Source organism: Schistocerca americana, chromosome X (assembly GCF_021461395.2).
Source record: "Schistocerca americana isolate TAMUIC-IGC-003095 chromosome X, iqSchAmer2.1, whole genome shotgun sequence".
Taxonomy (NCBI): domain Eukaryota; kingdom Metazoa; phylum Arthropoda; class Insecta; order Orthoptera; family Acrididae; genus Schistocerca; species Schistocerca americana.
This window is the reverse complement of record NC_060130.1, coordinates 943,404,271-943,692,628: the sequence shown is the minus strand read 5'-3', so window position 1 is coordinate 943,692,628 and position 288,358 is coordinate 943,404,271. Positions and strand designations below refer to the sequence as shown.

The 288,358-nt window shown below is 43.2% G+C and overlaps 1 protein-coding gene across 1 annotated transcript; it reads right to left on the bottom strand.

Annotated features, from left to right (window-relative positions):
• Window positions 1–112,082: 112,082 nt before the first annotated feature.
• LOC124556418 lies at window positions 112,083–281,485 on the bottom strand. Its single transcript, XM_047130376.1, has 3 exons — window positions 281,322–281,485; window positions 149,835–150,083; window positions 112,083–112,141 (listed from the first exon to the last, which is right to left on the bottom strand). Exons 1-3 carry the CDS (start codon window positions 281,428–281,430, stop codon window positions 112,083–112,085), a joined length of 417 nt encoding a protein of 138 aa, XP_046986332.1. The 5' UTR covers window positions 281,431–281,485.
• Window positions 281,486–288,358: the final 6,873 nt, after the last annotated feature.

Here is a 288,358-nt window from a genome sequence, read left to right as displayed (position 1 = left end):
CTTATAAATGGTATCACTGACCGGGTATACCACCTCAGGAGCAGCCGCAGGTCACACAAACAGTATCATTACAGGTTTAGACTTCTTAGCAAGTAATAATCAAAAGTATTATCCCAGTTTAAACTTCAAGAAACTTTGTGCGGTGTTCAGGCTTGGCTGGCCAAGAACTTACTTTCTGAAGTTGGGAGTCCTACACACAACTAGGTAGGTGTCTCTAATACAGGTGCTCTCGTGTTTGCAGTCTCACGAACTCGTCCAGTGACTGTGACGCTGTTTCATAACCTGTTAACCCTGCCACACTAACGCCTCTTTACTTATACTAAATATTTTCGATACGTAAAATGTACATGCAGAACTTTAAATGGATTGTATTTATGACATATTACAATTAAAAGCTTATTACTGGTTTGAAGCTTTTAATGCAAGAATGCGTATCGTACAAAAGTGGTTTTCAAACAATGCACTACAATGCAACGTATGTTTACACTGTTGTATAAAAGCGAGAAACAAATTGTGTACAAATTGTCGTTTGCATATGAAATGACTTGATAATGGAAATCACAGTTTGCATATATAAAGATGAAATTAGACGCGGCAGCACTATGTGCAATCGACACATAGCTTTTTCGGATGTTCACCGCGTTTTGCTTGTCACAAGCTACACAGTAACCTGTTGTCATGCATTCCTTGGAGTAGCTGCAGTAAGAACAGTACTTCCTCAGGCCATGTTGTGGAAGACGTCCTTGCTCTTCTTGCACATTCGTTTGTGATTCTCTTTTTATTAAAGGCTTTAGTTCCTGTCTCAGATCTGGCATAGAGTCTCGTTGGATGATGCAATTCTAGCATCCTAAATACCCAACTAATGCACAAAACCTCTAACACACGCTTTCTATAAACACTAACCATTCGTAAATTTGGCGTTGCGAACTTGCCTTTCCACTCCGTTGCTACCACTCTAATGATTAGCCGCGTCCGTTCTCGCTGGAGCCGGCCGAAGTGGCCGTGCGGTTCTAGGAACCGCGAGACCGCTACGGTCGCAGGTTCGAATCCTGCCTCGGGCATGGATGTGTGTGATGTCCTTAGGTTAGTTAGGTTTAACTAGTTCTAAGTTCTAGGGGACTAATGACCCCAGAAGTTGAGTCCCATAGTGCTCAGAGCCATTTGAACCATTTTTTTCTCGCTGGACTTCACTTCCTTTCTGCTTGCTTGAAGCACTTTCTGCGACCCACTCATACAATGCGGACGATTATAAAACTGACTTGTAATGTACCACTATACGTGCATAATACGTATCGTTAATGTTCTAGGGTTAGTAAGATTTGAATTCCACAAATCGACGTAGCAATGAGCTATGCTTCACGTTTGTGTTTACAAGGGGAGCTGAGAGGTGGAGGCCACGGGTGCGCTTGCGTCACTCAGCGGCTCACTGGCTCTGCCGTCTCTAGACCGACCCATTGTTTCGTAACCATTTGTTCGGCAAGCTGCCGCCATGAACGTTCTGGCTGGCCTCCTAATTGAATCGAGCTATGAAAGAAAAATGATCTGAAACAGTCCTACCGGTTCCAAGAAGGCGAAGTCTCAGAAAGATAGCATCAGAACACACGTTCCACACTGTTATATATTGGGCTGTAGCCATCTACTGTCTTACACCATTATAGGCATACGCAAATTTATTGGCAAGGAGACGGCACGACCGTGGGGTCGGGGATTTGTCCGCAATTTTGTGTGGTGAAAGAGGACCCCTAACACCTCACGTGGTTAAAATATTAGGACGCACTACTAGGAAAATCCCGAGAAAAATCGATCCAAAGTTACTTAGGTGGCTTATGGGTGTAAAATGTTAGTCTACTGCCGACCCGCCGTCTGGCCTACATCGTTAGCTCTCGGACCGTTGCGCGAAAGGTCCCGGGTTCGATTCTTCCTCTGGCATTTTTTTTTTCTTCTGTTGCTTGCAAAATTGCAGCGCATTGTTACAGGAGAATCGTGAAATTAATCCCCGGGAAGACTGTATAAAAATTCATTCTATAATTCACCATCAATTATCGTCACCAATATTCCGAGACATGATTCAATATGCCTGGTTTGCCTCAAAATTGTCAGAAACTCGAGACATTTTCGTAAATGTTAATGGGAAATATTTTTGTACAGATGTATTGCAAACGCCCTATGATTTTAAAAAATTCGCTTTTATATGTTGCGCAAGATGTCGCAAAAATTATTGCTTAGTTTGTTTTTAAGATAATTACCACTGCGGTTCTTGTTTATAATTAGTATACGTATAAAAATTGAATGTTTTCCAATCGACTTTGTTATTCTGATTAAAAAGGAAATGTTTCTCCTCATATACTTCACAATGAAAAATGGAAAACCCACCGCCATGAATTGTGTTGTTGGACAAAAAGAAAATAATTTTTATTCAATAATGAAACTAATTTGTTAAAGATAATGTAGGTTTGGGAAACTTTCTGAATAATTGGTGGAATAACGAAAGAAAATGAAACAGAAGAAAAAAATCGCCTGCCAGAGGAGGAATCGAATCCGAGCCCTAAACACATAGGCCAGACGGCGGCTCGGCCGTGTACTAAGATTTTATACTCATAAGGCACCTAAGAAACTTTGGATAGATTTTTCCCGGGATTTCCCGGGTAGTGCGTCCTAATATTTCAACCACGTGGGGTGTTAGGGGCCCTCTTTCACTACACAAAATTGCGGACAAATCCCCGACCCCACGGTCGTGCCGTCTCCTTGTTAGATAAATTATTTTTAATACAATTATGATATATTGAGACAATGGGTAAAGAGACTTTAACCAATGAAATTCGTACTCTTTGCTGATGATCAACTTCTTATTGTTGATAGTCATAACAGCCTCGAAAAGCTATTTTTAACTTCTACACAACTTCCAAGACCCAAAACGTAACTATTTCGACTAAAAAAAAATTATAGGTTTTAAAGTTCACGCCAAGTCGTAATAAGCGAAATTTTTATACAACAATGGCAGTTCTATGTGTACTGATGTCCATTATAAATGGATATGAGCGCAGAACGCAAAGGGGCAGCTGACGGTAGTCTATTAGACAAAATAAGGAACAGCATGTTATCTGATGCTCCGCTTCTATACAACGGTTGCCTTAAACGATTTTTTTATGGGTATTGTTCTGGTCTGGGTGGACGTCACACATCCATTCCCGTTCGTCGACGAATATTGCACTTAGTTTTTTTCTTTTATTACTGAGGGCTACACACTAAGCTACTATGCCGGCAGCCGTCTCGTCCATCAGACCCAGAAGAAGGCCGTTGCAATCGTGGCCGAAACGTTGGTTTTTCTCCAGCAGCAGTAGTTTTTACATTATGACTCGGTACCAAACCCAGAAAACTTTTATGTCGACTGACTCTGGCCGCGGAAGCCAACGCAATTATACTACTCAGATGAGTCCCGCAAGGCTTCAGCCGAGTGAGTGCATCCGTACAGAACGTATCATTTCGCCATCAAGGTTCGTATCAGTACTAATTCATTAATTATACTGGGATAGAAGAAAGCAATGAACCATGTGAAATGGAGAGGCATAATAAGAGTACGGAACATACAAAATGCTAACATATGAGGATGGTTCAAATGGCTCTGAGCACTATGGGACTTAACATCCGTGGTCATCAGTCCCCTAGAACTTAGAACTACTTAAACCTAACTAACCTGAGGACATCACACACATCCATGCCCGAGGCAGGATTCGAACCTGCGACCGTAGCGGTCACGCGGTTCCAAACTGAAGTGCCTAGAACCGCACGGCCACAACGGCCGGCTAACACATGAGGAAATGGATCATTAGACAATGAAACAGTGAATTAAAAATTGTGCCATTTTAGTTCGTAGGTCACGAAATACTAATGTAAAAGATGATTCTTAAACAAACTGAAAACAGCAGCCACTGTCAGACAGAGCATTTATTTGAAAAATGGTTCCGTTATTGGTTTCGAATTGACCGGTTCATACTCGGCGATCGTTAAATTTTATCTTCTGCCATTTGCGTAGCGCTAAGGAGATGTCATCTGCTTATACCTGTGGTGATTGTTTCTGCGGATGGAAGTTCCGTCGAAAACCCTTTGTTGTTTTCGTTGTGTCATCTGTAACGCGCATCGGGGGGGGGGGGGGGGGGGAGGGAGGGGGGGGGGTCCAAAGGAATTATTGAAAGCGTTTGAGACCAGCTCCAAACACGGAGAGTCCGGGAACTAACGCCTCCAGGAAGCTTGACAGCGCCGCCTCTATTTACGTACGCTGTGCAATTTCAGAGGGGTGGCAGTCTGTGTTACTCGCGATCTGCGGACCCTACTACAGAGAGAGTGTGTCATAACGTGTTATCGGATAAGCACTGGCAGAACTTCCACACTCCAGAACACGTGATAAGACATTTGACGACGGGGAGCAGTGTATTTATGCTATTTGTGTCATCCCGCCAACAGGTAGCGACGTATCCTAGTTCTAATTTGTTTCGTGAGGGCTTCCTAACAAGCAGACTGGGCTTGGACTTTATTCTTTCTTCTGTGTTGTCCACGCTGGACGTTCGTATTTTTGGTCTCGTTTCCAAGTGTCTTTTACTGATTCACCATGGCTGTACAGTCACCGGAGACATATTTGGCTCAAGTCCTTTTGTTACAGGGGTGACAGATTCAAAATCTACTGCTCAGTTCACTCAGGTACTGACTAAATCGGCTGCACTAAAACAAGCCGCTCCCGCATCTGCAGCAAAGTTAGGGAATTTGACGGCCAGAGACTATGCCGAATGCCGTTCACAGCTGGGGGGGCGCACTACACACAATACAGCATACAAGATACGCAGCAAAGAGTTCACTTTATTGCAGATGAAGGTGCAAAAATCCTTCGCTTATGTCTGAAGTGATTCCAGGACTCTCCTCCGGAGGGAATAGACTATGGACCATTGCTGGAGCGGTTAGATACACATTTTGAAGCACAAGTGCACGTCGCGGCTGCCGGATTTAAGTTCATTTGGTTGAAGAAGCGGCCGGGCTAAACAAACGAACATTGGTTATCCGATACGCTGTGTCTTACTAGACACTGTAAATTCTAGACTTCTTGTAGATTTTCATAAACTCATGCGATGCTCCGTGATGCCATTACTCAAGATGCGTAAGACGCAAGCCATTCGCATCGCAATTTTAAAGCTGCCCGATCCCATTCTTCAAACTGTCCTGTCAATTATAGACTCGCAAGACATTTAGATGTTGTCAAAATAGACCCAGTATCTGACTATTTCAGTGGTTGAAAGTGCGCAACGTAGTCGGGCCGTCAATCAGGTGACGCGCGTCAGCCGAAGTAAATGCATCTATTCACAAAAATGTCACTTTATTCTTTAAATACTACTCCATCTTATTAACTGCGTTGTATCAGTAAAATTGTATTAGCCATATTTTGACGTGCCTCCTGTACTCTAATACAAGGGTCATTCGGAGCTGGCCGCTGTGGCCGAGCGGTTCTAGGCGCTTCAGTCCGGAACCGCGCTGCTGTTACGGTTCCAGGTTCGAATCCTGCCTCGTGCATGGATGTGTGTGATGTCCTTAGGTTAGTTAGGTTTAAGTAGTTCTAGGTCTAGGGGACTGATGACCTCCAATGTTAAGTCCCATAGTGCTTACAACCATTTGAACCATTTTTGTTATTCGGAAAGTAAGGAACGATTGGCCGCGAAATGGAAACCACAGTGAAAATGCGATGAAAATTTGAACAGGTGTGTTGGGCAGTGTCTCTAGTATGCCCGTCGGTCGCGTTACGTCGTTCTTTTTAGTCCTGAGCACACAGGGAGCACATAAAGATACATAGAACAACAGTGTCCCCCGCCAAATACGATGACCTGGTAAGAAATTTCACCTGAAGCTATACAGCCAACATTACACAACTGTCGTGCATTTCCTTCTTCAAGACAATTCTCAACCGCTTTCTGCAGGGGGAATTGGTAATGTTTGGTTACCCACAATATAGCCCGTAATTGTCTCCCTCTGACTTTCATCTCTGCTCACATGATCCGCTGCCCATGAAGACACCATTTTGGCACTGACAACGCGTTGTAGGCCAGCGTAGACAATTGGCGGAAAGCACTGGCGGCTGCCTTTTGTAACGAAGGCATTGGAAATTTGGTACAACGCTACAACAAACGTCTAAGTCGGATCGGCGAGTATGGAGATAAGTAACTGGAAGTTGTTGCTAACTGTTGCAAATAAAACATTTTTGATTTTCACTGTGGTTTCCATTTCGTGACCTATTGTTACTTTCCTACTAGCCCTCGTAAAATGATTAGCGTATTTGTGTTATGAGACGAATAAATCAGAATTCACAAAGTCCCGTTACAATAACCGTCGCCTGTGGCCAAGCCTCTTGCGCACTACTTTCCCTGCTAATGACTCAAAGTCTTGCCCACAGTGTTTTAACGAGCATGATTGCCAGTAGTAGCACCACCGCAACATCAACGGCATGTGGCTAAGCTCTCACGTAAATAAAAGCACAGTTCCGAGGTGGTTGTTGTCGCGCAGGGTGCGAAGCAATCGGAAGTGGTTCAACGACAGTCAAACAAACTCAGTATACAGCATTTGCATGTGGCTTAGTGTACCGTTAGTATGCAGTTAGATGCAAGTGATTCGGTTACACCACTGAAAGACATACTTATTAAGTTGCCCGTAGTTGCAGCTGCAGAGGCCCTATACCACGCTGTCAGCATGTAATGATAATTATTTTCCAGTCTTAGGTGTTCGCAGCCTGCCAGCAACGTTGCGTAATATGACGAGAACGGTGTTTCTTGAAGTGTTGTCTTGGGACAGATCGAATATTTTTGGAATTGATTCCTTGGACCTGTTTAGTCTTTAAATACACGACAGTCTGCTGGAAGTGAATTCTACAGTGCCTCAAATCAGTGTAATCCAAATGTGTTACAAGTAATGACAGTTGTTTCAAGAAGATCTTGGTAAAGTCAGTGTTTTCCAGGCTCGTATTACTCTAAAGGACAATGCTCAGTCAAGATTTTTTAGTGCTAGGCCTGTCCCACATGAAATTCACAATCAAGTCACACGGGAGCTGCAATGTTGGCAGGGTATTGGTGTCGTTGAACCTGATTCAGCAAGTTGTAAGTAGGCTGTTTATGTTTTCTTATTGGCAACGTTACGTAGCGCTCAATATGAAAATCACTGGCTGTGCTGTGTGCAGTCTGTGGCTAGTTTGCATTGTTGTCTGCCATTGTAGTGTTGGGCAGCGGCAGCTGGCTGTGAACAGCGCGTAGCGTTGCGCAGTTGGAGGTGAGCCGCCAGCAGTGGTGGATGTGGGGAGAGAGATGGCGGAGATTTGTAATTTGTCATGAACTACTATATTTGTATATGATGATATCAAGGTAAATACATTGTTCGTTCTCTATTAATATCTTTCATTTGCTAACTATCCCTATCAGTAGTTAGTGCCTTCCATAGTTTCAATCTTTCATTTAGCTGGCAGTAGTGGCGCTCGCTGTATTGCAGTAGCTTGAGCAGCGAAGATTTTTGTGAGGTAAGTGATTTGTGAAAGGTATAGTTTAATGTTAGTCAGGGCCATTCTTTTGTAGGGATTTTTGAAAGTCAGATTGCGTTGCGCTAACAAAATATTGTGTGTCAGATTAAGCACAGTCGTGTAAGAATTGTTCAAAGGGGACGTTTCATATGTCGACCCTTAGCCGAGGATACCTCACTGGAATCTTCTGATTTTTTCTTGTAGTTTGTGTATTTAGTGTAGCTTTTGTTTATTGCTAGCGCGTAATTGTAGAGAGAATCTCCTTTGTAGTTGCAGTCTTTCATTGTTGTATAGTAAAACAGTTGTGGCATGCATGTAGATTTGCACTAAGTATTTCGCAGCTGCGCTTGCAATTAACTAGATATTATTTTCAGTGCTATGTTAATGTGTTCTCTTATTTTTGATCTTCAAATTGTGTTTTTCTGTGTTGTCGTGTGAAATACTGTGACAATAATGGCGTGTGAAAAACGTAATACTAGGCTCCAAAGTAAACTGAGAAATGACAGTGAAGACGAAGGCAGTGTGTTAGCGCCGCAGAGTAATGAATTAACTGATGTTCAAAGTAGTAATTTGGTAATCGTGCATAGGGAAATGGAGCGGGCGGCAAACGATGGCACGGACAGTGAAACAATTAGTGAAGAGGGAAGCATTATCCATCGATCGGTCGGCAACAGCTCGCCTCAGGAATCGGGAATGACAGAACACAATTTCGCAAATACTGTAGATTCAGGTTTTGGGTTATCACCGTTTTCTCAAATAAGTCAAGACGCATTTTCTGCTTGTCAAAATGTGAATGTTGCCGGTGCAAATGCACTGCCGAAAAGCGTAGAGAAACAGATTCCAGACACTAATACATTATTATTGCAATTAATGCAACAAATGGAACAAAATCAGAGACAAATGGGACAAAATCTTAAAAAGTTAGACACAGTGGAACAAAATCTCAAAAAGTTAGACACAATGGAACAAAATCAGAGACAAACACAGCAAAAGCTTCAAAAGTTAGACACAATGGAACAAAATCTTAAAAAGTTAGACTCATTGGAGCAAACTCTTGAACGAACACGTGAGGATTTAACTGCTGAGTTACATCACATTGAATCGAAATGTCAAAAAGTCTGTAATGACGTAAAAACACAAATTTGTGAGCATTTCCAACCTATTTTTTCGCGTCATGAAAATGCACTACAGAATCACGAAGCAGCTATAAAAGAACTGCAAACTATTGTTCATGAAAATCATGAGACCTTGCAAGCAAAATTTGACTCAGTTGCATCTACCGATACGGTTATGCAACTTGCAAAAACTCAGGAAAACTTAAAGGTCACAGTAGACACGATTGCAACACAAATGGACACTCTGAAACTTGGTTCAGAAAAACATAGAGAGGAAATGATTTCACTATCGGATAAAGTAGCCGAACTTTCAGATCAGTTCACTAACTTATCTACAAAGGTAGATGATGATCTGAATGACACAACACCTGTAGCTTTCATGGACACTGAAGAGTATGAACAAATTAGAAAATTCAAACAAAATCAAAATCAAATCAATACACAGTACAAAAGAGAAATCCGGGAAGTGCAAGATCAGTTGGCACAAGTAGTACAAGAATTACGTATTTCAGAGGACACTCGCGCCCCAATACGGGAAGAGGGACATACAAATACGGAACAGACACAAAATAATAACACAGGGCATTTCGGAAGTTATGAAAGAAATTGGCAATGTGCACCGAATTTTGAGATGGAACGGCCGACACGACCTAACAATGACCGATATGCGACTCGCCGACATGATGATTTTGACTATAAGCTGTTCATTACTACACGTAAATTCAAAACATTTAAGAATTCTGGCAACGACATTCATCCACAAGCATGGCTCCATCAATTCTCTCATTGTTTTCCTCCCAACTGGTCGTTAGAACACAGATTAGAATTTATGTGTGGCTACTTAGAGAATGAACCAGCTGTAAGAATGCGATCGGTCATTCACGATTGCCACAGTGAGGGAGAATTTTACCATGCCTTCCTCTCAGCATATTGGTCTCAAGCTACACAAGACCGTGTAAAACATAACATCATAATGATGAAACACTTCGATCAATCTGAATTTTCCAGTCTTGTGAAATATTTTGAAGACATGTTGCACAAGAATCAATACCTGTCAAACCCATACAGCCCCTCAGAACTCATCCGCATTTGCTTAATCAAACTGCCTAAACATTTACGACATATTATTTTAGCAGGACGTTGCAAAGACGACATTGAAGCTTTTCAGGGACTGTTACAAGAATTAGAAATTGACACTGACAATCGCGGAACGCGAAACCAGGAACACAACAATTACAGGTCACATCCGTCGCAAATCCGCGATGGAAGAAGTAATAACTGGACACGACAAGGCTATTCTCACAACACAAATCGTGACCAAAATAGACACCACCCGTATGACAACCGTTGGCAGAGTAGTAATAACTACAGGGAAAGATCACCTCTCCGTGGTAATGACTATCACAGAGACAATCATAGAAATAGACAATATGACAACCAGAACTATTATTATCAAGGGAGACAGAATAACTTCAGACGCAACAGTTCAGCGCGGAGTTACGATTCAGGGAGAAATTCCCCACCATGTGACCGACGAGAAAGAAACTATGGAATCTACCGACATGACGACAGACGATGTGATCGTAACGACAGACCTGAATGGCATCAGAACTGGCGGGATTCAAACAGAGCAGGGCCCTCTCGAGGAGGTGAATTTGTAGAAGTTAGGTCTCCAAACCCCAATAACGACGCGCGCCAACAAAGAGACAGACAATGACTCGCACAGCAGGCAGCCGCGTGCGCCGGCTGGCTCAGAGAAAAATAACATTGACGCTAACCTTGAGCAAGATTCCAGTATTCTTTACGGACGAATACCGCATGATAATTGCATTCAAGTTGAAATTCTGCGTACTAGGAAGAGTAAAGGTTTACACCATATTTCACATGTAAAACCGTTTATTGAAAGATAATCTGCTTTTTAACTTTGTCTTTGCCATAAAACGTTTCACTTCACGTTACTGGTATGCTTTAGAAACTGTTACCATGCAACAATGTTTGAAGTTAAATATCCAGCCAAGAACCAAGAGAAATTATTTAAACACAAATTACGAATGCATTGTTATTGCGAACAGACGTCACAGTGTTATTGTGTGTGTACATTCTTGCTTGTTTGTTGCACGATTACGTAACGACTATGAGGCTCACATACTTAGAACATTTACCAGTACTGCTAATGAGATTTTAATGCAACATTTTGGTTTATTTGAAAATACATTCTGAATTTAAAGTGCTTTCTGAGAGATACCAGATGACACAGAGGTTAGTTTATGTGACAGCTACACGATTTTTATCATGACGCTACTAATGAGTGACAATTTACAATGTTGATTTTGCGGTGTTTCTGTTTTATATCTGCACAGTTTTCTGAATTCTTCTGGAAATCAAAACGTGTTTTATTAGTAACTTTTGTGGTATAGCTACAAGGAGACAGCCTTTTCCATAGCACAACAATACGTTACAGCACAGTACTTTCATCATCACAACAATAAGCGTAATAACTAAGATATCTCTACGCAAAGCATTTCACTTTTGTTTATCATGAGGTAAGTACATTGGCTTCTGCAGAACTTAGCTTTTGGAGGAAAATAACTACGACACTTTCACAGAGATTATCTTACAACAATATGCACATTTAGCGCTACAGGACACGCATTTCAGTGATTAATTTTGTACTTAAAACATTTATTTTTAGAGATTTTTGAATTACAAAGAAAGTTTTCAGTGATACATTTCATTTCATTGCTGTAATCTGTAACATCTGAGGGTATAATTACATTAATCCTCAGGGGGGTACACACTTACTTTGTGTACCATGTGTGTGGCAACCACAAGGAACCCTAGCTAATATGGTATTTGCTTATACAACTTTACACATCGGTACCATATTTCTCTAACACACAAATTACACAGCTATCTGATCATGTAACTGAGAGATAAACTTTTTTTATTACATCAGTGACATATGTTTACGCAATTACAGAGTTGGATTACTTCACACTTACGAAATTGTATTTTGTCTGTACTGTGTGATCTGTTCATATTTTTTCAGAACCATTGTGATACTATGAGAGCTTTGAATGATATATTTGGTAAGGGAGCATGATTTTAAAGTACGTTTGAGGTAGATGACACTATTGAAATGAGCAGAGAATTTTTTTAGGTTTTGAAATTATTGCAGAAAGCTACGACGTTTTTGAGATTTGACTGAGGTGTTATGATGTTATTATTACGACGACAATGTGTATTATGCTGTTGAGATATGTTTATGATCAATAAGATGATGCTACCGTATATGAGGAATAAGAAGTATGTTGGAAACCAAGAATCGTACTTTAAGAGTTATGAAATGTGCGTAAATGCGTGACTGTATCACAATGCTGACGAATATTTTATTTGGACACTTATATTTATAGGATTTTCTTTCTACAGATTTGCAACGCTAATTCTTGACCTGTGAAATATTTTTATGTGAGACTGTCACTGTAGCGGAAACTGGTGTCATAAATATTTCCGTAAGAAAGTTAAGTGACCACCTGCACGTAATGCGTCGTGGGCACGCAGCTGTGTCAAACACCTGGAGAACAAGCCATTAGGGTGTGCCTTTCCGGAAGCACAGGTAGAAAAAAAAAAAAGAAAAAAGGCAGGCCTTTATCCTCGCCATTGGCATTCCTTTAGAGAAAATATTGCAAATGCGACACCCTCATTACTTCCATTAACCTTGCTATTGACATTCCTTTGTAGAAAGCATCGCAAATATTACACGCTCATTACCTGAAAACATATGATTACTCGTACTTTGTGCTAATTACTGCAGTGCTTATGAATTGATGGGAAACATTCGTACATCTGCACACCTGATTATGACAAGTGTCTTTCTATGAGAGTTGAGAGCTACTGACTTACGAAATGCCACATGACTATTGAATGATGTTTTTATGCTTTGGTTTGCGTAATTGCTTATCTCATTTGACATCTGGTTTCCAGCTGTGTTGCAGCATTGCTTTTATAAAATAAAATGCATTTGCTAATGTGAACACTTTCTGTCAACAGATCTATTAAATAATTATTTTATGATCCACATTCTTTAAAAAAGGAGCACTTGGAAAGGAAAGAACAATAAGAAGGAACTAGTAACAGTAACACATAATTTTCTTTTCAAGTACATGGTAATATTTCTTTTACAATAAGTTGTTGTGGTGCACCACTTTAATTACATAGACATTAAGATGTGAATATACATTTCCCTTATCTGCATTGTTGTTTAGTGTAATATTTTTTCTGCTTGCGCTATGTCATGTTTAGGTATAAGTTGCTGCTGTTTGCCAGGCATAGTGTTATTGAATTTAACTTTTGCTCATTTATGCTGCTAGCTTTGCCAATTTGTATTTTTTATCATTGCTGTTTGTGTTACTTATTTTGTGCAGCTGCATTGCCTCGTCCCTTAGTTTAGCATCTGAGCTCAGTAGATTTAAGTTAGCTTAAGAGGGGGTAGCCTCTAAGAGAATGAGTTGCGATGAATTGGAAGAAATGCATTGAGAAAACAGGTTTAGGTAGGATTTTCTTGGAAATAAATGTTGAGGTAAGAAATGTGTGAACATATAAATACAGAAAGCATGCTTAGATAGAATTTTTTTTTTGGTGGAAACAAAGGATGAAATAAGAGGAAAGATATATGAAGTTTTGGGTTGGACTGCAGTACCAAATGTTACACTGAAAACGAACCCTGTCCTTTCCTATTGGTGTTATCCCACTATGTGTTTGTGTACCCTTGAGTATTTGTTTTCTTCCTGTCTCTGTGTACTGTTTCATAGAATTTTTTTCTCTTCTAATACTAAGCTATATTCACTATGAGGAGGAATACTGTTATCCTCAAATATAAGTTGCATTAATAATATGTTATTTTCTTTGTAAAGTTGTTTACAATTCTGTTCTGTTTCAAGGTTCATGTGTGAAATTAATGTTTCGAAAACTATTCTCATTATTTTATGTATGTACTTATGTCACTATTTTTGTAACACTGATGTATATGTTTATTTCTATTCTTTTGTAAAGCCTGTACTACAAATGTTATCTGTATTATTATGTTTTTAATGATGTATTTTGTACCTTTGTAATTGTATTCTTATGTTATAAAATTGTAATTGTCACCAGTTCATGACATTATTAACTTGTTAGTTACATTTCACTGCACACGTTTCTGTTGGTCATAGTATGTGGACAATATGTGAGAAGTAGGGACTGTTAGTGTTTGCACGTGTGTTAATAACTCAGCAAGGGACTGGATAACAGCATTGCTGGTTCTAAGGACAATTTCAAAAACTTTGTGAGTGCACAAGTGGTGGTTTATGGACTTGCTATATTATCCGCAAGACTCTTCAATGGTGATTGTGCACCTGCACAGTCACAACAGATGGCTGCTGGCCATCTCTTCAAGGACTACAGTGGGTCTACATCTTTGATGATCCATCAATACCATTATTTCTACAAGGACTGCAGTGGGTCTGCACCTCTGGTGGCCCACCAATACCGTAATCTCTACCAGGACTACAGTGGGTCTGCTCTGTGATGACTTACCTACCAATACTCTTCAAAACTTCGAATGACTCTGCTGTGGGTTTGCTCCATTGTGGCCCATTACCTGTCAGCATGTCAAAAGCCAGCACTGTCTTTCCGTTGGAAGGACAACACTACTTCTTCAAGACTGCATGGAAATCCACTACTTCTGTGTGCAATTTCTTTTACTAATGAGACTTTGTGAAAAAAAACCTGTGATTACCGTAATGAATGATCAGGACTGTCTTTATGGACTGTGAGAAATTTTTAGCTTTTGACCAACATTGTATCAATAAGTGCGTGCATTTGATTTCTTTGTTATTGTAATTATGAAAAATTTTATCAAATCATTATTGGCCACTGCCCAAAAAAAATTTTGTAAAATTTTTTGTGGGGAGCATGGGGGCTATGTAAGTAGGCTGTTTATGTTTTCTTATTGGCAACGTTACGTAGCGCTCAATATGAAAATCACTGGCTGTGCTGTGTGCAGTCTGTGGCTAGTTTGCATTGTTGTCTGCCATTGTAGTGTTGGGCAGCGGCAGCTGGCTGTGAACAGCGCGTAGCGTTGCGCAGTTGGAGGTGAGCCGCCAGCAGTGGTGGATGTGGGGAGAGAGATGGCGGAGATTTGTAATTTGTCATGAACTACTATATTTGTATATGATGATATCAAGGTAAATACATTGTTCGTTCTCTATTAATATCTTTCATTTGCTAACTATCCCTATCAGTAGTTAGTGCCTTCCATAGTTTGAATCTTTTATTTAGCTGGCAGTAGTGGCGCTCGCTGTATTGCAGTAGCTTGAGCAGCGAAGATTTTTGTGAGGTAAGTGATTTGTGAAAGGTATAGTTTAATGTTAGTCAGGGCCATTCTTTTGTAGGGATTTTTGAAAGTCAGATTGCGTTGCGCTAACAAAATATTGTGTGTCAGATTAAGGACAGTCTCGTGTAGAATTGTTCAAAGGGGACGTTTCAAAGTCAGTGGGTATCCCCCCTCGCCCATATCAAAAACACGTGAGGAGGATTACGTGTCTGCGTGGATTTCAAGTCTACAGTCAATCCTCAGATTGTGGTAGGCTCCTTTCCTCTTCCTCAGCCCTAGGAACTCATGGACGAGTTGGGACAGGAACAGTACTTTCCAAAAATGAATTTGCAGGAAACATAATGGCAGTTACAGTTGGTCGAGCAGTACAAACGTTTTCTTGTTGTCAATACTCAGATTAGGCTATTCGCGTTTCGACGCCTACCGTTCTGCAGTGCCTCTGCGACGGCCATTATACAACTTTTTCTGGAACAACAACAAAAGGTCCGCTCGTGTTCAAACTACCTTGATGATACTACAGTTTCTAGTCGTACGCCCGCAGAATATTTTTCAACCTCGGAGTGTCTCTTCAAGGTGCTTTAGGGTTCCGGCCTCAGGTGTAACAAGGAAAAGTGTTCATATTTTTTTTTCAAACGGAAATTGAGTATTTAGGTCATGTCACTAATGGTCAGAGCATTCACCTCGCCCAGGCGTATTTGTCGGCTATTAGAGATTTACCAGCACCTTGCAATTTTGGAGAGCTGCAAATAGTGATGGGCGAGATTACATAATAGATAAAATTCATCTTTAATGCAGTGCAGATTACTGCTCCTCTGCCCCTGATGTGCCGCAAGAATGTTGCTTTGTATGGTCCGCGGACTGTCAGCATGTTTCCCATCGTCTCAGGGATGCCCTTCTCAGTGATCGATGTCTCATTCATTTTGTTCCAAACAAGCCTGTTATACTAGCGGTGGATGCATTGTCGTATAGGCTTGAAGCAGTGCTCTCGCTCCGAAATGGGTCTACAGATAGATCCACTGCCTTTGCTTCCAAGCCTCTGAACAAACCTCAGTGAAATTAATCAGAGAAAGAGGCACTAGCCATTTTTTACGGGATAACCATGTTTCATCAATACTTGTATGGGCCAAAAATTTTGTCACAGGCAACGTGCTACTGACGGCTTTTTAAAGTCCTTCCAAGCCCGTTCCGCCGAAGTCAGTGCAGAAGTAGCAACGGTGGGCTCTTGTTTCGACCAGTTATCGGTGTGGCCTTGTGTACAGGCCCATAGCCCAGCACTCCAACGTTGATTTGTTGTCTCATTTACTCGTGGGTTCGATTTCAATCGTTGACACCTCACACGGTTCCTGTTTTCAGGTAGATGCTCAGAATCTCGACACGGTTCATATTTTTTTTGTCGACTATCGGCGATTGTCTCAAGTAGCTGCTTTTGTCTCAGCTCTCTATGTGTTACTGAATTATGTTTGCAGTAGGTGACCTCGTACTCTGAAAGACATACGCAATACTCTGGCGCGCCGTTATTTTACGCAACGATAAGCTCTTTCTGCCGATCTTCGTGTTATCCTAGCTTACAAGGATAACGACAGTGCACGGGCTCTGGTTTATCAGCCCCTCCAGCGGGAAGTGCTGCAATTGCTCCACAAGGATCAATGAGGCAAAGTTCGCGCGAAACAATTATCTTGGCGCCCCTGTATGGGTATGGCTGCACAAATCGAACAACTGACCGCCAACTGAACAGCATATGTGGGACATCAGTCTACTCCGCTTCAACGTTTCTTTAACTGGACACCGCCAAGTGGCCCTCGGCAACGTCTTCATGTTGATTTTGCAGGACCATTAAGGAATACTCGTTGGTTGCTGATTTTTGATGCACACAGTAAATTTCTTTTTGCTATTGCAGTGCATTCCACGCGGCCTGCTAGTACGGTGTCTGCCCTCACCTTGGTGTTTTGTATAGTACAGGAATGGGAAAATGGGCAATACGTCACGAGTGCCTTTGAATACCCACACTGTTCGCCCGCGGTCCGTGTCAGCCAGCAGTTGACCCTCCACCTCTCTGTTAACTTCGTTCGTTTGTTGCCGGTGAAGGTGCGGCAAGATGGAAGTGTTTACTTCGTGTCGTTAGTGTTTTCGGTGTCGAAGTCTCTTTGGCGTTCGTGGTAGGACAGAATTAGTGAGAGAAAAATCGCTGTCGAGAAGATACGACCCTTAAAACGAAAATCGGTCGAATCTCTACTCTTCATCCCCCGGTGGGAAGAAGATTACTTTTTTTATTGAAACACAAGCTGGTCCTCAGTGTCTGTTTTGTAATGCTATTTTATCGGCGTGGAAGAAATGCAATGTGAAGCGACATTTTCAATTTCTTTATCATAAAATCGTGATCAATTTACATACTGAGGAAAGGATGGCCAACTTCTCGTGTTAAAACAGGAAAGAGAGAAAGAAGAAAGTTCATATAGATATATATCATTTCCTGAAAATGTTAATATTATTTATAAATCATTATGTGTTTTTGCTCTTGATTTTACTCCTTCCTTGTAACGTATCTACAGGAAGAAAACCATATCGCCTGTTATGATAGTACTGAGATTGAGCTACCCATAGCTCTTAAAATAGCGAAAACAGTGCGTCCCTTCAACAATGGACAAGTTATGTCCCGATAACCCTCCGGCTTTAGGAATAGTTGCGCTTTCACGGAGAACAGTCTGCAGACCCACCGAAGAAATGGCAACCGACGTGGAAAGACAACTGAAAGATGACACCATGGATTTGGCTTTTCTCTCTTAGGCTTTGGATGAAAGCAGAGATGTAAAGGATGCTGCTCATATTGCTGTATGTGTAGGAAGTGTTGAAGCTGAGTTCAGTTTGAGAGAGGCACTCGTACATTTAGTGCCTGTGCACGATTCAATTACGGCCGACGACATATTTTCTTGCTTGAGAAACATTACTGGCGAATATGACCTTTATTGGGAAAAACTATCGTTGACTGCAACAAATGGAGCTCCAGTAATGATTGGTCGAAAGTCTGGTATTGTTGCTTTGAGACGGACAAGGTTAAAATAGAACTTAACATTTCTCAGTAAGTATTAAGGTAATACATGTTTGTTGATAAAAAATGCCGTTTTTCTGTATTCTGCTGATATCATATTAACGCGTGTACCCGCCTTTTGTTTTTTCGAACGAAGCCTGCACGTACATTCACGATCAGTAAAAAGTGGAACATGAAGTACGAGCTGGTCGCACAGGGAAAAAAATCAAAAACACAGTTTGACTCACAGACGAACATAGAAAAAGAACATGGCCGTTTTACAACCTAGTAATTGACATGCAAAGTCTTATGTGACGAGATGGCGCATGAACGCAGGCGCACTACCTTAAATCTATTTCCAGTTCTTCACGACAGAATTGTTATAAGTTATTATCATTCTTTCATTCGATGGCACTTTTGAGTAACACAAGATTGGTCTTTATGGCCACACTTAACGCTAATACTACGCACGTGTTACATTGTGTGCTACCGGTAAGTATTCATTGCATTGTGATACTGCAATAATTAGACAATGCAAGAATAGGAAAGTGTCTACAAACTCGAGCGTAAGCTGCCGTTAGTGTATTATCGGCAGTCTTCAGTCCCGTTCGCGAGTAAAAGAACGCGAGCTGCGCATGACGATACAGATGCCCACAGCGCCCGCGGGCAGCCTCGCCAGCTCCGGTATAGACGGACTGAGCGAAATCATTGTTTCCGACAAAGGTTCTCAGTTCCCGTCAGCTGACTTCCGCCAGTTTTGCCAAGCCAAAGGTATTCAGCACGACACGATTGCGCTGTTTCGCCCACAATCCAATGGGGAGGCAGATCGTTTAGTGCGTACATTCAACACTCAGATGGCCAAGCTGCAATCCACCCACACACGTGACGGCAAGTCATCGGCGGAACTTCTACATGGTCACCGGCATGGTACCGGCCTGTCCTGTACCCAGCGTAGAGATCCTACGTTCCGCGGTGTCACGCCTAAGTTCAGCCCCGAGACAACGTGTTTCACAGCGTGTTCACCGAGGGTCGTCATTGGGAGCATGCGTCGTCAGGAATGTGTTAGGTAGATCGTCTTATACAGCACAAGGATCGTCACCGGTGGCATCAGAAACGAATGTGTCACTCTTGGCTGCGCGATTCTGCCGCGGATTTGTTGTTCGCAGACGCAGTGTCCCGCAAAGTTTCGTAGCAGAGGGCGTCTTCACCTTCTCCTAGCCCAGCACAGTTGGCGCCTCTATTATCCATTTCATAATGACTAACCCCTGACTTTGAGCTCATATTCTGGTCGCATCGTATGACGCACTTCGATGTATTATACCTGAAAATCGTGAAAATGTCTAATTTTATTTGCTCCATGAATATTACATTTCAGTCGAAAAGGGGACGTCATAAGCGGTAATATTCAAGAGGGAGCATGTTTTTTCGACCATTTCTTGGCGAGTGTCAAATTTGAGCAGTCATAGAAGCGAGACCGCAATTAAGAGAAAAATTTCCTTTGCACAGTTTAAAGATGCAACCATACTCAACTTCCAGACGGATTGTCGTTGTTTTCCAGTTAGTCGTTTTGTCCTAATAATGGTGGACGTAAACTGTTGCAATTCGCCTAATGGTGATACATTTTAACGAGACGAAAAGTGTAAATGCAAGCTCTGTTGTTGCCTTTCACAGCTGTTACATTTTTATGCAAGTAAATCTACATAAAGCGCTAATACCGCGTCCTTAATTTATTTGCTTTTGCGTTAATATGCGCCGTGTCCTCGCGTGTGGTATATTGCCGGACCTCTGAACAGTTGCAGTGTTTACATCGCGGCTTCCTGTCAAACAGGAACCAAACGTGCTCCCACTCACTGTTGTGTATTCGAGTGAGACAGTGCTCGTAACGTAAACAGTTGCCTTGTACTTTTGTGAAACCACGCATCATTTTCGGAGTTGTGAAAAGTGTATGATGATCAGTGCGTGTGCTTACTTTGAGGCCGAAAAAGAACAGGGCGTGAGCAGTTCCGTATCACAGCCAGTAGAGAGAATTTCTGAATGTCCCAGTATTAATGAAAGTACAGCGAAGCGAGTTTCTAGAGAATATAGAGGAACTTCATGTCTTGTATCACCAAACAAGAGTTCTAGCAGGATACAGAAGTTTATATTGGATGAGTTTACGCAGGGATTCATAAGAAGAAAAATCCACGACTTCTATATGGAAAGCCGGTTTTCAACAGTGGCAGCTGTGTTGGAAAAGTTGAAGACCCGAATGGAAGATTTTCCTGATATGAGTGAAAGAAAAACCTTCAGCGTGCTATTCGAAAATTGAGCTTCAGATACAAAAAGTTCAACAAAAAACCTGTGGTGATGGAAAATAACCAAGTAGCAAGAAAGAGAGACGAGTTCTTGCGGGAAATAAGACACTTGGCGAAACACTGGATGGGCCATTTATTACACTGATGAGAGGTGATGTAGTGCATATCATTCCAGACAGTTTGATTGGCAGGAACAAAAAATACCTTATGCATCAGAAAATATATATTATTACCACAGAGGAAGTGTTCAAGAGTGGAGTGACTGTGTGAGCGTGCACCCTTTACCGTGTGGCCCCTGCAAGATCAATTTCCACCCCTACATTACTACAGAAGTCAGACAGACGCTCCTAACGTTCTAAAGAGAAATGCCTGAAAAACTTCCAGCAATAAATATCTTCTGGAGTCGTCCGCTGTAAGGAAATGACACAAAAATTCACAAAATTTCTTACGTAACTAGTGTGATACTTGGGTACTGGAGTAGTGCTTGTTAGTGTAAGAAAAACATGAAACTGACGAAAATTATTATTTATTTTGCTAAAATTCTGAGAAATCACAATGGCACTTCTAGTTATGAACTGAACACGTTATTTCCGGGTTCTTTTCGGAATGTGAAGTTACCTCTTAAGGATAGGATTCGCTAATGAAATTTCTGTACAAACTTTAAGATTGTTGTTGACTTGGCAGAATGGCTGAGAGCCGCGCCTACTCAACTTGTATAATTATCCGTTAGAATGTTGCTAGGTACGGTCGAGGCTGTCGCATGTGAAATACAGTGAATTGTATTGTTGTGGAGGAAATATGGGGCTCGCAAGAGCTGTAGCGCACAATACCATAAGCTGCGATTACTGTTGTCTGCGCCGCTCGCTGCTGACAAATAAGATAACTCTCAAATGGTTCAAATGGCTCTGAGCACTATGGGACTCAACTGCTGTGGTTATCAGTCCCCTAGAACTTAGAACTACTTAAACCTAACTAACCTAAGGACATCACACACATCCATGCCCAAGGCAGGATTCGAACCTGCGACCGTAGCAGTCGCACGGTTCCGGACTGCGCGCCTAGAACCGCGAGACCACCGCGGCCGGCTAAGATAACTCTCGTTCTATCTGGATTGACCTTCGCCAATCAAACTCTCCCTACGCCTTGATGAAGTCAAGGACTCCTATTCGCCCCTAGTCTAACTATTGGCGTGGTACACCGGTCAGATAACCAGTCCACCGCGATGCCCCTAAAAAATTCGCTCGCGGGTGTTTAAGTATAACTCTGTCCGTTCACACCGCACAAGAAGTGTGGCGGCCAACACAGTGAACAACGCTTAATCGCAAGGACTCACTATAGAGTAGCACTCCGATTCGCTCTCGACAGAGGTGCTCTCCCAGTGAAGTACTGAGGAGAGACTTGTTCCTCGCTCTTTGAGTACACGTACGAGCGCGTACGCTGTCGTTACGCGTTCTCGCTCCAAGAGCGACAACAGAACGGCCCCTCTCCACGCCAGACATGAAGGGGTATATCTTTCAGTCTCTTCCAATATTCCTTCAGCTCAAGGCGTCAGGAATATCATCTGCCAATCAGCATTGCTCTTCTAAAACGGGAGAATGACATTTCGTTTAAGACGACCATTCCGGAAATCTGTAGCATCGGCGTTTGGCGTTTGCTGTCTCCCTGTGAAAATCTCTGAAACTGCGTGCTATGTTTGTAAATAATGCGTAGATTGGGCGCTCCCACACAATGTAGCAGAATTTGCTTTTAAGCTGAACACTGGGTCGTTCCCCCTTTCACTCGGGCACACGCTGTCCACTCCACAGGCGGCCGCCGGCCGACGTAGATAGCTCCCTGTGGAAACCTCTGAAGGGACCAGCGTCATGGCGTGCGGTGTTTGCCTCTTCCGAACTAAAAGCTCCTGTGACCGTCGTGTCTGAAATGTATGTGTATACGCCAGCCTCGAGTATTTCAACCACGGTTATTTGCATGTCGTTTACATGAATTCATACAACATCGACTTTATCTTAACAAGTTTGGGTTCGAATGAAGCGTCTTGATGTGCGGAATATGATTGTGAGGGTGGAATATGTAAGCAATGAAGGTCAGGAGACCACGATGTCTTAAAACTGGAAAGTAGGAATCGAAACACCGTCCAGTTCTGGGAAAAGGATTATAACGTGCCATATTGGAAACGGAGATAGGTTCGTGCAAAATGCTGGCTTATGTTTCATTGGGCAAAAAAGAGGTGAGATTATCATTCTAAAACGAATGGCAGACATTACGAAGAGCGATTTAGGAGCGTTCTGGAAAAATTACCAACCAAATCTGCGATTTTTTTAGATCAGGCTCCGTATCACATGATGATAAATCCAGTAGCACAAAATCCATCTTGGAAATGAAGAAATGATTCTACTATTGAATGGATGGAAAGCAATAACGTAGAGCTTCCATCTAATGCCATATCATATGGGTAATTTACTAAAGCTGGCCTACTGGAACACGCACGACCGCACTTCAGAGCGCAGGAATACATTTTGGAAAGTGTACTGCGATCAAAGGACAAGGAAATTAAGCTTCTGTGGTTGCCTGTTGCGCATTGAGAACTGAACGCCATTGAACTTCATTGGGCATCTCACAAGAACAAGATAGCAAAAGAGAACAAAAATTTTAAAATAAATGACACTTTACAGTTGTTTCGCTCCGATCTGGAAAATGTTTACCAAAGTGTCTAGAGGAATTCAGTGAGCATGTACACAAACTTGAAAACAGTTATGCTCAAAGAGCCCACTATCTTTACATAGCAATAGATCCGTTGCTGTTCCAAGCAGACGACTGCAGTAGCAACAGCGAGACCCCAGCCAGCAGCGAAAGCGATTAACGTAGCTTTTATTTCAGTCATCATTCTTCACTGCAAAATTTATTCGAGCTAATCGACTTTTGAATTTACTGTTGAAACCTGCTATACAAATAATAATTTATTGTGAGATGCGCGGTTAAAGGCGCTTCAGTCTGGAACCGCGTGACCGCTACGGTCGCAGGTTCGGATCCTGCCTCGGGCATGGATGTGTGTGATGTCCTTAGGTTAGTTAGGTTTAATTAGTTCTAAGTTCTAGGCGACTAATGACCTCAGAAGTTAAGTCGCATAGTGCTCAGAGCCATTTTTTATTGTGAGATGCGTGCGTATCGAGCATTTATCTGCAATTTCCCGTCTTATTTCCCTGTACTCGCAGCAAAAACTAAACGCGGAAATGCTGTGCTGGAATGTGACTACGAAGTTACCGTTCTTCGCTGATGAAAAGGCGCATTACAACAGTGGTGTCGCGCTGGTGCGACAACTGAACTCCAGCACAGCCACGCATATGTTGCAGCTACTGACACAACTGCTTCACAAACTCTTAATTAACAAGCACGAAGAGTATTCTTAGTAAAGACATACGATGTAACCAACAAAAGTTAAAGCATAACACCAGTGCCTTCTCCGTCGCAATAGCTACAATGATACGGTCAATCGCAGTGTCTTGCCTTTGACATTACAGCGATGAAACGAGTAATCAAAAAATAACGAAAATGTGCCTGTAAATACAACAAGTTTGTATCTTTAAACTGTGCAAAAGGAAATTTTTCTCCTAATTATGGTCTGAGTTTCATGCGACTTTAAACTTGACTCTCGCCGAAGAAAAGCTAGAAAAAGCACGGTTTCTCTGAAATGTTACAGCCAACGTCTCCCCCATTTCAACTAAAATAATGTTATATATATACTAAGGTATCTTAGTATATATATATAGTTAAGGCTCACCGGCCACTTGACCATCTTCTTCTTCTGTGCGAATGCACAAACAGTGCCCGAACTCTTACGGGAATCGGCAACGCGCCGCGAATAATGAGTATAATGGGCGGGGGCACTACGAATGTAATGCGGGACAATACGTTGAGAATGTAGGTTTCGCGGGAGGCGTGCCGGAGATAAATCCCTGCAGTCGCGCTATCCTCTGTGTTCTCGGTGGCTCAGATGGATAGAACGTCTGCCATGTAAGCAGGAGATCCCGGGTTCGAGTCCCGGTCGGGGCACACATTTTCATCTGTCCCCGTTGACGTATGTCAACGCCTGTAAGCAGCTAAGGGTGTTCATTTCATTGCAATTTAAATAATATTCACACACTAAATAAAAGTAGACATTTCGGCGATTCGAGCAAGGTATAACATAGCGATGTTCGTCATGCAATGTGACCAGAATATGAGGGGTCAATCATTACGCAGTGGATAATGGTCGAGGCAGCGCGGCAGCCACCGGCGCCGCATCGAAGCCCGACTGCCACTTCAGCTGAGTCCGAGTCCTTGGAGGCACGCGTGCATCTTGTGCGTGTTTTTCGGCCGGTGTTCGCGACCACTCTCTAGGTGTATATCGAGGAGCGGACAGGCGTTTGCCATCGGCCACCGTGACAGATCCTGTCCCCTCATCAACTCCTGCGTCCAGAGCTTTCCCCCGCTTCGGTACATGCCTCAGAAGTATACAAAAACGGCGCGAAGGTTTGCCCGGGGGGGAGGGGGGGGGAGGGGAGGAGAAACGTGGTGCCATCTGTAATATGCATCAGAGATTACATAGTTGGCACCATCAAAGGAAATACTAAGAGCGCCATCCACGGCGGGTCTTGGGGCTAACGTCTCCAAGAAACGTGACAACACCATCGTTACCACCACCAGTCGCTATTTGCTTGAGCTCTGCATTTCCTGAGAGGTCGTGGCAGTCTGTCCTCAGCGTTGTGCGATCCTCAGAGCGTACTACAGAGAGTTTGTCACAACGTGTTACCTTACACATCTGAAAGCCCTAACCAAATGAACGTTCGTGCACAAACAAGACTAAACAGTGTCAACGAGTCTATATGCCAAAGATGTTACGACACAGATATGAGTATCACATCAAAAAGTCTGTGAGATGTATATGATCCAGTTTGTTACTGTTGGGCATTAATAATTTGTTTCCCCAGTAGTGACATCCATCACACGTGGAACATGAACACGAGACATTAATTCTAGACGAACTTCATTGTTACACGGACTGCGTTAAATCATGTGTGTGAATTCCTAAGGGACCAAACTGCTGAGATCATCTGTCCCTAGACTTACACACTACTTAAACTACCTTATGCTAAGAACAACACACACAACCATGCCCGAGGGAGGACTCGAACCTCCGGCGGGAGGGGCCGCGCAATCCGTGACATGGCGCCTCTAACCGGGCGGCCTCTCCGCGCGGCATTAATTCATGACTGCAGCAAGGTACAGCATGCTTCCAGCGTACATTCCTAAACGTAAGTGATGCGTGTCATTGTGGAAGCTGACGACAGCGTTTCGCTCCTTGCTCGCGCGGTAAATTCGCTTGTGCTGTTTTGCTGAGAGCTGCTGCACACAGCTTTCTTTATATCACTGCAGAGGCTCGCTTCTACGCTGAATTGTTTCAAGCATCTTACAATAATTATGTATTTTTGTCGAGCCTGATTGTGGTAATGGAGCCATTCATACTTCATACAATAGCAAACAGTATTTTTCCACTTCCTCCGTGGTACCAACAATCGGAATAACTTTCACGTTAAAGTGTTAGTTGTCTATGTCAATCAAAAAACTAAATATTCGTTTCCGACCCTTACTTCCTAATGTCAAAGTAACCAGAAATCCACTACCGTGTGCATAATTTCGACCTTGACAAGCCGTAGAACGCACATAATGCTCTACGAGTCGTGAATGGCAGCAAGAACCCTGAAAATATATTAACGGTCGCATCGGACGGTGTAATCACCTTCCTCTTCTCGATATTGGCCTGTTACGGAGAGTCCGCAGCTCGTGGTCGTGCGGTAGCATTCTCGCTTCCCACGCCCGGGTTCCCGGGTTCGATTCCCGGCGGGGTCAGGGATTTTCTCTGCCTCGTGGTGACTGGGTGTTGTGTGATGTCCTTAGGTTAGTTAGGTTTAAGTAGTTCTAAGTTCAAGGGGACTGATGACCATAGATGATAAGTCCCGTAGTGCTCAGAGCCTGTTACGGAGAGGTTCAATTTTCACAAGCTTTGAGGCATACTGTTACGTGGGCTCGGATTGCGCAGTACCAGCAAAAAGGCGGAATTCATGTGTCACCGCAGAATATTGTAGCGGCCAGAAAGCTTACACCATCACATCGAGGCTGGCCAATTACTGGCGGGGAAAATTTGACCCACCAGCAGGAATGAAATGGGCTGCCCCGAGATCATGAACCATGCGCTAGTGTGAGGCAGCGACCTCTGAGGCGGCCAGTTTCTATAGAACCTATATTTTATTAACGCTTTTATTAATCCGATATTTATATATTACACTTCAATAATAAGACTCTATACAGAAAGAGGGAACTTCAAAGAAAGATATTTTTATTTCTAAAAGACCGTTCGAAAGAAGGACTTTATTTAATACAATAGAGCAACTTCGATCTATAGCATATTATCAACAGTACCAACAATATAACTACCCGAAACGGAACGTAAGTCAACAATATAAAACTGTCTTCAGCCGAACTAGATGTAATGTCTCTAAAAATTCATTGCTAGATTACTTACCAAAAGCAACTACCAATGACGAGATGACATGTATCGGAATGAACAGCCAGAAACAACACATATTGGATATGTACATATATATAATTGAAGAGCAAAAGAAACTGGTATACCTGCCTAATATCGTGTAGGCCCCCGCGAGCACGCAGAAGTGTCGCAACACAACATGGTAGGGACTTGGTTAATGTCTGAAGTACGCTGTAGGGAATTGACACCATGAATACTGCAGAACTGACCATAAATCCGTAAGAGTACGAGGGGGTGAAGACCTCTTCTGAACAGTACATTGCAAGACATCCCATTGGCTCAACAATGTTCACCTCTGCGTAGTTTGGTTGCCAGTGAAAGAGTTCAAACTCTGAAGACTGTTCCTGGAGCCACTACTTAGCGATTCCGGACGTGTGTGTTGTCGCATTGTCCTGCTGGAATTGCTCAAGTCCGTCGAAATGCACAATGGACATGAATGGATGCAGGTGATCAGACAGGATGAACACGTGCCACCTGTCGGAGTCATGTCTAGAGGCATCAGAGGTCCCATATCACTACAGCTGCACATGCCCCACACCATTACAGTGCCTCCACCAGCTTGAACAGTCCCGTGCTGACATGCAGGATCCATGGATTCATGAGGTTGTCTCCATACCCGTACATGTCTATCCACTGGATACAATTTGAAACGACACTCATCCGACCATGCACCATGTTTCCAGTCATCAACAGTCCAAAGTCGTTGTTGACGGGCCCAGACGAGGCGCAAAGCCTTCGGCTGCGAAAGCCAATATCGATGATGTTTCGTCGAATGGTTCGCACGCTGACACTTGTTGATGGCTCAGCACTGAAATCTGCAGCAATTTGTGGAAGTGTTGCACTTCGGTCACGTTGAACGATTCTCTTCAGTCGTCGTTGGTCCCGTACTTGTAGTATCTTTTCCAGCCGCAGCTACGTCTGGGATTTGATATTTTACCGGATTCATGATATTCATGGTACACTCGTGAAATGGTGCAACGGGAAAAAACCCCACTTCATCGCTACCTCAGAGATGCTGTGTCCCATCGCTCGTGCGCCGACTGTAACACCACGTTCAAACTCACTTACATCTTAATAACCTGTTATTGGAGCAGCAGTAACCGACTGAACAACTGCACCAGACACTTGTCGTTTTATATAGGCGTTGCCGACCTCAGTGTCATATTCAGCCTGTTAATATATATCTTTATTTGAGTACGCATGCTCATACCAGTTTCTTTGGCGCTTCAGTGTTGTGTCCGTTGACGACTATGTCATGTGAATGTGCATCACGTGTGTTATTTGGTTGGTTGGCTCTGAGCACTATGGGACTCAACTGCTGAGGTCATTAGTCCCCTAGAACTTAGAACTAGTTAAACCTAACTAACCTAAGGACATCACAAACATCCATGCCCGAGGCAGGATTCGAACCTGCGACCGTAGCGGTCCTGCGGTTCCAGACTGCAGCGCCTTTGACCGCACGGCCACTTCGGCCGGCGTGTGTTATTTGATATATACACTACTAGCCATTAAAATTACAATAATATGGAGGCAGTATGCAATAAACTTGATTTTGGAGTGAAATGTACTACATGCTGCGATATGCAAATAATCAGTATTTTAGCGCAACCGCAAAACTAGGCAGGAGTACACCTACAATATGCGTATAAGGAAACATTACTCAGCGGGTTTCTCATTCAAAAATCGCAATTGAATTTTGTTAGTTTGTAAGAAGAGTGTGTTACCTCTCCTGAAAGGACAAACGTTTACCGGCATATGTCATATTTCAACAGCGGCATGACTGGTGCATATGGGGGCTGTTGTTTATCGTTGCTCGTTATTTTGCTCGCGCAAGTCGTGATCCTGCAGCTGTCATGCGAATATGGAATCGATGAGTTCAGTATGGTTATACTCGGCGTCATGCAGTGTTTCAACGGACCCCCGTGACTAGCGCCCAGGATGATGCATATAGTCATCGCTCGGCAGTGCAGGATCGTACAGTCCCGTCACATACCTTCATGCAGAAAATGGACTTGGTGGCAGCAAGACAGCTATCCAAGAGGAGAGTGCAAAAACGTCTGCAGCACTACGAACTGTCAGCACAGTTACCATTCCTGCTTCCACTGCTGTGGTGGTAGATACAGTCGCCGCGGCAGTTGTGCGCCTGACGAATACATTCAATACAAAAGTGGTGCAACGTGTTTCTTTCAGACGAATCTCAGTTCTGCATACATTATTGTGATGGACTTACAACAGTTTGGAGCTCCGCGATAGTAAACGTCACCAGATTGACCTTCGCCATGGTCACACAGGCCTAGCATTTGATGCAATGGAATGATTTGCCATGTGTTAACTACACGGTCACCTCCGGTTCGTATATCGAGGCAATTTCGCAGCAGTCGTTACATTTCTGCGTTCATCAAAGTAATAAAAGATCATTTGTTGGCCGTCCTGTTCTGACCTACCTCAGTACAGAAGTTCTTTTGCTGTTGGCTTGGGTATTCAACTGTCAGCCTGGGCAGCACATTCTCAAGATCTCTTATCCAATGAAAACACCTGGTTGTGGGTTGCCGAGTAACTGTTTCGCCACAAGTTGCCAGGTACTACGATTGGTGAACTCTGGCATACAGTTGAAGTAGCACTGAATGAGCCACCCTCAACTGTTATACCAGCTCGATGCCCACCCAGGTTAGACCTACTGTTCTTGCCAGGAATAGCACCCCGTCGTACTCAATTTTGTGTATTTTATGCCACCAAACTATAAGGGGCGATCAAAAAGTTTCCGTTCGAAAGCCGCACAGTCCAAAATCGGTATGCCAATCAGGCAAGATCGCCGCGAGCATTGAGGCAATCATCCCACCGACGCACCAGGCTGAAGATATCCGTTTGGTGAAACACCGTGTCCTGCTTTGTGAAAAAGTCCTTAATTTCCTGCTACACATCGTCGTCCAACAGGAATTGTCGACCGTTGAAGCCCTTTCTTAAGGGACCGGAGGCGTGATAATCGCATAGGTAGAGATCAGGCCTATAGTGCGGGCGCACGAGTGTCTCCCACTTAAGTTGTAACTTGCGCGTTACAACATTTGCGATATGGGGACCTGAGTAATCACGAAGCAGCAGCACCCCTTGACGCACCATTCCACAACACAACACATGAGGCCCCATACACATTCTTCATTCTGGGATGGATTTCTAAAGGTGTCTGTCCTGCGACAGCCAAGAAAAGAATAACAGTAGCACCCCCTGACGCACCATTCCACAACACAACACATGTGGCCCCATACACATTCTTCATTCTACGATGGATTTCTAAAGGTGTCTGACCTTCGGCAGCCAAGAAAAGAATAACAGCACGTTGGTCCTATATGGACAAATGGTTCAAATGACTCTGAGCACTATGGGACTTAACATCTGAGGTCACCAGTACCCTAGAACTTAGAACTACTTAAACCTAACTAACTTAATGACATCACACACATCCATGCCCGAGGAAGGATTCGAACCTGCTACCGTAGCGGTCGCACGGTTCCAGACTGAAGCGCCTGGAACCGCTCGGCCACACCGGCCGGCCCTGTATGGACGCATTTGGTCGTAACGTCGCTATAGTTCACTTTTCTGCATTTACCGCACGCACGTTGGAAAGACACGATTGCCACACTAATCACTTGTCTACATGTCGGTGCTTGTATACCCGCATCGGAGTAGCGCTACGTTACATATATGCTCCAGCAATGTCTAGAAACGGAAATTTTTCGATCTCCCCTTGTACTTAGAGAGTAAATCATTTATTCTTTGTATTATACTGCATACTCAAAATATGCAAAATTTCGTTACTTCATTTCTTCCTGGTATTTCACTTTTTTAATGACCATTTTAACTGACAAGCTGATGGAAATGGTGACGCCCCTCTTTAAATTCGTCGAGGATCTGATATCCATCAACAAGATAGTGGGAAGTTCACGAAAACAGAGTAACATATCAGTAAAAAATGACGTATGGAACGACGAAATTTTGGAATTTTTTGCAGAAAGAATTTGGTATGTGAAGGTTTTGTGGTGCCATTTTTAACTTACAGCGTAAAGTTTTGGGAGAGAGGGAGATACGCCAGATCCGGAAGGAATGAGCCACCTCTAATAAAGACAGTTGATCTGGTGTACTGTTTAGCTTGAGTGAGAATTTCAGTTGATCTTTCTGGGATTTGTGGATTGGTTGATATTGAGCTGGTCCCGAGTTTGCGTTCAACCTATGCTTTGTCCACAAAACCGACTGGACTTTATGGTTTAATATTTCTTCCTCCATTGAGACACAAAATAAGAACAATTTACGCAGACAAACAGGATTATTGACAACACTCTCCCTCCCTGGGAAAACTGATGTCTGTGGAAAAAATAGAACAAACAAAGTTATTTCGGCATACATGACATTTTATCCAATGTAATCCATGTACCTGTTGATAGTACAGGAGGTATTCTATATGTATACTCATCCTTTAGCCGCCATTTTCAAGAATCACGAAGTCGCGTGAACACACCTGGTCAACCTTCGGATTTGGTAGCATGAAAGTTCCTGTAATGTGTGCATATCATCGGTAGGCGTGTCATATACCACAGCCCTTACTTAGCTAGAAATCTAGAGGTCAGATGAATGGGACGAAATGCTGCTGAACCCTCGCATCCAATTCCACCACACATTTAAAGTTTGGGTTAGATGCTGTCGTACAAGGGATAGTGCCATGCTGTGCACAAATCAGCACCGTCATTATCCTGCAAGCATAGCGTTTCCTCTGGCATGGCTTACTTACTGTGAAGAAACTGATGGTGAACAGACTCTGTCAGTTTGTCGGTAAAAGATTGTTATCAACGATTCCGACACACACATAGATAATAAAGCAAACGTAATGACTTCTCGAGGATTTGCATCTGTCAGCATGTGGTTTTTCTGCTAATTTATGATTCTACTGTGCGTGAGACTAACCACAGCCTACCAAGCCTGTTAACAACTGTAAACACGAACAACTCTAATGTACTCTGATGGTCTGTTCTACGTGTCACAAGGAAATGCAACTCTAACCACATTCATGCCCGCCGGTGAGTTACACTGACATCCAACCATGTCTTCTGGGTGCTTAATCTTTTTCCAAGATGTGTAGTTGCATGTGGTCATTCCCTTTTACGTCGCTGTGGTTGCAGACACCTAGAAGTTTTGAGTCTTTTACTATTTCCAGTGGTGATCGCCTATCATTTAATGAAATAAAAATGGTCCGATCAAATGTTGTTGTTGTGGTCTTCAGTAAAGAGACTGGTTTGATGCAGCTCTCCATGCTACTGCCGCCCGCTGTGGCCGAGCGGTTCTAGGCGCTTCAGTCTGGAGCCGCGCCATCGCTACGGTCGCAGGTTCGAATCCTGCCTCGGGTGTGGATGTGTGTAATGTCCTTAGGTTAGTTAGGTTTAAGTAGTTCTAAGTTCTAGGGGACTGATGACCTCAGATGTTAGTCCCATAGTGCTCAGAGCCATTTGAACCATTTTCATGCTACTCTATCCTGTACAAGCCTCATCATCTCCAAGTAACTACTGCAACCAACATCCTTCTGAATCTGCTTGTGGTATTCATCTCTTGGTCCCCCTCGAAGATTTATCACCCCCAACGCTTCCCTCCAATACTAAATTGGTGATCCCTTCATGCCTCAGAACTTGTCCTACCAACCGATCCCTTCTACTAGGCAAGTTTTGCCACAAATTTCTCTTCTCCCCAATTCTATTTAGTACCTCCTCATTGGTTACGTGATCTACCCATCTAATCTTCAGCATTCTTCTGTGGCACTACATTTCGAAAGCTTCTATTCTCTTCTTGTCTAAACTGTTTATCGTCCATGTTTCACTTCCATACATGGTACACTCAGAAAGGACTTCCTGACACTTAAATCTATACTCGATGTTAACAAATTTTGATCAAATACATTTACTTACGTACCAAATCTACAAAGAAATGAGCATCTGACTTTAACTGGAAGGCAGTGTATATGACTTAGTGCTGAATAGTCTCAACGTATATCTCAAAAGGTATTTGTTTCAGGACATAATTTTATGAGACTTTTTTTTCTAGCTTTGACCGATACAGTTCCCTTTATTAAATTTTGGACGCGATTCTGTAAATACTCTGTAAAAGAATAATGAGCACAGCTTTCGCATATGATTCCTCATCTGATGATAATCGTAGGACGAGGTGCACTGTGTCCGACGAAGTTTACAGTTGTTGTACAAAGATACAGAAACACCGAGAGAAACACGTGCTTGAACATAACTGTACATTATAGCCATGCTTGCATGTTGCAGTGTTGTATCTGACCACGAACAGACCCTGTGCATTGTCCTCACGCGTTCCATGTCTCATTAGTGACCATAACAGTGTTTTTTGTAGCTGCGAGTGCATTATGTCGGACCTAAATCAACTCGAACGTTGGTAAACTGTTGGTGCTCCTATGGTGGCTGCTTCCGTAATCAAGGTAGCCAAAGGGTTTCGTGCTTCAAGAGGCACCATATCGAAGTTTTATATCGCATTCAGGGAAAGCTGAAAGACATCATCTGGTAATCTACAACTCGGACGAAAGTGTGTGTTGAGCGATCGTGACGGACGGTCATGTAACAGGACTGCGACGAAAAATAAGTGGACGACAACTGCAAAAGTCACCGCAAAACTGAATGGTGCCATTTGAATGCTATGTGAAACATAAACAAAACAAATCTAACATAAAACTTCCTGGCAGATTAAAACTGTGTGCCGGACCGAGACTCGAACTCGGGACCTTGCCTTCGCGGGTAAGTGCCGTCCGGCACACAGTTTTAATCTGCCAGGAAGTTTCATATCAGCGCACACTCCGCTGCAGAGTGAAAATCTCATTCTGGAAATCTAACATAATTTATAGTAGCATCTGACTAAGACGCAATGAACCTTCTACAGTAACAAAATGAATTAGTTGTACCCTGGTAAGTCACGAAGAACACTGAATTTTTCAAAATATGTGGAAGACGCACCTAAAACACAAGCATCTAAGCTAATGTACTTCACCAAATAATGATTCATGTTGTAGAAAAATGACACAGACGCTAACCCAATCATAACATTACTGATTTATGATTCCAGCCGATTTGACGTATTATGCATGAAAATACTGGATATTGACTCATTCTACATGTGTAAAAAAAGGTGAAATGAATTACTATTTAGTTCTGCTTAACAAATGTCCTTCGTGACAGCAGTACCACGCCCGAGCACAGATCAACATACTGGAGTATTGCACAAAAGTCGTCAGCCGAATTTTCATAGTATTTAGCACCGTTTCAAAAATCATGCAGATTGTATTAGCTATAAAACTGTCTCGATTGCTCGAGTTCCTAAGCAAATCGCGTTTCGCATATAAAACATAGAAATCTGTGTCCAACAGTTATGGACGGTACGAAACAGATGCATACGTACATACATACATAAATTGATAAGCCAAACTGCTCACCACGAGACTGAATGCTGTCAGGTGGACCGAGCGAGGTGGCGCAGTGGTTAGCACACTGGACTCGCATTCGGGAGGACGACGGTTCAGTCCCGTCTCCGGCCATCTTGATTTAGGTTTTCCGTGATTTCCCTAAATCGTTTCAGGCAAATGCCGGGATGGTTCCTTTGAAAGGGCACGGCCGATTTCCTTCCCGATCCTTCCCTAACCCTAGCTTGCGCTCCGTCTCTAATGACCTCGTTGTCGACGGGACGTTAAACACTAATATCCTCCTCCTCCTCCTGTCAGGTGGCACTGTGGTGTGTCACGCTGTAAGGAAGGTGTGCAAGCGGAATAGAAACGAATGGGGACTCGTCATAGCGGCGCTACGGGCCCCAAATTGGGAAATCCACTGAAATTAGCGACTTTTACACAGGTAAAATCATTATCGCCCGCCGCCTGGGAACGAGCAACTTGGAAAGGGCCAAGCTGGTCGGCTGTTGGCGTGCTACTGTTGTGAGCGTTTATGAAAAGTTGTTGGAAGACGATGAAACCACGAATAGGAAACAAATTGTTTGACGTTCGCGCTTCATCACAGAACGTGAAGGTACAAGGCTTTCCCGCTCTGGAAAGCAAAATAAACAGCGATCTGTGACAGATCTAACGACAAACTACAGCGCTGGTGCTGGCAGCAGTGTTTCGGAGCACACTGTTCAGGATGTATTGTTAAACACGTGGTATCGCACCGAACGCCAGTGGGCAAGCCAAACAGGTACTCGTCAGAGTTCAGCTTCTTCTTTCTTCTAGTTGAAAAAATAAAGGGCTTATCTGGAACCAAAGTATCGTAACGGACCTTATCAGCTAGTCCTGTACTCTCAATTATACTCCAGGTCTTCCAAGCAAGAATATTTGCATCAGCAATAGCTTCAAGGCCACCATAATCTGCATGATTCCCCCATACAACAGCCAAGGCCAACCATGTACTACCTCCAAACACGGCTGAAACATCACAGGTGAACTGCATTCTCAGTCCACGAAAGACATTTGGACCGCCAATAAGCTGTTGCTTATCGAATGGCCAGCAAGGTCAGTGTCTATTCCATGCTGACCTAATGACGTCGCCAACTTCGGCTGCAGTGGGCTCGGGATCATCGACTTTGAATTGGTTGTTTGGTTGTTTGTTTCGGAGGAGGGGACTAAATAGCGCAGTCATCGGTCCCATCGGATTAGGGAAGGATACGGAAGGAAGTCGGCCGTGCCCTTTCGAAGGAACCATGCCAACATTTGCCAGAAGCGATTTAGAGAAATCACGGTAAACCTAACTCAGGATGACCATCATCTTCCGGATACGAGTCCAGCGTGCTAATCACTGCGCCACGTCGCTCGGTATATCGACTTTGAATTGTGGCTCAGTGGAAACGTGTCGCCTAGTCACATAAACCACGTTTATTGTTACACCAGGTCGATGGTCGTCGCTGGATACGCACTCATACAGGCGAAAGGCTGCTGGAAACAAGTATCACGCTACGGACGCAGACCAGCGCGTTCAGTGTTATGCTGTGGGAGACATTCACCTGGACTTCCATGGGACCTGTGGCAGTAATCTAAGGCGCCATGGTAGCTGTGGACTACGTGAACGTTATTGCGGATCACTTGCATCTCTTCCTGATCGATGTATTATTCGATGGCGACGGCATCTTGAAGCAAGGAAGGTAACTGCCAGTGTCACAAGGCCATAAGTCTGCTACAGTCGTTTTGACGTGCATGGCAATGAACTCATGTTGATGTCTAGGCCACCAGATTCACCTTATTTGAACTCGGTGAAGCACATCTGGCACGCTATCGGGAGCCAGCTATGTGCCCACACTACGCAGGCCCGCGGTTTACGAGAACTGCATGCGAGGAGCTCTGGTTCCACATGCAGGGTGACAGTCATTGAACTATATGGAAAAAAACGTAAATTAGATACAAGCTACGGCGTGCACACACTTTACTCAACATGTAAATGACACTAAAGATATTCGGATTTAGGTTATGACATGCTCGATATGCCTGCCATCAATGGCGATGATTTGGCCCATACGAATAGCGAAATTCTGCATGACCCACTGAAGTGTCGGAACATCAATGCTATCGATGACCTCTTAAATGGCTACTTTCAGCTCAGCAATTGGCTTGAGGTTATTGCTGTACATCTTGTCTTTAGTACAAGCCCACAAAGAGGAGTCGCATGTGTTCAGATCCGGAGAATATGGCGGTCAATCATGCATGTGGCCTCTGCGTACCCCAGAGGCAGAATGCGGTCCCAAAGTGCTCCTCCAGGATATAAAACACTGTCCTGCTTAGATGGAGTCGATCTCCGTTTTGCACGAACCACATATTGTCGAAATCAGGGTCAGTTTGGATAATGGGGATGAAATCACCTTCCAAAACCCTCACGTACTATTCGATAGTCACTGTGTCATCAAAGAATATCACACCGTTTATTCCGTGACTGGACATTGCACACCACACAGTCACCCGTTGAGGGTAAAGAGACTTGTTGACTCTGAAATGCGCATTCTTAATCCACCAAATTGGCCTGTTTTGGTTATTGACGAACCCATCCAATGAAAGTGGGCTTCGTCGTTAAATATGCATACTAATTCCCATCGTGCTCCGTGACCAACCGTGCAGTTTGAACGTCCTAACGCAAACCGTTCAGAAATTATGAGGATTTTATTTCATATAGTTCAATAATTGTCACACGGTACCTCCGGAAAACTACCAAAGGCCTGTCGAATCCATGCTACGTAGAATTGCTCATGTATTGAGTTCCAAAAGTGGACAGCAAAAGGTGGTGATATTATTTTGGCTCTTCGTATATAATCCGAAAGCCGCTGTAAAGTATGTACGGAAGGGTACTGCATACAAATATTTGCGAATTTCTGTCCTACCCCATTTTAGTACTGAGCGAGGGAAAAATAATAGTTGATATATCTCTGCAAGCACGGTAATCCGTCTTATTTTATTCACATGATATGTAAGCGAGATATGGAAAATAGTGGTAGAAGAATCTTTGTACAGCCTTTGTGTGATCTACTTCTCTAAATTTACCAAGCGAGGTTTAGCGAGACCGTCATCTTCTCTCCGGACAGTCCCATTAAACCTCTTTCACACATTCGTATGTGTTATACCAACCTGCATCTATCCTATTAGCGCGTCCCTGAATTCCTTTGATGTCTTCTGATGTCTTCTGTCTGTCTTGATAAGGACTTCTACCTCTAGAGCAATACTCTGGGAATATGCCGGATTAGTGTCTTTTATGCGATTTCCTTTGCACTTTCACAGAACTTCGCAACAAATTTAAGATAATTTTCACCTTCCCGCCCACAGATTACCTGTTCGTTCCTCTTCGTATCGCTTCTTAGTACTCCTTCTAAATATTTAAAGAACGTAACGTGATCTAGATCATCATAAATAGTCCTGTAATCGGATGTTAACAGGTTTCTCTCTTTCTTATCGACATGATATTACTTTTACCGACATTTCAAACGAACTGTTAATCCTTTCATCAAATTTGAATGTTGGTCAACTCTTTATAGATTTGCTTACAACCGCCAATATCACCCTATAGACAACAGCATTGTGTGATGGTGATGCTGATCTAATGCGATAATTTTTTTATGTATATTGACAGCATTAGAGATGCTTTTACGCTTCGTTGTCGCCACCCGATGTTACTTTCGTATCCACGGAACATTGTTCGTCCAGTATAATATATTTATTTCTGTTAGGCAAATATTCACAAAGGCAGTCACACATCTGTGACTATAGCCCATATGATCGCATCTTTCTTTTGGTCAACCATGTAGTAAAGTGGCGAACGACTTTCGGAAAAACAGGAAGGGTGAATGTATCTCTTTACCTGCATCTGCTATCTGAAAGATATCGCGCGTGAGTAACACACGAATAGATTTTTTATGTACCAGTTATGATTAGATGAGAGAAGCTTCTCCTCTTCTAAAACCGTTAAAATTTTAAATTCGAATCAGGCTATAAAAACCTGCATCATACAAGAACTGAAAAGAATAGCAAAAACATTATGGCACTGCTTCCGTCTATTTGAAAATTTAAATTCGACTGCTTCACGAAGTTGTGTTTCGAAATAGCTGACACAAATCGTGTAAGGAACCTGCAGCAATCGGTTCTCTTCGATTATTAGAGACGCCTGTTTAGCCACAAACTGAAAATTACTGTAGCCATCGAAACAGATACAATAAAAAGGAGGAAGAAGGAGATGTGGATTGTACGAGTGTAATTACTCATTAAACACTTGAATCATAAGAGCCAAAATACTCGAAAATTAATAACTGACTTTCGCCAACTAATACGAAACATAATTGAATTGGCGCTTTGTCCAGTATCATCTTTTTTTCCGCGACGCTACGAAGTGAGGAGAAATACAATTGAATTAAAACTCACCGACAGAATATTTTTTTGTTTGATTGATGAGTAAACACGTGGCCTTCTAGGTTCAGTCATTTAACCGCCAGCCCTCAAAACCATTAAGCTGTATGCTGATTGACGTTAGTGTAAAACGAGGGACGAAAAATATAAAACACACTTGTACTTCAGGCAGGAACGCCAGTACAGGCCGTGGCGCTAATTGACGCTGTCTATCATGACCCAGCAGGAAGCATTCCGAGCTATCCGCTGACATCGCTCTTATCGTACTAATACGATGCCCCACTAGGGAATGGCGAGAAAAGGGGAGGAGAAAATTGTTCTGGCTACGCGGAGGGAGAACTCTGGAGTGCAGCGCTGACTCTGCCCATTCGTAGCCTTTCAGAACACTTCCTGAAGTCTCTAGAGGAGCTAAAGACACTTCTTACTTCGAATATTTTGAATGTTTAGTTGACAGCCAGCCTGCCGCAACACTCTATGTGACTGTAACTGGTACTGGCAACCATATCTCTCTCTGTATGAATGCATCAAAAAAATGGTTCAAATGGCTCTGAGCACTATGGGACTTAACATCTGTGGTCATCAGTCCCCTAGAACTTAGAACTACTTAAACCTAACTAACCTAAGGACATCACACACATCCATGCCCGAGGCAGGATTCGAACCTGCGACCGTAGCAGTCGCGCGGTTCCGGACTGAGCGCCTAGAACCACTAGACCACCGCGGCCGGCTTGAATGCATCATCACGCGGTGATACGACAATGTCTTGCCGGACTTCCAGACACGTTAAGTGTTTGTACATCCACGAGCTATAGACCGAGATGTAGGTATAAAAAGATGATTTGACCTTGTCTTGACGTCCTCGTCCGCAGAAAACCCGATGGGTGTCTCAGCCCCCACCACCCGACCCAAGAAAAGACGTCGGTACGTTGAGCGAAAGTCGACCTTGATATCGTTGCCACAAAATATGAATCACCAACGAAATTTCTTGTGTGGGAATAGCTACAACAATCAACAAACACATCTGAGAAAGAGAATAAAAAACTTCTGTTTCTGTCACAATGTTTTCCAGTGATGGGGAACGTTGGCTGATTCCTGAAGAGACATAATTTCAAGTTAGTCTTTATGCCTCATGAGGCCTTTGAAAGATTATGACATTCTCAAAGCTGCAAGCGCTAACAATATAGATCGCTAATGTGGAACATATTAGACATGGCAGGCCATTAACATGGTGTAACCATGTCGTTCCTCACACGAGAGGTATATGTGACTACGCTTTCCAGAGAAACTGCACACCTCTATCATAACGAGGGCTAATGGTTTTTTGGGATAGCTAAACCCGATATTTGAATCATATGGGCTGCCGCAGTTGGTAGTCATGTGTGCGTGAGGTGTGCTTGCTTGTGGCTATGAATAGTGTGTGTTTCTCTGTTTCTCTTTTGCGCCTGAAGGCTCTGGGCGAAAGCTTTGTGTAAAGGTTTTTAATTGTGCCTGTCTGCAGCTCTACGTGTCTTCTTTACGTTAAGTAGCAATGTAGCTTTTCCTACATTGTTGATTTTCCTTAGCGCTGATCTATATGTTTTTCCACTAACCCACAAGGATAGCCGAGCGCGCTAACGCGCTGTTTCTGGGATTAGGGAACAGGAGCCCGCCTCGGATCGAATCCGCTCACGGATTAACGATAGCAGCTGGTGAGCAGGCCAGGCTAAATGTGGCTTTTGGACCGTTTCCTGCACCCATCTTGGTAAATGCCGGCCGGTACCTATGTCATGCATCAGATACAGGCTACGCAAACATTCAGAAAACGTTCTCGCACTTGAACATGAGATTTTCCCGGGACACGACAAATGGGGTACACAGACCCTCTCCCAAGGGAGTGAGGGCGTCGGGAAGCGCATTCGCTGCCGACTGCGTGTAACAGTGCTCCATCTCATATAGCCATGCCGACCCCGAGCGGATAGGAGGAGAGGGGAAGAAAAATAAGACATGTTCTCCCCGAGTCACTGCATTGAATTTAGCGTGTGCGATAAATTATACTGCATTTTTCTATCGTAGAAACGATATGACCGATAAGCAAGGAAAACATGATAGTCAAAGGCGCAAACATGTACTACATAAAAAATGGGATATTAACCTCGAATGAGGGTAAGCTCAAAGTTGAGCTAGCAAATTTGTGCATCTCAGACTGGGAAATATTCTGAGAGGGAGAGAATATTACGAGGGAAAGGAAGTTCCAAGTTGGGTGGTATTTATTATGAGAGTAGAAGAAAAAAACGCGTGCGTCAAGTTGCAGCGGAGTCCATACAACCAGGCCTGCGAAAAGCACCGCCGCAAAACATTTGCAGGCGCGCTCAATTAGACTAAAAGCGAATGATTTATTGTATTTTCTAAACAAAAGCAGTCTATCAGTTATGTACTGTGTTTATTGCTTCGCATTGAAAACAACAAACACTCATCTTCCTGTCGTTAATAATTCAGAAAGAAGAACAACAGAAGCCGTTAACTGAGCAGCGTACAAAAATTTGAATAGCGCTGTTCTTCCGTCATGCAACTCTGAAATTCTATAGAAGTCGCACTCTGCCGTAACTACCCCTCAGATAACAAATATTTGCAATCACAATATAATTTTATTTATATAATCTCAAGATAAATATTTTGTTCAATTGAGACATATTAATCATCTATTATAGTAATGAGCAAGATGCAAGATCGATAAAAGGTTATCTACAACAAGAAAGGAAAGTTAATTCATGTTTATGGCTATCGTGACACAATGATAAAAAGCCACTAGGAATGCCAATATCACATTTACTGATCTCCTCGCCCTGTTTAAATTTCTTTTACTAACTTTCCGCTTCCTCTTAATGCTCTTAAAGAATGTAAGTACTTAGAAACATTTTGCTCTTAATATTCTTCCGAATGCAAGCCACCCAGATAGCCCCGCCCGTTAGAACGCCGTTTCCGAGATTGGGCAAGCGCGCCGGCATCGAATCGAATCCGCCCGGGGCATCGACGGCGAGGATCGGAGTGCCGGGGAGCATGTATGCGCTATTGTGTTCTTTAGGCGGTTTCGCACAACCGACTAGGTTAATAACGGCCCGGTACTCTTTTCCTTCTCAATTACACGATTCGCAAACATTTAGAAAACGTTCGCTCAATCTCACATTGATAGCATGCAGACAGTTGGGTCACACAAATTCCGTGTGGGGGTTGGGGAGGGAGGGTAGTAAAGGGGTGAGGCCAGAAACGGCATACGGCCATCCTCTAACGTTAACAACATGCCAAATCCGATAATAATCATGGCAGCCCTGTGCAGTTACGGGATACAGGAAAAGAAGAATCCTTTCAGATGTAACTCTTTCAAATCAATTTTGTAGCTCTTGGAGGCTGGATTAACTAGACACAATACAAAGAGCTCGAGCTCAACATGAAAACAAATAATTAAAATCAGCAGCTGGAAACTATAACATAACCGTCTAACAAGCTACAACCAAATTATGGATATCTTCATTGGGATATATTTAAAGTAAGAAACACTTTTGACTCTAGGAATTTCTTTTTTTGGGATGGGGAGGAACTGAAGGGAGTAAACTTGGGTTTCTGAGCTACTGGGATGGTGATTTTGTTTTATCTTCCCTGAGACATACAGGTACGAATTCATTTCGTTTTACTTGCCTCATGTGTAACACGCAAAAGGGAAGGGGAAGGAAATCGACAGTGGCCGTATTGAAGAAATCATCCAGACTTTTGACTGAAAAAACTGTAATCAGGCTGCCTAGATGGAGATTGGGAATCCCTTACTAAACAAAACGAAGAAAGAATAGAGTTGAACGTACTCCGGAAGTCAAGGCCTGTAATGACAGAGTACAAACTCGGGTTAAGATGGATGGGGCAGCAAACTGGCTGATTTTATCCCGCTGCTTGACTAGATACAAGTTCAGGACTTCAAGTGCTGCACCATTTCGTTCACAGTTTCACATGAAATCGAAACGGTAATATGATAACCCAAACGACTGCTTAAGATACTATTGGACATAATGGATGCCTGGTGGCCCCCAATCTCTTACCTACAGAAGCTACGTGTATGGAACAGTTTCACCATATCTTAACCCGTTTAACAGAGTTTTGAGGTTGCTTAATGTTAAAGCATATGTTTCATCTAACAACAGTAAAGATAAAATGAGTTCGGGAACAACGAAGAGAGCCTAATGAAAATGGCTGGCAATTTTGAGGTTAATTTAGTATTATGTGTAACCATTGCATTTACAAAGGCGCTGAATCTTAGTTTTTGGTGACAAAAAAAGTTATTATGACTTGGATAACTCGTGATCACTCTTCAATTCACTTTCAGGACACAGTACAAAGTTTTTGTGGCTATAAGTTTCGGTTGCCTAGGGAACCATCTTCGGATTTATGTGCAAGAAATAAAATAACATTACAGTCTATATTAAATTTCAGGTACATGCAGAAAAAGCATCGAAAATATACACTCCTGGAAATGGAAAAAAGAACACATTGACACCGGTGTGTCAGACCCACCATACTTGCTCCGGACACTGCGAGAGGGCTGTACAAGCAATGATCACACGCACGGCACACCGGACACACCAGGAACCGCGGTGTTGGCCGTCGAATGGCGCTAGCTGCGCAGCATTTGTGCACCGCCGCCGTTAGTGTCAGCCAGTTTGCCGTGGCATACGGAGCCCCATCGCAGTCTTTAGCACTGGTAGCATGCCGCGACAGCGTGGACGTGAACCGTATGTGCAGTTGACGGATTTTGAGCGAGGCCGTATAGTGGGCATGCGGGAGGCCGGGTGGACGTACCGCCGAATTGCTCAACACGTGGGGCGTGAGGTCTCCACAGTACATCGATGTTGTCGCCAGTGGTCGGCGGAAGGTGCACGTGCCCGTCGACCTGGGACCGGACCGCAGCGACGCACGGATGCACGCCAAGACCGTAGGATCCTACGCAGTGCCGTAGGGGACCGCACCGCCACTTCCCAGCAAATTAGGGACACTGTTGCTCCTGGGGTATCGGCGAGGACCATTCGCAACCGTCTCCATGAAGCTGGGCTACGGTCCCGCACACCGTTAGGCCGTCTTCCGCTCACGCCCCAACATCGTGCAGCCCGCCTCCAGTAGTGTCGCGACAGGCGTGAATGGAGGGACGAATGGAGACGTGTCGTCTTCAGCGATGAGAGTCGCTTCTGCCTTGGTGCCAATGATGGTCGTATGCGTGTTTGGCGCCGTGCAGGTGAGCGCCACAATCAGGACTGCATACGACCGAGGCACACAGGGCCAACACCCGGCATCATGGTGTGGGGAGCGATCTCCTACACTGGCCGTACACCACTGGTGATCGTCGAGGGGACACTGAATAGTGCACGGTACATCCAAACCGTCATCGAACCCATCGTTCTACCACTCCTAGACCGGCAAGGGAACTTGCTGTTCCAACAGGACAATGCACGTCCTCATGTATCCCGTGCCACCCAACGTGCTCTAGAAGGTGTAAGTCAACTACCCTGGCCAGCAAGATCTCCGGATCTGTCCCCCATTGAGCATGTTTGGGACTGGATGAAGCGTCGTCTCACGCGGTCTGCACGTCCAGCACGAACGCTGGTCCAACTGAGGCGCCAGGTGGAAATGGCATGGCAAGCCGTTCCACAGGACTACATCCAGCATCTCTACGATCGTCTCCATGGGAGAATAGTAGCCTGCATTGCTGCGAAAGGTGGATATACACTGTATTAGTGCCGACATTGTGCATGCTCTGTTGCTTGTGTCTATGTGCCTGTGGTTCTGTCAGTGTGATCATGTGATGTATCTGACGCCAGGAATGTGTCAATAAAGTTTCCCCTTCCTGGGACAATGAATTCACGGTGTTCTTATTTCAATTTCCAGGAGTGTACATACCAGATAATTCCCTCCACTGCTACAGTAGTTTGTCTGCTCAGTGACAAACATACCATACGACAGGCTTAACGAATAGGCAAACTGCTCTGTTTGTGGAAGGAATGAACTGCTATGTATAGTTTTATTACTTTGACTGTATTGAGTTCAAAAGCAAATTTTCGTGGCAATTTTTATTTATTTTCCACATCGATCTTATAACTGTTTGCTAAGATTAACCGAAGATTAACCGAAACTGGGTATCGTCAGTTATTTGTGAATAAATACATCATTAAAATGAAGGGTGATCACTAGTCATCCAAGACACAATATCGTTGTATCACAAAAACTATGCTCCTATAACGGTTGTACTCTGTCTCACACGGGACCAGAACGACCACAAGATAACTCGAACGACAGTTTAAGTTCATATTAGACATAATGGATGGCCGACTTCCCCACACATTCACCAACGGAAGCAAGCTGGATGTGAAAGTTTCACTGTCTCTTCGCTTATTTAACAGAATTTCCAGTTTGTTTTGCCGTGAAGCGGATGTTTGAGTTAACAACAGTAAAGGCAAATACTCGCCAAGATGAATTGGGAAGAACCAAGGAGGCGTAAAAGAATTAATGTACAATTATGAGATCGATTTTGTGCTAACTACCTCATTATTATCCCCAATCTTTTAGATGAATGTTCGTAAAATATGCTGTCAACTTTTCTAATAAAACACACGCATATATCCGCGCTACGTCAAGTTCAGTTCCAAATACTGAGCTGTATGGCGAGGTGTTCCACGTATCTGTCCTACGAGTTCAGTACCGCAGCCGCGAACTGCAACCTAATACCGGGATAAAGGATTTGGTGTATAATGTTACGTTCAAGCAGAGCCACAGTCTGTCTGCGTAAACAGGGAGCAACGCTTTATTTATAGCTGTACACAATGCAGGAATAACGGTTAACAGGCCGCCGTGGAGAGAAGTTTACTTCATTTCCGTGTCGTTAATTTCGAACGCAGTCCGTCTTCTTTTTTGTATTCTTATCTTACCTTCCACCATCTTCGTCCATTTGAAACCCATTGTGGCACATCGAGCTCGTCTAGTCTTTCTCACGTACTCCAGTTTTCATCTTCACGAATCCATGTTTCTACCGTATGTTTTATATCATCCACCCATTTTCCATAAGAACATCCTTTGGCCTTTTCTTTTCTCTTGGAATTCCTTTGACTACTTACCATCCATTCGCATGGCTACATGCTCTACCCACCTCCACTGATTTTCATAACAGTCATAGTTACGTTTTTCACTAAATTCCTGTTGCAAGTCCATTTTTATTTTACAACCACTCCTAATATTTTTCAGCATACATCCCTCCATAGCTCTCTGAGAAACCCTCGGTTCTTTTAATGGCTTTTTCACTGAAAGACCCTGTTTCTCTGGCGTACGTCAAAACTGGTAATACGGACTGCCTGTAAACTTCCCTTTTCAGACACATCGACAACTTAGTTTAGAATACCCTATTTACATTCCCGCAAGGACTCCAGACCATGTCCACTTTTCTGTTTATTTATTTTATTGCCCATCTAGTTTTTCTCGTCATCTATACATGTTACTAAATTGAAGCCCCAACTGTGTTTGTTGTGTCTATAAGTGAAGGCTAATCTCAGGAACTACTGTAGGGATTCTGATACGGTGTTCACTAATAGACAGACTGATTAACGATGAAGGTTTGTGGACACAATTTACCAGCGAAACCGACAATGATTTGCAATTGCTAAGTGCAGTATGTATGGGAACTGGATCTACGTCCTCAACTCCTCGCTCCCCCACCCCCCACCCCTTTTTCTCTGCTTATCTCATCATGCCCCTCTCTTTGTCCATCTCCTCCTCCTCCTCCCACTATCTGTCCTCTTACCGCTCTCTTTGACCTTGAGCTTTGTTTACTGTTATTACGAACCAAACATTCATTGGTAACTCATGTCGCTTAAAATGAATGGGCAAATAGGTTGGGATCATAAGTATACAGGTTACGTGAGGGACCTCTCCATCTGGTGTATCTGTGAAGATCGAATGGACGGATTACAAAGTTTGCAAGCCTCGGATTCTATCGTTGTATTCTAACCATAAGCTGATTAGCCATAAATATAACTTTCCTTTCATCTGTAAAAGAAATGGCGAGGAAGAAAGCAAATTAGTACATTTTTTTGCATACATAATTTTTAAGAGAAAGAATATTGTGAGAGGAACAATTCGTCCAACGGTTTACATGCCCTCCTATCACAGTTGAAACTGACTGCCAGGAAGAAATCGAAATCGCACATTTTCACCGCGTAACACAGCGTTTTCTTCGTCGTAGCCAGCTTTAACAGAAAATCTGAATGTTGTCATTTAAAAAAGTATACAGCTTATGTTCTTCCGAATGGTATTGGAGTACTGTGTAAAATTTTGAAGTAAATCGGTCAAGATCTTTCCGAGATTTTTGGTAACGTTTTTCCCTTATATAACGTCCACCCGAATGCTCATTAGCGTAGCGTAACATATAAACATACGAAGCAAATCGGCGAAGAACTTTTCGAGTCTTTTGGTAACAATCTTTCCTCTTTACACATCACATATATATTTCTGTAGTTTACATATTAAAAAAATTAAACAGCCTTTGTCCAACTGAACGTTCATTAGAGAATCGTCTAAAAATATGAAGCAAAATAGTCAAGAACTTTTCAAGATTTTTGCTAAAAACTTTTCCCCTTTATGCAGAATATGTATACTTATGAACCACATATATTAAAAAAATATAGTCTTGGTCCGTCCGAACGTTTACTAGAGGATCGTGTAAAAATTTGAAGTAAATAGGTGAAGTATTTTCCAGATTTTTGGTAACAATGTTAAACAACGACTTGTCTTTATATATTAGTATAGATTATCGCTACACCTCACCTGTCGTCTTGCCGTATGTACTTAGTGCTACCCGTGCAAAGACGGGAAAGATCGTTATATTGTCCTAAATGTGGAATCTCATCGACTGGTTCCATGAGCTAATTTTTATTATTTTTATATATATGAAGATAGTAACTGTTCTCGAAAGAGCAGATACCATTGATGACCGTGCAGCTTCTCTATAATAAATGATAATTAATTGAACCCTCAGCTGCCGACAGGTGGTGTTGATACACCTCGATGGGGACAGCTGAAAATGCCCGACCGGGACTCGAGCCCGGGAACTCCTGTTTTTATGGCAGACGCTCTATCCCTCTGAGCCACCGAGGAAACAGACAAAGAGCGCGACTGCAGGGACTTATCCCTTGCACGCTCCCCATGAGACCCACATTCCCAACTGTCCACAATCTACATACGTAATGTACCTAATAGATAGATAGCCTTCTATTCATCTGTGTCCTCGGTGGTTCAGATGTATAGAGCGTCTGCCATGTAAGCGGGAGATCCCGGGCTCGAGTCCCGGTCGGGGCACACATTTCCAGCTGTCCCCATCGAGGTACATCAACAACGCCTGTCGGCAACTGAGGGTTCAATTAATTATCATTTATTCTAGAGAAGCTGCACGGTCATCAATGGTATATGTTCTTTCGAGAACAGTTTCTATCTTCATATACACTCCTGGAAATTGAAATAAGAACACCGTGAATTCATTGTCCCAGGAAGGGGAAACTTTATTGACACATTCCTGGGGTCAGATACTTCACATGATCACACTGACAGAACCACAGGCACATAGACACAGGCAACAGAGCATGCACAATGTCGGCACTAGTACAGTGTATATCCACCTTTCGCAGCAATGCAGGCTGCTATTCTCCCATGGAGACGATCGTAGAGATGCTGGATGTAGTCCTGTGGAACGGCTTGCCATGCCATTTCTACCTGGCGCCTCAGTTGGACCAGCGTTCGTGCTGGACGTGCAGACCGCGTGAGACGACGCTTCATCCAGTCCCAAACATGCTCAATGGGGGACAGATCCGGAGATCTTGCTGGCCAGGGTAGTTGACTTACACCTTCTAGAGCACGTTGGGTGGCACGGGATACATGCGGACGTGCATTGTCCTGTTGGAACAGCAAGTTCCCTTGCCGGTCTAGGAATGGTAGAACGATGGGTTCGATGACGGTTTGGATGTACCGTGCACTATTCAGTGTCCCCTCGACGATCACCAGTGGTGTACGGCCAGGTAGGAGATCGCTCCCCACACCATGATGCCGGGTGTTGGCCCTGTGTGCCCCGGTCGTATGCAGTCCTGATTGTGACGCTCACCTGCACGGCGCCAAACACGCATACGACCACCATTGGCACCAAGGCAGAAGCGACTCTCATCGCTGAAGACGACACGTCTCCATTCGTCCCTCCATTCACGCCTGTCGCGACACCATTGGAGGCGGGCTGCACGATGTTGGGGCGTGAGCGGAAGACGGCCTAACGGTGTGCGGGACCGCAGCCCAGCTTCATGGAGACGGTTGCGAATGGTCCTCGCCGATACCCCAGGAGCAACAGTGTCCCTAATTTGCTGGGAAGTGGCGGTGCGGTCCCCTACGGCACTGCGTAGGATCCTACGGTCTTGGCGTGCATCCGTGCGTCGCTGCGGTTCGGTCCCAGGTCGACGGACACGTGCACCTTCCGCCGACCACTGGCGGCAACATCGATGTACTGTGGAGACCTCACGCCCCACGTGTTGAGCAATTCGGCGGTACGTCCACCCGGCCTCCCGCATGCCCACTATACGCCCTCGCTCAAAGTCCGTCAACTGCACATACGGTTCACGTCCACGCTGTCGCGGCATGCTACCAGTGTTAAAGACTGCGATGAAGCTCCGTATGCCACGACAAACTGGCTGACACTGACGGCGGCGGTGCACAAATGCTGCGCAGCTAGCGCCATTCGACGGCCAACACCGCGGTTCCTGGTGTGTCCGGTGTGCCGTGCGTGTGATCATTGCTTGTACAGCCCTCTCGCAGTGTCCGGAGCAAGTATGGTGGGTCTGACACACCGGTGTCAATGTGTTCTTTTTTCCGTTTCCAGGAGTGTATATAGTTAAAGGCTACCAGCCATTAACCTTCGTCTACGCGAATGGGCATAAGTTGCCCGAACTCTTACGGGAATCGTCACCTTAGTGTGCGCGAGTAATGAGTGGATGGGCAAATATCTATTAGGTCCATTACGTATGTAGATTGTGGACAGTTGGGAATGTGGGTCTCACGGGGAGCGTGCAAGGGATAAGTCCCTGCAGTCGCGCTATTTATCTGTCCCCGGTGGCTCAGATGGATAGAACGTTTGCCATGTAAGCAGGAGATCCCGGGTTCGAGTCCCGGCGGGGCACACATTTTATGCTGTCCCCATGGAGGTATTTGCACGACATCTATAGAAATAATATTAAACGAGGCATTTGACAACCTGTCCTATTTCCCGGAACTTCCTGGCAGATTAAAACTGATGCCGGACCGTAGCTCGAGCTCGGGACCTTTGCCTTTCGCGGCAAGTTGTCAAGCGGTGCGCGTCCGAATCGATGACTGCGCAGTGCGGGCACAAAGGGTCGTCAGTGAGATGAATGGAATGGAGGCGCTGGTGCGTGGCTAATTTGCCATTCACCACCACATACCACAAGGAAAGAGCATACGTGGGCAGGTATGGGGTGTGGTCGGCTCGCCACACCCTGGTCGAGCATATGGTCGGGTGTTGTTGTTCGACGTTGTTACGGGGTTGTCGTGCTTGATAGATTTGATAGATGCGGTAGTGGTCTCTCGTGCTCGGCGCCCTCGTCCTTCGTAGATCCTCGGCCACGTAGCTCAAAAAAATGGCTCTGAGCACTATGGGACTTAACTTCTGAGGTCATCAGCAGTCCCCTAGAACTTAGAACTACTTAAACCTAACTAACCTAAGGACATCACACACATCCATGCCCAAGGCAGGATTCGAACCTGCGACCGTAGTGGTCGCGCGGTTCCAGACTGTAGCGCCTAGAACCGCTTGGCCACCCCGGCCGGCCCACGTAGCTCAGTTCGACCAGGAAATCTCGGATGTGGGCAAGAGATAGAGCTATGTGGCCCACGGTGACTGGTTGTCGAAGGTCTCGGGGCGCGGCCATCTGAAGCAGGGTCCCCGTCAAGTTGGTGCTGGCCGCGGTCCATGCGAGTCGCACCGTCCGTAGGTATAACGCCCTCGCGCGGTTATGGACGTGAGTCAACCCGAGGCCCCCTGGCAGTGGAGGCGCCGTTAAAGTAGTGTAGCGGACTTTTGAGTACGTGACCTACACTCGAAACTGTGAGCCATGGTGACAGTTAAGGGAAGAATGTGTCCGACTGAGCTACCCAAGCACGACTCACGACCCTTCGTCTGAGCTTGAGTTCTGCCAGTACCTCGTCTCCCACCTTCCAAACTTCACAGACGCTCTTCTGCGAACCTTGCAGAGCTTCCTCAGCGCACACTGCACTGCAGAGTGAAAATCTCGTTCTGTTCTATTTCCTTTTTAATGTGGGCATTGTACAAGATTGCTCAAGAAATAATAGGAATTTTTGTTGTTTGTGAAAAATATTATTTGTTTATGCACATCAATGTTACCTCCTTCAAAATAGACCCAAATGCTCTGAAAAATTTAAGGAGGAGCTAGATAAAGTAATGTAACATGTTAACTACTCGGTGGGAACGAGTGGAAATGCGGGAGCACGTTGCCAAGGGTCTCCCAGTTGTATACAAAAAGTTGAACTCCACATGGCGTGAGGTCACCGTGACTATAGCACCAACACGAGGCAGCTGAATGAGCTGGAAAAGACTGTGTCTGTCAATTCAGCGAGCAGCTACGGTGCACTGTGGTGGTGTTCTTCATTACAACATGAGAGAGACATCAGGATGATTCGTACTGGGAACAATCATGGGGAAGCTGGAAGAGGGACGTAGTGTAACGAATTCAGTCCAGGAGTTTTATATTGCTCACAGCATTGTTTCACGTGCGTGGGGAGCATTCAGAACCAAAGTCACTGCTGCCCGAAGGAGAAGGAATGGTCGACCCGACGATCAGTACGTTGTGTTGCGTTGAGACCCACACATCGGCGGCACCGGCCGCGATTATACCAAGAGCATAGGACTGGACCAACGCGTGGGGTCCTCTTTTAGGATGAGAGTAAATTCAGTCTGAGTAGTGATTAAAGACGCACACTCATATTTCGAGGGGTGGGATCACGTAACACACCCAGGAACAATGTCTAACGTGATCGTTTTGGTGGTCCAGGTGGTATGGTGTATATAGGCACAATGTTGCATCACAGAGACCTATTAAGAACCATTTACCGCCTCATTTAATGTCCTGGGAACTACCATAAATCGCAGTGACTTTAGTGTAATTATCGTCTTTGAATAAAAAACGTCATTTCTGTTTCTTTGCGTATTTCTTTCAGTTACCTTCTGTACAGTACTATAGCAGATCATCCTATGTATGGTCCAAATTTCAGAGAATTATGTTGCTTGGGATTAACACATCAAGTGATACTTACTTTCGTCTTCAAATATTGCAAAAAAGTGTATTATCCACTTATGTCAGTGCTTTTTCCAGTTACCAAATGGTTCAAATGGCTCTAAGCACTATGGGGCTTAACAGCTGAGGTCATCAGTCCCCCAGAACTTAGAACTTCTTAAACCTAAGTAACCTAAGGGCATCACACACATCCATGCCCGAGGCAGGATTCGAACCTGCGACTGTAGAGGTCGCATGGTTTCAGACTGAAGCGGCTAGAACCGTTCGGCCACCACGGCCAGCTCCAATCCCCAAAAACGTCTTCAACTCGATATATGGGATAGACTGTAGCTCCCTCAGCTATGCGTTTTCAATCTCATGTGTGTTTGTAAAACTACCGCCATTTATGGTTTTTTTAGTTTTCGAGAACACAAGAAAGCCATATGAGACCATATCTGGCGAATACAGAGGCTAGGGCTTCATCACAGTATTATTTCTGGCCAAAAATCCACAAACAAGCAACGACGTTTGAGCAAGTGCCTTATCGTGAAACAAGAGCCATGAACACGTTTGACCATCTATCCGGGCGTTTCTTTCGGATTGCTTCGTGCAAACTGCATTGACCTTGAAAGTAGTACTCCTTATTGATCATTCCACTTCATGGTAAGATCTAATGGTGCACCAGTCGTTAAAATGGAAGAACATGGTGAGCATAACCTTCACATCTGACCGCACTTGCCGATCTTTATGCGGCCTTGGCGATCCAGAAAGCTTGCAATGGGATGATTGAGCCTCAGATTCAATGTCATATCCATAAATGGCCACCTGTTATGACACGTTTTAGTAGTTCTGCATAGTTGCTTACTTTAACTAGCACCTCAGAAACATCTTGCAATCGCCGATGTTTGGAACAAATTGGGCTGTCACATGTTTCATACGCAAAATATGCGTAAACATTCCGTGGAACGTGCCATTTGATATCTATATACATATTCCGGAACTCACCGTGTGGTGCTTGACAAGATGGTACAGTGTACTGTCACTATTCATACACCAGCATCATCAATGACTGCTCTGATTATGGTTCTGTGATCGTCCATAATCATTTCTTTCACTTTTTCCACAATTTTGTCGGCTGATTATCTGGTGGGACGTCGAGAGTGCTCGTCAACTGTAACGATTCACAGCCTTATTAGAAACGAAAATTTAATACAAAGTCTCTGATCCATTTAGTACAAAATAAATAATCGCCGATACTACCTAAACACAGGTAACTTTTTCGACAGCTAACTACAGAATAAACATCAGATATGGCTAAAACTGAACAGAAAGATTTTAAACATATTTTACAAGACAAATGAAAAATCGCACGTATCAAACTAATGCAACACCACAAGAAGTAAAATTGCAGTTAGGTTTTGAACACAGATCATACAGTACGAGTATATTAATCTCTATCTCAATTTGATCGACGACAGCTTGTAATATCCTGGAGGTTCGGCACGAGCATTTCGGAAACTAAACGACTTGTCGGGTGTTCGAGAAGTGCTGTGGTGAGTGTCTCCAATACGTGGCAAAACCAAGGTGAAACCACGTCCAGACGTCATGGGGTTGGGCGGTCACCCCTCACTACAGATGTCAGACGTTCTAGGCTGGTCAGACTGGTAAAACAGGACAGGCGGCGAACAGTGGCCGAACTAACATCGGATTTAAATCCGGGCAGAGTACAAGTGTATCTGAGCACACAGTGCACCGAACACTCCTAACGATGGGCCTCCGCAGCCGACGTGAACTACGACTAAAATGGCCACGTAACCATCGGCACTGGACGTTAGCGCAGTGTCAGAGTGTTGCATGGTCTGATGAATACCGACACCTTCTTCATCATGCCGATGGGAGGGCGCGAATCCGTCGTCTTCCAGGAGAACAGTTCCTTGACAACTGTACAAATACTGCGGGACGGAGACAAGCTGCAGGTGGCTTCATTACGCTCTGGGGAACATTCACTTGGACATCCACATGTCCAGTGGAGCTCGTGCAAGGCACCATTACGGCCAAGGAGTATCGTACACTGGTTGCAGACTGGTTGCACCCCATTATGACGATCATGTTTCTTGACGGATGTGGTATTTTTTAACAAGATAATGCGCCGTGTCACAAGGCCAGGAGTGTGATGGAGTGGTTCGAGTAACACAGTGGTGAGTTCCAGTTGATGTGCTTGCCCCCCAACTCGCCAGATCTGAACCCAATCCAACAAATCTGGAATGTGATTGAACGTGGCGTCAGAGCTCATTGCCGCCCTCCACCGAATTTACGGGAATTAGGCGATTAGTGTGTGCAGATATGGTGCCAACTCTCACTAGCGACCTACCAAGGCTTCACTGCTTCCATGCTACGACGCGTCGCCGCTGTTATAAGTGCCAAAGGTGGACATACCGACTACTACGTAGGTTGGGCTGATAAGTGTACTAATGCAAGTCGAATCAGTGTCTTGTTTCCCAAGATCTTTTGGTATATGCTTCGTTGGAACTGAGTCAAAAGCTTTCTCAAACTATATGAACCACAGAAAAGGAAGGATTTCTTTTTCATTGCTGCGTTTCATAATTTCGTTCATGACCGTTGTATTATATCTGCCAACTAGTTCACTTTTTCTGTGCACTTCGTGATAGCTATTTATGACTTACTAATGTAGTATTACGTTGTCATTTAGTCTCTTTTCCTTCTTATATACTCATTATAGACCTCTAGGAGTTTCTTCAGAATTTTCAGTTCCTCATATGTGAAGCAGTAGATGCAATATCACACTCGTCAAGTTTCTCTGTGTTGTTGTTCAGGTGTTTGCAGAGCTCATTAGCGAACTAGGGCAGCTAGCTTTTCTTCAAATGCGTCCCGCGCGGATCTCTTTTCACATGCTCTTCTCCAAAAGCTCCGCAAAAGGTGCTGATAATTTCTGCCTGCTGTAGATGGTACTAAGTTTAACTGGTTTTTGATACCATAAATCTCTTTGTGTATTAAGGATTGCGACAATAATTAAAGACTATCGGTAGTAATGATCGGTATTGTCACTGCTAATAACATCGCTTCACTGTTGTTGTGAACGTACCATTAATATCGGCACTCGTATATTTAAACAAGTCACTGGATTTTCGAATTACTTGCTAATCTACATTCAGGTAAATATGGGAACATTCACTCACTCACTCACACACGCGCACACACACACACACACACACACACACACACACACACACACACACACACAGTATGTATTTAAATTTGCATTTGAGCACATCTGTACTGCTTGACACGTGTTTGATAGATATGAATGTTTTGTTAGTAGCCGGCCGGTGTGGCCGAGCGGTTCTAGGCGCTACAGTCGGGAACCGCGCGACCGCTACGGTCGCAGGTTCGAATCCTGCCTCGGGCATGGATGTGTGTAATGTCCTTAAGTTAGTTGGGTTTCAGTAGTTCTAAGTTCTAGGGGACTGATGACCTCAGAAGTTAAGTGCCATAGTGGTCAGATCCATTTGAACCATTATTGTCAGTATACTACACTGATATGAATTTCTCTCTTTCCTCATCCCAAGCTGCGAGTTGGTTCGCTACAAGGTGGAGCAGATCATCCTAACTACCAGACGTGTACCTCTGAATTCTGCTATTACTCTGACACTGCTGTGGAATACACTGATGACAACGAATTCTGTCAGTCAGTAGATTTACTGCATTTTTTTTAGGTTATATACATGTGTGAAGCTCACTCCTTGTTCATTTTTTGAAAAACTGAAATCTCTGAGTCGTCTGTTACCTCATGGATACGGTCATATACACACATTACGAAAAATAAAATAAGAAATAAAGAAACATCGTAACACGAAGAAATTACAATATTAGAAAAATCGGATGTCAATAGAAAGAGCTTCAAACATCGAGTAAGTCAATAACGCTTTGGCCCAATTCTGTGTCTTATGCATAGTTATTCCGTTTACCATTGATTGGTAGTGTTGTTGGATGTTCTCTTGTGAAACACCGAGCCAAAGTCTGTCTAATTAGCGCGTTAGATCATCAAAATACAGAGCTGGTTGGAGGATCTTACCCATAATGCTCCAAAAGTTCTCAGTTGGCGAGAGATCCGGCGACCTTACTGGCCAAGGTAGGGTTTGGCAACCACGAAGACAAACAGTAGCAAATCTCGCCATGTACGGGCAGGCATTACCTTGCAGAAATGTAAGGCCTGGATGGCTTGGCATGAAGGGCAAGAAAACGAGGAGGGGTGCTACAGATGACAACCAAAGGAGTCCTGATATGAAATGAAATGGCACCCCAGACCATCACACGGTTATCGGACCGTATGACGGCTGACAGTCTGGCTGGTATCCCATCACTGTCCACACACGTCTCCGCTGGGCTCATTTCGAAGCGGTATTCGTCAATAAAGACAATTCTACTCCGGTCAATGAGATTCCATGCCGAAGACGTGTTTAGAGACGCTCAACAGCGCGATGGAATACCAGCCTAACTGCTGCCAGCCATACGGCTCGACAACCGTGGGTAATGGTCTGGGGTGCTATTTTATTTCATATCAGGACCCCTTTGGTTGTCATCCGTGGCACCCTTGTAACACAACGGTACGTCGATGATATTTTACTCCTCTTTTTCTTGCCCTTCATGGCAAGCCATGCTAGTCTTACATTTCAGCAATATTATGCCCGCCCGCACACTGCGAAAGTTACTTCTGCTTGTCTTCGTGCTTTACAAACCCTACTTTCTCAAACAAGGTCGCCGTATCTCTCTCCAACTGAGAACGTTTGGAGCACTGTGGGCAGGGACCTACAACCATATTGGGATTCTGACATATAACGCGCCAATTGGACAGGATTTGACACGATATCCCTCAGGAGGACATCCTACAACTCTATCAATCAATGCCAAGCCGAACAACTACTTGCATAAGATGACTGTTGATTGTATACAACCGGATAAGCTGTATATTTTCACTGGATAAGCAGTGCACTTCCAGAGTTGAAATCAAGCTCATTACTGGGCATACCAGTCAACAACATAACTCAGCAACATAATTTACAGTTTTTCTTCAGTTCATGTTACTACATCCGCCTTAAAAGCATTACTTCAAGGAACTCAATTCATCTTATTGCATGTCTGAAATAAAACAGTTGATCGTTCACAGAAGACGAGCAAAACACAGAGACTTCAACTGAACGTTATGGAGCGCCCTTTTTAGGGTCCCGTACCTCACTTGGTAAAAACGGAATTCTTATAGCATCACTGTCTGTCTGTGTGTCTGTCCGACTGTTAAGAACTCTTTCTCCGAGGATTGGACGGACTATCAAGTTGCGATTTATGTCACATATTAAGGTCTACGGTCCCCTGGCGGGGTAAAAAATTGAAGCCTGTATGTCAGTGCGATCAAAAGATACATCCATTTATGATACATATATAGATACTCACAAACTTACTCATCAAAACATATAGGGTACTTCCCGCTGACCTAAAATCATGAAATTTGGTAAGAAGCGAAGTTTCACAGCAGAAATAAAGGAAAAAAATCCGAAAATTGCTAATGTGTGATTATATCACACGAGAAATACATTTTTAATGTGTTTTCCTACTGTCTGTTCTTCCGTTAAGATCCCCTTTCTTCAGCAATGGGCAGGTGCATATCTTGTCTTTATCGGTATCGGTAATAGACAAAAATCGTAGAGATTCTTGATTCCCGGGATCGATAAACTATCTACATGCATAATTAAGTCCGTATGGGGCTCTCGGTGTACGAGTCCGATGCGCACTTATCCGACTTTTTTTAATTCTTCTCGTACAGACTGATGCTGTGTTCGTCTGACGCGTAGACCGACAAAAACACACCTCAACTTACGTTTAATTGAGACAATTAATTATGGAAGTAATTCTAGTCAACAGCAAATTGTCTAGATCGTCTTAGCATTACGGTGTGTCCCTCATTCGGATCAACAGCTGGCAATTACAAATAACTCAGTAATCTTCTGAAGGATCATTGTTGCGAGCGAGCCTCGCTAGATTTTTAAACTTCATAACTATGGTCCACTTAGCTCATTATCATTGAAACCAGGTTTTTAGAGCTCATGTATAAATTTCTTTATCTTGATCCAAATAAGATATACATGAAAATGATTTGAATTTGTATTATCTGTATCATCTGAAGCCAGACCTGGGTTGTTAAGGAACGTAGCATGAAGTAACTGACTACAGCCTCTTACAAATTTGTTTGTGTCAGTGCTGTTGTTGTACTGTGTTCTGTATGTGCTAGAAAGAAATGTATCAGAAGATTCGTACATTTCACAAACACTCCAGTAAAAGCAAAGAAGCACTTATGTTTACTGATACATTGTATAGACACTATTCGATTTTTCTCATGTACTGTCTTACAAGTAACACGATAACAGCTTTGCTTTGAGCGGACTGTTTTCCTGCACCGTATACACGTTGGAGTATCATACGCTTCTATCGTGCGTATGAATATGTAATGACTAAGAACACTGGGTCTTTATGGTGCTCCTCGTGTTCGTGTTTGTATGTGGTAACAAAAATGGTTCAAATGGCTCTGTGCACTATGGGACTTAACATCTGAGGTCATCAGTCCCCTAGAACTTAGAACTACTTAAACCTAACTAACCTAAGGACATCTCACACACCTATGCCCGAGGCAGGATTCGAACCTGCGACCGTAGCAGTCGCGCGGTTCCGGACTGAACGCCTAGAACCGCTCGGCCACCGCGGCCGGCTATGCAGTAACACGCTGGCCTGATTTTATATCACATCATATTCAAAGACATTATTAGTACACTTAACGTGGTTTAATCGGTTTCACGACTGAGGCGTACATCATTCTCTCGAGGAAACTTCTCTTCTCAGTGCAGGATTTAACTGAATCCAGTTTTCAGGACAGAGTAACGTGAAGGAGCGATTAGGAGTCAGCTAAAGGAACTGACGGGTTTTATTCGGTAAATCAGATCGTTCTATAGTTTAACGTAAGAAGTATTTAAGATCCCGGTCTGGAAAGACATGAATAATGCAAGCGAATGGAGCAAAAATACATTCGTGCTGAGCTACATCTAAGGTACCCACCCATACCACTACCAGAATAAAACTTTAATGAGCGCTTAACGTGGGAATTCCCAACACATAACCAACTACAACTGGCTGTACAAAATTTTACTCCCTACGGTGCAATTTTGGCTTGTTACATCGCTAGATTGTTGATACCGCGTAAGCATTTTACTATGTTGGCACGTTTACATATTCGGTATCTACCAAGTCATTATGAAAACACAATTTAACACTCGCATTTCATGGAAAATAAAATTTAGCCGAACGATGACCCATAGTGAACGACTGATGATCTGCATAACATACAGTCTATAAGGAAGAAAGGTAAAATTTAAGTAAATTTCGACATTGTGGTTACTTGAGACGTAGCAGCAGTTGGAATTTGACAACTATGGAAAAGAAGTAGAGTGTATTTACGGCGACTATGAACCACTTTGACCGACATTAAACTATAGTAACGTCGTATGTGGTATTATCCCGTGAATGCATGATGTCATCAATGACCTGGACATGTGCACGCCTGGCGTCATCAATGAGTTTGAGCACATGATGTCATCTAGATGGCAGGCGGTGAGAACTTTAAAAATTAAAGTTGAGGGATGCTGCTAATTTAAATATATGCAAAGTGTCACTGGTTAGGAAATTTTGTGCAGCCATTAAAAATGACACAGCCAGTGTAAATGCTTAAAAATGCAAGACGGCGCTGACAGGAAAATTTTCTTTAAAATGAAACTGCCAATCACAGAACAGCATTCATTTACCAAAGGACATCCACAATGTAGCCATCTAGGTTATGCTCAAAACTATCAAAAATCTCATGCGTCACATTGAAAAACATTAACATACACTACTGGCCATTAAAACTGCTACACCAATAAGAAATGCAGATGATAAACGGGTACTCATTGGACAAATATATTATACTAGAACTGACATGTAATTACATTTTCACGCAATTTGGGTGCATAGATCCTGAGAAATCAGTACCCAGAACAACCACCTCTGGCCGTAATAACGACATTGATACGCCTGGGCATTGAGTCACACAGAGCTTGGATCGCGTGTACAGGTACAGCTGCCCATGCAGCTTCAACACGATGCCACAGTTCATCAAGAGCAGTGACTGGCGTATTGTGACGAGCGAGTTGCTCGGCCCCAATTGACCAGACGTTTTCAACTGGTGAGAGATCTGGAGAATGTGCTGGCCAGGGCAGCAGTCGAACATTTTCTGTATCCAGAAAGGCCCGTACAGGACCTGCAACATGCGGTCGTGCATTATCCTGCTGAAATGTAGGGTTTCGCAGGGATCGAATGAAGGGTAGAGCCACGGGTCGTAACACATCTGAAATGTAACGTCCACTGTTCAAAGTGCCGTCAATGCGAACAATAGCTGACCGAGACGTGTAACCAGTCACACCCCATACCATCATGCAGGGTGATACGCCAGTATGGCGATGACGAATACACGCTTCCAATGAGCGTTCACCGCGATGTCGCCAAACACGGATGCGACCATCATGATGCTGTAAACAGAACCTGGATTCATCCGAAAAAATGACGTTTTGCCATTCGTGCACCCAGGTTCCTCATTGAGTACACCATCGCAGGAGCTCCTGTCTGCGATGCAGCGTCAAGGGTAACCGCAGCCATGGTCTTCGAGCTGACAGTCCATGCTGCTGCAAACGTCGTCGAACTGTTCGTGCAGATGGTTGTTGTCTTGCAGACGTCCCCATCTGTTGCCTCAGGGATCGAGACGTGGCTGCACAGCAGCACGGCGTTCGGTATTACCTACTGAACCCACCGATTCCATATTCTGCTAACAGTCATTGGATCTCGACCAACGCGAGCAGCAATGTCGCCATACGATAAACCGCAGTCGCGATAGGCTACAATCCGACCTTTATCAAAGTCGGAAACGTGATGGTACGCATTTCTCCTCCTTCCACGAGGCATCACAACAACGTTTCACCAGGCAACGCCGGTCAACTGCTGTTCGTGTATGAGAAATCGGTTGGAAACTTTGCTCATGTCAGCCGGCCGGAGTGGCCGAGCGGTTCTAGCCGCTACAGTCTGGAACCGCGAGGCCGCTACGGTCGCAGGTTCGAATCCTGCCTCGGGCACGGATGTGTGTGATGTCCTTAGGTTAGTTAGGTTTAAGTAGTTCTAAGTTATAAGGGACTGATGGCCTCAGAAGTTAAGTCCCATGGCTAGTATTACCCATCCGGACTGATCTAAACTAGAATTGTTTATCACCAGGATAACACATTTCGGGAAATGATTCCGATTTTCAAGTGTTTCTCGTGTATTCCTCTTGATATTTTCGGAAAATATAGCAGAGTACGAGAAATTATAAGAAAGCAATTGCACTCAAAATTATTAGTAAATAATACGATGCAATTGGAGCTCTAAATACACTCCTGGAAATTGAAATAAGAACACCGTGAATTCATTGTCCCAGGAAGGGGAAACTGTCTTGACACATTCCTGGGGTCAGATACACCACATGATCACACTGACAGAACCACAGGCACATAGACACAGGCAACAGAGCATGCACAATGTCGGCACTAGTACAGTGTATATCCACCTTTCGCAGCAATGCAGGCTGCTATTCTCCCATGGAGACGATCGTAGAGATGCTGGATGTAGTCCTGTGGAACGGCTTGCCATGCCATTTCCACCTGGCGCCTCAGTTGGACCAGCGTTCGTGCTGGACGTGCAGACCGCGTGAGACGACGCTTCATCCAGTCCCAAACATGCTCAATGGGGGACAGATCCGGAGATCTTGCTGGCCAGGGTAGTTGACTTACACCTTCTAGAGCACGTTGGGTGGCACGGGATACATGCGGACGTGCATTGTCCTGTTGGAACAGCAAGTTCCCTTGCCGGTCTAGTAATGGTAGAACGATGGGTTCGATGACGGTTTGGATGTACCGTGCACTATTCAGTGTCCCCTCGACGATCACCAGTGATGTACGGCCAGTGTAGGAGATCGCTCCCCACACCATGATGCCGGGTGTTGGCCCTGTGTGCCTCGGTCGTATGCAGTCCTGATTGTGGCGCTCACCTGCACGGCGCCAAACACGCATACGACCATCATTGGCACCAAGGCAGAAGCGACTCTCATCGCTGAAGACGACACGTCTCCATTCGTCCCTCCATTCACGCCTGTCGCGACACCACTGGAGGCGGGCTGCACGATGTTGGGGCGTGAGCGGAAGACGGCCTAACGGTGTGCGGGACCGTAGCCCAGCTTCATGGAGACGGTTGCGAATGGTCCTCGCCGATACCCCAGGAGCAACAGTGTCCCTAATTTGCTGGGAATTGGCGGTGCGGTCCCCTACGGCACTACGTAGGATCCTACGGTCTTGGCGTGCATCCGTGCGTCGCTGCGGTCCGGTCCCAGGTCGACGGGCACGTGCACCTTCCGCCGACCACTGGCGACAACATCGATGTACTGTGGAGACCTCACGCCCCACGTGTTGAGCAATTCGGCGGTACGTCCACCCAGCCTCCCGCATGCCCACTATACGCCCTCGCTCTAAGTCCGTCAACTGCACATACGGTTCACGTCCACGCTGTCGCGGCATGCTACCAGTGTTAAAGACTGCGATGGAGCTCCGTATGCCACGGCAAACTGGCTGACACTGACGGCGGCGGTGCACAAATGCTGCGCAGCTAGCGCCATTCGACGGCCAACACCGCGGTTCCTGGTGTGTACGCTGTGCCGTGCGTGTGATCATTGCTTGTACAGCCCTCTCGCAGTGTCCGGAGCAAGTATGGTGGGTCTGACACACCGGTGTCAATGTGTTCTTTTTTCCATTTCCAGGAGTGTATATCACTACTTACTAAGATATGTCTGTAACAGGTTTTTTTCGCTCTCAGTTAGGGACCACCGTTGCCAGTTTCTAAACTCACTGAGAATTTTCTACCAGGAATGAGTTTCACTAAGGTCAGCCCACTCCACATGTGTAGGAAATGAGAAGTCGAAAAAAGTGACACAAAGAGTGACATTATTACTGAAGGACCACCAACATTTTTATATTTATTTTCAGCTTTCATTGTTCTTATTTTTTTTCTTCATAGAGAATTATGTTAGGTAACGAGATATGACAACACCTTTTAGGAACCAACATGAGGACGTGTCTTGCACAATGACATGTGGCACACAATAAAGTCAAATTTATTGATTTCGTCATAGTTGTTAATTGTGGTCAGGCTTTCACATTGAAGCAACTCATTGTAAAGTTGTCATAGCAAATATGCCTGAACATTTTTTTTTAGTACATGTCACTTAAATCGTTACTGTAAAGAAGAACTTCGCCAGCAGCATTAGTATGTCAAGACGACTGAATGTAAATAATGAATAAGTACTGGAAATAGCCTGCCGGTCTTACCGCGGCTGGAGGTGGGACTGTTAGCTCTCTGACGTGTGTGAACACCGGTCAACCACTGGGAGGACTCGGTGTCTCACATGTGAAGTAGAGAGGCGCTGGCCTCATATTCACAGATGTGGTGGTATCTCAGCATGGCTCGATCTCTCTCTTCAGCGAGAAGTAGCTCACCCTGTCACACGTTGTTACCATGTGTACGAGGCAGCGGGGGCAGCAGTCAGCTCTCCACCAGCTATCTGGAGAGTTGTGCGTGACTGTGTGGGGATGATTACATGCAGAACTTCACCTCACACTTTTAGTTTGTTTTAAATAAAGTGCGTGTCTATCCTATTCTAATCCTATGTCCGGTGGTAGTGGTAACAGCACTAGTGCAGAAAATGGTTTACATTGTAGTTTTTAACAATGTCTTGTCTGCAGAAACGTTCATACAACAATTTGGCGCAGTTATTTACAAATCAACTGTAATCTTATAGTATCAGACTGCTATAATGCAGCATGATAGTAACAGCATTGTTTTTAACCCACTAATAACGCAGGGACAAGTTCCCTACAGTGAAACATAGACTCGGCATGTAGCAACAGCATATTTTTTGCAATCTGCTAATTGTTTAACGTGAGACATCAGTGTCTTTGTTAAAAGATCACGCTTTCCTAATTGTCTAACATGAGATATCTGTGCATTTGTTAAAAAAATCGCACCTTGTTAATTGTTTAACGTGGGACATCGGTGTGTTTGTTACATCACAGACTACCAATTGAGAAACATGGAATATCGGCTTAATACATGATCTGATCTCATTGTTACTTCGTACACTTACACACCACTGGCGGATACTTACACGATTAGAGTTTTAACAGATAAAATGGCCACCAGAGTACACAAGTGGCTTTCATGTTTAGTGTTGGTACCAGGCTTCGTAGGGCCTGTAAGGAGCGTGAGCAGTGTCAGATGGTGAGTGGTCATTGTGAATGGCTCAGACACACTGCATACTCGTGTGAAACAGCACTATCAGTGTTGTGTACGATTTAATAGGCAATGGTAAAGAAAGGTGGGCTACAGAGTGGTGCAACAACTGTCTTCGTAAGAAAGCTGGACAGGAGCAGAAATGATTAGCGAACAAGTTAGTGCACAGAAGGTTTACTTAACTTGTATTTCTCCAAGTGTATGAAGACTCATTCCAAATGACGCAGCATGAGACAGAGTCCAGCTCATACAACAGCAACAAGGAGGAGAGTCTCTGAACTAAAGCACGAATGAAGGAGTTGGAGCCATAACGAGGCAGTGTCTGCATAATGTGTCGTAGGGAGGAGGCTCGAAGTGCGAGTGGACCGAGGGCTGCCACCGACCACCTTCTATTGCAGCGGCAGGGGGCGCTCATGCACGGAGCTGATGGAGGTGTGGCTTAGTGGGCGTGCTCCATTGGGTCTGCCGGATCACGCACGACCTCTATCGGCGTCTGACGGAAATTTGCAGTTCTGTTGCCAGCTTAAAGATCCCGTGGGGTGGTATCGACACGTGATATCACAAGCAGCACATAACATACTTCAAAAGGGGCCTCATTGTCAGGCTCCATTAGGCTGACGAAAATCGTTCATTATCCAGATTTGTGGGGCATTCGAATGTGACAGTGGCCCGATGTTGAAATGCATAGGAATTTGAGGGCAGGTATACACATCGTCAAGGTTCCGGTCGACCACATCTGACCACCACAAGGGAGGATCGCTATATAGTGCATCACACACATCCAACCCCTTCATATCTGCGCCACACTTCTAAGAACGAGTTATAGACTCCCCGAAACAGTTTGTTTTATCCAGCACCACTGGTTGGAGACTAGCAGCAGCTGAAACAGGGAATTACCGTCGTATGTGTAGGGCTCCATTAACACCGCAACACAGACGGCTGCATTTGGAGTGGCACCGTGACCGGGAAGCATGGACTGCTGATGAATGACGTCACACAGTATTCAGCTGTGAATCTTAGTTCTGCACTACTCTGGACGAACATTTCCAGTAAATATGGCGGCGACATGGGGAGAGGTCCCATTTTTCCAACGTTTTGGAAAGGCTCAGCGATGTTGCTGATGGCATCATGATATGGGGAGCCATCGGGTACAGCTTAAAGTTTCGGCTGGTTGTGATTGAGAGTACGTCACAGACATTCTGCGTCTTTATGTGTTACCTCTGCTGATTTTCAACAAGATAATGCTCGTCCTACATGGCACTTGTCTTTATGAACTGCCTGCGTGATGCTGAGGTCCTCTTGTGGCCAGCAAGATCCCCAGATTTGTCCCCTGATAGCTGGAACGAGCTCGTACCTGAACACAGTCCCAGCGACAGTATCGAGGACATCAAGGAGCATTACAACAGTTGTGTGCCAGCTTGCCTCAGGAAAGGACAGAACGAATTTATCACACTCTTCTCAACCGAATCATTTCATGCATCCAGGCCAAAGAGCGTTCACTGTCATGCTGACAAATGGGCCGATTCTGCTAAATTCTGACTCCGTTTTGTAATCACTGAAATAGAATCTAATAGCCTCTCAACCCGTGAATTTTCGCTTAGTTTCCTCCTCCCCTTCTGGGTGCTTCACTTTTCTCGTCAAGCGGTGAAACTCGTGAGGTGTGCAGAAGAACCATTCCTGTGTCGATCTGAAGCGATTTAAGGAAACAACAGAAAACAAAATGTGGTTGGCGGAACGAGTATTTGATCGTCGCACCTCTTCAATAAGACTACTGTGTCCCTACCTACTGAGCTACCTAACTCTGTGCTGCACTGACACATGGTGAGGGACTAAACAGCTCTCCATGACTGCACGTTGCACGCCAAACGTTCGCTAATTCTCAGTTTTTAATCCATATTTATTTCAGGATCTAGTGGCTATCTAGTGATATCAACATTAAATAACTAAAAATAGCAATTGTGTGATGACAGTATTGTAAATACAATTCTTTTGACTGAAGGGAAGTTTCCCTAAGTTTTAAATCTAAGCTGTGGATAATGTTGCAGCTTTCTGCCGCGTTGGATCTGAGCGGGCTGTGAAATAATAGCAAGAGAAGAGATGCTACCTCGGTGTCATCTAGCTGCGAGTGCCAAACACAGCTAGAAACAGCTTAGCGTGGTGAGCAAAGTATATGAAAGGTTTAGGAGAAATTCTGTGGGCGTATATGAGGGGAAACAGGAACGTCAAGCTACTACCGCACTGAGCTGGGGCAAAAAGGATTGAGACTGAGACAGTTACACGGAGTAACACTTGTGCCGAGAGGGAAATGGGTTGACATTGGGTTGACATTTCTGCGGAGCCGAAAATATTTCAAGTAGTGGACGTGGGAACAGATGTTGCAGAAGTAGGATACGCCGGCCTGTCCACTGCTGCCTGCGATTTACTACTGAGAAAGGCCACTTCGAGCAAGCAGTCTAGGCGGTTGATTATAACTCACTCCGCTTACAAGATGTTGAGGTGAAACAAACACTATTCCAGTTATCTACTTTGCTATCGAACAAAGCACGAGAAAGATATAATAGTGTTTTTCTTTTCTTTTTGATTTTTTTTGTTTTGTTTAAGAAAACCTTCGAAATTGCTAAGGTCCTTCCAGCCAGCAGTTTCTTTCCTGAAACAGAGACTATGGGTTGCAATCATCATTTTAATCAATGTTTATGGAAATAAGTTCAGTGCATCGGCCTGGTTCATGTCTATAAGGAAAACTAAAACATACACTGTCACTCAAGAATGTGTTCAGCTGTAGTACATCTTCCCTTGGAAACGTTAGATGATGGTTGGTTGTGTAGTCAGGAGAGCACACCTGAAAAAAAAAACCGTAAGATTTTCTACGACTATTTTGTTTACCGGTGGCTCGATAACGTGCTTATGCCAAGAGATATGAGGAATTGCAGCGAAAGGCGCCATCACACTAATAAATTCTCTGTAGGATGGAACCGAATGATAAATATATTAACATCAAAAATTCATCCAGATGTTTTCTCATAAGTAAAAAATCTTAGAGAAGACGCAGAGTACAACGGCCACCGTTTCGACCGATTAGCCGCGCGGGATTAGCCGAGCGCTCTTTGGCGCTGCAGTCACGGACTGTGCGGCTGGTCCCGGCGGAGGTTCGAGTCCTCCCTCGGGCATGGGTGTGTGTGTTTGCCCTTAGGATAATTTAGGTTAAGTAGTGTGTAAGCTTAGGGACTGATGACCTTAGCAGTTAAGTCCCATAAGATTTCACACAATTTGAATTTTTTTTTTTTTTTGACCGATTAAATTTAAATTACGATGGGATAAGAAGAAAGAAATCAGCAGTTAAGACCGACGAGACAATTTCAAACGCTTTAAAAAGCCTCCACATTGATGGCAACCTAAAATCATTTGTGAGACCTACGCACAGAAGTTACACTGAAGCAGAAAATGTCACAACCATCTGAAACTATGTAAATATTGCAACAACCATTTGTTATTATGCAAATATTGAAAATAAGTTGAATGCACGTCATACTCGTTGACAATCTTGTAAATATTGTAAATAAGTTGAATGGATGACGGAAATGTACTATCTCCTCGTTGTGTTCCCTGCAAAAGACATTAAGATGGCCAAATGCGTCTGCAATTTGCAAATTATTCGCCAATAAAGGTGACAAGACTATCACAAAGACCACGCTTTCTCTAGAGAATCATAGTGGCATACCCCTAGAATGATTTTTGGAACCAAATTCTGTAAGTGTGTGCACGGAATTCTAAATTGTTGCAGCGGAAACGCAGGCAAATGACATACAACTACATCCATCCCTCTTATAAATACAGCTTGTTGTAGCAAATAAAACACGTATATTAAACATTATTTTATCTGTTGTGGCGTAGCAAGACAGCCACGCCACGGAAGTAGCCGAAAGGCACGCGTTTAGTTCACGCAGGCAAGAGATAGGTCTGTAACAGGATACGTAATGAATGCTATAAAGAAAAGTACGTAGCTTCTGGAATACTTAACTTTAATCCATCCTTGTTGTATACATCGCTCTTGACGATACAAGTGAGACTCTTTAGATACAAGCTATGTAAGGCTAGTGGCGCCTTGCTAGGTCGTAGCCATGGACTTAGCTGAAGGCTATTCTAACTATCTGCTCGGCAAAGGAGCGAGGCTTCGTCAGTGTAGTCGCTAGCTACGTCGTCCGTACAACTGGGATGAGTGCTAGTCAGTCTCTCGAGACCTGCCTTGTGGTGGCGCTCGGTCTGCGATCCCTGACAGTGGCGTCACGCGGGTCCGACATGTACTAATGGACCGCGGCCGATTTAAAGCTACCACCTAGCAAGTGTGGTGTCTGGCGGTGACACCACATTATCCATGTTGGCAATATTTCGGCACATATTAAAACAAATTCTTAGTAACACATGTCGTACACAACAGCACGCTGTGCTATGCTGATAGACAGGAAACAAATTCTTGTTGATCCCTTATGTACCTGCGAAAATCCGCTTACTCCAGCAAGAGCTGTAGCTACGAAAGCTTTCCGACCGTAATTTTTCCGACCCATTTCTAGATGCCGCAGTTCCGTGGGGTCCGTGGGACTTCCGAAGGATCAGTTTTAAGGCGTTAGTTTTCGTCCGCCCCGAGACAGACTTGTAGATTAAGAAACGAATATATAGCTGGAGGTACGAGCCCACGAAGAAAAGACAGAGCCTGTTTCTCAGATTTTTGTGAAGGAATTTCAAGATTTGAAAGATAAAAGTTTAGATTTCGTCGCAAACATGCCAAATTGTAAGAATTCCGAGACTGAGTTGTACAAACCAAGAATGGAAGCTACTGGAACGACCCAGAACCTCGGCACTTGTTCGGAGATTCAACTGAGCAAAGACAGTCCGAAATTGAAGGTAAAGTGGTTTTTTGGAAACTGACGGTGGATCTGTTTCTGGCAAGAGCCCTGGTGTTTGATGGTGAAGAAGCACAGAAAATCCTGTGTTAGAATGGAACTGTTCATATGGGTAGAACATTTGACAGTTGTTCGAAACAATTCGAACAATTGTTCGCCATAGAGGTTGACATCGGGAGCATAGAAGAAGACACGAATACCTATTTCATTTGCTCTTCTCCCAGACGAAAATCAAAACACATATGAAAGACTTTTCCTGGATTGAAGAATAAAATTTCCTGGGTGGTCACTGAAAACTGTAATGCTAGACTCTGAAATCGCTACATTTAAAGCTATGAAAACAATATTCCCCGTTACATCCCTTTCCGGTTGCAATTTTCATTTTAACCAATGTTCGTGGAAGAAAATACAAGAACTGGGGTTAACGGAGGAATACAGGGATAGACAAAGAATCCGATTGTATTGATGCATGTGTGCTGCAGCGGCTCATTTTCCACCAAACATTGTTGACGAACCGTGGATGGTAGTAATGGAGGAAATGGCCAGTGGAGAAAAAGCCTTGACATTCGCAGACTATCAGCAATCAATGTATGGAAGATCTTTGTACACCAACTGACACGCGGAAAGTTTTTACCCGTCGGCACAGGACCACAAATGCTATTCAAGGTTATCGTAGGATACTAAACTTCCTAACAATTCAAAAGCACCCGAAAGTATAGTTTCTGATAAATAAGCTGTAATATAGGAAGTAGTAAATGCTATACCTGAATTAAAGAAGATTCCATTCACCTCTCTCTTAAAAAAAAAAAAAAAGATGGAAAATATACATAAAAATGGCTCTGAGCACTATGGGACTTAACATCTTAGGTCATCAGTCCCCTAGAACTTAGAACTACTTAAACCTAACTAACCTAAGGACATCACACAACACCCAGCCATCACGAGGCAGAGAAAATCCCTGACCCCGCAGGGAATCGAACCCGGGGACCCGGGCGTGGGAAGCGAGAACGCTACCGCACGACCACGAGATGCGGGCGAAAATATACATAGATCTTGACGAAAGGTAAAAGACATTGTAAGAATGTGTAATGACTCGGGGGAATTTAAGAATCTGTTTAAAATCTCTGGCTTTCCTTATAAAACACTGAATGAGAAATTAAAATTCGTAAAGAAAGATAAAAAGTTTAATCATTTGCTGCAGTAATGTTGCCGAAATATAAAAATAAAAACAGAAATAAAAAATCATTTAAATTTGGCTATGTACTATATGCGTAGCCAGTTCTAACCCTGGATAAAATTTAAGAGATATTATTATACAACGCTCGGCAGAGCCTCTAAAACTGTTGCGGCTTTCTTTTAAGATCAGAAAACCTACGGCTAAAATATTTTTGGTCTGCAACACCATTCTGACTTGACGAGCCGTAAAGCCCACCGTCGGAAAACCCACGACACCATAGCCCCAGATTCTGCAGAAATGTCTCTCCATATAAGTGTTCCAGGATTAGCCACTGGTGGCTCAAGTACAGCGGCGCAACCAAAGGCGACAAGCAATACCACTGCGACACGTACAAAACAGGACTAAACTTATGTTTCCAATTCACCAATAGAGAGGTCGGAATTCTGCTCACATACGTATAATACGCGCGAAAAAATACCACGGCATGCAAATTTAGGAAGTTCTTTACCTTTATCCCATATCCATTAGGCAAAGGTAAAACAAACCGTGCAGAATTAATGTGTAAATGTACAGCTATAGTTTTAAGTTAAAGAAATGGTACAGACGAGATCGATTATCCGTAATGCTATACATCACATTTTCTCCATTATTTCTTGTAGTTTCTTATACTATTTACGAAAGACTACCTAAACGATGTTCGAAACTATTAATTTAACACATGTAAGAAATAACTGAATATTTATACATTGACCAGCCAGTACATTATGATCACCGAACTACTATCGATACCTGGGTCACCTGGTTGGGAATGACTACTAGTCAGACCCACGCACGGTGCATGTAGTATCAGTGACGTGCTGTCCGTGTGTTGAATGGGGAAGGCGCGCGGTCTATCTTTGTTTGACCGAGGGCAAATTGTGATAGTCCGGAGGCTCGGCACGAGATTTCCGGTACTGCAAGACTTGTCGGGTGTTCGAGGAAACCTGTGGTGAATGTCTTCAAGACGTGGCGAACCCACGCCCACATGGGATTGGGTTGCCACCTCTATTTACAGATGTTGTGACGTCGTAGGGTGGGCACACTGGTAAACCAGGACATGTGGCGAACAGTGGCGGACCTAAAGTCAGACTTTAATGCTGTGCAGAGTACAAGTGTGCCTGAACACAGAGTGCACCGAACACTTCTAACGATGGGCCTCCACAACCGACGATCCATGCATGTACCAATGTTACCATCACAACATCGACAAATTGGAATGAAATGGGCACGTGACCATCGGCGCTGGACGTAGGCCCAGTGGCAGTGCGTTCCATGGTATGGTGAATCCCGATAATTTCTTCATCATGCCGGTGAGAGGGAGCGAATCCGTCGTCTTTCAGGAAAACAGCTCCTTGACAACTATACAAATACTCTGGAGGCAGCTACATTATTCTCTTGGGGATATTCACGTGGGTATCCATGGGTCCAGTGGAGCTTGTGCAAGGCCCCATGACGGCCGGGGAATATCGTACACTGGTTGCAGACCACGTACACCCCTTCATAACGATCATGATTCAAGACGGCAGTGGCATTTTTCAACAAGATAATGCTCCATGTTACAAGGTGGGGAGTGTAATGAAGTGGTTCGAGGAACACAGTGGCGAGTTCCAATTCATGTGCTGGCCCCCCCAAACTCGCCAGATCTGAACCCGATCGGACACATCTGGGATATAATTGAACGTGGCGTCGGAGTTTATCGCCCACTAACCGGAATTTACGGGAATTATGTGGCTAGTGTGCGCAGATGTGGTGCTAACTCCCTCCAACGACCTACCAAGGCCTCACTGCTCCCACGCCACGACGCGTCGCCGCTGTTACCCGTGCCGAAGGTGGACATACAGGCTATTAGGTGGGTGATCATAATGTTCTGGCTGGTCAGAGTACGTTGCGTAACATAAATTAACTTGTGTTTTAGCACGATTCATGTAGAACGCCATTTACAGAAATCAGGCAATAGCCTCGTAAACTGTAAATTTTATTTAGTATTAAAATACGTCACTAGTGACGGCAAGAGATCAGGAACGGGGCCACTATGAGTCTATGTTCGGGATGCGTACTTCACGAATCAAGGCGCCGCTGTTATATGATTGTTGACGGGCTTCCTTCGTTCCCGCTGTAGTCTGAGAACTGTGGCGCCGTGGTCGCTTCATACTCGTCATCGTATCCTGTAGACGCGTGAGGCTAGTCGTGAATTATCGTTACTGCGGAAGGTTAGTACATGATCTTGCTGCTGAAAAGTAGCATTGACAAGGCGAAATGACCGATTGTCGGGATTAGTTGGCCTTTAACGTAGTTGTCTGTTGTGAGACCGTGGAGAGTGTAAGACGAAAATTAATTGATGCAAAGTGCGTAACTGCAAATGTAATCCATTAGGGCAGGAATGATATCTGGAATAAGTTTCACGCTATAGTCTGCGCTTCAGACGTAAAACGTAGAAATTGCGACCAATGCAAAAAATTGTTGTAATCTTGTTTATTCCACCTCCACTATCACTATAAGAAAACATAAGTGTTGCGTCAAACGAAAACTTAAGACAGAGCAACGTCACTGTTATATCCCTGCGACGAGAAAGCGCGCTAATTCCGTATTTATTTGGTGATGGTAACTTGCGTTTGTGGACTAACACGAGTTGTGTAGCTTATCATTCATTTCTGTAATTTATTTTAATAATTAACTACCATTTAGATATTGCGCTTCACTCTCATGTCATGTTCTCTGGTATTGTCTTTACAGACTTGGTAAAACCTCGAAAGCGCGTATATGTAAACGTAATTGTTAGACATTCTCTGTATAAATATTAAATATTAAAAGAAATTTACAGCAGTTCGAAAATATCTATAGACATGTATGTATGGACAGAAAAATTTTCACTGCTAACCGATCAGTCGTTATATTGTTATATAACTTGCTTCTGTCATTTAGATAGGTCGGACATCACGTGATATTTCATCTTGGACTTTAGAATGGCTATAAAGCCGAAATCATGTTTGTGTGAAATAACTGAATAGTAATTTACAGTTGAATGGCGGAAATTCCTTTCAAAGCCGTTGTGTATGTAGATGGAATGCCGCGAGTCCACGGTTATACTTGTCAACTCGTTACTCCTTCTCCTTTCTGAGCGAGTCGAGTCCACTTGTGTTCGACAACATAAAAGGGTGATGAGTGGTACTCACGAGCCGAGTCTACAGGTACACGGAGACGATGAGTTCAGAGGTGATGTCCAGGACTCGCTGGCGAGTTCAAAGAGAGTATAAAGCTGCATATAGTGGAAAGAAAATATGCCGAACAGTGGAATAAAGCTATACTCTGCACTACACATAAGAAACATGACAAAGTTGACTGTGCAAATTACAGAGGAGTTGCAGTGTTCTGTATAGTATATAAAGTATTAGGAAAGATAATGGCGGGGCGAATCAGTACATATGCAGGAGAGTATCTAGGAGACTACCAGTGTGGTTTCAGAACTAATAGATTCACTACAGATCAGATTTTTACCATGAGACAGATCTTTGAAAAATGCTGTAACACCGATATCTACGTGCTGTTCATTGATTTCAAACAAGCTTATGATAGTATAAAAAGGTATCAACTCTGGAAGGCACTGCAAGATGGAGGAGTACCCAACAGACTAGTAAGACTGGACCAAATGTCTTTGAGAAGAACAGTATGTAAAGTAAAGGCTGAGGGCACTTTATCAGAGGCATTTGAAGTTAGCCAAGGATTGCGACAGGGTGATGTGCTCTCCACTATTCTGTTTAATGTCGCCTTGGAGAGGGTAATGTGAAAGGCACAAAGCGGCAACCCTGGGGGAACATTTTAATAGATTGACGCAGGATCTTGCATATGCAAATGGTACTGATTTGTTATCCAGAAGGAAACAGGACCTGGAAGAAAAGCTTGGAAAATTAGAAACATACGGAGCCGAGATCGAGCTGACAATTAATCAGTTAAAGACCAAGTATATGTTAACATCTAAGAAAAGGTATAGAGAAGGAGAAAGAAGCATGACTTTGACTGGGAAAGAATTTAGACGCTGAGAGGGGTTTTAATACCTTGGTCACTGGTAACTGAGAATAATGGTATGAGAGAAGAAATACATGCAAGGATTACAGCTGGTAACAGACTCTACTTCGCGCTGATTAAAGTATTTAAAGCAAAAAGCCTTAGTAGTAATCTGAAGCTGGCAATGTATCGTACAGTAGTGAGACCTGTGGTGATGTATGGTTCAGAGACTCTGACAATGACGCAAAATGATGAGGAGTTGTTGCAGAGTTGGGCAAGGAAGATACTTAGGAAAATCTTGGGGCCAGAGAATGATAGGGAGTTTGGAGAATCAGCAAAAATGAGATCAGAGAGTTGCACAACAACTGACAGAAATAGAGAGTAATAGACTACGATGGTTGGAACATGTAGAAAGAATGGTGGAGGGAAACACAATCAAAGTTTTCAAAGGAGAACCAGGTTGTCGCCGTATAAGGGAGACCGAGGACCATATAGCTAGACAACGTAGAGGAGGACATGAGAGGAATCGGAGTTAGAAGATGGAGAGTCAAGGCAGCCAGTAGAGAAGAGTGGGCGTAGATTGTCCAGAAGGCCAAGGCCCTACACGGGCTGTAGCGCCATGGAGTAAGCGTAAGAGTATACAGCTGCAGATTCGAAATAATTTTGCGACAGAAACCAATGTAGGAATCGGATGTTGTCACGAAGCATTTTCTTTTATGAACCCTGCTGTTTTCGTCTGGCGTCGTCATAAAATAGGTAATAAGAGTAGGAAATGAACTTGGTGACTCATTTAGTGGGATCATAGTAAATCACTGTGACCACTGGCTGCAGCTTGCGTTGCCGCCTTAACAGCTTTTAGCCGCAAAAGACTTCCGTTTCTCTATATAAATATTTTGTTATGAAACGATAAACAAGAGCACCGTCTAGTTTAATCAGTCATATGCACACCAGCTACTTAAATTCATTTTATGCTGCATGTAACAAACTCTACAACCAAACCTGATAAACGTTAATTTATAAAGGGAACTGTTTTGAAACAGTTCGCGACTGGCTCCTTAGCAGTTATTTTCGTAACAAAAGACATTATTTCGAAACCCGTCGTGAGCTCAATTATTGCACCCAGAGTTGCAAATGAATTTGTAATTTATTTATTAACCGTGGTGGTTTTTAAACGTCACACGTTCCGTAGTGCCCCTTATTCCTAGAACTGGAAGGCTCAAAACGTGGCTGACACTGTTGAGTCATTAAGCAGTCAGTGTGTTTTAAGTGTCATAACCGAGTCAAAAGATTGGCGCGAACCACGTAGTCTATGTTGTAAAGATATAGATATTGATCCTATACTTGACGGATCTAATCTACCTTTACGCTTCTTTGCTACAGAGCAGCAGCATTGCTGACGGAGATGCCCCACAGTTCTAGAAGACTTGCAGATCATCAGGCGCGAGAGGAGTGAGGCAGTCGCTCCAGAGCTATCAGTCGAGTAGAAACGCAATCGCAGTTAAAATAATTTTGAAAAACGTTATTAATTTCGTATCGGGGGAATTGTTACATAATTAAAAGACAACCGTACTGTAAGGAATCGGCAATGGTGAACTCATACAGAAGGTTGTGATAAATAAGTGACTGCAATTGCAGTATGTGGGAGATCAGAGCAAGTAGGGATTTAATACTTGAACGTAAAGTGAAATATTAGCTGTGTCGTACAAATGTACTTACATATTGTAACCTCTTCATTACTATTAGAATATTTTGAAGGGACTGGAGTTACAGAAATCTGTAGAAGTAGTAGATAGGGCAAGCGACGTACCCACACTGTCAGAACTTCATTTATCGTTGCATGTACCTTGGAAGTAAATCCGTCCTCCAAAACGGGCTACTTATGAAAGCCCGACGTCTAATTTTCCAACCAACCAGACTCAGTTCATTTCAGTTTAATTCAAATAATTGCTACAAATTTTAGACCTATTATCTGGAAACTCTAAACAGGTCGTACATGTTCATTAATCATGGTGACATACGATGTTTTATATTAGGTATGTAGTAGTTAGTAGATCATGTTAATAGCAACCATTACTAATATTAATGTAGAAATAAAACAGAACATTTGAAAAATAAGAATCGATTGAAAAAATAACATAAAATGAAGGGAATTAACTCAAGTTCCAAACAAACAACTTTCATATTGCCTTGTTAGATATATTACTGGCAGCTTCGAAATAACTCGAGCTTTGCCGTCTAACTACAACGATACCTACTTGCTACACCATTCTACATCACCGACACTGATCTGTGCGTGCCTCGGCAATCCACGAGTCTACGCATACACGTGTGAGTGACCATAGCATTCTTTCTATATATACACTCACGCTCATAAATTAAAGATAATGTTGATACATGGTGAAACAACGCTCTTGTGGGCGGCTTACGGTTTTAAACCACCTCGGGGTGTGACCATGCAGTGCACTTGACCTGCGGTCGTCGCACGGTGGCGCTGGCAGCAGTCCACATACGCAGAGGTGTGTTGGTGCATGTCAGAGTCTGGTGCAGCGAGTGAGTGTGCAGACGTTTTCAGACGTGCTAATGGTGACTGCGTGTTGAAAATGGCTCAAAGAACACATACTGATGACGTTATGAGGGGTAGAATACTAGGGAGACTGGAGGCTGGTCAAACACAGCAGGTCGTAGCACCTGTGCCACAAAGTGTACTCTCAAGATTATGGCAACCATTCCAGCAGCAGCCGCTACAGTACGGGACGTCCACAGTGTACAACACCACAAGAAGACCGACATCTCACCATCAGTGACCGCAGACGGACACGGAGTACTGCAGGTAGCCTTGCTCGGGACCTTACCGCCGCCACTGCAACAGTTGTCTCCAGACACACATTCTACAGACGACTGAACCGACATTGTTTATTCTCCCGGAGACCTGCAAGGTGCATTCCACTGACCCCTGGTCACAGGATAGCCTGCCGGTCGCGGTGGTCTCGCGGTTCTAGGCGCGCAGTCCGGAACCGTGGGACTGCTACGGTCGCAGGTTCGAATCCTGCCTCGGGCATGGATGTGTGTGATGTCCTTAGGTTAGTTAGGTTTAGGTAGTTCTGAGTTCTAGGGGACTGATGACCACAGCTGTTAAGTCCTATAGTGCTCAGAGCCATTTGAACCATTTGAACAGGATAGCCAGTAAAGCTTGGTGTCAAGAACACAGTACATGGTCATTGGAACAGTGGTCCCAGGTTATGTTCACGGACGAGTCTAGATACAGTCTGAGCAGTGATTCTCGGCGGGTTTTCAGATACCAACCCCTTAATGTCCTTGAAAGGGACTTGTATGGAGGTCGTGATTTGATGGTTTGGGGTGGGATTATGATTGGTGCACGTACAACCCTGCATGTCTTTGACAGAGGAACTGTAACAGGTCAGGTGTATCGGGACGTCATTTTGCACTAGTATTTCCGCCTTTTCAGGGTTGCAGTGGGTCCCACCTTCCTCCTGCTGGATGATAACGCACAGCCCCGAGGTGCCATCGTGGAGGAGTACCTTGGAACAGAAGATATCAGGCGAAGGGAGTGGCCTGTCTGTTCTCCACACCTAAACCCCATCGAGCACGTCTGGGATGCTCTCGGTCGACGTATAGCTGCACGTCTTCAAACACTTACGACACTCCAGGAGCTCCGACAGGCACTGGTGCAAGAATGGCAGGTTATACCCCAGCAGCTGCTCGACCACTTGATCCAGAGTAGCAGTGTGGGATTAGCCAAGTGGTCTATGGCGCTGCAGTCATGGACTTTGCGGCTGGTCCCGGCGGAGGTTCGAGTCCTCCCTCGGGCATGGGTGTGTTAAGTAGTGTGTAAGCTTAGGGGCTGATGACCTTAGCAGTTAAGTCCCATAAGATTTCACACATATTTGAACATTTGATCCAGAGTATGCTAACCCGTTGTGCGGCCTGTGTACGTATGCATGGTGACCATATCCCATATTGATGTCGGGGTACATGCGCAGGTAACAGTGGGGTTTTGTAGCACATGGGTTTCGGGACGGTTTTCTCAACTTATCACCAATACCGTGGACTTACAGATCTGTGTCATGTGTGTTCCCTATGTACCTATGCTATTAGAGCCAGTTTTGTGTCGTGCCACGTTGTGTGGCACCACATTCTGCAATTATCCTTAATTTATGAGCATGAATGTATATTTCTCTTAATTAAATTTGTATGTGCCCATCATTACTTATAATTCCAGAAATGCCTATTGTGGCGTGTTGACATTATTTTTATACTGAGAGCGTCCACTTGATCTTACGGACTGAAAGTTAAGCAGTTGCGTTTTAGGTATCCGATGTGCTATCGTATTGACTTTAGTCCACAAGCTTTGGTCACTTACAATTTTTTGCAAAACACAGTCTAATTTTCTGAAGTTTCTCTCTACCTGAGAAAAAGGGCATCTGAGTACCACACCATTAGCGGAACCTTCCTCTCCACATTCACAGACTGGTGTGTTACTACATCGCACTCGACGCGGATGTTTGGGATATGGACCGTGACCTGTTAATAGGTGCAACATACCAGACTAGCGCTTGTAATAATAAAGTACTCTATAAATCAACAAATAATACGGAGTGACGCCTTACAGTTTAAACCAAGACCGACTCTTTGAAGACAGCCGACAACACAGCAAAGAGCCTAACAATGACGTACTCCCGACTGAGAAATAATACGAGAATCGTCTTACACGACAAGACATGCTCTAATAGGGTTCCTAAATGAATTCTCAAGTTCAGATGGTTGTAATAGCTGTATCCAGTAGTCGGGAAACTATGGTTTAAATAGCGAAATACGCATTCTCGATCCTCTCTCCAGTCTGTGTAGTTATTTCCCACAGAGGGCTAACGACCATCTCGACGTGACGTATTTCCGAAACACCTAGAGGTGTTGCTGCCGATGGCGAAACTATGAACCGTACACGTGATATTGTCTTCACTCTCACAGTTCGTCTCCATATCGCTGGAGTACGGGATAATAGTGCTAATCCCGACTGGTTACTGCTTCTGCTAATATTATCATTCAATAAGGCCAGAGTTTAATGTGCCAGTCACACCGAAGTCTTTAGAGGTGGAGACTCAGCTCGCAATGGACAATGATAAAGAATTAGCTGCGGTCTTTTGAATGAATGATGCTAGGATGCGACTGTTTTGATTTAAGAGAACAACCGATAACCTAAATCAGAATGAGTGAAAGAATTTTGAAGCCCATGCCTTCAACGGTTTGTCTAAAGTGATGCTGATATTGTACAATACAGTGATACTGAATGAGCACTGACCTCCATATTGTGGACAGGCTTCTACGGGGTTGTGTGAAAGACGGCTGTAATGTTTTCAACGAAAATTATTCCATTTTGCAGCTAATATACAGCCCGACACACAGCTGAAACCGCGGGGACATGGTTAACACGGGCAGGGCCTGTTCGAAAGTCGAGGTCCTACAACGAAATTGAAGTGACTAGTGATAGACAGGCCAATTTCCATGAAATTCGCTGCGCTGACCACAGGCACGACGAGAAATCGCGGATAAGCGATGAGGTGCGCTTGTCCATCAGTGTCAGCCGGCCAACAGATTACCCCCACCCCCAGGCCCCAGCAGCCGTGAGCGGCTGCGTGTTACTGCTAGCCGACTCTTCCTAATGAAAGAGCTCGCTTTACACCGATTTTACTGCAGGTGCACGACGACTATACCGCTTCATCTCTGACTCTGATATATGATCACTGCTGTTCAGAATGCGTAATAAACATGTTGACTTATTCCGTAGGGCAGTACAGGATAATATTCCTCTAATTATAGTCCCACAGCGAATATATCGTTATATCCAATAACAAACATCAATTCAGATATTTTAACGTGTTTTTCCTTTTTATATTCGCTCACTTGCCGCTTGCAGTGAAATATCTGTGACATAACATGGATTTGAAAATCTTATAAAATAAAAGGAATATCCCGATTCTGTTGATAAAATGTAAATTATAAACATGAAATTTATGAATTTTGCTGTGTTCAAACTTTCAAAAAATGATTGATAAAACAACAAATGTTCGTTAAGAATCGATATCGAAAGTTCTGACTGAAACGAACTATTAAAAAGAAAACATCGAATCAGCAGTGCAACAGTAGTGTTTAGAAATCCGTGATACGTGAGATGTTACAAATTAATTGCTTTCATCTTCGTTTTATGATCTGAGGAGCAGACGACATAAAAACCCAATCCCTTTCTATCAAATTTATTCGGATATTTGAATGCAGTTTCCTTTTTTTATATTATGATAACATCAAACGTCTTAAGTGCAACATTTTAACTACTGCAACAGACACGCAGAATATCGCAACAGATTGTTTTATAGACACGCAACATAGCATACGCTTTGTGAAAGAAGTAAGGTACCTTAGGGTTTGCAGTTCGTCGACGCTGTCCTCAGGGACAGAGAACACTCTCGGATTGGAGAATGTAACCCACTGAATCGTTTTGAGAGGAACCATCCCGTCAATTTCTGTTAGTAATTTAGAGCAACGCTAAAGGCTTTACTTACTTATTTATGAAACAGATTTCGAGGGATCTTGGGTTCTACAGCTACATGAACGTAGAACGATTCAGCACCTAGATTACAGGTCGCTGATCATACAATTTATTTAAAAAAATTAAAGAATCAATAGGATATGGAAAATTGTAATAATGTATCTGAATAAACAACACATTGCAGAGAAAATTTCCAAAAACTGCAAGGAACTCGTGCAGCAGGAGTATGCCACACGGAAACTTTCAATCTGAATTTGAATAATTAGAGTCCATCATTCATGTTTTTAGTTCTGCTGGAAGCCTGATGAAAATTAAACCTGATGAATAGCGTATACTTTCTGCACAATGCTTAAGAAAGTATTATCCATGTCTATATTCGTTTTTTCGTCTCGTGTTTTCTCAATGAACGCAGCAGTTTCTTCTACATGAGTCAATATTGTTAGCAACAAATCTTGTGAGGGAAGTGATTCAACTGCCTCTACCGACGTCGTTTTATGCAACTCATATCGTTATTCTGGACTTCATGATTTCCATATTCTCTCGCTTGCCATGCGCGAACTATTATTCCTACAGAAAAAATGAACAGGACATTTTTGTAGTAAATTTAATGTAGCTAAATTTTGTACTGAGATACGTTTTCGCTGTAGTCCACGGTTTTAGAGTCATTCAAGAAAAACATACAAAAGCGACATTCAAACGCATCACCACTCCCACGCTTATCCATCACCAATCAGTATTTCTAGTCTGTTGTTTGTGGCGCTCCCTGCTAACACTGTACAAATTTTCGAACTACACGAACTGCTCCCGATATCTCACCTTTCTTGGCCACCAACATAGTTAGCTATTTCGTTAGCGTAATTAATTTAAACGTGCTCATGAGAGTAATTATCCAAGCTTAAACGTTACATGTACAGTAGTTTCGTAGACAGAAGGCCTGACGAATAGTTGCTTATAATTGTTGTTTTATGTTGTTAAAATTCACAAAAGCGTTATGTAAAATTTACAGAAATCTCAATTTTACAATTTGGAAGCGGCATAATAAAGCGAGTCAGTGAAGGCCAAAAAGGTCGGATGTAGGAAGTAATACGTGCAATCGCAATTTTCTGTGCAGTGGTAGGGCGGAAAGCTATGAACAACATACGAGAAATCCCGACTGGTGGGGGCTGACTGTGAGAGTGGGGGTGCGTTTGAAATTTACATTTGTACGTTTTTCTTGAATAGCTCGAAAAGTACGGTTTCAAGCGAAAACATATCCCACCACAAGAAAACTTAATTAAACTCCATACAGAAAGGTCTTCATTACTTCTCTCTGTAGGACTACTAGCTTGCGCCTAGCGCGCGAAATAATATGAAAATCACGCTCGTGGTTTATGAAGGTCAGATATAACATTGAGGATTGCATAAAATGACATAAGCATGGGCAGGTGACTTACCCTGTATGTACAGCGAGGGGAGAGTTAGAATTCCGAAACACCTGAACAATTGTCTATTTTAAGTTCCCGAATCATTTTGACGACCCTTTTCTGGTCAAAGAATGTTTTGTTAGTGCACAGTGTTGCCCCGAATATGACGCCATACCAGATAACAAAGTGAAAATATTTTGCATTTCAAATTCATCGAGGAGACAAGTGAGCTCATGGTTGAATGAAAGCTTGTGGACGTACCGTATAGCGATAGGAATTACTGTTACCATTTCCATCAGGATAATGGTTGAAGAGCATCGTCACTGCAGACGTCAGAGCAAGGGCCATTAAAAAAAAATTAAAAAAAAAACAGGAATTTATATTATTCTCTATTTTTATCGGTTTTTAAGTGATTTATTACTATGAACCGTAGTTTCTCTCCAAAACGGCATCCACGACAAGATAGATAGCCTTGACTGAAAGGCTCAGGATATCAAATCCGGAAGGAATGCTACACCCACCCGTGGTAAACGATTTTCATTGCTACACTGCAATATTTTGGAACCCCCAGTCGCTGAGCCCGCACATCAAATTTTATTACTGGAAAGATTAACCTGTGGAAAGGTGACGAGGCCGACATATCTTGTAGCCACCAGTATTTTCATACAATCAGCAGTTGTCATTGTAACCTGTCATTGCACTCATCTGCACTGGAGTCCAAAATTAAAGCAACAAACCGAAATTATGCAAGGTTGCGTTTATTTTGCCTCAAAACAGTGTAAACAGGTGATAGTACAGTAGAAACAATGTGAAGAATACAGAACGTAAATAACTGCGACATGCATAAAGGAAGACAAAAATGTTCTTCGTTTTTTCCAACTTAACGGATTTGCACAGACTTCCCGACAACTGGTTAATGTGCTCAGTATGGGGTGTGGGGTATGACCACCTCTGGCAGTAATACAGGCCTGACAACGACGGGGCATGCTGTGTATGACGTCATCAGTCTCGTGTTGAGGCAGAAACGTCCGTCCATCCTGTATATCTGCTCGAAAGTCTTGGAGAGTGGTGGGTGGGTGCTGACGTGATGCAGCCCCGTCTACCTAGTGCATCTCATACATGCTCTATGAGATTCAAATCGTGAGAACGACCAGGCCACGTCATGAGTGCAGTATCTTTCGTTTCCAAGAAAACATCAACCACGCGTGCTCCATGGGCTCGAGTATTATCGTATATCACTACGAAGTTTTGTCCCACAGTACCTCGCAACAACCTCACATGAGGTCCCAAGATCTCGTCGCGATACGTGACAACAGGTAAACCTTGCCGATTCACCTGTACAATTTCATGGACCCTTCTCGATTTCAGTCTCTGTCCACAATGTTTGGGTCCCCAAGATCGTGTTCCACATTCCCTCCAGAGACGAATCCGTCGAGAATCACTCTCCAGACCAAATCGGGACTTATCTGTGAAAAGAGCTTTGGCCCACTGTTCGACCTCCTGGAGGCATATTATCGACTACATCCCAGACGTTCCCTTCTGTGTAGACGCGTCAGAGGTACACACACAGGAAGTCTCCAACAATAAAGGCCACTTGCCGAAACATTTGTGCCCCGTTTTCCTCGGCACAACACGTTCAGTGGATGCTGCCACGTCAGATACCAGTTTTCGTGCAGTACTAAGACGGTACCGACGTGCCCCTACAGTCAAATAGCGATCCTCTCTTTCCGATGTCGCACGTGGTCGATTATACCCTGGCCTTTGCGATACAGATTCGTTCTCATAAACTGTCACCACGTCCGAGAAACAACAGAACGATTCACATTAAGTCATCGGGCCATATCACTTTGCGACTCTCCTGCTTCCATTCTTCCTATGGCCCTCCACCGCAGAGAGTCTAGTAGTCGTGTTATCTGTGCCATCTGTCCTGTCTGCGACTGTGTTCGCAGTGACTGTCAATGTGGGACTACCCGGCAAACATTACCCCGTTTGACAGAGGGCCTCACGTCATCGCTGGCGAGATTGTCCGTTGGCCGGAACACGATCGCACAGACATCTGTTGACAGTTTATGTGATTATATCATGAAGTAGACACAGGATGGGGAAATAGAGGATTGTTTATTTAATTTTGGATACCAGTGTACTTTGCAATCACTCTGTATCTGTTTCCATGTGCTTCAAATGAGTCAAAACACGTGGTGCGCATTGCTAATTTGTTTTTTTGCCGCAGTAAAATTTTATAACAATGAAACAAACGCGTGTATGTGTAAATACAAACTACAACATGAATATGAGTCAAATGATAAAAACTGTAAAAACAAATGTTCGAGTGCGGACATTTCACATAATTTGCTTTCTGTAGCGCAGCCGTCATTATTAAAAGTAAAGCAGTCATCTGTCCGAAGATTGTTTTGAGCACCACAGTGCTTTAATAAACATGATCCTCTTGGAAGAGGTATGCTTTTGCTTTCCTCCGGCCTTTGAACTGACTTAGTCAGTTAATATGGATTCGGACAACGGTGCAACTTGGCATTTTTTCAAGTCAACAAACACTGCAGGAGGTGAAAGATGTAATGAAAGATTTAAGGAGTAACCGGGCTGTCACACTGTCATAAACTGTGCTTTGTTGTTCCACCTGGAGCAAATCACCTTTAACCCAATGAAAATTTCTTTTGGCGAGAGCATGGAAGCCGTCTGAAAATGAATTGTATGGTTGCTCCTGTACGCCATCAATAATTTATTAATTAATGTCTATTTAAGGGCTTTTCATTAGATAAAGTGATGTCTACAGCAGCTGTGTAGGGAAATTAGCTTTCGGTACTTTGCTATAAAGAGATTTCTTTATTTCATTAGAATTCTTTGTAGCAAGAACAAACTGATAGAATGTTTCTGATCCTTAAAGTCGTGCTCCATAGCCTCCAAATATTTATTGAAAGACGTCTTCTGTAAAAAGCATCAATGCTTGTTTCTAGGTTTGCCTCCGTAGCGGAGTGGTCAGTGCAGTTGACAGCCAAGCGACGGACCTGGGTTCGATTCCCGCTACTCCTAGGGACTTCTTTCCCTGGTGGAAGGACGGGTACGGAGTGCAGTCAGATTCGTGAGACCAAATGAGGAACTACTCGACCGATTAGTAGCGGTTCAAAGGCCAACAAAAACGAAAACGACCGGGGAAATCAGTGTGCTGACTTCATTCATGCCCCTCCATACCGTATCTTATGTCACTATTGGCAGAGGACTACATGGTGGTCTACCGGGAACGACTGGTCCGTCTACGGCTAGAACGCGGAAATTTAAATTTATTTCTGGACCAGATTCGGCCAGTTAACCATTTTTTGTAGTAGACAAACTTAAAAAAACCTGAATACAGTAGCCGCTTAAATACAGTCAAATGAAGCCTAGTTTATTACGACTACACCTACGGGATGCCTGTATGTAAATCGGTACTTTTTATGTTTCGTTGAAGTTCAAATGGTTCAAATGGCTCTGAGCACTATGGGACTCAACTGCTGTGGTCATCAGTCCCCTAGAACTTAGAACTACTTAAACCCAACTAACCTGAGGACATCACACACATCCATGCCCGAGGCAGGATTCGAACCTGCGACCGTAGCAGTCGCACGGTTCCTGACTGCGCGCCTAGAACCGCGAGACCACCGCGGCCGGCGTCGTTGAAGTCATCATCAGACAGCCAGTCCGACAGAAAAGAGGATGATCACTATTACATCCTGAATATTAAACTTAATGTTTAAAATATAATCATGATAAAATATGGGCATACCAGTAGCGCAGAACTATTTCAGTCCCGATATGTACACTCCTGGAAATTGAAATAAGAACACCGTGAATTCATTGTCCCAGGAAGGGGAAACTTTATTGACACATTCCTGGGGTCAGATACATCACATGATCACACTGACAGAACCACAGGCACATAGACACAGGCAACAGAGCATGCACAATGTCGGCACTAGTACAGTGTATATCCACCTTTCGCAGCAATGCAGGCTGCTATTCTCCCACGGAGACGATCGCAGAGATGCTGGATGTAGTCCTGTGGAACGGCTTGCCATGCCATTTCCACCTGGCGCCTCAGTTGGACCAGCGTTCGTGCTGGACGTGCAGACCGCGTGAGACGACGCTTCATCCAGTCCCAAACATGCTCAATGGGGGACAGATCCGGAGATCTTGCTGGCCAGGGTAGTTGACTTACACCTTCTAGAGCACGTTGGGTGGCACGGGATACATGCGGACGTGCATTGTCCTGTTGGAACAGCAAGTTCCCTTGCCGGTCTAGGAATGGTAGAACGATGGGTTCGATGACGGTTGGATGTACCGTGCACTATTCAGTGACCCCTCGACGATCACCAGTGGTGTATGGCCAGTGTAGGAGATCGCTCCCCACACCATGATGCCGGGTGTTGGCCCTGTGTGCCTCGGTCGTATGCAGTCCTGATTGTGGCGCTCACCTGCACGGCGCCAAACACCCATACGACCATCATTGGCACCAAGGCAGAAGCGACTCTCATCGCTGAAGACGACACGTCTCCAGTCGTCCCTCCATTCACGCCTGTCGCGACACCACTGGAGGCGGGCTGCACGATGTTGGGGCGTGAGCGGAAGACGGCCTAACGGTGTGCGGGACCGTAGCCCAGCTTCATGGAGACGGTTGCGAATGGTCCTCGCTGATACCCCAGGACCAACAGTGTCCCTAATTTGCTGGGAAGTGGCGGTGTGGTCCCCTACGGCACTGCGTAAGATCCTACGGTCTTGGCGTGCATCCGTGCGTCGCTGCGGTCCGGTCCCAGGTCGACGGGCACGTGCACCTTCCGCCGACCACTGGCGACAACATCGATGTACTGTGGAGACCTCACGCCCAACGTGTTGAGCAATTCGGCGGTACCTCCACCCGGCCTCCCGCATGCCCACTATACGCCCTCGCTCAAAGTCCATCAACTGCACATACGGTTCACGTCCACGCTGTCGCGGCATGCTACCAGTGTTAAAGACTGCGATGGAGCTCCGTATGCCACGGCAAACTGGCTGACATTGACGGCGGCGGTGCACAAATGCTGCGCAGCTAGCGCCATTCGACGGCCAACACCGCGGTTCCTGGTGTGTCCGCTGTGCCGTGCGTGTGATCATTGCTTGTACAGCCCTCTCGCAGTGTCCGGAGCAAGTATGGTGGGTCTGACACACCGGTGTCAATGTGTTCTTATTTCCATTTCCAGGAGTGTATAAAACCTACAATATAGGTACAACGTTACTTACATGGCCGGCCGTTGTGGCCGAGCGGTTCTGGGCGCTTCAGTCTGTAACCGCGCGACTGCTACGGACGCAGGTTCGAAATCTGCCTCGGGCAAGGATGTGTGTGATGTCCTTAGGTTAGTTAGTTTTAAGGAGCTCTAATTTCTAGGGGACTGATGACCCCAGATGTTAAGTCCCATAGTGCTCAGAGTCATTTGAACCATTTGTTAATTACATGTTTCTTCACAATTTATATGTCCATATTTTATCGTAATCGTCATTTTGGTTTAATACTTTAGCGTACAGCAGAGGCGATCTTTCTGTATGCTGATTACCTAAACGTTGAAACTGGTCATAGCTGTACAGTTTGTAACAGAGACTGAAAATAAAATCATTCTACAGGAAATGAAAAACGCTGATGCCCCGCCATCATATGGTTGATTTCAATTACATAAGTACACACTAAAAAAGGATTCTTCCAAAAAGACAACATGATATGGTTTCTGATGCAATGTATCTGTTTCTCAAATATGACAATAATTTTCTTCTTGTGAGCCGACTATGCAGATTCCTTCCATTATAGTTAAACGTCAGGTTCGTAGTAGGGAAGGAGAATTCTCAACTTCTTTTTATTGGGAGAATTCTGTGTCAGTGTAGCTCGTAAAGGAGACGGAGTATACAACGCTAGTGCGAGGAATTGCTTAGTGCTGTTCGAATGTTTGGGATCCCCACTATGTTGGATTAAAGGAAGACATGGACGCAGTTCAGAGGTATGCTACTAATATTGTTACCACTATGCTCGATCAGAACTCAAATGGGAAACCCTAGAGGGAAGATGACGCTCTTTCCGCGAGGCACTATTGCAGACATTTGGGGAACCAGAGTGTGAGGACGACAGCTGAAGTATTCTACGGCCGTGAATGTACATTCGCGTAAAGACCACGAAGATAAGATGTGGGAAACTACAGATCGTACGGAGGCTTTTACAAAGCAGTTCTTCCCTCGCTCTGTTTGCGAGAGGAACAGGAAAGGAAATAACTAGTGGTTGGCTCAAATGGCTCTGAGCACTATGGGACTTAACATCTGAGGTCATCAGTCCCATAGAACTTAGAAATACTTAAACCTAACTAACCTAAGGACATCACACACATCCATGCCCGAGGCAGGATTCGAACCTGCGACCGTAGCGGTCGCGTGGGTCCAGACTGTAGCGCCTAGAACCGCTCGGCCAGTCCGGCCAGCTAACTAGTGGTGGTACGTGGTACCCTCCACCATGCACCGTACGGCGGCTTGTGGAGTATGTATGTAGGTGTAGCTGTAGATGTACACAGCCAATTTTAAAAATATTTGCTATATGCAGGCTGTCGAGTATCATCAAACAAAGCTACCATATGACGTGTTGCTAACGACATTCATCGTGTAAAGGACGTAATACTTACCATCTTAATACCTACACAGTCCTTCCCAAACTGTTATGGAAGAAACAATTTCCTTTTAGAAAGGGGTATTTGTTGGCTTTTCCTTCTGTAACATTTACATTCACCTCGTTCTCGGACTTTTCCTGTTCCGTTCAGAAATTTTGCGTGGCAACGACGACTCGTGGTAAGATTCTTATTTTCCGTCCCCGTTATTTAACGATGTACACTCGTGTGTGGATTAAAGTAACACGGTACCTGACTCTTTGTGAAACACGCGTTCTCGGAAATTCAACAGTTCATTTTTTTCGTGACGACGTCTCTTGTTCCATCCCGCTTTCTGAGAACCGAATGGAAAGAGCGGAAGTGGTGACCACCCGATTGCACGCGCGGCCGGATACAGCACGCCGAGTGGCGGCATATGAATACGTGGGCGCAAAGCTCTGTCCCGAGCCCGGACACGCCGGACGAGCAGCGTGAAATGCAAATCGGTTCTATGCGTGGCGGCGAGAGAGGCAGCACGCGCCACAATGGCTGCCGCGGGGCTATTTCTGCAGGTGTGCCTGGCGGCCAGCCACCGCAGGTGAAGAATGCCGCCGGCCGTTTCATATTCTGCAGCCAGCACTCGATTCCGGCAACTTTATTGTCGCTAGCTTCATTTCAGTTCTGGTGAAGTGCGACAGCTGCACTTCCGCCCATCCTGCCAGCAGAACCACTTTGTCTTCTTCCAGAGTGTTCTGGCTTTTCTATCGGCTTTACAAATCATGCAGTGCCATTGTGGACGCTCTTTTAATTCAAAATTGGCGGGTTACTTCGGTCAGTTCACGAAATGTTGTTCACTTTCGAATTAGATTCGCTAAAATGATACGAAAGGATGATGGGGCTGTAACTGATAAAGATAGAATAACATAAATGTCAGCGACAACCGTTCAGAATTACTGAACTCGAAACTTATTACGTCGTAACTAATGAAAATTTCTGTTAGTTAAGACATATTTATTACATTGAGGAATCAGCTTTTCTGACTAATTGCACTGATATGATTTCGTTTCACTGTATTGTCGTCGGAACCGTGTCAAACAAGTACCTACGCTACAACACCAACGGTCATGAGATCATTTTATAACTAAAGTACAACAGGATATCAGTCGGAGGCAAGCGTTCGCCTGTAAACTAATGAAACACTTGATGGAGGAAGAGGTCACCTTAAGTAATAGTACGTTGGATTCGGTCGCAGTATAAGAACTGCAAGTAATTAGAAAAAGTATGAAAAACAGGAAATCATATGGACATATGGTATTAATAGGGAGCTTTTAAAATATGCCGGTCCCTTTTGTGATTTCAGATTATTACATTCATTTAAATCAATGTTGGCAATGGTGTAAAATCCCAGACTCTTGGAAAATACTGGAAGTGGTGTCAGTTTTTATAAAAGGTCAAATGAAAAATCGTGAAAATTATAGAGGAATTAGCCTCCTAAAATCAAACTGTAAAATATTTGCGAAAATACTCAATTACCGTATGAGAACCATACCAAGACTCTTCTATTAGAAGAACAAAGTGGATTCCTGGAACGCCGTTCATGCAGAGATAATATGTTTATCATAAAAAGAATTTTAGAGAAAGGATGAGAAGTCAATTTAGAGAGATATATAGCTTTTGTTAAGTTCGAAAAAGCTTTAGACAGTGCGAAGACAATGACTAGAGCTGGATATCCTATACATCTTAATGAAGCTATGAAAAGTTTATATAAGGACACTGAAAAAACACTAAAAGTTGGCAATGATAAAATTGAAGAAATCGCTACCTATAAGGGACTTAAACAAGGCTGTTACCTGTCACCAACCTTATTTAATGTATATATAAATATGATTAAGAACTGAAGACAGGACGTAAGTATGGGTACACATATTCATAGAATTAAGTATGTTAATATCCTTATGCATACAGATGATGTTACAATTTTGGAAGAAAGTGAAGATGAGAAACAAAAACACAGCACAAACTATATAAGTTTAGAAAAGAGACTAAAAGTCATGGTCCATCATGGGAAATAACCTACCAGCTCAAAAATAATAATGGATAATACTCCACTTGAATTCCACCGAGATTTCCCTGGCTCATGACGAAGATGGAGTGCTACACATTGACAGAGAGGATATGAAACGCAACATGCTTAACGTGGAACATCTGGATGAAACGATTAAGGAGCAAGTGGAAAGAAAATGGGAATAAGTGAAAATACAATACGTACTCTGCAGTGCAGGATAGATCTTGTGGACTGATACCAGTATCAACATTAAAATAACAGAAACAGAGAGAAGTAGTAGGAGCGATGGAATGAAGAGATATTGGGAAGAAAAATGTACTGAACGAGTCACCTGTGATACATCATTATCTCACAAACTTTTATGCATCTCTAACCACAAGTCTGAGGAACAAAAAACTGATTTTGCATGTAAGGTGATCTCATTATAACGACTGAATGGAGCTGCTTCTTCTGAACGTGGCATACTGCTCGCAAAATACATGAAAAGCTTCGATAGTGAACTAAGTGAATATGGAACGCAACTTTGGAAACGTCGTACTTCTTCCTGGACTGGTTGGTAGCTCTATTTGAAGAATGGCCTCAAACGAATCTGCCGCACGTTCTCTACACGAGCCAGAATGTCTGCGTGGGGCGCCCTGTCCGAGCCACAGGCTGTTTCCAATGACCCTTCCTATAAACGAAAACCTTCGACGTTAACCTTAAAAAACACGCAGACCAACGACAAAAACCGAAATGGAATTTTCATTTGCAAGTTATTTGTACATTCCGCATTCAGCATTTCCGGACGTATCGAAAACTAACCCAAAAAATCTCTTGTGGCAGAGGAGCCCCAATGCTGTTCTTTCTACGTACTGCGAGGGAGGATCTGTGGTAATAGTGTCGAGAATCACATATGGAAAAACCACTGAGAATGAAAGCTTGAATCAGGCCTGGGCTGTGCTTAGATGCCCAACGATTAAGGTGAATACTAATGAAAAGTAATATACATAGTTTCCAATCCTGGTCGGTGACAAATTTTCATTAGTCGTGACATATTCATTTTCTTGCCATGTTTTTAGTAGGTCGCTTTCTTGTCTGTCTGTTTGTACAGTACAAATTTTCCAGTTGACATTTAACAAAATTCAAGATGTGCTCGAGTCCTAGAATTTTAAACATAGCGTAGAAAGTTTAGAACTGAATGATAATGCAATATTAACTCCCTTTCTTGTCTGTCTGATCGGCAGGGATGGGGGTGATGATGGAAATGTTTGGTAACGCCTGACAACTAGGATGCTCTGCATGGGCGGCGTGTTGTGTGGGTAGCAACGGAATGCGCTTCAGGGGGTGTAGTTGCGAACGGGCATGGTGAGCAGAGAGAGAGGGGGGAGGGGCGATGATGTGGATAGTGTGAGGCCAGAGGGTGGGGTGGGCAGAGACAGGGGGGGGAGGAGATGGACTGATAGAGGTTAAAGGTGGTGATGCACAGGGCGAGGAGGGGAGGAGCAGATAATCAGGGAGAGGAGGGAGCAGAGTTGGACAGAAAGAGGGGGACGACGAGATGACGAGAAGAACAGAGAGAAGAGGAGATGTATATATAGAGTCACTAACTGTTTCTAACTATTTCTCGAATATTATCTTCGTGGTCTTTATGCGCAGTGTATGTTGGCGGCAGTGTAATCATTGGGCAGTCAGCTTCAAATGCCGGTTCTCTAAATTTTCTCAATAGCGTTTCTCGAAAAGGACGTCGCCTTCCCATCAGGGATGCCCATTTAAGTTCCCGAAGCATTTCCGCAACACTTATGTGTTGTTCGAACTTACCGGTAACAAATCTATCAGCCCGCCTCTGAATTGCTTCGATGTCTTCCTTCAATCCGACATGGTACGGATGCCAAACATTCGAGCAGTACTCAAGAACACATCGCAGCAGCGTCCTGTATGCGATCTCCTTTATAGGTGAACCAGTCTTTCCTGAAGTTCTCCCAATAAACCGAAGTCTGCCATTCGTCTTCCCTACTACAGTTCTCAGCTGCTCGTTTCATTTCATATCGCATTGCAACGTTACGCCCACATATTTAAACGACTTGACTGTGTCAAGCAGGACGCCAGTAATGACTAGTTGTGACCTTTTGAGTACTCCAAGAATCACAAAGCAGTATACACTTCTAGTTATTTGCAACATTGTTATTAATAACACACGAAAAGGGATTTTAAATCGTCTGTTGACATTTTCCCATTTGTGCTACGCCCAATACGTATGTTTGGTAGAGGACTGTCTTCTATAGACTTTTTAACTTTCTGACTGAAGTATTTTCCTGAAGACAGATATACAGTTCTTTATTAGGTGTTCACTCATTGAAAGTCTAACATCTGTTGTATAGCTATGAGTTGTATTGTGTACAGAGTGGACCAAGGCAACTGTTGATTTTCCCCATTTCCTTAGATAGTGTCGCACCGAAAGTTAGTTCATGATTAAATCCAATCTGATCAGCGTTTCAAATGCAGTGTGGCTGTACCTAGAAACTTCCAATTTTCAGGTTTACTTTTTCGACAATATGGGCTCCAGACTTGTGAATATCTTGGTTTTCCTGTACATCTCTGGCTGTCATGAAAGCAGTGACGTGTTTACGGCACATTCTGTATTGTTTCTTGAAATGTGCTATGAAAGCTGCAAAGCATGTAAGCTTCTTGTACCCAATTTCTCTAGCTTGTTGTACTCTCCCGCATTACAGGTGCTAGAAATGCACACATTTTCCTTCTTTCGTTGCTTGGTGAAACTGGCATAGCATGTGTAGTTTTGTTTCCAATTCTTTGATTGCCTTGCTTCCTCGAAATGGGTATTCGTTACGTCTTTTTCCCTCCACATAATCAAATATTACTTTGACGTTCGATGTGCTTTTTATAGATCGATGTCTCTTCAATAACGAACTGTAGGTCGTAGCTTTACGTGGAAGTGTATGATAATCATAAATAGGTTCAAAAAGATCATATATTTTAAAAATATTAACAGTACTGGATTTCTTTTCAGGTGAAGTTCCATAGTCACCAGAACTGTTATCTTCTATCTGAGAAGAACATTTCCACCACTGCCACTAACAATACAATCCTGAACATTATTAATTGCGTTATAGTCTATAAAGTGGTTTCATTCATCCACTATCCAATCAGTGTAACATAAGTTGAGCAGTCAAGTGTATATTCATGTATCTGAGTCATCAGATCCATCAAAAATATTGCGAAAGTGCCATCAGTCTACCCTACATCGTATGCCGTTGCATACCGCCGTAACTACATGTAACAATATTTAAAACACTCCAAACATACACTACTGGCCATTAAAATTGCTACACCAAGAAGAAATGCAGATGATAAACGGGTATTCATTGGACAAATATATTTTACTAGAACTGACATGTAATTACATTTTCACGCAATTTGGGTGCATAGATCCTGAGAAATCAGTACCCCGAACAACCACCTCTGGCCGTAATAACGGCGTTGATACGCCTGGGCATTGAGTCAAACAGAGCTTGGATGGCGTGTACATGTACAGCTGCCCATGCAGCTTCAACACGATACCACAGTTCATCAAGAGTAGAGCCCGGCGTATTGTGACGAGCCAGTTGCTCGGCCACCATTGACCAAACGTTTTCAGTTGGTGGGAGATCTGGAGAATGTGCTAGCCAGGGCAGCAGTCGAACACTTTCTGTATCCAGAAAGGCCCATACAGGAGCTGCAACATGCGGTCGTGCATTATCCTGCTGAAATGTAGGGTTTCGCAGGGATCGAATGAAGGGTAGAGCCACGGGTCGTAACACATCTGAAATGTAACGTTCACTGTTCAAAGTGCCGTCAATGTCAACAATAGGTGACCGAGACGTGTAACCAATGCACCCCATACCATCACGCCGGGTGATAAGCCAGTATGGCGATGACGAATACATGTTTCAAATGTGCGTTCACCGCGATGTCGCCAAACACGGATGCGACCATCATGGTGCTGTAAACAGAACCTGGATTCATCCGAAAAAATGACGTTTTGCCATTCGTGCACCCAGGATCGTCGTTGAGTACACAATCGCAGGCGGTCCTGTCTGTGATGCAGCATCAAGGGTAACCGCAGCCATGGTCTCCGAGCTGATAGTCCATGCTGCTGCAAACGTCGTGGAACTGTTCGTCCAGATGGTTGTTGTCTTGTAAACGTCCCCATCTGTTGCCTCAAGGATCGAGACGTGGCTACACGATTCGTTACAGCCATGCGGATAAGATGCCTTCCGTAAGATGCGTTCCGTATTACCCTCTTGAACCCACCGACTCAATATTCTGCTAACAGTCATTGGATCTCGACGAACGCGAGCAGCAATGTCGCGATACGATAAACCGCAACCGCGATAGGCTACAATCCGACCGTTATCAATGTTGGAAACGTGATGGTACGCTTTTCTCCTCCTTACACGAGGCATCACAACAACGTTTCACCAGGCAACGCCGGTCAACTGCTGTTTGTGTATGAGAAATCGGTTGGAAACTTTCCTCATGTCAGCACGTTGTAGGTGTAGCCACCGGCGCCAACCTTGTGTGAATGCTCTGAAAAGCTGATCATTTGCATATCACAGCATCGTCTTCCTGTCGGTTAAATTTCGCGTCTGTAGCACGTCATCTTCGTGGTGTAGCAATTTTAATGGCCAGTAGTGTAAATGTGTTTCGTTCATTTCTGCTGTTTGTGTTCGACATTACTGACACACGTACATTAAACATTTCTACTACTTGCTAAAATAACTGACTGACTGGCGTATTTAACCCTCACCTCCTTAGCCCCCCGCCCCATCACCCCCTCCCCCCTACCTCCACGAAGACGGAAAGCGCTGCTGTGTACACACCAGGAGCAACACAATCACACGCCGCTCCAGGCATGGTTAGAAATGTGCGGTGGTTCTGTGTACAAATGTTTAACTACAAATTCCTGTTCGAGCAGAGAGACGTCCCTTGCAAGCACGATTTTTTAGAAGCGGAACGATTTTCGTATGTTACCTCTCTCTCACTTACTTCGTGTCTCTTACAACTGAGCGATATTTCGATATAGGGCACGTGAGCATTTTATAAAATATCTCTTTCGTAGACAACCCGTATTGTACAAGTACCCAGACAATGAATGGAAGCTCGTCCATCTCCGTCGCTGGAGTCGTCAATACACACTAGTGTGAAGGGTATTTCCCGAATGCAACGCAAATGCTGAAATATATGAAATGCAGAAATTTTGAATAACAAGTCTGTCTTGCGAAAATCTACTTACTACATTCCAGGAAGCGGTATTCAGAGGGGCAATTACGCAGTCACTCACATATTGCTCCCGTGTAGTCGTAATTAGTCTAAATAACAGTTCGATGAATCTTTCTTCCTATTATGTAGCCGTGAAAGTAACAAGAAATAAATTTACTGTCGGTACAGAATTGATGCATGAGGTCTGAACTAAAAGAAACGAGACTGCTCGCACTACAAAGGAATTTTTTCCGTGGCTGTGTTTCGACCTCGAAGATGCAAGGCGTATTTTTGAGCTCCGGCTGACATAATGAGTTTGACGTTGCAGATTTGTGCGGTTAGCAAATATGTTTTATTAGTAATGTTTCACATTCAAAATAGGAACCGTCTGAGTCTACATACGTCTCCAATCCTCAAAGCATTGATGAAGGTCTTTTCCGCTTGTCGTTAAGCAGGAGCCTTTCTGTTTCTGTCGCCGGCTGGAGTGGCCGTGCGGTTCTAGGAGCTACAGTCTGGAACCGAGCGACCGGTACGGTCGCAGGTTGGAAACCTGCCTCGGGCGTGGATGTGTGTGATGTCCTTAGGTTAGTTAGGTTTCATTAGTTCTAAGTTCTAGGCGACTGATGACCTCAGAAGTTAAGTCGCATAGTGCTCAGAGCCATTTGAACCATTTCTGTTTCTGTCTTCCTGCGGAGCGCAACAACACACCAGCATCAAACCGCTCATCCATTGACCCTCCCCCGTTGCTCAGGTCACTACAGCCTTGGCGGTAACCTAGACGCTTGAAATCCGGTGGTAGTCGAAAATTCGACAGTAAGCGGTGTTATCTGTGTAAAGCTGTACGTAGTCATTATCTGTTTTTCAGTCGTGTATAGGGCGTAGAGTATACTAGAAACAAGATAATAGCCCCCAGTGAGCTCATTTCCCGCTTACTGCGAGTATAGAATACTCCTCGCACGAATTAAGAGCATGTGGTGATATTTATGATAATTTGTCCGTCGGTTGGGGAAGTTACGTGCGGCAGTCCCCTTGCTGTCATTGGGTAGGAGAGAAATACGTGCTGGCACTGGTTTCACCCTCTCCATTCTCGCACCATTATACAAAACAAACATGACACCACACCATACACACAGCCTTTAAAGTTATCTACACTTAAGGCACAGCTGCCGCACACCACGAGGAAAGAGGCCATCGCGCGCGGAGAAAGAAAAGCCTTGCTCTTCCATTCACACTCAGCTGACCGATCGAGATGATGATTAGAGAGCAAGGACACAGTCAAGGCCGAAACAGTCGTGCACTAACATGTTGCGATCTTTAGTGTCTTAGTAACGAGATTGAAACGTCCCCTTAGAAAAATTTATGAATGATTGTGCTGATAAACCTCTTACATTATTTGCTTTTCAAACAGCTGAGCAAAACTGAACGTACTCAGACATTACTCTCTTTACTTATTCTGATCAACACTAAACTGACAGACAATATTTTTAGCGCAACGCAATCTGACTTGCAGTAATCCCTACAAAAGAATGGCCCTGACTAACAATAACCTACACCTTTCATGAATCACTTACCTCACAAAAATCTTCGTTATTCGAACTACTGCAATACAGTGAGAGCCAATACTGCCAGTTAAATAAAAATTCTAACTACTGAAGGCACTAACTACTGAGAGGCATAGTTAGCAAATGAAAGATTTTGATAGAGAACAAACAATGTATTTACCTCAATAGTGTTCAAAAGTCATTATATATATCTATCAGTTCATGACATCCAGTCTTACAAATTTTACTCTCTCTGATGGACACACGTCCAGATTGTCCGCTCTCAAAACTCCGCCTCACTCTACACATCCACCACTGCTGGCAGCTCACCTCCAACTGCTCAACGGTACGCGCTGTTAACAGCCAACTGCCCAACACTACAATAGCAAATTCCAACAATGCAAACCAGCCACAGACTGCACACAGCACAATCAGTGATTTTCATATAGAGCGCGCATGGCGTTACCAACATAAAAACCTAAACAGCCTACTTAAGTAAGTCAGTGATTTTCATATAGAGCGCTACATGGTGTTACCAACATTGTGGTGTGTGTACTGTAAGACCTTCGGTACACACACCATCAGATTATTTGACTCGTCGCTCTAACGAAGTAGGCGAGTGTCAGCAATATGTCTCGTGGTCTTATCGTGGCGTGTTTATCTTCTGCTGTTAGGTCAGACGATAGAAATGCCACTTGTACGCATAGAGTAGCAGATTGACAGTGACCAACTTTAAACAGAACTTGATTAATTTTCACACATGTGTATTAAAATAATAAAAATCATAGATATTACGTAACTTGATTCTGGATGCTGTTTACAATTGACAATCTGAAGTTCCTTTGGTCTTGATAGTTGACAAAGTGTCTATACATTTCTCTTCATGGCTATGTACAGGAATATGGTAATCTTATTAGGCGCAGACTGAAACTTGACTACAGATTAATGCAGACTGATGCAGACTGACTCATCGGAGGTCTGTACACTCGTTATAATACCTCGCGCGTTCAGGTGTCACCGCGCGAGTGTGATCCGCGAGGAACATTAGCAGCAATCTCATTGGCTGCGTTACATATTAATACGCGGATCGGCGGAAGCAGAATTTGGTCCATCTCTCGTAGTGCGGAGATGGACGAGCGCTGCGCCTGCGCTGTTGTGCTTAGCGGGGCGCGCTCTAGTGGGAAAGTTGTGTACGCGCTGACTACGCGGAGCTATGTACACAACAAACATAAAAACCTAAACAGCCTACTTACAAGACTAGTGTCATCCGTTTGACACACCCATATATCTAAATGTACTACAAACATTTAACCCAAGTTACGGAAGTTTATGTTTAGCAAGATTCATTTTAAAATGTTGCACGTTTCAGTGTTCATATCGTAGATAGGGAAATAATTATAAAGGAAGAAGAAAGTTGTTGAGGTTCAAATGGCTCTGAGCACTATGGGACTCAACATCTGTGGTCATCAGTCCCCTAGAACTTAGAACTACTTAAACCTAACTAACCTAAGGACATCACACACATCCACGCCCGAGGCAGGATTCGAACCTGCGACCGTAGCAGTCGCGCGGTTCCGGACTGCGCGCCTAGAACCGCTAGACCATCGTGGCTAAAGTTGTTGAGGAATACGTGGTCAGTGTATATGTCCGCTAACAAGTAATCGCTGTTTTGTGAGATAAAAGGGATAAAATAAAGTTAAAACAGAATTTTTGGGCTAATATGTCATTCATTCTACCATTCCAATGACGCACCATTTAGAGAAGAGAGTAATATTTGTACTAAATGACCGAATGAGGTGGTGGTGGTTGGCACATTGGACTCGCATTCGAGAGGACGACAGTCCAAACCCGCTTCCGGCCATCCAGATATAGGTTTTCCTTGATCTCCGTAAATCGCTCTAGGCAAATGCCGAGAAGGTTCCTTTGAAAGGGTACGGCCAATTTCCTTCCCCATCCTTGACACAATCCGAGCTTGTGCTCCGTCTCTAAGGACCACGGTGTCGACGGGCCGCTAAATCCAATCTTCCTTCCTAAAAGTTGCTAAAATATTATGTCCGTATAACTGTCACTAAAGACGCTGGGCGTGGTGACACATTGGTCTCAAATTCAGGTGGAATGGCAAGCAAACCTGCATCCGGCATTATGATCTAGATTCCTTTGTTGGGTCCGGAAATTCAGACGACTGACGGGACGAAGCAAAAGAAGCATGGGTGTAAGTAAAACTACTCGTGGGAAACAGCTCGCTTTGTTAACAGACGATATCTTTAAAGCTGGAAATGCAGCAAAAAGACTGATAAGGTCACACTATATTTACGAAAAATGTTCAGCACTGTACCACAATATAGCCAAAATACAAAAAATTGGAACTTTGTGGTAAGTTCAATGGGACCAAACTGCAGAGGTCATCGGTTCCTAGGTCTGCACACTACTTAATCTAAATTAAACTATCTTACACTAAGGACAACACACACACCCGTTCCGAAGGGAGGACTCGAACCTCCGACAAGGGAAGCCGCGCGAACCGTGGCAAGGCGCCCTAGACCGCACGGCAACCGCGCGCGGCTGCCAAAATACAAACACACGGAGAATCTTCATTGATTTGTGATTAATTTGACGAGTTTCTAGTGACAGAATGCAACGCGTTGTACTGAATGGCGAATCAACAGAAATAAAACTGAAATCTGGTGTGCCCCAACAAAACATAATAGAGCTATTAATATTCTCAACGCACACAAACTGATTATTAAATTAATTGATGACAATGCTGTTGTCTAAAGCAGTTTCATCGTTGGCCGATCGTCAGAAAATGCATAAAGACTTTGACAGAATTTCAGCTTGGTGTAATAAATGGCGGCTTTTTAAATATGGATAAATGACGCAACGTAAAAGCCCTGACAAAGAGAAAGACTTCGATGAAAACATTAGAGGTTAATTTCTGGAGTTAGTATGATCGATAAAGTTTCCTCTGTGATTTCTTAGGGTTCGATCTGAGGTACAGGTCCATGGAGCAAACAGATTAACTTTATTTCACATAAATAGCTCACTACGACGTGGATAATTTTCAGAATGGAAGTGAAATTACCTTTGCAAAGTGAACGTAGTTTGCCGAAGTAAGACTTCTGAACCCGCGCTCATCGATAGAAGTACGTGTATTGAAGCGAACGCAATTCGGTGCCTGTTTGCAAGTAGTCGGAAGACAGCCTTACAAGGCGTCCCTCAGGCTCTTTTGGCCTGGAGGCAGCTTTTGAACGACGCTCCCAAAGAAGCGGAGACGAGCCGACGGAATTCAATGGGACAGCTGACCTCTGTCTGCGCTGATGTGACCCGAGCAGAACGCCGATACGTCAAGGAGCTACGCCAGCCAGCTCTCGCTAGAGGATTCACGTCAAGCTCCCGTCACGTTCTTCCTGAACGGAAGCAAAATTTCATTTTTGTATAAGTACTTATTAAATGTATCGCAGTGTACCTAGCTTTCTTTTTATGTTGTAACTGGTGAAGTAAAACACACTGCATTTTTTCCTGCACTAATCGCACTTGATGACCCTTCTAGTCACTTTGCTCTCCCAGTAATCGTGAAATATTTAGTGTGCTAACCTTTGTGATTTCGGAGAGTAGACGCTGTCACGTAAGCCGAATCAATGGATCTGAGTCGTCGTGTACATCAGTAAATTAAATGTGTCGTTACTGCTTCTTTTCTAAATAGTTAAAATATAATTCATACAGCTCACTGGATACAAACTTTATATACACAGAGTTCTACAAATACATTGGCATGTAATTCGTAGTATCTAGGCTGTATCTGTGATGTTGATACAAACTTTCAGGGACTTGGGAGAAGATAATTTTAAAACCAGGGCAGCCACAACTTAAGAAGTTATACAGAATTGATAGATCAATTCATACAGTATAATGGGTTTTTAGATGTAGGTACTGAAACTATTCAAATATAAAATTGACTAAAAAGTGCACTTGTCCACTATAACTGCATTTATTTAAGTCTATTAGAGACTCACAACATGTCCCGTAATTTTTGAGTTGCATCTTCTGGTGTATATCTCTATAGAAAATTTTATAAATTAATACTTTGATAACGGGGATATGAAGTTATCTCACATATCTTAAAGTACTGAGCGAATATATGTAAACAAGGAAGAAAATATTATGCATCAAGTTATGAGACTAGGTGTGGTTCACATACGCTCCACAAAGGACGCGCGTATCCGTATTTAATAAATAAATGATTTTTATTTTTTTATTCCCAATTCTGTTCCTCCGCTTTTTCATTACTCATGAAGGTTTTTATCACTTGAGGAAGGATGAGAACTTTTCCCAACCACGCAGACTGTTACTAAACTCACTATAGATTTGTAAATTACCTCATTTTGGTATGAAATTACAAGTCTTGATTATTAAATACGTGTAGGCCTGTTCTTTGTGGGGCGCATGTGATACACACCTTCTTTCCTAAGTAGATGCGTAATATTTTCTACCTTGTCTAAGTCTATTCACTCAGTACTTTAAGATATCTGAGATAACTTCATTTCCCCATTACCAAGGTATTAATTTATAAAATTTCGACTACAGATATGCACCAGAAGAAGCAACTTAAAAGTTGTGAAACCGGTTGAGTAGGTCTCTAATCGACTTAAATTAATACAGCTACCACGGGATATTGGTCTTTTCGTCCAGTTATATATTATAATAGTTTTAAAACCTGTATGTAAACACCCGTTATACCGTATGACTTGTGAGAAGGCTATATTAACAATGTGAGATACGGAACCCCGGCAGGCAAATGACTGAATCGAAGACTATAAGTGAAAATGAGAATTTCCAATTTATCCTTGTTCTGCTGACCATAAAAACCCAAAAACACTTACTTTATTAGTACTGTTTATCGGGAAAACTTGTACACTGTACTGTATTTACAACTACTCAAAAGCGGCACTCAACAGTTTCTGTACAAGAGGCTGACTAAACAGAACGTCCTCTTCCTGCCCACCTCGAAAGGGTGACTGAGCCGGTTGTTCACGAGAAAAATGAGCAAAGTGATCTGTGGCGCCAGCATGTTTGAAACATACAGGTGTATGGCGACCTTCCGGTAATGCGGGAATATATCTCTCAGAAATACAATGTACTCTGGGGCACTTAAGAAGGGAAGAACGACATACGGGCTTTTTAACCAATCACCGATTATGTAATGACAAATCTATCACTATGACTCTTCACAATTATCACGCTAGAATTCTTAACGGCAGTTGTGTCACAACACATTTGGCCTGGTTTCAGGACCAGGCTTCTTCACTTAATATTGCTGCATTTGCCCTTCTGCATCATCTTGCATGCTTGCATGCTTGTGACAATATTGACTGGAATACTCTCTTCCAAATTCTGAAGGTGTCAGGTGTCAAATACAGGGAGCGAAAGGCTATTTACAATTTGTGCAGAAACGGGATGGCTGTTATATGAGTCGAGGGAGATGAAAGGGAAGAAGTTCAAATGGTTCAAATGGCTCTGAGCACTATGCGACTTAACTTCTGAGGTCATCAGTCGCTTAGAACTTATAACTAATTAAACCTAACTAACCTAAGGACATCACACACATCCATGCCCGAGGCAGGATTCGAACCTGCGACCGTAGCGGTCGCTCGGCTCCAGACTGTAGCGCCTAGAAAAAGGGAAGCAGTGATTGGGAAGGGAGTGAGACAGGGTTGTAGCCTATCCCCGATGCTATTCAATCTGTAAAGGAAACAAAAGAAAAATTTGGAGTAGGAACTAAAACCCATGGAGAAGAAATAAAAAATTTGAGGTTTCCTGATGATATTGTAATTCTGTCAGAGACAGCAAAGGACCTGGAAGAGCAGTTGAACAGAATGGACAGTGCGTTGAAAGGATGATATAAGATGAACATCAACAAAGGCAAAACGAGGATAATGAAATGCAGTCTAATTAATTCAGGTGATGCTGAGGGAATTAGATTAAGAAATGAGACACTTAAAGTAGTAGATGAGTTTAGCTATTTGGGGAGCAAAATAACTAATGATGGTCGAAGTAGAGAGGATATAAAATGTAGACTGGCAATGGCAAGAAAGGTGTTTCTGAAGAAGAGAAATTTGTTTACATCGAGTATAGATTTAAGTGTCAGGAAGTCTTTTCTAAAAGTATGAGGGTTATTCAGAAAGTAAGAAATGATCGATCGCGAAATGGAAACCATGGTGAAAATGCGATGAAGTTTTGCAAAGTTGTGTTGGGCAGTGTCTCTAGTATGCCTGTCGATCGCATTGCGTCGTTATTTTTAGTTCTGAGCACACAGGGAGCACATAAAGATAACTAGAACAATAGTTTCTCCCGCCAAGTACGAGGGCCTGGTGAGAAATTTCGCCTGAAGCTATGCAGCCTACAATACATAACTGTCGTGCGTTTTCTTCTTCAAGACAATTGTCAGCCGCATACTGTAGGGGCAATGAAGATGCTCCTGCATCGTTTTCAATTGGAAATGTTTGATTACCCACAATACAGCCCGTAATTGTCTCCCTCTGTGATTCGTCTCTGCTCACATGAACCGCTTGCTATGAAGACAACATTTTGGCACAGACAACGAGCTGTAGGCCAGCGTAGAGAATTGGCGGAAAGCACTGGCGGCTGCCTTCCATAACGAGGGTATTGGAAAGTTAGTACAACGCTACGACAAACGTCGAAGTCGGATCGGCGACTATGGAGATAAGTAGCTGGAAGTTGTAACTAACTGTTGCAAATAATGCAGTTTTGATTTTCACTGTGGTTTCCATTACGCGACCTATCGTTCCTTGCTTTCCGATTAGCTCTCGTATTTGTATGGAGTGTAGCCATGTATGGATGTGAAACATGGACAATAAAAAGTTTAGAAAAGAAGAGAATATAAGCTTTCGAAATGTGGTGCCTCAGGGGAATGCTGAAGCTTAGATGGGTAGATCACGTATCTAACGAGGAGGTAATGAATAGAACTGGGGAGAAGAGGAATTTGTGGCACAACTTGAGTAGAAGAAGGGATCGGTTGCTAGGACATGTTCTGAGGCATCAGGGATCACCAGTTTAGTATTGGAGGATAGCGTGGAGGGTAACAATCGTAGAGAGAGACCAAGAGATGAATGCACTAAGCAGATTCAGAAGAATGTAGAGTGTAGTAGTTACTTGGAGATGAAGAAGCTTGCACAGGATAGAGTAGCATGGAGAGCTGCATCAAACCAGTTTCTGTACTGAAGACCATGACAACAACAACACCTTTTAAGAAATGCTACGGATACACAAAATAAAAACTGAAGGTAGACATAATGGTTTTCCTAGGACACTGACTTACCGTTGAATTCAGAGGCGATTTGTCACATCGCTCGACAGTGATTCTGAATAAGAGTGCATAGCCTCCATGATTAAGAAATGCTGTTAGCTCCTGATATCTAGGCAAGATAATTCCAACATGGCACTCCACAGTATTCGTGTGTTCATTCTTCTGCCTACTGCACGCGCGAGGTCAAGTAACTAACGAACATATTCCGGAAGGTAATGTGCAATGAATATTTAACAACTTATCCACAGTTGGCATGGATATTAGATATTATGAAAATTCTGCAGCACGATTCTGTCCTTAATCACCGTGCTATAGCACGATTTAGAATATCACCGTCTTGGTAGAAACGAAACACAGGTTCGCAGATCCCCGCTGTTTCAGAGCTTCCCGCCGCATGATTAATTGCACTAGGGACAGAATGTTTCCTTATCGCATTTTTTTTTTTTTACAATTTTCAAGGAAAGTTTGTCGGACGCTCCGTCACTTGCAAAACAAAGTTTTTGCATTTAGTAACTGAGTTTGTAATTTTATGTTGGCGAGAGGCCCGTAGAAGCTAGTTTAATAAACGATGAATAATTCAGAGACTCGCTTGTCTGATTCAGATTCATAGAACGTAGTTTTTCACACAGTACGTAATAATCAATAATGATGTTCGGCAGGAAACTGCTTATCCTGAGTCGTGTATACATACGAGGCGATAAAAAAGTTTCCGTTTGATGGCATTGCAGCAGCGTATATGCAACACAGGGCGACGTCGATGCGGGCATGTAAGCACCGACATATAGGGAAGTGATGAGTGTGGCACTCGCGTCTTTCAGACGTGCGAGCGGTAAATGCGGAAACGTGAACTATGTTGGCATTTTTACCAAATGCGTCCAAACAGAGCCAGCGTGCTGTTATTCTTTTCCATAGGAGAATGAAGAACGCGTATGGGGCATCGTGCCTGTGAAAAAACATCTGCGACAAGGGATGCTGCTGCTTCTTGATAACGGACGTCCCTTATCTTAAATGACGTAACGCAGAAGTTACGCCAACTGAACTGGGAGACACTCGAGCACCTGCCCTATGGTCCTGATCTCGCCCCATGCGATTATCACGCTTTCGGTCCCTTAAAAAAGTCGTTGAAGGGTCGACGATTCCTGTTGGAAGATGACGTGCAGCAGGACATAGTGTTTTACCAAACGGGTATCTTCAACCTGATGCATAGGTGGGCTGATTGTCTCAATGCTCACAGCGACTTTGCCTGATTGCCACGCGGATTATGGACTGTGTGGTCTTCGAACTGAAACATTTTGATCGCCTATTATAATACAGAATATGAGTCAAACACCAACACAGCGGTCCCAAAAACATATCAGTGTTTAAAAAATTATAATCACTTGGTAAAGGTTTCGTCTGAAAGTGAACAAAATTGAACATTTTACTGAGTTATGTACGATAGATACATAAAAACTGGTAACACGAAGAGGTGAATGAAACTTATTAGTGGAATATAAGGGAAACATAGACTCATACATAATAACTTACTAAATAATTATCTTTTCTTTTGCTGGATTAAAAGTCATGTAATATTTTGTGAAGGAGAATATTTTCCCCTTTGTTAACTCCACTTCCAGTCATCACGATCGTGCGGAAATTGTTCAGTAAATAATGCCTTTTTTTTGCAGCCGTTAACACATAGAGAGGAACGTCCATGTAGGTGATTCAAATTTGATATTTCTTCTGGACGTGTGCGAGGTTCCCGACAGGTCGCAGAGCCGTAGTGAGCCATCAAAATGGCGTCTACGCAAGACACTCGTTACAAGCAGCTTGTTGTAATTAAATTATTGGTAGCGAAAAAGGAAACCATAGTCAACATCTGTAGAGATTGTGTGCTGTATATGGGAATGATGCAGTCGGTATGAGTACTGCGTTGGGCGACGGGGAAAGAGAGTTAAAGGGTCAGAAGTGAAACAACTGTGTTCCATGACATGGCACGTTCGGGACGTTCTGTCACAGCCACTGCTCCGGACATGATGAATCCCACAGATCTCATTATTCGTGCTGACCGGCGTATCACAACTCAACTGGCTCTACAGCTGTCGGTCAGCGTTGGAAACGTGTGTGCAGTAACTGAGACACTTGAATATTCAAATGAATGCTCAAGAAGGAGCCTACGAATGCCTACTTCATCTGTGCAGCTGGAGCATTTTGAGGCTAATGGAGAGGCTTTTCTATCACGGATCATTACACTGACGAAACCCGGTGCATCAATTTGAGCCGGAAACAAAAATGCATTCACTGGAGTGGCACCACCCACAATCGCCAAGCAACGAGGATGTTACGGTAGCTTCCTCTACTGTGAGTCATGAAGACAGTCTTTCGAGACAGCGATGAATTCTCGTGGATGAGTAGCCAAAAGGGTCAACCATTAATTCAGAGGCATTTGTGAAGACCCTGAACATACTCAAAACCATTTCCGACGTCTTCCGTCTCTCAAGAATCCGACACGACGATGTAACCCGCACAGACGTCTCACAACCTGGGAAAACATCGCCCAAACGTAACACGCTCGGACTTCCATCTGATTGAGCAACTTAACTATTCTCTACGTGGAACATACTTTGAAGATGTTGAGACCTTAATTCATGCAGTCAGAACATAGCTACGAATATAGGACTACAGCTTTTAACAAGAGCAACACACGTCCTTACACAATGCTGTCGTATGGCCACAGAAAGTGATCGAGACTATGTAGAAAAATAGTACATGCAGTATAAATGTTGACTTGATATTGTCACCAAATTCTAACTCTTAAGAGTAAATATGCCCTGAGAGAAAAATACGGGCACTATTTATTGCAGGCCCTTGTATTTTCGACCGCAGGGTCATTTACATTTGGACTTTTCGTGGTAACATGTGAAATTGGGTTCACTGTGATGTAATTCTTTTTTTTTTTTTTTACAAATCACTTCATTGCAGTTTTGACCATGAGATCATTTTGGAAAGGAAATGTTAGTGCTAATGCACATATCAAACAGATGACAGTCGCTGTTATAATATTAATGTTTGTATAACAGTGCACTATTTTCTAAAATCTGTACAGATGCAGCAGAACAGTTATTAGAGACAAACTATGATCTCCATGGCATAAAATGTTTGTATATACCAAAGGAAGGGTTTTTTACGTGTTATTAAACATGAAATTTTCTATGTGTAAATGACGATACTGTCAAACTTGCAGTCAATGTGATTCAGAATAAAGATAACAGTGAAAAGCGGAAACATTGTCTTTGAAAAAGTAAGCAAATATTTCGGTCTAGCGCTGGGAAAAAATGAACTATATATTGAATTCTGTAAGATAGAAAAAGGTAAAACGATAAAAATTCAGACGAGTAAAACTCAACATCTAAGGCAGTAATTAAGTATAGCAATCAGTGCAGTATGCGACTGTGCCAAAATTGCAAAACGGTGAAAAATTCATCGTATTTTACATGTTATTGAAATTGCGATCAATAGTGATGCAGTGTACGCTCAGGTTAGTACGGAGGAGGCAAACGAATCGGCTGTGGAAATGCTGAACGATTCGGCATTTGTTTCGAAGGACCCAGGCTGTTGCCCTAGACGGCACTTGCTCACTGGAAACGAATTTTAAGTCGAGAGTACGCAAAGGAAACGAGATATCATGAATGTTGACGTCAATATAATGTATTAAGTCATGTACCAGACAGTGTGAGTAGCACCGTCAGATGATTTACTGGCTGAAATAACGAAATGAAATTCTCTGTTTATAAACTGCATATTTACATGCAGTGTGCTTATGTTGATACATATCCCTGCATTCACGTGAAGTGGTTTGTGTGAAATCAACGAGAACCAAAATCAGTATGACAGGAAGAGACACTGATCTCTTTATAACACAAAGAAGTGTAATAATTATTACAATATTTTAATAAATGGAAGGAAAAACTAAAATGAAAAATAATAAAATTATTTAGAGACGTTATTTGCGCAACTACGATGTTAATGGCATTTATGTGATTTAACAGCGAAAACTGAGCTAAAATTTCTGTTGCAATGAAAGTTTGCCAGAAAACTGTTATGTCATCAAAATCCAATAGGGCGTTATTACAAGGATCAGCACCTAGTTATTGACTAATTTGTTTTTATTTTTCTGTCGTAACTGCATTAAAACTCTAATTATTTTATCTTTTATAATGTCAACAGAACTATTAAAATGGGACATTCTTGTTTTCAGAAGAACAGATATCACTAACAAAATGTGTCTACAGTTTACCTCTTCCTAGGACAAGGTGGTTCTGCAAGAAAATATATTCTGATCATTTTGGAAAGAAACTCCGCCTTATGCAAGACATAGTTTATTTATTTTGGCGATTATTAGACATGTTACAGCACTTTCTGTGCTATCTTCAGCGGGTTTTTATTTATTATTGTGTCTCGCACGATGCTGCTAATTATTTTGTGCATGTAACAAAAAACGCCGAAGACAGAAAAGATTGGAATATGTTTGGGTAAAGCAAAACAAAACAAACGGTGTCTTGCATATTGAGGAATTCGTCTCCAATTTTCTTTGCAAGCACGGAGACTAAGAAGACCTATAACATCCGAAAGGCAATTATTCGATTATTTTATCGCACTTGTCAAATTGACATTACGGAGAGAAGTTAATTTCTGTTTTTATTCCTTGAAACAGTTCTAGCTTTGAATGTAGCTGAATTCATCAAATCCCTCGGAACTTCATCTGTTCGAGAAGTGCAGCATTGAGAAGTGATATCCGCTCTGCTGCAGTCTGTGGTCATGTGAGTGAGTACAGAGTAGTTCATAAAGCTAAATGAATGAAATGTATAAATGCGAACTGTTCCTAACTTTCCTATTAGATTACTTCATGACGGGCCATACGATTAAGATTCAGTTAATGGTTTGAGTTGGAATATTGTGTTCGAAACCATTCACCAATAAATTTGAGTGTTAACCCTACTACGACCGAAAATAAAAACAGTGAAAATCTGTCTTTTAAAAGGTGCACGTCAGACGACTAAACCTGAGTTAAGTGAATATTGGATAGGTCTTTGGCTGTTGCATGTGCACTAAAGGTCATGAGCGTGTTCACTGCGGTTCAAACGACGCTGCTATGTTTCCACGCGTGAGCGTTTATTTTTTATTTTTATTGGTATTTACACAGAGGCTTTATTTGCTTTCAGGAAATGAGCAGCCCAGCGCTGCATTACAGGCCGCGCTCGCCTTTGTCGTGGAAACTTTTTCGATCTATCGAACGAGGTGGCGCATTCGCAAGGCCTCTGGCCATCGCCTGCAGACCCTGTCACACAGTCCGCTCTCCGGCTATTACTTAAAGAACGGGTGGTGAAAAATGGTATAATTACTTACTGCTGCTGGTCCAGCTTTATGTTACACATTTTCGTTATTTAAAAATACGTTTAGACGCAATAGCTATATCCTCAGTGGCGGTTCAACGTAAACGACTATTTCTAAATAGCTGTGTTGCACCGTCGTTAAGCGTTTGCTCCTTTATAGTTCAAGCTGAAAACAGGCACAGAAATATGTAACTGCACAATTAATTCAAAAGCACTATTCATCACTTGAAATAGCCCCAGCACACCTGAAAACGACTGTGATCCAAAAAAATCCGAGAACAAGACAGGTTGTACGCCCTTGTAACAAATGTTAATTAATGAGGATGTTGCCGTAGCATATAAATGTGTAAGAGCCATTAAAATGCAACTAATTCAATTTCGCAAAGTGAACGTCCATCAAAATAACTCTATTCAGCGAATGCGACACTGGAACATCTAAGATATCAGGCCGACAAAACTTAAAAAACGCTTCGCTTCTCCTATAGCAGGTGTGTGTGAAATCTTATGGGACTTAACTGCAAAGGTCATCAGTCCCTAAGCTTACATACTACTTAACCTAAATTATCCTAAGGACAAACACACACACCCATGCCCGAAGGAGGACTCGAACCTAAGCCGGGACCAGCCGCACGGTCCAGGACCTATAGCAGATAAAAGTGTTTAAATTGTTCAGTAGATTATACAAATTAAACAGCACGTGCACAACGTATGTTACATATGATATCCCATGCATTCCTCTAATATTTCGCCGGCCGATGTGGCCAAGCGGTTAAGGGCGCTTCAGTCTGGAACCGCGCGACCGATACGGTCGCAGGTTCGAATCCTGCCTCGGGCATGGATGTGTGTGATGTCCTTAGGTTAGTTAGGTTTAAGTAGTTCTAAGTTCTAGGGGACTGATGACCTCAGATGTTAAGTCCCACAGTGCTCAGAGCCATTTGAACCAACCTCTAATATTTCATGGACTGCTCCAGGCATGTATATGCTGCTTACGGCTACTGAACGTGTGCACTGGAGTGAGGGACTTTTATCTTTATGTTAAGGGAATAGAGGGTTAGTGCGGCCAGAGGGTACAGGTGGTACAGCTATGATGACCCGGCCCCTAACAGTGTTCTGCAGTGTTGCTGTACAAATGACCGCTGCCGACTGGTGGGCGTTGTCTTGGTGTGTGTCAGGATGGGCTTCACTCCCACTTGGCACGTCCTGGTTTCTTTAGATGGGTTGGCATGACGTAGTAAGAAGCTGCATACAAACAAATGGTTACCATAAACAGTTCTTTATTAATCCATTAAACTTGAACAATCATTCGGAGATGTCCTTATTTTTGGCATGGTTTCGCATCGGCTCGTAATATTTCCTCACTTAGCAGTGGGCGGGGAAGACGAAGCAGACAGCCTGCGGGATACATGCGCTGCTCGGGAGGCGGCGCACTGACTCGGCGAATTTGGCACGATGGACGGTGAGTCAGCGGTGGCGGCCACGCAAGGAACACAGCTTTACTGAGCACGGAGCAGCCAGTGGCGTCTTCTACTTTTCGCCAGGTCGCATCACAGCACAGTCTGACCCTGACTGGAGAGCAGTGGCGGGCAACTGGCGGATACCGACAGCACAGATGTGGGTAGCAGGCCATAGTGCTCCGACCGTGAGATGGCAGCAGGATCCAGGTGACGAAGTCACGTGATGGCGACCGAATGCAGAGCAGCCAAGTGCTGTAACGGTTAGACAGGTTCGGAGTCCGTCGTCGGCGTTAACGGATGCGACATAGTTAAGAAGTGGCTTCAAAGTTGCAACTGACACAGGTCGGGCGCAGCAACATTCTCCAGCTGATCGACCACGACATGCACTTGGGGTTTAAAGGCAGCTCCTCTGAGCTGACTTTGTGGAATGGCTGTGTGTCACGCAGAAATGTCTGGAGAGAGGCCAGTGACTGAGGTCCGGCTGTTGTCACGTGCTAGATGGTAAAACTACAGAAGTTTATGAAGGCTGGACCACTCCCAGATAGTTGACGAGTGAAAGTGGTGATATGGAAGTAACTAGATGCTGCTGAGTTGCTGAAGTGGCAGGGCGTCATCCGACGGTGGCGAATGCCCAGGTCCTGGCGCTCTGTTGTTGGCTCTGGGCACTACTATGGTCTTTCCTGTTACAGTATTTTTATGTGGCAAGAGTTGAATATAATTGTTTTGTGGACCAAGCTGCTATGTGTTTACTTTGTCTTTCTGTCCGCAAGCTGTTTTCTTTGGATGCTTTTTGTAGCTAACTGTTCGGAAACAGGAAGGAAATAATAAAAGTTTGAAGATACTTACCTATCAGTAGTTAGCTCTAGAGCTAGAGAGAGATTATAAAATTTAATTTCGTTTGTCTTGATACGGCACCATTCTTTTATTTAAGACCTCATTCGGGTGTTATGGCCTATATATGGTGAGGCCTAGATTTAAGAAGAAGCCAGAACAAGAAGTCCATGGGGAACGGTGTGAATGGTCTGAAGAGGGAGTCAAATTAGCCTTTCAAGGTGTTTAAGAGCACGCGGTCTCTTCACTCTTTAGCAAAATGGTAGAACGTACCAAGGGCTAAGTTGCCTAGCAAAACTGTTAGTGGACATGAGACTTCAACTATTTTACTTCGAAGTAAATTTTCAGAATATATTTGAGAGTTAACTAGAAGAAAAGACAAAAAATTTGGTAGCGATGCAAAAGAAATACACTGATGAGCCAAAACATTACGACCACCTACTTACTAGCTTGTTTGTCCGTCTTTGGAATAAACTACATCACTGGTTCTGCGTATCTGGGATATGACAGTTTGTTCGTAGGTTTGTGGAGGTATGTCGTATTAGATGTCTACGCACAAATCATGTAATTCGCGTGAATAACGGGCCGCTGATTTGAGTACGCAGTGTTCGCGTCCGATAGCGATCCAAATGCGTTACATAGGATTTACATCAGGCAAATTTTGTCGCCAACACAGCAACGTGAGTTGACTATAATGTTCTTGAAACCTCTGTTTCACGGTTCTAGCTCTAAGATACGGGCAATTATACTGCTGAAAGATGACATCGCCGTCGGGGAAGACATCAAGCATGAAGGGATGCGAAGGGTTCGCAGCTGAGAGAGTGTCTTCGATTACTGCTACAGGTCCCATTCAAGCGTAGGAGAATATCTCCCATAACATAATACTGTTCGCACCAGCCTGCGTTCGTGGCGTGCTGCACGTTTCTAGCCGCCGTTCATTCCGATGGCGGCGTCTGTGGAGACAACCATCGACCTAGTGCAGTTAAAATGAGATTCGCCCGAAGAGCCGATACGCTTCCATTGGTCGACGGTCGAATCCCGATGGTCCCGTGCCCACTGCAATCGTAACTGACGATGCCGTTAGGTCAACATATGAACATGTAAGGGTGATCTACTGCAGAGCTCCGTGTTCAAAAATGCACGATGAACGGCGTGCTCCGAAATATTTCTGGGTGCACCAGCATTGTGCTTCTTCGGCAGAGATACCACAGTCCACCATCTATCCTACTTTACAGAGCAGGCAAGCCTTCCAACCCCACGTTCTGTGAAGAGTTGTTGACGTTCAACCATTCAGCACCTAGCGGTAGTTTCACTGTCCTTCTACCTCTTTCTGTAGGTGCTCATAACAGTAGCAGCCGCGCGGGATTAGCCGAGCGGCCTAGGGTGCTGCAGTCTTGGACTGTGTGGCTGGTCCCGGCGGAGGTTCGAGTCCTCCCTCGGGCATGGGTGTGTGTGTGTTTGTCCTTAGGATAATTTAGGTTACGTAGTGTGTAAGCTTAGGGGCTGCAATTAAGTCCCATAAGATTTCACACACATTTGAACATTTTTTTAACAGTAGCACGTAAGCATCCAACCATCCTCGCCGTTTTCTAGATACTCGTTCACAGGCTTTGCGTAATAATAATCAGCCCTTTGTCAAAGTCGTTTACGTAAAGGTTCAAATGGTTCAAATGGCTCTAAGCACTATGGGACTTAACATCTGAAGTCATCAGTCTCCTAGACTTACAACTACTAACTAACTAACCTAAGTACATCACACACATCCATGCCCGAGGCAGGATTCGAACCTGCGACCGCAGCAGCAGCGCGGTTCCGGACTGAAGCACCTAGAACCACTCGGCCACCGCGGCCGGCTTTACGTAAAGGATTTCCCCATTTTCAGCCCATCTCTTCGCTAGGGTCAGCTTCTTTTCCTCTTACATATTTTTGTTTATTGTGCCATGTGCCCGCAACACCACCAGGTGGCATCCAACGTCGCGATAGGAAGTGGCCACAAAAATAAGAAAAATCTACGGTATTTACACATTAAAAGGTAGCTCCCAGAAAAGATTTTTACTCAAGTATTTATGAAAATCGCCTAGAGTTAAGCTGTAAGAAACAGAAATCTTGCGGCTTAAGGTGGTCAGTAGGCCAGTTCATAAGCGTTTCGTCAAGTCTATTATTCCAAATATAACAAAGCAGTTAATTTTCCTTCTGATGGGAATCAAATACTAGTACAAACGTGGAAGCGTTATTGGTGGTACGAGTTGTGAGGATAACATCATTCAATATTGTGTATGTGAAGGCTGGTTGCATGAAGTTTCAGCGGACCTGACGATTTTCTTGTTATTGTCATAGTTGTAGATTTGTGAATTAAAAACTAACGTAAAGTTGTCGAAAACACTAAATTTAACCGCTAGCTGCTACGAATTAAACTCTCTTGTATCTGATAAAGGAAAACCTATTTCTTTGAATGTTTTTGTGCTTTTGGAAAGGGCCATATTACTAGACAGAAAAAATCAACATTAATCGAGAGATAACTTTGAAGTGTTCTAAATCGTTCTTAATTAATTTTCCTTTTGAATGCAGGACAACTTCATCATATTAAATAGTTTTCCTTTCATTTTGTAGCTCATTCTTTCCATTGTTTCAATTTTTATGCTACGATTTGCTTAAATTGGCATACTGTTCACATCTCCACAAACATTTGTTGTTCTTTATGCACAGAGGTATTGAACCAACGACAGGTTTCGCAAATGGAATGATGTACGTATTTGAACAGATTTCAGTAACTCGAGAATAAAAACGTACAGTGATATAACACTTGTGATTACTGAAAGATCCCTGGAATATTAGGTTGATTTTTATGAGATATTTTAGTAGTTGTTCAAGTAGAATGTACATTTTGGCACGCGCAAGCAGAGAGAGGGCTTTCCAGTATGGTACACAGCCATTTATTTCGGGCTAGTACTCTGGCCTCGTACGATCAAAGATGCTACGTTACCTGTTTTTCAGTAAGTCAAATGACTGTCGAGCTGAGCGCAATCTGTGTCCATAGGTCCTGTGGTATATTTTAGGTAAAGGACAAGTTTTCACAAGTGCTGGCAGCCATGTGTGAGGGACAAACATAAAACCACGCCAGAAGATTAGAGATAAAAAACAGTGTTAAAACTTTGTCCTAAACTGGAAGTTCAGAGTTTTCAGTACTGAAGGTCGTGTATTCGTCGAGTTGGCGGAAATGGGTGTACAAAGGCTGGTCGACAGTCTCATGTTTAATTACTGGAATCAACTGAGAACAATTTCACTCAGGAAATTTATAATTACTATATATATATATATATATATATATATATATACGTGTGTGTGTCAGAATACACGAGATGAGATAGTGGAGTTGACTGTCTTTATAATTACATGTAATTACATGTTAAATTAAAGGGCTTTCCTGATAACATTATCAAAGGGACGATACTTCAGAATTCTCGTTGCCTATAACGCTGATCGAACAGCACCACGGATGTTAAAATGGATACAAAAAACATTTCTTTCGACGATGTCATGCCTGCATTGATCGATTGGAGTGAATGTAGCACTTTCTGCAAATCATTACAAAAATATGAGCTTGGAGGTTCGTCACCAGTAGCAGACCAACAGCAAATTTGCAGTTTTCTCATTTTCGCTTACAGCTTTCAATTTAGTCTGCTGATGGGTGGCTCTGGACGGCAACCTCAGCAAGGAGGAAACGAGTAAGATGGCGCAGTTATTAAGACATTCCACACAGCGGAGGATAGAGTTTCTTTGTAAACTTCTCTTCAGGTGAACATCTGCATGATTACTTCAGCAAAACCTTCAGCGGGGTCCGTCACTCACTCCCGCTCAAATGACCCGATTCTCCGTGCGTGGCAATGCTGTGTTGGAGAAATATTCGACAGCAACTTGCTCTCGTGCGAACACTTAACGTTCCTTTCCTGTCTATTGACGTTTATGTCTGTTGTATAAGTGGCGAGGCGTGAGGTATTCTGAACAATAATCGCTTTTAAAAAATGTTAAAAGTAGCAGTGTTGTTGCTATTATTATTATTATTATTATTATTATTGCCATTGTTATTCGTACTATGCCGCGCGGGGTAGCCGAGCGGTCTATGGCGCCTTATCACGGTCCGCGCGGCTGCCCCCGTCGGAGGTTGTTCGAGTCCTCCCTCGGGCATGGGTGTGTGTGTTGTCCTTAGAGTAAGTTAGTTTAAGTTAGATTAAGTAGCGTGTAGGCTTAGGGACCGATAGACCGATGACCTCGGCAGTTTGGTCCCATAAGACCTTACCACAAATTTCCTTTCCCCAAATCGCTTCAGGCAAATGCCGCGGTAGTTCCTTTGAAAGCACACGGCCGATAGCCTTTTCCATCCTTTCCTAATCCGAGCTTGTGCTCCGTCTCTGATGACCGCTCTGTCTCTAATGACCTCGTTGTCGACAGGACGTTAAACACTAATCTCCTCATCATCCCCGAATTTATTCTGAACACACAGCAAATTGCAGCTCCTTTTCATCGTGTTCGCCGTACAAATCATCCTTTATAATTACCTGGAAATGCGAACAGTCTCATTTCAAAGGTTGAAAAATGTGTTGCTTAGTATCCCATGCCTTATTCATTTACATTCGCGAAAAACAGTAGTGCTTGGAGTTGATGAATAGCCGCGCGGAGTGGCCGCGCGGTTTGAGACGTCATGTCACGGACTACGCGGCCCCTCCCGCTGGAGGTTCGAGTCCTCCCTCGGGCATGGGTGTGTGTTGTTCTTAGCATAAGTTAATTTAAGTTAGTTTAAGTAGTGTGTAAGTCTAGGGACAGATGACCTAAACGGTTTGGTCCCGTAGGATTTCACACACATTTGAACATTTTTGAGTTGATGAATCATCAAATGGAATAGGGACAGTTTTATCTCACAAGACTGAAAACACTGAACGCCCCTTAGCATTCACGTCTAAGACACTGACCACGGCCCATGTCAAGTGCAGTCTCCTCGAAATGTGAGACTTAGCCATCACGAAATTTCATCAATGTCTCCATGGTAGAATTTTCCTCGTGATACATTATAAGCCGCTGACTGCTTCTTTCATTCGACGAAAGATGTGCCTCATTGTGCAGCACAGAAATTGCAACTTTCGTCAGTACATCTGTGAAATTACCAGTATAAAATTCTCCTTCGCCCTACGACAGAGTGTGCAAACGCAGCCACCCTGTCTCGCTTACCTATGAAAAATGATGTGGAACTCGGTGCTACAGAAGGTTCTTCTTATCTTCAAACTGATCATGCAGATTCGCAAGCACTGCAAACTTTTCCCATTGATGGGAGCCGGATCGAACAAGCTACTGAACACTACGATTGCTCAAATATTACATTCAGACGGGCTGGCCTCGAAATCCGAAATCAATTTCAGATGCAGTAGTATACAAATACAATGCACAACGCAGTAACCTTTCTCTTGAGAGTGGAGTAATTTTATTGCGTAGACCTAATGAACAAGCACGAATCATGATTCCCACGTGACTGCAGCACCATGATTCGAAACTATTACACAAAGGACATTTGAGAATCGTTAGGACTAAAGCTGGCCGGTGTGGCCGATCGGTTCTAGGCGCTACAGACTAGGACCGCGCTACCGCTACGGTCTCAGGTTCGAATCCTGCCTCGGGCATGGATGTGTGTGATTTCCTTAGGTTAGTTAGGTTTAAGTAGTTCTAAGTTCTAGGGGACTGATGACCTCAGAAGTTAAGTGCCATAGTGCTCAGAGCCATCTGAACCATTTGAAACGCGGAATGTACAAATAACTTGCAAATGAAAATTCCATTTCGGTTTTTGTGTTTGGTCAGCGTGTTTTCCAAGATTAACGTCGAAGTTTTTCGTTTATAGGAAGGGTTATTGGAAACAGCCTGTGGCTCGGACAGGGCGCCCCACGCAGATATTCCGGCTCGTGTTGAGAACGTGCGGCTGATTCGTTTGAGGCCATTCTTGAAGTAGAGCTACTAACCAGTCCTGGAAGAAGTACGACGTTTCCAAAATTTGCGACCCTTATTCACTTAGTTCACTATCGAAGCTTTTCATGTATTTTGCGAGCAGTATGCCACGTTCAGAAGAAGCAGCTCCATTCAGTCGTTATAATGAGATCACTTTACATGCAAATCAGTTTTTTGTTCCTCAGACTTGTTAGAGATGCATGAAAGTTGGTGAGATAATGATGTATCACAGGTGACTCGTTTAAGTAGTTCTAAGTTGTAGGGGACTGATGACCTCAGAAGTTAAGTCCCATAGTGCTCAGTGCCATTTGATCCATTTTTAGGTCTAAGCAGCTAGCACGCCAGCATTGTACGTGGCTCGGGATCTCTAAGCAGGTGGGACAGAAGATTGCACTGTGCCACGCATCCACAGGTAACCAGGCAGTACCAAGCTGAGAATTTTTCATTGGCAACGCATTCCCATTGATTTTGTTCGTTGTTTCTGGAACACACAGCGGCTGATAGGAGTGTACAGTAGGTATGTATTTGTCATTTCTGTGAATTCAACAACTATTGCTAGCAGAATAAAAGCTCCCCCTTCTGCCCATTGCTTTGAAGGTTTGCCAAGAACAACTGTTTCGGACAATGGTCCGTAGTTTTCTTAGTCTGAATATCAATAATTTTGCCAACTAAATGGAATTCATCATATCCAGACGGCACCATTCTCTCCCCAATCGAACGGTGAAACCGAACATTTCATTCACTCGAGGGAAAATGCGTTGTTGTTGTTTCTCAGCATCGATCTTTCACGACGCTTCGCCACCATAACCAATACACGGTCGGTCGTCACTGCACTCTGCTGTATTTATTTCATCATCAACGATCTACTTGAGACGCCAATTTTGCAACGAAGATCTGCATGAAAGACGCAGTTTTTGATCATGTCTTTAAGAAACCTCGGAGCTGGGAATCGGGCGTCGTCACGCAGACAACTGGCTGAGCTCATTATACCGATCCTGGCAAAACAGGCACCTGCCGACTGCACCAAAATGAGCTAACTACGTGTTCTTGATTACTGTGATCCTGGCGCAGATTTCGATGTTTCAGAAACGTTGCCTGTAACCCATTCTGCCGCCACCGGGCAGCCCGTACCTGAGTCATCAGCTGGCTCTGCCACAAAGGTCAACCCTTGCCCCCTATGGAGCCGCTGCTGCCTCAGCAGCCACTGCCGCTGCCGCAGCATCTGTCGCCATTCACAGCGAAGTGAGCCATGGTCACCGAGCCTGTATCAATCGTACAGCCTTCGGTATCCACAGCAGCGCCAGTGCTGCACCCACCTGTTCCGTTGGATGGACGTCCTCCTCCCGGTTTTTTTAGCATTTGTTCCCTGGGGTCCGGGTCCCGGGTCGGTTGGCGCAATCTACCGTCGCGACACAACAAAACCCATCAGCAACACCACGGCACAAACCTTCCCACATTGTCGCCCGCAGCCACACTAAGCGACTACAGTCCGCTGTACTGGAACAGGGGCGGGGAGGAGGAATGCTCGCCGGCCGGAGTGGCCGAGCGGTTCTAGGCGCTTCAGTCTGTAACCGCGCGACCGCTACCGTCGCAGGTTCGAATCCTGACTCGGGCATGGTTGTGTGTGATGGCCTTAGGTTAGTTAGGTTTAAGTAGTTCTAAGTTCTAGGGAACTGATGACCTCAGCCGGCCGGTGTGGCCGTGCGGTTAAAGGCGCTTCAGTCTGGAACCGCGTGACCGCTACGATCGCAGGTTCGGATCCTGCCTCGGGCATGGATGTGTGTGATGTCCTTAGGTTAGTTATGTTTAAGTAGTTCTAAGTTCTAGGGGACTGATGACCACAGATGTTAGGTCCCATAGTGCTCAGAGCCATTTGAAGCATTTGATGACCTCACATGTTAAGTCCCATAGTGCTCAGAGCCATTTGAGGAATCCGCTGTTGACGGTGTCTTCGTCGACCACACACGATGCGTCACGGCCCGCTCACCTCTCCGCAGAAGATTCGTTTAAACCGTCTGTCCTCCCCCCCACCCCCCTCCCGCGAGTCATTACTATAGAGAGCCCGCCAGGGGGCGCTAGACACGCGAACAGGGGACACAGATTTCACGTCACCTCATTGCCTGCATTCGTGGTCGGACGGCGCATCTTTCTAAGGCGCCGCTCTCGAAGCTCCGCCTCAAATTACTCTGCTCATCACGTTGAGCCTCAGGAAGACCTTCTCAGCGAAACACTACGAACTTAGCACGACGCTAGTGCTACTCCGATTGCCAGTAAATATTATAATCCACTAGTTGAACTGACTCATGGTTACAAAGTTCATGCAGTGAATTATAAAAAAAATACGTTTATATCTTAATCATTCTAAAGTGTTTTATGTGTGCTAGTGTTAATCCCCCTTGTTATACCGACGGAAACAACAGCATTTATGTATAATTTCAGTTAGGGTACGATATACGCGAGTGTATAAGGGCCAGTCAAACGAAAACAAGACACATGGAAAAATTTAAGTAAGCTGTTTATTATTTCAAAAGTTATTGCCATAACTCTTATATTTATTCCACTGGGAGACAATAAGGTCAATGCCTTCATGGAAGATATTTTTGCGGTTGCTTACGGTACCATGACTGTACCCAGGCGTGTCGCCTCTTCGTCCGAAGCAGATCGACGGCCAAAAATATGGAAATCCCATGGCGGATGGATCGGGATCATATGAAGAACGTGTAAGGGCTTCCCAGCGAAACTTGTGCAACGTACTCCAAACAACCTTGGGAACATGTGGAATGTGATATGAAGTGCTTAACTTTTCAGAAACCTCACGAGTGAAAATGTGACTGTCTTGTGTAACGAAACCAAAAATTGTAACCACACCTTCTCCAGCCGTCTGAGCATCCGCTACGCAATAGACCGACTGTGCTCTTTTCGAAACGTGTTCATGATTTTAAGAAATAATAAATTCACTAACATTAACACTAACCGCCTAGAGAAATCATCAGGCATTTTTCAGAGAAAATAAAGCATTGGCGTTAGAAGTGGAGGTAGTAAAAATGACTATTTGCAAGTCGTGAACGAGGTTATCTAACTGGGAAATCAATGTGAATTACAACTTTGTCTGGGATTCATAGATACTGAGGTAACTTTTTGACTCAGTGTCAATGAATTGAGTACTACAAGTCCTTAGCAACAAGACACTGAGTCAATCTACTCCTATACAATGACGAAGGTAATCCTCAATGATACAGCTTTCATTAGCTCTCATGACGACAGTGAGAAACTCAAAACTGAAATAGGAGTTGGACAAGGAGGTGCGATGTGACCAAAACTATTTTCTTCACTCCTAAATGAAGTTGGCAGGTTACTAAAAGGAATACGTGATAATGAAGCATATCTAAGCCATCCGTTTGCCTACGGTGCAAATAAACTGTAACAACGAATAAAAGAATTTAATAGAGCAGGTTTGGATGCAGGCCTGAAAACCAGATACAAAGACTAAAATAATGTTTAACCGACATAGCGAAAGAAAATAATACAAATTAGCAACGACGTAGATGAGTTCTTATTTTTATGGCAGTTCAGGACAACGATTAGATGGACAGGACTAGAACGATACAGAAGAGTAACAGTGGCCGTAACTGCTTTTAGGATTTTCAAAGCTATCTTTCAGATACATCTAAAACGCAAAACGTTGAGTGTTGGTTGCCGGTTATAGCAGTGAGACAAAGGGTTTTTAATACGAAAATGATTCAGAACTGAGGACTGGTGATTGCTCAGTGGAGAGACTGATGTTGAGGAATTACTAGTGTAAGGAAGATAAAAAAAATTGTTTTGTGAAGAATATGAAATGGAGGTGGGCAGGGTATTACGGATGGACGACTTGTTGAGGTAGCGGTAATGGATTATACAGGGTGAACCAGAGCTCCACTGACTAACTTTCAGAGGTGGTAGTATTGACCAATGCAAGAAAAAAGTGTCTGAAAAACATAGGCTCTAAAATGCAAACCTTAAGAGCTATAAGCTGTTGTTCATCTTCGCTACTGCGAGATATATCTTCTCTACGCTTTGCTTTCCATATTTTGAGAAGTGGTAGTATGGACCGAAATGAGATAAAAAAGGTCCATTACAGATGGACTCTAAAGTGCATACTTTGAAAGCTATGAGCACTTGTTCATCTTCGCCCTTGTGAAGCACATCTCTTCTACTGAACTAGGACTCATAAGTTTTAACGTACGGATTTTAGACATATTTTCTCGTTTTGGTCTATACTATAACCTCTGAAAGTTTGTGTCAGGAATTATCCTTCACCCTGTATACACCAACGTTACTAATGAATATCTATTAGTGACAACCATATCAAAATCCCTACAATAGTTCCTGGGATTAGCCGTAACATAGAGAAACGTGACAAGAGACTTTCTGTATAATGCACGACACTCGTCTTCCTCAATTTTTAAGGGGACTTGTAGCATCGTTGGTTTAAGACAGCTGTGAACAATGAATTGTTCATTTTATCTGGTAAAACGTTAGCATAAAACTGTTATGCAAATGACACTTACTAACTTGAAAACATTTTCCCGATACTTGGTAGTACTGAATTCTCGTACGAGTGTCTTCTAGATTCCGTTATCTATGAATGGATAGCCAAGAGGATTACCATCTGACAGTATTAGATTAGATAATCATCTGAAACAAACTTTGATCTACTGAGAGACCAAAACAGAGGACGAAAGTACCATGGAAGCATAGGGTACTTGGGCCACTGCCATTTCCCTGTCAAGTGTATTAGACAGACTTTGTGGCATGCAAGCGAGTAGTAACCGTACAAGATTACTCTCTTCGGCGCATATATTTCGAATGGTAACGAAATATAAAATTTTGGGATACATTAAAAATACAACTCTGAACACACACACAAAAAGTCGTTTTATCGGATCAGTGGCCGATTGCATTAAAAAAAAATAGTGAGGTTCAGTGGACAAAAGTCTGAATATAGGATAAAACGAAATTAGTGTTCTCGTTTCCTTCGTTATGTCTGAAATACATAATTTTGACATAAAAGTAAGTAATCACTGTAGAATGTTCACTCTCTAAAGCTTTTGGGGATGTTTGTGTGCTATTCTTTCAAACTACCACATTACCATAAATGAACCGACATTCATTTGAAACTTCATGACGGCAAAAGTTTTGGATAGGAGGATATTAGTGTTTAACGTCCCGTCGACAACGAGGTCATTAGAGACGGAGCGCAAGCTCTGGTGAGGGAAGGAAATCGGCCGTGGCCTTTCAAAGAAACCATCCCGGCATTTGCCTGAAGCGATTTAGGGAAATCACGGAAAACCTAAATCAGGATGGACGGAGACGGGATTGAACCGTCGTCCTCCCGAATGCCAGTCCAGTGTGCTAACCACTGCGCCACCTCGCTCGGTAAAAGTTTTGCTTCTCGGCGCGTAAGTAAGTAGACAGACTAAAGCCTAATGTTTACGCACTGTTGTCGTGATCTGTTTTGCAATCGAAAAACAATACTTTGCTTCGCCTATCATAATTTAAGTAAATGTTTCCGCGATATTACAGTAAACAGAATTCATTCAGTAGTATAATTGCACGCATCAGAAGCACCTCGCGGCGACCGTTCGTGAAAACACTGAAAAGGCGCGTTTCATCAGTGGAAAGGGTTATGCAAAAACCATTGACGGTGATGGAGCTCAAATACACCAGGTCACACAGTCCCTACAATAGATAACGGATGGGTAAGTCTGAATGGCGTTAGGGAACACGTCAGCTCGGTGCAGTTCAATATACTCAGTCCACACAAAGCTTTACGGTGTATTACGCTATCAGCACACGAACAATCCGAAAGGTTTTTGTGTTTACAGTCCAGGCAAAACACGAAGACCACAGTAAAATGAAATACGATATTCCGAAAGAGATACGTTTCTGTAGGGAAATTACTAAATTATTTTCGCAGAACATGCCACAGAACAGTTTCCAAATATATTTTTCTGTCCTCTTTAAGCTATTAATTGTTAGGTGCTAATGGCAAGAGAAATTAAACTGATTGTGGTGTAGTAAAGATAATTCTTTGGAATACGCTCTCTTTGTAAAATACGTTGAAATTAAAAACGCCGTGTAGTGTACCTCAGGCACACATTAAACAGCTATTTGTCAAACGGTTGAAGTTCACATTGAGCCTAGCCATTTATTTTTTGACTGCTCACACTTTTTTTTCGTTGTTGCCAGTTCGAAGCCATTGTGAGAAAAACCACCCAGTTAGCTTTCACGACCGCATTTGACTTGCCACAATCAGAAATCTAAGACAATATTATGTAACTGAAGACACGAGTGAATTTAAAAAGCAATGCAAGTGATTTCAAAATAAAAAGTAAATATTTGATAAGATTTGTGTTTTAATATTTTCAACCATTCTTCCTCACTTTCTTGGATTAATGATGTTTCTTTTGTAGATAAGAATAACTATTACTTACCTTTTCCAACTGAATTTTATGTATATTTCTTACCTAAACAAGTTTCCACTAATTGTTTTAAGCGTCTTTAATTGCCTATATAGAAATTATGATTGAATTAATTATTTGCTTATCTATAAATGCTTGGTTATGAGTCATTTAGTTTAGCTCTATACAGTTCTATAGCAAAGGTTTTAGGTTAACTAATCGCTTACATTAATCATAACTACAATATATAGATTCCGATCTCCTATGTGTCTCCATTGGATCTTCTGTTAGTACTTTTGTACCCAAATTAAGAAACATCCGTGTACAATAGTCCAGAACTGGTAAGAAAAGAGGTAATGAATACACATATATAAATATGAGATATAATGGTAAGTGCTTAGTTTTCACACTTTGCTTATAACGAATGTAAACAATGTGTTAATCTGAAAATTCTTGAATGCAACATTAAATACCTAAGCTAAACGATTCATGACAGACAAAGTATTGATACTCAAGCAAATAATTTCTGGAATAAACGTTTCATTTGTAGAAAACAGAATATTCCTCAAGCAATTAAGTGAAACACATTTGATTCAGCAAGAACAGGTTGTTTGCACGAGACAGTTACGAATTATTCTCATCTACAAAATGAACAGTTTTTGATGAGATATTACCATAGATAATTTAGGTAGAATCATTCCTTTCAAAATTAGTCCATTTTCATTTCGCTTTGGGGTCATCTTAGTTACTCATAGATGACGTGAAGAAAAAATTCCGAATATGCGTCTATCATGTTGCTGGTATCCAAAGACAGACTCAGTTTCGCTGGGAAACGACGCATATAAATCTGAATCGTTGTTAATGATGGTTTTAAAAAATTCTTCAAAAGAAAGTAGTTCAGTTTCACAAACACGAGCTACAAAAAGGAAAACGGTCACGTAACTCCGTTTGCAAGGCAGAATACAGAGGTTCGGTGATGTACGAACTCAATGACTGGAAGGAAGGAAGGGGAAGGAGAAAGGAAGAAAGGAAGAAAGGAAGAAAGAAAGAAAAAAAGAAAGAAAGATTAACATTTAACGTCTCGTCGATAACGAGATCATTAGATATGGAGTACAAGCTCAGATTGTTTTGTTAAGGATGAGGAAGGAAATCAGCCGCGCCCTTTCAAAAGAACTGTCACTGTATTTGCCTGGAGTGATTTAGGGAAATCACGGAAAACCTAAATCTGGATGGCCGGAGGTGAATTTAAATCGTTGTTCTCCATAATGAGAGTACATTGTGCTAATCATTGTGCCCCCTCGCTCGTTCAACGACCGTAGAGGCCAGGGAAAAGGGGCTATAACACATTCATGCTCATTATAACAGTTTTCAACATTTTCTGTCCCACGAAATATCTTCTGTCACATGAGTATTACCATGTTGGAAAGTGCAGTTCTGTTTTAGTAGCAACTCCAGCGCCAGTGAAGAAATAGAAGGGACTGAATCAAACAGAAACTTTCCAAAGGAACCATGGCACAAGCTACACTGCACAAACTTTTACTCTGAATGAGTGTGTATCGTATAGGGTTAAGTCTATTATTACAAAAACTCGAAGACTGAGAGAAGACACCTTCAGTTCTACTGTAAAAGTATTGTCTTAATTAAATGAGTCATTATGTATATATAGTGTAAACAAATTTTCATTATTTACTGTTCAGAAAAAAATTCTTGTATACTTAGGTGCTTGCAAAACGCAGTATTACGAAATACTCTGATAGAAAAAAATTAGTACACCTGGAAAGGCTACGTCGATTTTGATCCGATGATCACGTTTCCCGTGATTTCTCTAAATCGATTTAGGTAAATGCTGGTGTGGTTCTTTTGCACAGGGCACTGTCGATTTCCTTCATTGTATTTCTGTTCTGCGAGCTTGAACTCCATCTCTACTGATTATGTCGTCGACGAGTCGTTAATCCCAACCTTCATTCCTTTCACTATGTACAGTACTCTTTATCAAATTCTCCCTTAAAACGTCCAGATACCATCCATAATTCAATGTATCACCAGTAAAAGTTACCGGCACTACTCTAAATGTCAATGATATAACTATCATCTTTGATATTGCAAGTCTATTGTTGCGGATTAAAGGCGATATTTGTCTGAATTTGGTCCCTTTACTCAGCTACTTCGTCGGTCACGGTGTGCTCATTTAAAGATTTGAGTGTCTTTCTGTAGATGCTACGCGACTGATGCTGTGATCCTTCGTCTTCTTTACACGTGTCTGAGAATCACAACTCGGATATTCCCGCGTTCAGCTGTTTAAGCATCGGATCCGGGCAGGACGTAGTCAGATGCTGAGTAAGGAAAATTTTTTGGCATGGCAGACTTGCTATTCAGCCACAGTTGGCTCTGTCTCTCTCTCTCTCTCTCTCTCTCCCTCCCCCCCTCCCCCCCTCTCTCTCTCTCTCTTTTTCCTATTGAAGATCGATGTTCCTGAGTCGTTTACCAAACTTAAGCTGTTGTGACTGGCGCTGGGGCTGCCATCTCTAAGTTATTCAGCCAAAACTACCATATTATTCTGCACAACATACTTTTGCCTTCAATATTTATTAGTCAGAGATAATTTTCGAGACGCCTAGACTGTCACAAGAGGATAGGCAATATCATATACTAAAAATAAACTTACTGTGTCATGTGTGACAATTACAGGAAAAGTATCTACTAGATGCAAAGTATAAAGTATTTGCTAAATTTCTGAATAACAGACTGAGTGCCATATCCGGCTACTAACTGGACGACGAACAAAGAGAATTCAGAAGAAGACGAGCAACAAAGGATACTGTTTTGGCGATAAAGGAAGCAGCTGAATAGAATAGAATTTAAAAGAGAAACTCATGTAGCATACACTGAAATTGAGAAAGCCTTTGATAGTGTTACCGGCGCGTCGTTGCCATTCGCAACGTAAGTAATTCCGTGAATTTCTCTGTAGTCTCTCGACGTCTAGAGCCACATTCCCTATAGCGTTAAATTGTATCAGATATTGCTCTTAAAGTTACTGATCTCTACGGCGTCTTTGATGACGGTGTCCTAACAGTTCGATACGTGAGACAATTTTTTTACTAGAAATGTTTCTGACAAGAACCTCTTGGACTGGAAGACTGAAAGCCTAAAGTATGTGTTCTGAAAGTATGACTAAAGCGATCAGGTTATCAAGTTCTTTTCAGCCAAGAAACGTAAACGTGATGCTCAGCACGCACAATACGCTCCGCCTATTGCGCTACTTCCTTTCTGCGGAGATACGTGCAGACAAAGCGTAAGGCCAATTTGCCCTCTGCCTAAGAAGATGAAAGAGATGCAGCGCCCACCTAAGGACAGTCTTGCCCCCAGTTTTGATATCTATAACATGATATACGAGAGGGGAAGCAACTATGTCGATCATTCCATTCGTATAGCTTACGGGTTTAGAATACCAATAGTTCATTCAAAAATATGAATTTCGAAAAACTGGTACTTATTGAGCACAGCCTCACGAATAAAAGTAACATATTGTCTGATGAAACAGAAGTTTTGTTCCACACGTCAAGCTGTTGGAATTCTGTCATCAAAGAGGAGGCAAAGATTAGCACGAACAACTACTACTTTAAGCAGGACAATGGCTATAATCTTAATGGTGCCTCGAAGCGATCTCTCGACGCTCAGATACTACAGAGAAATTCATCCAGGTGTTTACATTTCAATAGAAGCGGTAGCAGCAATAGCATCCCTCTCTCAGACATTGACATCAAGATCTCTGACGGCATAATGTCACGGCAGAACAGTCATAGGCGATTATTTGTTACATGAGGTGACCACAGCGTCATTCACGACACTCACTCCTGGAGAAGGCACTAGAGACAATCTGAATTGTAAACGTGATGTACCAATAAAATTTAAATTTTTACAAAAATTTAACAGTATTTACGGAACTGTCATCTTTACCTTTAATAAGGAATATAAATATTAGCAACCAGAAGGAGAAGACTAAGAGTAATACTACCACAATATATGACCTCAACTTTATGATATGACATTTATACAGATCAAAAATGTTTTGCTTCATCCCGGTTCCCAGAACTCCTGAAGACAGGCGTTGACTGTGGATATTGTATCACAGACACAGTTCTTTTGACTATTCAGATATGTCACTAAACCCACCCAAAGATGTAAACAACCATGCATGAGCAGTGCTTATTAGACGGAGGGGTTCGACAGCCGATCAGTTCCAGTCAGTCCACCAGGAAGGAGGTACATGGCTCGTGTTGTCTGTAGTCCAACCATGCCTAGACGGTCAATACCGCGGTTCGATGGTGTCCGCATTGTTACTTTGTTCCAGGAAGCGCTCTCAACAAGGGAAGTGTCCAGACGTCCCGGACTTAACCAAAACGATGTTGTTCGGACATGGAGGAGATACAGAGAAACAGAAACTGTCGATGGCAGGCCACCCAAGGGCTACTATTGCAGTGGATGACCGCTACGTACGGATTATGGCTCGGAGGAACTCTGACAGCAACGCCACCATATTGAATAATGCTTGTCGTGCAGCCACAAGACGTCGTGTTACGATTCAAACTGTGCACAATTGGCTGCATGATACGCAACTTCACTCCAGACGTGCACGGCGAGGTCCATCTTTGCAACCACAACACCATGCAGCGCGGTACGGATGGGCCCAACAACATGCCGAATGGACCGCTCAGGACTGGCATCACATTCTCTTCACCGATGAGTGTCGCATATGCCTTCAACCAGAGAGTAGTCGAAGACGTGTTTGGAGGCAACCCGGTTAGACTGAAAGCCTTAGACACACTGCCCAACGAGTGCAGCAGGATGGAGGCTCCCTGCTGTTTTGGGGTGGCATTGTATGGGGACGACGTACGCCGCTGGTGGTCATGGAAAGCGCCATGACGGCTGTGCGATGCGTGAATGCTATCCTCCGACCGATAATGCAACCATATCGGCAGCGTATTGGCGAGGCATGCTTCGTCGTGGATGACAATTCGCGCCCCCATCATGCACATCTTCTGAATTACTTCCTTCAGGATAACGACATCGATCGACTAGAGTGGTCAGCATGTTCTCCAGACATGAACCGTATCGAAAATGCCTGGGATAGATTGAAAAGGGCTGTTTATGGACGACGTGAACCAACAGCCACTCTGAGGGATCTACGCGGAATCGCCGTTGAGGAGTGAGACAATCTGAATCTGGACCAACAGTGCCTTGATGAACTTGTGGATAGTGTGCCACGACGAATACAGGCATGCATCAATGCAAGAGGACGTGCTACTGGGTATAAGAGGTACCGGTGTGTACAGCAATCTGGACCACCACCTTTGAAGGTCTCGCTGTATGGTGGTACGACATGCGATGTGTGGTTTTCATGAGCAATAAAAAAGGGTGGAAATGATGTTTATGTTGATCTCCATTCAAATTTTCTGTACAGGTTCCGGAACTCTCGTAACAGAGGTGATGCAAAACTTTTTTGATGTGTGTAGTAGGGTTATGAACAATGGGAACATCAGAGGAGGCTAACAAAAGCCGTATATCTATTGGTAAATTGTCACACCATAGTGTTAAGTCCCATAGTGCTCAGAGCCAATCACACCATAGTGATGAGGCAATTATTGGGCAGGAAGAAAGTTTAAATAACTGTAAATGCGAACATTTTAGGTCTAGCTTTACTGTGACTGTTTTGTCATAAAATTGAACAACACGTTTACTGTTACCAGTCACTGTTTAGGCAATATCTGTTGAAAATATGCTGTGTCGTCACTGAGAGCTTTTGTACGCTATTTTTGTACTCGAAAATAGCCTTGATTGTCTGACTGGGCAGTGAGTGGTGACACTACACTTGTTGTTTCATTTAATTTAAGTAACGGACTGAAAAACGTAAAGCACTCAGAAGACGTGATCGAATGTCAACATAACTTCGTACACTTACACACCATCGGAAGATATGTGAGTGATTAGAGTTGCAATACTCTGTGACAGGTATACCGGCCAAAAAGTGCATTAATGTTGTTTCTGGGCCTTGTAAATTGTGTAAGGGGCGTGAACTGCTCCAGATGCTGAGTGATCACTGCGAAATACACGGAGATGCCGAATGCTGGTGTGAGACATAGTTATCGGTACCTGATAGAGTTCGAAAGAGGGCTCATTGTTGGTCTCCACTTGGCCGGATGGTCGAATCGCGCATTTGCCTGATTTGTAGGGCATTCAGGTGTGACAGTGGCCCATTTTTGGACTGCATGGGAACGTGCGGGCAGGCATACTCATCATAAAGGTTCCGGTCCATCTCGTCTGACCACCACAAATAAGGATGGCCCTGTTGGGCAGAAAGCATATCATAATCCGTTCACTTCTGCCCCTGTCATCCGGCAAATAGTAATGGACTTCCTGCAACATTGTCGCATTATGCACCACTGATCGGAAATAGCACCATCCAGACTAGGGAATTAGCGTCCCAGGCACAGGCTGCAGTTAAAACAACACGAACTGCTGCGTTTGGAGTGGTGCCGTGACCGGAGAGCATGGAGTACTGACCAGTGGCGTCGCATTGTGCTGAGCGATAAATCGCGGTTCTTCACTACATCGGATGACAATTCTTGGCGAGTATGGCGATGACCTGGGGGAGAGGTCATATTCTTTCAGCGTTTTGGTGAGGCACAGCGGTGTTACAACTGGTATCATTGTGTATGAGCCATGTGGTTAGACTACAGGCAATTGTATTAATTGAGGCAACTCTGACAGCATCATGGTACGGCTTGGAAATCCTACATCTACATGTTACTTCTTATGCGACAGAATGATGATGCCATTTTACAAGAGGACTATGATCGTCCACACGTGGCACCTGTGTCTACAAACTGTCTGATATTGAGGTAGTGCCGTGACAAGCAAGATGGCTGTATCAGAGTTCGATAGAATATGTGTGGGAGCAGTTTGGACGTCAACTTCGTCCTAGTGTCAGTACCTAAGATATCAAATACCACTTATAAAAGTTGTGGGCTAGCTTGCCTCAGGAGAGGATAAAACAGCTTCATGACACCCTTCACAACTGAATCAGTGGGCACATCCAGAGGAGGCCCATACTGCCTTGTTCTTTGTAAATATTTTGTAATCATTGAAATGTAATCGCGTACCTTCTCTTTCTGGATGCTTCACGTTTTTCTCAGGCAGTGTACTTAGTGGTGCCGTTCATAAAAGTTGACAGTGAAGTACGGAAATTAAACTGGGGTTGGATTCCATTAGGAATCGTTGGGTTCAATGACTGCGAAATGATTATAATCAGGGATGAACACAGCAACAGTCACGTATCAATCCGTATTTTATTTCAGGCCTGGCTGGAATTCAGCTACTGTATAGCCATCATCAGTGCTAAAGGAATAAGAAAACCTAAGAATCAGACACTTCAAACCGTGTATATACACATGTTCTGAACATGAGAACAAGCTCACCGATGAGAAATGTTTTCCCCTTACTCTCGAAACGGCTTCAGCTACAGAGTAAATAAAGTTAAACTAAGCGTTTACTTATTAAATCTCTTAGAATGCGCTTTAGCATATGTCATATTATCTCAGTAGCCAGGACACACCTTCAGTTCGTATTATTTCTCATTAAGCAGATAGCGCTGTATTACATAGACTTTGTATCTGTTTTACAGTATTTCAGCCTGAAAGTGTTTACTCAATTTAGTTTAAAAATTTGAATTGTATTTTATTTTAAGTTTTATCTGGAACTGATAAAAATTGCAATTTTCAACCATAAGGTAACTAGCATTGGGGGAGCTTTTTGCTATATCTGACTGCATTCTGGATGTCTGTGTAGGATTGTAAACAGCAGCCTCAGTGTGAAATTAGCTACGGATAGTTTATGGTAGTTTCAACATCTGTACATATATACACGAAACGGTATGTTTGCCTTACCATGTAATCTTCAGTCTGTACTACTGCTAAATGTTTCTTGATATAATCAGTTCAAGTGTTATACTGCTGCTGAAATCTAGCTAGATCTACAATAAAATACAGACTGATACGCTACTGTTTGCTGTGTTCGTCCCTCATTATAATTAAACTCGGTTACAATAAAATAGACAAATGAAAATGTGGCTGAATTTCTTTTGGCTGGATAAGAATATCACAAATCAAAACGTAGAAATTGTGGATTTGCTAATTATTGTCTCTGTCGTGTGCCATGGATCAAATTGATTAATTTTCCGCTGACCACAATGAAGAGTTAGCTCAAAACGGAAGGAACTGGGCTTGAAATCCGAAAAAATAACGTGACAAATATTTGTTATTCACTGTTTTCTTTATTTCTGCTTTAGTTGCCAGCAAGCTATTTCTTAGCGTTTCCTTCGCTGTGCATTATGTTTTCTACGACTTACACTGTGGATCTAAATAATTTTGTGAGTGTGCGTATATCGTCATTATTCCACCACTATTTTCGATTTATTGATAGGTCGGTGAGTGCTTCAACAAGTAAACAGGGTGCTGATAACCTTGTCGTTGAGGGCCCATAAGCTCCAAAAGCACACAGTCATCGATCTTGAGACTGTAGTATACATATATGCTCCAGACATCTATTGGCATTACGGTGAACCAGTTTTATCTATATCTGTAGCCTCAAACTTTATGTATGAATATTCACTAAAAGCTGTCTCACCCATATCTCAGATAACCATTTCCATTAGGGCCCAAAACACAATTTTGTAGCTCTGCACTACTCAGTTGTTATGTAGGGTGGACAACATAATTTAGCCTCTACATCATGTACGTGGTAATAATACTTTATAATCGGAGCTGTATCGGCAGTTTTATCTGAGCCGCAAGCCTATGGATGTGTTTAATAACTATGATGATAGCAGGGACCACGAAGTTGTGGAATAGGTCATAGTTGCATTGAGTGTGGTATGTTTAGGAATTTAGTATCTGTTCTTCATGCTGTGATTCTAGTTTCACATAAGTTACAAACTTTACAACTGTAAAGAAACTCTACTGTCACTAGCCTATACATGGAAATTTTGTGAATTAACATTAATAACAAATATAACCTTAAATATTAATTAATATTTCGTATAGTGGGTACATTACTATTTTGTAGGAAGTAGATTGTCGAGACTTGGTTAAAAAACAATTCAGTCTTGTGGGACTGGTGGTTTGTCTATAAATTTGATTTTCACAAACATCTATTTTTCTGAGAATTTTGTTTTTGTGCTTTAGGCCCTCATGGTTCACAGTGCCTCAGTCATTTAGAGACTGCAGTTACCATTGTACTTATTGTGGTTTCAGATAGTCAAGGTACGTGTAACTATACACACTTCACTGTTATTACACTAAAACATTATTTGAAGTCATTCACTTATAAAGGCATATCCTATTCTTTCATAAAAATAGATGATTATTTGTAACTACAAACAGGCAACGCTGTGTTTTTTGTTTATGAGCAGTCGTGGTGTAAATCCTTAAGACTACTTACTTACGAAAAGTGTCTGACATAATATCGGGTCGTAGCCATGACAAACTAGTCTTCATTTATACAGGGTCTAATAGAAAGTTGTAGCCTAATTTTCAGGACACATTTTCCACGCATGGAAGAATAAAATACGTCACATGAACGTGGATCCGGAACCGGTTGACTTCCATGTTAGAAATCATTTCCTACAATTCTTCATAGCACACGAATCATAGATAATACACAAGAAAAGAACGTACCAACATACTACTTGAAACTTCAGTTGTGAAAAAAATAAATAACTTACAAGAATGTTTGATAAACCACTGACTGCAGTGTATCTTCAAATTTCATCTACAAATGTTCATTGTGGATACTTGTTGTAACACGACAAATGTCACATCTCTAAACAATTTCCAGCCGAATCGTATTAAGCAAGTCTTGATGAATGGTGTGTTCCTGTTATCCGTTGTCGCAGCTCGCGACATCATTTCCCGGAAGCGGAGGAACAAACACTTTGTCATTAATGTACCCCGTTCACAGAAGTCCACTGGCGTCAAACCAAGTGGTTGTGGTGGGCAGGGTATTGTTCCACCACGTTCAGTCCAAGCAGGCACATTGCTACGCAGATACGCGACAAGTTCACGACATAAGCTTCTCTTAAAGCTTGCAACAATTCAAATTTGTAGGATTTAAATGACAGGCGTTTCCGTAATACCTATCACATTGTAACGCTAAGCATATTCAACTATAAGCTGGCACGTCTCGTTGATTTACCCGGACTACAAACCTAAGACTGCCGAAGTTGTTCAAAAATGGCTCTGAGCACTATGGGACTTAACTTCTGAGATCATCAGTCCCCTAGAACTTAGAACTACTTAAACCTAACTAACCTAAGGACATCACACACATCCATGCCCGGGGCAGGATTCGAACCTGCAACCGTAGTGGTCGCGCGGTTCCAGACTGTAGCGCCTAGAACCGCTCGGCCACTCCGGCCGGCGAACTTGTTCAATTGCTGCGTCCGAGACTGCTGGCAGATCCTGACCCAGAGACCTACATGATACGCTGTCAGTTCCGGTGAAACGATTGTACCTGTTAGTAACAGTTGTCTTAGAAGTGACTGCTTGCAATGTTTAGTCTTGAATTCTTTCTGAACTGTAGTAACGGATTTGGATTCATGAACTGCGCACTCACTGCACCCTTATGCGATTCCATGACTGTTGGAATAACTCATTCGCCGATTACTACCTATCGGGAATATCGGGAACTAACAGTGCTGAGTGGGAATAAAGGTTGGTATACGGCATTCATATTTTTTAATTTGAAATAAAAACATTTGCTGCTTCCTCCTTCACCTTATTAATCACAAAGTAGGCTATACGTTCGGATGGTTTTGATTTGTTGAGGAGTTTAATTTCGTACAGCAATCTTCGGCAGCATTCCTGGTCCTCCACGCTTCAACAACGATGTTTGGCGGAATATGTGCCGCTGCACCACACATGCCCCAAAACAGTCGGGCTTCTCTCCTACGCAGGTTTGCAGGAGAGCTTCTGTAAAGTTTGGAAGGTATGAGACGAGGTACTGGCAGAAGTGAAGCTGTGAGGACAGGGCGTGAGTCGTGATTGGGTAGCTCAGATGGTAGAGCAATTGCTCGCGAAAGGCAAAGGTCCCGAGTTGGAGTCTCGGTCCGGCACACAGTTTTAATCTACCAGGAAGTTTCATATCAGCGCGCACTCCGCTGCAGAGAAAAAATCTCATTCTGGTAACCGCCAAGCATGGCTACTCTGTAGTCGTGAAAGAGTTGACTGGGGAGTGGAATCGCGCCCTCTTGTCTTCAGTGTTGAGATTAGGTTCAGAGTGGATTGTGTATATAAGCGAGTGGTTCGTACACGTGTATGGCGTAGACCTGGTGAGCTGCCTAATCCAGAGTGCATTCGCCCACGACACACAGGTCCCATCCAGACTTCACACTGTGGTAGGCCATCAGTTACAACTCGCGGTCATATCTGGGGTCTCTGTAGGATAAACTAATCAGTGCCCGCTAAATTTCACGGGCTGTTATCCCGGTGCCACTGCTGTTTCCTTGACAGGAAGGTGATGTGCTTTTTTCAGGAGGACACCGCACCTTACATACGGCTGCTGCGATGGCGTGTTCATCGAGGTGTACAACTACCCTGGCCAGCAAGATCACGAGATCTCTCGTTAATTGAGTAAGTATGGAACATGATGAAGCGGGTACTTACTCGTTCTCCAGTGCCTGAAAGAACCATTGCCGAATTGCAACAAAAGGGCAAGATTGTTGTGACAGTCTATCGCAGGATGCCACTCGCGACCCTTATGCTCATTTTCGTGTGAGTATACACTCCTGCTGTGTCGCCAGAGAGGGGTACACGGTATATTGATGCCACTTTTTAGCCACCTTTTACTGAGCCATGTTTCATTTGGTCTGAATTTATTATCATCTACTGTTACAATGATGAACTACCTGCCATCTCACTTCTTAATTAAATTACCTTGTCCTTGTAGGTGTTGCATTTTTTTTATCCAGCACTATACTTCGGTGGAGCGTGAAGAGGTGTCGCGTAGATTAGGGTGGCACCATGACATACACTCATCAGTCAAAACATTATGAATACCAGCTTAACAGTGTACTAGTCTAGCTTTCGAACACAACAATACAGCGATTCTGCGTGGCTTCGATTCGTTGAGTCTTTGGTTCATTTCCGAAGGCACTCTCACCAGATGTCTATGAACAGGTCCGTCATTTCTCGCTACTGTGTGACGGTGGTTGTTGAGCCCGGAGCTGGTGCCCGTCTGCTTCCCAAATGTATTCCATTGGGTTCAGATCAGGCGAATTTTGTGACTAAGACATCAACGTGCATTCGCCATCATGCTCCTCAACCACTGTGTCACGATTATGGCCCTGTGACACGGACAGTTATCTTGCTGTAAGATGCCATCGTTGTTGGGGAAGACATCAAGCTTGAAGGAGTGCAGGTGATCCGCAATAATGTTCTAGTAGTCCACAGGTATCTTGGTGACTCGCGATGCATGCATCGAGAAACCGTTCGGCTGGATAATGGCATACCCGGACATCGGACCATCGACCTAGTGCAACAAGGAACGTGACTTATCCAACAAGGAAACATGTTTCAATTGATACACTGTCCGATCTCGGTGATCCCGTCCTCACTGTGACCGTAACTGACGACATCTTTGAGTCAGCATGACAGTCCGTAGGGGTAGTTTGTTGTGGAGCCCCGTTTTCAACAATGTACGCTGAACGACATGCTCCCAACTACTTGTGCTTGCACCAGCATTGCAGCACGTCGTCACATCTGCCACAGGTCGCAGTATATCCTACTTTACAGAGTGAGCAATCTTCCAATTTCCACGTTCTGTAATGAGATGTCAACGTCCAATGTTTTGCCTACTCGTGATTTCACCGACCCTTATCCTCTTTCCACAGATACTTACGAGGATACCACGCTAACAGCTGACCAGCTTCGCCGTTTCCGAAGTGTTCGTTCCAAGCCGAGAGGTCATAGTAATCTGCCCTTTGTCAGAATTGCTTATATCAATGGATTTCCACATTTTCGGCCCGGGTCGTCGCTAAAACGAATCCCCCATTTTTCTTTTCTGCGCCTGTACAAGAAATTGCTCAAATAACAACAAAGGACTGAGGATGTAAACAGTTCCGTCTCTTGCGTGCACATGCAGCGTGTCCCAGGATGTTGGTCAGTATTAATGGATATGACTGAAACGATGATTCGCAGCAAACATCAGTATTAAAATGGGCTCTAAAATGTATACCTTAAGAGTTATGAGCACTTGGTCATCTTCGATACCGTGTAACCGATCTCTTCTACTGCAAGCTCTTTGCTTTCCCTTTTATGGAAGGAGGTAGTATGGACCAAAATAAGAAAACAATGGCCAGTAAACATGGGCTCTAAAGGGCCGGCCGGCCGGTGTGGCCGTGCGGTTCTAGGCGCTTCAGTTTGGAACCGCGTGACCGCTACGGTCGCAGGTTCGAATCCTGACTCGGGCATGGATGTGTGTGATGTCCTTAGGTTAGTTAGGTTTAAGTAGTTCTAAGTTCTAGGGGACTGATGACCTCAGATGTTGAGTCCCATAGTGCTCAGAGCCATTTGAACCATTTTTTTCTAAAGGGCCTACCATAAGAGCTATGAGCATTTGTTTATCTCCGATATTGTGGAGCACATCTTTTCTCACAGCACTTAAGGTATGCATTTTAGACCCCACGGTTACTCGACAATTTTTTCTTGTCTTGGTCCATACTACCTCCTCCCAGAATATTGAAAGCATAGAGCTTGTAGTAGAACAGATTTGTTTCTTCCTGTCATATACCGCAATACTGTCGATTTCTCCTGGGACGTATGTGTGTTGCAGCTGAACGAACCTACGCGATGCAGCGTCTCACACTTGGTTCCGTTTTTGTACGTACATTTTTTCGTCGCAATTTATTTAGTCATCTCTGTGTCCAGCTGATCATGTACGTTCGCTGAAATGCTATTAAGTTTACATTTTCTGTTGTCTCAACGAATATATGGTTACATGCTAACCTTGTACGTAACTGACTTATTTCTTTAATCTAAAAATACATACAAATATACTAAATATAACTCAACTACATACAAATTTCTATCTTTTGAGAAATTCATTTATCGAGCGGGAGGATTTGTTAAACGGAAATGCTTTCAGTTTTTAAAATTGTTTTCTGTCCGGCAACTCTTTCAGTACAGTCGAATGTTTTTATGGCTCCATACTGTCGTTCTTCGTGTGAAAGAGTGAGGTTAAGTTGGGGATAAAAATAGGCTCTTTTTCTTCCTAGCGTTGTATTTATGAATGTTATTACTGTATTAGTTTCAAACTGTGACGTGTTCTTTATTACATATTTCATACGAGAATAAATGCACTGCGAGACTGTTACTGGTACGCCTAGTTTTCTTTATTAAACAACTGCCTCCAATAGGTTCGAGGTTGAATACCAGATATAATCCTTACTACATGTCTCTTCCCAATGTACAATTGTGTCTGAGTATGAAAATGATAACTAAATTGCTCCTGAAGAAATTTTGAATGCAATTTTCTAAAATACAGGGCGTATAAAAAAGAATCATCCGATTTAAAAAATCGTAACTATTACATTATTTCAGTTGTGCGTGAACAACGTACTGTTGGAAAGAGCAAACTGTCGAGTTTTACATGGTTCCCGCCAGGTAGCGAAAGTGTTCGCCCACTTCAGCTCTAGTAAATATGGTGTCGGGTCAACAGAAAGCGTTTTGTGTTCTACGTTCTGCTCAGTGTGGGTCAGTAATAACTGTTCAGCGAGACTTTTGTACTAGATATGGTCTGGATCTGCCTACAGCACAGAGCATTAGACAATGGCATGAACAATTCCGAGAAACAGGTTGTTTGTGTAAACGCAAACCCCCGGGCCATCCCCGAGTGTCTGACACAGACTTCGAACGCATCCGCCACAGTTTCACAAGGAGTCCGCAGAAATACGTTTGCAGTGCAGCTCGACATCCTCAGCATCCCCCGATGTCCGCCTGGCGTGTATTGCGTTGACGTTCACACATGAAAACATACAAAATTCAGCTAATGCAAGCTCTTCGTGAAGGTGACAAACAACAACGTGTGGAGTTCTGTAATTTCGTTCTTGGCAAGATGGCGGATGACAGTTTTCATCCACGTTTAGTGTTTAGTGACGAGACAACATCCCATTTAAATGGAAAGGTGAACCATCATAATGTGAGAATATGAGACATGGCATAACAGAAGCTTTGGAGGATGTAACTCACGACATGGTAGTTGCAGTAAGGGAACAATTTGAATACCGCATTGACGAATGCTGTGCATTAAACACCTATGAAAAGGTATGAGTTTTTGAGTTTCCCGTTCACCAAAAAACAAAATTCATTATATATGTTTATTAGTTACAGTAATATAGACGTGCCAAATCGGACGATTCTTTTTGATACACCCTATATCACAAGTTTCTGCTACTTTCAAAACAAAATTATACGATGGGCAAATGTTGCAGAACTTTGACTTTTGAAAAGTTATGTAATACGTGATTTCCAATTGAAGTTCTCCTCAAAATGCGATTCCATGAATTTTTAACATTCAGTTTTACACCTTCTATTTTCCCCATGTCCCGATGTTACTGAATATCATATATTCTGTCTGTCCAGAATTGAAAAAAAATGTATTTTTTTAAAGTTATCTGACAGACCATTTACTGAAAACGATTGAGTAGTTTTTTAATATTTCCTTCTGTTGCTGAATTTTTGTTAGACTTGATTACGACGCTTGTATCATCAGCAAGGAATACTCGTTTATCATAATAAGATGGAAATTTTATTTATTTATTTATTTATTTTTCTTCAAGATTTGGTTTGGTAATCTTGTGAAAGACCAGTAGGAATATTTTAAAATTTAGAATAACATTTATCATAAAAAACAACACGAGTTGTTTAAGCTCGCCCTTTGTTTCCCATCCCTTAAATATTAATTGTCGTTTCCAGTAATGTATGGGAACACTTTACTGGCGCTAATGAGAGACTGTATAGAGTTCAAGTGTCACGTGGAAGATTATAATTAATTTGATCGCAAGCGAGATATCTGTGCTACTCTCACAGACTGCTGAGACGCGGAAGATGTGGGACGCCTCACTAATTAGAACGCTAGGGAGTCTCAGTTCAGCCTAGCACGCAGTTTTTATCCGCTACTAATGGTTGATTTTAGAGCCCACTCCGCTACTGAGTAAACCTCATTTCATTAAGTTCTCGCGTTTCCTTTTTTTCTTCAGTAAAGCGCTAGACTTGTCAAGTTCCAACAGATATTTCCTCTAATTACCTCGACGTCGACGGGACGATGAAGACTGCATCCGTCCTCTGTTCTTTTTTTTTTTTTTTTTTTTTTTTAAGAAACTTCACTAATTCTTACTTTGGAGAAAGATGTAACTAGAATAGCTCGGCTTTACGGGTGACTGAGTTCTCTTATGTTACAGCTATAGCTTCTCCGATTTCGTCCCGTTGTACTGCTTGTATTTCTAAGTAAATTTCGCGCCATAAATAGAGAAACTATTTAAAAATTTCCGAAGAAAAGGAATGTAGAGAAGCGAGAAAAATATTTTTATGTCAAAGAATGGTTTTTGATGGCATGGTGATCCGCACATCAGTCAATATTGATTCCCGCCCACATCACCGCTTCAGCTTCCAGTGAGAGTGATCGTGCACAGAATTGGAGCTATTTGAAGCTCCGTGGCCTGGTCTCACCATATGTAAACGACTGTCATAAGGTTCAACACTTCGTTGTGTCTTGCCAAAGAACAAAGCGAGACACCGTTCTATGGTGTCGTGTTGGTAACGAGATACAAATGGGACCGTGTGCCCAGGGACCAACGTCTCGAACACACATGCGGATACTGGGTCGATATTCTGCGTCTTGCAGGCTGCAGGTACATTAGTACTACGAGGGTGTGCTGAAAAGTAATGCCTCTGAATTTCTTATGTGAAAACTCTTAAAGCTTTTTAAACAAAGTAAAAGTTATTAAAATTCTACATCTTTATTCTTCATGTCTACATATTTATTTCTCAATATAGCTACTCTGGCGGCGTACACATATCTCCCAACCAGAGACTAGTTTCTTGGGACCGTCATGTAGACTGTTTGACTTTGTTGGCGGTTCCACCACCTCACCTCCGCATGCACCTCTCCATAGGGTATGAAAGTGAAGATCTCGAATGTGTTCTTTAAGTTTAGGAAACAGATGAAAATCGGATGGGACCTAGTCGGGACTGCAGGAGGGTGATTGATGACAGTGAACGCAAGGCATCGGATCGTTGCAGATGTCGCAGCACTCGTGTGATATGCTGAAGGAGAGCGTGCTCCATGTGTGGACGAAAACTTCAAATTCTAAACTGGATTATAGTGCTTGGTGTCGCACGCACCAACATATTTAAGTTACACACCGCCATGTTACACGCTTCAGTTCGAAGCTCTCTAGCGGTAGAAGGCTGCAAATACGAGTAGACATGAAGATAAAGATGTGCAATGTTAATAACGTTTGTTTTATTGAAAAAGATTTAAGACTTTTCACACAAAAAGTTTGGAAGCATTGCTTCCCATCACGCCATCGTACATCGCTTACGATGACGGGCAATGAACGTCGGAGTGCAGCTGCAGCTTTAAGCCCTGTCTTGACCTTCCTCATATTCCTCCAGTTATTTGAAAAATAGTTTAAATGGAGATATTCTTTGTTTTGGATAATCAGTGATATTTACTGTGGCTAGCTATCCTACCTCTAGCTTGCCGTGTCTCAAATGCCATAAAATCCCATTTCGTAGGCAAAGAATCGTGTTGAATCTTGGCAAGTCCTGTGTTTAGATGAGTTAGGTGAGCGGGAGGAAAGCTTTCGCCTTCCTTGAGTAACACTGAGAGGTTGTACTATAGTAAACTAATAGCTATTTGAAACGTCCTGTCAGATTAAAACTGTATGCCAGACCCAGACTCGAAGTCGGGACCTTTGCCTTTCGCGGGAAAGGTAGTGGCGAAAGTAAAGCTACGAGGTCGGGTCGTGAGTCGTGCTTGGATAGCTCAGTCGCTAGGCGAAAGGCAAAGGTCCCGAGTTGGAGTCTCGGTCTGGCACAAAGTTGTTATCTGCCAGGAAGTTTCGTATCAGCGCACACTCCGCTGCATAATGATAATTTCATTTTGGTAATAGCTATTTCATTACAGTTTTCCATAAATTCGATGTTTGCAAGAAACGGTAAACGTATTAAGTAATCCCCAGTCATTCACATACATATATACACTTATTTGAGTTTAGTTATCCAATCCTCCATTCACGATGAAATAATTTAAGTGCAGGCTGGGTTTTTTAAAAGACATGTGTGGAATGAACCGCCGTAGTTTTTGGACGAGGTTGACTTCTCCACTACTGAAATGGTTGGTTGTGATGACGTAATTCGAGGCTAATTTTACAGCTTTCTATGATCAAAATATTTTGATGTTAAATAGACAGAACACGAATTCAAATGAATTAGTAAGAATATTGTTGCCTTTCGTGTGGAAACTACGGTTTTTATTCGGATAAAGTGTTTATCTAGGTATGCTAAATGGAGAGCAATTACGAGAAATACAAAAAGGTATTAATTGTGGACTGTGTTTCCTTTAAGAGCCACTGATTAAATTCTCGGCCTCAAGATTGTGAGCTAACGTGTATGTTACTGTTAACGCAAAGGATATGATGTCCCTAGCTACGCAGTGCGTTATACTGTTGCATTATTACAGTAGTCCTGTTGTGTATCGTAGTGATACGGTTCGATACTAAGTTGATTAAATACGACTGTGATTTTTCTCTCGATAGCAGGAAAAATTACATCGACTCCCATTAATAATTAAAGGCTCGCTGCAACATTTTCCTAAATGTGCAAATGGCGTCAATTAATTCTGAATCACGTTTTTGACAGAAGAATTTTACTAAACGTAAAAATCTTCATAAACTCGCTGACGATACAGAATGTATTAATTTTGTTTCGAAAAGATTATTGAAGCTTTTGCTGGCAGAACAACGTTAATTAGATTATCGGCAGCATTTTGCATCGGTCGAGAACCTTTAATACCGAGTTCCAAATTGTCAAATGTTACCCATATTGAGTTATAGACGGAAAGCTCCGTTTTGCTTACATGTTAACGCCATGCAACAACATTTTCACCGAGCGAGGTGGCGCAGTGGTAGCACGCTGGACTCGCATTCGGGAGGACGACGGTTCCATCCCGCGTCCGACCATCCTGATTTAGGTTTTCCGTGATTTCCCTAATTCGCTCCAGGCAAACGCTGGGATGGTTCCTTTCAAAGGGCACGGCTGACTTCCTTCCCTAATCCGATGAGACCGATGACCTCGCTGTCTGGTCTCTTCCCCCCAAAACAACCCAACCCAACCCAACATTTTTAGTACCACCATGAGCAAATTAAGTTTAACCTCGAATAATTTGGCCACATTTCTGAACATAACACACCTTCTCGTCTAAGCTCTGCACATTGATGACATATGCAGATATACACGTGTCGCTGTACTCGCATTTACAGAAAAAAACGTACCTTTGAGCAATACTGGAGGTAGCAGGTACTCGATCTGTAACGCGTTCTATAGTTACCTTCCATTTTAACAGTTCTGTTGTGTATTCTCATGATGTGCTGGCTCAAATGGCTCTGAGCACTATGGGACTCAACTGCTGTGGTCATCAGTCCCCTAGAACTTAGAACTACTTAAACCTAACTAACCTAAGGACATCACACACATCCATGCCCGAGGCAGGATTCGAACCTGCGACCGTAGCAGTCGCACGGTTCAGGACTGCGCGCCTAGAACCGCAAGACCACCGCGGCCGGCCTCATGATGCGCTCCCAGCAGGAAAAAATTGTCAACGACTAGCAATATTACTACCCCCCGCTGCGATATAATCATTAACGTATTCATAGGGTCAATTAAAAATTAATACTCGTTGCGCCAGAACTATTTTACCAAACACAAGACTCTAAAAAATACGTCTGGCCACACAGAATAGAATATCTCTGTCCCCCAAAACTATTGCAGCTTTGCCCACAGAACAACGTAAAATGAAGTGACAAAAGTCGTGGGATTTCTGTATGTACTTGTACATAACCAGTTAGCGATTGTATCGCCTACACAAGGTATAAAAGGGCAATACATTGGCGGAGCTGTCATTTGTATTCAATTGATTGGTGTTAAAAGGTTTCCAGCGTCATTGCGGCCGCACGACGGTAATTAACAGATTCTGAACGCGGAATGGTAGTTGGAGGAAGACGCATGGGGCATTCCATTTTGGAAGTCGTTAGGGAATTCGATATTCCGCGATCCACAGCGTCACGAGTATGCCGAGAACACCACATTTCAGGAATTAAATCTCACCACGGACAACGCAGTGACCGGCGGCCTTCAATTGACGACCGAGAACAGCAGTGTTTGCATAGAGTTGGCAGTGCTAAGAGAAGCAGAACTGCATGAAATAACCGCAGAAATCAATGTGAGACGAACGACGAACATATCCGTTAGAACAGTGAGTTGAAATTTGGCATTAATGAGCTATGGCAGCAGACGACCGACGCGAATGCCGTTGCTAACAGCACGACATCGACTGCAGCGCCTCTCCTGGGCTCCGAACCATATCGGTTGGACCCTAGGCGAGAGGAAAACAGTGGCCCGGTCAGATGAGTCTCGCTTTCAGTTGGTAAGAACTGATGTTAAGGTTCGAGTGTGGCGCAAACACCACGAAGCCATGGACCAAGTTGTCAAACCGCACTGTGGAAACTGGGGGTGGCTCCACATGGTATGGGCTGCGTTTACATGGAATGGACTGGATCCTCTAGTCCAACTAAACCGATCATTGACTTAAAATGGTTATTTTCTGATACTTACAGACCATTTGCAGCCATTCATGGAGTTCTTGTTCAAAAACAAAGATTTCATGTCACCGGGCCACAATTTCTCGCCACTGGTCTGAAGAACATTGAGGACAATTCGTGTGAATGATTTGGGTATCCAGATCACGTGACATGAATGCGATCGTACGATTTATGGGACATAATCGAGAGGTCAGTTCGTGCACGACGTCCTCCCCAGGCAAAACTTTCCCAGTTATGGACGGTTCTAGAAGCAGAATGGCTCAGTATTTGTGGAGAGAACTTTCATCGACTTGTTGAGTCCATGCCACGTGGAAATGCTGCACTACACCGGGAAAACGGTGGTCTGACAATGCGTTAGGAGGTATCCCAGGACGTTCGTCACCTGATTGGAAATGGGAGACTATTAGCTGGAGTTTAACCAGTTGGCGAACCTTATCAAGTCAGTTTCCCCCTTGTTAAGTACCGTTTGTTTAGGTTGACAGAGCTGCAGACATTAAAATTCATTATTATTTTACGTTAAACCCGTAGCAGACGATTTTTGGTAATAATCACACTGCGCACTACGGCCTAGAGCCTGAATACTTGTGCCCAGTGAGACTGGGACTTAATCCAGAAATTTACATTTCAAATGCTTTTGTACTAATTTAGATAATGTTTCATAGTGAAGTCATTGGCTGCTCGTGACGACACATTTGCAATTACCTCTAAAACGGCTGGTTTACTGACACACATTCACTGGGACGTCTTTGCTTCTGTAATCGTATAATTTCATTGGTGGTAGTTTTAGCTTTTAATTATGATATCGCTGTAGAAAAATCATGACATCTCGACGAAAGTAATACTCATCGTGGTCCTGCGAGAAATCTGCAGATGTCCTGCTGTGGGAAAGCTGTGTCGAGGCGGGGCTGAAGCCAGAGATTTTTGTTTCCGTGAGCATTGTTTACATGTTGACCACTGCTGGGCGCCTACTTGTTGTGCAGCTACTAACGACGGATTCCACGCCGAACTAAACTGATAGCCCTAATCTCTGTTGAAGAAATTGCCTTGAATCTTTATTTATATCGACTCCTTTCTCAAAAACTGCCAGAATCGTTGACTCTACAGGTATTTTCTTGATCGAGGCAGTGCTCTGCTGTCGCTGATCTGTTTTTCTGCCTCAGATGAACACCCACATAACCAGAGTACGATGGAGCCCGGCGCCTCTAGGGGACGGAGCTGGAGACCTTCAGGTGTAAATGGGAGGACAGCCATAGATAAGTAGTCAGATGACGATGATGAGTATGATACTTGTATAAGCCTAATGTTTTTCAACACTGGCTTCTCGCTGTAAAATCTAGACCATTTCACGGTACTACGGGCTATACGTTTGGAAAATCCAAATCGTGGCATATTTGGTAAAATTGTGAGCTGCCTGCGTGTACAGGGTGATCCATTGATAGTGACCGGGCCAAATATCTCACTAAATAAGCATCAAACGAAAAAACTACAAAGAACGAAACTCGTCTAGCTTGAAGGGGGAAACCAGATGGCGCTATGGTTGGCCCGCTAGATGGCGTTGCCATAGGTCAAACGGATATCGACTGCGTTTTTTTAAAAAATAGGAACCCCAATTTTTTATTATATATTCGTGTAGTACGTAAAGAAATATGAATGTTTTAGTTGGACCACTTTTTTCGCTTTGTGATAGATGGCACTATAATAGTCACAAACGTATAAGTACGTGGTATCACGTAACATTCCGCCAGTGCGGACGGTATTTGCTTCGTGTTAAAATGGATCGTTTACCAATTGCGGAAATGATGTATGGCTATTGTGATCAAAATGCCCAACGGGCGTGTGCAATGTATGCTGCTCAGTATCCTGGACTACATCATCCAAGTGTCCGGACTGTTCGCCGGATAGTTACGTTATTTAAGGAAACAGGAAGTGTTCAGCCACACGTGCAACGTCAACCACGACCTGCAAAAAATGATGATGCCCAAGTAGGTGTTTTAGCTGCTGTCGCGGCTAATCCGCACACCAGTAGCAGACAAATTGCGCGAGAATCGGGAATCTCAAGAACGTCGGTGTTGAGAATGCTACATCAACATCGATTGCCCCAGGAATTGCATGGCGACGACTTTGAACGTCGTGTACAGTTCTGCCGCTGGGCACAAGAGAAATTACGGGACGATGACAGATTTTTTGCACGCGTTCTATTCAGCGACGAAGCGTCATTCACCAACAGCGGTAACGTAAACCGGCGTAATATGCACTATTGGCCAACGGAAAATCCACGATGGCTGCGACAAGTGGAACATTAGCGACCTTGGCGGTTTAATGTATGGTGCGGCATTATGGGAGAGAGGATAATTGGCCCCCCTTTTATCGATGGCAATCTAAATGGTGCAATGTATGCTGATTTCCTACGTAATATTCTACAAGATGTTTCACTGCATGACAGAATGGCGATGTACTTCCAACATGATGGATGTCCGGCACATAGCTCGCGTGCGGATGAAGCGGTATTGAATAGCATATTTCATGACAGGTGGATTGGTCTTCGAAACACCATATCATGGCCCGCACGTTCACCGGATCTGACGTCCCCGGATTTCTTTCTGTGGGGAAAGTTGAAGGATATTTGCTATCGTGATCCACCGTAAACTGACAACATGTGTCAGCGCATTGTCAATGCATGTGCGAACATCACGGAAGGCGAACTACTCGCTGTTGAGAGGAATGTCGTTACACGTATTGCCAAATGCACTGAAGTTGACGGACATCATTTTGAGCATTTATTGCATTAATGTGGTATTTACAGGTAATCACGCTGTAACAGCATGGGTTTTCAGAAATGATAAGTTCACAAAGGTACATGTATCACATTGGAACAACCGAAATAAAAGGTTCAAACGTACCTACGTTCTGTATTTTAATTTAAGAAACCTATCTGTTACCAACTGTTCGGCTAAAATTGTGAGCCATATGTTTGTGACTATTACAGCGCCATCTATCACAAAGCGAAAAAAGTGGTCCAACTAAAACATTCATATTTCATTACGTACTACAATGAATATGTAATAAAAATGGGGTTTCCTATTTAAGAAAACGCAGTTGATATCTGTTTGACCTATGGCAGCGCCATCTAGCGGGCCAACCATGACGCCATCTGGTTCCCCCTTCAAGCTAGACAAGTTTCGTTCTTTGAAGTTTTTTCGTATGACGCTTATTTCGTGAGATATTTGGCCCGGTCACGATCAATGGACCACCCTGTATATAGAATGAAAACAAGAGACACTCACCGGTCCTGACGAGCTTGAAGGTGACGGCGTTGTGCGCCTTGAGCGCCTCGTTGAGCGCGGGGTGCGTCAGCTCGCGCAGCGACGCCTCGCCCCCACCCGCCATCGCGATGCTATCCTTGTGCCGTTTCGTCTTTCTCTTCTCTTTCTTCGTCTGCTGCGTCTTGTTCTTCGGTCGCTGCTCTTGTGGTTGCGGTGGTGGCGGTGGTTGTTGTTGCTTGTGGCCCGGTCCGGTTGACTCCGTCCCAGGATCTGTGAACAACAGGATATTTTTTTTAAATGACGGGACGCTATCGCTTATTAGCACTGGCTATTGCTGTCGACCAGGTCGCGCAGTTTTGCCGATCCTGAGGAAGATCTTATCATATCACTGCAACTGCTTTCGGGAGTGGTGTCTCAGATGTGAACATCAACTAATGTGGTGGTATGAACGAAATAAGGCAGTCGGAGTGACCGAAACTGAACTAATAACCGAATGTAACGAATACAGTTAGTGTCCTTCACATTTATTCATTCATTCGTTCCCTCCTCCGTGTTACCATAGATAACAAAAAATGGCCGGCCGGAGTGGCCGTGCGGTTCTGGGCGCTACAGTCTGGAACCGAGCGACCGCTACGGTCACAGGTTCGAATCCTGCCACGGGGATGGATGTGTGTGATGTCCTTAGGTTAGTTAGGTTTAATTAGTTCTGAGTTCAAGGGGACTGATGACCTCAGAAGTTAAGTCGCATAGTGCTCAGAGCCATTTAAACCATTTGGACAAAAAATGAGTCAAATGGCTCTGAGCACTATGGGACTTAACTTCTGAGGTCATCAGTGCCCTAGAACTTAGAACTACTTAAACCTAACTAACCTAAGGACATCACACACATCAATGCCCGAGGCAGGATTCGAACCTTCGACCGTAGCGGTCGCGTGGTTCTAGACTGTAGCGCCTAGAACCGCTCGGCCACCTCGGCCGGCACCAGCGATAACATGTAACTGTTACCATTTGTACTGAAAAAGCAGGACATACGAGAGACGTACACAGTGAGGTTGCAAAAGTCATGGGATAGCGATATGCACATGTACAGATGGCGGCAGTATCGCATAAACGAGGTATAAGAAGGCAGAGCGTTGGCGGAGCTGTCATTTGTACTCAGGTGATTCATGTGAAAACGTTTCCGACAGACAAGCAACACTGCATGAAATAATCGCAGAAATCGCAGAGGTACGATGAACGTATCCGTAAGAGCAGTACGGTGAAATTTGGTGTTAATGAGCTATGGCAGCATACGATCAACGCGAATACCTTAGCTAACAGTGCGACATCGCCTGCGCCGCCTCTACTGGTCTCGTGATCATATCGGTTGGAACCACGACGACTGGAAAACCGAGGCCTAGTCAAGTGAGTTCCGATTTCAGTTGGTAAGAGCTCATGGTAGGGTTCGAGTGTGGCGCAGACTCCACGAAGCCATGGACCCAAGTTGTCAAGAAGGCACTGTGCAAGCTGGTCGTGGCTCCATAATAGTGTGGGTCATATTTAAATGGAATGGTCTGGATCCTCTGGTACAACTGAACAGATCATTGATTGGCTGCTTTGAGACAGTTTGTAGCCATTCATGGGCTTCATGGCTCTGAGCACTATGGGACTTAACATCTGAGGTCATCAGTCCCCTAGAACTTAGAACTACTTAAACCTAACTAACCTAAGGACATCACACACATTCACGCCCGAGGCGGGATTCGAACCTGCGACCGTAGCGGTCGCGCGGTTCCGGACTGTAGCACCTAGAACCGCTCAGCCACACCGGCCGGCATGGCCTTCATGTTCCCAAACAGCGCTGTAATTTTCATGCATCACAATGCGCTATGTCACCGGGCAACAGTTGGTCGTGACTGCTTTGAAGAACATTCTGCACAGTTCGAGTGAATGATTTGACCACCCAGATCACCCGACTTGAACCTCATCGAACAAATATGGGACATAATCGTGAAGTCAGTTCGCGCACAAAACCCTGTAAAGGCAACACTTTCGCAATTATGAAGGGCAATAGAGGCAGAATGGCTCAATATTTCTGCAGGGTACTTCCAACAAAATGTTGAGTCGATTCCACGTCGAGTTGCAGCACTACTTCTTCTTCTTCTTCTTCTTCTTCTTCTTCTTCTATGTGATCACGCCCAGTTGCACTACGCCGGGTAAAAGGATGTCCGACACGATATTAGAAGGCATCCCATGACTTTTGTCACGTCAGTGTATGTATCCTACAGTATCAAAGCAGAATAATGAGATTCCGTAATGGTTCACCCACCCGGCGTCTTCTAAAGATGTCCTTATCCCTGCGCAGACGTTGCGGAGAGGTCGTCAGTCCGCTGCTCTTGAGGTGAAGTGTAAGAAGCTAATTAGGTGGATCTTAATCGTGCTGCTCACTACACAAACTGTACCGTACAGTACCCAACTGACTTACAAGGCAGCATTCCTATGTGTCAATAAACAATCTTGGTGAAACTTGACGAGTGTGTGGAGGGGGTAAAATAGTGGAATACTTTTATTGGTCCCAATTTCAGTTTTAAGGGGTAAAACACACCCCAGAAGGTAATTTAACATGTTAGGTTTAGAGCGAATATCTTCGACACGATGATATATAGAAAACATTTTCCATATAAAAATTGATGTGTAATTAGTTTTCTTGAAAATTGTATAATCAACTTTCGTAATAATATGAAATTTTGCAAAATATCCCACCACCATCAGTTAATTTTAGAAAATGAAGACTTTTGCTACAACATAAATTAAAGAAACATTCAAATCACATACATCCCTTTGTAATAAAGTTGGTTTCTGAAATAACATTTTTGGAAAATAAGTTGTACACATTGTACTGTCCGAGTATTTATAACATGTAAACGTAAACTCCGTCCACAGGCCCTGGCGGACCCAGCGGTATCGACAGACCCCCGTGTCATCCTCAGACCACAGGTGCCATCGGAAGCGGATACGGAGGGGCATATGGTCAGCACACCGCTCTCCCGGTCGTATGCCAGTTTCCGAGCCGAGAGCCGCTACATCTCAATCAAGTAGCTCCTCAGTTTTCCTCACAAGGGCTGAGTGCACCCTGCTTGCCAACAGCGCTCGGCAGACCGGATGGTCACCCATCCAAGTGCTAGCCCAGCCAGACGGTGATACGACGGGAGCCGGTGTTACCACTGCGACAAGGCCAGGTTTCTTTTCCATTTTTTAGTTCACCGTTTCACACAAGTGTATTTTGTTAATTGAAAATAATAAATAACTTATTATTATGATAGAAAATAATTAGAATAATGATAATCTGTAAGGAAACACTTAAAACATTGCTTTTTTACACCATGTGCATAAAATGAACGAAATTTCTTCAGGACGGAGAAAACAATGTAAAACAAACTTCAGCAGAATTTCAAATGATCACGGGTGATCCTCTGAATATCCCGATTTGTATCAGGCATATTTCAGTATATTGGTAAGCCTTGGCGAAGAGAACTGATTATGTACTAGTGATAGCATTTTGATTGGTTGGTTGGTTGGTTTGTGAGGTGGAAGGGACCAGACTGCTACGGTCATCGGTCCCAGCATTTTGATTATATTGTTTCTCATGTGGAGATTGATATCATAATCACTCAACAGAACTATATCTAAAAATCTTCTCACAAAGCTCTTCAAACAGTGAAAGCTGCATACGCCCCACGGCTCTACCTGTGCCGTCGAGACCGTTGGGATTACCAAATGAACGAGTTCCTTCTCCTCAAGTACGATGTTCTAAACCGTTCTTTCGCACTGACCACCGCAAAATTCTAGCAATAATACTGGTATTTCTCCCTCACTGGGGAAGAAAAAATCTTTCAAATATCTTTTAACCTGGTCAGACGATTCTTAACCAGATTTCGAGGTGTCACAAGGATATTTGGGGCTTCAAAAAGAACTTCTCAAATTCGCGTTTCAAAATCACTATTAGTTACTTTTAAAACTGTGAAAAGGCGTGCGGTCAACGTGAAAAAATCCGTTTTGACCATCGTACCCGAGGACAAGAAACATATGGTGGTCCCAAAGGCCTCCATAGCACAACTACAGCCGTGGAAAGGATATGGCTTTGGAAGAACTTTATTCAAAGAATTTCAGATCTACTTCTATTGAATGGTTATGATGTCGATCTCAACCTGAGAAACAGTACAATCAAGCTGCAGTCACTTGCACATAATCAATTCTCTTCGCCAAGGTTTACCAATGTGCTGAAACATGCCTGATCCAAATCAGGATATTCAGAGGATCACCCATAACAATTTGAAATCCTGCTGAATTTTGTTTTACGTTGGCTTCTCCGTCGTGTATATTACCTGAAGAAATTCTGTTATTCTACGTGCATGGTGTAAGAATTTTTTTAAGAATTTCCTTACAATTTATCATTACTGTAATTATTTTCTATCATAATAATGGGTTACTTATTATTTTCAACTAACAAAACACACATAAGTGAAACGATGAACTAAAAAACTAAATACCCTGAATGTAAAACTTGAATTAACAATTTGAAACATAAAACAAATATAAGTAAAATAATTAATTACAATAGTTATTAATTATTAGATATTTTCCTTAGGTACGTTGCAAATACTCTGACAGCACATCGTGTACAGCTTGTTTTCTAAAAATTGCATTTCAGAAACCAACTTCATTACACAGAGATGTATGTGGTTTGAACGCTTCTTTAATTTATGTTGTTACAAAAGTTTTCGTTTTCTAAGATTAATCAATGGTGGCAGGGTATCTTGCCAAATTTCAAATTATTTCGATAGCTGATTATACAGTTTTCAAGAACATTAATTAGATACTAACTTTTATGTGCAGAATGTTTTTTATATACCATCGTGTCGAAGATATTCATTCTAAACCTAAAATGCGAAATTACGTTCTGGGGTGTGTTTCACCTGAAAAAAAGGTATTGCACTATTTTTGCTCCCCTACACATCCGCCAAGTTTATCACGATCGTTTACTGACACTTGGGAATGTTCCCTTATTAATCAGCCCAAATCATTTCGCTCGACTCGCACTTTTGGTGGGAGCCAAAGATGCACCAAGTGCTTCATGTAAATATTGTTATTCTAATGTTAATAAAAATGATTACATAAAGAAGAATTCTGAAGTAATTAGATGATACCGTAGTATTGAGACTATATTCAGCATGCTGGAAAAAATGTTAAAGCGTTTTATAAAATGTTGATAAATGAAAATTAGAGATTTAGTATGCTGGTTCATGTTGCGGCAGCCGGGCAAATTATCCTCCTCATAAACTGGAGCAATTTCTCACGGAACTGGTTCCCATTGTACTATGTATCTACCTCTCTCTGCACTTCTTAAGTCACTCAGCAGCTAATGCAGTCTCAACCAAGCTGTCGAGTGAAGCTTGGTGGAACGTTAAACATCCTTTCCCGTGTGAGGTTTCCAAAACTGGAATGTCTGTACAGTCAACAGATAATTTTGAAATAACTTGTGCTTGGAAAAAAGGAACAAAAATGAACAAAAGCCAACGACCTCTCAATAGTAGTTTTATCATTGATATTCTATCTCAATCTATTCCGGAAATTAATTTATACAGTTTTTGAGTTCTCTGAACACTATCTGAAAATATTACCAAAACAGTTAATTAACACATGTAATACATCAGCAAATACTCATTTTAATTAATTAACGAATCATGAACGTGTTGTTGCCTAAGGAAGTAGTCCTTCAAACTAGCTTTTTAAGCATTTTATTACAACTGGAGCAAATCATTTTTGTTCATTATCATTACAATTTCTAATTTCTATAACTCAACACTCTAGTACGAAGTATAAAAAGAACTTTAAAGGCTGTGGTACATTATGAAGCAGTTCATTTACACTACAAAATCTTAACACTAAAATTTTATTCAATGTTTTTCTGCTGGAATTGTACATAATCAGTCCTATAATCGCATTGAAATTATGATTTAATACATTTCTATGCATTTCCAACGTGAAGTCGGGACAAGACAGCAACTTGGATAATATAAATTCTTTATCGTAATTCCGTCACAGTTGCGCTTTATTATGTTGGCGACAAGTTTCGAACTACCGCGTTCTTTTTTCAACCAAAGCCTATTAGCACTAATACTGTTCGGACAGGTGACAATTCATGCGTTCACAATGTAGATCTATTCTTGAAGTGTAACTGAACGAACTACTTTTCTACTGGGATTGTGCGAGAGCAGTCCGTAATCACATTGCAGAACCATTGTTTCACACTATCATCTCGTCGTAGAGATGTTCTCTTCTACATCTACATCCATACTCCGCAAGCCACCTGACGGTGTGTGGCGGAGGGTACTTTGTGTACCTCTATCGGTTCTCCCTTCTATTCCAGTCTCGTATTGTCCGTGGAAAGAAAGATTGTCGGTATGCCTCTGTGTGGGCTCTAATCTCTCTGATTTTTTCCTCATGATCTCTTCGCGAGATATACGTAGGAGGGAGTAATATACTGCTTGACTCCTCGGTGAAGGTATGTTCCCGAAATTTCAACAAAAGCACGTACCGAGTTACTGAGCGTCTCTCCTGCAAAGTCTTCCACTGGAGTTTATCTATCATCTCCGTAACGCTTTCGCGATTACTAAATGATCCTGTAACGACGCGCGTTGCTCTCCGTTGGATCTTCTCTATCTCTTCTATCAACCCATCTGGTACGGATCCCACACTGCTGAGCAATATTCAAGCAATGGCTGAACAAGTGTACTGTAACCTACTTCCTTTGTTCTCGGATTGCATTTCCTTAGGATTCTTCCAATGAATCTCAGTCTGGCATCTGCTTTACCGACGATCAACTTTATATGATCATTCCATTTTAAATCACTCCTAATGCCTACTCCCAGATATTTTATGGAATTAACTACTTCCAGTTGCTGACCTGCTATATTGTAGCTAAATGATAAAGGATCTTTCTTTCTATGTGTTCGCAGCACACTATACTTGTCTACATCGATATTCAATTGCCATTCCCTGCACCATGCGTCAACTCGTTGCATCCTCCTGCATTTCAGTACAATTTTCCATTGTTAGAACCTCTAGATATACTACAGCATCATCCGCAAAAAGCCTCAGTGAACTCCCGATGTTATCCACAAGGTCATTTATGTATATTGTGAATAGTAACGGTCCTACGACACTCCCCTGCGGCACACCTGAAATCACTCTTACTTCGGAAGACTCCTCTCCATGGAGAATCACATGCTGCGTTCTGTTATCTAGGAGCTCTTCAATCCAATCACACAATTGGTCTGATAGTCCATATGCTCTTACTATGTTCATTAAACGACTGTGGGGAACTGTATCGACTGCCTTGTGGAAGTCAAGAAATACGGCATCCAACTGGGAACCCGTGTCTATGGCCCTCTGAGTCTCGTGGACGAATAGCGTGAGCTGGGTTTCACACGATCGTCTTTTTCGAAACCCATGCTGATTCCTACAGAGTAAATTTCTAGTCTCCAGAGAAGTCATTATACTCGAACATAATACGTGTTCCAAAATTCTACAACAAATCGACGTTACAGATATAGGTCTATAGTTCTGCACATCTGTTCGACGTTCCTTCTTGAAAACGGGGATGACCTGAACCCTTTTCCAATCCTTTGGAACGCTGCGCTCTTATAGAGACCTACGGTACACCGCTGCAAGAAGGGGAGCAAGTTCCTTCGCGTACTCTGTGTAAAATCGAACTGGTATCCCATCAGGTCCAGCGGCCTTTCCCCTTTTGAGCGATTTTAATTGTTTCCCTATCCATCTGTCGTCTATTTCGATATCTACCATTTTGTCATCTGTGAGACAATCTAGAGAAGGAACTACAGTGCTGTCTTCCTCTGTTTTTGTAAAACACTACACTTAAACTGTTTATAAGGGCTTTACACATATGCCTCTGACTTTCTTCTTTCAGCAAATGTTACACTTAACCCCTTTTCATAGTTGTGCAGACGAAGGATTTCTTTAACTCATACAGCTAGTGGGGACTTGCGTAGTTGTGCCAGCGGCAGCGACTCTGCATGTAACTGCGTCATCTGTAGTGTTAGCTTACGTTGCATGACAGACAGCCCTATGTTACAGCCAGTGATAATTCTGTCGCTCTCCTCTTATGTCCAACGATAGCATAGAGAATTTGTACATAATTACATGCAGAACTCGAAAGCTAACATCAACTAGTAGCTTAAATTACATACGTTTTAACAATACTCATTGCTCATCGAGAGTTCCATAAATATGTGTTATGTCATAGAAATCATTACAACGTATTTCAGTTATTTAGTTCACAACTACAATATGAAATCGTTGTTTAAATGTTTGTTGTACTTCTGAGTTTAAGGCACGTAGCGTGGTCGGAGTATGCCTGTGTATCAGCGAACATCTGACGCTAATGGCTTTGGCTCCATGAGTCATGGGTGTACACTGGTCTGCCTTCTCATCCCGTCTGCTTTAAATTCGTCTTAACGGCCTGCCACATTGCCTGCTTCACGTTACGCAGTGTCACTTGGCTGCTCCAGTCATCTCATGCGTGAAGATAAAATGTTAATATTTGTATCTAATTACATAAACTTTACCATAAATACAGAATGTCACATTTAGCTGTGACTCAGTTTTACAGGATTTTTTACACGTAGCCTGTATATATTTTACTTTGACATTAGCAGGTAGTCTTGCGAATTACGTAGACGCGCAAAAATTATTCATAGCTATTTTGAAATAACACTTCGGTCTGTAAGTTAAATAATTTCTGACGGTATGCTTTCATAAGGTGATAAAAAATAAAAGTCAGTTACCAATATAATATGTTGTTGCTTTCACTCGACAGTTAGAGGTTCATTCTTATTGCTGTAGTGTTACCTGTGGTATAGATTCATTTTCTCAAACCTATGACGTAATTATTTTATTACTTTTATTTCAGAAATCACGGAACAGTGTTTGTGAATCAATGTGTTTTTACGTCTGTACATAGATCAACGTCTCAGAATATCCCCCTTCGCTATGTTATTGACTCAACTGCAATAACATGTTTTCGTAAGAAAAACGCGATACATCTCGTGAGGGTAAGAAGGTATTCAGTCGCCGAGTAAATCTTTTGGGTCATTTAAATGTGACCTTTATTAAATGTACGACTTACCGTACATTTACTGCACATGGTGGCATTCTTATCAATGTCTTTTATGTACTATATCTTGTCTCACTTACGGCAATTGTACTGCTAAGCTGTATCTCGTAGTTACCACCTGTATATACCTTCTCCCTAACACTTCGTTAATCATTGGTAGAAACCACATCGCCTTGTTCCCAACATTTCCAGAAAAGTCTCAAGTTTTATAGTGGGCAGTCGGATATTAGGTGGTAGAACAACTGAAGGTCGTAGCAGGTTGTTTATCACTCATGGTAGTGTGGGTCATGGAATTCGTAAGGCTCCTCTCTATTCCCGGTGACGTGCATATAATAGAACGCTTGGCTGCGTTTATGTATTTGAACATATCAGCAGCATAATCAGCGTCATCGAGAAGTTCGTGTATTTTGTTATCAAGATCTGTTAGCGTACATAATAGCTCCTGCAATCGATCTTTGGAATATTCATAATCTTCAATGGCAGTTGCGTCATTAAAGTTGTGTACTTCATTCAAAATACGTGTAGTATTAGCTCTTGCTCTAACCCGTACTCTTTTTCAAGCTTTGTAACGGATAGTTGCTATCGGCGTTTTCCGTGGCAGACATCGTGAAGCGATCGCAATCGTCTAAGCGGATCAAGATAGTACGTAGTTTGATAAACAACCAACAGATGAGAGCACCAGTCATAAACAGTCTACAGGCGTAGCGTAAAATTTGATAATCCGTTGGAATGCCAGTCGAACAGCTACAGTAGCAGTATAGAGGGGCAATAATGTAATTAGTTGCCTTTATAAATGGCACTACAAAATATGTGGCATGATAATTAAGTTGAACTTAACTGTGTATGCAGGTGGTTGCCGTCGGAGAGTTTGTTTCGTGGCGTGACAAATCAGTGCAGCGAGCTGCTCGTGGTACTGCCGCATGAAGTACGTTAAAAATCGTGTTGCCACAGGAGCAATCGTGGAAATATCCCCGGTTTTCAGCACCAGTTTCTTATGTCATGAATCACAGAAGTAAGCAGCGATCTGCAGTCTTAACGCAACACTCTATGTAACAGTCACAGGACAACCATATGACAAAGAGCTTATAACATGTTATGTCTCACAAAGAGTATCATTAATCAGAGATATAGATATTCCGACGAATTCAGTTACCAACACTGACACAATGTTAGTGTACTGACTTACATTATTTGCAACATAAGTACACTGACCTCAATCGGCGTCTGAACTGCTCACTCTGTTTGAATTATATTTGTTTAGTCATTACTAAGTAATTCTACGTTAGTAATGGTAGTGTTCATTTCACGTTGTCCCATGAGTACTAAATCAAGTGTGAGAGCTTCTTCGAAGAATTTTGCACAGCATAGAAACCATACTTACAGGTGTGTGAAACTCCAGAATTTATTTAATTTATAAAAAAAAAAATGAAAGAACTGTTACATTTTAAACTTAAAATTCAGAAAACACTCAAATTTTATAGTTAAATATCTCAATTTTTACCACAGTTTTTAATAGATTTGGAAAATTCTATAGTTTCATACACCTGGAAGTACGGCTTGTATGCTGTGCAAAATTCATCGAAGTATCTCTCTTGCTTATGAAGAAAAGTGTACCTATAGCAACAAATGCAGCCAACAGTAAGTGAAAAAATTGTGAAAGTTCACATTAAAAATATTTTACTATGTTTTTGAACTTCAACTGCTATGAGTGTGAATCCTGAATCCTTCCTGGTCCTGCTGACAAAGTTTTATGAATTTCTTTGTAAAAGTATAGACAGTAGAAATTTAAATTTCTTGTTGTGCCTCTCCTGCTCCATGTCGTCCCGTTTGACGTCCCACCCCCCTTAATGCCTTGAAGCTACTGTTAACGTCACGTTGCCCTGCTTATAGCTCCTGATTAAATTCTTTTTTAACTTCCCTACTCCCCTTTTCAATTTGTCTTTAAATCTCTCTTTCCCTGCTAATAATAATCTTAACATAGACATCAGTGATTGATCCTAATTTTGGGTCTGATCTGCAACACTACCCTTCTTATTTGCCATCCTTCCAGGTAAAAAAAAAAAATTACAGAACACTTACATATCTTTCTTAACACAACAATTATTACACCATACACCCTAACAATTCCCAGTTAACACAGTTCCGTCTACCAGCCACTATACAAAGTGGTCACAAACAGTCTGCAAAGCTTGTAAGGCTGTTGCAGAATAGGCTGAGCTGAGAAATAATTGTTCAGAAAAAAATTCGATACGTTGCGCCATTTTTGAGTTAATTGACGTTGAAGTTATCCAGTCAGGCCGTTGTGTGCGCAAATTCAAGTGGCCCACTCGAGACGGTGTCGCCGAACTCTTTGGTTTCGTAAAAGCGAACAAGAGAGAGGTACAAAAATTGGACATGGGACGGTAGTGAAATTCGAACCCGAGGCAAAGGCTGAGCATAATCGTGCACTGTCATCTACGCCATTAGAACAAGTGACTCTACTTGTATCCCGTGTGCCCTTTCAATTTGTGCGCACAAAGGCCTGATCGGCTAACTTCAGTTCTAATTAACTCGGAAACGGGGCAACGTACAGAATTTCTATCTTATCAGTTATTTCTCAGCACAACCGATTCTGCAATACCCTTACAAGCTTTTCACACTGTTTGTAATCATTCTGTATTCATTAATCTATTCCATGCAAGCTTAACAATTACTCTAATCTGCTTGATCTGTGTAATGCCACCGATACGTTCTCTCTCTGCTGCTGGCTGCTGAAACTGGCATGACATACTGTTCAGAGAACTGCGGAAACACCCGGTTCGGCTTCGCTGCGCTGCTAATGTCTCTCCCAGCTGCCTTTTATGGCTCCACTGTGCGGTCCCGCGATGCATAGTCTCATAGCACGATGAAATCGTCTTAGCATCAGCATTTACATAATCCATGGACCGCGCTCACGAGAATTGCTCTATCATAGTTTCTTATGGCTTTAGCCTCTTTTCATACACTGTACCCAAGACGACGTGCAATCAGTTACTCTTAACACTAGTTCAAACACGATTTAAGCACAGTCCAAATACAGTACAATCACAGTTCGGACACCATTCTAACATAGTTCAAACATAGTTCTCTTTTGCCATTTCTACTGTTCACTGTCCTCAATAATAATTTTGAAAGAAATGTACACGCAAAATACGAAAGTGATTAGAATTAAGCTGCACAATTTATTGGTGACACATGAAAATTTGTGCGAGAGTGAGATCAAACCTGGGTTTCTAGTGTATCGCGAGCGGTTGCCACCACTTCGGCTATCCGTGCACGCCTTCAGGTCCGATACAAACCTCCATATGTCATCATGTCCGGAAGGCGAGCACGCATATCTTAAGTGTTTAAAGCGACCGCTCGCGATAAACGGGATATCCGTGTTCGAGAAAAGCACCAACACGAATTTTCTTGTGTCACCAATAAATTGTAGAGCTCATGTCTAATGATATTCGAAATTTGCGAGTACGTTTCTTCAATTACAGACAGCTGCAGATCGTCTGCAGTGTCTGCTTCTTCAGGTACTGCAAAATTGTCATAATTTTAAGCCTCACGTCCTCAAAGAACCCCTCTGGAAAGATTTTCGCACAATGGACGCCATAGTTCGATACAGTATGAATGAAATATGGCAGACCAAATGACCGAAACTAAACTAACACTCGAATGTGATGAATGCAGTTAGTAGCTAGAGTTAATGTTAATAGCACTTACAATCGTGGTATATTCAGTACATTGGAGATGTTTCATTCTCAAAATAAGTCACATATCTTGTACTCCGTTCTTCTCTGCCTTACGCGTATACTCGCGGTTATTTCAGATCATTCTATTCGTCGCGCAACTCAGATCGTAATTGTATGGTCCGTATCACGAACTGTACCGTACAGCCCCTCGTAAGCGACTGACTTAGTCAACCAGAATCATTTCGCTCTGTTCGCTCTTTCGGTGGGAGCCAAAGACGCACCAAGAGTTTACTCTGAATATCGTTATATTAATGTTAAGAAGAATTATTATAAAGGAGATTTCTGAAGTAAGTGGATGGTAGCTTACTACTGAGAGAGCATTTAGCTTGCTAGACAATATGGTGATTACTTTACTTTATAAAATATCAATATTTGAAAATTAGAGGTTTGGCACGCTAGTTCCTGTTGTGGCACGCAACCAAATTATTATCCTATTAAAGTGGCACAATTTCTTACGGAATGGGTTCCCAATGGGTCATCTATTGCCTACCTCTCACTCCACTTCTTATGTCACGCAACATCTGATGCAATCTCAGCCAAACTACGAAGTGAAGCTTGGTGTAGGATATTATGACACCACAAGCCAGAAATGTCGCATCATATTTGTTATCTTCTTATGTTTTACAACAAAAAGTGTCGCACTATCCATAAAAACAATATTGAGTCGTCTTTGATGCATCCACTTTGGAGTTCATGTATTGTTCATAATTGGATGTCGAGAGTGGAATCTTAATCGTTACAGAAACATTGACATATGCAGTTAACGTATCTTGAACAGAATGTAGTATCCAGAAAGCTGAACGAAGGTACACAGTTAGGTTTAACTTAGTATAATTTAACGAGATGATGCTGGAATCGTATGGGAGATGATTCATCAATAATTACGTTTCGTTTACCCGTGAAATGCACACGTCAAAGTATCTACATAAAGAAAAGTGCTGGTGCAGTTACACCCCTATTAATAAACAATGTGTGTAAACAATAGTTTCAAATTATTTAGTTCAGTACTGTCACTGGAGTCTCACCTTCTGTGGTGAAACAATTTCGGAACACCGAATTCAGCATTTCTTGTGGGTTGGTCCGTGGAACGAATGTGCTTACAGATTTTTTTCAATTTCCACGTTATTCTGCCAACGTGCAGTGTTAAAGTAATTCCTAGCAAATGTACTCCGCTGGTGCAGCATTGTTGTTGTTGTGGTCTTCAGTCCTGAGACTGGTTTGATGCAGCTCTCCATGCTACTCTATCCTGTGGAACCTTCTTCATCTCCCCGTACCTACTGCAGCCTACATCCTTCTGAATCTGCTTAGTGTATTCATCTCTTGGTCTCCCTCTACGAGTTTTACCCTCCACGCTGCCCTCCAATACTAAATTGGTGATCCCTTGATGCCTCAGAACATGTCCTACCAACCGATCCCTTCTTCTAGTCAAGTTGTGCCACAAATTTCTCTTCTCCCCAAATCTATTCAATACCTCCTCATTAGTTATATGGTCTAACCATCTAATCTTCAGCATTTTTCTGTGGCACCACATTTCGAAAGCTTCTATTCTCTTCTTGTTCAAACTATTTATCGTCCATGTTTCACTTCTATACATGGCTACACTCCACACAAATACTTTCAGAAACGACTTCCTGACATTTAAATCTATACTCGATGTTAAGAAATTTCTCTTCTTCAGAAGTCCTTTCATTGCCATTGCCAGTCTACATTTTATATCCTCTCTACTACGACCATCATCAATTATGTTGTTCCCCAAATAGCAAAATGTCTCATTTCCTAATCTGACTCCCTCAGCGTCACCTGATTTCGTTCGACTACATTCCATTATCCTCGTTTTCCTTTTGTTGACGTTCATCTTATATCCTCCTTTCAAGATACTGTCCATTCCGTTCAACTGCTCCTTCAGGTCCTTTGCTGTCTCTGACAGAATTACAGTGTCATTGGCAAACCTCAAAGTTTTTATTTCCTCTCCATGGATTTTACTTCCTACTCCAAATTTTTCTTTTGTTTCCTTTACAGATTGAATAACATCGGGGATAAGCTACAGCCCTGTCTCACTCCCTTTCCAACCACTGCTTCCCTTTCATGCCCCTCGACTCTTAAAACTGCCATCTGGTTGCTGTACAAATTGTAAACAGTTTTTCGCTCCCTGTATTGTACCCCTGACACCTTCAGAAGTTGAAAGAGAATATTTGACTCAGAATTGTCAAAAGCTTTCTCTAAGTCTACAAATGCTAGAAACGTAGGTTTGCCTTTCTTTTATCTTCTAAGATAAGTCGTAGGGTCAGTATTGCCTCACGTGTCCCAACGTATCTACGGAATCCAAACAGATCTTCCCCGAGGTCGGCTTCTACCAGTTTTTCCATTCGTCTGTGAAGAATTCGTGTTAGTATTTTGCATCCGTGACTTATTAAACTGATAGTTCGGTAATTTTCACATTTGTCAGCACCTGCTTTCTTTGGGATTAGAATTATTATATTCTTCTTTGTCTTATACATCTTGCTCACCAGATGGTGGAGTCTTGTCAGGGATGGCTCTCCCAAGGCTATCAGTAGTTCTAATGGAATGTTGTCTACTCCCGGGGCCTTGTTTGGACTTATGTCTTTCAGTGCTCTGCCAAACTCTTCACGCAATATCATATCTCCCATTTCATCTTCATCTACATGCTCTTCCATTTCCATAATATTGTCCTCAAGTACATCGCACTTGTATAGACCCTCTGTATACTGCTTCCACCTTTCTGCTTTCCCTTCTTTGCTTAGAACTGGGTTTCCATCTGAGCTCTTGATATTCATACAAGTGGTTCTCTTTTCTCCAAAGGTCTCCTTAATTTTTCTGTAGGCAGTATCTATATTACCCCTAGCGATATATGCTTCTACATCCTTACATTTGTCCTCTAGCCATCCCTGCTTAGCCATTTTGCACTTCCTGTCGATTTCATTTTTGAGACGTTTGTATTCCTTCTTGCCTGCTTCATTTATTGCATTCATATATTTCCTCCTTTCATCAGTTAAATTCAATATCTCTTCTGTTACCCAAGGATTTCTACTAGCCCTCGTCTTTTTACCTACTTGATCCTCTACTGCCTTCACTATTTCATCTCTCAAAGCTACCCGTATTTCTTTCCCCCATTTTGTCAGTGCTTCCCTAATGCTCTCCCTCAAATTCTCCACAACCTCTGGTTCTGTCAGTTTATCCAGGTCCCATCTCCTTAAATTCCCACCGTTTTGCGGTTCTTCAGTTTTAATCTACAGCTCGTAACCAATAAATTGCGGTCAGAGTCCACATCTGCCCCTGGAAATGTCTTACAATTTAAAACCTGGTTCCTAAATCTGTCTCACCATTGTATAACCTATCTGAAACCTTCCAGTATCTGCAGGCCTCTTCCATGCATACAACCTTCTTTCATGAGTCTTGAACCAAGTGTTAGCTATGATTAAGTTATGCTCTGTGCAAAATTCTACCCCGATTCCATATTCACCTACTACGTTTCCTTCTCTTCCTTTTGCTACTATCGAATTCCAGTCGCCAATGACTATTAAATTTTCGTCTCCCTTTACTATCTGAATAATTGCTTTTATCTCATCATACATTTCATCAGTCATTAAGTCATCTGCGAAGCTAGTTGGCATATAAACTTGTACTACTATAGTTGGCGTGGGCTTCGTGTCTATCTTGGCCACAATAATGCGTTCACTATGCTGTTCGTAGTTGCTTACCTACACTCCTATTTTTTTATTCATTATTAAACCTACTCCTGCATTACCCCTATTTGATTTTGTATTTATAACACTGCAGTCACCTGACCAGAAGTCTTGTTCCTCTTACCACCGAGCTTCACTAATTCCCATTATATCTAACTTTAACCTATCCATTTCCCTTTCTAAAATTTCTAACCTACTTTCCCGATTAAGGGATCTGACATTCCACGCTCCGATCCTTAGAACTCCAGTTTTCTTTCTCCTGATAACGACGTCCTCCTGAGTAGTCCTCGCCCGGAGATGCGAATGGGGGACTATTGTACCTCCGGAATATTTTACCCAAGAGGACGCCACCATGATTTAACCAGACAGTAAAGCTGCATGCCCACGGGAAAAATTACGGCTGTAGTTTCCCCTTGCTTTCAGCCGTTCGCAGTACCAGCACAGCAAGGCCGTTTTGGTCAGTATTACAAGGCCAGATCAGTCAGTCATCGAGACTGTTGCCCCGACAACTACTGAGAAGGCTGCTGACCCTCTTGAGGAACCACACATTTGTCTGGCCTCTCAACAGATACCCCTCTGGTACGGCTATCTGTATCGCTGAGGCACGCAAGCCTCCTCACCAACGGCAAGGTCCATAGTTCATGGGGGGGGGGGGGGGGGGGGCGATCCATTAATTGTTATATCATTAAAGAGGCCACTGGGAAAGGTCGCACAGGTTATGTCAATGTTTATGTCATCATCATTTACGAGTGTTATATCTTGCTCAACATAAATGCCGTAGTGTGAAATAAATGATAGGTAATGTTGACCGTACTGTGTTAAAAAACACAGAACTTAATAAAAGACAACCCTTGGAAAAATAATTGTGTGCACTGTACCGAAATGTAGTTAAGTGTTTTCCTGCTGTTCCCACTGTCATAGCGTCATTTCCAAGTTAGGCCACTATCAAGCATATCCACTGCAGCGAGAGTGATATCTTTACAAGAGGCGAGGAGATGGCGCTACAGTACAAGTCAGCATCTGTATGGTCGCTCGAACTGCTCGGTGCATGTATTATCCGTTCATCATAAGAATAAACTGATGTAAACAAACACAAACGCGAAGATTGGTCAGCAGCCGTAGCACACGTACACTGGTGTTGTTACGCTCTTGGAAGTAGGCCCTACTTGTGTATTAGATACCTTATTTCTAACAAGGAGACGGCACGACCCTGGGGTCCGGGATTTGTCCGAAATTTTGTGTGGTGAAAGAGGACCCCCTAACACCTCACGTGGTTAAAATATTAGGACGCACTACTAGGAAAATCCCGAGAAAAATCGATCCAAAGTTTCTTAGGTGCCTTAGGAATATAAATTGTTAGTCCATTGCAGAGCCCCCGTCTGGCCTACACGCTTAGCAGTCAGACCGTTACCCCAGAGGTCTCGAGCTCGATTCCTCTTCCGGCCTTTTTTTTTTTTCTTCTGTTGCTTGCAAAATTGCAGCGCATTGTTACAGGAGAATCGCGAAATTAATTCCCAGGAAGACTGTATAAACATTCATTCTATAATTCACCATCAGTTATCGTCACCAATATTCCGAGACGTGATTCAATATGCCTGGTTTGGCTCATAATTATCAGAAACTCAAAACATTTTCGTAAATGTTAATGGGGCATATTTTTGTACAGATTTATTGCAAACGCTCTGTGATTGTAAAAAAAAATCCGCTTTTACATGTTGCGCAAGACGTCGCATAAATTATTGCTTTGTTTGTTTTTACGATGATTACCACTGCGGTTCTTGTTTATAATTATTATATTATAAAAATTGAATGTTTCCCAATCGAATTTGTTATTCTGATTAAAAACCCAATGATTCTCCTTATATAATTTATAATGAAAAATGGAAAACCATCGCCATGAATTGTGTTGTTGGACAAAAAGAAAATAATTTTTATTCAATAACGTAATTAATCTGTTAAAGATAATGTAGGTTTGGGAAACTTTCTGAATAATTGGTGGACTAACAAAAGAAAATGAAACAGAAGAAAAAAAGTGCCACACTAGGAATAGAACCCGAGACCTCTGGCGTAAGAGTCCAAGCCCTAAACATCTTTTTTTTTGTTCTTTATATTCGATATAGTTCGTTGCGTTTGGTGTGGGCGGATGTCACAACACATACGTTCAAGTTGATCGTTGATTCTTTGACTCAGATTTTTTTATTACAGAGAGCACGCCGCCCTCTGACCGAACACGCTGAGCTACCGTGCCGGCAACATCTACGCCAGCCGGCGGCTCGGCAATGGAGTAACATTTTATACTCGTAAGTCACCTAAGAAACTTTGGATCGATTTTTCCCGGGATTTTCCGGGTAGTGCATCCTAATATTTTAACCACGTGAGGTGTTAGGGGTCCTCTTTCACCACACCAAATTTCGGGCAAATCCCCGACCCCACGCTCGTGCCGTCTCCTTGTAAGTTGCGTTCAATGAAGCTTTAAGATATTCAAACGTATTAACAGCTATCAAAGTTTTTCCTAATCACGCTTTAGCTACGTAGTTTTTATTTGAAAAATCGTGTACAGTCACAGCCTCTGCAGCGTTGTGCTCTGATTGCCGCGCTGTTAATGCGCAGTATGAAAATGGCTGAGGCTGCTTGCTGTTCCGTAGTGAAGCATGCGCGTGGAACACGGTTAAAAAGTGCTGAGAAATAGGTTGTTCTTACTGTCTCTCATAAATTTACGGAGATAATCGGCTTTGAAATTTTCCCGTGCTTGTATACAATACAGTTGAGCGGAGGATATACATTGAATGTGTAGCGCAGTTGGTGGCGTAATGATATATGAACCTCTAGCGATCATGCGTGCGTTCGTTCCAATCTCCTCACAATCATTTTTTTCTCGTTCAATTTGAAATACCTACATCTCGTAATTATAAAACTCAACATCATTTTTACTGAATAATGCACGTCTTCTTGTTTCTAATTACATATTGCACGCGAAATTCCTATTCCCATTTCACATACAAATTCTGTTTTATGAAAGACTGTTAACACAAGTTGTTTAAATTAAGAAACCATAACAATTTAATTTTTAAGGCAACAATGAAAAAATCAAATACTCTTTATTTGGACTACGTCCATCGTTTTATACCCCAGAGGAAGATAAGTATCCTAGAAACATGAAAAGCAATCATTTTCACGGCATCGAGCCCATCATACAAATGCTGCATTTTTACCTTTGCTACTGTACCATTACAATATGAACAAAACAGAACTGATTTGGAGCCAAGCTGCGGAATTTGGCCCGAGAAGTAACAAGACCGTTAAGCTGCTAGACGTACTGGAACTAACGCACGCAGCTTTTTCACACGTCACTGCCGACCGCTGGCGGCATATAGAACGGCTCGTGATAAAAGAAGATGAGAAAATGCTGCGCCTGGTTGGCTCCGTGGATTCTGTTGTTGATGGGCTTGTTATCCACGTAGCAGGCGATATTTCCAGAATTGAAATGTATTTCTCGGATTCGGATAAGAAAGGAGCTAAGAGATTACCAGACGACTGACTGTAAGTAATACCTTCAGTGGTTTCAATATTTAACTATACGGCGAGATCCTTGAATAGTCTCTTACATTGCACACAGCTTATGCAGAAAAATTACCTTGTGCTTAAGTCAGGAATTTTCATCATTCTTATTTTTAATTAAAATAGTAGGTTAGGTGAAAACGATCACGTGTTGCTGTTTTCGTCTAGTCGTCTAAGGAGCGTATTGTGGGAGATTTGCAGTGTATTATTTAATTCTGATTAAAGATTAAATGCCATGCGAACTGTATTGCTCCTCTGCTCGTCTCTTTTTACGTTTGAACTGCAGCTGACCACCCAGTGCTATACAATTCAAATGCGCCGGTAAAGCTGTTGTGCCGTATTATCGCTAAGTCGATGTGCGCATGACGCATAGCACAAAACGTACCTTTATTATCGTACTTGACAGTACTCGAGACAGCTTGGCTGCAACGAAATTAGAATTATATTAATACCGTCAGCTGCGCACGGGCGTTGATATAGATCAACGGGGACAGGTGAAAATGTGTGCCCCGACCGGGACCCGAACCTGGGATCTCCTGCTTACTTGGCGGACGCTCTATCCATCTCAGCCACCGATGGCACAGATGATAGTGCGACTGCAGGGAGTATCTCACACACGCCTCCCGTGAGACTCACATTCTCACCTTGTATGTCCACACACTACATTCGTAGTGTCCCAAAAATATGGCTCTGAGCACTATGGGACTTAACTTCTATGGTCATCAGTCCCCTAGAACTTAGAACTACTTAAACCTAACTAACCTAAGGACATCACACACATCCACGCCCGAGGCAGGATTCGAACCTGCGACCGTAGCGGTCGCGCGGTTCCAGACTGTAGCGCCTAGAACCGCTCGGCCACTTCGGCCGGCAATATATGCAAGGTATTGCAATCCTTCAGCATTATGTATACGTTATACATGTTTTGAAAACTGTCCTGGAACCAAATTTCCGATGACGAATATTTGAAAAATGAGATTTCAGTGGTTCATTTCACGGCTTTCCCGGCGACGATAATGTTCGTTTTACGAAGAAAACTGGTGACATGAATTCGATGCAGACAAACTTGAAGCAAGAAACGGAGACTAGGTGGTACAGCTTGTTTAGAATGTTAGATTGTAGATATCCAGTACGATAACATCATGGAAATGCTTACTTGCGGGACACAATTTTGTTTCTGTTTGACTTCTAATTTCTTAGATGGTAAAATCCAGACATGTAAATTTGAATCAATAAAGCAGATAGCGCTATAAAAAACAGCAACGTGTTTGCATTGCGGGAACGACTATCATTATATGAGTTGGTAGATACTTAGTTTTCATTCGAAAGTTTAAACTGTTCCCAAATTTTCATTGTTCTATAAAGCAGACAGTTTTCCGTTATGGATCATAATAATGTCGCTAATAGCCACTACCATCCAGGAATATACATATACAGTTAGAGTTTCGCTCGTCCAAAACTACGGTTCGGTAGTTTTGGTACACTTCATAAATGACTTAGTAAATAGTATGATTATAGGTGGTGTTCTTACAAGGGAACCTCCCCATCGCACCCCCTTCAGATTTAGTTATAAGTTGGCACAGTGAATAGGCCTTGAATAACGGAACACAGATCAATCTAGAAAACAGGAAGAAGTTGTGTGGAACTATGAAAAAAGTAAGCAAAATATGCAAACTGAGTAGTCCTTGTACAAGACAGGTAACATCAAGGAGAGTGCGTGCTAAGGAGCGCCGTGGTCCCGTGGTTAGAGTGAGCGGCTGCGGAACGAGAGGTCCTTGGTTCAAGTCCTCTCTCTCGGGCGAAAAGTTTACTTTTTTTTATCTTCGCAAAGTTATGATCTGTCCGTTCGTTCATTGACGTCTCTATTCACTGTAATAAGTTTAGTGTCTGTGTTTTGCGACCGCACCGCAAAACCGTGCGATTAGTAGACGGAAGACCTGCCTCTCCAATGGGAACTGAAAACATTTGATCGCAAGGACATAGGTCAACCGATTCCTCCACACGAAAACACGTCTGATATATTCTATAAGACACTGGTGATGTCATGTGCGTCACATGACAGGAATATATTGTTGACCCACCTAACTTGTACACTTGGCGAATGGGTAAAAAGATTCTTCTACCTTGCCCGATTTAGGTTTTCTTGTGGATGTGATAATCACTCCCAAAAAAGGGATGAAAACATAACGGACGGACAGATAATAATTGTCTGAAAATAAAATATTAAACTTAACACTCGAGGAAAGACTTGAACCAAGGACCTCTCATTCCGCAGCCACTCACGCTAACCACGGGACCACGACGCTCTTAGCTCACACTCTCCTATATGTTGTGTATCTTGCACATGGACTACTCAGTTTGTATATTTTGCTTATTTTTTTCATAGTTCCACACAACTTCTTCCTGTTTTCTCGATTCATCTGTGTTTCGTTTTTCAAGGCCTATCCACTGTGGCAACTTATAACTAAATCTGAGGGGAGTGCGATGGGGAGGTTCCCTTGTTAGCACTGGTAGGGAAAGAAACGTAAATGAATGTGTGAGAGAGAAATTGGGGACCGACAACTTCTCTTTGTATTTTGCTTGTTTGTTAGGCACATAATTAGAACCGCACAGCGTTCAGTGTTAGTCTGTTGTGTATTTTATGTCCTTACAAAATATGAATTATAATTTATAAGAAATAAAAATTAGCTGATCGCTTAACTTCTGCGCTTTTATATAACCACAGCAATTACTTTTGATGAAAAAACAGTTTACATGTACAAATATAAAAAATCTGTATAATTATTGCTGTTACTCTGTACTCAATAAGACGTTCTTCATCACGATGAAATACAAGAAAGAGTTTTCTGTTATTATTGATAAGTGAGAAATTTGTTTATAAATATCAGAAACATGATTTATGTAAGCTCGACAACGTGTTGAAATGATATTTCATATATTTCTGTTTCGCGTTTTATATACTAGCTTCTTTGTGAGAAGATCGCTTCTTCTTGCGCTAACTGGTAAATCTCTATTTTTTTTCCTACAACATCCCTGTGTTTCACGTTACAGATCAACAATTTTCTGACAAAACCTGAGTTAAACATTGACAGTTTCAATTTTGCTGTAAATACTGTTTATTTTTAAGTAAGAGACAAGCGGATAACCATGCAGAACAAAAATGTTCCATAGGTTTACGCAGCCCTTTTTATACTGTCACTCAGTTTCTAGACAGTTCACCGTTTCTAGTTTCGAGGGTAATCTAGTAAGACACTGATCGCTTACGCAAACAAAACGGTCGGAATGAGGTAACTAGGTATGCAACACAAATAACTTATTCGTAACGCGATTACGATCTTAGCTGAGCAAGGATACTAGGAAAGCTACCGAAGTCTACGATAGCCCACGGTAGATTTACAACTCTTTCCACAGCATTACTAAATTGATTGATCCATCAGCAGATAGGAGTATGCTAGAAGCAAGACCAGCCTGCACACACACACACACACACACACACACACACACACACACACACACACAGTGGCGTTCCCACGGTGTCTCTTTCAGCCACAGCTTACCCGCTCCGACCTTTCATACCTCCGTACGCCATACCCTAACGCAATGTCCTCGAGCGATTAGGAGCGAGCAAAATGCGCAATTTTCATATGTGTACTCTACAGAGAAATACCGCGAGATGAGCCTGACGTAGTTCATTTCCACCCAACGACAGCTCTTGCGTGTACTGCTAATTTGTTACCACTAGATATCGTGGCACGCCATTCTACCAAGTGGAATGTGTCGAACTCTTTTTGTTTACGTAGGAAGTTTTCAACACGGCTATTAAACCACGGCGGATCTTTGCCATTCCTTAAAACCTTGCTCGGAAAAAGCTTGTATAAAGCGTACTGAACGAGGCTTTTGAATAATTTCCATTTGTGCTGCACATCTTGGTTCTCAGCACTGATGTTAGATGTTGACTACTCAGATACTCTGCAGTTTATCCTGTTACTCTTGCTAAACAAGAAAATTTTCATCAATTTCTCACCAGTCTTCACAACACCCATACTTCAATACTTCATCACAGCCATACGATAATTGATGCACTGTTCTAAGTTAATTGATTCGAAAAGTTCAGGTCTGTTTGTCGCTAGGATGCCTAAGACGCTACCCTCACGAATTGGTTCTCTAATATCTACTCGAAGTACTGTTCGGACAAGAGATACTGAATAACGCCACACGATCCCCTGCTTCTAGCACCAGTTTTGATCGAATTACTCTCACATTCTATAGCTGGTAAGCTGAAGTCTCCCCCTATTACTATAGCGTGGTAAGTAATATTGGAACGGAAGCCCATCATCTGTAGACAGTCCAAACTTTTACTCGTTTTGACTTCGTGTTGAACGAGTGGTACTGCAGTCATGTATGGGCAATCACCACAATCCTCTACAGGGTGTTACAAAAAGGTACAGCCAAACTTTCAGGAAACATTCCTCACACACAAAGAAAGAAAATATGTTATGTGGACATGTGTCCGGAAATGCTTACTTTCCATGTTAGAGCTCATTTTATTACTTCTCTTCAAATCACATTAATCATGGAATGGAAACACACAGCAACAGAGCGTACCAGCGTGACTTCAAACACTTTGTTACAGGAAATGTTCAAAATGTCCTCCGTTAGCGAGGATACGTGCATCCACCCTCCGTCGCATGGAATCCCTGATGCGCTGATGCAGCCCTGGAGAATGCGTATTGTATCACAGCCGTCCACAATACGAGCACGAAGAGTCTCTACATTTGGTACCGGGGTTGCGTAGACAAGAGCTTTCAAATGCCCCCATAAATGAAAGTCAAGAGAGTTGAGGTCAGGAGAGCGTGGAGGCCATGGAATTGGTCCGCCTCTACCAATCCATCGGTCACCGAATTTGTTGTTGAGAGGCGTACGAACACTTCGACTGAAATGTGCAGGAGCTCCATCGTGGATGAATCACATGTTGTGTCGTACTTGTAAAGGCACATGTTCTAGCAGCACAGGTAGATTATCCCGTATGAAATCATGATAACGTGCTCCATTGAGCGTAGGTGGACGAAACTAAAATGAGCTCTAACATGGAAATTAAACGTTTCCGGACACATGTCCACATAACATCTTTTCTTTATTTGTGTGTGAGGAATGTTTCCTGAAAGTTTGGCCGTACCTTTTTGTAACACCCTGTATATTCAAGTTTCTCGAATAAGGTTTCCTTCACCAGAGATGGAGATCTCAATAGTCGCAATAGTCATTAATGGTCTCTTGAAAATCTCCACCCTAGGATTGCTAATTGTTATCGACAAAGATCTGCAGCGAAGGTTATAACCGCAGCACGCACCTACCGGAGCCAAAACAACGTGGCACAATTCAGTGAGGAATTGGGGATATCGTTCGGTAACGGGTTTTTTGTATCTGATGGGGAACTATCGATGTTGAGATGGTGAAACTGCACGGCAGCAATGTGCCGTCACACACTGTTGAGCCAAGAATGTGCATCAAAGTGCCCACTGAAAATAATGTCAACTAAACATGATATCAACCATTAAGTAGATAACAGTACAACGTGCCCTTAATCCATTAAAGAAGTTTAGTATTTCGTCTTTGTCCCGCATCGGCACAGGGTGGGCATAGTTAATAACAGATTTGTCCACAGTAATCTTGCCGTTCGGTCAACATGCAAACACGTGATTTTGTCTGCTGCAGAGCCCTATGTTCAACAATGCGCTCCAAAACACCTGTACCTGCACATGCTTTGTACCCCGTCGCAAGATCTGCCACAAATCCCAGCTAACGTTCAGTGTCGATTCTATTCAGTGTGCGACGACAGGATTTGGTGAACATTCTTTCATGCCCCCAAGGCTGCCGACAAAGGAAATAATCCAGCATCTGTGCAGCGCAAAAAGCCGTCTCAACGAACGCAGCTGTCTGACACCGAAAATTTAAGCACAGATCATTACAGTGAAGTGACGGAAGTCATCGGATACGTCCAAATATCGTGTCAGACTTCCTTTTTCCCGGCATAGTGCAGCAACTCGACCTGAAATCGACTCAATTAATCGTTGGAATTCTCCTGTAGAAATATTGAGCCATTCCGCGCCGCGCGGGATTAGCCGAGCGGTCTCGGGCGCTGCAGTCATGTACTGTGCGGCTGGTCCCGGCGGAGGTTCGAGTCCTCCCTCGGGCATGGGTATGTGTGTTTGTCCTTAGGATAATTTAGGTTAAGTAGTGTGTAAGTTTAGGGACTGATGACCTTAGCAGTTAAGTGCCATAAGATTTCACACACATTTGAACTCTTTTTTTTTTTAGCCATTCTGCGTCTATAGCCGTCCATAACTACGAAAGGGTTGCCGATGCAGGATGTTGTGCACGAACTGACCTCTCGATGTCCCATAATTGTTCGATAGGATTCATGTGGTTCGATATGGTTGGCTAAACCATTCGCTCGAATTGTCCTGAATGTTCTTCAAAGCAATCACGAACAATTGTGGCCCAGTGACATGACATCGTTGTTTGGAAATGCCCATGAATGTTTGCAAATGGACTCCAAGTAGCTGAACATAACCATTTCCAGTCAATGATCAGTTCAATTTGACCAGGGAATCCAGTCCAATCCACGTAATCACAGCCCACACCATTATGGAGCCACAACGAGCTTGACCGAGCGAGGTGGCGCCCTAGTTAGCACCCATCCTGATTTAGGTTTTCCGTGATTTCCTTAAATCACTCCAGGCAAATGCCGGGATGGTTCCTTTGAAAGGACACTGCCGACTTCCTTCCCCGTCCTTCCCTAATCCGATGAGACCGATGACCTCGCTGTTTAGACTCCTCCCCCAAACAACCCAAAATCCAACAACAGCCACTTTGCACAGTGCCGAGTTGACAACTTTGGTCCATTGCTTCGTGGGGTTTGCGCCACATTGGAACCCTACCGTCACATTTGGCAATTGAAATCTGGACTCACCTGACCCGACAATGAAACAGATATGATCATGAGCCCAGGAGTGATGTTGCAGGCGATGTCGTGCTGTTAGCAAAGGCACAGTCGTCGGTCGTCTGCTGCCAAAGGCCATTAAAGCCAAATTTCGTGGCACTGTTCTAAGGGTACGTTCATTTTACGTCCCACATTGATTTCTGCGATTGTTTAACGCACTGTTGCCTGCCTGTTAGCACTGACAGCTCTATGCAAACGGCGCTGCGCTCGGCCGTCTACCACTGCGTTGTCCGTGGTGAGAGGTAATGCATGAAATGCCTGAAATTTGGTATTCTCGGAATACTCTTGACGCTGTGGATCTCAGAATAATGAATTCCCTAACAATTTCCGAAATGAAGTGTCCCATGCCTCTAGCTCCGACTACAATTCCGCGTTAAAAGTGTGTTAATTCCGTTCGTGCGACCGTAATCATGTCGTAAGGGTTTTCACATGAATCATCTGAGTAAAAACGACAGCTGCAGCAGGCCACTGGCCTTTTAGCTTTGTGCACGCGATACTACCGCAGTCTGTGTGTGTGTGCATCTCACTATCGCATGACTTGTCACCTCAGTGTAGTGTGCGATCTAAATTTTGAGTTGAGTAATGACACCTCGGACTACTACGCCATGTCAACGTGGAATAAAGTACGTTGCAGCCTGGTTCAAATGGCTCTGGGCACTATGGTACTATGGGACTCAACTGCTGTGGTCATCAGTCCCTTAGAACGTAGAGCTACTTAAACCTAACTAACCTAAGGACATCACACACATCCATGCCCGAGGCAGGATTCGAACCTGCGACCGTAGCGGTCGCGCGGTTCCAGACTGTAGCGCCTTTAACCGCCTTTAACCCCGGCCGGCACGTTGCAGCCTGTGTGATAAAAACATGTAGAGTGAAAAAAACTTGTCACAAATAACTGTGCAATCCCGACAGGTGACACGTTGATTTCTCTTCTGTTAATTTTCAGTTTGAGAGATATGACTGTAATGCTCGTTGTACAACCATCACATATATAGACATAATTCTGCTGACGTTCAGGAATCGGAAAATTAATTAATGAGTAAACAAATATAGTAAATTTTGCGAATGTTGCACTCACTTCTTTAGTGAGTGCATGTGAAATTAAAGTCAGCGAACGGAAGTCTTACACTTACGAAAAAGCAATTGCAACATCAAAAAGTAATTAATGTAGAGTAATGAAGTTTCAGGAATACATTTGACTAGGTATCATGCTTAAATGACTAACACCGCAAGATCAGAGGTTAACGTAAGCACGAGATAACCCATTACAAATGTGAAATGCTTGTACATCAATAACCGGTGTAACCATCAGAGTGTTGAATGAAGCATGCAGAAGTGCATTAATTGTGTTGTACAGTTTCCGGATTTCAGTTTGTGGGCTGGAGTCCTACAACTGCACTTGGTCGCTCAATACAAGAATGGTTAATGCTGTTTGTAGATAACGCTAGATTTTTAGTTGATGGTGTCCCAAATGTGATCGACGGGAGACAGATCTGGTGGTCTAGAAGGCCAAGGCGACATGTTGACACTATGTAAAGCATGTTGGCTTACAACAGCGGCATATGTACGTGCGTTATCCTGTTGGAAAATACCCCCTGGAACACTCCGCACGAACGTCAGCAGAGCAGGTCGAATCAACAGACTGGCGTACAATTTTACACTCAGGTTGCGTGAGATAACCACGAGAGTGCTCTTGCTGTCATAAGAAATCGCACCCCATACCATAACTCCAGGTGTAGGTCCAGTGTGTCTAGCATGCAGACAGGTTGGATGTAGCTCCCCAATTAACCTCCTTCTAACCAACACACGGCCATCACTGGCGCCTAGCCACAAGCAATTTTCATCATAAAACACAACAGACTTCCATCCTACCCTCCAATGAGCTCGCGTCCGGCCACCCTGATTTAGGTTTTCCGTGATTTCCCTAAATCGCTCCAGGCAAATGCCGGGATGGTTCCTATCAAAGGGCACAGCCGGCTTCCTTCCCCGTCCTTCCCTAATCCGATGAGATCGATGACCTTGCTGTCTGGTCTCCTTCCCCAAACAACCCCAATCCAATGAGCTATCGCTTGACACCACTGAGGTCGCAAATGGTGGTGGGTTGGGATCAGTGGAATGCGCGCTACAGGGCATCTGGCTGGGAGCTGACTTAGAAGAAACAGATTTGTAATATTTCGTTGTGTCACTGTGGAGCCAACTCCAGCTCAAATTACTGCTGGAAGTGCAGTATGATACAAGGGAGGCATACGCCGAGCACAATGATCTTCTCTCTTGCTACTGCTAGGTGATTCAGGAGGCCGCCTTTCTTGTGACTGTTCACTGTCGTGGCCACCGCTACGAGCAGTCATATGCAGTGGCTACGTTTCTGCAATTACCACAGGAGCGAAATCCAGCTTCTCGTAGCCCTATTACACGACCTCATTAAAACTGAGCGAGGTGTTGATAATAGCTTCATTGTCGCCTTAAGAGCATTCTTGACCAACATCAAATCATCATGCTCAATCTCAAAGGTATTTAACGCTCAAGACCGTTATAGCGTGTATTCAGAGAAAATCTGATTTGCATCCTCATAGTGGCGCTGCTAGCGCCACCGTTACCCGACTGGCGCGAAATTCGAATAGACATCATCTTGCAGATGTAGAAAAATGCCCACTAACTTTCGTTTATGTCGCACAGCTCCTTCTTTTTTCTTTTTTTTTTTTTCGTCTGTGCATTTCTCTTCACGTGACCTTTTCCCAATCGGGATATCTTTAAGTGGACGCATAGAACTTCCACGTTTCAGTTTGATGACATGGATCTAGAGAGGTGATACCTTCGAATACAGAAAGATGATTACAATGTGCAATTTTGCAGTGTTAGTCCATACAGGCTTCTTTTCGATGATGAATACCACCAGCCGCAGATAAATGAGCGCATTGGGTTACTTGTCCAATCTCCTGACCTGAGATCCATAGTATATGTTTGGTAATTTTCTTGGAACTGTATTTCTACTCGTATGCCCTCCATCTACATCGCTGCCTTTCTGAAAGCAGCTTCACGAGGACACATCCATTAATAGAATCTCACAACGAATGTCTGCGCCGTACTGCTCGTATTGCTGGTCAGAGTAATCACAATCTGATTTGACGTTAACAGTTTTATACCATATTAATGTATCTAATTGGTACTATTCATGTGTGATGTAATCTACAAAAGTAATTTTTCGAGTTGTTCTACCCTATCCCTAGTATGTCATACGAAAAAAGTGCGAGTTAGGTTACACAAAATCAATGTTTTGGAAACCCGTGCTGGTTGGCCGGGAGGAGGTCATTCTTTTCGAGGTACCTCATTTTTTTAGGCAACATAGTTGTATGGAGATAAAAAGCGATTAATTTACTTATAATCAATTATTCAAAATGACAGTCACAAACGCATTATTTATTTTGCCGCCAACCGGTTTCAACCCGCGATGGGGTCATCTTCAGGGCAATTTGCACCATTTGGTCATTCGCTGGAGTCGTCACTCTGCCTGTTCACGGTTGGTAAATATGCCATAGTCCAATCGAGCCACTGTCACAAATTATGATGGTGATGATGAAATGATGAGGACAACACAACCACCCAGTCCCCGGGCAGAGAAAATCTCCTACCCGGCCGGGAATGGGGGGTAGGGCTAGACTGCAGGTAAAATAGGAATAAGGTCTGTGGATTCTTTCCCAGTGCGAGAGACAGATTTCAAATAAAGTATATCCCATCCTCTAGGGGTATAACCCGTTTTCTTACAGCTTACCCCACGAATCTGAACGAAATAGGACAACGACTTAATGGTAACAGTGACTATGGAAAAATTGGAGCGCTGCGTCATGTTCTTCAGAGATGTCACCGAATGTGAAAGAGCTGAAATAGAGTATGGGACAGTGTACAACACTGCACAGAAAGGATCTTTGTGACATTAGTTAAACAAAACAGCCAAGAAAGTTTCGGTGAGAAAGCTGGGGATATACGTGTAAGGAAAAGAGAGGATATTGTCTGAGTCACCGTGAAAAACTAGTTACATAAATAAATATAGAAAAGATGTGGTTTGAGCTGATGTGCTGATATGCTTTGTGGAGTGCCAGGAGTTATACCTTCTGTGACCGCGGAGATATCCTACACGACATGTTGCAGTACAGCGACCGAGGACGCGAGAGGAAGGGTCGCTCGCCTTCGCGTAGCGTGTGTGGTTTTCGGACGCATGGAGGCAAACTTCGTGCCAGTGGACGAGTGACGCTGATGGCAGCACAAAATGAGGCTCTTAGAATGTAAAACAAGTCCGTGACTGTTGCAAGTCAAGAAAACAAGTAAGTAAATGTTGAAGTTACTAGGTATTGACTCTTCCGGATTCAGCAAAACTGTTACGAAAACAAAGAGAGGTTTATCATAGGTTTAAGCGAAGTCAAAGTCTAGTTCACAAGCAAAATCTCAATGAAGCCAAGTTCATTGTAAAAAAGTAACACGAGAAACGAACAGTGAGGTCGAAAGTAAAAATTTGTCAACCGGGCTGACTAAAAATCTTCATATATTCTTGTCTTGCCCCTCAGTGACCATAGCGGTACCGAAACAGAAGATGACGGAGAAAAAGTCGAAATTGTTTGTTCAGTAATCTAAACTTATTTCACCGGTATAAGTGAGTGATACGGCTACTCCTTTCAGTCATCGCACGAAAGCCGAAATAGTAGATTTTGAGACAAGTGGTCCCGGATAAGGAAATCAAATAAAATCTCTCAATAGTGGAAAGGAATCTGGACCGGTTGAGGTACCTGAAAGGTTCTACGGAGGTCAGACGAAACAGCTTGCTTTCCTTATAGCAGCAGTGTATCGTAGGTCGTTCGACTAACGAAGGGTACCAAGCGATTGGAGAAAAGCTCATGTCATTCCCGTTTCAAGTAGGGTGGTTGAACTGATGGGCATACACTACTGGCCATTAAAATTGCTACACCAAGAAGAAATGCAGATGATAAACGGGTATTCATTGGACAAATATATTATACTAGAACTGACATGTGATTACACTTTCACGCAATTTGGGTGCATAGATCCTGAGAAATCAGTACCCACAACAGACACCTCTGGCCGTAATAACGGCCTTGATACGCCTGGGCATTGAGTCAAACAGAGCTTGGAGGGCGTGTACAGGTACAGCTGCCCATGCAGCTTCAACACGATACCACAGTTCATCAAGAGTAGTGACTGGCGTACTGTGCCGAGCCAGTTGCTCGGCCACCATTGACCAGACGTTTTCAATTGGTGAGAGATCTGGAGAATGTGCTGGCCAGGGCAGCATTCGAACATTTTTTGTATTCAGAAAGGCCCGTACAGGACCTGCAACATGCAGTCGTGCATTATCCTGCTGAAATGTAGGGTTTCGCAGGGATCGAATGAAGGGTAGAGCCACGGGTCGTAACACATCTGAAATGTAACGTCCACTGTTCAAAGTGCCGTCAATTCGAACAAGAGGTGACCGACACGTGTAACCAAAGCCACCCCATACCATCACGCAGGGTGATACGCCAGTATGGCGGTGACGAATAAACGCTTCCAATGTGCGTTCACCGCGATGTCGCCAAACGCGGATGCGACCATCATGATGCTGTAAACAAAACCTGGATTCATCCGAAAAAATGCCGCTTTGCCATTCGAGCAGCCAGGTTCGTCGTTGAGCACACCATCGCAGGCGCTCCTGTCTGTGATGCAGCGTCAAGGGTAACCGCAGCCGTGGTCTCCGAGCTGATAGTCCATGCTGCTGCGAACGTCGTCGAACTGTTCGTGCAGATGGTTGTTGAGTTGCAAACGTTCCCATCTGTTGACTCAGGGAACGAGACGTGGCTGCACGATCCGTTACGGCCATGCGGATAAGATGCCTGTCATCTCGACTGCTAGTGATACGAGGCCGTTGGGATCCAGCACTGCGTTCGGTATTACCCTCCTGAACCCACCGATTCCATATTCTGCTAACAGTCATTGGATCTCGACCAACCCGAGCAGCAATGTTGCGATACGATAAACCGCAATCCCGATAGCCTGCAATCCGACCTTTATCAAAGTCGTAAACGTGATGGTACGCATTTCTCCTCCTTACACGAGGCATCACAACAACGTTTCACCAGGCAACGCCGGTCAACTGCTGTTTGTGTATGAGAAATCGGTTGGAAACTTTCCTCGTGTCAGCACGTTGTAGGTGTCGCCACCGACGCGAACCTTGTGTGAATGCTCTGAAAAGCTAATCATTTGCATATCATAGCATCTTCTTCCTGTCGGTTAAATTTCGTGTCAATAGCACGTCATCTTCGTGGTGTAGTAATCTTAATGACCAGTAGTGTAATTATGCAGGATTATTAGCTGAGGATCCGGTGTTGGTCTGGTATGTGTTTATTCCAATCTTCTATCAGTCCATATCCTCCTTCAGCCCCCTCCTCCCCACACTCCCCCTGTCCCCTCCCTTTATCCATCTGCTCCTCCCACCCCTGTCCCTCTGCTCCTTCCCCCTGTCCCTCTGCTCCTTACAGTCTCCGCCTCCCCCTCTCCTTGTCCACCCCTCATCGCACCCTTCCTCTGTCCATCTCCTCCTCCCACTCTCTCAGTTCATATCCCCCTCTCCTCTACCTCTGTCCATCCCCTCCTCCGCTCTACATCCGTCCATCTCCTCCTACCCCCTTACTTCCTATCAATATCCTTCTCCCCCTTCTCTCTCCGCGTTATCACGGCTCACCCCAATAGGAGGCAGAAGGTTCTTACCTTATAGCATTTCTTTCCAGATCGTACCAGTAACTAATATGTGTACCAAATTAGATTCAGTCATTCCACAGGTTTAGATCTTGCTTTTTACCCGTGGCTTCGCACGCGTACGCTCGTATCAAACGTATTTCACATATATTTAACATATTTCACACGGATTTGTACACATATTTCACCTATATCTCTAGCAAATTTCACCCTGCAGTTCATTCTGATGCAGCTCGATGTGTATGATGTCGTATGTCTTGAACTATGTGTTACATGATGATATAATTTTTTGCAGGTACATCCATTGGTATATCTGCCTATGACCTGCGACGTATGTTGTGAACAGAATTAGATCTAAAGTAGTAATAAAAGAACGTGTCGTGCATGATGTGGTAGTTTTTCTCGCACCTCAGTGTTTTTGACATCATATCTCCTGAACTGTGTGGCATTATGTGGCATAACATGATATATTTTTGTAGGTACATGCAGTGGCACATGTGCAAACTGCCTGCAAAGCATGTTGCGAACAGAGTTAGTGATAAAGAAGTAATAAATCAGCCGGCCGCGGTGGCCGTGCGGTTCTAGGCGCTGCTGTCCAGAACCGCGGGACTGCTACGGTCGCAGGTTCGAATCCTGCCTCGGGGGTGGATGTGTGTGATGTCCTTAGGTTAGTTAGGTTTAAGTAGTTCTAAGTTCTAGTGGACTGATTACCTAAGATGTTAAGTCGCATAGTGCTCAGAGCCAGCCAGTAATAAATCAAACCGTTATGCTTCATGCTACAGTTTTACTGCACGAATAGCGAAAATGTAGTAAACGAAAAGATTATTCTCATTTCATCATTTTGCTGGGTTTGCCAGCGAGAAAAAATCTGGCAAAGGTATGAAAGTATTTGTAAAATTTGTTGCAACTCACTAAGTGCTCCCACTCTGAAATACTGGACGACCAAGTTGGGAATTCGTACGTCGTGGGCTACAGAGCTTATCCACCCACGCCACCAGCCCACCACTTTGATAGGTACACTATGTGACCAGAAGTATCCGGACATCCCCATAACATACGTTTTTCATATTAGGGGCATTGTGCTGCCACCTACTTCCAGGTACTCCGTAAGAGCGACCTCTGTAGCCATTAAACGTCGTGAGACATCAGAATGGGGCGCTCCGCGGAACTCATGGACTTCGAAGGTGGTAGGGGATTGGGTGTCACTTGTGTCATACGTCTGCACGCGAGATTTCCACACTCCTAAACATACCTAAGTCCACTGATTCCGATTTTCTAGTGAATTGGAAACGTCGTGAAGGAACGGGTGTAGCACAAAAGAGTACAGGCCGACCTCATCGGTTGACTGACAGAGACCGCCGACTGTTGAAGAGGGCACGTAATGTGTAATAGGCAGACATCTATCCAGACCATCACACAGGAATTCCAAAATGCATCAGGATCCACTGCAAATACTATGACAGTTAGGCGGGATGGTTCGGTTGTTTGGAGGAAGAGACCAAACATCAAGGTCATCGGTCTCATCGGATTAGGGAAGGACGGGAGGGGAAGTCGGCCGTGCCCATTAAGAGGATCCATCCCGTAATTTGCCTGGAGCGATTTAGGGAAATCACGGGAAACCTAAATCAGGATGGCCGGACGCAGGATTGAACCGTCGTTCTCCCGAATGCAGTTAGGCGGGAGGTGAGAAAACTTGGATGTCATGGTCGAGCGGCTGCTCATAAGCCACACATCACGCTGGTAAATGCCAAACAACGCCTTGCTTGGTGTAAGGGGCATAAACATTGGACGACTGAACAGTGGGAAAACGTTCTGTGGAGTGACGAATCACGGTACACAATGTGGCGATCCGATGGCAGGGTGTGGGTTTGGCGAATGCCCGGTGAACATCATCTGCCAGCGTGTGTAGTGCCAACAGTAAAATTCGGAGGCGGTGGTGTTATGGTGTGGTCGTGTTTTTCATGGAGGTGGTATGCGCCTCTTGTTGTTTTGCGTGGCACCATCACAGCACAGGCCTACATTGATGTTTTAAGCACCTTCTTGCTTCCCACTACTGAAGGCCAATTCGGGCATGGCGATTGCACCTTTCAGCACGAACGAGCACCTGTTCATAATGCATAGCCTATGACTGAGTGGTTGCACGACAATAACATCGCTGTAATGGACTGGCCTGCACAGCGTCATGACCTGAGTCCTATAGAACACCTTTGGGATGTTTTGGAACTCCGACTTCGTGTCAGGCCTTACCTCTCCTCAGTGCAGAACTCGGTGAATAATGGGCTGCTATTCCCCAAGAAAATCTTCCAGCAGCTGATTGAACGTATGCCTGCGAGAGTGGAAGCTTTGATCAAGGCTAAGGCTGGGTCAACACCGTATTGAATTCCACCATTACCGATGGAGGGCGCCACGAACTTGTAAGTCATTTTCAGCCAGGTGTCTGAATACTTTTGATCACATAGTGTAGGTATTTGTTACCCCCACAGCGGTTCTTTCCAGGCAATGTGTGATGTGTGTACGAAGTTTGGTTTAGAAGGAGGTGTGGAACATACACACATGATATTCGTTTTAACTGAAGCCATTGAAATAGCTCGGATCAAAAAATGTTATAATTCGAGTTTTTTTTGTCTCGGACGGGTACACCCAACGATAAAACACTCCTCCCGCCACCCCAACCCGTGCGTGAGTGGTGGGGGGCAGCTTTGTAGTCTTCAATGAGAATCCCCGTTTTTTACTGCAGATTACGATTCTATGGTAAAATCTGCATACGTTATATCTGAAGCATTTTCTTCGTTTCGTCACAGATGGCTCTGGAATCGGAGGAACAGAGATGGGTACACAATCGTAATTTACGAGATGCTACTCAATGGCCCCTGAATATCCACTGGCAAGTGCGACACCACCTCCATGCTGCGAGGGTAGGACAGGCGAGTAATTCCATACATCTGTTTGGAAACCCCATTCGCAACGTTGTATTCCTCCGACACGTCGAACAGGGCGCTCGACGCGCCACCATGGCCGTGTAGGGAACTATGAGGTATCATAACGGGTGGTACACTGCGACTGGAGCTCACATTCGTGCAGACGCAGAACAGATAGCGGCTCTGAACATTACAATGCTTGAGCAGTGTTTACTGCTTGTAAACCTACCTATCATTTAGAGAACAGACGTGCAACCACAGAGAAATAAATTGAAATGATAATGATTTACTTAGAATGTATGAGAAATGTTGAGGCTGCCATTAATTTTTACGCCGAGCGTTTTCCAGAGAAAGCTTGCTCTCGTTATTTATTTTACAAGGTTGTGAGTGCCTTTATGTCTGATGGCAGCGTAAAGACCGCCAAAATGAAACAAAGCAAACGTGTTACAGGAGAAGCTAATGAAATAGGTGTACTAGCAGCAGCGCGCCACAACCCACGGATAAGCGCACGGCAGCTAAACCGCGATTACGGTATGTCCGCAGGTAGTACTGTCACAGTACTGCTTCGTCATAAGTATCATACATACCACGTGTCACTGCATCAAGAACTTCATGTGGCTGATTTCCATAAACGGGTCGCGTTTTGTGAACGGGTACGTCAACAAATGCAAACGACCGCCACGTTATTTGCAGAGGTACTGTTTTCCGATTAGTTCAAATGGTTCAAATGGCTCTGAGCACTATGGGACTCAACTGCTGAGGTCATTAGTCCCCTAGAACTTAGAACTAGTTAAACCTAACTAACCTAAGGACATCACAAACATCCATGCCCGAGGCAGGATTCGAACCTGCGACCGTAGCGGTCTTGCGGTTCCAGACTGCAGCGCCTTTAACCGCACGGCCACTTCGGCCGGCTTTCCGATTAGTCTAAATTCATAAACCACGATAGCGATAACCGACATAACATGCATTACTGGACTGTGCACAATCCCTACTGCTGGTTTCGGCAAGCTGACCATCAACATCCCTGTCAATGTCAATGAAATTCACCAACAGTCGCGTAACTTAAGATGTTATTTTATTTGATTTTGAAGGCTACCAGTTTCGGCATTTGACTATGCCATCTTCAGCCCCCACATGCATCCCTCCAAATAAACTAAAATGTTATATAGAGCCGTAAATCTCTGGATATTGTGAGTTTAATCGTTACACTAGTGCTCCATTCCAAGACTTGATAACATAGTGAAATGCTGAAACTGGTGGCCTCAAAATAAAATAAAATAACATCTTAAGTTACACGGCTGTTGGTGAATTTCATTGACATTGACAATAACTTAACCAGTTGATGTCCATTGTCCATGATGGCCCAACACAGATCAACGTCGTTGGTCGGTTAACGTATGCCATCACGGAGAAGAAACTCATTGGTCCATATTTTATATAAGGCACTTTGAATGGACACAAATATCGAACGTTTTTGGAACATAAAATACCGGTACTACCGCAGGATGTTGGCCTGGAGGTCGACCACATATGTGGTTTGAGCATGACGGTTGCCCAGTGTTGTGTACGTATTTCCGCGTAGTCAGCGCTTACACAAATTTCCCACTAGAGCGCGCCCCACTAAGCACAACAGCGCAGGCGCAGCGCTCGTCCGTCTCCGCTCTACGAGATGGCGCTTCCATAAAGACGGACCAAATTCTGCTTCCGCCGATCCGCGTATTAATGTGCAACGCAGCCAATGATATTGCTGCTAACGTAGAACCTTTTCTCCTCGCGGATCACACTCGCGCAGTGATACATGAACGCGCGAGGTATTATAACGAGTGTACAGACCTCCGATTAGTCAGTCTGCATTAGTCTATAGTCAAGTTTCAGTCTGCGCCTAATAAGATTATCATATTCCTGTAGATAGCCATGAACAGAAATGTATAGACACTTTGTCAAGTATCAGAGATATGTGAGAATAAGATTAACGTACCAAGACCAAAGGAACTTCAGATTGTCAATTGTAAATAGCATCCAGAACCAAGTTATTTATATGCTTGTTATTATTTTAACAAATGTGTGTGAAAATAAATCAAGTTCTGTTTAAAGTTGGTCACCGTCAATCTGCTACTCTAAGCGTGCAAGTGGCATTTCTATCGTCTGACCAAACGTCAGAAGATAAATACGCCACGATAAGACCACGAGACATATTGCTGACACTCGCCTACTTCGTTAGAGCGACAAGTCAAATAATCTGATGGTGTATGTACGGAAGGTCTTACAGTACGCACACCACACCCAGCGCATTACGCAATTGAAGCACATGAGGTACTAGACAGTGTTTACACTGGTCGGTGGATCGGCAGAGGTGGCCCTATTAATTGGCCTGCTATGTCGCTGGATTTGACGTCGCTGGATTTCTTTCTATGGTGATATCTAAGAGATTGGGTGTACCAGCAAGTGCCAACAGGCCTTGAAGACATAGGCGGCAGCATCAGAAACGCCTGTGATGACATTCCCGCAGATATGCTTCTGCCAAGTGTACGGTCAGTTGGAAAGTGGATAACTAAGCGTACTGGAGTTAGCGATACAACATTTGAACACATACTCTAACTGAAAAAGTAGAGTAGCTTTCGCCTCAAGCCACGGTCACAGTGGCGTGTCGAGTAGTCCCCTGTTCGATATGTCGGAGGAATACAAGGTTGCGAATGCTATGAAATACTGGCCTGTCCTACCCTCGCAATATGGATGTTGGATCCCACGTGCCTTTGGGTATTCGATGGCCATTGGGTAGCATGTCATAAATTATGATTGTGTACCGATTTCTATTCCTCCAATTACAGCGCCATCTGTGCTGAAACGAAGAAGTTTATTTACACAAAGAGCATATAAATTTTTCCATTGAATCGTAATCTGCAATAAAAAACTGGGGTTCACACTGAAGATTTCATAGTTGCCTCCCGCTACCCAAGCGCAGGGTGGAGGGGGGGGGGGGGGGGTCAAGTGCGGTATCATCGGATGTCTGCCTCCGAGATAAACAAATAGGAAGTATAACATTTTTTTGATCCGACGTGTAGTTTTCGAGATATTAGAATGTCTGCAGTTAAAATGAACACCCTGTACACTTACATCTATTTTTATAATATCTAAGGATTCATAAGTACCTCCGGGACTTCAGAAGACAATTACACGAAAGCTACAAGACATACAGAAAACAGAAACATATCAGTGAATGGAGCATTTCTCCAAATTTTTAATTCACAGTACGGGTGCTCAATATTGGCACTGTTTGTGACACACCAAACGGCAATAGGTGCGTGCAACTCTCTTGAGTGCGCAGTGACAGCAGCCCGCTTTGATAATCTGTGCACTGGGCTGCCTATTACCAGACGCGAATTTATTCGATGTGACAATACGAAGCGGATGATATGCCTATATTTTCTGATACGTCTGCCCTCTAGTGCTGCGCTTTGCAACTAGGTAAGGGCTTGTGTTACGAATCGAAACCAGGACAGGTGTTCTAGCCACACGTATGTGTCATTTTCCTGTGTGTCTTGTAGTTATCGCGCATTCATCTTCTGAAATCCTGGAGGTACTTAGGAATAACCCTGCAGGCTTATATCACTGACGTCAGTCTCTTATGAATTGTGGAACATGTTTTGTTTTCGTGCATTATGACATTTTCGGCGAACTAATATCTCCTATATAAAAACCAACGTACTTTCCGTAAACAGAGATCTTATGGAAAACAGCTTGCTTTGTTCGTCCATAATTTCCAGAACACAGTGGACAAAGGCACCCAAGTTTAAACCGTCTTCCTTGACTTCCAGAAGACATTCTATGTAGTTCAACTCTGTCGTTTAGTGAACACAATACGATCTTACGGAGTATCGAATCAGATTGGGAACGATATCCTAAAATATAGAACTCAATACGTTACTTTTTACGGGATGAAATAGAGAACTCAATACATTACTCTTTACGGGATGAAGCCGATAGATGCAAAGGTAGTTTCTGGAATACCAAAATGGAGTGTTATAAGGCCATTACTCTTTGGAGTATGCAGGGTGTGCCAAAAGAACAGTGACATGCTTTAGGGGCAAGTTCCTTGCACCAAAACAAGACAAAAATATCGAGCAAACGGCTATAAGTGCATATCGTAAGAGCTATGAGCACTTGTTCATCTTCGATATTAGGAAACAGATCTCTCCTGCTGCAATATCTTTGCTTCCTAATTTTGGGAGGACGTAATATGGACCAAAGCAAAAAAAAAAAAAAAGTCCAGTAAACACAGTTTCTTTAATGTATAGCTTAAGAGCTTCGAGCACTTGTTCAAATTTGCTAGTGTGAAACACATCTCTTCTACTGGACAAGGGCTCGTAGCTCGTAAGGTATGCATTTTACAGCCCATATTTACTAGACACTTTTTTTCTTATTTTGGTGTAAGGAAACTGTCCCTGAATCTTGTCGGTATTTTTTTTTTTTTGTGGTGGGTGTGGTGGGTGTGGGGGGGGGGGGGGGGAAGGGCGACACTGACGTCAACGTGCAATAACCACTCACAGACTGCAGATGGCAGTACTAGCAGTGGACGGTAAGTAAAGCGTGTTAGGGCGAGCAGTCGTTGTCGTAATGCGGAATCTTAGCGATATAGCTGACGTCCGAAGGGGTATGATCATTGGCTTTCGGGCCAAGGGTGGAAGCATTTCCGGAAGGACTAAGTTCGTGAACTGTTCGCGTGCCTCTACGGATAAAGTATACCGTACGAGGCAAACTGGCATTTTCAGTACGAGTGAAAAGACGTGTAACTGTTGAGCCACTGACAGCTCAGATAAACCAACGGCTACGATCGGTATCTCCTCAACGACCGTTCATCGAACGTTGCCGCGTATGGACCTCCACAGCAGGTGCCTGGTACATCCATACTGACTGCAGTTTATCGGCGACGCAGACTGAAAATGGCACGCCAGTACCGCAACTCGACCTGCACTGAGTGGCGACAGGTGGCCTTTTCTGATTAATCAGGTTTTATGCTCCGTCGGACAAACGGCCGTTGGCTTGTACGTCAAACGTCGGAAAGCAAACAATCGTCGGAAGGATCCAGGCAGGAGCAGGGAGCGTTATGATGTGGGGAATGTTTTCGAGGCGTTCCATAGGAGACCTCGTCATTCTGGAAGGCACAATGGATCAACACAGGTATGCATCTATCCTTGGGGACCATGTTCACCACTACATGCAGTCTGTTTCTCCTCGGCACGATGGCGAGACCTGTCACACAGATAGCAGTCTACGTCCATGGTTCGAAGAGCATCCGAATGAGTTTACCGTACTCCCCTGGCCATCAACTCCCAGGATTTAAACCTAATCGAGAATCTGTGGGACCACCTCGATCGGGCTGTTCGCGCCATGGATCGTCAACCAAGAAACCTAGCGTAGCCGGCCATTGCTCCACATCCGTGTAGGTACATTCCCTGAAATCCACTGCCTCTCTTCTCGCAGCGGGCCGCGCCGCAAAAAGTGGTCATTAAAGCTTTTAACTGGTGGTCACATTAATGTGACTGCACAGTGCATACACGATGCAGTGCATAACGTCGTAAGCTCTACGAGGTTTTTGCCGAGGATGCTGTTGACAATAGAAAGACTGCAGCACCAGAAGACTGTAGAGGAATGTACACTGATCTGCAGAGAATTGATGATTGGTGCATGGACCGGCAGTTCACCCTGAACGTAAGTAAGTGTAACATATTGGTCATAAACAGGCGAAGAGATCCGTCCGATTACACTGTTGATGAAAAGCCATTGGAGTCTGTAACAACCGTTACGTAAGTAGGAGTAACCGTCCGGCTCGACCCGAATTGACAGCACATACAGGTAACCGTAGGAAAACTGCACTACTGGCCATTAAAATTGCTACACCACGAAGATGACGTGCTACAGACGCGAAATTTAACCGACAGGAAGAAGATGCTGTGATATGCAAATGATTAGCTTTTCAGAGCATTCACACAACGTTGGAGCCGGTGGCGACACCTACAACGTGCTGACATGGGGAAATTTTCCAACCGATTTCTCATACACAAACAGCAGTTGATCGCCGTTGCCTCGTGAAAACGTTGTTGTGATGTCTCGTGTAAGGAGGGGAAATGCGTACCATCACGTTTCCGACTTTAATAAAGGTCGGATTGTAGCCTATCGCGATAGCGGTTTATCGTATCGCGAATTTGCTACTCGCATTCGTCGAGATCCAATGACTGTTAGCAGAATATGGAATCGGTGGGATCAGGAGGCTAATACGGAATGCCGTGCTGGATCCCAACGGCCCCGTATCACTAGCAGTCGAGACGACAGGCATCTTATCCGCACGGCTGTAACGGATCGTGCAGCCACGTCTCGATCCCTGAGTCAACAGATGCGGCCGTTTGCAAGACAACAACCAACCATCTGCACGGACAGTTCGACGACGTTTGCAGCAGCATGGACTATCAGCTCGGAGACCATGGCTGCGGTTACCCTTGACGCTGCATCACAGACGGGAGCGCCTGCGATGGTGTACTCGACGACGAACCTGGGTGCACGAATGACTAAACGTCATTTTTTCAGATGAATCCAGGTTGTGTTTACCGCATCATGATGGTCGCATCCGTGTTTGGCGACATCGCGGTGAACGCACATTGGAAGCGTTTATTCGTCATCGGCATACTGGCGTATCACCCGGCGTGTTGGTACGGGGTGCCATTGGTTACACGTCTCGGTCACCTCTTGTTCGAATTGACGGCACTTTGAACAGTGGACGTTACATTTCAGATGTGTTACGACCCGTGGCTCTACCCTTCATTCGATCCCTGCGAAACCCTACATTTCAGCAGGATAACGCACGACCGTATGTTGCAGCTCCTGTACGGGCCTTTCTGGATACAGAAAATGTTAGACTGCTGCCCTGGCCAGCACATTCTCCAGAACTCTCACCAATTGAAAACGTCTCTTCAATGGTGGCCGAGCAACTGGCTCGTCACAATACGCCAGTCACTACTCTTGATGAGCTGTGGTATCGTGTTGAAACTGCATGGGCAGCTGTACCTGTACACGCCATCCAAGCTCTGTTTGACTCAATGCCCAGGCGTATCAAGGCCGTTATTACGGTCAGAGGTGGTTGTTCTGGGTACTGTTTTCTCAGGATCTATGCACCCAAATTGCGTGAAAATGTAATCACTGGTGTAGCAATTTTAATGACCAGTAGTGTAGATGACAGTTTGCCGTTCACAGGAAGAATATTTAGGAAATGTAATTAATCCACGAAAGAAGTGGCCTACAAAATGCTTGTTGGGCCGATTCTTGAGTGTTATTCACCAGTTTGGAACCATTACCAAGTCGGATTAATAGCAGATGTAGATAAGATCCAATGAAGAGCTGCAAGGTTAGTCACGGATATCGTTTAGTAAGCGGAAGAGCGTTACGGTGATACTCAGCAAACTCCACTGGCAGGCGCTACATCCTAACTAACCTAAGGACAGCACACACATCCATGCCCGAGGCAGGATTCGAACCTGCGACCGTAGCGGTCGCGCGGTTCCAGACTGTAGCGCCTAGAACCGCTTGGTCACCCCGGCCGGCAGTATCATGGAGAAGTTGGATGTTGAAATCCCGAGAGCGTACATTCGAAGAAGAATCGCAAAGCATATTACTTCCTGGCAAATACGTCTCGCGAAATGACCATGACGGAGAAATCAGAAGACTTAGTGCTCATTCGGAAGGTTATCGACAGTCGTTCTTCCCAAGCACCATTCACTAATGGAACGAAAAAGGGGGAAAATGATTGTGCTACCGGAAGTACCCTTGCCACAAACAGAACAGTGCTTGCGGAGTATAGATGTAGATGTAGAAACGTTATGCTACTGCTGGACGTCTCAAAAAACTAGCGGCAATCTGTTTTCAAGTACAGTCCAGTTGACACATGAAACTCATTATACACAAGACAAGAACAATATTTATTATTATAATACATGTAGTCGTTTGTACTAGGACAGAAGCAAAATGAATGGACCGTGAATTACGAAGTAGTTGAGGTCGATGAAGTTAAATTAGTAAATGTTAGTAAACAGTGTTGCCGTAGTAATTCGGGAATTAGATGGAAAATGTTACTCCTCTGGAAATCAGTACTAAATAAAATTAAACAATAACAGGTAAAATAAACATTGGAAAGTTACGGCATACAGCAGTGTGTGAGTAGCAGCAACAAATTAAAAAAATACACACATCAAAAAAAGTTTTGCATCACCCCGATTCCCAGAATTCCTAAAGATAGACGTTGACTGTGGATTTTGTATCACAGACACAGTCCCTTCGACTGTTCAGGGATGTCACTAAAACCGCCCAAAGGTGTAAACAACCGTGAAAGAACAGTGCCTATTAGACGGAGGGAGTTCAAATGGTTCAAATGGCTCTGAGCACTATGGGACGTAACATCTATGGTCATCAGTCCCCTAGAACTTAGAACTACTTAAGCATAACTAACCTAAGGACTTCACACAACACCCAGTCATCACGAGGCAGAGAAAATCCCTGACCACGCCGGGAATCGAACCCGGGAACCAGGGCGCGGGAAGACGGAGGGAGTCCGACAGCCGATCAGTTCCAGTCATTCCACCAGGAAGGAGGTACACGGCTCGTGTTGTCTGTAGTTCAACCATGCCTAGGCGCTCAGTACTGCGGTTCGATCGTGTCCGCATTGTTACTTTGTGCCTGGAAGGGCTCTCAACGAGAGAAGTGTCCAGGCGTCTCGTAGTGAACCAAAGCGATGTTGTTCGGATATGGAGGAGATACAGAGAGCAAGGAACTGCCGATGAAATGCCTCGCTCATACCGCCCAAGGGCTACTACTGCAGTGGATGACCGCTACCTACGGATTATGGCTCGGAGGAACCCTGACAGCAACGCCACCATGTTGAATAATGCTTTTCGTGCAGCCACAGGATATCGTGTTACGACTCAAACGCCGGCCGGAGTTACCGAGCGGTTCTATGCGCTGCAGTCTGGAACCGCGCGACCGCTACGGTCGCAGGTTCGAATCCTGCCTCGAACATGGATGGATGTGATGTCCTTAGGTTAGTTATGTTTATGTAGTTCTACGTTCTAGGGGACTGATGACCTCAGAAGTTAAGTCCCATAGTGCTCAGAGCCATTTGAATCTTTTGAACGACTCGACTGTGCGCAGTAGACTGCATGATGCGCAATTTCACTCCCGACGTCCATGGCGAGGTCCATCTTTGCAACCATGACAACATGCAGCGCAGTACAGATGGACCCAACAACATGACGAATGGACCGCTCAGGATTGGCATCACGTTCTCTTCAGCGATGAGTGTTGAATATGCCTTCAACCAGACAATCGTCGGACACCTGTCTGAAGGCCATCCGGTAAGGCTGAACGCCTTAGTCACACTGTTCAGCGAGTGCAGCAAGTTGGATGTTCTCTGCTATTTTGGGGTGGCATTACGTGGGGCCGACGTACGCTGCTAGTGGTCATGGAAGGCGCCGTAAAGGCTGTACGATACGTGAATGCCATCCTCCGACCGATAGTGCAACCATATCGGCAGCATATTGGCGAGGCATTCGTCTTCATGGACGACAATTCACGCCCTCCATCGTGCACATCTTGTGAATGACTTCCTTCAGGATAACGGCATCGCTCCACTAGAGTGGCCAGCATGTTCTACAGACATGAACCATACCGAACATGCCTGAGATAGGTTAAGAAAGGGTGTTTATGGACGACGTGACCCACCAACCACTCTAAGGGATCTATGCCGAGTCGCCGTTTAGGAGTGGGACAATTTGGACCAACAGTGCCTTGATGAACTTGTGGATAGTATGCCACGATGAATACAGGCATGCATCAATGCAAGAGGACGTGCTACTGGGTATTAGAGGTACCGGTGCGTACAGCAATCTGCACCACCACCTCTGAAGGTCTCGCTGTATGGTGGTACAACATGCGATGTGTGGTTTTCGTGAGCAATAAAAAGGGCGGTGTGGTGTGCGTACTGTAAGACCTTCGGTACACACACCATCAGATTATTTGACTTGTCTCTCTAACGAAGTAGGCGAGTGTCAGCAATATGTCTCGTGGTCTTATCATGGCGTGTTTATCTTCTGCCATTAGGTCAGACAATAGAAATGCCACTTGCACGCTAAGAGTAGCAGATTGACGGTGACCACTTTAAACAGAACTTGATTAATTTTCACACACATTTATTAAAATAATAAAAAGCGTAGACACTACGTAACTTGATTCTGGATGCTGTTTACGATTGACAATCTGAAGTTCCTTTGGTCTTGGTACGTTAATCTTATTCTCACATATCTCTGATACTTGACAAAAGTGTCTATACATTTCTCTTCATGGCTATCTACAGGAATATGATAGTCTTCTTAGGTGCAGACTGAAACTTGACTATAGACTGGTACAGACTAATGCAGACTGGTACAGACTAATGCAGACTGGTACAGACTAGTGCAGACAAATGCAGACTGACTAATCGGGGGTCTGTACACTCGTTATAATACCTCGCGGGATCAGGTATCACGGCGCGAGTGTGATCCGCGAGGAGAAAAGGTTCTACGTTAGCAGCAATCTCATTGGCTGCGTTACATATTAATACGCGGATCGGCGGAAGCAGAATTTGGTTCGTCTCTAATGCAGCGCCATCTCGTAGAGCGGAGACAGACGCGCGCTGCGCCTGTGCTGTTGTGCTTAGCGGGGCGCGCTCTAGTGGGAAAGTTGTGTACGCGCTGACTGCTCAGAACTATGCACACAAATGGTTCAAATGGCTCTGAGCACTATGGGACTTAACTTCTGTGGTCATCAGTCCCCTAGAACTTAGAACTACTTAAACCTAACTAACCTAAGGACATCACACACATCCATGCCCGAGGCAGGATTCGAACCTGCGACCGTAGCAGCCCCACGGTTGCGGACTGCGCGCCTAGAACCACTAGACCACCGCGGCCGGCTATGTACACAACAGGCGGAAATTATGTTTATGTTGATCTCTATTCCAATTTTTTATATAGGTTCCGGAAGTCTCGGAACCGAGGTGATGCAAAACTTTTGTTGATGTGTTTAAGAGGGAGGGGACGGGGACGACGTGCGAAGGATTCACGCAGAAAATACAGCAGTCTAGGAAAACTCAAACTTTTGAGTGGACTGCGAGCTGAGAACTCTATGGGTCAGGAAAATACTCCGACGTCTTACGTGTGCTCGTTCAGCCTCTGATGGACACTTCTACCCGTGTGGCTTGAGCGTTTTGCTGAAGTCACGGGTAACAAAATCAATAATACGAATATTTAGATTTGTTTGGAGAGTTCTGGGAAAGCGAAGTGCACATTCTGAAGCACTACTATAGCCTTCGGTGTTTTTATGGAATCATCTTGACGAAAAAGGTCGCAGAAACCGAGAGAAATCCTTCTGGGGTGCTAACTGACCGGTACGGAAGTGTAATAGAAGTTTTTAGAATCCCATTCTCATTTTCTTAGCTGTGTGAATGTCATAGCAGCACGTCCGTGCCGTTGTCGAAGCATCCCTGGCTTTTACCAGGCACACAGTTCTGATCACCCCTCTACCTGACTATGTTGATGAAACAGTATGTGATAAGCGTGCAAGCCTTGAATTGCCTTGATTTGCCCCTGCAGAACCGCTTAAACTGATCATTCCCCTGAAGCAATCCGACTGTTACAACCTCTATACTGAAAATGTTTGAATTCCAACTAACTTCTTGCAGCGTCCTCCAATAATCTTAGCAGACACAAAGCGTCAGGATAATTTTGAAAAGTCTGAACTTCAGGAAGTCATACCAAAATCAAACTCATCATTTATCACGGAAACAGTATGGTGTATGCACACTTTAACCCCGCCAGGACCCGTTCTTTGATTAGCATCTCCTCCAATTTCTCCATTTTATAAAAGACTGACGGCAAATAATAACGGCCGCCTGAGCTAAAAAAACTGTGCCACTGCCTCCAAAAGTGGCAACTGTCGATCTGCCAGAAATACAGCACACTGCCTTCGTAAAAGCACGCATCCCTGCACTACATTGTCAAAGACGCTCTAAACTGCTAATAGCACATTGCGTCCTGATTACCAACATCGACCTTTTTCCATCCACAAAGGCTCATTTTCTGATTTTATTTAGTTCAGACAAGCTCTCGAAATATTTCGGAAATTCGAGGTATTTTCGCGTACCGGTGCTGTGGGTGCAAAATGATTAATTCTTTCCCATTCACTGGCATTATCAATGGTTCAGCCCCCTCTGCAGCTAAAACCAACCCTGAATTCGGTGCTGCCGCCTGGAAAAACAGCTCGTAATTCCATTTGGAAACAAAATACCAGAAATATTCATTTCAGGTCACGGGAAAAATACTAAACACAGTGAGTCCCATGGCTAGCTCTGATTGTTTAGCGGCGTTTTTACCGCATTATTTAATGCTATTACGACTGCCACACTAAGCTCAGAATTTTGTTTAGCCAGTCCAAGGTTTCCGACAAATGGAGCATCCCAGATCTCTTCCGATTTATAATGTCTTCCAAAATGAAAGTGGATGCTTGTGTTTATATTTGTGACTAATTAATACCCATAAAAGACTTTCTGGATTAAAATGTGGATCGACTAATTACTGTTATGACAACACATTCTCAGAGATGCATCATAAGATGTTCAGTAAACTCGTTGAACGGAACCTACATTCTTCTCGTGAAATTTGTTGGGTACATATTTATGAAATTGCCTATCGAGATAGACTGACAAATAATTGTACTGGCTCCATCGCATATATCGCCGAAGGATCATGGTAACTAGATGAGAGAAATAAGCGGTCATACGCAGGAATGAATACCGCCATTGGTTCCTGTATCCACAAGTGAGTGGTGCAAGATAAAAATGCTTAACATTGGTAAGAAGGGTTGGGGTTATACAAAGGTATGGAAACACCGTGTGAAATGCGTGTTTGAACACAAATATAGACGCTAGCCAAACGTGCAGGTTGCGCTGTGGTATCTGACCACGAGCGGCACCTGTGCAATGTCATCCACAAGTTGCAAATGTCAGTGGTGGTCTGAACAGTGTTCTGTGTAGCCAATCGTCGCACGAACGTCGAAATGGCAGATTTTGAGATAACCGATCGCGGAATAGAAAAACAACTGCAATCGCTTAGTAGTGGAAAGGCGTCAGGGCCAGATCAGATACCTATAAGGTTCTATAAAGATTATGCGAAAGAACTTGCTCCCCTTATAGCATTAATTTATCGTAGATAGCTTGAGCAACGAAGCGTACCTAGCGACCGGAAGAAAGTGCAAGTCATTCCCTTTTAAGAAGTGCCGTAGGAACACTTGCACACAATTACAGACCTATATCGTTGACGTCAGTCTGTTGTAGAATTATGGAAGATGTTATATGCTCAAGAATTATGACATTTTTGGACAATGAAAATCTCCTCTATAAAAATCAACATGGATTCCGCGAAAGTCAGCTCGCTCTGTTCCTCCATGAGATCCACAGCACCGTAGACAACTGCTCTCAGGTTGATGCCGTATTCCTTGACTTCAGGAAGGCATTTGACACCGTCCTGTACAGCCGTTTAGAGGAAAGAAAAAACGAGCTTATCGAGTGTCGGAACATATTTCTGACTGGATTCAAGATTTCCTTGCAGATAGAACTCAACACGTCGCTCTTAACGGAACAAAATCGACAGATGTAAAAGTAATTTCCGGAGTACTCTAAGGAAGTGTGATACAACCGTTACTTTTTACAGTATATATAAATGACCTAGTGGAAAGCGTCGGATGCTGTTTAAGGCTGATCGCAGATGATGCGACTGTCTGTAACAAAGTAGCAATGCCAGAAGATAGTAATGATTTGTAGAATGACCTCCAGAGAATTGATGATTAGTACAGTGTCTGACAGTTGATTCTGAACGTAAATAAATGTAACATATTTCGCAAACATAGGAAAAGAAATCCACTACTGTACAGCTACGCTGCTGATGACAATCCGCTGGAAACATTATCTACTCTAAAATATCCAGAAGTAACTGCCCAGAGCGACCTTAAGTGGAATGACAATATAAAACAAACAGTGGGAAAAGCAGATGCCAGACTCAGATTCATAGGAAGAATCTTAAGGAAATGTAACTCATCCAAGAAGGAAGTGGCTTACAGGCGTTTGTTCTACCGGTTCTTGAATATTGTTCATCTGTCTGGGATCCGTACCAGGTAGGACTGATAGAACAGACAGAGAGGATCCAACGAAGAGCGGCATTTTTCGTTACGGGATCATTTAGTCGGCGCAAGATCATTACGTAGATGTTCAACAAACTTCATTGTCAGACGTTACAAGAGAGACGTTATGCATCACGGAGAGATTTGTTTTTGAAATTCCGAGACAGCGTTTTCCGGGAAGAGTAGGACAACATATTACTTATCCCCACATACGTGTCGCGTAATGACCACGAGGAGAAACTTCGAGAAATTAGGGCCAATACAGAGACTTACCGGCAATCATATTTCCCATTCGATATTCGCTTGTAGAACAATGTTGGAGGACTCAGTTAATGGACAAAAATACCCTCCGCCACACACCATTAGGTGGCTTGCGATGTATGATGAAGATGTAGTTGTGAGTGCGTTATGTAAAAGCAAAGTGATTTCGAACGTGGGCAGCTTGTTGGCTCTCGTATGGTGGATGTTACCGTAACCAAAGTATCCGAAGTGTTTGGTGCTTCAAGAGGCACCATGTGGAAGGCTTATACCATATACATAGAAAGCGGAGAAATAGCATCCACTAACTCACAACGCCGTCGAAAATGGTGTTGAGTGATCGTGACAGACGGTCATTGAAGAGGATCGTGACGAAAAATAGGAGAACGACAGTGGTAAAAATCACTACAGACCTGAACGTCAAACTCGCGAGCCTTGTCAGCACAGAGACAATACGAAGGTGGGTAGCTCCATAAACTGGGAATTACAGGGCGAACTGAAAATCCAAAACCATCCATCAGTGATGCAAATGCTCGTAACAGCAAAACGTGGTGCCGAAATCATAAAACCTGGACTATGGACCAATCGAAGAATGTAAATTGGTGGGCTTAGTCTGGTTTCAAGCTGTTTCTAACTTCTAGCCTAATTTTTGTCCCAAGAGTGAAACATGGTAAGGATTCGATGATGACCTGGGCAGCCATTCGTTGAATTCCTCGGGCTCCATGGGTACTCCACAAGGTCGCATTACTGTCTACATCTACATCTACATTTATACTCCGCAAGCCACCCAACAGTATGTGGCGGAGGGCACTTTAGGTGCCACTGTCATTACCTCCCGTTCCTGTTCCAGTCGCGTATGGTTCGCGGGAAGAACGACTGCCGGAAAGCCTCCGCGCGCCCTCAAATATCTCTAATTTTACATTCGTGATCTCCTCGGGAGGTATAAGTAGGGGGAAGCAATATATTCGATACCTCATCTAGAAACGCACCCTCTCGAAACCTGGACAGCAAGCTACACCGCGATGCAGAGCGCCTCTCTTGCAGAGTCTGCCACTTGAATTTGGTAAACATCTCCGTAACGCTATCACGCTTACCAAATAACCCTGTGACGAAACGCGCCGCTCTTCTTTGGATTTTCTCTATCTCCTCCGTCAACCAGACCTGATACGAATCCCACACTGATGACAAATACTCAAGTATAGGTCGAATGAGTGTTTTGTAAGCCACCTCCTTTGTTGATGGACTACATTTTCTAAGGACTCTCCCAATGAATCTCAACCTGGCACCCGCCTTACCAACAATTAATTTTATATGATCATTTCACTTCAAATCGTTCGGTACGCATACTCCCAGATATTTTACAGAAGTAACTGCTACCAGTGTTTGTTCCGCTATCATATAATCATACAATAAAGGATCCTTCTTTCTATGTATTCGCAATACATTACATTTGTCTATGTAAAGGGTCAGTTGCCACTCCCTGCACCGAGTTGCCTATCCGCTGCAGATCTTCCTGCATTTCGCTGCAATTTTCTAATGCTGCAACTTCTCTGTATACTACAGCATCATCCGCGAAAAACCGCATGGAACTTTCGACCACTGTCAAGGAGTATGTGATCATTGCGGCTGATCAGATCCACCGTATGATACAATGTTTGTTCTCCAATTGTGATTCTGTGTTTCAAGAAGTTCACACATATGTGTGTTCCAAAATCTTCTCGAACTGTTCACGCAAGTCGCATCGTCGAGGACTTGTTTTGTGAGCTGCAGGATGAACTGTCGCTTGTGCCTGGCCATCAGTCACCAGACCTCAATGTAATTGAGCCGTCGTGGTCTAGGGATGGGCACGTGATCGTTGTCCACCTCTATAATAGTTACCTGAATTTTTTGCAGGAAGAATAGTATAAGTCTCCCTAGAAAACTGTACAAGATCTCTGTTTATCCAATGCAGTCCGAGACCTACCGCGAGATTGAATGCCGTCTGGCGGCGTTTCGGGCACGAGAGGCGCAAGAAAAGAACACAGGACGATTCCGTGATGATGTTACACAATTTCAGCGATGAAGGAGAAGGGTAAATGTATCATTCTGAGATAAGGAACCCCAGTCCGGAAACGACAGAGTCGAAAGTTATAAGCGAAAATTGTTCGCCGGCCGGAGTGGCCGTGCTGTTCTGGGCGCTACAGTCTGGAGCCGAGCGACCGCTACGGTCGCAGGTTCGAATCCTGCCTCGGGCATGGATGTGTGTGATGTCCTTAGGTTTAATTAGTTCTAAGTTCTAGGGGACTGATGACCTCAGAAGTTAAGTCGCATAGTGCTCAGAGCCATTTGAACCATTTTTGAAAATTGTTCTGATACCTCTTACAGCGGATCTCTTCTACTGCAAGCTCTGTGCTATCCGTATTTTGGAAGGAAGTGGTATGGACCAAAAGAAGGAAAAATTGTCTACTAAATATGGGATCTAAAATGCATTTAAGAGCTATAAGCACTTGTTTAGTAGAAGAGGTGTTTTTCATAATAACAAAGATGAACAGTGCCCATAGCTCTTAAGGTAAGCACTTCAGAGGCCATGTTTACTGGCCAATTTTCGTGTTTCGGTCCATACTACCTCCTTCAAAACTATGGAAAGGAAAGGGCTTGAAGTAGAAATCAGAGGTATCAGAACGATTTTTGCTTATAACTTTCGCCTCGTCCGTTTCCGGACCAGTGTCCCTTACCTCAAATTGATACATTTATAGCAATTTTCTTGAAATAAAAAAAATCGATAAACTTTCTGGTTCTCACAATAACCAACAATAACTACAAACACATTTTTGAAATCTACAGACGGCCGGTGTGACCGAACGGTTCTAGGCGCTTCAGTCTGGAACCGCGCTACCGCTACGGTCGCAGGTTCGAATCCTGCCTCGGGCATGGCTGTGTGTGATGTCCTTAGGTTAGTTAGGTTAAAGTAGTTCTAAGTTCTAGGGGACTGAGGGCGTCAGATGTTAAGTCCCTGAGTGCTTAGAGCCATGTGATCCATTTTGAAATCTACAGAAAACAAACCACTACAGATGGAATGCAAAGTAATGAACCACATCCAAAATCTCACAAAAATGCATTCTTTCATTCCATAATTAAAAGAATTCTAAATCTGCCACTCTAATAGGAGACCATACGTAAAGAAATAATTGCACTACTGTACATTGCATACAAGAACAATTGTAACCCTAATCCAGTTCTATAGGTATAAAAGAAACAACACACCCTAAAAATGATCCCATGAATGATAAAATAACACTAACGATAGAAACTACATTAAAAAAGAAACCCATCTACATAAGAACAATCAATATGAGGAAATGATCCGATAAAATAAAAGTCCTACTAAAAATTACGAATGTGAAATTAACCTTCGAAACAACAAATAATATTAGCACAAAACTACGTTCACCAAAAGGTTCACTCCCGAAACACTTAAACTCTCGAAGTTACGAAATTAACTGCAATAACTGCACAAAATTTTGTATAGGACAGAAGGAAGAAATTTCATAATCTGCTTGAGAGAACACACAAGAGAAGTAAATAACAACCAATCCAGCTGTTTACATATCTCAAAAATGAAAAATACGAAGTTAACAACGTTTAAAACGTACTACAGATCCTGCACAAAATCCCAAAAGGTCCAGTCACGAATATTTTGGAGGAATTTGAAAGTGATGCAGATTAAAAAAATATATTGAGGAATAACAGGTAACCAAAACACTAGAGATTAGAAACACACCAGTAACAGTTCCGTAGATACACGACACGTAACAATATAAACAACTAGGTATCAAACTTCAAAGTTGACTTATGTCCGTCTACGACGTCAGTACATATAAATAAATGCAATTGTTTGCGAATGTACTGTTTAAGGCAATAAAGCCGAAATAAGCTTATTTACAAAATCAAATATCAAGCAGCATCCTGTCTATTAATTCTCTACATGACACATTCATCCTTCTGCATCACTCCTGAAAGTTTGTAACATCATCACGGAATAATCCTGTGGAATCGGAGCAAAAACGAATAGAGAATCGTTCTGTCGACGATAAGAGCCTTAAACGTGGGAATCCGATGGCATAAACGCTTTTGGCAAAGGACGTATTGTTAGGGCCAACCGCCTGGGGACGAATACATCGGGATTAGCGAAACTAGTCTGTGTTCAGTTGAAACTGTTGTATCAATGGAAAACGGTTAAGGGCGGTGAAACCACGATTGGGCATCAAGGTTTTGGATGTCCACGTTTCATCACGGAACGTGATGGTAGGAGACTATCCCGACTCGTAAAACAAGATAAACAGCGATCTGTGACAGATCTAACGACAGAGTACAGTGCTGGTTCAGGCAGAAGGATTTCGGAGCACACTGTTCTATACACAGTGTTGAACGTGGCGCTCAGCAGTAGCCGACTCCTACGTGTTCCCATTCTGACCCAACGAAACTGTCAATTAAGATTCCGGTGGGCAAAAGAATTATCAAAATAGGGTAGTGGAACACTGGAAATGTGTCGTCTGGTCGGAAGAATCACATTTTTAGTTTCACCAGGTCGATGGTCGTGTCCAGATAAGCCATCAAAAATGGTTCAAATGGCTCTGAGCACTATGGGACTAAGCATCTGTGGTCATCAGTCCCCTAGAACTTAGAACTAATTAAACCTAACTAACCTAAGGACATCACACACATCCATGCCCGAGGCTGGATTCGAACCTGCGACCGTAGCAGTCGCGCGGTTCCGGACTGAGCGCCTAGAACCGCTAGACCACCGCGGCCGGCGATAAGCCATCGTCCAGACTCCTCGAAACATATACCGCGCCATGAATGTAGGCCGGTGGGTGCAGTATTTTGCGATGGGGGACATTTATCTGGGCATCCGCGACATCTGTGATAGTCTTCGTCGACGGCGATGCATCTTCCAGCAGGGCAACTGTCCGTGTCGCAAGACCAAAGGATTAGCCGAGCGGTCTAGGGCGCTGAAGTCATAGACTGCGTGGCTGGTCCCGGCGGAGGTTCGAGTCCTCCCTCGGGCATGGGTGTGTGTGTTTGTTCTCAGAATAATTTAGGTTAAGTAGTGTGTAAGCTTAGGGACTGATGACCTTAGCAGTTAAGTCCCATAAGATTTCACACACATTTAAACATTTGAACAAGACCAAAGTCGTTGTTCAGAGGTCTGAGGGCCATGATAGTGAACTCACGTTGGAGTCTTGGCCATCAAATTCGCCTGAACTCACCCCAATGGAACGCATCTGGGTCGCTTCAGTTGCCAGCTCCGCGTCCAAAATCAACATTCCATAAATTAAGGGTATTGCGTGACCATTCGGTAGACATCTAGCGCCACATATTTCCGGAAACCCAGCAAGGATCCACGCCACACCGAAACGATGCTGTATAGCGTTCCAAAAGTGGACCTACGGGCTGCTGATCAAGGGCTCATAATGTTCAGGCTCTTCAGTGGTTGATCATTTAGTGTGTCGTCGTAAGTGTATTGAGGCATTTAACAGTATTACGTCCGTGTGCGGACCGAGACTCGTACTTGGGACTTCGCCTTTCGCGAGTAAGCGCTCTACCGTCGAAGACACCCAAGCGCGAATCACTACCCGTCTTCACAGCTTTACTTCCACCGGCACCTCATCTCCTTCCTTCCAAACTTCACAGAAGTTCTCCTGCGAACCTACAGGACTAGCACTCCTAGAAGAAAGGAAATTGCTGCAGAAACGTGGCTTAGCCACAGCGTGGGATCTGTTCCCAGAATAAAATTTTCACCATCCAGCTGAGTGTGCGTTTCTGTGAAACTTTTTTTTTCTGCACCATACTCACCAAGCCACCTACTGGTGTGTGGCAGAGGGTACTTTCGGTATCACTATCTGATACCTCCAACCCTGTTCCACTAGCGAATATTGCTTGGGAAGAATGATTGTCGGTAAGCCTGGCAGAAGAACTTCTACGAAGTTTGGCTCAAATGGCTCTGAGCACTATGGGACTCAACTGCTGAGGTCATTAGTCCCCTAGAACTTAGAACTAGTTAAACCTAACTAACCTAAGGACATCACAAACATCCATGCCTGAGGCAGGATTCGATCCTGCGACCGTAGCAGTCTTGCCGTTCCAGACTGCAGCGCCTTTAACCGCACGGCCACTTCGGCCGGCTACGAAGTTTGGAAAGTAGGAGATAAGGTACTGGCGGAAGCAAATCTGTGAGAGGAAGTCCTGAGTCGTGCTCCAGCAGCTCAGTCGGGCAGTCGGTCTTACACCGTAGGCACACGGACCGTGCATTCGAACGTTGAACCTTGAGTGTGCCGAGTTTCTGACGTCGTAACATGTTAAACGCACATTGGAGAGTCTTTCTAAACGTGCAGAGCAATATCTATTAAGTCGGTATTCTCACCGTGCGTTTGAACGTAAACCAGTGGGATGGGAGGACGCCACCTACGTTACACGACGCCACCTCTTTTCAGTACAGAGTCGCGAGACGTCATATTGGCTTTCACTTGAAGTCCATATGTATATATGTTATATACATTATATACCATTTCTAAGCACCAACAAATTGAGGATCTCTCGAAAATCAGTTGAGAATTGTACGATTTCTTGTAATAAAATGACACCAACTGTCATATTGTTGGTTAAAGAAAGTATTGTAACTTGCATATTATGAAAGTATGCCATTTCAAAGCAACAGCACATTGAGGATCCATAAAAACGCAGTGTTGTTGGTACAGTTTATTATAATGATACGTCAGTTAACAACATGTCTACTATTAAAGCTTTTAGAAGAAGGCAAGATCCAAGATATGATCGCATACCAGGAATGGTTGGTATAGTGTGCGCAGTAGAGGCGCAGAATTGTAAAGTGGAGTACGTGATGTGTTGCTGGTCCGCTCACCACGGGATCCGAATTTCTTTTTTTTTTTTTACTCAACTTCACGTTTTCTAGTAGGTTCTGATACTTTATTATTTGTTTTATAGAAATATATGCTTAACATAAGTATATTCTACAATATTCTATGTTATGTAAATATAAGTGAGCTCTCTCGGAGGTGCGAGTCTGTTCGATTGGCTTTATCTACGGGACATATTACACTATTTGCACTTAGGTATTTTGCAATTTCTTGTTTCAAGTTTCATATTTCCCATGCTGTAAAGATTCTGCTATTGAATAAGAACAATGATCAAATAAGAGTGAGATTAGAGTTTTATTAAAATGTGAAAATGATTAAATAGTTTTTATATTATGTGGAGAACTATTGTAAATTTTTATCGTAGTATTTGTAATGAACTTTCATGAGCGGATGTCCTTATTGACTGGATATGGTACTTTCCTTTTTGCCTTATAACGTGTTCATGGATATTGAAGCTTTTATTTATGTTTACTATAGACAGAACAGCACGACTAGCATTTGGACAAGGGCGGAAACGTGTGTTTTAATACAGCTAACATAGGAATGTTACGTCCGTCCGTTTCGTAAAAAGTGTGATGTGCGAGCCAGACACTGCAGACGGTTGCCGCTGCGACCACGTGTACCACGTTGAGGCACCCGTACCGTATTCACAAGTCGCGTCGCTTCTGAGCGTTCAGCAGCATGTTAATCTCGGCACGCTCAACGTTCACGTTCGAAGGCACATCGTGAGATCCAACTATTAGATAACTAACATGTTGACGGAGGTGACAGTAGAACTTTTGGTTTCTCGCCACCAACAGCATTTACACCCCCGTAAAGGTCCATAGTTAAGGGATACTATGCAGGCTGAAGACATGGATATTGTTTTCCTTCAAGAGGTGCAACATGACGTAAAATTAGAATTTTTCTCATCCTACGAGAAGACGGGCTTGACAATCCGCATGCTCAGCTGTTGTAGGGTTTTCTTTACCTAGTTAGTATGGTCTTTACTTTGTAATTATTAAAAAAGAACATTTCTATCTCCACCTTCGATCCTTGTTCCAGATCGGTGTGTGGGGCGACACAGAGGGCAGACCCGGGGTGACGACCCATGTCATCCCTGCCGCCATGCTCCATACCCAAAAGGGTTTAATGAAGAAAAAAAAGTTGGTAGAGCGCTTGTCCACGAAGGCAAAGGTCCTGAGTTCGATTCTCGGTCCTACACCCGGTTTTCATCTGTCGGGAAGTTTCATATTAGCGCACACTCCGCTGCGGAGTGAAAACTTTTTTCTGGAATATTAGTTCCGCTTATAAATTTGTCATAAAATACGTAACCACACTTATTTGTTAACGTAGCAAACATTCGGAATGATTTCTTAGAGACAGCTTACGAAACATGCATTTCGGCTAGAGAAAAGTGACTTCCTACTGCATTTACGACCAGATCCAATATGTCGCACTAGTCAATTTTCGTTGTCCTAAATGCAATACAGGGCTATTTATAAGTTCTTCAAGTGCTTCAGAAGACGACATACAGAAAAATACTTATGGGCAGCTGTTTCATGGATAGAGAAAGCCTCTCAAGGCTTTATGAGTCTCGTGGCGACCATACCACAACATGTCTGCTCTGTTGTAAGCGGAAAATGGTTGCTGCCCCCTATGTGGCAGTGTCCAGTTTAACTGCCATCCATTGCATTTGGGCGGTGGATGTAAGCCAGGCAAATTTTCTAAAGAGATAGGCAGCTCTCAGCCCTTTAGCATCCAGAAGCTCAGACAGGTCTTCAATTGTACTCGTAGCCTCCGAACCTTCGGGTTACGTCTTGCGCCACTGATCATACACCACTGCCAGTGATGTTCAGAGTGAATTAGCTGGTAACTTAAATAATGTGCGGGACTGGTGCTCTAATCCGGAACTTTGCCCTTAGCGCGCATTGCTGTTACAGCTGTTACAGACTGAGCTACCGATACGACTCGACCCCTTCCCCCACTCCCAGCTTCATTTTTGTTTTGCCAGTACCCCCCCCCCCCCCCCACTACTTCCTTAAGTTCACAGAAGCTACATGTGGCCTAACCACAGCTTAAAGGCTTGTTTCAACAATGAAGTGTTAGCTGAAGAGTGAAAGATTCATCTTGGAATTAACTGTTTTCGGTACTGTATGAACTGAAAACGAAAATTAATTTGATCGGTGAGAATCGAGATTTATGCGCTGTTGAAAATGACACCTTTGCTGTAGCAATGTAGGTTGTGATCCCACTGGTTGAACGTTTTCACAGAGAAATGTTGTAGTAGTATTCCCAGTTGCACAATAAAAATTAACGGCTTCGCAGGAGTTTCCTCATTTCTGGAGAGTTGTTTCCGTAGTACGTTGTATGATGGATTTCTTCCGATCAGCACAAAGGCAGGTTACCCAATTCTTTCGCGCAGAAGGAGAATATGCTTCACAAATTTATCGCAATGTGAAATAGATGTACGCAGAGCAGTTTCTCGTGCGGTGCACAATATTCTAGTGGTTTCAACTTTATGAGGCGGGATGGGTGGCCAAGAAGAATCTTCGAGCTCCTTCAAAAATTTCAATGGGAGATCCTGGAACGTCACCTTTACAGCCCCGATAGCTCCCTAAGTGACTCGCATATCTTCGATCCCAGGACACCACGGAAAACTGGATCCCTTAGCAACATAGGAGTTTATACACTGAAGCCGTCCACTCCCTTCAGACGCACTGAAATCAGTGTATCAGTATCAATGGCAGTAATGTAAATTTGCGTTGTTCCACATGAGCTGTGATAATAATATGCTGCCGGGCGGTGTGGTCGTGCGGTTCTAGGCGCTTCAGTCTGGAACCGCGTGACCGCTACGGTCGCAGGTTCGAATCCTGCCTCGGGCATGGATGTGTGTGATGTCCTTAGGTTAGTTAGGTTTACGTAGTTCTAAGTTCTAGGGTACTGATGACCACAGATGTTAAGTCCCATAGTGCTCAGAGCCATTTGAACCATTTTTTAATAATATGCTACTAAAATTTCCTTACATGTAACTGAACTCTTCTTTCAGTTTCGGCACACCTTACACACTGTCAGTTTTATGATGAAAAATCTTTTTTACATTAAACACATTTTCATAATTGGAAGAAATAATTGTTTTGCCGGAACTGCGTTTTCCTGTTTTATGTAGGGGAAAGTGTTGTAGGAACACACGATGTTTTGTGGCCACTAATTTAATATAGTTACTGATCTTAGAATCACATGAAGCAATGCGAACTAAACAATGTAATAAGCAGTAACCGCCATTTTCTACAGTTTTTGCTGTTGTGAGACGTGAGGAAGTACGAGGGCAGTTCAATAAGTAATGCAACACTTTTTTTTCTGAAACAGGGGTTGTTTTATTCAGCATTGAAATACACCAGGTTATTCCCCAATCTTTTAGCTACACAACACTATTTTTCAACGTAATCTCCATTCAATGCTACGGCCTTACGCCACCTTGAAATGAGGGCTTGTGTGCCTGCACGGTACCATTCCACTGGTCGATGTCGGAGCCAACGTCGTACTGCATCAATAACTTCTTCATCATCCGCGTAGTGCCTCCCACGGTTTGCGTCCTTCATTGGGCCAAACATATGGAAATCCGACGGTGCGAGATCGGGGCTGTAGGGTGCATGAGGAAGAACAGTCCACTGAAGTTTTGTGAGCTCATCTCGGGTGCAAAGATTTGTGTGAGGTCTTGCGTTGTCATGAAGAAGGAGAAGTTCGTTCAGATTTTTGTGCCTACGAACACGCTGAAGTCGTTTCTTCAATTTCTGAAGAGTAGCACAATGCACTTCAGAGTTGATCGTTTGACCATGGGGAAGGACATCGAACAGAATAACCCCTTCAGCATCCCAGAAGACTGTAACCATGACTTTACCGGCTGAGGGTATGGCTTTAAACTTTTTCTTGGTAGGGGAGTGGGTGTGGCGCCACTCCATTGATTGCCGTTTTGTTTCAGGTTCGAAGTGATGAACCCATGTTTCATCGCCTGTAACAATCTTTGACAAGAAATTGTCACCCGCAGCCACATGACGAGCAAGCAATTCCGCACAGATGGTTCTCCTTTGGTCTTTATGGTGTTCGGTTAGACAACGAGGGACCTAGCGGGAACAGACCTTTGAATATCCCAACTGGTGAACAATTGTGACAGCACTACCAACAGAGATGTCAAGTTGAGCACTGAGTTGTTTGATGGTGATCCGTCGATCATTTCGAACGAGTGTGTTCGCACGCTCCGCCATTGCAGGAGTCACAGCTGTGCACGGCCGGCCCGCACGCGGGAGATCAGACAGTCTTGCTTGACCTTGCAGCGATGATGACACACGCTTTGCCCAACGACTCACCGTGCTTTTGTCCACTGCCAGATCACCGTAGACAGTCTGAAAGCGCCTATGAATATCTGAGATGCCCTGGTTTTCCGCCAAAAGAAACTCGATCACTGGCCGTTGTTTGCAACGCACATCCGTTACAGACGCCATTTTAACAGCTCCGTACAGCGCTGCCACCTGTCGGAAGTCAATGAAACTATACGAGACGAAGCGGGAATGTTTGAAAATATTCCACAAGAAATTTCCGGTTTTTTCAACCAAAATTGGCCGAGAAAAAAAATGTGTTGCATTACTTATTGAACTGCCCTCGTAAATATTGTAAATGTTTCGCGATCTAAACATTTAATTGCTGTATAATATATTAAACCTTTCGGAATATATGGTTAATTCTTCAGGTACATAATTTTATGGTGGTTAGGTAAAAGTAAAGTTCCACGTTCTGTCCCTAGATGAGCCAATATTTCCCGGCCGACCGCCGCGTCGTCCTCTGTCATTGGCTTCACCAGATGCAGCGTGGAGGTGCATACGGTCATCACACCGCTCTCTCGGTCGTTGTCGGGTTTCTTGACCTTGGAACCGTTACTGATCGGATGAGTAGCTCTTCAGTTGGCCTCACGAGGCCGAGTCCACCCCACACTACTTCTCACACCAAGCAAAAATCCCTGGCAGTACCAGGAATCGAACCCGCATCTTCTACATTAGCAGCCAGCCGCACTGATCACTCAGTTACGGAGGCGGAGTTACCGTAGGTAAAATTACATATATTTTTCGAACTATTCATATAACACGTGGACAGTTAAGTCTCACTTCGTCTGTCGTGTACCAGCCTGTATCTTGAAACAGGAGAAGGTCTCTACCATGGAACACGTGATACTTGTGAATGAACAGAGTTTCTATATTAATTTAACAGTTTTATCTGCCTTGAAAATAGAAATCTGTGTTAATTTTCAGTAGCTTCTACTTCAAAATGCATTTATCTTTTAAGCGTTTCTTGATAATACTTCTGTTTCACTTACTGATTGTTTGTGAGTATTGGAGTAATAATGTAAGAGACAAACTATTAAAAGTATTGAAAAGATTTTCTTGACTGCAACGCTCTTCTATTTCAGCCGAATATTTGTTCCTATGAACATGACCATGTTGTGCCTTCTGCATGTTTTCACATTTGAAAATCATTTTCCGGATTAAGTTTGTTAATTCCAGTAAAAACCTTCAGCACACAAAATGTGAATTCCATCATTTAATAATAGAAAAGGAAAATATATTATTAAAGGGTTTGCTAGACGCAAAAGTCTGAGAAGTGTCCAAAGATACAGCGCTCTTCCCTGTTGTGTGTCGTGTCATGTGCAATAGAATATGTTTCGCTACATTCGAGACATAATTTATTTTATTGAAAATTTCATAGTTTTTCCTTAACTGTGGAAACCAGTCTCTTTTCATCTCGCAACCCAACAATTTACTTTGGCACAGGACGGCACAGATGCCACTGTCTCACGATCTTCAGCCTAACAGTACTGCTACGAATCCAGTAAGTTAAACTGAATGAAAAAATGTTAAAGACAAACATATCTGCCTTTGTGTTTCCTGTGCAGTAATAGCGACGTTGTCGACTGGAATCGACATTCTCGTTGTTTACCGGTAAGAATTTCGCAAGTAAACAACATGAGAAAATTTCTCACTAGAGAAACTACTGCGAGAGTTAGTTTTTTCCGTTAGCAACAGGCAACTCCCACTGTGGCAACAAATACGTGAGTAGCGATGTCGCACTCACGGATGTATTATGCATCGCGCGCGTGAGTCGTCCTCCAAGGAAGTGGATGAATAAATGAGGAGTGCGCGGCAATCCGACAGGCCGCTAGAGCCCCGTGCTCCTCTCAGTACCGTAGCACCCTTGTTGTTATCCATCTGTAAACAGCTCGGAGCGGCCGAGTGAGACACAGGACTCGCAGTCGGGGAAACGTGGTTCACATAAGCGCTCAGGCAGTCGTGATCTGTTTTTGCCTCATTCCCCTCAAAAATGTTCAAATGTGTGTGAAATCTTATGGAACTTAACTGCTAAGGTCATCAGTCCCTAAGCTTACACACTACTTAACCTAAATTATCCTAAGGACAAACACACACACCCATGCCTGAGGGAGGACTCGAACCTCCGCCGGGACCAGCCGCATAGTCCATGACTGCAGCGCCTGAGACCGCTCGGCTAATCCCGCGCCTCATTCCCCTAAACAGCTTGAAAGCCAGATACGGGATAGTTCCTTCGAAAAGATAATGACTTATTTTCTAAGCCTCCCATTGAAGACTGATGCTCAGTCTCTAATATATCTACCCCACTGCTTCTTATTAAAATTGCTACAGGAAGGAGGATAGCAAAAAGCGAAATTATACGCGTACCGCTTCTGCATGTACACCGTAGCAGGAAGAATACACGATTAATTTTGCAGGTAATTTGAGGACGTCCTGGTGCGAATTTAGTACATAGAGTTGCCGCCAGTGGCAGCAACAATGACTCCAACGCAGCTAAGCATCGAGTTTGGATAGTAGATACGGGTATGTCATTCCATGGTACTTCAGCTCTATGCCAGTTTCTCGGAAATTCCGTGACCGGCATTTTCAACGGGTCAGAAATCTGGAGAACGTGCTGGCCTGGACATCATCCGAAGGTGGCCTGTATCAAGGGAGGTCAGAACAGCATGGGCACCATGCAGTCGTGAGTTATGTTGTTGAAGGATAATGTCACGGAGATCTCAAAGACAGGATACAGCTACCGGCCTCAACACGTTAGAAATGAATGAGATTTTCACTCTGCAGTGGAGCGTGCGCTGATATGAAACTTCCTGGCAGAGTAAAACTGTGTGCCGGACCGAGACTCGAACTCGGGACCTTTGCCTTTCGCGGGCAAGTGCTCTACCAACTGAGCTACCCAAGCACGACTCACGCCCCGTCCTCACAGCTTTACTTCCGCCAGTACCTCGTCTCCTACCTTCCAAACTTTACAGAAGCTCTCCTGCGAACCTTGCAGGACTAGCACTCCTGAAAGAAAGGATATTGCGGAGACATGGCTTAGCCACAGCCTGGGGGATGTTTCCAGAATGAGATTTTCACTCTGCAGCGGAGTGTGCGCTGATATGAAACTTACTGGCAGATTAAAACTGTGTGCCGGACCGAGACTCGAACTCGGGACCGTTGCCTTTCGTGGGCAAGTGCTCTACCAACTGAGATACCCAAGCACGACTCACGCCCCGTCCTCAGGAGTGCTAGTCCTGCAAGGTTCGCAGGAGAGCTTCTGTAAAGTTTGGCAGGTAGGAGAAGAGGTACTGGCGGAAGTAAAGCTGTGAGTAAATTACTCGCTGCGTAGTATTCGCTTGCATAGAGACTGCAGGTGGTGGTACTCCTGCCTACTTTGTTATGAAGTGCTAATCATTTGCATATCCAAACATGCAGTACACTTCTTGCCAATTTGACGTTCGCTGCATGCCGTCTTCGCTGTTTTGCAATTTTAATACCCACCAGTGTACACTCCTGCCATCCAATTTCCGATTTCCAGGGTTTTCCTAAACTGCTACTGCAAATGCCTTGACAGTTACACGACACGGCCAGTTTTCTTCCCAAATTCAACCATTTTCTTCGTCTCCAGTTACCTCAGACCTCACGGAACGAAAACATTAGTTTTGCTTCCATTTTTCTCCCTAATGTTCTTTTCGTTGACGAAACGGTAAGCCCTACCTTCCTTCAATCACTGACGTGCCTCGTATCTCATCTCCTTTCCCCTCTCCCATCCATTTCATTGTATACTTTTAAGAGAACCTTCCGGACGTGACGCCCACAACGCTTTGCATATGACGCATGTCATGTGATAGGCACTGAGTCAATAATGAGAGAAAGATGAACATTTTTAGACTTCCAAGGAAACTTTTATGTCGTAACAGATATAAGCCTTTTTGCTGTAATCACCAACAAGTGTAAACTATGTGAATATACGACGGCCAACCCAAAACCTGTACCTGGAGAGGCGATGAAGGCCACCTGAGATCTGAGTGTCTTCAGTGGCGCATCATCCAACTGCCGCCTGCTACCCTCTGACTCTGACAACCGTTTAACCGACCACCTACACATCGGCGCTCTCTTCTCCTCCCGCCGACCGTCGTCTGTCGGACTATGTACCAGTGTGCCTTCGAGCTGTCACGGATATCTCCAGGGCCGATGCGGCACGCTCACAACCTGAAGCTACATCGACGCCACTAACAACAGTAACGACTGCCGATCCCCTCCCGGCTGATGATGTGGACATTACTTCGCTTATCGTCCCCGCGACGCCCTTCCTCCCCTGACCGCCGTGACTCCTTCTCATCTTCCGATATGGAAGGATGGACACCCAAACAATGTTAACCTAAACCGCGAAAAAGGAGGGGTCGTATGGTCGCGGAACGATACAGCTCACCTCCCCCTGAGACTCCAGAGGCAGTCTGGCTCGACAAGCCCTCGGAGAACCTGCACGACGACAAGAATGATGACAACGCAACGCTAGACCTGGCTGCGCCAGTACCTATTCCTTCGGCTCGCCCCGGTACACCTGAAGCGATACTCCACCTTTACGACTGTCACCGAGACGTCCTCCCCGGAGCACATGAAAGACACAACGACAAGCGCCCTCCATGGAGTGGAGTTACGACATTGACGGTGACCCGAACCACTATCTATGATCGGAGCTGCTACGCTGACGACCCGAACCACTCCCTACGATCGGAGCTACCCCAGACGGAGACCTAGTTACCCCGACGCCAACATCGACAGTGGCGTACGCACGTCTCGCCGCTGCCTCGGCGCTCTTCGCATCCCAATGATGAAATTCCCCTCCACGACGCGGCACGACTCCAAACGTACTGAACAGCAACCATCAACAATAACAAAATTAACTGCAGAGTGAAAATTCAACTGCTGCTGAAGATGATCTGGACACTGAACGTCGACATCGTATTACTACAGGAAGTATACTTGGCCACACTTCCGGACATCGCGGGCTATAACACTTAACCCTCCCCTGCTGACCACCTGGGACGTTGCGTAGTCATCTGCGTCCATGAGAGATGTCACATACCTTCTGTCAGCCAGACGCATCGTGATAATCATCATGGAGACACGTATTGTATACATTTCTTCTCTGTCAGACTCCACACATAGACACGACAGAGCACACTTCTACTCAGAAGAAAAATCACCTTTATTTGTTAGGCCCTGTTACCATTACTTACTTGGGGGTGATTTTAACTGTATCCTGCACCCTAATAATCAAATGCGGCATTACAAAACCTGTCAAAAACTGCGCGTTGCCATCTGTAATCCATTGCTCCGCGACACTTGTCAAGTTCTTCACGGTGACGCACCTGGACATACTTACCAGATTGGTCACTTTGCGAGCCTCCTTGACAGGATTGACGTCTCTCAGGAGCTCACATCTGCCCTTCAAGGTGCAGAACGTTGGCCTTTGGCCTTACCGGACCACTGTGTCTACATCTGCAATATTCTCCTCCCGCAACAAGTGGTCTGGTGCAGTCGTTCATCGTGGACTTTGAATACCTCTCACCTCCACGATCCCGAATGTTTTCAAGGCGTTACCAAGACGTGGGCCATCTGTGAACTTCGTTTGCCTACGCAACGTTGACTTGGGGCTGGAATATGCCAACCTCCCATTCGACGTACCTTGATTCAGTACGGCAAGGAAGTAGCAGCGTGGTGCCAGCACACTACCGATTATTTCTACGCCGCCCACCTCTGAAACCCAGAGGGAATGCAGTAGGATTAAGGCAAAAATCGTGACGTTGACACGCCGTAGGCTGCAGCGAGAGCCGATGAGGACCGGATGTCAAGATTCGGCGTAACAGAAACACTTCACCATGCGTCATATTGCCTCCGTTGGGAAACAACTACGACAACGACTCTTCACCGAGATCTGTACCAGTAGCGCTCAGCACGTCACTGCCTTTGTAGACCACTACTGCACAGTGCACCAGGAAGAGCCTACCAGAACCCGTGCTGAGGAGGTTGTGTTACCGCAGATCACACGCACCCTCGCCAGCGACGAGGCGCACGAGCTGGCGGAGGCCGTCACGTGCGACGAGGTCAGCAAATGTGCTTTGAAAAAGTCACCTGGCGTCGACAGATTGCAGACAGAATTTTGTGGTGCCTTCTTTACGCTAATGGCGTCACGGTGGATGACTATGCTCCATGAACTGTTGACGACGGACAACCCCGTACCGCCAACTTTTGTCACGGGAATTATTATACCCGTCCGCAAACCGACACCGGGAGCGACTACAGCGTATCAACGACCCCTAACTCAGCTTAATGTAGACTATATTCTATCGCCAGAACCGACAGCTCCACTGTATTCTATCGCCAGAACCGACAACTCCACGTGGCTCAGTTCGTATACAAACGGCCACAGGGGATTTAATCGCACTGGCAGCGGCGTGAACACTCCGCGCCGCGGTGGTTGCCACTGATTTTGACTGCGCATCCGATAGAAAATTCTCCATAATAAGCCTAACGGGTTTTCCATCCCTCTTTATTGCTATTATCCGGTGCATGTACGGCAGTGCGAATCCCTCATTCAGTTCAGCGGCTGTCTGGCCATAGGCGGCTTCATAACTCAAGGTTTCCCGCTTCCGACACTACTCTTTGCCGTATCCCTGGAGCCACACATCGGGAGCCTGAACACCCACCTTTCTGGTCTCACTTTGCGACAGCACACTGTTCGTTGTCGTTCATATGCGGATGGCCTCGTCCTCTTAGTCCGCTTGCGGACTAAAGCACAGACAGTATTCAATGTGCCATCAACGCATGAAACTGCAGCCATGAATGTGGCTAAATCCTCGGCGAAACCCATTAGACGCGACCTCTCACAAGACGACTTGCCATTTCCCCCCGTGTGTACAGAACCTACGATACTTTGGTATCATTTTCGTCCCCACCGCGTGCCGCTCCGCTGTCATCAATTTGCGGCGTACTACAACTTATCCGCACGGTAGTGCGCCAAAATCTCCTCGATTCCTTAAAACGTATCGAATGCCTCAATCAACATGTGACGCCGAATATGGCCCACATCGCACAGGTGCTCCCACTGCCAACAACTATCGTACGCTGCCTCCAGGCCACGTTTCGATACTTTCTTACGGTCTGTTACAAAACGCTCACCCTCCATTCGTGAGCGGGGGGCCTTGACCTTGTCAATGTTCGACTCCGAGCTGTGTCTTTGAACATCGTCACCATGCACAAGCATTGGAACTGGGGCGCCTCCCTTATGTGCACCTTGTTGGACATGGCCGCGACCATATCTCCGCCAGTGCCAGTAGGCCACATTACCTGCCATCTGGCGCATATTTCTGATTGCATCGTTAACTTCAGTTACGCTCACACCCACTTACCGAACACGCGCCTTTTACGAACTCAAGATTTCTACACCCCACTACTTCGTTGTATACCCCGGAACAACATCCATCGACACGGTGGCCCACGGTTAGGCGTCATGTCCACCAGCCTTTGCCTTCGTCAAACGTCTGGCAACATGGTACCATGTTGCTTGTGGAAAATTCGCCACAAATCAACGTCTTCACGCAGTCAGATTATTGGACACTCCGCTCTGTATAGTTCGTCACCTCATGGACGAAGATACCCACCACCTGACTTGTGCTGCCACCAGTGCCGTCTGGAAACTGGGTCGACAGTTCATCGCCTCTGCTACTTCTGCATTCAGTTAGACTCTATTGACCCATAGAGTTTTACCTGTCCTGAGGATACTGATTTCCGCGTCACCAAAAAGCATGTCATTGTTTGGATCAAGGGATGGACGATGCCTTAGCTGTATACTGACGGCGATAAATCACGCCTTGACTTCTGGCAGTACTTAGAAACTGCCAACAATGAAATCGTGATCCGACCTCGCCACATCACCTTCTTCACCAATTACCTTCGCGCGATCTTAACGTCACTCTCGCCGGATGGTGCGAACGGCCGGACAGCCCTCCCGCTCCCCTCCACGCACCTTCTCCCCCCCCCCCCCCCCCGCTCCCCTGCTGACGTCTGCGATTTCTATATCCTACCCCACAGCGGGATAGGCGCATGGACAACACGCGCCGCTTGGCGGGCCGGAGTGGCCGAGCGGTTCTAGGCGCGTCAGTCTGGATCCGCGCGACCGCTACGTCGAGGGTTCTAATCCTGCCTCGGGCATGGATGTGTGTGATGTCCTTAGGTTAGTTAGGTTTAAGTAGTTCTAATTTCTAGGGGACTGATGACCTCAGATGGTAAGTCCCATAGTGCTCAGAGCCATTTGAACCAACACGCGCCTCTTGCTTTTATGCACTATACCTGACCAAGCTGGTCACTCTTAGAACACTACTGTCTCTTCCTTGGCTTCCGCCCTCCTTTCGTGTGGTTCTGCCCAGTAGTGGTTCCGAGGACACCGTGGCCAGGCCTCGCATGTTGAACCCTACCCACTCTACTACCCTCATGGCCCATATGCTGAGCGAGAGGATGCCTGCAAGTCTTACCATGCCTCCACCCCTTCCTCCCTCTCCGTCTACGGTGTCACACCTCTTAACATAGTTTCAGTTCTTTTTTTCCACAACGTTTTCATAAAGACTTTGCACGCCTTCAAAAATGGTTCAAATGGCTCTGAGCACTATGGGACTTAACATCTATGGTCATCAGTCCCCAAGAACTTAGAACTACTTAAACCTAACTAACCTAAGGACATCACACAACACCCAGTCATCACGAGGCAGAGAAAATCCCTGACCCCGCCGGGAATCGAACCCGGGAACCCGGGCGTGGGAAGCGAGAACGCTACCGCACGACCACGAGCTGCGGACCTTTGCACGCCTTGTTCGTGTGCACCGTCTAATGTTGGTTTATTTATTTTTGTATTTATTCTTGTACAAGTAAAGGAGTTTTGTGTAACTGCTTCCTGCCCCCCGCCCCCCCAAGAAAAAGGGTGCTACGCAGATGGCTTCGGCTCGATTCCTGGCTCCGCTCCGGGACAGCCTGTTGTGTTGTTCTCCTTATCGTTTCTTCATCATCGATACGCAATCTGCCCAATGTGGCGTCAACTCGGCAACCGAACTTCCCCAGGAGCCAGGAGGGGGTGGGGGGAAGGGGTGGGGGCGGGGCGGCCATCAGTGCCATACGATCATGTCATTTTTAAAGAAGAGAGTGGATGTCCCTACAGTTAATGCTGCAGATATCTTCAGATGACATAATGCCTCGGCACAGTAGTGGGCAGTTGCATTGTCCTGGAGAAACGCGATCCTTTTTTTTTTATTTTAAAATCCAGTCTCCTTTTGACGTATCTCTCATCTAGCCTATCAACTTGCAATTATTGCTAACTCTTCTTAGAATAATCCTTTCTCTGTCCCATGATAACGCCAACCATAACATTTGCAGTAGGCGTACCCACCGACTTACTCCGACTGCTTTGAGTGACATTTCGTTTATGGTTACAAGTGGTGGACCCACGTCTCTACTAAATCAACAAATTGGCGCACAGAATCAGTACGATTCTTTGTAAAAGAATTCAGACGTAGACAAAAACTTGTAATTGCATTTGCTTTAGCTACATATAAAACAAGAGGCACTCATTTAAAAAAATAGTTTTCTCCTAATTAATTCTCCGAGCAAAATGTTCCGTACTCTTCCTTATCATGTGCTTATGGTGTCAGAATTGCATACCTTTTTATCGCCGATCGTTCATTACCAAAATGTGCACATTTTACAATTTTTAGTCGTTCTTATCTCATAGAAAAAATTAAATTCACCCACTCATTACATAACTGTTAAAACTGAAAGAACAGGTCCCTTAGCACTAACTTGGAATGACTTCTGTTGGTGATAAATCCTCCAAATCATATTATTTTATGACTCCATAGTATTCCAAGTGTTTTGTTTGAACTAAACACATATTGTGTGCTTGTGTGTATGGACTGCTAGAAGAAATGATATTTCGCAGCACAAGTTGACATTTGACTAACGTTATTGTGCTACGTGTAAGCTACTAACATAACAAAAGCAAATTTTCACTGGCATGCACGTTATCTCTATGCCCCTCACTCATATTTATATAGGTGGACTGACAGACTGTATGTACACGTGTGTGGGGGGAATTATGCCACGAATAGTGTTTGTTCCTTTTGCCGAGTTCTTGTATGTGCGTACGTCAGATATTCAGAAAGCACAAGGTTTCTTGGTCTTGACAAAATAAGCATACCGCGTCTGAAGATAATTTCCAACCTCATACTGTTGTTACCTAGCTTAGAAAAATTGGCTCGAACATACCTCCCCACAGTCTGGAGAACAGTTCAACTAATAACCCCACATTAATCTACTAACAACCGCAACCTTCTCCAAAACCATGTCATCAATTCTCTATGGTCATAATGGAGAAATTTCTCAAGTGCCTTATCCTAAATGCCATTACCAGGTCCCCCAACAACATTATCACTCTCGAGCACTTAACAGCTAGGACAGAGTACCACACCGTGTGCCAATACTTTGCGGTTCTTCAAAGGGGTGTAGCGAGATTCCTTTCTGGACATAAAACGTGCTTCTGGTAAGGACTAGCATGCAATCCGTCCCAGCTGGACATTCCAGGCCACACAATTCACGTAACTGTTCGATCCACACCTCTGTGAGGGGTAGCAAGTGAAACAGCACCACCAAGGAATTTATGGCCAGGTTCTGTCAACGCTGGGCGCCAGGTGTGTTTTAAAAACATTTGCAACCTTTCTATGATAACCAGGAAACTACTTGCTGATTCTGAGAGTGAGCACTCGCGTCTGCCCACGCTCTTTCTCGCGAGCAGACCAGCTGTGGCGTGGTGGGGAGTGGCGGAAATGCGCCCACACCACTTAGTCGCGACAACAGGTGAGAAGAGCTAACTGCAAAATAGGAGAGGGTCACTTTCGACAGCGGTGTAATGTAAGAGTGGAAATCACGAGTCAGCATTATGTAACACCGACAGTGTCTTTGCATTTCAATCCGCAGTGAGAGGAATCTTATTCTTTATACAAAATATTGAGTACGCGAAATGTTTAGCGTATAATAAGATACTGAATACTGTCATAAAATTCAATTTAGAAAGGCACTACGTGCTTCACCACATCGAATAATACGGAAGCGGTAGATATGAACACCCTTAGCGTGGACATAAGCTTTAAAACTAAAAAGGAAGATCTCTGAGAAGGAGGAAGAAGAGGAAGACAAATCCAATGAGTATGCCGTTCGGATGAGCTACAAACCTGTACTACTTTAGCAAACTCCATGCACACTTTTACGAATGGTGACTTAATAAAATAGCAGTTGGTAATTACACCTCAATAATTATGTTCACTTCAGGTAGATCAGTTTCGCGGGGTGTCATTATCAAATATGACAATCGTGCGCCTACACAGGTTATGGCACACGACGTTCAGAACCAGCTCCCAAAATATATGTATAGGGCTTGTTACATACACTACTGGCCATTAAAATTGCTACACCACGAAGATGACGTACTACAGACGCGAAATATAACCAACAGGAAGAAGATACTGCGATATGCAAAAGATTAGCTTTTCAGAGCATTCACACAAGGTTGGCGCCGGTGGCGACACCTACAACGTGCTGACATTAGGAAAGTTTCCAACCGATTTCTCATACACAAACAGCAGTTGACCGGCGTTGCCTGGTGAAACGTTGTTGGGATGCCTCGTGTAAGGTGGAGAAATGCGTACCATCACGTTTCCGACTTTCATAAAGGTCGGATTGCAGCCTATCGCGATTGCGGTTTATCGTGTCGCGACATTGCTGCTCGCGGTTGTCGAGATCCAATGACTGTTAGCAGAATACGGAATCGGTGGGTTCAGGACGGTAATTGTGAACGCCGTGCTGAATCCCAACGGCCTCGTATCACTAGCAGTCGAGACGACAGGCATCTTACCCGTACGGCTATAACGGATTGTGCAGCCACGTCTCGATCCCTGAGTCAACAGATGGGGACGTTTGCAAGACAACAACCATCTGCGCGGACAGTTCGACGACGTTTGCAGCAGCATGCACTATCAGCTCGGAGACCATGGCTGCGGTTACCCTTGACGCTGCATCACAGACAGGAGCGCCTGCGATGGTGTTCTCAGAGACGAACTTGGGTGCATGAATGGTAAAACGTCATTTTTTCGGATGAATCCAGGTTCTGTTTACAGCATCATGATGGTCGCATCCGTGTTTGGCGACATCGCGGTGAACGCTCATTGGAAGCGTGTATTCGTCATCGCCATACTGGCGTTTCACACGGCGTGATGGTATGGGGTGCCACTGGTTACACGTCTCGGTCACCTCTTATTCGCATTGACGGCACTTTGAACAGTGGACGTTACATTTCAGATGTGTTACGACCCGTGGCTCTACCCATCATTTGATCCCTGCGAAACCCCACATTTCAGCAGGATAATTCACGACCGCATGTTGCAGGTCCTGTACGGGCCTTTCTGGATACAGAAAATGTTCGACTGCTGCCCTGGCCAGCACATTCTCCAGATCTCTCACCAATTGAAAACGTCTGGTCAATGGTGGCCGAGCAACTGGCTCGTCACAATACGCCAGTCACCACTCTTGATGAACTGTGGTATCGTGTTGAAGCTGCATGGGCAGCTGTACCTGTTCACGCCATCCAAGCTATGACTCAATGCCCAGACGTATCAAGGTCGTTAATACGGCCAGAGGTGGTTGTTCTGGGTACTGATTTCTCAGGATCTATGCACCCAAATTGCGTGAAAATGTAATCACATGTCAGTTCTAGTATAATACATTTGTCCAATGAATACCCGTTTATCATGTGCATTTCTTCTTGGTGTAGCAATTTTAATGGCCAGTAGTGTATTATTTAGCGCTTGACGAAAATGCATATATCACAGGCACACAGCTAGATGTAACATTCTTAGCAGCGTTGAAGAAAGTGGAAAAAAAAGAGATTGTCATGGACTTTATTAATTTATGTGTCTGCGGAGGGAGCGCCAGGCGCGTAGGAAAATAAACCAGGATTCGTACCGCAACTGAATGGGAAAATGGAAAGCCTTCCGGCACCCAATTCGCGCTGATCTACAGGTTAAACTAATTGAGCTGCAATGTGACAGGGAATATAACGACTGTCGAGTTTCCTCCACGTATTTCCCTCAGGAACAGCTTCCTTGTTTCCGTAAGTCTCCACACGGCTCCCCACTCTCTTCCCTCTGACAGCGGAAGAGGTACAGTACCCGCTGCTCGCAGGCCTGCATTCACCGTCTGGCTGCTCGCGGAACACGCTGACTGCGAAGCCCTGCTAGTTTTATCAACGCTTCAGCAATCAATCAGTGCTAATTCGGGAAAATAGAAGTTAGCACTGACTAAAAACTTGCTGCGCTCATCATTTTGGGTCCCTTCAACGCTGCACCCCCCCCCCCCCCCAACCCACCCACACACACACACACACCCCAACACATCCAAGGTCCGTCGAATGTCTGTCAATTAGGCAATTTCCCAACTTGGACTAGAATCCCTGATGTTTATTTACACCGGTAATTAAACAGAAGAATAACTCTTTGCATGCGTTTTAACAGAGCTCGTGATAAAAGATACACCTTTCTCACATGATATCAGGACTGGATGGTAACAGGAAGGAAGAAGGAAAGATTAGGATTTAACATACTGTTGGCGATGAGCACAAGCTCCAGTTCGGGAAGTAAATCGGTCGTGTTCTTTCGAAAGGAAACATCTCGACAATGGCCTTCAAGCGATTTAAACACACGTCTGAACTGAACCGCGCCCATTGTTTTACCACTACGCCATTTCAATAGCTGGCTGCTCTTAAGGGATAATTTACAGGCTGTTGAAGTGTTATAGTAGTTTTTTATTTTAGGAGAAACTAGTATCGAGTAGTATAACGCACCCTTTCGTTATAAATGTCTATTCTGTGTGTGGTAAGCCAAGTATGGTAAGCCTGCTGTTATCTGTCTGTTAAATGTTAATGTTTGTGTGCAACAGCCGGCCGGAGTGGCCGAGCGGTTCTAGGCACTGCAGTCTGTGACCGTGCGACCGCTACGATCGCAGGTTCGAATCCTGCCTCGGGCTTGGACGTGTGTGATGTCCTTAGGTTAGTTAGGTTTAAGTAGTTCTAAGTTCTAGGGGACTGATGACCTCCGATGTTAAGTCCCATAGTGCTCAGAGCCATTTGAACCATTTGTGTGCAACAAAATTTATATGTCTATCAATATTATTGAATCTGAGTACGTTTATGAACGGAATCCTACTGCAAGATGGGTTATTTAGAGATTCTGTGACATGTAAACAAGAATGACGTTCCCTAGTCTTGTCTTAAAAGGTGTCTTCTTTTTATCTGAAACCCTACTACAACTCCTGAAACAAAAATGCGTTTACCTTCACATGAGGTTGAGATGTGGTGGAGTGATCTTTTCCTGAGGTAAATTTGTAATCAGATTATGATTGAAATACGAGAGACCTAAAGTCACTCCTCCTGCATTATCATTTATTACGAGGGCGTATTGAAAAGTAATGCCTCCGAAATTTTTATGTGAAAACTCTTCAAGCTTTCTAAATAAAGAAAAAGTTATTAACATTCTACATCTTTATTCTTCAAGCCTACATATTTGCAGCCCTTCGCCTCTGGAGGATTCTGAACTGTAACGAGTAACATGGCGGTGTATAACGTAACTACGTCAGTGCACGAGAAACACCTTGTTGTAATCGAGTTTCTAGTTCAACGAGTTCGTCCACACATGGAGCACCCTGTTCTTAAGCATGGCAATGCCAGACCACAAACGAGCGCTGCGACATCTGCAACAGTCCGACGTTTTGTGTTAACCGTAATCGATCATCCTCCAAAAAGTCCCGACTTGGCCCCATCCGATTTCCATCAGTGACTTCATTTTGATAGTGATGATGGGATGCAAGCGGAGATGAGGTTGTGGCTCCGTCAACAAAGTCAAACATTGTACAGTGACGGTATCAGCAAACTGATCTTTTGTTGGGAAAAATGTGTTCATTACCAAGGTGACTACGTTCGGAAATGAATACCTAAGCATGAAGAGTAAAGATGCAGAATCTTATTAAAGTTCATTTTATTTAAAATATTTAAGAGTTTTCGTATGAAATATTTGGAGGCATTATTTTTCAGCGCGCTCTCGTAATTCCACTGTTATATTGTGACACAAACTCTTACCATTTACGCTTATTACCTACTGCATCACGCGTTTTCATTATGCTGTACTTTGTAAAAACTGAGCTTGTATTTTTACATTCTTCCGCTTCTTTTTCTTCTTCTTCTTGCGTTACGGCCTCTGTAGGACCACGGGTAGCCCCGTCGTGGACTGAATTTTCCTCTTCTTCTCCCAGAACCTATTCATTCGTTCTCTTCTTCTCTCCCGCTCTTTTTCCGAGATCTTCAGTTTCCGTTTCTCCTGGCGGCTCCACTGGTGACATTCTAATCTTTCCCTGTACTCTTCTCTGTCATTGATCTCCGGCATATTTGTCGGTGTATATTTGTTCCTCCAATTTTCCTTTCCTTCGGCCTTGATCCCCAATTCCAACTAGTCCTTCCGAAGTTCAACAATCCACTTAGTTCCTGTCTTTCCCCTTGTCCTCCCTGTTGTTTCCTACACTCTCTTCGTCATTCTGTCCACACTCATCCTAACTACATGCTCAGCAAACCTTGCCCTTTTGAGTCTGATTTCCCCGGATATTGTTCTCATGTTCCGGTACAATTCTTCCCTAGGTCTTCACATCCACCTCTCTCCACCTCTTTTGGGACCTAGTATTTTTCTCATTATTTTTCACTCTTCTTTCTCTAGTTATTCTGCCCCATTTCTTCCTAGTGTCATCGTCTCAGCAGCATATAATACTGCATTTCTCACTGTTTCCTTCTAGTGGCTTATCTTTACCTCTGTGGATATATTCTTTTGTATTTTTACATTGAATATTCAGCACTATCTTCCGGCCTCAGTGATACTATATCTCAGTATATCTTGGCATAAGCCCGCCCGGCTAGCCGCGCAGTCTAACGCGCTGCTTCCCGATCGGGAAGGCGTGCCGGTCGCCAGCACGAATCCGCCTGGCGGATTATTGTCGAGGTCCGGTGTGCTGGCCAGCCTGTGGAAGGTTTTTAAAGCGGATTTCCATCTGCCTCGGTGAATGCGGACTGGTTGCCCTTATTCCGCCTCAGTTACACTATGTCGGCGATTGCTGCGTAAACACTGTCTCCACGTACGCGTACACCATAATTACTCTACCACGCAAACATTGCGGTTACACTCATCTGGTACGAGACTTTTCCCGGTGTTATGGGGTTGTGAGACACTGAGGGCTATGGCGGGATGAAGCCTCTTTGTCGCTCAATACACAATAGATACACACAATATCTTGGCATAATTCGACCTGACACTCCAAGATTCACTGTCGAAGTCCAGCAGCAGTCTGTTCTCTTCCCATGTCTGGCCCCAACTCTTTCCATCCCGCACTGCCCCTGGCAACCCCCTCCAGAGGCATATCTTCTTGGCTGACGACAGTGGGTGGATTTCATGCGTCATATATGATGATATCCACTTGCTGCAAGATATGTCTTCATGTGATTTCACGATTAATGCAATACTTTTCAATAATTTCTTTTTTTGGTTCAAATGGCTCTGAGCACTATGGGACTTAACTTCTAAGGTCATCAGGCCCCTAGAACTTAGAACTACTTAAGCCTAACTAACATAAGGACATCACACACATCCATGCCCGAGGCAGGATTCGAACCTGCGACAGTAGCGGTCGCGCGATTCCAGACTGTAGCTCCTAGAACCGCTCGGCCACCCGGCCGGCAATTTCTTTGTTTGAATGATTCTTTATTCTAACCAAACTGCTACAAAACCGAGGTTTGAGTTCAGAGTTAATTTACATGTCACTTTACATATACAATGTTTAATTGTCTGACACTGAATTCATGTAAGGTAACATCGGATTTTTTCGCAGATATGGTCCCCTAAAAGTAGTAAGTACTATTGGAATAGTCGTCCTCTGGTAGGAAAAGAAATGCAACGGCAGAAGATGTTCCATAAAACACAACTTAACTGTATAGCCATTACATTCTCAATTTTTTAGTCTTATTTAAAATCATAGGTACATTTTAACTAGCTAAATGATACCCTGAACATAAATACTAACGTGAGTGAAGTAGATAATACGACGTGTGCATAGAGCAACAAACTACAGGACGAAACGTGATTGAAGCTCTCATTAAAGCTGTGAGAACACTGTCAGTGCTGCAAATTCGAGGCAGAATCATAAGTTTTGGTTTCCGAAAAATACTGTATAGGTTTCAGCGACGCACGTTGTACGTTGAAAAATGAATATTTATTTATACTCGTTGGCTGCGGCTGCTAAGAGCCATGGATGTGAGTGCAAGCGATCCTCCAAAATACGAGCAGCCGCTGAGAGACAGCTGTTGATGCAGTACTGAAATGTGCGTACAACATGGAAGCGTGAGTGACGGTCAGGGGATAGAGGCAGTCAGTCGTTGCACGTCTAATCAGGAAATTTTGATTCTCAAAAACTGATGGACCGATCCAAGAGAGTGGGAAACCTCAAAGGTACAAGATCACACCGACTAATGAAAAACAGCCGGAGAGAAAAATTCGTGTACCCTCCACATTTTCACAATAATGTTCCTCACTAACAAATGCAACATGGTTGATTTCGTCTCCTTTTGTTGCTTGCTATAATGCGCTCTGATGGTGCCGTAAGCTCACATTCTCAACTTGGAAATCGCTATCATAAATCTTGGCGGAAAGCGTTTTACTCAAAAATTTTTGTATTAGATGTTGCTGTTGCAGTCTTCAGTCCAAAGACAGGTTTGGTTCAGCTCTCCACTGTAGGCTATCCTGCGCTAGCATCTTCATCTCTGCTTAACCACTGCAACCTACATTCATTTCAACTTGCTTATGGTAGTCACACCTAGGTCTCTAAACTTTCTACCCCCTACACCCCCCTGTATTCCCAAAATAATGACTGCTTGATGCCTGAGACCTAACAACCAGTCCCTACATTTTTACCAGGTTGTACCATAAATTCCTTTTTTTCCTATTTCGAATCAGTACCTTCTCATTAGTTATTTGATCTACCCATGTAACCTTCAGTATTCTTCTGTAGAACCACATTTCAAAAGTTTCTATTCTATTATTGTCAGAACTGCTTATCGGATACATTTCAGCTCCGTACAAGGTTACAGTTCAGACAGATACATTCAGAAAGATTTCCTGAACTTAAATTTATATTCTATGTTAACAAATTCCTCTTTTCCAGAAATGTTTTTTATTATTATTGCTAGTCCGAATTTTATGTCCTCTCCACTCCGGTCATCATCAGTTATTTTGCTGTCCAAATGGCAAAACTCATCTACTACTTTTAGTGTCTAGTTTCCTCATCTAATTCCTTCCGTATCTAATTCGACTACATTTCATCACCTTTCCTTATTTTCGCTAATGCTCATCTCCTAACCTCTTTTCAAACACTATCCACTTAGTTCGACAACTCCTCCAGGTCCTTTGCTGTCTCTCAATGATTCTGTGCCTGCTTCAGTCATAATTGACGACGCCATTGGGTCAACATGGGAATAAGTAGGGCTCGTCTTCTGAGGAGCTCGGACCTGCATACAGGATGGTTACAATTAAGCTTTCGCTGCTGCTCCAATGTAGACGCAAAACTATGTACCATATGGTTAGCCAACTGTATAAGAATGATGTTCAGATTGTGCATTTTTAGTAGTGTTAGTGTCACGAGTTGCAGTCAGGCGCCGGTACTGGTACGGCGACGTAGGGTTGAAACACAAACATCAGTGTGAATTACAACTGCGGTCAACATGGGCTTGGACAAGGTGAGCATGGCCTTAGTCGCAAAGTTGTAAAAAAATGGCTCTGTGCACTATGGGACTTAACTCCTGAGGTCATCAGTCCCCTAGAACTTAGAACTACTTAAACCTAACTAACCTAAGAACATCACACACATCCATGCCCGAGGCAGGATTCGAACCTGCGACCGTAGCGGTCGCGCGGTTCCAGACTGTAGCGCCTAGAACCGCTTGGCCACCCTGGCCGGCGCAAAGTTGTAACAACAGCAATAGTGCTCCGGCTCTTCACGAGCATCGACACATGAAAGGAATACGTAGAGATTCTCTTCCCGCACTGGGGTTGAAGAACATGATTCTGAAGTTCGATTTAGCTGGCGGTTTGGGAATTGCTCCTGGGACAGGCCGACGGGCAATTGTACCACAAATTGTTGAAGAACCTATTTTTGCCATGGCTGAGAATGCTGGACCTCCAAGCAGTGCAGGACCTGTGTCACGACAGCTGAACATTACATGGTCCACAGTTCGAAAGTGCTGCGAACTATTGTGAAATAGTATTTATCTTGTGGGATCAGGCTGTCGTGGTCGTCACATCGAGCAACGTTTGTAACCTTGAACGTAAACATGGTGCGCAATTAACAAATGTTACCCTCTAGTATGGTAACCGAAATGAGTTTCTCTCAATGGTTGATTCGTTGTTTTTCTCTCGAATGTCCTTACAAATTTTTTCACAAATCTTTATTGTCCTACGAGCACTCGTCTCTCCTCGGGGCCCTCTTAAGTGGCGGAAGTTTAATTTCAACCACCCTGTGTTTTCCTTATGTGCCCACAACGACACCAGCCAACATTTAGCCTCGCAGTGACCAGTTTTCATAAGGTTTTATCTCATCAATGTATTAGACGACATAAATAAAACATTAGCCTGTTGTTCTACACACATAAATCTTTCATTTAGATATACATTCCTTAAGCCACGGTGCAGTTAATGGCGGATGGTACTTCCTGCCAATATTACAAGTTTTCTGTCTTACTCCGTTCACTTATCAACCGAGGTCTACAGGATCGTCATACGTCTTTGCACGATCCCTAATCTCTCTCCCCTTATTCACACTATCGCTGAGAGGGATTCCTCGAAAACAGTTTCCTTAAATTTAGTCAACAGTGCTTCATGAGAGCAACACCACCTTTCTTCCACACATTTCAACTTAATTGCCCTAAGCATCTGTTTGTTTTTCAGTAGGCGACAGCATCGAACATGAACAATCTTGTAGTGCTGCTGATACTGTCTGATAAATCATTTACGTATTCTGAGAACATTAGTGAACCTATCACACATTCTTAGGGCCTTCCATTATTACTTTCTTTTTTGTCGAATATTCGTCATCCATTGTAGCGGACTGAATTTATTACACAAATGTTCATCGAACCAGTCGCATATTTCTTAATGTAGTCCTCTTAATTATTAGCGCTTTAGCCTAGAATGTGGTCTGGTGTCTAATGCCTCTGAGATATCTGGGGAGAACGAATCAGCCTGTTCACCTGCATCTACCCTTTCTATTATCGGTCTAATACAAGGGTTTCTTCTCTTGAGCCCTACGCGAGATGTAAGTCGGTGGCAGGCGAATCGTTGGACAGTTTTTCTCGAATGCCGGTGCTAGAAATTAATCAATAGAGTTGACAATGAAAACATTACCCTTCTTCCACAAATTTTCATTCAAGTCTCCGAAGCATCACTGTTACACTTTCATATGTACTATACAGACCTGTTACGAACTTGGCAGCGCATTTTTGAATTACTTGTATGTTTTTCATCATTGCTACTTCACATGGTCCCTAAGTATTGAGGTAGAACTTTATAATATGAAACAATACCACTTCGTATGTGATTTTCTTTACATATGCACTAACTTTTACAAAACCCGAACAACAAATCTAGTGTTTGTCGTGTAGCTGCTTATTATTACCCTTATTGTATTCCAATCGACACAATGAACCAACCACTGCACACACCGAATTCGTTGTTGCAGATAATTGTCCACGGACGAACATTGATTGAGCATTGTCACTTAATACCATAAAATAATAGCCCACTAAGGCGACGCAGGGTTGTACGCAAACAGTAGCAATGTTCTCTCTATAAACTTGCTGAGTGTCTGTACTACAGACAGACACGACAGAGCGATGCGCCCACCCCAAACACGTATTATCAGGTCGTGAGGTAGTCTTGTGTGGCATGTTTTACGGGTGATGAAAAGTTTTGGTTTTTAATCGAATCCAAACATGTCCGTGTCATTTCTCAAGTTAAATTGGGATTCATCCGTCATCCATTGATCTGCAGACCATCATACATGTTGGCGGAAAACGAACGCTGGTTGCTACACATCAGATGAGACGCCAAGAACACAGACTATTCTGATTAAGCCTTATACGCACAGCTGTGGACTGTATCACCCTTCCAGTTGAAGCAGCAAATCGTCACCATTATTGCGACAGGTTTCCGGTCCTATTCTGTGTCAGTGACTTCAAATACCAGTCATTGGCCCCCTTCATAGCCTCTAGCTGTCTTTGCTTGAATATTCTGTATTGCAAATCCATGGTGTGAAATGGTAGCCCTAGACTGTCAATAAGGGAAGGATGAACAGTTAACTACGTGGTGACCTGTGATATTTGATTGATTAGTCTCCGATGGCCATCCATGTAATTTCATCCGCTGAACGATGCGACGAAGTCATTCGGTCAAGTTGACTGGTTACCTCACCCGTTCTCTCATTCCATCATCTGCTATTCTGTTCTGAAACGTGCAGTTTTCTACTACGTAATGATTACGCAAGTAATCCGAAGAGCTGCTGATCTGCATTTAATAGATTTGTACATTATTTCTGTGCTGATAATACACTAGAAAGGAAGGACGGCTAAGACTTAATAGTTTAGTTGCAACAGAGTCCACAGCCAAAATAAATTTTCTGTGTGACAGTAGTCTGTCGCACTGGCTGTCGTTACTTGCATGAAAATATTCTTTTATTTTGTATCGATCGCTACTGTAAAGTTTCCACTGTGTAGCCATTTTCAAGCGTATGACATAACCCTTCAAACAGACGTATTTAGGATACACTCAGAATTGACGTTGGTCGTTCATTGTAGTGAGACATGCTACCCGGGCCCCTCGAAGGGCTGAACGTCCCGCTGACGACGAGATTATAATGGATACGTAAGTCAAGCTCAGGTAGTTTACGACTGGGGAAAGAGCTGGCCGAGTCTTTTTTTTTTTAAGCTAACAACACGACACTTCGCTTCGATTTACAGAAACGACGAGAAACCTGAATCGAGTTAGCGAGACGGGAATTAGAAACCCACTCCTCTAAACTGCGAGTACTGTGTAATCTTCTTTAATGGTAAGCAAGTGCCTGACGAACATAAAGGCTGCAATACGCAGACAACAGTATCATATGCCCTTAAGCCATAAAACAATGTAGAACAGTATTGCAACAGCACTTGAAACTTGCGGCCGTTTCAACCTGAGTTACTATATTGGAGGAAATATTCACTGATGAGCCTAAACATTCTTGCTGCCCCCACCGCCACACTTTACGTCGCCTGTTGGCATGAAGTGGTAAGAGAAGTATACGAGTGGAGTAGAGACGAGTGTGAATTATTCTAGAGACGATATGGTTCGAAAGTGTTTAAAATCCGCTGGCCTGAGCGACTTTGACAAACGACGGATCTTTACCACCTGCTGTCTGGTGACGAGCACCTCGTTAACGGCGAAGCTGACAAGAAGTTGCTATCGTCAAAAGCATCTATTGAAAATTGTTGAAAGACAGTGAAGCCACGAGTAGGCGACAAGGTGTTTGACATTCACATCTCATCACAGAACGTGGAGTTCGCTGTGTGAAGTAGGATAGGCGGCGAACTGTGGCAGATCTAACGACAGAATGCAGTGCTGGTGCAGGCACAAGTGTTTCGGAATACATCTACATCTACACCTACATCCATACTCCGCAAGCCACCCGACTGTGTGTGGCGGAGGGGACTTTGAGTGCCTCTATCGGTTCTCCCTTCTATTCCAGTCTCGTCTTGTTCGTGGAAAGAAAGACTGTCGGTATGCCTCTGTGTGGGCTCTAATCCCCCTGATTTTATTCTCATGGTCTCTTCGCGAGATATACGTAGGAGGGAGCAGTATACTGCTTGACTCCTCGGTGAAGGTATGTTCTCGAAACTTCAACAAAAGCCCGTACCGAGCGAGGTGGCGCAGTGGTTAGCACACTGGTTGGTTGGTTGGTTGGTTTGGAGAAGGAGACCAGACAACGTGGTCATCGGTCTCATCGGATTAGGGAAGGATGGGGAAGGAAGTCGGCCGTGCCCTTTCAGAGGAACCATCCCGGCATTTGCCTGGAGCGATGTAGGGAAATCACGGAAAACCTAAATCAGGATGGCCGGACGCGGGATTGAACCGTCGTCCTTCCGAATGTGTAACCACTGCGCCACCTCGCTCGGTTTAGCACACTGGACTCGCATTCGGCAGGACGAGGTTCAATCCCGCGTCCGGCCATCCTAATTTAGGTTTTCCGTGATTTCCCAGGCACATGCCGGGATGGTTCCTTAGAAAGGGTACGGCCGAATTCCTTCCCCATACTTCCCAAATCCGATGAGACCGATGACCTCGATGTTTGGTCTCTTCCCCCAAATAGCCCAACCCAACCCCAAAAGCCCCTACCGAGCTACTGAGCGACTCTCCTGCAGAGTCTTCCACTGGAGTTTATCTATCATCTCCGTAACGCTTTCACGATTACTAAATGATCCTGTAACGAAGTGCGCCGCTCTCCGTTGGATCTTCTCTATCTCTTCCATCAATCCTATCTGGTACGGATCCCACACTGGTGAGCAATATTCAAGCAGTGGGCGAACATGTGTACTGTAACCTACTTCCTAGGCCGGCCGCGGTGGTCTAGCGGTTCTGGCGCTGCAGTCCGGAACCGCGGGACTGCTACGGTCGCAGGTTCGAATCCTGCCTCGGGCATGGGTGTGTGTGATGTCCTTAGGTTAGTTAGGTTTAAGTAGTTCTAAGTTCTAGGGGACTTATGACCTAAGATGTTGAGTCCCATAGTGCTCAGAGCCATTTGAACCATTTGAACCTACTTCCTTTGTTTTCGGATTGCATTTCCTTAGGATTCTTCCAATGACTCTCAGTCTGGCATCTGCTTTATCGACGATCAACTTTATATTATCATTCCATTTTAAATCACTCCTAATGCCTAATGCAGACCGCATGAAGCCATGGACCGAGTTGTCAGCAAGGTACTGCGCAAGCTGGTGGTGACTGCGTAATGGTGTGGGCTACGTTTACATGGATTGGACTGGTTCCTCTGGTCCAACTGAACCGGTCATTGACCGAAATGGTTATGTTCGGCTACTTGAAGAACATTTAAAACCATTAATGGACTTTATGACGATGTTTGGTTTGTGGGGCGCTCAACTGCGTAGTCATCAACGCCTGTATAAAGTCCCAATTTTTACACAGTCCGTTTTCTTTCCACAATACAATCTAGTCACTCTCACAAATGATGGTGAAATGACGAAGACAACACAAACACCCGGTCCCCGGGACCCCGTGATCCAGAGGGAGCAACGCTAGCCCCTAGACCACGAGCTGCGGACTTCAACGGACTTCATGTTCCCAAACAACTATATCATGTCACAAGGCGATAATTGTTTACCATTGGTTTAAAGAACATTCTGGACAATTCAAGGGAATTTATGGCACATAACCGAGAGTTCAGTTCGTGCACAACATTCTGCATCTGCAACACTTTTGTAATTATGGACGGCTATAGAGGCTGCATGGCTCAGTATTTCCGCAGGCGACCTCCAACGACCTCTCCAATCCATGTCACGTCACAGGGCAAAGGGAGATCCGACATATTAGGAGGTATCCCATGACTTCTGTCATCTCAGTGTAATTGTGTATCATTTAATCATGTAAAGATATGTATATAATATGTGTACTGAAATGTTGGCGTTTTCTGTCTGTTTTATGTCACACGGAGGACATCCCTGCAGATGAGTCATCGTTGTTCCATCGACACAGCAAATCGGTAGTGTGGGTCACTAACCACTAGAGCGTTGACGGTCTGCGCCGGCGAGAACATCGGGTCACCATTGTCAGTATCATCTTTTTACATTGTTAAAAATTGGTGTTTGAAATGGATATGTGAAAATACATCGGTTCTGCATTTTGTTATTGAAAGGAGTCTTGGAAGGCATTTTTGATACTTCTGAATAAAGAGTACAACGTTTTGTCTTAACCTGACTACATTGGCTTGGTTGTGTCAATGATCGAAGACAGAGAGTCCTTTAATTATTAAGATTATATTAAGGAGAGAACAAACTACCAGTGGAAGAGAGTATCACAGCTAGTAAAGGGACTGGCCATTTCAGAGAGTATCTTTTCAATACGCTTGAAATCAATTATCATAAGAATAAAGTAATTTATAATCGATGAGTCAGGAATAGTGGCTGATGTTTCCATAGTTTCAATAGTGGCTGAATTTTTATATTTATCGCAGTTGAACTCAACGACTGAATGAAAGGTAAAAGAAATAAGCAGAAGAGGAAAATTGGCCTAGTGTACTTTCGGTAAACTAAACAGATTTTTCGAACGAAAAATACCGATGTGTCTGAAAAGTGTACAGTCTAGGTGTATTACCTGTTTTGGCAATGGTACATGAATTTTTAATGCGAAAACGATCCAAAAAATTAGTTGCAAGAGACAAGGCACATCTTGGGGAGAAAAACTGACGAATGGATCAGGGGACAAATCACAATGGTAACGGAATTATGTCTGCAATTGAAGTAAAATGTAAGTGAACACGACCCATAACTACATAAATGGGCGGCAGATGGAGCAAGGAGATTCTTTTCTGGAAATACGTCTAGTAGATGTGGGTCGATGTCATTTTAAATTTGCTGAATTACTTTTAATTCATATCGTTGAAGACTGTAGTGCACAAAAAAGTGAAACGAAAGCTTTCATTCCACAATGGATGGGAAACGGATGATTATAACACTGATGCAATGTCTGGTAGGCAGGAACTTTGTGCCCTAGCATCTTGCCTCCTTGCCTGTCAGATGGCGATGATGAATATTTCTTCCACCAGTAGGAGTCGACCCAACTACCTCTATCAACAGCGCTAGGAAGCGTTCAGTGGATCTCTAATAAGAAAACGCCTATAATTAAACTGGTCATCAATATATTGCCACGCGGCAGCATTTAGCTCTGACTATAGATTTTTCAGTGGTTTCGACTTTTTTTTATCATTAGTCGAAAGCTTGCATGTAGATTCATGCAGCTATCGCTGTTGAAATATTGTACAGACTTCAAGAGTTGGGTATGTATTTTGTTCGTATGACCCGTTTTATTTAAGCAGTGTACGTGCAGGAATATAATCAGTATGAGTAAAATACTATTAATGTACAACACTGTGTAATTATCCGTAATGTAGACCATATAAAAATGTGACAGACACTTAATGTATCATATAATACAAATGAACATGTGTAATGATATTTTAATGCGCCTGTTTCTTTTTAAGTGTCGTCTATGCTGGTTTTTAATACGAATATATGCAGCTGATTTGCAGGATCAATATGTAGAGTTGCCTATATGGAACTAGAGCTGAATGTATTTCGGTAATATAGTATCAAAACTGAAATTGATTAACATGCATGTTCTCTATATTGTTGATTGTTGTTCGTTTTCAGAAACAAACTGATTAACATCTTTTGGTAGATGTATAAATCTACGACGCAATAACAATTCAAAGCAGAAATAGCGTAATTGCGTGAAGTCTGAATTCTGCCGTATGCTGTTTCATGAGAGGGATGACACTTACAAATTGCAGTAGGAGTTACCGTGCCGTTTTTACGTATTCTTGCTAGACTATAAAAATTAAATTCCTTGTCACAAAGAAGGCAACAAGTTATCTAAAAATCAGAAACAAGAATCTCACCTTTAAATATATATTCCCTAGTACATTGCTATATAATGCTGTATATACTAGTATCGTGCGACGTGTGTACAGTGTTTTATTCAATATCATATTGACACCAAATAACTCTGGTCGGAAAAACGCCTACAACCACTATGAATAACACTTATTCGCAAAATGAATGTTCTGTAAAAAAGGATGAAGAAAAATTCATTGAACTCGTTTCAAGTTAAATATCAGTGAATGAAGCTGTTTAAACCTCTGTTTAATGATTCCTTGTAATGCTGTGACTGACAAATATGTTCAGTGACGAGAGCACTGTGATATTTAACAGACACATTAAACTTCTGTGAGATACGATTCCCTCACCGTGTTAGTTAACAGTCGGAATAGCTGCATATGCGCTATCATGCTTCAAAGTATCCGAATGATCTGAGTTGCGTTCCGCTGGATTTGCTTGCAGCCCATGTAATGTAACAATCTTGCAGGTCCTCTAACCTCTTTTCGGCATAGTCGTTTGATTGTACAAAATGGATACCACGTGAGAATACCAGAGAACATTGCTCTGCATGGCAAACAATGCGGGTAGAAATTAATGCCACCATACTACAAATATCATAAACATGTTATCAGAGGTGAGACAGTATGAAACGCTTGTAAACTCAAATTTATCACAGTAAGTGACATTTCAAAAAGCAAGTCTGAACTTAAATTACTTGACAAACATCAATGTACTGGACCGGTACTTAGGACACATAACCAGCAACTATTGTCCCCATTAACTACACACAAACGATCTTAAATAAGGCTTCAGTCACAAATAACACAGTGTGTTTAACTTGAAATGACGTGTGGTAACATTTTGTGTTGCACGGGGATTCGAACTCAGCACCTAAGCGAATTTTTAACTAAGCACAGCCAAATATTAGATATCGAATTTTTTTGTCACAAGCTAGACGTGCGGATGTTGGAACAAGAGATATGTGTTGAAAAGGTCTATATTGACTGGGAGTCAAACCAAAGCATATGATCATTGTTGACTACACACGACGTCACGTAAATATCTATTGCTATTTGACCAGTAGCTAGGAGTGGCATATTTGAGTCTGCAATCATGTAAAGAGAAGTTCTGTGTGTAACTACGAATCTAAACCGCTGCGTTTCATTATTGCTGACAACCCACGACGAAACGTCAACAATTTTTCAGAAATAGTTTGTTGTACACATGCTAGAGCCTGAAATAATATTATGCGAATATTTGCGCCTTTCGTAGAGATCTTGTATGTTTGGAATCTTGGGGAAATAACGAAATCGGGAAAGGAGAGATTTGAGTACAGATGCCAGTCCAGCACCAATATTTTCATCTCATGTTCAAATGAAATAAGGAAAAAATGTTCCATAACACTCTGTGCCCCCGGGTTCCCGGGTTCGATTCCCGGCGGGGTTAGGGATTTTCTCTGCCTCGTGATGGCTGGGTGTTGTGTGCTGTCCTTAGGTTAGTTAGGTTTAAGTAGTTCTAAGTTCTAGGGGACTGATGACCATAGATGTTAAGTCCAATAGTGCTCAGAGCCATTTGAACCATTTTTTGAACACTCTGTGCCAATTGGGAAACTAAATAAATTAAGATTTCTAGTGTAAGGGATGTCAATGACGACAGAAAGAAGGAAAGCAACCAAGGAGATTGTATCAAGTGTTGCTACTGTGCGAGGACACCCATTTCACTCTGCTTATTTCAGAATAGAACGTATCCAGCAGCTCGGCTGGAAATAAATCCCTACAGCACTTATTATTCTGATCTAGCACCGTCAAACGTTTACAGTTCTCGCCACTCATAGAACAACTAACAAGAAAACTTCGTTGTGAACGAAAATTCACTTTAAACTTGGATTGATAACGTCTTTATATCTCTCTTATGTTTCTCTGTCATATTCTCCTCTGAGAGTTCCTACCCTAAAATCTAGGCGACAACAGTACCGACACATGTACTCCATTTTCAGAGGTATGAGGACGATTTTCACTTATAATCTTCGACTCGGTCGTTTTTGGACTAGGGCTCTTACCTCAAATTGATGCATTAATCCTTCTTCCCCATTCCTGAAAGTCTGTAACGTCATCATGGTATCACCCTGTATAGTCTTCAGTCGCTATCCAATGCATGGCATGCACATCGTAGCGATATTAGCAGTATTCTGTGCTTTTCCATTAGGTTATTGAATTAGGCAAATGTGGCTGTCTACTTGCTTCTGTACGCACCCTAATCTCTCATGATCCCTGTGCAAGATGTACAGCAATGGCAGGAGAATGGTCGCACAGTCTTCCTCAGACATCGCTTCTCCAAATTCACCCAACAAACTTTCGCCAGAACTACGTCGCTTTCTTCCAAGGTGTTTCCAGTTAAATTAGCGCACATTATTTACTTTTTCGTATTAGTTTCGCTGTCCTTTCGAGACCCTAGTAGTATGTCTCTTAATACGTTCGAGGCCTATTGTGATGCCTACTTGCGAAGGCTCCAAATGTTGGAACAATATTTTAGAATCGGTATCATGAAAGTTTTGAATGCCATTTAGTTTATAGATGCATTGCACTTCCCGAAACCTTTCCTTCGAATGCAAGTCTTCCATTCCCCCTACCCTATAATGGTTTTACGACATTGTGCTATTTCATATCGCTTCTTGGTTTTACCTTCAAATGCTTTTACGATGTTAAGTGCTCAATATGGTACACTATTAATTTTTTAGTCCCTTGGTACTAAGATTATCTTTCGTCTATCCACATTTTACAAGAGCTGCGTCGTATAAATTCCTGCCACATTTTACATGTGCAGTAGTGCGTGCAGCGACGTTTACGAAACTGAGTTTGCTATGGAGGATAGTATCGAATCTAGTTAGCGACGTGCGTCTAGACAGAAGCATCTGTTTGTTGTTCGCCGTATATCAAGTGGTTATTAGTTTAGTGTGCTTCGTAACACTATTCCTCACTTCTTGAACATCCATACTTATCTCCTTTCGGCAAATTCGATGGAATTATCCCATTTTTTTGTAATGATTTGAATCAAAGATTATAATAAGTACAAATGAAACAAGAACAAAAGAAATTTTAATAAGTAAAGAAACTCAACGAGGATGCTGAAAATCAACCACTAATCCTAGCATTTATTTTAACGGTAAAAAGGGAAAGTTGCGCGTTATGGCCCGACACGGACCTACTGGTCCCGACCGACCGCCGTGTCGTCCTCTGCCAATGGCGTTAGTGGATGCGGTCATAAGGGCTATGTTCACCACACCGCACTCCCGGTGGTTATCGAGTTTCTTGACGTTGGACCGCCACTAAGCGGTATAGTTGCTCCTCATTTCATCTCACGAGGCTGAGTGCGCCCCGTACCAGTCGTTCCACCAAGGAAAAGTCACTGGCAGTACCGGGAATCGAACCCAGGTCCTTCACATGGCAGTCAGCAGCGATGACCACACAGCTACAGAGACGGGCTAGGTAATTTAGAGACATTATGCTAAACTGGAGACCAATCACACAAAAAACTATTAAAATGTCAAAAAGTATTATGCTAAATGTTTTACGTTATGTACATGATGCCCTCATATTACAGGAATTGGAAATTTGTGGTAAGGACTATGGGGCCAAACTGCTGAGGACATCGGTCCCTAGGCTTACATACTATTTAATCTAACTCAAACTAGCTTGCGCTAAGGAGAACACACACACCCATGACCGAGGAAGGACTCGAACCTCCGACGGGGGGAGCCGCGCGAACCGTGCGAGACGCCTCAGACAGCACGGCTGCACCGCGCGCTATATTACAGGAAAAAGAAGACAACATCCAACGTGCATTGAACCACCTGAATTACCTTTGCAAAAAACAATGCGACGTTGAGGTTTCTAAAGCCAATCCTAAAGTGATGGTTTTCTAGGACAAAGATCTGGTTCGACCGAGAGTCATTTTGGATAATATGATTTTAGGACACGTATCATCTTTTACTATTTGATTGTCAAAGTGGCCTAGACAGTAATAAAGGTCTTGACTTAGAAAAGGGTGTTCTTGGAAACATATGGCACCATTCATAGTCTATTTAAGAATAAGACCAGACAAGATACGAGAGTAAAATTTTACAAAACTATGATTCTTCCAGCAGTTCTTCATGGGCGTGAATACTGGATAGACAATTTTCGAAGGTAGAACAGGCTAAGGGCCCAACCAATGAAGGGTCAAGAAGAAGAAGACTGATTTTTACGAAATTATTGTTTTAATTCTTTTTTACGCGGACTGATTGAAGAGGCAACAAGCCTCCAGTCACGACGGGCCCTTTCCTCTCAACCGTTATGTTGGTGAACATTCTTCCGGTTTTTGCGGACAGTCTCATTACAGGTCGCACTGTATAGTCTTCTTAATGTGCCTAACCGTGAACATCTGTTCACTCCTCCATTTCTGTATGTTACTTCTGCTGCGCAAGTCACGCTTTGTGTATCCACACTTGGGGCACATCTGCCAATGTCATGTAATAGATTGTAAGTGCTTAGCAGATCCACGAGGGAACCACCAAGTGCGAAGCTCCTAAGGTATGGCTCACTACAGTACGATTGCAATTAATTGAATTCCGGTTAGTTTATGTTATCAATAAGCGCTAATTGAATGAAAAATCTGCGTAGTAGCGGTAAAGCTTTGGAGACTCAACTCACATTGACTTTTACTCATGGGTTTGCCAACACTTACGTGCAATTACTTGCCTGGATGTATGGGTCAATGAAGCTTAAATCATAACGTAATCAAGATGGTGGGTTGCGAGAAATTCGAAACTCAAGATGGTGGATGGCGGGAAATTTAAGAGTGCAAGATGGGACTCTCGGGGAGATTAAAAAAATGCAAGATGAAGAGAAAGAAAATTAGAAATTCGAAAGTCCAGAAGGTTTGAACTAGCCTTTGATGCACTCAAAAGCATCCAAACGTTCTGAAAGTTTTCCGCCACGTTCAAATGTATTTATCCAGAAAATACGTATAGGTTGTAATCTGCAGATTTCCACATCTAAAATACGTCAGCAAAAGAAGAAAAAGAAACAAATTTTTGTGTGTCATACCGTAGCCTCATTAGTAAATTTAACTGCTTTTCTAATTTACTCTTTCAGAGAAAACCTTTAACTGTGTGAGGTCCGTTTGACGTGTGTTAGCTCTAGTGTTTCGGAATGGATGATTATTTTATCAACATTATAATTTGTCGCATTAATGTTCGGCTCCCTATTAAACTAAAGGACCTTGAGATGAAATAATTAAAATTGGTGTATTACATTTTTTTATTTTTCACACAATAAATCAGTTAAAAATCACATTTAATAACTTTACACTTTCACGCGTACACAAAACTCACAAGTAACTTGACGTTTTTATACATACACGACAAAATCACTCATCATCATTAATATGATAGCAACACTCAGGTGAGGTATCTTTATCTGGATGTATAAAACGTTTATATTTTGTGCTGATAAACGTAGCTTTTGTTGTTTATCTTTAGAAACTACGTGGTAGTTGTATTGAGTAACGTACATGCGCACATAGCATGGCAGAAAGTGGTTTAATGAAATGAGAAACACGTTGCATAGAAATAAATTGTCGGGCGCAAATTTATATTTTAACATGTTAACTTGTCCTACTTTACGCTATGCTACTGCTTAATTAGCTATTAGGGACACAGCAGTGGCCCTATGCAACAGTGCTATGTTTATCATCTACTATGAAACCCTTATCTTCAGGTGAAAAGAAAATTTTATGAGTAATAGTGTGTTTGGTAAAACTATACAAATTGAACGAAAGATAAGACAATAAAAGAAGCGTCTTTCTGGGAATGTAGATACTGATCAGCTATATTGGCTACTAAACCCTATTGCCGGCCGCGGTGGTCTCGCGGTTCTAGGCGCGCAGTCCGGAACCGTGGGACTGCTACGGTCGCAGGTTCGAATCCTGCCTCGGGCATGGATGTGTGTGATGTCCTTAGGTTAGTTAGGTTTAAGTAGTTCTAAGTTCTAGGGGACTGATGACCACAGCAGTTGAGTCCCATAGTGCTCAGAGCCATTTGAACCATTTTTTTGAACTAAACCCTATTAGTTTAAAGGTTGACACAGGAGAAGAATTTGTGATCAGTCGCATCCAAACGGACCTAATGTAGTGTTTGATAAGCTAATAACACTAGGAGTGGCTACTTTAGACGTATGAAGGACCAATCTAATAAACTTTCGTTATGGATGCATACTAAACAGGTTTCCAGAAAGGATATAGAACTTGGTTACAAGGATATTAAGTAATTTGGTACTTCAAGTTCCCCTGAGAATAATAAATATAACAATCCGATTATAAATAAATATGAGGATGAGTTACCGAAAGACGAAATGAATGGTCAATCTATTACTGAGTCGGTCAGCCTATGAACTGAAATGTATGAACTCGTTACTGAACCAGGATTCCTAAGGCACAGAGCAAGGAATGTGAAACTATCTTCCGTTTAGGAGTTAACCACTGATAACAATCATTAAGGCGTTTTGCTCTCTGATGTCAAAACAACTGTACATTATGTTATTGAAACCCGTTTTGATTCGCTGTTATGACAACACATATTCGACTTTTAAAAACTGAACCCACACAAACCCATTCTAGCCGATAATCATTCTTTTTAACGTGTTTCATGGATGGTTCACTGATTAATTGTTTATAATTATATAGCAACCCTCGTCTTCACCAACATATTGCGCAATGAAGATGTTACAGTTATCTTACAACTCCTCTTCTTCATCAATCAATTGCAAAATAGAGATTTCACTGTATTCTGATGTGCAAAAGCTCTTGAGGACACATGTACAGAGGACCGAATTATCTAATTACTAACTTCTATTAGTGCTTGCCTCACCTTATTACGTATCTTTCCGCATTGTAAGGGAGTCAATACTTTCGCAATCTCCAAGCCTGTAATACGTCGCCCACTCGACAAAAATGGATCCGTGCCTTTCTTAGGCAAGCCAGAAAAATCTGCGGTTTGTTTCAACGAGCATAATCGCTTTGTCAACGAGTTCAGACTTGTCAGTGCCTGCCTGCCTGGCAATAAATTGACATGTGTGTCATATTGCGCCAAGTCAAATCAGATGCATTTCTGGGAGTCATGAAGCGACTAATGAAATTGCTAGTACCTTCCAGAATGGTTTATAGAAACAGCAAGCATTACTGTGTTATGCATCAGTTATATCATGAACCTACATCCATATGTATTATGACTGCTGGTTATGAGAAACAATTAAGCGTTATGAAAGCACCCAAAGAAACGTTTGGATACTTTAGAATAAGACGCCAATTTATGCAATGTTCAGATCGTTTGGATACTTCTGCTCATGACGCAAATTTACGTAAAATTCAAGTTGTAAAAATAACGCTCCTTTAAAAACTTGTTTTTGCAACCACAGTATCTGCACCGTATCTCGTATCTCCCCAGGATGTCACTAGTTCGGTTTTTCTCACGTTTAATTTTACCTGACACACTGTTTTTCAACAGTATGAAAACCTTCTTTTTGTCTAAATATGATAAGCGTTTCATACTAGATATAAATTGAGCACTTTTATGAAAGACATTACCACCATTTGGCTCTAAACCGTGATTTTGGCTTTATAGTAATTCTCACATGTATATTGAAATGTAAAAATATATCTGACCCATCTGCGACGTGTCATTGTCGAAAAAACATATCTCTGGTCTTGTAGAACAGTTTTTGTACTATAGGATATGAGTACATACTGAAGTTACTATGGCTGACATTGTTCACAATGAATAATGTGTAACACACAGGATGGCGTGTTTAGTAACCAAATGATAAATCATTAAACTGAGAACTTACTTATTTAGACGGCAAGTTCCGTAGGACCAAATTGAGGAGCAAATCTCCAAGGCCATGGGACGTGTCAGTACATAAAATTACGACATAAAAGTAATAACAGATAAAAATAAAATGTTCATGAACGTAAAAAAAGTCAAGCCATAAGTTCAAGTAAAGGCAGTTAACAATATAACATAACAGTCAGCATAAGTTTTTAAGGTACTCCTAAACAGACTAGAAGGAGTGACCATGGGGAAACACTTCAGTTTGAATTTGAAAGTGCGTGGATTACTGCTAACATTTTTGAGTTCCTGTGGTGGCTTACTGAAAACGAACGCAGCAGTTTACTGCACACCTTTCTCTACAAGAGTTAAGGAAGTCCGATCCAGATGCAAGTTGGATTTCTGCCGAGTATTAACTGAGTGAAAGCTGCTTATTCTTGGGAATACGCTGATATTGTTAACAAGGAACGACAGCAAAGAATATATATACTGAGAGGCCAACGTTAAAACACCCAGATTAGGGAAGGGGAGACAAGTGGCTCGCGAACTTAAACCACTTATTAGCCGAACCGCCCGTTTCTGAGCCAAAAATATCCTTTTAGAGTGGGAAGAGTTATTCCAAAATATGATACCATACGACATAAGCGAATGAAAATAAGCAAAGTAGACTAATTTTCGTGTCGAACGATCACTCACTTCAGATACCATTTGAATAGTAAAGATGGCAGCAATTGTGAACAATTGATTGGGAGGTCGTTCCAAGGCGTGGCAGGCAGCGAAAGACGTCCCCGGAGGCTGATCAGAAAGCCTCCCCGGTGCGTCTGACAAACAGGTTTCAGGCCCTGTCTCTGGCTGAGCCAGATGCAGCTGCCTGCCCTGTTTCAGAGGATGATTCTCAGTCTTCAAGGTCCAGGCAATCACAGAGGGTGGGCTAATTGGTAGTTGGGAGCTCCAATGTTAGGCGCGTAATGGGGCCCCTTAGGGATATGGCGGCTAAGGAGGGGAAGAAATCCAGTGTGCACTCCGTGTGCATTCCGGGTGGAGTCATTCCTGATGTGGAAAGGGTCCTTCCGGATGCCATGAAGAGCACTGGGTGCAGGTGGTGGCACATGTCGGCACTAATGACGTGTGTCGTTTTGGATCTGAGGAAATTCTCTCTGGATTCCAGCGGCTATCTGATTTGGTGAAGGCTGCCGGTCTTGCTTAAGAGATGAAGGCAGAGCTCACCATCTGCAGCATCGTTGACAGAACCGACTGCGGACCTTTGGTGCAGAGCCGGGTGGAGGGTCTGAATCAGAGGCTCAGACGGTTTTGCGACCGTGTTGGCTGCAGATTCCTTGACTTGCGCCATGGGGTGGTGGGGTTTCGGGTTCCGCTGAATAGGTCAGGAGTTTACTACACTCAGCTGGCGGCTACACGGGTAGCGGAGGCTGTGTGGCGTGGACTGGAAGGTTTTTTTAGGGTAGAAGGCCTCAGGAAAGTACGGGGTGGGCTGCAATCTCAAAGGGTGCACGGCAAATACAGGACGTGCTTGGATCAAGGAACAGTCGGAATTGTAGTTGTAAATTGTTGTAGTTGTGCTGGGAAAGTCCCTGAGCTTCAAGCGCTAATAGAAAGCATAGAAGCTGAAATAGTTATAGGTATAGAAAGCTGGCTAAAGCCTGAAATAAGTTCTGCAGAAAATTTTACGAAGTCTCAGACGGTGTTCAGGAAATATAGATTAGTCAGAATTGGTGGTGGAGTGTTTGTGTCTGTCAGTAGTGGTTTATCTTGTAGTGAAGTCGAAGTAGATACTCCGTGCGAATTGCTATGGGTGGAGGTTATACTTAACAGCCAAACTAACTTAATAATTGGCTCCTTCTACCGACCACCAGACTCCTACGATATAGTTGCTGAACAGTTCAGAGAAAATTTGAGTCTCGTAACAAATAAACACCCCACTCAAAAATGGTTCAAATGGCTCTGAGCACTATGGGACTCAACTGCTGAGGTCATTAGTCCCCTAGAACTTAGAACTAGTTAAACCTAACTAACCTAAGGACATCACAAACATCCATGCCCGAGGCAGGATTCGAACCTGCGACCGTAGCGGTCTTGCGGTTCCAGACTGCAGCGCCTTTAACCGCACGGCCACTTCGGCCGGCAAATACCCCACTCATACGATTATAGTTGGTGGGGACTTCAACCTTCTTTCGATATGTTGGCAAAAATACTTGTTCAAAACCGGCGGTAGGCAGAAAACATCTTCCGAGATTGTCCTAAATGCTTTCTCAGAAAATTATTTCGAGCAGTTAGTCCACGAACCCACGCGAATTGTAAATGGTTGCGAAAACACACTTGACCTCTTAGCCACAAACAATCCAGAGCTAATACAGAGCATCATGACTGATACAGGGATTAGTGATCACAAGGTCGTTGTAGCTAGGCTCAGTACCGTTTCTTCCAAATCCACCAGAAACAAACGCAAAATAATTGTATTTAAAAAAGCGGATAAAGTGTCACTAGAAGCGTTCCTAAGAGACAATCTCCATTCTTTCCGAACTGACTATGCAAATGTAGACGAGATGTGGCTCAAATTCAAAGATATAGTAGCAACAGCAATTGAGAGATTCATACCTCATAAATTGGTAAGAGGTGGAACTGATCCCCCATGGTACACAAAACAGGTCCGAACGCTGGTCCAGAGGCAACGGAAAAAGCATGCGAAGTTCAGAAGAACGCGAAATCCCGAAGATTGGCTAAAATTTACAGACGCGCGAAATTTGGCACGGTCTTCAATGCGAGATGCCTTTAATAGGTTCCACAACGAAACATTGTCTCGAAATTTGGTAGAAAAAAGAAATTCTGGTCGTATGTAAAGTACACAAGCGGCAAGACACAGTCAATACCTTCGCTGCGTAGTGCCGATGGTACTGTTACCGACGACTGTGCCGCTAAAGCGGAGTTATTGAACGCAGCTTTCCGAAATTCCTTCACCAGGGAAGATGAATGGAATATTCCAGAATTTGAAACACGAACAGCTGCTAGCATTTCAGATTACGCTGATACAATAGCTCCCTACTTAGCACTCATATACAACCACTCGCTCACCGAAAGATCTGTACCTACAGATTGGAAAATTGCGCAGGTCGCACCAGTGTTTAAGAAGGGTAGTATGAGTAATCCATCTAACTACAGACCTATATCATTGACGTCGGTTTGCAGTAGGGTTTTGGAGCATATACTGTATTCAAACATTATGAATCACCTCGAAGGGAACGATCTATTGATACGTAATCAGCATGGTTTCAGAAAACATCGTTCTTGTGCAACGCAGCTAGCTCTTTATTCGCACGAAGTAATGGCCGTTATCGACGGGGGATCTCAAGTTGATTCCGTATTTCTACATTTCCGGTTGGTTGGTTGTTTTGGGGGAAGGAGACCAGACAGCGTGGTCATCGGTCTCATCGGATTAGGGAAGGATGGGGAAGGAAGTCGGCCGTGCCCTTTCAGAGGAACCATCCCGGTATTTGCCTGGAGTGATTTAGGGAAATCACGGAAAACCTAAATCAGGATGGCCGGACGCGGGATTGAACCGTCGTCCTCCCGAATGCGAGTCCAGTGTCTAACCACTGCGCCACCTCGTTCGGTCTCTACATTTCCGGAAAGCTTTTGACACCGTTCCTCACAAGCGACTTCTAATCAAGCTGCGGGCCTATGGGGTATCGTCTCGGTTGTGCGACTGGATTCGTGATTTCCTGTCAGGAAGGTCGCAGTTCGTAGTAATAGACGGCAAATCATCGAGTAAAACTGAAGTGATATCAGGTGTTCCCCAGGGAAGCGTCCTGGGACCTCTGCTGTTCCTGATCTATATAAATGACCTGTGTGACAATCTGAGCAGTTCTCTTAGGTTGTTCGCAGATGATGCTGTAATTTACCGTCTAGTAAGGTCATCCGAAGACCAGTATCAGTTGCAAAGCGATTTAGAAAAGATTGCTGTATGGTGTGGCAGGTGGAAGTTGACGCTAAATAACGAAAACTGTGAGGTGATCCACATGAGTTCCAAAAGAAATCCGTTGGAATTCAGTTACTCGATAAATAGTACAATCCTCAAGGCTGTCAATTCAACTAAGTACCTGGGTGTTAAAATTACGAACAACTTCAGTTGGAAAGACCACATAGATAATATTGTGGGGAAGGCGAGCGAAAGGTTGCGTTTCATTGGCAGGACACTTAGAAGATGCAACAAGTCCACTAAAGAGACAGCTTACACTACACTCTTTCGTCCTCTGTTAGAATATTGCTGCGCGGTGTGGGATCCTTACCAGGTGGTATTGACGGAGGACATCGAAAGGGTGCAAAAAAGGGCAGCTCGTTTTATATTATCACGTAGCAGGGGAGAGATTGTGGCAGATATGATACGCGAATTGGGATGGAAGTCATTAAAGCAAAGACGTTTTTCAAATGGTTCAAATGGCTCTGAGCACTATGGGACTCAACTGCTGTGGTCATTAGTCCCCTAGAACTTAGAACTACTTAAACCTAACTAACCTAAGGACATCACACACATCCATGCCCGAGGCAGGATTCGAACCTACGACCGTAGCAGTCCCACGGTTCCGGACTGCGCGCCTAGAACCGCGAGACCACCGCGGCCGGCTAAGACGTTTTTCGTCGCGGCGAGATCTACTTACGAAATTTCAGTCACCAACTTTCTCTTCCGAATGCGAAAATATTTTGTTGAGCCCAACTTACATAGGTAGGAATGATCATCAAAATAAAATAAGAGAAATCAGAGCTCGAACAAAAAGGTTTAGGTGTTCGTTTTTCCCGCGCGCGGTTCGGGAGTGGAATGGTAGAGAGATAGTATGATTGTGGTTCGACGAACCCTCTGCCAAGCACTTAAATGTGAATTGCAGAGTAGTCATGTAGATGTAGATGTAGATGTAGAAGTCTTTGAACAAGATCCAGAGTGTGGGCTTTCCACGACAGTTTACTATCTATCTGAACACCTAGAAATTTGAAATGTTCAGTTTCACTAATCAGATGCCCATTCGGTGAAATTCAAACGTCTGGTTTTGTTGAATTGTGTGTTAGAAACTGTAAAAACTAAATCTTATTGTGATTTAGCGTTACTTTATTTCCTACAAGCCATGAACTTATGTCATGAACTGCACTATTTGAGACCGAGTCAATGTTGCACACAACATCCTTCACTACCAAACTAGTATCACCAGCAAACAGAAATATTTTAGATGTACCGTAGTACTAGTGCGCATATCAATTAAATAAATAAGATACAGGATTGAACTCAACACTGATCCCTGGAACAACCCTCATTTGACCGTACCCCACTCAGAACCCACATCACAACCATTCTCAGCACTGTGAATAATGACCTTTTTCTGTCTGTAGGTAAAGTAAGAGGTGAACCAATAGTGAGCTACTGCCCGTATTCCGTAACAGTTCAACTTCTGGAGCAATATTTCGTGATCAACACAATCAAACGCATTAGTTAAATCAAAAAATATGCTTAGCGTTCGAAATCTTTGTTGAACCCATCCAGTACCACACAGAGAGAAGAGGATGTAGTATTTTCAGTCTTTAAACGACTTCTGAACCCGAACTGTACATTTGACAGCAAATTATATGATATAAAATGATTAATTATCCTTACAGGCACAACCTTTTCAATAACTTTAGCAAACACGGATGGCCATAGAAACAGGTCTAAAATTATCTATATTATTCCTGTTTCCCTGTTTATAAAGCGGCTTTACTACTGATTACTTTCATCGTTCAGGAAATTCACAATTCCTAAAGGAAAAATTACAAATATGACTATGTACAGGGCTAACATGTACAGCACAGTACTTCATTATTCTGCTAGGCACTCCATCATATCCATGAGAGTCTTTAGTCTTCAGTGATTTAATTATTTGATTTAATTATTGACTCATCTCCCTCTTGTCTGTATCACAAATGGCTCAAATGGCTCTGAGCACTATGGGACTTAACATCTATGGTCATCACTCCCCTAGAACTTAGAACTACTTAAACCTAACTAACCTAATGACATCACACACATCCATGCCCGAGGCAGGATTCGAACCTGCGACCGTAGCAGTCGCGCGGTTCCGGACTGAGCGCCTAGAACCGCTAGACCACCGCGGCCGGCTGTCTGTATCACAGAGGAGTATTTCACACATCAATCTCGGAAAGGCATTTGCCAAGAAAGTTATATCATTCCCTCTAGAAACTAAATTTTTATTTAATTCACCAGCAATGCCCAGAAAATGGTTGTTAAATACTGTTCAAATGGTTTAAATGTCTCTGAGCACTATGGGACGTAACTTCTGAGGTCATCAGTCCCCTAGAAATCAGAACTACTTAAACCTAACTAACCTAAGGACATCACACACATCCATGCCCGAGGCAGTATCCGAACCTGCGACCGTAGCGGTCGCGCGGTTCCAGACTGCAGCGCCTAAAACCGCTCGGCCACCTCGGCCGGAGTGAAATACTGTACATATGTCTGATTTATCAGTAACAGAAATATTTTTACTACGAACTGACTTTACATCGTCGACCTTGTGCTGCTGACCAGACACTTCCTTCACAACTGACCATAGGGTTTTAATTTTATCCTGTGAAATAGCTATTGTCTTTGCATATCGCATACTCTTTGCCTTCCTAATAACGTTTTTAAGCACCTTACAGTACTGTTTATAATTGGCTACTGTAGCTTGTTTGTGACTACTTCTAACATTTTGATATAATTCGCGCTTTGTTGTACATGACATTCTTATCGCAGTAGTCAGCCACCCAGGCTTCCTTTTACTGCTAGTACCCCGTGCAGAACGTTATAATGGAAAGCAACTCTCAAAGAGCATGAGAAATGTGTTAACGAAAGCATTATATTTATCATCTACGTTATTGGCTCTATAAACATTCTGCCACTCATGTTCCTTGACGAAGTTAAGAAAACTCTCTATTACTGTTGGATTAACTTTCATACGTAGTTTGTAATTATATGTGACATTTGTTTGAGTACAAAAGCCTTTTAGTGTTAAAATTTGTGCATCATTGTCTGAAAGGCCACTCACCCTTTTGCTAACAGATAGCATCTATTAATGAAGAATGAATAAAAATATTGTCTACGGCTGTGCTACTATTCCCCTGCACCCTAGTTGGTAAAAAAACTCAGTCTGCATCAGATCATATGAATTTATGAGATCTACCCGCATCCTTTTTCTTGCAAAATCATATACAAATTTAATACTGAAGTGATCACATGTAGCTAATTTCTGGTACTTCCTACAAAGTGAATCAAGAACCCTCTCTAGCTTGAGCAGATATGCTCTGAAGTCAGAGTTAGGGGTCCTATAAAAACAGCAACAATTACAAGTTTAGTTTCACTAAATTCAACTGCCCCTGCACAGCATTCAAACATTTGTTCAGTGCAGTGCCTTGATACGTCTATGGACTCAAACGCAATATTGTTTTTTACGTACATGGCCACTCCCCGACTCCGCAAGCAACTCCTTGAAAAATAGCCAGCTATTCTGTATCCTAATAAAGAAAGCCTAAGAATTGTCAAATTATTTAAGTGGTGCTCCGATATACCAATAACTTCAGAGTCAACATTTATAAGCAGTTCACTAACTTCATCTCTAATACCTCTTACATTTTGATAAAATATGCTAATTACTTCTCTGCTCGGAAACATGACGTCCTCTGAAGGTTATTCGTTAGTTAAAGCGACTGCCTTTAAGCAGGTATACCTATCAGCTGACCTCAATCTAAGAAAGGTGCAGCCCAAACACCAACTTCCACAGGAATTTTCCCATGTGTGATCCCACCACCACCCACTACACTGTCACCTATAAGCTTTGGCAGCCTCCCCTTCCCATACCTATTGAGGTGCAGGCCATGCGTAGTGATACCCGATCTACTCAACTGGCAGCACTGCAATGTTACCCATGCCCTCTGCCACCAGTGCCTTCTCCAGCCCCAAGTTAACACGCCTAACAGCCGCGTTAAGATGAGGTCAATCATGACGCTGAAACAGTTGCACGAAATGCACATTAGTACCACCAGTTTGAGTAGCTGTCTTTATCATATTCCCCGTCCTTATCGAGACTGTTCCCTGCTCCACCCACTATCACTACCTGATCCTCCTTCGTAAAATTCCTACGTAACTCCCATCTGCTGTCAGTCACCTGAGTCAACTCTGCTCTAGGCTTCACAATGCTGGTGACCTTTTTCTCACTCCCCAACAATTCCTGCAACTGCTGGCTCACGCCTCTACCATGTTAACTATCTAGCGGCAGAACCTTCTTTTGTAGGTGGTCACTGCTGTGTGTGAAACAGTTGAACTAGTGGTAGCATGCTGTAATGTAATAATAAGTTTTCATGTTACAGTACGTTTGCACTCTATAATTTATTTCATTTCTTGATGAACAGAAGCTACGAATGCGGGTCACAGGAATACATTGGCTGTTTAGCATGCCATACTATGTGTTAATGGTTATTCACTGCGCATGTTATCAGCCATATTACGTACCTTTGACAGGTACCCATACCATATAATAGAAAAGTGGTCTGTAAAGACCAGAAATATATTTTTTCGACGGTAACATATGACAGATAGGGCAGATACTTTTTCAACTTTCAACGTGCAATTGAGAATGGCTACAAAAGTCGAAATCATGTTTGTGTAAAATAAATGAACAATTTACAGTAAAGTAGCGGTATTTTGCTTAAAAACTTCTACATCACTTTTGTCCCCCACGAAGAAAATATCATTAAATTGACCAGTGTTGCAGAAATTCATTGCTGTGAGTGAAACGGTTGAGTTAGCAGTAGCGTACTGTAATTCAATACAAGCGTACATATAACAGCAGAGTTGTACATTATAATTTTTTCTGTACAACGTCTTTCTCATGCCATTAAATCACATTCTCGTATGCTGTGTTAGCATATACGTTACTCAACCCTTGCATCATACGAGGTGCGGCTAGAAAAAAACCGGACTGATGCTGGAAAAAACATTTATTTACAATTATTTACAATTTCATGTTATCTCCTTCAATGTACTCTCCTCCTCGGTCTCTACACCGCTCCATACGAATTTTCCACTGTTCATAGCAATGCTGCAGATCATTTTCGGTAAGTCCATACATTACTTCCGTCGCTTTTCCTTTTACTGCTTCAACAGTCTCAAATCTAGTTCCTTTCAAAGCTGACTTTTACTTTAGGGAAAAGAAAAAAGTCACAGGGGGCCAAATCAGGTGAGTAGGGTGGATGATCTAAGATGGGAATGTTGTGTTTTGCCAAAAACGTCTTCACTGACAACGCACTGTGAGCTGGGGCATTGTCTTGGTGAAGGATCCATGACTTTTTTCTCCACAAATCGTTCCTTTTCCTCCGTACTCGCTCACGTAGGGTAGCCAGGGCGCTAATGTAGTAATGCTGATTCACTGTTTGTCCCTCTGGTACCCAATCAATGTGCACAATCCCTTTGATGTCAAAAAAAAACAATCATCATTGCCTTGAATTTCGATTTTGACATTCGTGCTTTTTTTTGTCGTGGAGATCCAGGAGTTTTCCAATGCATCGATTGACGTTTAGTTTCGGGATCGTAAGTAAAAAACCACGATTCATCGCAAGTAATAACATTTTGTAAGAAGGTGGGATCACTTTCAATGTTTTCCAGGATGTCAGAACAAATCATTCTTCGGTGTTCCTTCTGTTCAATTGTGAGACACTTTGGAACCATTTTTGAACACACTTTGTTCATGTTGAAACTTTCATGAAGAATCTGCCTAACACTTTCCTTGTCAACTCCTGTTAACTCAGACACTGCTCTGATTGTTAAACGGCGATCTTGTCGAACAAGTTTACCGATTTTTTCAATGTTTGCATCGGTTTTTGCTGACAATGGTCTGCCAGTGCGAGTGTCATCACTGGTGTCTTCGCGGCCATCTTTAAATCGTTTAAACCACTCAAACACTTGTGTTCGCGATAAACAATCATCGCCGTACACTTGTTGTAACATTACAAACGTTTCACTTGCAGATTTTCCTAGTTTGAAACAAAATTTGATGTTAACACGCTGTTCTTTCTGTACACTCAACACTTTCCGACGCACAGACAAAACGTCAACTACTTAAAACAGACGCCACGGGCAGACTGAGTGCAGGAGGCAGATGAAACTCGAGCAGTAGGCGGAGCGAGAGTCACGTGACAGGCCACGCGACTTTCAGCCTTATTGCATTCGTTTTATTGCTTCACCAGTACTAGTCCGGTTTTTTTCTAGCCACACCTCGTATGGTTCCTATTGTTGTACATCACAAGGCACAAGTTAGGTTTCTCAGCACAAGATGATAAGTGTTTTACACTTCTAGATAATGTAAATAGTTAGTTGGGGTTTACTGCCGCTTGGCAGATAGTGACTCATTTCATTGGAAGGAAATAAATGTAGAGATAGTGACTCATTTTATTGGAAGGAAGGAAATTAGAGTTTAATACCCTGTCTGTAATGAGGCCATCAGAAATGGAGCACAAGTTCGGATTAAGGAGGGATGGGGAAGGAAATCGACCATCCCCTTTCAAAAGAACCATTCCTACATCTGCTTGAAGCAAATCACAGAAAACGTAAATCATGCTGACCAGAAGCGGATCTGAATCATAGTCCTCGCAAATGCGAGTCCAGTGTGCTAACCACTGCTCTCCCCCATACGGTGACTGATTTTCTTGTGCATATATGAAATTTGTACTGCAAGAGAAAGATAAGTATGATTTGTAACTGATTTATTGTGTGAAAAATACAAAACATTTAATACATTGCTTTTATTTATCTCGTCTGAAAATTGCTTCAGTTTAATAGGAGGCTGACCTCTGACCTCACACATCATAATGTTTATAAAAAAGTCATCCATTCTGAAACACTCGAACTGACCTGTATGAAATGTACTACACACATTTATAACTTTTCGTCGAAAAAGCAAATAATAAAAGCAGTGAAATTTACTGATGAGGTTGCAGTATTTGACATAAACATTTGTGCGTGTGCTGACAAATTTCAGACGTGGAAATACTGCAAGTTACACCCATAAGTTGCACGCTTTACATGATTTCTTGGACAAATACTTTTGAATGTGATGCAACAAAAAATCAGGTCGTTCGGGTACTTTTGAGCACAGCCTAGATGACAGGCCTGGGGATACAATGCGGTTGGCTGCTTAATTTTAATGGCCACTTAAATAATATGCTACCACTGCCAGTTTTGTTTCTATGGCAGTTAAAATACTGAAATCTGGTGCTAGGAGAGGTGAGGGCCAGGGATTGCAAATCACAGTTGGGCTAGTTCCGCCATCTTCGACTTTTTACTTGTTGTACTTCCCACCATCATGCATTTCTGAATTTTCTGCCTGAGCCGTATTACTTTTGTCTCCTTTCCTTTTAATTTCCCATCATCCGCCCTCTTGGAGTTTTGAATTTTACACTATCTGCTATCTTGATAATGTTATGTGCTCAAGGTCATTCATGCCCTAAATTCTCCTGACATGTAATCAATCCCCTGTCCTTGGTTTAGGGAACCTGACAGGAAAAGTTTGAAGGGAGCTATAGTCACCGTATCTATACTACTGGAAGTTAAGTTCAAAATGGTTCAAATGGCTCTGAGCACTATGGGACTCAACAGCGGTGGTCATCAGTCCCCTAGAACTTAGAACTACTTAAACCTAACTAACCTAAGGACATCACACACATCCACGCCCGAGGCAGGATTCGAACCTGCGACCGTTGCAGTCGCGCGGTTCCGGACTGCGCGCCTAGAACCGCGAGACCACCGCGGCCGGCGGAAGTTAAATATATGATCATTTTCCGTAAGCCATTACCAATTACAAATCACGATATTTTCTATATTCAAATTATCTCACAAGAAAATTAACTGAATTTTGGACAAGGATCGCGCAACGTAAAGCGCTAGCACAGGTTCACGTAATAATGAATCACATGGTGACCAACAGCGTCACAACATTCCTAATCGAAATTAAATTATTTTATTCATTAAATGAATTAAATTATTTAATTCATTATTACGTGCACCTGTGCTAGCGCTTTACGTTGCGCGATCCTTATCCAAAATTCTAGTCCTCGTTCCGTTATACAATTTTCCATACAGAAGGCAACAGGCCTTTTTATCATTTTTAAAGAATAAAAAGCGGCCCACTTTGTAATGACCGCCTTCCAATTCTCATAGCTGTAAAGGACTGCACAGCTTTGTCCGTAGACTTTGATCCTACAGTTGAGCACTACAACAGGTGTTGGGCTTCTCCATCGACTGTTCGACTCCATCTGCGTTGGTGGCAGGTAGGAGTATATTATACGCCGACATCGTCTAGAAACCACAAACAACTCAGACTGCAGGGGAAATGTGCTCGTAATAGCTACCATATTGAAAGTCAATTTGTCCTACATTGATGACTGCATTCTTTTTAGACCCTACCATGGCACTGCTCATTGCTAAATACTACAACCAATAAACCCCAAGTGTGATGGTTTGAGAGCCAACGCATACAAAACGTGATCTCGCCCCTTACGTATTAAGGTCAGTGTGAGCAATAATCGCCACATCAGAGAAATTTTATAGCTCGAGGTACTACCTCATATGTCGTAGTTCACCGTATGTGGCGAGGAAGGCGCAAACCATTTGTCGTAGTACGAGTGCTCTATTGTCAGCTTGCACGTTTGCCCGACACGTCACTCATGAACAAGCGCGAGAGGTAGATGGTCAGTAATAGTACTCCAGCATGCCACGACGTTTAGAGAGACGTTGTTACACTGGAGACCATCAATAAAACATCATCCTCACAGCCAAAGTCCATGTACATTTCTCTAATATTGTTTATTTTCAAATAGTTTATGAGTCGTACTAAGTTCACTTTAGTTGTATGCTTCACTCTTGATGCATAAGTTTGAATAAACGTTAAGAACCATTAACAGAAACCAGTTATGAATTTACTTTGGGTAACTGTCAGAACCTTTCGAAATAAAAACATATGATAGACAAACAACACTCTCCACAGAGTCACGTATTTCTTGGGAAAGATAATCAGTACAACACTGCGAATCAATAACACTGTCACAAAATGCGCGTAAATTATACTGTCTCATTTTGGTGAGGTGCAAGATAATTCAATTAGGTAGAAGTGTTGAGAGGAAAAGAAGAAAAGAATGGACTGTAAATACTACTTTTTAGAGGAAAAGTTATATACCGAGTTCTGAGAGTGATTGTAAATAAAGTGACATTAAAGGATCGTGTAATATTCCGGCGCCAATTATCAGTGAAAATGCATCGCTGAATGAAAGGACAAAGAAATATTAAGATATCATTGCTACTAGTCACAAGTGAGATAAGGCTAAGTCCAATCCATACGACGTATTTGGCAGATGAGGCACTAGCCATGGAAGGATCTCACAAACAGAAAAGAAAACAGATTTCTCTAAAGAAAAATCTGATAACAGTAAATCAGATAAATTCTATCTAAGGCCTAAAGAACAGTCACGTAGAAATTCGGTGAAATTTTCGACTACTTTAAGACTAAGAAGCGTAGTTTTCTACAGTCTCGTTTCAAGACCAAAAATGCCGATGAAGGTAAGTTAAAAGAGAGAGATGAACACAAGTACCACGAAGTAAAAGAGTGTATAGTTCTTAGAAGGATTTGTAATGTAAGAGTAAAAGACAGACAATGTTTAAACAAAAATACCAGGTTCAAATAATCCAGATAAAGAAAACGGGTGAGATACAAAAGACGTACACAGAAGAAGAAGTGCCGAAGTGACCCCAGGTGAAAATGTACAGCAAAAACGTAATAATTTCTCACATGATAGGTTGATATTCGTTATGTCTCAAAACGTACGAATTTTATGTCTTTCCAACTGCCTTTTCTCCGTTCCTTATTCTCGCAACTGACATATATGTACCAAATAAATTAGTAAGACACGTTACTGATCCCCCAGATCCCCCTTGGTGCACTATACAGGTCAGAACACAGTTGCAGAAGCAACGAAAAGAAGCATGCTACATATAAAAGAACGCAAAATCACAAGATTGGCGAGATGTTACAGAAGATCGATCCTTAGCGCAAACCTCAGCACGAAATGCTTTTAATAGTTTCCACAACGAAATTGTGTCTCGAAATCTAGCAGCAAATACAAAGAGATGTTGGTCGTATGTAAAGTATGCCAGCGGCAAGACGCAATCAATACCTTGACTGCGCGATAACAATGGTAAAGTTACTGATGATAGTGCCACTAAGATAGTTATTAGACAGGGTGTCCCGAAATTCCTTCACCGAGGAAGAAGAAAAAGTAAATAGACCCGAATTCGAATCAAGAATAACTGCCAACACGAGTAACTTACACGTAGATATCCTCGGTGTAGCGAAGCTGCTTAAATCCATATACAGGGTGATCGGAAATTCCCGTTACAGACTTCTAGGACTTGTAGAGGGGAGTGAGTACATCATATTTTGAACAGGAACCCATGTCCGGAAACATCAACCAACGAGACTACAGTGCGTCAAAGTTATATGCGCGGGCGTCTGTAAATGTACGTATACACGGGGTGATTCCGTGATGATGTTACAGACTTTCTAGAATGCAGGAGAACGATAAATGTATTAATTTGACGTAAGGATCCCTGTACCGGAAACGAGCGAGTCGGAAGATATAAACGAAAACCGTTCTGATACCTTTGACAGTTGAATACATGCACCGGTTCTTCTGTTCCGAAGAGTGAAGGGCTGGTAACTTTCAGTGGTGGTAGTATGGACAAAAACGAGAAAAAATGTTCAATAAACGAGGGCTCTGAATTGCATACCTGAGGAGCTATGACCATTCGTTCATCTTCGCTAATGTGAAACACATCTCCTCAACTGAGCAAGTGTTCATAGCTGTTAAGGTACGCACTTCAGAGCCCACGTTTGCAGGACTTTTTTCTCGTTTTTGTCCACACTACCACCACTGAAAGTTACCAACCCTACACTCTTCGCAACACAAGAACCGGTACATGTATTCAACTGTCAAAGGTATCAGAACGGTTTTCGTTTATAACTTTCGACTCGTTCGTTTCCGGCACAGGGATCCTTACGTCAAATTAATACATTCACCCCGTGTATACATACATTTACAGACCCGCGCGCCTATAACTTTGACGCTCTGTAGTCTAGTTGGATGACGTATGTAGTTATAAAAATGGATATATGTGTGTTTGAATGTGTGTATGTTCCCCATTTGCTCCTAAATCAGAGGACTGATTTCAACAAAACTTGGTACACATATCCCTCACTATCAGGCAATAATAGCTGTGGGAGTGAAAATCACTTACCTTTCACAGTTCAGGACGTACGACGTGATAAACAATGAGATACGTGAAAAACTACCGCATCATGCATGTCGTTTAAATTTATTACTTTTTTGCTACAAACTCTATTCGGAATACATTTTGCAGACAACATGGATATATGCCACTCAGTGTACATGTAAAACTATATCATTGTGTGATATATAAAGCAGGGGATATGACGTCATAAACATTAATGTACTTACTTGTATGTATCATTGCAATACTCATAGTTCAAGAGATATGACGTCATAAACACTAAGATGCGTGAAAAAATGGCGCATCATGTATGAATTTTAAATACATTTATTCTTTACTACTAAGACATTCCCACAGTCGAGTCAACTTAAACAAATCCCTGACACCTGGAAACACTTTTGATAGCTTTCAGATGCGAAGCGCAAACGGTTCAAAGTGAAAACAATAGCTGTCTGTAGAGCTATGAAAAGGCGTTGGCATAGAGGCGTTTACAAAATCGCGTTGTAGTCATGCAAAGCAGCTGTGTCAGCGTGCAGGAACTGTCTGGCATACCGTACTTCTACATTTGTACATTATGCGTATTTTGTACAACTGTTTCATAATTTAAAAGGTGTTCTCACGAATACATGGAAATGAATTTTTTTTCGATATTACACTACAAATACTGTTCATTTCTTTTTTCGTTTCTAATAGAAAATTAGCAAAATGATTATCCGGGCAGTGTCGGGTTTGTTAATTAGTCACTTATTAAAAGCAAGGCCTCCGGTCTGAATTGTATACCAGTTAGATTCGTTTCAGAGTATGCTGACACGATTCCTCCATACTTAGCAAACACATGCAACCGCTCGCTCCTTGAAAGATTCGTACCTGAGGACTAGAAATTTGCACAGGTCACACCAATACTCGAGAAACGGAATAGGAGTAATCCGCTGAATTACAGACCCATATCACTAACGCGATTTTCAGTAGATTTTGGAACATATACTGTGTTCGAGCATTATGAATTACCTCGACGAAAATCATATACTAACAAATAGCTAATAATGATTTAGAAAATACCGTTCTTGTGAAACACAAGCAGCTCTTTATTCTCACGAGATAATGAGTGATCTCGACAGGGGATGTGAAATTGTTTCCAAATGTTCAGAATTCCAGAAGGATTCCGACACTGTTCCTCTCAAGCAACTTCTCATGAAATTGCGTGCCTACGGAGTATCGTCTCACTTCTGCGGCTGTATTCGTGATTTCCTGTGAGAAAGGTCGCAGTTCGTAGTAACTGGCGGAAAGTCATCGAGTCAAACAGAAGTAATATCTGGCCTTCCCTAACGAAGTGTATTAGGCCCTCTTCTGTTTCTGATACACATAAACGATATAGGAGACAATTTGAGCAGCGCCTTTAGATGCGTACAGATGATGCTGTCATTTAACGTGTTGTAGAGTCATCAGATGATCGTAACCATCAGAAAAATGGTTCAGACGCCATATCTGTATGGTGAAAAAAATGTGGCTATTGACTTTAAATAATGAAAAGTGTGAAGTCATCCAGATTTTAACGACAAATCACTCAAGTCTAAATGTTGCGAATTCAACTAAATACTTAGAAATTACAGTTACGAATAACTTAAATTGTAGCGATAACAAAGATAATTCTGTGGGGAACGCGAACAAAAAACTGCTATTAATTGGCAAAACACTTAGAAGACACAACAGATCTACTAAAGAGACTGCGTGCACTGGTCTTGTCTGTCCTCTTCTTGAGTATTTCTATGCTGTATGGGATCCGCATAAGATGGGATAGACGGAGGTTATCGAAAAAGTGCAAAGAAGGGTAGCTCGTTTTGTATTATTGCGAAATAGAGGAGAGAGTGCCGTGGACATAATACGACAATTGGTCTGGCAAGCATTAAAACAAAGGAGTCTTTCCTTGCGGAAGGATCTTTTCACGAAATTTCAATCACCAACTTTCTCCTCCAGATACGAAAATATTTTGTTGATGGCCGCCTATATAGAAAGGAATGATCATCATAATAAAATAGGAGATATCAAAGCTGGCAGCGAAAGATTTAAGTGTTCGTTTTTCCCTCGCGCTAACCGAGAGTGGAACGGTGTGGAGAAATAACTTGAAAGTGGTTCGATGAACCCTCTGTAAGGCACTTAATTGTGAATTCTGGAGTAATCACATATATGTAATGTCGTTTTACAACGTTTATTACAACAAATCGTCCTTGTTCCTATAGTTCGGTAGCAATACATAAAATTTCATTTGATTGATTTATTCCTAATTCTGTTTTTATTTCAGAGCTCGTATTCCTAAGACGTATGTTCAGCAATGCTTATCTGGTTCTCTTCTCACAAGCTTATATTCCTCACATGTCCCTATTTATCCTTTTTCTGTGTTTTTCATTCGTTTGTTAGTTCTGTATGCAAATAACATCATAGCCTTTATGTTGTAAAACATTTATTTTACCTTTTTTCTGTTTGCTGTCGTTAAAACCCCGTTCATAGCGCTATGCTTTTCTGCTTTGCGCATACTCCTCTACAACATACTTTAAGAACTTCAATACTAAAAATAAGTACTTGTTCTTTGTATTTGTTAATCACTAAAATTTCCAGTCGACATACTTATTATTTTTCCGCTTTCATGCACGATATTTGAAAATTGTACCTCACAGCAAAATGTCCGAGCAGTGTTACGTTACAATAGAAATGCTAGCATAAGATCGTAAGTGGTTCCGGTATAATCCGTAGACGTTTTGATTTGTCGCCGAATGAACCATTTCTACACAATTTACGTTTTCTTCCGTCACGATAAAGTGGCACAGCAGGTAATTTATTGAATGCCGAAAAGGCGAGTATTACATTTTCAGGGGTATGCTGCATATACGTCAGGGATATATCTCAGTAACGGATATGATGTGACAAAATATGGATTTATTTCGCTCGGAAATATCCAGCGATTTTCGTCGTCTTCTGTTCCCCAAATTTGGCTAAGAGAGGTGTGTATTCTACCGACTCACCACCAAGAAAAAATTGTACGGTACTACATTATGTGCTTGCAGCTGTTAACGATCCTTTACATGAACAGCAGGCGTAAGATTTGCACAGCGCAGAATCTCTGTGACAGTTTTTCATTTTTACTTCCATTAGCTGATTTGCTTTTCCTCAGCCAGCCTACTGCTCGAGGGAGCAAATATTTATAGCTTATTGTCGCGTGTCACGTCCTTCCAGAGATTTTGCTCATAAAACTTGCCTTTTCCGCTCTCTAATTCCTGAACGACGAAATCCCCAGTGCCCATGCGCACACTCCGCTCCTGTTGTAAGCACTCTGATGCCCCACTCTGGATCCCCCTCGTTCCTCCTTACGTGACAATATCGAACGCCACCGTCTCACCGAAGATAATGCGCTAGTAGATGGCAATTTTCGCCATGTTTATCCAGAGCTTTCGTCCAATTACAGAGTAATACCCATCACGTTTCCAAAAGGCCTTACACTACGTTTACTAGCTCCTGAAATTTTCAGAAGGACCTATAACAACCACGATTCCCCAAATTGAAAATGTAATCTGCACAGTATTACTGCCTACCGTTGTGGATTTAATGTATTTTATCTCAAAGTTATTAATTGGTTTTTGCAGTCATCCAATGGAGCACATTATCTTTTGTTTCATTTGCTGCATCTAGGCGCTCAGTCCGGAGCCGCGCGACTGCTACGGTCGCAGGTTCGAATCCTGCCTCGGGCATGGATGTGTGTGATGTCCTTAGGTTAGTTAGGTTTAAGTAGTTCTAAGTTCTAGGGGACTGATGACCGTAGATGTTAAGTCCCACAGTGCTCAGAGCCATTTGAACCAGCCATTTGCTGCATAGGCCAATACAAAGTTTCCTGTTATCGTGAATATGTGTATTGCAACAAGATGAAGATTTCTTACATGAAAATACTTTTGTTTGCTTTCTCATGCACAAGTTTTCCGAAAAAGTAGAGAACTCGAGCAATATATGAAGAATACCTACCTACGCCTAAAATTTCGCTTTTGATTGAGATCGTGTTGCCACTGACTGCCTAATCGCGTAAATAGTATGGATAAAAGCAGGAGTTCGAATAACGTTTCAAGAAACTTTTACACTCTGCTTCGTAATTTACATTGCGAATCGAGCAATGAGTACGAGAAATACTACTTCTTGTATCGATATATCAATATTCTTGCCTGTAAAGGTGGATTTACATAATATGCTCCAAAAAGTTATTGCAAATTGTTTGATCCTTCTGAAATGGAATCGTTATATATTATTTAGATAGTTGCATAAGTAAACGACTCCGACAGATACTATGCCTTGTACGAACACAACAGAGTAATTGAAACCTCCTGACATATTAAAATTGTGTGCCGGAACAGGACACGAATCTGATCTGGAACATAGTTTTAATTTGTAAGGAAGTTCCAAAACAGCCCAAACTCCGCTACAAAGTGAAATTTTCATTCTCAAAACGAATTAGAGTGTCTGCATAGGCTGATTTACATAATATGATCGAACATCCTGTTTCACCATCTTTACACATTTCTTTGTTCTTCTCAGGTTAAATCATGATGTATTAAGTAAATGAGATGATCATACTATCTCAGAATTTTAAACTTAAGAGTACTGTAGGCCTCCAACAATTATGTGTTTTGCTTTTGTAATTTGTGAGATAAGTAGGTTATTATGGACCACATATAAACTCTCTTCGTCTGGGAAGATAATAAGCATTATGTTAACACTAACATGGTGCTATGCTCACACTATTTCGAATGTTCGTCCGATGACACACAAAACAGCCGATGTCGGCAACCTACTACATTAGTGAAATTGCTGAAGACTGTATCGTGTTCAAGGACTGTAATTCTTCATACTTGCATATTAGTTTAAAATAGCCTCCTTTGAACAACAACTGAATTACAGGTAGTTCCTTCTACCACGGCGAATGGAGCAGTTCAGTGAGATGTCGTAAAAGTGGCCGTCGGAATGACAATACAGCGGCGCACAGTGGGCAATACGTTTGACATAATCGCACATAATCGTTGGAACACTCCACATGCGAGATTGTGCAGGTGCGAGGTTCTCATACCACCGAGTCGAGACTGTATTAGTAAAAATAACCCTCACCAGAGTCCAACACCGTGGATAAGAACACATTGTTGATTGCGTCGAAGTCAAATCTCGCTGATGGCAAAAGCAATACACGGGCCAGAATGCGACATGTAACGCGGAAGTTCAGCCGTGTAGGACTAGAGCTGGTGAACAACCACATCATTTCTGTGGAGTACAGGAGCCGTTCCGTGCACACGGAACTTCTGGTATCACAGTCATTAACATAGGGCCAACAAGAACGTCGCTGTATCCTCAACACATAGATAAAGTTCACCTGAACCGATCATTCGTGGAACACTTTGGTACATGCCATGGGCAAAGTACAAGTACGTCAAAGTCTACAAGTAAGGCATGAATCCGCGGTGCAAAAACAGCACCGTTCATTAGAGTATTGAGTACCAAGTATATCTTCCATCGTGTCTCACCAGCGAAAGATGCAGGAACTACCGTCTGATCGTATGCATGAGTTTGTTCGCTTACGGCACCATGGACGATCAGCACTGACAATGTGTCACCTCATCACCCCCACATGTATCACAATGACTTTTAAGGAACAGCACACATATATGAGTGTCTTTTGTGGAGCCTCAAGTCTCCCGACGTCGGTCCTCTTCTTGAATATTTGTGTCGATACGTAGTAAGCGAATATTCAGTGTATGTAGAGCGGGATCAACTTCATCGAATTCGGTGTCACGTGGAGTCCGTGCCACGATGCGTGGCCACCATAATCAGAATTGTTACATGCATATTATCTCAAAATCTCTCTGACACTGCGTATCACTGAACAAAACACTTTCCCTTCCTTTGAAGCCCTCAGGCACATCACGTTTGAAACTGCCACATAATTCTCAGAAGAATCACAGAAATGAAATAGTCTAGATTTACACCAATACGACTGCGAAGTGTATGGAAAAGGGTTCTCGTATGATAATTCCACTTCATTTCCCCACAAATTGTTACATACTGGTGTTTTCAACTGCAATTCACCGACACTGTAGTCATACGATACCACGTTTTTGCATTTTGTCAAGTGCACCATTTTAAATTTCTGAACATTTAAAGCAAATGATCAGTCTTTGCACCACTTCGAACTCTCGTCGAGATCTACATCTACATCTACATACATACTCCGCAATCCACCATACGGTGCGTGGCGGAGGGTACCTCGTAACACAACTAGCATCTTCCCTCCCTGTTCCACTCCCAAACAGAAAGAGGGAATAATGGCTGCCTATATGCCTCTGTACGAGCCCTAATCTCTCTTATCTTATCTTTGTGGTCTTTCCGCGAAATATAAGTTGGCGGCAGCAAAATTGTACTGCAGTCAGCCTCAAATGCTGGTTCTCTAAATTTCCTCAGTAGCGATTCACGAAAATAACGCCTCCTTTCCTCCAGAGACTCCCACCCGAGTTCCTGAAGCATTTCCGTAACACTCACGTGATGATCAAACCTGCCAGTAACAAATCTAACAGCCCGCCTCTGAATTGCTTCTATGTCCTCCCTCAATCCGACCTGATAGGGATCCCAAACGCTCGAGCAGTACTCAAGAATAGGTCGTATTAGTGTTTTATAAACGGTCTCCTTTACAGATGAACCACATCTTCCCAAAATTCTACCAATGAACCGAAGACGACTATCCGCCTTCCCCACAACTGCCATTACATGCTTGTCCACTTCATATCGCTCTGCAATGTTACGCCCAAATTTTTAATCGAGGTAACTGTGACAAGCGCTACACTACTAATGGAGTATTCAAACATTACGGGGTTCTTTTTCCTATTCATCTGCATTAATTTACATTTATCTATATTTAAAGTTAGCTGCCATTCTTTACACCAATCACAAATCCTGTCCAAGTCTTCTTGTATCCTCGTAGTCACACAACGTCGACACCTTCCCGTACACCACAGTATCGTCAACAAACAGCCGCTCATTGCTATCCACACTATCCAAAAGATCATTTATGTAGATAGAAGCCGGCCGCGGTGGCCGAACGGTTCTAGGCGCGTCAGTCCGGAACCGCGCGACTGCTACGGTCGCAGGTTCGAATCCTGCTTCGGGCATGGATGTGAGTGATGTCCTTAGGTTAGTTAGGTTTAAGTAGCTCTAAGTTCTAGGGGACTGAGGACCTCAGATGTTAAGTCCCATAGTGCTCAGAACCATTTGAACCATTTTGTAGATAGAAAACAACAGCGGACGTACCACACTTCCCTGGGGCACTCCAGATGATACCCTCACCTCCGATGAATACTGACTATCGAGGACAACGTACTGGGTTCTATTACTTAAGAAGTCTTCGAGCCACTCACATATTTGGGAACCAATCCCATATGCTCGTACCTTAGTTCGGAGTCTGCAGTGGGGCACCGAATCAAATGCTTTCCGGAAGTCAAGGAATATGGCACCCGTCTGATACCCTTCATCCATGGTTCGCAAGATATCATGTGAAAAAAGGGCGAGTTGCGTTTCGCAGGAGCAATGCTTTCTAAAGGCGTGCTGATGCATGGACAGCAACTTCTCTGTCTCAAGGAAATGCATTATATTCGAACTGCGAATATGTTCGAGAATCCTGCAACAAACCGATGTTAAGGATATTGGTCTGTAATTTGGAGGATCCGTCCTTCTACCCCTCTCATATACAGGCGTCACCTGCGTCGCTCGGGACTTTACGTTGGGTAAGAGATTCGCGATAAATGCAAGCTAAGTCAGGAGCCAATGCAGTAGAGTACTCTCTGTAAAACCGAATTGGAATCCCATCAGAACCGGGCGAATTATTTATTTTCAACCCATTCAGCTGCTTCACAATCCCAGGGATGTGTATCACTATGTCCTCCATACGGGAATCTGCACAAGACTCAAACGGCGGTATGTTTGTACGATCCCCCTGCGTGAAAGATTTCTCAAATGCAAAATTTAAAATTTCAGCTTTCGTTTTGCTGTCTTCCGTTGCCAGGTCAGACTGATCAGTGAGTGACTGGATGGAAGCCTTCGACCCGCTTACCGATTTTACGTAAGACCAGAATTTCCTTGGGTTTTCAGCAAGATCTGCCTGTATATTTGTACAGGTTTTTTTCTATTAATACTTCATTAAAGAAACTGTATCATCTGCAAACAGTCTGTTACCTTAATATTGCCTGCTAGGCCATTAATATACAAGACGAACAGCAAGATTCACAACCCATTTCCCTGAGGCATACCTGAAATTACCTCTACGTCTGTCGAAGACTCTGCATACAAGAAAAAATGCTGCGTCGTCCTTAGCAACGAGTCCTCCACTCAGTCATAAATTTTGTTCGATATCCACTATGATTGTACGTTCTTAATAAGCTGTGAAGTTACACTGAATGAAATGCGTTTCGGAATTCGAGAAATGCAGCTTCCGCCTGATTTCCTTTATCCATTCTTCCAGAATGTCAAGGGAGAAAAGCACTTACTGAGTTTCGCATTGCCGATGTTTTTTTTCGAAATGTATGTTGGGTGTCATATAGGTAATTTTGTTCAAGAGACCTCACTAAGTTGAGAACAGAAGACCAGAATGTATCCTAATATGTCAGTGATATTAAAGATTAATTACATCTACATCTACATTTATACTGCGCAAGCCACCCAACGGTATGTGGCGGAGGGCACTTTACGTGCCACTGTCATTACCACTCTTTCCTGTTCCAGTCGCGCATGGTTCGCGGGAAGAACGACTGCCGGAAAGCCTCCGTGCGCGCTCGAATCTCTCTAATTTTACATTCGTGATCTCCTCGGGAGGTATAAGTAAGGGGAAGCAATATATTCGATACCTCATCCAGAAACGCACCCTCTCGAAACCTGGACAGCAAGCTACACCGCGATGCAGAGCGCCTCTCTTGCAGAGTCTGCCACTTGAGTTTGCTAAACATCTCCGTAACACTGTCACGCTTACCAAACAAACCTGTGACGAAACGCGCCGCTCTTCTTTGTATCTTCTCTATCTCCTCCGTCAGACCGATCTGGTACGGATCCCACACTGATGAGCAATACTCAAGTATAGGTCGAACGAATGTTTTTTGTGTGTTGATGGACCACATTTTCTAAGGACTCTCCCAATGAATCTCAACCTGGTACCCGCCTTACCAACAATTAATTTTATATGATCATTCCACTTCAAATCGTTCCGCACACATACTCTCAGATATTTTACAGAAGTAACTGCTACCAGTGTTTGTTCCGCTATCGTATAATCATACAATAAAGGATCATTCTTTCTACGTATTCGCAATACATTACATTTGTCTATGTTAAGGGTCAGTTGCCACTCCCTGCACCAAGTGCCTATCTGCTGCAGATCTTCCTGCATTTCGCTACAATTTTCTAATGCTGCAACTTCTCTGTATACTACAGCATCATCCGCGAAAAGCCGCATGGGACTTCCGACACTATCTACTAGGTCATTTATATATATTGTGAAAAGCAATGGTCCCATAACACTCCCCTGTGGCACACCAGAGGTTACTTTAACGTCTGTAGACGTCTCTCCATTGAGAACAACATGCTGTGTTCTGTTTGCTAAAAACTCTTCAATCCAGCCACACAGCTGGTCTGATATTCCGTAGGCTCTTACTTTGTTTATCAGGCGACAGTGCGGAACTGTATCGAACGCTTTCCGGAAGGAAAATGGCATCTACCTGGGAGCCTGTATCTAATATTTTCTGGGTCTCATGAACAAATAAAGCGAGTTGGGCCTCACACGATCGCAGTTTCCGGAATCCATCTTGATTCCTACAGAGCAGATTCTGGGTTTCCAAAAACGACATGATACGCGAGCAAAAAACATGTTCTACAATTCTACAACAGATCGACGTCAGAGATATAGGTCTATAGATTTGCGCATCTGCTCGACGACCCTTCTTGGAGACTGGGACTACCTGTGCTCTTTTCCAATCATTTGGAACCTTCCGTTCCTCTAGAGACTTGCGGTACACGGCTGTTAGAAAGGGGGGTGGATCACTTTTACTACCCTCGTTGTAGATGAGTGAGACTTATTTTTTCTTCTAACCGCTGGTCACCGTTTTTTGTTCAAAGAATCTGCAGTACATACACTGACGGAAAAAAATCCCAACTCCAAAAAATAGTTAACGTAGAGTAATGAAATTTCGGGGATGCATTTGTCTACATAACATATTTAAGTGATTGACGTCGCAAGACCACAGGTTAGTACAAGCGCGAGAAAAGTCATTGCAAATGCGAAATGCTGGTACGTTGATAACCGATGTAACCGCCAGAATGCTGAATGCAGGCAAGCAAATGCCAGTGCGTTGTGCTGTACTGGTGCCGGATATCAATCTGTGGGATGGAGTTGCATGCAGCGCTCCAGCTGTCAAATTACACGCGCTTACAGTGTCCGTTTTACTGGCTCGCCTACGCTTCTGATGCTTCAGATTCCATCAAATTGTTCCTATAATTGCGTCTACACATTATAACAAGCGTCCGTCATTTGGTTTCATGCCTATTATGTTACACCGTTGTCAGGCTGGAGTCGGGTACAATACGTTCGCGGCAAATCTGATGAAGCTCAAGTTTCTTCTCGATTCTGGAGTCCGTTAACACGACAGTCAATTATGCACGTTTGCGTATGGAAGAAAAAAGCTGATAGAATTTAACATTTAGAAAACAGCAGCAATCGATTACTGTTCTTTTCTCCATAACATATATTCGACGACCGCTGCGCACAAGGGGGACATATGGTTTTCGATCTGATTTAACATTTATCTTCGGCATACTTAGGTAGAAAAACAGCTAAACAGACGCTATCCTAAAATCAATGAGACGGTACAGTGGTTAAAACAATCTGAAATAGCAGAATTCAAATTTACGTCCAGATGTCATCCTTTAGATTCTCCGCAGATCATTCCGAGTTCGATTATGTCAGACCATCCTTGACCTTTCTTGTCTTAGAATGTCTATATATGGCGCTCCCCTGCTTCACAGCCGGCCGGTGTGGCCGAGCGGTTCTAGGCGCTTCAGTCTGGAACTGCGTGAGAGCTACGGTCGCAGGTTCGAATCCTGCCTCGGGCAAGGATGTGTGTGATATCCTTAGGTTAGTTAGGTTTAAGTAGTTCTAAGTTCTAGGGGACTGATGACCACAGATGTTAAGTCCCATAGTGCTCAGAGCCATTTGAACCATTTTTGAACGTGCTTCACAAACATCACACAGCTCTCCTCTGTTATTTTCTAGACTAGCACTCTAGAAAAAAGATTAGGAAAATGTCATACTCTAAGCCTGAGGGTTATTTCCAGGGTACGGTTTCGTGTGATGTATCGGCATACAATTTTAATGGCAGCAAGTTTCTCAACAACTAACAACCCAAATTAGTGAGACGGTTAATTTATATGGCATATTCAGTCATATGTGGCAGGTGTTTATCTCTACATCCCGATTTTGATTCCCGGAAGACTATGCTAGATTTTCCCGGTGTTGTCTGTAGTGAGGCAGCTCCTGCTTCACAAATATCACTTGGACCGTCCTGCGTCATTCATCGGACTAGTATCCCAGAAAGGGGATGCCATCTTTCTTAATGTGTTGTATGAATTTCAAGCATTTCCTGTAGTTCCATCACTTGGATGTTATTAAAGCGCACCGGGTCATAACACGAACCTACAACTTTTTTGTGTTTAGCTTACGGAGATTCGCACGCAAACATGGAAAACTATGAACAGTTCAATGGACAAGGTAACACCTTTATCGTTGTAACAGTGGAAGTACGGTTGCTCGTAATAACTCCAAACGTTCGTACATCACACATTGAAGCTTCTAATATATGTTTCAGTAGAAACATTCCATGATTCCATTAGAGTAACACTAGTAAATTTAGTGGGAAAGTGAATGAAGCTCATTTCTAGACAACGTTTCGTAGAACTGATATTCCGGAACGTAAGGATGGAAGATGAGAATTTAATGTCTGAGACCGAAGTGAATTTAGAGAGAACCCTGTTTTTTGTCGGAGGATAACGATTTGAGGACAGCCCTAAAACACTGAAACAGGAGGGTCGCGCGAAAAATTGAACCGCGTTCTTCACTAATACGAATCCAGTGTCTTTAATTGTAAATTAAGCGATCAGTTTCACTGTTCACGTGGCTCAGCTGACACAATGTTTCTTGCGAAAGGCAAATATCACAGACCGAGTCCTGAACCAAGCACACAATATTCATCATCAAACGAGCTTCATTTTACCGCACATTGCTACACAGTGAAAGATTTATTTTGTATTTGAACGAAATAAAGTCCATTATATTCAAATTCGTATACTGAATAGATGAAGCACAGTCGGCTCCCAAACTGCTTCACTGTTTGCCTCAAACAGCCCAGAAGGACACGCAAGCTTTGTCGTATTTACTTGTCCGATTCGTTTCGACTTCTGACTTCTGACTACCACAGCGCTCCCATCTCATCTAGGATAACGATGCGCAGACGGTCACAGCTGACTCAGTGGGTTAAATGTTTCTACTGCAACGACAGCAGTTTATCACTATATTCTCACGGTTGTATCGTTTTAACGCCCTTCACGATTGTGATAGCAGTGTAATGAGAAGTTGCGATAAGTACCAGTCATTATTTACTTGATTCGATGTTTAATATTAGCTGAAAAGCACTGAAACCAGATGTTTAAAAATTGCATATCAAATCAATAACAAAGTAATACTAAAATTAAAAGTAACTAAAATGACTCAGGCCACTCAAGCAGTAGCTGTTAGCAAATAGAAAGTGTATAGACCGGTAGAAAATAGATAATTATGTAATAATAATGTGTGAACTAATCGAGCCAGCAAGAAATTTAGTCGACAGTTGTCCACACACAAACATGAAAATAACTAGGTCTTCGCGATTGAAAAAGTATGCGTGAAATACGTTAAGAAGAACTTGAGTATCTGAAGCCTTGCCTATTATCGTTTGATCATGGCTAGAAATGCGAATGTTATGTTGCGTACTGCACAATAGCTGCATGAAATCATTGAATTTACTCTACGTGCTAGAAGCCAAGTTTCCGCGTTATGCATCAAAGGGAACGAGAACATTCACTTTACTGTTCAATGGTGTAGTGAAGAATAAAATAGTTAATATTCACGAGGGCCATGGCAGTGATTCCTCGTGGATTATCAGTACCCTGTCAATCCAGTAACGAGAGATCTGTATACCAAATGACGGCAATTATTCATGAAGCAATAAGACTTCTGTCCCATAAAGGTAGCGTGTAGATTTCAGTTGTTCGGTTAAAGGAACTAAACAATGCATTTATAAATAGTTGTTCTGCTATAAAAGAAGTTAACGACTAGATTATTCAAGAGCCTTCTACTTCACTGTTAATGAAGTTATTTCTTAAAAAGAGAGAGAGAAAGAGCGAGAGAGAGAGACACACAGAGAGGAACATATAAAGGAGCTGCGATAAGTAATAGTACACATAAACATTATTCACACATGAGACCCTTATTAATTTCCTAGGTAGCTTTCAGTTCAACTTTTTTTTTTATTACGAGCTTAATGAACTCGGTACAGATAACATGTTACAACCTAACCTTCCATGCATTTTTTTTTATTTCGATAAAAGTCTATGATCAGTTCTATGCTATTCTCAGGCAGTCAGTTCGCAATGTTCTTTCTAAAACTGACGCGGTTAAGAGGGTGCAGTGGTTAAGTTAATGGTCTCGTATACGGGGAGGCCGTCCTTCATATCCTAGTCCAGCCTTACTGCTTTTGGTTCTCCGTGCATTCTCTAAATATCTTCGGGTGGAATCTGGGATGTGTCCTTATGCAATCACAGGTTCATTTCCTTCCACGTCTTTGACTAATTCAAATGATCCCGATCTTGACGGGACCTTAAACGTTTCACGTCTCCAACTTCAGTGCATACATATAATTTCCTTTATTTCTCTTTTTGAAAGGAATGATCAACCTACACGCCTCTCACCGAACGGAGTAGCAATACGTTCGGCTCGCGTTCGGGAGGAAGGTGGTTCAAACCCCATCTGGAGACACGGCTCAATGTTTTTCCCTTCCTACCCTAGTCAGAGCTTGTGTTCCATCTCTAATGACCTCATCGTCGACTGAACGTTAAACCTCAATCTTTCTTTACAGTGCTCTCTGCAACCGTTATACGAGAATATACTTGACCTTGACGTATATTAATGTTTTGTTTATGTCTTTGAGGCGTAATTGGGAACTCGATCGGAACACTATTGCCTCTTAGAGGATTGTTAACGTGAACGTCCACTTTCAAATCGTCACGTACTATAGACACAGAAATAGAGAATTCATTCGTTTCTGGTTTCTGTTGCTAATCATTCGTTTACTAGTGTATTTATTGTCACGTTCGCCGCTGCCGGCTCCACATTCTCTATTTCTGGTTTCCCCCTCGATTATGATGTTACACAGGTATCATTTAAGCTGTCAAAATACCTCTGACTGTCCCTGTAAGGCCATAGTTCGCCGTTCAGCTCCTGCGCACTCTCGCCTTCATTTTGTATATTGTCAGAGAAGACAATGACGCCTCCAACATCAATGCTGGAACCCACGTACGTGATGTGTGAAGCGCCTTTTGCCTTGGATGGCGACTTGGCCTTCATTGCAAAATTTAGAATTAACGACATCTATTTAAATCTACTTATAGGCGCGAAACGCAAAATAATGATTTTAACGAATCCTAAGCAACAATGTGAAAGAACAGATTAATAATATAAGTAATGTACGTCAGTTTAAGTTAAACCTTGATCGATATAAGTTTTTAAAATATTTTGATTGCTTTGGTTCTATTTTTATGCATCACACACATTTAAGTAAAATCAGAAACGAAATGAGCTTCAGAGAGTCTTCCATTTTATTTTGTACTATAGTTGTCAAAGGAAAAGTATCCTTGCCTTATTCTTCCTGCCGAAGAGTTCTGTTCCGATATTCGCTGAGTGAAATGGATAGAAGGAAGACAACGTAATTACCAAATAGTTCATGCGATTGGCTGTGTCATTATCCTCTGTAGCCGCTATAATTACTGCAGACCTGTTTTTAGTGCTATATGTCCTTTACTATACGCTAAAATCAACTACCAAAGAAACTAGATAACTATCATGTCCTTTTCACCTGTCTGTATTCCTTGATGTGCAAACGAAGAATAGAGGCACATTTCCATTGTTATTTCATGTGGTATATACGGAAATGAATCAGAACATTTACCCCTTATGGAAGGGTAAACGCACTTTTTTTTATATCCATTAAAAGACGCAGACAAAATTGGATCAATATATCAAACTTGTCCTGAAATATTTTGAATGGTTTCGTGATGCCTTCAGCTGCTATTCTCTTTATTCCATGTACGATTGTACGATTTCGTCCTTAGGCCTTTTTCAAGTGTTTTATAGAAGATTCTTTTGTGGTATATTATGCAGTGTACGTCCTTGCTGTGATGACTGCATGTAAATGTCATAAAATAAATTAGAAAAAGTTTTTCGCTATTTTGTAATTTATTTTATGACAGTTACATGCTGTCATAGGAGCAAGGACGCACATGGTATAATACACCACTAAAGAATCGTCCATAAAATACTTGAAAATACTCTTAGGCCGAAATTATACAATCGAACATGAAATAAAGAGAATGACAGCTGAAGGCATTACAAAATCATTAAAAAAAGTTCTTCGCAGCTTCAGACTGAAAAGTTATTGTCCTGAAATGCTTTCCAGAATTGTGAAGGGTATAAGACACAGAGAAAGCATATAGAAATCATACCGTTTAATGATTCTGCTGTTGACAGTTCCTCAGTGATGTAACAGAAAATTAAGTTTTTGATTTGAAATTGCAAAATTATTTAACCGTCAAATTTCATGTAGCAAGTGCCCTTTGAACGGTAGTGGCATGAGTAGAAAGTGACAACTGTGTGGAGTTTGAACATCTGGAAATCCTTTATTGTTTTTTTTTATGTTTAGTAGCGTTCGGAAACTAATTTTAATGGGAATTCTTGATAACAGTTGCAAAATTCTTTCACTGATGCGGTGAAAAATCCTGAATTTGTATCACGTATTCTTTTCTTTACCTTTCACTTTCCTGTAGCTGGTGAAAATGATTTCTAAGAGGTCTACAGATAATTTAATAAAATTGTTTACATTGAAAGATACCATCAAACCGACAACGAAGTCATTAGAGACTGAGCACAAACTCACACTGGGCAAGAAAACGACCGCATCCCTTTTCAAAGAAACTTCATGAAATTCGCCACGGGAAACCAAAATATGAATGGCCGAAAGCAGGTCCACTGCCCTAACTACTGCGCCACCTCGTTTAAATAGATCTGAATGACAGAACTGTTCTTCGGAATAAAGGTGGTATGCAAAGCGTACTCCCTGACGAGGTCGTTAAAGATGGAGTGGAACCTCAGCTGGGGAAGAATAGGGAGGAAATTCACACTTCTGCAATGGGCTGCATAGTTTTGTGGTTTATTTATTAACTGTAGTAAAGTTTTAACTGGTGCAAGAGAAAATTTCGCCTCCAATTAGCACAAACTAGACGATAACTTGAACACCCATTCGAGTCCAGCGATTCAAACTGCATAGCATCTCTCAATGAACCCGTTCTTATAATATGGAACTGATGAAGACACGGATGGACATTGTAGACCAAGATTTCTAGAGTATTTAAGCGAAGAAAAAGTGTCTGATAAAAACTAACGACAATTTTAAGATACATGCATAGTAAACACTATATTCTACGCGTTTCATTAATTGTCTGGGACAGTTATTATGTGTCATTAATGTTTGATTAATCTGTAGCACACTTCCTTCTCGACAAGTTTATAACTGTCAGCTTTGAAGCAATAGCTTTATCATCTACTACATACACACATCAACAGAAAATTGAATTTCATTTAATGTACTGTACGTGCTTGATAGATTTTCTCAATTTATTTCGATAATGTTACAGACTCAAGAAAGATATATGTTTCTTTTTCTTCATTGTGTCTGTTTCCTACTCCTCCTAAAGACACGGTGAGGAACAAGTCTGCATGAAAAGGCGCAAACTCAAAAACCGTACGTGTACACTAGGCAGTGAGAACTACAGAAAAGGGAATAATCGTTGTAGTTTATTTATTTATGGTGATACCGTATTTCACTATTTCATAGCCGCACCATCATATTTTGCCAGCAAGGAAGTATGAAACAATTGACATGTCCCTTTCATCTATCTGCATCCCACATCATTCAATCGAAGAAAGATAACATTTTCTCAATGACCAGTTTTCCTGTTCTTAGCAGTACAGGAAAATGAACGTATAGCTGGAAAATGGAAATTTTTAAACCTAACAGAAAGTATAAAACCTATTGTTTATGTTCGATAAAGAAACACAGGAGGAAGAGCAGTCCTAACACATATATCATTCACTGAATAGATTCTAGCAGTACGTCCGACACACTGAAAGTTTTAGGTAACTCAAAACAGTAGATTAATGTTTCGTTGTGAGCACCTCATATTAGTCATCGAGAAAATTTAGCTTTCAATTAAGCTGCCAATGTTACACGAGAGATGTTGCTTGAAAGTAATAAAAGAAGCGGATAGAAGGTCGTACTTCATGAATATAACACACTTATAGTATTTGGAAACCGCTATAGCGTATTTGCTGTCGCCTACTTTGCGGTAGACGTCGTCACGCGCTACAGACGAACGTCTTCCAGCAGTCACGCTTCCGTCTCACTGCAAGATTCGCTCGTTGTTCTATAATTTCGTTCCTACTCGGTAGCCACGATTGCACTCGCATGCATCAGTATTAACAAAAGGTAGTTAGTTTTCAGTGTGGCTCGCAAGTGAAGAGGAAGTTATAAATAGTACCCCAGCTCCCACAGGGCCACGCAAATAATCAGCTTACACACACACACACACACACACACATACACACACACAACACTATCAAAAACTCCATTGTTTAAACTGCATTGCAATCTGCGTACCTGCGGTTCCCTATTGTTTCCTTCGAAACGCGGAGCCGGAGAATATATACCAGGGCCAGGTAATTTTTTTCCCTCTTTTTCGCCCGCGAGCGTCAGCAATACTTGGGCGCCGTACAACAGTGGCGGGTCACACGTGCCAACTAGCAGCTCACCGGCGCCAAGAAGCAAGCGTCGCACTTGTGGAGCAACTGACCGCGATAGCGCCCCAGCGCCACATTCTCTACCTCATTACTTTACAGAAATTCAGTGATTACTCCCACGTACCAATATTATTGTATGGATGGAACAAATGTAAACGACATATATAGGCGATTTATTCCACTCGAGTTTACGTATTGCTCTACATTCCCCGTGGCCGTTAACGCAATAACAATAAAATTTTTGCTGTCACATTTTTACGTACAGTGTCTGACTCTCAAAATTGAAGCTAAATAGTGTCCCTCTTCTACGAGACAGATGAAAGTTCATTTGTAAATTATCAGGATGAAATAAGGTACGGCAATTCAGTACCTCCGCTGGAATTACTACGGTTTAGTCCGCACTGTATTGACAGTGGAGCTCTCAGAGCGAGAAAATGTTACTTGTGCCAACCCGCAAGTTTCAGTAGTGTAACACCAAGTTTGGTGAAGCAAAAAATTGCAAAAATGGGAAAAGGTGAAGATAAATGCTAAGAGAAAAGAAAAGTGTAGACGAAATGGTTTACCTGTGAGAAGGTTTCGGTGGTGCGGGCAGAGCAGCCCGTGGTGGCGCGGTTCGGTGACGATGCCGAGCGTGAGATCCACGACTTCTTCAGCCGGGAAGATGACGTACATTCTCCGGGCGCTGCACCATGGTGGCGGTGTGTGGCCGCCTGCGCCGCCGCCTGCCTTCTGGCTGCGCACGTGCCCGCCCGCCGGCGCCCCCCACCGCCGCGACGCCACCCCCTCCGCCGCCGCCGCCGCCCCCCACCGCTGCGACGCCGCCCCCTCCGCCGCCGCTGGTGCCCCCCACCGCCGCGACGCCGCCCCCACCACAGCGGCGCGCCGCCTCCCGCTGCCGACGCCGACGCAACCGCCGCCGAGCCACTCACTCCGGAAGAGCTAACATGTGACCGACACCAGTAGTCAGCGGAGAACGTTTCCTTTCTATCCTACACACCGGTGTCAACGGACTGTGACATCCACGTCTTAAGTGGACAATATGTAAGAGACCGATGGCATTTGTAGTCTGGTCGCTTCAACCCCCACAAATCAACCAACCGACAAGATGTAAACAAATGATGTATATGGCTGTAAGCGACAGCTCTGAGTCCCACCTATAGCTTGGCACACACTGTTAGAATCATACTGACGCAAAATAGTAAAGCGAATGCATTTAATTATTTTAGTAGCAAACAGGGTCCACAGCAGAAAAATATTTTTGAACAACAAAATCTGCCTCAGAGGCTGTCGTACCTTTGATTAGGATATCCTTATATTTTTCTTTTTCACTGCTGTACAGATTAGACTGTGAATCAATTTTCAGTTGGATGGTATAAATCATCAGAGGGACAAATTTGGGTGACAGAGCTTGCACTGGACATGTTGTTGTGGTCTTCAGTCTGAAGACTGGTTTGATGCAGCTCTCCACACTACACTATCTTGTGCGAGCCTCATCTCCGAACAACTGCTGCAACCTAGATCCATTTGAAACCTCTGACTGCATTCGTCTGTTGGTCTCCTACAATTTTTACCCGACACACTTCCCTCTAAGGTTACTTCGAAAGGGCACGGTCGATTTCAATCCCCATCCTTCCCTAATTCGATGGGGTCGATGACCTCGCTGTTTGGTCCCTCCCCCAAACGAATCAACCAACAACAACCAGCCGATTCTAAATTGAAAATTCCTTGAGGTCTCAGAATGTGTCCTATCAGTCTATGACTGCAGTGCCTAGACCACTCGGCTAACCCACGCGGCTTGGCCATCATATGTTATTTTACTGCCCAAACAGCAGAAATCAATTAATAATGTTAGTTTTTGTGTATCCATCATTCTGATTGGCCAACGGCCTTGCGGCAGTGGTAACACCGGTTCCCGTCAGATCACCGAAGTTAAGCGCTGTCGGGCTTGGTAACCATCCCGTCTGCCGAGCGCTGTTGGCAAGCGGGGTGCACTCTGTCCTTGTGAGGCAAACTGAGGAGCTACTTGATTGAGAAGTAGCGGCTCTGGTCTCAGAAACTGGCATGCGGCCGGGAGAGCGGTGTGCTGACCGCATGCCCCTCCATATCCGCATCCAGTGACGCCAGTGGGCTAAGGATGACACGGCAGCCGGTCAGTACCTTTGGGCCTTCATGGCCTGTGTGGGAGGAGTTAGTTAGTTAGTCAATCCTTCTGATTGAAGATCTGAGAGAATTCGGCCATTCACGTTTGTAAGCCGTCCTTTCGATGTTATTTGTTATGTAGATACGAGTTTTGATGATTCAATACACCATCTTCGGGCCTTAACTGAGGCCGAGGAGATAACTACATCGCACACGCGATTCCATCAGAGGTCAACATCTATGAACTGGTTTCCGTAGACTGTTACATCGATATTGTGTCTCCAACCATCGACTACCAACTCGCTAATATTAATGTTGCATTTCCTAATCTAATTCTCTCGGAGCCACCTGATTTCATTCGACTGTATTCCGCTTTCCTTGTTTTCTTGATGTCCATCTTGTATCCTCCTCTCAAGACACGATCCATTCCGTTCAACTGCGCTTGCAAGTCCTTTACTTTCTCTGGCAGAATTGCAATGTTATCGTTTCTTCTCCCTGTACTTTAATTTGGGTTCCAGCTTTTTCTTTAGCTTCCTTTACTGCTTCCTCAATGTAGACGCTGAATAAGATCAGGGATAGAATATAATCCTATCTCACTCCCTTCTCAACTACTGCTTCTTTTTCGTATCCTTTGTTCAAAATCCAGATGGCAGTTTTAAGGCACAATTTCTAAGAGTTTATCCTACTCAACACGTTCAAAGGCTTTCTCTAAGTCTACAAATGCTATAAATGTAGGTTTTCCTTCTATTAACCTATCTTCTACGATAAGTCGTGGAGTCTGTATTGCCTTGCATATTCGTTCATTTCACCGGAACCAAAACTGATCTTCTCAGAAATAGGCTTCTACCAGTTTTTCCAGTTCTCTGTAAATGGTTCGTGGCACTATTTTGCGGACATGTCCTATTAAACTGATAGGGCGTTAATATTGACACATGTCAGTACCTGCTTTCATTCGGAATTTGAATTATTACATTTTTCTTTAAGTCTGAGAATAATTCGCGTGCATACCAGGTGAAATAGTTTTTTATGACTGGCTTCTCCAAGGGTATAAGTAGTTCTGAGGGTCAACTGTCATACATTGTTAACATGAAATTGGGTGGCCACACTTAAAAAAAGATCATGCCATTCAGTGCTACTTATATGGTTTTGATGTAAGAAACTACTTGCAGTATAACTGTGTACTGTCCACTAAGATCTGACGGTAACGCAAATATGTTCCTTTGACAGTTAACTTGATGCACTTGAAAATAGCTACACAGGCAAACTGTACGGCAGAGAACAAGAAAATTCTAATGTAAGATACAGCAGCCAAAATCGGAGAATATATTTGATCAACAAAAATCTGATCAGTTAGAAAATTAGTGGCGAAACATAAGTTTTTACCATTTACAAATTATTTACTCCAGTGACATGTTTTACAAAGCGTGTCATTATTTACATTAACAAAGCAGTAAAGGAAACTAAGGAGAGACTGGGAAAGGACATTAAATTTCACAGAGAAGAAATTAAAAATTTCATGTTTTCCGATGACATCATAATTCTAGCAGAGACGACAAAGGACTTGGAAGATCAGATGAACGCAGAAGATTGCATCCTTAAAAGGGATTATGAGATGAATATCAACAAAATTAAAATAAAAGGAGCGGGACGTAGTCGAATTAAATCGGGTGATGCAGAGGGAATTAGAGTACGAAGTAAGACACTAAAAGTAGTGTATGGGTTTTGCTGAATGGGCAGAAAAATAACTGACGAAGTCAGAACTAAAGAGGATATAAAATGTAGACTAAAAATAACAAGAAAATTTTTTCTTTATTTGAAATATGTTAATATCGAGTACAAAATGAGGTGTTAGGGAGTGTTTTGAAGTTATTTCTCTGAAATTAAGTCTTGTGCAAAAGTGAAACGTGGACAATAAATAGTTCAGATAAGAAGATAATTGAAACTTTTGATATGTGGTGCTACAGAAGAAGGGTGAAGATTAGAGTGGCAGACTGGGTAACTAACGAAAAGGTGCTGAACTAAATTGTGGGAAAATGGAAACTATGGCATAGCTTGAATAAAGGAATAATCGGGTGAGAGAACACATCCGGTAGCTTCAAGGCATTGTCAATTTTGTAATAGAAGTAAGTTTATGTTTGTATGTGAGTGAGGGGGTGGGGGCGGGAGGGGGGGCAGTAAAAATTGCAGAGGAGAAGGCCAAGTCTTGACTATGTTAAGTAATTTCAAATAGATGTAGTTGCAGTACTTACGCAGACATGAAAAGACTTGGCAGCATACTCTGGTGTGCAGAGCTGCATCAAATCCCTCTTTGAAATGAAGACCAAGACAAAATTATTATGGTGGCATAGCTTATAATAGTTGTGACCCAAGGTCCTTTTTCAGGCTGTGTTTATCTAATTACAAGATAAAATTTGTCAACAGAAGTTGTCTTTTTCTACGCATTATCACATAAAAATGGCGGGAAAATGAAGTTCACCCGTCCTCTGTACTGGTACAGGACCTAAAATCAAGGTCACCCTTTCCCCACTGATTTAGGTCAATAGGATGACTTACAAATCGTGAGAAAACAAGTTCCCCTGTCCCAATCCCTCTCACCCCTTTCCTCTTTAGAACAGATTTGTGAGCCTCGTCATTCGAGGTCTGTGCACCGTTGTAATCATGAAGCACCAGCAGAAATCAGACTCTGGACAGAATAAAAACAATAAGAAAAGGGCCACATTCGAATGTAAGAACTATTACATCCATCTTTCTCATTATTATTCATTGATTAATATATTTTATGTGATTTTACTTATGACTCTTTTTTTATTTTAAGAGCGCAGCGCCTCCGTAGTGCTGTGTAGCGGGAATCAGCACTATCTGTTACGTTGGAGCAGGAATTGTACGTGTTCGAGTTTCTATTTTCCACACTACCGCAGCATCCCCCTATTTATCGAATCAGGCGCTCGAGTATCCTACACCACAGCAGCGGCAGCGCAAAACTGAATTGTGGGCTGAAAAAACGAAGCCAGTGTATAGACCCCAGCAGCAACGGGTTAGCAGAATTTTCTCAACCCGCTGAGCAGCAGTTAAGTGGCTCCAGGATACTGCTCTTCGTCAATACTTGTCATGTCACTGTCAAGACTGTGCCAAGGTGGATACACCAGTTCCCGTTAGGTCACTGAAGGTACGCATCGTTGGTTGTGGGCAGGACATGGAGCAAGTCAGGGTACACAATGCACTGTAGTCAATTTTCCCGTTGCCTTTAAAGCAGAGGGGATAGGAGGGGTGGTGGCGTAAAGACCCAAATAACCAGCCTTTGTGCCAATGTTTTATTTATTTATTTATTTACACGTCAAGTTCCGCAGGACTAAATTGAGGAGAAAATCTCCAATGTCATGGAAAGCGTCACTACTTGAAATTACAACATAAAAGTAATAACAGATAATAATAAATGTTTATGAACGCGAAAAAAGTCTGTCCATAAGTTTAAGTAAACACAGTCAACAATACCACAAGAATCAGCTTAATTTTTCAAGGAACTCCTCGACAGAATAGAAGGAGTGACCCATGAGGAAGCTCTTCAGTTTCGATTTGAAAGCGCGTGAATTACTGCTAAGGTTTTTGAAATCGAGTGCTAGCTTATTGAAAATGGATGCAGCAGTATACTGCACACCTTTATGCACTAGAGTTAAGGAACTCCGATCCAAATGCAGCTTTGATTTCTGCCGGTTATTAACCGCGTGAAAGCTGCTTATCCTTGGGAATAAGCTAATATTGTTAACAAGAAATGACAGTAAGGAATATATATATTGAGAGGTGATTGTCAAAATACCCAGACTCGTGAACAGGGGTCGACAAGAGGTTTGTGAACTTACACCACTCATTGCTCGAAGTGCCTGTTTCTGAGCCAGAAACATCATTTTAGAACAGGAAGAGTTACCTCAAAATATAATGCCATACGACATAACCGAATGAAAATAACGAATGTAGACTAATTTTCATGTCGAACAATCGCTCACTTCAGATACCGTTGGAACAGTAAAAATGGCAGCATTAAGTCTTCGAAGATCCTGAACGTGGGCTTCTCACGACAGCTTACCATCTACCTCAACACCTAGAAATTTGAACTGTTCAGTATCACTAATTATATGCCCATATTGTGAAATTAAAACGACAGATTTTTTGAGTTGTGTGTTAGAAACTGTAAAAACTGGGTCTTACTGTGATTTAGTGTTAGTTTATTTTACACAAGCCATGAACTTAGGTCATGAACTGCACTATTTGAAACCAAGCCAATATTTCACACAACGTCCTTTATTACCAAACTAGCGTCATCAGCAAACAGAAATATTTTAGAGTTACCTGTAATACTAGAGGGCATATCATTTATATAAACGATGTCAAAGTTAGCGTAAGGAGGGCTATGCGTGAAGCGTTCATTGAATTCGAAAGTGAAATTCTATGTACCGACTTGACAGAAAATCCTAGGAAGTTCTGGTCTTACGTTAAATCAGTAAGTGGCTCGAAACAGCATATCCAGACACTACGGGATGATGATGGCATTGAAACAGAGGATGACACGCGTAAAGCTGAAATACTAAACACCTTTTTCCAAAGCTGTTTCACAGAGGAAGACCGCACTGCAGTTCCTTCTCTAAATCCTCGCACAAACGAAAAAATGGCTGACATCGAAATAAGTGTCCAAGGAATAGAAAAGCAACTGGAATCACTCAATAGAGGAAAGTCCACTGGACCTGGCGGGATACCAATTCGATTCTACACAGAGTACGCGAAAGAACTTGCCCCCCTTCTAACAGCCGTGTACCGCAAGTCTCTAGAGGAACGGAGGGTTCCAAATGATTGGAAAAGAGCACAGATAGTCCCAGTCTTCAAGAAGGGTCGTCGAGCAGATGCGCAAAACTATAGACCTATATCTCTTACGTCGATCTCTTGTAGAATTTTAGAACATGTTTTTTGCTCGCGTATCATGTCATTTCTGGAAACCCAGAATCTACTATGTAGGAATCAACATGGATTCCGGAAACAGCGATCGTGTGAGACCCAACTCGCCTTATTTGTTCATGAGACCCAGAAAATATTAGATACAGGCTCCCAGGTAGATGCCATTTTCCTTCCGGAAGGCGTTCGATACAGTTCCGCACTGTCGCCTGATAAACAAAGTAAGAGCCTACGGAATATCAGACCAGCTGTGTCGCTGGATTGAAGAGTTTTTAGCAAACAGAACACAGCATGTTGTTCTCAATGGAGAGACGTCTACAGACGTTAAAGTAACCTCTGGCGTGCCACAGGGGAGTGTTATGGGACCATTGCTTTTCACAATATATATAAATGACCTAGTAGATAGTGTCGGAAGTTCCATGCGGCTTTTCGCGGATGATGCTGTAGTATACAGAGAAGTTGCAGCATTAGAAAATTGTAGCGAAATGCAGGAAGATCTGCAGCAGATAGGCACTTGGTG

Coding starts and splice junctions, on each gene's coding strand:
- LOC124556418 (XM_047130376.1), bottom strand. CDS start 281,430: ATGTACGTCATCTTCCCGGCTGAAGAAGTCGTGGATCTCACGCTCGGC. Junction 150,084..281,321: donor CCACCGAAACCTTCTCACAG/GTAAACCATTTC, acceptor TGTTGTTCACAG/ATCCTGGGACGGAGTCAACC. Junction 112,142..149,834: donor CTTCAAGCTCGTCAGGACCG/GTGAGTGTCTCT, acceptor GTTTGTATGCAG/CTTCTTACTACGTCATGCCA.